At 33.8% G+C, this 258,194-nt stretch overlaps 4 protein-coding genes across 5 annotated transcripts; 3 read left to right on the forward strand and 1 right to left on the reverse strand.

Moving 5' to 3' along the window:
• The first annotated feature begins 18,276 nt into the window (after window positions 1-18,276).
• LOC118179589 (protein 60A-like) lies at window positions 18,277-66,099 on the forward strand. Its single transcript, XM_035348765.2, has 6 exons — window positions 18,277-18,855; window positions 25,251-25,446; window positions 36,769-36,920; window positions 40,314-40,496; window positions 55,692-55,774; window positions 61,642-66,099. The coding sequence occupies exons 1-6, from the start codon at window positions 18,480-18,482 to the stop codon at window positions 61,900-61,902; spliced, it is 1,251 nt and encodes a 416-aa protein (XP_035204656.1). The 5' UTR covers window positions 18,277-18,479; the 3' UTR covers window positions 61,903-66,099.
• Window positions 66,100-83,922: 17,823 nt separating this feature from the next.
• Window positions 83,923-96,883, reverse strand: LOC146999512 (gamma-glutamylcyclotransferase-like). The gene is made up of 3 exons (XM_085826496.1): window positions 96,589-96,883; window positions 89,535-89,668; window positions 83,923-84,228 (listed from the first exon to the last, which is right to left on the reverse strand). The coding sequence occupies exons 1-3, from the start codon at window positions 96,685-96,687 to the stop codon at window positions 83,973-83,975; spliced, it is 489 nt and encodes a 162-aa protein (XP_085682622.1). The 5' UTR covers window positions 96,688-96,883; the 3' UTR covers window positions 83,923-83,972.
• Window positions 96,884-97,277: 394 nt separating this feature from the next.
• Window positions 97,278-118,587, forward strand: Bug22 (cilia- and flagella-associated protein 20). The gene is made up of 5 exons (XM_035355278.2): window positions 97,278-97,435; window positions 105,935-106,014; window positions 112,730-112,841; window positions 117,263-117,451; window positions 118,368-118,587. Exons 1-5 carry the CDS (start codon window positions 97,352-97,354, stop codon window positions 118,488-118,490), a joined length of 588 nt encoding a protein of 195 aa, XP_035211169.1. The 5' UTR covers window positions 97,278-97,351; the 3' UTR covers window positions 118,491-118,587.
• A 22,996-nt stretch (window positions 118,588-141,583) lies between these two features.
• Window positions 141,584-242,922, forward strand: LOC118185419 (membrane metallo-endopeptidase-like 1). 2 transcript variants are annotated; one of them, XM_035355257.2, is made up of 22 exons: window positions 141,584-141,719; window positions 153,438-153,571; window positions 165,816-165,866; window positions 169,592-169,639; window positions 174,513-174,584; window positions 179,581-179,742; window positions 181,085-181,168; window positions 187,366-187,571; window positions 190,609-190,809; window positions 196,380-196,463; window positions 198,941-199,080; window positions 199,933-200,179; window positions 204,394-204,492; window positions 210,744-210,815; window positions 213,821-213,945; window positions 216,333-216,388; window positions 218,746-218,797; window positions 221,030-221,097; window positions 226,198-226,322; window positions 227,164-227,229; window positions 236,493-236,591; window positions 242,658-242,922. In XM_035355257.2, exons 2-22 carry the CDS (start codon window positions 153,472-153,474, stop codon window positions 242,817-242,819), a joined length of 2,319 nt encoding a protein of 772 aa, XP_035211148.1. In that variant the 5' UTR covers window positions 141,584-141,719; window positions 153,438-153,471; the 3' UTR covers window positions 242,820-242,922. The 2 variants fall into 2 exon arrangements, with proteins under 2 accessions (XP_035211148.1, XP_035211158.1); XM_035355267.2 differs by lacking the exon at window positions 169,592-169,639.
• The last annotated feature ends 15,272 nt before the right edge of the window (window positions 242,923-258,194 follow it).

Consider the following 258,194-nt stretch of genomic DNA (forward strand, 5'->3'; position numbering starts at 1 on the left):
ATATTTATATTTCTGAAATATTTCATATATAACATTTTTAGTTTTGCATATGTGGCAGTTTGAGAATTTTTTACGTATACCAATTTTTTTAAATGTCTAAAAATTTTTGTATTTTCAAGGAAAGCTTATTCCTTCACCTTTAGTATATAAGTATTGGTAATTTACCAGATAAAATTACTTAATGTGGAATACAGAAAATACAGAATCACAGCACCTAAATATCCAACCACTTACCTTTGTGACTTCATCTCCAGAGAGGACTAAAAAAGTAGTTCAGCTAAATCTGTTATAATAAATATTTATAATAATGCTAAATCCTGCAATAACTATTAATATGACAAATTTTTGTAAACCTATTTATTTGCATGAAAAATAAACACATTAAGAAATTTATGGCACTACATTATGATTAACAAAGGAAAAACACTTTTCAAAATTCAGAATAGTTTTTATTAATCCAATTTATCACATTTTCTTTAATATCCTGAAAAATAATCGTATATCCATGTAAAAGAGAAATACGTATTCTTATGTATATAAGAATTCTTGATAAACTGGATCTCTGCCATTGCCTTTCACAGCACCTAAAATAAAAAACACTCACAATTACTATATGTGAATATAATTCATAATTAAATTTAAACAAATGACTATTAGAATGCAAATTAAAGGAAGCATTCAAAATATTTTAACATTTAGTGCCTATAAACAGAGTAGCAATTATTTGATTATAGTAAAATAAACATGAGGGGATGCCTTTTAAATTTTTTTATGTCAGATACTTAACTCAAACCACCAGCTGAACATATGAGCAGTTTTATCAATCAGTCACTGGTAGGTAACCTGGATACCGAATCAATATATAAAGTTGCCAAGATAAAGAGAGAAACAAAATTATGATAATCATATCTTACCTAATCATAAAACTATTTTAAATTTAATATGTAGGCAAGTCCAAAAAGAGTGAGAATGAATTTATTTTGCAACGCAAAGTAAGGTTGTCTTGCAGGAGAAAAAAACTTGTCTCATGAGATTGGCAAGTAAAAAATAATTAACTGCATCTGGTAACATTTATCTGGCAACACATAAGTAATTGTTAGCTATGTGCAGAAAATAAAATCTGATCATGATAAGCAATATGCAGTTTTAAACTTTGGAATTTAACTGCAGAAATTTACCAAAGAAGTATATTTTATGTTGTAACAGTAGTAAATGAAGATGTGGCTAATGTATGGATGTTGGCAAAAGTAGCCTTTTTTTTTTTCCTTTGAGAACATACAGACTCCCCTTGCACCACATATGTACAACTCGGGGCTTACAGAAGTAAGTTAACTAGAACATTAAAGGTTACATGTATAAATAAACATTAAAAATTACATGCATAAATAAAACGAACAAAAGCAGAGAACAGCAGTCTGGACTTCACGAAAACAGATAAGTTCACTGGCCAAGTCACTCCGAACATTTTCAAATCGTTCTGTAAGCATAATCTAGGGCCATCAAATATAGGGCATGAGAAAATCAAATGTTCCACATCCTGAGGAACTCTTTTTGAACATTCACATAAATTGTTTGATCGTAGATTAAAAGAAACAGACAACTTGCAAATTTACCGTGACCAGATAAAAACTGAGACACTTTAAAATTTAACGAGAGAAAAGACTCGGAATTCAGTCTATGGTAAATAGAAGGAAGGAACTTTTTGATGACTTCAGCATTACAAGATGAAATGTATTCGTCATTCCACATAGCTAAAAGCTTTTTATAATGAAAGGACTTTCAATAACTCTTTGGAATGCTAATGTTGATATCAATGGGTAAATTTAAGGCATCTTTAGCTAAGAAATCAGCTCTTTCATTTCCGTAGAAACCATGATGAGCACGCACATAAGCAAAGCAGATATCAATACCTCTAATTCTAAGTGAACTAACAGTTACTAGGGTTTCGATAACTAATTTATCGCAGCTGGTAATACTGTTCAAAAGTTGAAGAGAAGAAAGAGAATCAGAACAAATAAGGTACTTTGAGGATGTTGTCCCATGATCCTGGATCCATTTGACGGCAAGATAAATGCACAGAAGTTCTGATTGAAAAACTGTACATTCATTCCGTATACGGTGTCTAAGAAAACTAATCTCGGAATGGCCTTGAAAAAGAACAAATGCAAGGCCAACCTTGTTGTTCATATTTACAGATTCCGTATATCTGTAAAGAAAACCATATGAAAACTTATTTCAGCAGTCTCTTTATAATCGCAGAAATTTATGGGTTCTAAAGAAGCGGGATGAGGAAGATCAGTGAAGGGGACAATTCCATTAATACAGTCTTCCGAACCATGAGTTGCCAATGACTCACAAATATTATTCTTATATGCAATTTCAAAATCAATAGGCGGAACTCCTGCAAGAAAAAAAGTAGCCTCATAGCTTAAGGTTCTATAACCACTAATAATACGAAGAAGAATTCTCCATTGAATCTTTCTTAAATTTCTTTTGTTAACCTTCTTGGCAAGAACATGTCCCCAAGCACCACAGCCGTACGAAATGAAAGGTTTAATACACTGCTTATACATGAGTTTCTTAACATCGTAGCTTACTCCAAAAGTATTTTTGGCAATTCGGTTAAAGCCATTAATAATTTTTTCACATTTAGCAGAAAGGAATTCAATGTGCTTTTTCCATGTTAATTTTTGGTCAAGAATGACACCAAGATATTTAACATTTTCTACAAATTCCAACGGAGAATTATCGAGCATCAAAGAAGCAATATGTTGTTCATCAAACGTACTGGGAACAAGCATAGCTTTACTTTTTGAAGGATTGAAAGTGAGTTTATGAGAAATCGCTCAACTGGAGACAAAATCTGGAACTTCTTGTGCTCTCAAAAGAATGTTATTCAAAATCCTTCCTTGGAAAATTAATAGTAAGTCGTCTGCAAACGCAATTTTTAAACAACCGTCGAGATGACTTAAAAGATCATTTATGATTATGTTCCAAAGAGTAGGTTCGGATACAGAGCCTTGAGGACAGCCTTTTTCTAGAGAATAAACTTTAACTTCGTTCCCAAGCTGAAGCTCAGCAGTCCTCTCGTTCAAGAAGCTTTTAAGAAGGTTATAGATATTATGTGGTATACCAGCATCTTTTAAAATTTTTAAGATAGATGGCCACCAAGCATTATAAAAAGCTCCTTTGAAATCCAGGAAAATAAGAAGTGTAGTATACTTCATTTTCTTTGCACACTGCAAGATATTATAAAGGCGAATAATGGCGTCTTCAGCGGACTTCCGAGGAGTAAATCCGAACTGAGAATCATAATAAAAGCATTTTTGTCTCAAATACCAATTTATTCTGTTAATGAAGAGAGTTTCAAGACATTTTCCCAAAGTAGGCAAAAGACTAATGCCTCTAATATTATCAAGATAAGGGGTTCTTGTATCTAAAGTTTTAGGAATCAAAACAACCCGAGCTGTCTTCCATTGTGCTGGAAAAACTGCTAATTGTAAACAAAGGTTGAAAAGTCTGTGTAGAAATGTGCTATCCACCGCATGAAAGTGCTGTACAATTTCATTAGAAAGAGAGTCAAGCCCAGTGATTTGTTCTTCTTGAGATTTTTAATAACACTGTTAACTTCTGAAGTAGAAAACGGACAGTCCATAAAAGAAATATAAGGTCCATCAGACTCAGTGCGCATAGTTCTATGAGAATTTCTATCATCACGCGCATTATCTCTTGGGAAATTCTTTGTCATTATAGCAACAATTGTATCACTCAAACTCGAAGTAACACTGCCATCCGAGAGTTTAATTTCCGAAATCTCAATCCTTTTCGCAAAATTGGTCTTAACCCCTTACTTATATATAGATTTCCAGACATTGTGAACAGTAATAGTTGAGAGAAAATTTCTCCACGACTCAAGCTTAGCATTAGCTAATTTAGCCTTGTACTTATGCCGCAATTGGAAATATTTAATTTTATAAATATTTTTAAGAGGACAGTTTCTTTCTCTCTGGAATCTACACCTAGCAGCATTTACATGCTTTCTATAACAATCAATTTCCTTAGACCACCAAGGGACCCCATTCTTCTTACTTTTCTTCATCGGAATTGAAAGTAAAGCACAATTAAAAACAACGGCAGAAAGTCTGTTTACAACATTTTCTAATGCAATACAATCAGAGCAACTGTTAAGAAGGATATTCAAGTTACACAATTCTCTCTTACACAGTAAATAAAAACCAGTTCGATCATTTTAAATTAAAAGTACACAAATTAGAAGATATAATCGGACGGCATAAAACAAGTTCAAAGATAATCATTTTATGGTCAGAAAGAGAATATTCCTCAGAGATATCCCAACCTTGAACGTATGGCAGTCCTAAGCAGTCCTAAGCTACAAAGCGTAAGGTCAATATAACTCGAGCCTTACGTGGAACAGAAAGTAGGTCCGCGATTTTCATTAAGTAGAAACAAATGATTCACACTAATAAAATCACTAAGTTTCGTTCCTCTAGCATCAGTAATAGGACTATGCCAAATCGCTGATTTGCTATTCGAATCCATACCACGTAAATAATTGCATGGTTTCTTCATCGTTAAAATTTGTGAAATTTTTAATAGTTCTATGTCAATATTAGTTTGGGGCTCGAAATAAGCGGAACAAATAGTCAAGTCAGATCCATTGATTTTTATATCTAAAACAACAGTATTATAAACTGTATGATTTAAGTTCAAAAAAGGAGAAAGATTCTGGTTGCAAACAATAACAGCCGACTTGACAACTTCTGCTTCGGAATCATAGTAAACTTTATATTTTATTGGAAAGCCAGGAAGAACACCTTTATAAAAGTGCGGCTCCTGAATCAGTGCGACATCAGTGTCATTTGCCTCCATATATAAAATAAGTTGCTGAGTAGCAAGTTTTGATTTGTGCAAATTTATTTGTACAAAAGAAACAGACAAATTGTCGGACTTACCCATAATAAATTTTTGAAGCTGCAAAATTCATCATAAAAGTATGGCTGGGGCAAGTTCCAGAAAATGGCTTATGATTTACATCAACTTTCTTAGTTGCGTTTTCCGTCTTTTTATTAAATCTTATGCAATTAATACACACTTGCACTTCTTTTTTATCACATTCTGAACTTTTATGCTCACCAGAGCAGCAATAACAAGCCAAGGGATTTCTGCAATCAAGACTTCTGTAGTAGCCTAAACATTTAAAACATCTATTTAAAACAACAAAATCTTCAGCTTTACACATATTCCACATCACTTTAATACGCCCAAAATTTAAAATACGCTTGAGCACAGCAGGATGCACCTCAATAACCACGCTTCTCTCACGTTGAAACTTTTTTAAAGTAGAGCGAACTTTAACGTCTTTCCAAGTCTCTTCACTCACGGTAATTTCAGGATTTTGTTCTTCAATAATTTTTAACAGTTCATCATTACTAATGCTGTTTGGCACATTTTTAAATAAATCTGTAGGATATTTTCGTCTTGGAATAGAGGGATTCAAAATAGATGAGTCTTCCTGCAAAGCAGTAAACAGTTTTTCTTTATCATATCCCGAAGCACATTTCACCATTACTTTATTGTTATGAACTGTTTGAATATTGCTAATTCCAATTTTATGTTTCCGAGGGTTGATTTCAGCCTTAAGGAGCTTTATAACTTCATCAGATGTACAGTTTTGGGCACTCACAAAAACAATTCAAGCAATCTGAATCAGTCTGATTTGTCCCAACAGATGGCGCCACAGCATTAGCATACGATTTCGTTTGCATGACTGAATTCAATAAGCTTTCTTTACAAGCTTCACGAAAATTTACAGATTTAACATGCTCAACATACCTAGTAATCAAACTTTTAATCTCACCCAAAGCCTTCTTCGCATCATCACGAATCTGCGGATTCATATTGCATTTCGATACTATGGCTAATTCCACCTTTTGAAGCTCATTGTCCAGAGCTGCATAGAACTCGTCACCCCCACAATCCGCCATTTGGCGTTTTTAGTAGCGACATGGCCTTTGGAAAAAAAAAAAAAAAAAAAAGTTTTTGTCAATAAAAAGGGGTTATTTCTGCAAATAATGCCGACGCGTTATGATAACTTTAGTTTTGGGCTATTTTTTGTAATAGTAACCCTTTTGTAGAGACTTCGGGTTTTTGGTTCTTACCATTCTTTTCAATTGCTGTGTTTGGTTGCACATAAGTGGTATGGTCTTGTATTTTGAACTTTCTTTTATTTTGGTGTGGGTACCATCGTTTCAGTATGTCTGAGGTGACTAAGAGACGAAAAAATTAATTGAATTGCTTACCTGGAGGATGGAGGAGATGATGGTGGGAAGCCTAAACGTATGCATGTGAAAAAAAAGACGTTTCATTTATTTATTCGTCTCTGTGTTAATTTTTGTTAAAAGATTTGTTGTTTGATGTTTTTATGTTAGGAAATATGTATTTTTGGTAACTTATTTCTCTCTGTTTGTATATTTTTGGTTGTCTCTGTGTGTTAAGACAGCGGCGAATTTTTTCTGGTTTTAACTTTTTGATTTTCTTAAAGTGAAAATAGATCAATGTGTACATGGACAAAGTTAAGGCAGTACACAATGCCTATTTTGTGCAGTTCTCTGTTTTTTGGCATTAAAATAGGTCGATGTGTACATGGACACCGAGTTTGTGTACGTCTTTGACTTCTTATTTTGGTTTTGTGTGGTGGCCATCTTGAAATTGGTGCCGGTACTCCCAGATGACGATCTTGATATAAAAAAAGAAACGATTCGCCAAGGGTTACAGTAGAGTAAATTTTTAACAAAGATGTTCTACTATAATCACCATTTCAGTGGTTTAAACACTAATGGAGCAGTATGCAGAGATGAAGATTTGAGTTTTGTTTACACAGCATGATGGTTTAGCCATTACGGGGAACAAGATTATAATAAACATAGCAACAACAATTCTCTATAAATATTGATGTGTAACACTGCATGATTTCTTATGCTAGTATATACAGAATCCTTAATTGAATTGAAAATGAGAAGAATGTGCATGCATGTCCTTTAATTGAAACATGGATTTGACCATACAAATCTCAGTCTTACGGGACATGCCACACTATGCAGATAGACAGTAAATAGTGCTCATGTTGTTTTTATTTCTTAGAGATATCAAATAAATATACTTCTACATTTTAATTTTTTCTTTTCTTCTTTCACATTTGGATTACCTATCAAAAAGTAATGAATTTTGATATTATTACAATATTTGAGTTAAAATAACATTCTAAATAACAATTATTGGATTTTTAGTTAGGTTAAAAAGTAACCTTTATGGCATATTTTTGAATTAAACCCTATCGACTTTAAAAACAACAAAACGTCCCTCTTTATTAGGGAATTTAATTAACTAATTTTAAATACAGAACTATGTATGAATTTTTTCCTTTGCATGTTATTGTTATAACAACTGAAACAAAATTACACTGATACAGTCAAAATTCCTAAATGCAAGTACATAAAATTTACTTTAGCAATTTTAAGAGATGACACACACTGAACACATGAATAAATTTCTATCAAAGAATAATTCATTAAATTTGGTCCATTCCATAGTAAACTTTAACAATTAGATTACATTATTACACCATGTTATCATTTTGAAAAGCAAGTCATATGCCAGATCTTAGTTATAAAAGAAATACTCAAAATAATATATAGATTATTGAAAAATGATGTATACCAGTGTTTATAGATATGATTAAATGTAATAGAAAATTTACTGTCACAACCACATTTTTAAGTGAAATGTATTATTTTAATATTTTACAATATTTAAGGTATGGCATTAAATGCAATGTTATGTGCATGGACATAAGTTAGTAAATTTAAAAAATAATAAAAAGAATGAATGGCATGAAAAAATTTCAAAAACAAGCATAATTTAATTTAGAAGATATTTAGACACTAATAAATTTGAGATTTCTTCACCTAAAATTAAATTATAATTAACTAAAACCTATTTGACTGAGCTTCCACAAAATCTTTCAACTGCAGGTTTTTCAAGCTTGAAAACCAAATTCTTTTCCGCATGGTAATAACATCTTAACCAGTCGAAATCCCTACAGAAAGTTTGATAACACAATAATAGAATAATAGAATAGAAAAATTAACAAAAGTATAGAACATCATTTAAAAAGCTAATTGTCTTCAGACATATACTGTTACTAAAAAAATGGGCCTATTTCCTGCCTTTAGACTGTCCATTAGCTCTTGGACAGCGAAAATGCCTTTTTCCTTTCTTAAATTCTTAATCATTGCGACACGACAATTAGCCAGAAATTAATTAATTTCCATTTACTAGTATTTTCAAAAAATCTTAACAGACGGTCTCTCTCAGAAAAGAACTCCACAAAATACATCCCTCAAGAATTCCAAGTCCCACCCACTACCATAAATTACTTCACCCAAGTCTTACCGACTGATATTATTCAAAGCCCCTACTGCCGCTAAGAATTTTCGGACACCCTACACTTCTGAGTCAGACACGAAGAGAACACTTTGCCAACTCCCCCACTAGAAAGAATGTAAGTTACTTAATACCTTTCTGGCCTTTATATCTTCATGTACATTCACTGATCTTATTTATATTACTATTATTTTTATATTATTTTTATATTTTCTTTGATTTGTTTTTACAAAGTTTGCATTATTTATCTTTTTTATAATCTTCTATGTTTATTTCAACTTTACTTTGAATTCGATTTCATAATGACAATTTCCAATGTTTAATTTCTACAAATAATATAGTACTCAAATGCGTAACGATGAAAGTGTCGGGGACGGTTACTCGAGTTTTACAGGATTTCTCTACAGTAATTGATTTTTACTCCAAATTGAATTGACTAAAATGCTTCATGAGAATAAGTTCTTTGAGTATCAGCATTAGTTCATAATTCCTACTATTCGCGGAAATATTTGGCCTGACTAGAATTGCCGGTTTGGCTTTAACTTATAACTCGAGTAAAGACGAAACACAAATGCGTAACGATGAAAGTGTCGGGGACGGTTACTCGAGTTTTACAGGATTTCTCTACAGTAATTGATTTTTACTCCAAATTGAATTGACTAAAATGCTTCATGAGAATAAGTTCTTTGAGTATCAGCATTAGTTCATAATTCCTACTATTCGCGGAAATATTTGGCCTGACTAGAATTGCCGGTTTGGCTTTAACTTATAACTCGAGTAAAGACGAAACACTTTCGTATTTACGTATTTTTATCAATTATTGTTCATTGAACGGGAGTTGGTTTGTTCCCCTTGAAAAGTCAACTAATTTCCGATCAATGACAATGATTACATGTTTTAATTTTTCCTTTTACAATTGAAATATTATTCTTCGTGATGATTTAACTCCAGTCCCCGTTAAAACATTATTAACATTTTGCTTTCAAATTACTTCAAAACATCTTTCAAAATATAACTTACCAGTATGGATGCACACTTTTAAAATAATTCTACTTTAATTAAACTTAGGAGATAATATAATCAATTAATCAATACTGTTTAGGAAATAAATTATATATATATATATATATATTGGGTCAATATTCACATATTTTTCATCCAACGGAATACTATTCAGAAATAAAGATTAAATATAAAGCATGTAAATACATGTGTGTGGTATGCATATTCATAGTTTGCTAAACATTTTAAACAATTTACATTTAAGTTACTTTATAACAATTGTCGAAATTGAACTTACTAACTATGGGTTCACTCTTTTAAGATAATTCTACTAAAATCAATCTTAGGAGATAATATAATTAATATTTCTTTAGTAAACAAATTATTATTAACTTACTTTGCAGCAATTACGCAAGTAGTAGAATAACTCGATTTCGCACTAAGTTAATTTAAGATCATATATATATATATATATATATATATATATAATATCTAGATTTGTGTTTGTGTGAAGTCACGAGGTTTCGTTTTTTCTCTCGCTTCATTTGAGAATCTTGGAATGAAATTTCGCTATAAATCTTGAATGGTGTCTGGAAGAAAATTTGACCGTTCTTTTTCTAAAGTAAGATGAAAACGACGCCAGCAATTAATCAGGTGACCAGTGTAACAGAAAGCCATGGCAGGCAATTACATTGAAAAGTTGATACTGTACTGCCAATCAGCTACTGAAATTACATAGCAAGGAACTGACAGTCGAGACTTAACAGAACTGCGTGGGCAGATTGCTAATGAAGAAGCCTACACCTCATATCCATATCCAGCAGGTAAAATTATAACAGCCTCAAACTTGACAAAACGTTTTGGCTGAATTGACAAAAACAATATAAATTTTGGACATAAATTCTACTAAGGAACTCGTTCTATCAGCGTCATATATACAAAAACGCGTTCTTTCAGCGTTTTTGCATATGTGAAATACAAAAATTACAAAAACATATAGGAATAGAAATGCAATTAAAATTTGATTCAAAGTTATCAAGAGGAGGTAGATCAGATTCAATTGAACCCCTATCCCCTAGAAAACCACTGTGCTTCTGTTCATCCAAAATTAGCTGATGAACCATTCTAAATTTTTTAATTATAGCAGTTCACTCTAAAATTTTGAATTCCGTCCCGACGCAGAGGAAGTACCATTATAAAATAAAAATATAAAACAAAAGCAAATCTATTTGTAAAAAATTCCAACGTCCAATAAAGTACAAAAAATTAATTAGAAGCTTTTTACTTAGTTTAAGTCAAATTAAATGTAGAAATACGAAATATACATTGGTGTGCAAAAATTAAGGACGAAGTCGAAAAATTAGCATATCAGCTGAACGAAGAGGCAGAGCGGACAGAAAGACCAATCAGGAGATTAAGTAAGGTGATGTACGGTAGCACATACGCAGATATGCAGGTAGACGTAATGGGGGAGTGTCTGAGTAGTATAAAGCATGTTGTCGGTGTAAGATCAGTAATTTTGGCAAAGAGATTGCACGCCGTATAGCAGTTAAAATCACACCGAGTTGCTGCCTCAGCGAGGAATGGCGAATAATCAATCTGTTAGACGACATCTGGATGTTTTTACCCGAGGTCGAATCATTGGGATGTTGGAGGAAGGCCGCAGTGTGACAAGTGTGGCTGAAGAGTTCGGAATTGCTCACAGCATCGTTTCACGACTTTGGAGACAATTTCAAACTACATGAACAGCTATCCGGGGGTTTAGTAGTGGTCGTCCACGAGGAACCACACCCGCAGATGACCGGTATATTGCTTTACAGGCTAGAAGAAACAGGCGGCAGACAGCGGGAGAAATCGCTAAACACACGACACGGGCGACTGGACGACCGATATCGCGTTTTACCGTGGCCAGAAGACTGCACGGTGGTGGTCTGTTTGCACGACGCCCTGTACGGTGTGTACCTCTAACGCCTGCCCATCGGAGAAGGCGTTCTCTGTGGTGCCGGGAACACCGGAATTGGAGAGACAATGAATGGGGACGAGTACTCTTTACAGATGAGAGCCGATTCAGTCTGAATAGCGATTCTCATCGCATACTCATGTGGAGAGAGCGGGGAAGCCGCAATCATCCCTCGAACATCATTGAAAGGGACAGGTATGGAGGTGGCGGTGTTCTCGTTTGGGGAGGCATCATGCTTGGTAGTCGTACAGACCTTCACATCTTCGACGCAGGTTCAGTCAACGGGACCCGTTATTGTAACGAGATTCTTCTTCCATATGTGCGTCTTTTTAGAGGCGCTATGGGTCCGCAGTTCCTTTTCATGGACGACAATGCACCATGTCATCGCACAATAGCTGCCGAACAGCTCTTAGAGAGTGAGGATATTGAACGTATGGATTGGCCGGCACGATCTCCGGATCTCAATCCCATCGAGCATGTATGGGATTTTCTAGGCAGACGCTTGGCAGCTGGTACTTTACCACCAGTAACGATTCCGGAGCTTCGATTGGCGCTGCAAGACGAATGGGCAGCAATGCCTCCACAACTCACTGACACCCTCATTATCAGCATGGGCAGACGCTGTGAAACCTGCCTAGCAGTCAGGGAAGATCATATCCCCTATTAAAGACCGGATGTTTCTTGCTGGACACCCATCACAGGGATGTTTCGGCCTTCAGTCGCATAGCGCTCCACGCTACTTTTTCAATAAAGCTTTTTTTTATCCCTCTGATTTCTCTTTTAGTAAGTGTTGCTTACATTACTCATGTCCTTACGTATTGGGGATCTTACGGTATTAAATGTGTTGATTTGGAAAGCTTTCGTACAAAGTTATATTGAAAAAAACCGTCTCGTCCTTAATTTTTGCACACCATTGTACACAAAAAATAACAGAAAACAAAAAATCATAACTTAACCAGAGCAAATAAAGTCGAAGAAACTGAAATTCAAATGTGAGCGCTTAGGGTTGCCAGTTTGGCTTCATTGGCGAAACTAATTGGCAATGGCGAGTTATAAATCTCCCAAAAGATGAACTAAAACATGTAGGAAATCTTCAAATTTTTAGATTTGGAAAGCAAGATATAAAAGAAAGAAAAAGAAGAAAAGAAACAAAGGTGAGAAAAGAATACTGTTTTCACTTCATGGACTTATCATGACGTCTAAGAATAGTTTAGGCCCTCTGTTAATAAAAGTATAGTCAGGAAAAATTGTACAGTAGTACAAATACAAGCAAGCCTTGTATAACACGGTAGATAAGTTTCCAGAAAATGCCGTGTTGTGTGAAACCCAGAGTTAGTATAAAAGTGGGGTTACGTTCCGAAAACTTATTAAACACAAATGTTTTTTTAATTCTACATAAACAGCTTAATTTTTATTAAATATATATATATGTATATACAGCACAAAACAAAAAATGTTACATATTTTAATTTTACGCAACTTTAGTTTGATAAATTTCTTCGTTGCCACTGCTCATATAATCATCCGAGAACGTTTTTTCGGTGGAATGAGATCGGTTTCACTTTCAGAATTTCTTTCTTCATTTAAAGTTTTGCTATTTTCTTCTCTGTTTGAAAAATACGTAATTTTATTTGCTTACTAGTTCTTACCAGGTCAATGCAAATTTCTCGATATGGAGCTAGACAGTTTGCAGCTCCCTTTTGAATTTTCGGCTTATATCAGCGAAAGGGTCTGTACTCAAGAAAAATTATTCCAGATTTTCAGCTAAGCTTAGCTTTCTTTTAATTTTGCTAATGTTAAATTATTAACTGTACTATCTTCATCAGTGCTAGTGTGCTCAGAATCGACTTGATTTACGGCTTCGGATGACATTTCCATCAAATCTGCTTCGTCAATTTCTTCTTCCGCTGATAAATCTTGATCGTCCTCAATAGCCATGTCGACAAAACCTTCGCCTCTAATTGATTTAGCAAGTTTTAAGGGGTATCAGCAACCCCTATACCGACAATGTTAAATTGGCCATTTTCGATGTACCTTTCCTCAAAATCTGCTGGAGATACACGCTTGAAATTTTTTGTGTAATTAAAGTATACCTATCTGATTATACTGAAATGAGCTTTTTAAACATTTTGAGTTTTAGAGTAATTTGCAGAATATTTTGTTAGGCATAGTAAAATTTAGCACTTTTGTTACACAAAAAAAATTTGAATATTTTTTCCCCTTAGTTTATCACAAAAAGCTCGTTTCAGTAAATAATATGAAACCTAATAAATAAGTCATAAAAATTTTAGGTACCTGTGAGCAGTAGCAGTAGTTCTTGAGAAAAGGTACATCGAGTATAAAAAAAGCACGTTTGGAGAAAAACGCGTTTTTATGTAAAAATCCTCATTGATCAAAGCAGTCGATGACAAATTAAAACTAGAATTTTCACAGTTCTAATTTTCATAGAGATTAAAGGATGGTATTTTTAGAAAGATAAAAGTGTAGAGAATTTGAAAATGCAAAAATCCGAAATCACAATACATACGATACAGTGCTTGAAAATGTCTTCCAAGCTTCCATTACCTTGATTGATTTTTAATCGGTTACGTCTAAAATCCATTCTAATGCTCTTCTTATGTAATATGTTTTAATAAATAATACCTTGATCCACTGGTTGAAGTAACTTTTAACAAAAGTAGTTTAGGTGGTAGGAACAGTATTTTGACGTTGGAATGATTCAAATCTTGTGGTTGACATGAAGCATTATCTAATAATAATAGAGAGCCTTGAAGATCAAATTTTTCTGCCTTGAATAACGTTCAGCATCTGGCAGAAAACAATTTAAAAGCCAAGCTTTAACTACATAATCAAAGTCCTAGCAGCTTCATAATCAGCCAATGCATATTATCCTTGAATTCTTATGCTATGAGTTGCAAGACGCTTTTTGATATTTTCGAACCAACCTTTACTTGGCAGAAAATCTGGATTGACAGAGGATGCTCCATGTTCTTTAAGTTGCTTGAACATTTTGAGTGCTTTTTGTCTAATGATATTAACATCCAATAACGGAATTCTTTTTTGACACTTATCATCAATCCAAATACTGAATGCATTTTTCATCTTCTCATTTATTGCCGCCCTGGAGGAGCGAACTACACGTTTTTCGAATGTCGAAGATCCTGCAGCAACTGCATTTCTTATTTCTTTTCATTTTTCTTAATAGTCCGGATTATTGCTTCATTCAAATTAAAACTTTTTCCAAAGTGAGATGCCTTTTCTCCTTTTAAACGACGGTCCAAAATTTATAGCGTTACTTCTAAACAAATGAATTTCTTCTTAAGCATTGCTTTTTATCTTTATCAAACAGATTTGGGACTGAAACGTAATGTCTTAAAGATGAAAAACTTATTCTTTAACTCACCGTGGCTAGGCGCAAAGTGCCGACCAGCAACGTGAGACACTTTTGTTTTCAGGCCACAGAGATAAGAATTCGAATTTTGGAAAACCGAACATGCAGGTTGTGCGTTTCAGAGCACTTATTGTGACCTCATATTGTTCACCTTCAGCGAAAGTGAGGTTTCTTCATTGTTATCTGGTGATTTTGCTCTCTTGAGACTGGGTATTTTTTCTGCTGTGCAATTGTGCTTTGAAGGTCATGGAAGGAAACGATTTTCTTCCGTTACCGATCGCTCTCCACACCGTGGCTCATCTTCCTGAGGACATTTGTTTTTACTGGTACCGGATCTTGGAAGAGAGCTGATACAATTTACGAAAAAGAGGAATCTTATGTGTTAAATGACTATATGTGTGCTTTGCTCAATATGGAAAATCTTCGTGCGAAATTCATTAAATTTCTTTGGATTGCTTGGGCAATTGACTTAATGCGTTAGAGAGAAAGCGTGTTACGGGATGCCGTGTTGTAGAAGGGCTACCTGTATATACAAATAGATACTCTAAAATCCCTTAAACCATGTAGCCGTACTTAAACCGTTTTAAAAGTTATGGTCGCAATGCTACACAAAAGAGGAGAATTTTATTCAAGCTCCTTTGTCGTTAAGGACGGAGTTTCATAAATCGGTGTCAAAGTTTTGCTCAAAATTCTGCAAACTAACCTGAATCTATTATCTTTGTCTTAAACTATCAAATATGTTTGAATGGACTTATATAATAACTTCTATCTCATAGTCATGAATTTCGAAAGGGATTAATATAAACATATTGTTAGATAATCGAGTACAATTCATAATCCAAAGGAAAATATTTTTAGTTCCCCTTTGTATTTCTCGAATATTTACGAAAAAAATTCGTTAAGTTCTAAATCTAATATATAGCAATAAAAACAATTTTTTTAAATCCATCATGTTTTCATAAATATCAGTGAATTTATTATATCTCTTTGTTTGTTCCTACCTTTTCATGCTCATCAAAATAACATACAATGGTTTCCTACATCTAATCGTGTTCGTCAGATCTTTCTTCGAAGTTTGGAAGAAGTCACTGAATCCATTAAACACCTATTTATCAACATTTATTACAGTTCAAAATTTTAAATAAAGCCGAAAAATTAAGAATAATTCAATTTAATAACAGGTGAAAAAACACTGTATCCTTTAGCTGAGAATGACAGTATGCAGTAAAAAAGCTTCCAAATTAAAAGTTTTTCAAAATTAAATTTCCTTTTTTTAAAAAAAATTAGTTAAAAATTGGTTCAGCGGTTTATTATTTTGATATTCTAGCATCTTCAGGAAGTAGTTTGATCTGAAATTAATACTTCTACTTACATCTGGCCCACCAAATATGTTTCTGTTTACTTAGTAAGAGATTTTTAATTGAATTATTTATGAAATTAAAGATGCCATCCCTACACACGTAGTTTGCCATTAAATAAAAATGTAACTGTAAAACTAGTATCAGTGTCATGGAAACTGCACAAAATAAAATGCCAAAATCTTAATTTTTCGAACATTACGAGCATGAACCTAAAATTTCAAAGTTCCTAAATATTTCTTGAATAAATGGTATTTTCTTGATTTAATTCCAAAACTGCTCTCTCACTTTGTACCTTCACTCTGAACATTTTCTTCCAATATGCATCCAACCCCAAATCGGATATATTAGAAGCTGGCAAACACTTTTATGCGTAATGAATAGGAAAGCCACTCTTCTATGCGAAATCCACAGCCCTTAGAGAAAAGATATACATGAAATAAAAGTGAAAATAATACTATATGGTACGCGATTGTTGTCTGTTTAAGAAAAGGTACCTTGATGGAGAACTTTTTAAGGGAAACTGCAATGCATTCCCTGTACAAATGGGAAAATAATCGTTCGCCAGGAAACAAAAACCAAGATGATTTTCAGGGATATATTAGCCATAATGGCCCTTTTTCTCCTGCCCTTCTCATCCAAGGTTCACTCACAACGTTTACTGCATTTAGGCACTTCTAACTCTTTAACAATCTGTAAATCTTTCCTTTATGTATCTGCTTATGTATGCGCATATTTGTGTATTTTACAGTAGTTTAAAAAATTTTGCTTTCGGAATAATGGTGCAAATACTGCGTTACTATAATTTCACACTCCAGAGTATTTATCGGAAGGGTGATATCTTAATTCGAATTAAAACTTTATGCTGACAGCCTGTCAGCAGTCAAGTAAGCCCCTCTAAATACTGATGGTTTGTTCCCAGTTCTATCACCGAAAAGTAAATACATGGGCTGCACAAAGCTGTCATGTTTCCATCACAAATGCAAACCATCTCACATTTGATGATTTGTCTGTCTCAAGAAAACTCAAGGAATTTGTAAAAGGGGGAAATTTTCCTTTCTCGAAGGTTGTATAAGAGATCAGCCTGGTGTCATACACGTCCATCGCTAATGACTTCCAACTGACCTCAGGGGTGTAGCTAGAGGGGGGCAAGGGGGGCATCTGTCCCCGGGCACAGAATCCAAGGGGCTCCAAACTGATGTTACGACATTTTAGAATTAAATGTTTTCCATCCTTGGCAAGCAGTAGGGGATGCGAAATCTTCAGTTGTCCCTGGGCGCTGAAAACCCTAGCTACGACTCTGACTGACCTAGACACTTTTTGGAACGATGTAATCAAATCCGGGTGGCGAAAATTGTCACTTGCACAAAGCCCTACTTTTTGTTCTCGACTAACTTCGGATTCGAGGAAAATTTTTTTCCCTTTTCACATGACACCAGAGTTACACCAGCAGGAGTTCGTAGTCAGAATGCTCTGGGCTCTTCTTTCTCTGTTTTCATACCTACAGATCCCTAGTTAAAATTTCCTCATACTCAGTTACTGTCTCTAGTAATCTATTCTTATTAGTGATGCACTAATCGCTTTGCCTTTTTCGCTGGAGTGCTTTTGCCAAGAGTAAACTGAATTTAAATAATGTGAGATAGTTATCTAGATTTGAGATGTAAATTAGAGATTTAAAATCAATGTTATCATTTTCTGAAGACATTAGGTTGCTATAAAAAGTGATTGCAATCATTACTTCATTTTTTGTAACCGAGAAACTTTCATATATGCACATATCCAAAATACGGAAAAGTTACTAGGAGCTAAGACAGTGGTTCTTAACCTCTTTTATCTCATGTATCCCTTTCACCATTGCTAGATTATTCATCACGTCTTTCCAAAATTCGAAACATACGTATACGTTTATTCAGACAGGTGGAGTCAGACTGACGGCATTTCCCTCTTGAAACTATAAAATTATCTCCTGCTATAGGGGAATTCCGTGGTTGAGAAATCTTCTCAAAGATATAATAGTCCCAATTCCATAAAGCTTATCTGATATTTTCCCAACTTATGCATATTTTTCTGAATTCGTCACTAGATGGCAGCACATTACAGAATCTTGTTCTTTCCTGTTCGAGACATTTTCTCGCTTTCCCAGGAAAACTGTTTTGTACCTGGAGGGCATGAATTTCAAAGCGAAGTTTAAAGGTATAAGTAAATACCTTACACGTGAATAAAGCGATCAGGAGGACCTGTTGTTTGCTGTTATGTTTCTTTAGATCGGTATATTTTCTATGACGTTATTTTTCGTTTCAGCAAAATGGCAGCCAATCGTTATGTTTTTGTTTTAATCGTCACATTATACAATTTTATTTTGTTTTGTAATGTAGTTTCGGCAATGTCGGGAGGTTTTTATGCAGACAATGGACGTGAACAAAGTATTTTATATGAACCTTTACGAGAGGAAGAAAAACATGAGCTTGAGGAAGAAATTCTTCACTTATTGGGACTAGATCATAGGCCCAAACCTAGAAATCATGATATATACAGTTCTGCGCCAAAATACCTACTCGATGTTTATAAAACTCTGGAGGAAGATAATGCTGTTTTGCACGAGAATTTAGCTAATGCTACAAAAAATCGAAGTCATGGTGCTTTGAAAGACACAGATTTCATCGTAAGTTTTGTTAACAAAGGTAGGTGCTATTCTTTATGATAAACAAAAGTCTATTAAATCAGCGTTTCCCAGACCTTTTGTAATCGCGATACAGAGGAACGCATTTCTTTTGGGTGGCGGGGGGGAAAATGAAGAAGGAGGAGACGATTTCTTTGAGAAAATAATGAATAAACAGATTACAAAAAGCTGATTGTCTCTCTCTTTTTAACAAAACGGACCCAATGCCTGAACTCACTAACTATATAATTATCAAAAATTAGCCCAGTCAAAGGTAGACTTTACCTGACTTTAGAAACCGCTTAATAATACCAAAAGCGTGAATTTTCAAAATCCCTTTTTCTATAAAATCGTATTTAAAAGTTTGTCATGCTCTTTGTTTTGTAAAAAAAATTGAGTAAGAACTTTTACTCACTGATTCTCATGGTTAGCTAATGGAATATGCATTTCTGACTTGTATCATAGTTTAAAACATCACTAAAATAACATGCAGGACACATCAAAGTGATAATAGCAAAAGTTCAGATTTGATATTAGTGTTGATGTTTGCTTAATATCGACAAATATATCTTTTATAAACATTAAAACACTGAAATTCTTTACGGAATATTAAATTAAAATGAAGTATAGTATTGTAAATAATTGAAATTCTTTAATTTTATTTGTTTAAATTTTTTTGGTCATAGATTTAACTAAAATTTAATAGTATTGTTTTATTTTTCTCTCATTCGTTATAAATCTGTTAATATATACAGGAAAAATTTTAAATGTGTCTCTGTCCAGCTTTCAAAAAATAAATAATTTATTAACTTTTGGTATTTTATTGATACAGTTATAAGTGAATGAAAAAAAAATCATTTTAAGCCATTTAAAGAATATGCCAGGTATAATAAGAACATTATTAATTAAAAAATAATACATGAGTAATGCTTACAACCAAAGTAAGGTTATAAATAATTTCTTTGGAATATCTGTACCATGAATTTAAGTGCATAAAATTGTCAAAAGTAATAAGCATTCAGAAACCGGAATTCATTTTCATACCTTGAAGACTAAATCTTTTATAAAAGAACTAAATAATATGTATTCTAAAAAAAAATGTATATCAAATGAATCTCCTGTGGGCTTTGTATGAATATGTTATGATAAAATGCAAAGTTAATGCACGGAAGTTTACTGGAGTTACTCTTGCAGCAAGCTGCTGGTAAATAAAACAGATCCAATCAAGTGATTAAAATGATTTGGGTTAATCTTTGGATTATGGTAATTTGGCAATTTTTTGGCGACCAACTCTGCTACAGCAACCCTCTATTTTTTTTTCGCTGCCATTTTGTTTTCACAAAGTAAAGACATGTTTCTTTTCTTTTTATTTACTCAACAATCTATTAGCCGAATTACACTTATGCTAGAAATTTTATGGAACAAAACTGCGTAATCATGACAAATATTAACTGCAAAATTGGGAAAAAGTGCAGAATCGCAAACTCCTTGCCGCGTTTTTCAAAATCGCACATACACAGTAACCATGTACACGTCAACTTATTTTTACTTAAAAAAACATCCCAGAATTGCACAAAAATGGCATTACACACACTGCTTTTTTTTCATAAATTAGAAAAATTTCACGAAAATGCATGAAAATTTTGTGAATCTTTAAATTCGGTAAAAAGCACATATATAAAATTACCTGATCGCGAAAAATTATATACCCTTTCCAAGGATGAACATTTGCAGGTATAAAATAAATAAAATATCCAAAAACTTTTCGCTCTAAATTATCTATTATAAACCTCCCCTGCCAATTTCTAACGCAAACATTAAAAATGGTTCCAAATACTTAGTGTCAAATACTTAAATTCTTTCCATGCACGTTTACTTCTACTCAAACGTATTCCAAAATATAACTCTCAAAATCACGATAATTAAATTAAAAAACACTACTTAAAATATAAATAAGCACATACATTAAATTAATAAAAATTAGCTTGCAATCCTAATTACTTTAAACTAAATCATTGCTAATAACAATTTTCCAATAATACCATATTAATTTATTTACTCCTTACATTTAGAACAATGCATAAAAATAATATCCTCAAATAATTAAAAATACTAACTTACCTAATCTTCTACAGAATCTTGAGTGCATGGCGGATCACAAAATGTCCATTTTCACCAGATTTCTTGCACCGCCATTCAAACTTATCTGTAATATCCTTCCTTTCACACAATCTCATTTCATACCCACATGTTGGACATTCATACTTATCCGCAATTAAGCAATTCTTTTCAATTACACATAAATGCAATAAAAATTTCGGATTTACTTTATATAGGGCCATGGGATCCAAATATTAAATAACACTGTTTCACAGAACATAGAATGAAACTAATGCTGTACAGCAGATATTTTTACAAATTTACCCCTTTTTTCTGATTAAAGAACGGTGATTCGTCCATCAATGTCACATGACATATCTCATGATCTCTCATTTCCCTCACACAAAATAATGAGTAATCGGAACTGAGTACTTCTCACATTATTCCCAAAGTCCTAGGTAGTAACCTTTATCACCTCCAAAATGTCACCAAACTACTCTTTACCATATTCCAAAGATTAGCCAAAATTTGTATAGTAATATTGTATTAACTTTCTTAGTTTAAGAAATATTTCCTTTTAACTACATATTAGATTTGAATTATTTTGATTGTAAAACACAAAAGCAACTTTATGTAAATAACTGTGACTGGTAAAGTATGTTCTGTTGTATTTTGCGGTGGTATAACAGAACTAAGAATGGGAAAATTAACTTTTATCAACAGGAAACTGAATAACTTTTTATACGTTTTTTTTTTTTTTTTTTTTTTCAAAAATATCAAAGCACCATGAAGGAAGTGGTTGCTTTTGATAAAATTGAATATGTGTATAGCTCATACACAGATAATAAAATGATTAAAACATCAAGGTCATAGTACCTGTTCATGGCTCACAATCAATCATTGAGTGTTCAAATTAGTAGGTGGTCGAATTGCCCCTGGCGGCAATGCATGCTTGAATTTGTTGAGGCAAGGAGTAGTAGAGGTTCCTAATGTCATCTTGTGACACAGGTATTCATCAGTTGTCGCTCCAGATCTGCAATATTTTGTGGTGCCCGAATCTGGCGGCCTACTATGTCCCAGACATGCTTGATTGGTGAAAGGTCAGGTGTCCTTTGTTGCCAAGGAAGAGTATCAACCGCGTAGAGACAGTCCAGAGATATGCAAGTAGTATGTGGCCTGGCATTATTTTGTTGGAAAAAGGCCCCGGGATGACGTGCCATGAAGGTTAATGCAACCACCTGCAGGATGGTATCAACATATCGTTAAGCTGTTAAAGATGTACGGAATATGACTAAAGATGATCTGCTGTCATAAGAAATAGCGCCCCACACCATCACACGAGATGTTATGGCTGTATCCCTTTGTAAAAGAAAGGCTGATTTGGATTGTTGGCCCCTGTCCTCTCCAAACACAAACACGGTGGTCATCTGCTTCAAGAGTGAAGCGGGATTCATTGCCGAACACTATACAATGCCACTCTGATGGCAGCCATGATGATCAACTGCGACACTATTCCAGACGACTCCGCCAATGTTGTGGGGTCAAAGGCAAACGTCTTAAAGGCCTCTGTGAGCGTAACCCTGCCTCACACAAGCGCCGTGAGATGGTGGATGGCACCATGAGACATATAGACAGGGTTGTAGTGCATTGAATAGTTGACCATGATGCCATTGGGGCAGTTTGGGTGTGACGAACAATCATCCTTACCTTGGGAGCGGTTCGGGCCTGACGAACAATCATCCTATCTTGCCTCGCATTTGTGATCCTTGGCCTTCCAGCAGCAATTTTTTTGTAGCAACCATTGCTACCAACATCTTTGCACAGCAGTGTTTATACACTGCAGGTGGTGGCCTGTTGCTCGATATGACCACCCGGCTTCACGCAACCCTACAATGCAACCACGTTCAAAGTCGTTTAGTTGTCTGTAAGGTTTTCGGTATCATCATAATGGCATCTTTAGTTGCTTCTTTACAGAATTACAATGGCAGCAACGAAAAAAGATAAATTTTCTGCCTCTGTTGCTGGTTTTATACTTTGTGAATTGCGCACTAGAAATTTGGGTTATGATTGCAGTTCCTGTTCATTTGCCTTGAAACTTTGCTCATTTGCATGTTCGATCAAGATGTTTTTGCATACCAAATTTCGCCACGATCGAGTCCTTCTTAGTGCTTCAATTTTTTTTTTTTTTTTTTTTTTTTTCCCAAAAGAGTGTATATAATGATATCCTAAAATCACTTCACTGTCTAACTTAATGAATTTTTGATTTCCAAGAGTTGTGGAACTTCCAGTTAGCTGCTATAATTATTCCAGAATATTAATTTTTGAGACACCTCAATGAGTTGATACACAGCCATAATTTCTGTCTTTCAGACAATTTTTGTTTGGTATTACATTATTTGATTATGGAAAGCATATTAAAGTAATTTACTGGGTAATTACTGTAGGTAATAGCATACTAAAGTAATTTGCTGGGTAATAGCATATTAAAGTAATTTGCTTATATATCTTTGTGAAGATTTCATGATGAAAACTCACCTCATGCATGTTAAATTACCAGTTAGCAATAGCGTTTATATCTACTGTAATTGATGGCACATCTTCATAATGATTGCATTGTCATGTATATGAATTCAGTATAATTATTCTTTTAATTAGTTTTCATCATATTTTAAATAATATCATATTTTTGACTTTATATGTGAAATAGTTACGAATAATTTTATTTGCTTATTATATTTCTTCCCCCTTTTTTAATAACTAAAAGATTAATTATTTTTATTATAATGTATTATACTAAATATATAGTATCTGACATAGAAAATCAGTACCATGAAAGATTTGGCTGTCTTGCAGCTGAACAATTTATGTAAATGATCTGAAATGAACGTTTGTCACATGATAATCGTACAAATTACAAGGACTATGCAGCTGAACAATATATGTAAATGATTGGCTAATTTAATTTGTCATGTAGTAATTTATTAAGCTAAAAGAAATGGAAATAATAAATGAATCAGCAACTATTAAAGTACTCTCTGCCATGATGGAAAATCCATTTTTGAACTGCTTTTTATCTCAAAAGAAATACATAGCTAAAAAGATATTTGACAGACCATGGCAAAGTCAGATTCTCCAATGAAATATTTTCATGAGAGGTTTTGTTTTAATCCTACTAAAGGCTCGCTGGCTCTTCCTTCATGTCTCAGTTGAAACACACCTACGTGTATCCACTGTGCTAAGAATTTAAAGAAGATGAGTTAAAGAAAAGAATGTGAATTGTGGCAGTTATATTGGTGTATCTAGATAGACATTAGCACACTTGGGTCAATGCATCTGAAGCTATGTGATGGAGGCCTCAGAAAACACAACTGTCATAGAGTTTTGCATGCTCCAGTGTAAGCAAGAACAGTTTGTAGATAAGCTGAAAGTGACATTTATCATGCTATCCTTAATGAAAATTGTCATTACGTTACCAACAGCAATATTTACAATGATGATAGGGCAGAGTGTTGTAGACAACTGAATAGTACCAGGTAGTCTACAGTGATGAGTTTTGCTACTAGTACTATTTTGCAAATGACAGTTCCGAAGTAAGAGTTTATAGGGTGAAGAGGGGTCTAATCCTGTTGAACCATGTTGAATGCTGTGCAGTCTTTTTGCTCAGGGTGCATTGCCATATCCAGCCCATGTTGAATGCTGTTCAACAGTGCAGTCTCATTGTTCTGTGTGCATTGTCATGGATAGCCAGTAATCTCTGCTTTGTTAGAGGTACGATGATAGCATGATAATGCATGATTGAAGGGCTGCAGGTGTTTACACTAATGTACTTGTAGTTGCAAAATGTTATATTTCAGCAAGATGTATAACTAAATGCAACAGTTATCTGTAGACAGCTTTGCAGTGAATCCCAATGCTTTTCTGACTGAGTTCTCCAGATCTCAAACTGATCTATCATTTGTGGGATATGTTTAGCCATTATTTGTTTGATTTGTGCATGCTTCAATCAGGGAATGATCTATGGAGGATGGCATATAGTTACCAGTCTCTCAGGACTGTATCCATATGCTGATTTTCATTTGTACTTCAAAGATTTGCTACTTGTATCACCATAAAGATGGTCCTACTTCCTACTGATCACCCTGACTATTTGATTGCTGTATTGCATTATTCTTTTAAAATTTAAAGTCGCTTATTTTTGTATGCATTCTCTATCTATCAGTTAATTTTCATCACTCCTATTTTTATAGTGTTACATTGTCTGTGTCAGGTAGCATGCAAAATATAATTTAATATTATCTTACTTTTTTTGCAATATAGTTCATCATCAATATCCTCACTTGCGACATGAACGAGACAGACGATTTTGGTTTGATATGACTGAAACATCTTTGCAAGATGAAGAAATAGTTGGAGCAGAGTTACGAATTTATAGAAACTTGACCAATAATCACTTGCATGATAAAAATACCAAATATGTTCTGAGCCTATATGCTGTATCTGAAATTAATACCAAGTAAGATCTTGTGCTTCTGTCTTTTTTTAATTTAATTATGAAATAGTTACTTTGCAATTGATAAACGTAAAGATAAATTTCAAGTTATATATAAATACTTCAAGCTATACATGTAGCTTGTGTAGCCGTAGGTTTTCATTCTAGATGCTTGCATATAAGTGCAACTACTTTACTAAAAGTTAAAAGAAATTTAGAATGTGCCAAAATCTGGCAACAATGTGTGTAGCAATTCCTTAGTTCTAACAAGCAATGTTATCATTTCATATGCATTCTTTTTGTTTATTCCAAGTTCTAATGATTTTTATAGGTAAATGGTAATATATTTTGTCTTAAACTCAATTTTAAAATATGGATCTATAGAAATGTGCCTGCAGTGGACGAAATTGCATCAAAATTTCTTCAGGAATGCATAATTTTACCACAAAATCACTAAAGAAAACAACTGCTTGAATTTATTTTCAAAATAATCTATTCAAGATTTCTTTCAGAACAAACAAAAAAAGGGGGCAAGAAATCCATTTGTAAATTGGTCTATTGATTGATTTTGAAATAAATACCTAGGTAAAATGTGTTTGTAATAAAATATACATATAATGAATAAATTTTGCAGTGATGCACCAAACTGCCAGTAAAAAATTGCCAAACAATGTGAAAATGAATGCACTAATGCTCTGTTACCTCATTCTAAGAACCTATTGCAGATCTGAAAAAACACTTTTAATATCTAACTGTATACAAAAAATTTAACATATACAAATATGGAAAAAACTGAAAAATTATGCATTTTGAAGACATTATCAGCATAGAGTAATAATGCATGGGAAATTTTTGTGTTGTTTAGTGCATGGTTCTGTACTGTACATTCACAGTACACTTTCTGTCACTTGAGTATGAGAGTAAAATGTTGATAGTCTAGTTGTATTTTGAAATGGTCACAGAGCAATGGAAAAGTGCTCATTAATATATTACATAACAGAGGTGGGAAACCTTTTTACTATTAGAGGCCACATTTAAATTTGGCAGGGAAAAGAGGCTGCATAAGTTAATATGCCAATAAATGCGACTTTTGTAAAATTATGATAGTTTTTGTATAGTTGACTTTATTTATTGCATTATATAGAAGTAATGCCAAAAACAACATTAAGTCATTTATTACAATATAAATTTACAAAATAAAATATTCTTATATTCACATAAACTTATTATAATATTAATCTTTAATAACTTTTAATAAGCGACTGTATATATTTAAATATTATTTCAAATAAAAATAATCAAGTATTTTTCAATAAATTTATTACATTATAAAGAAAAACAATAAAAAAGTAAGAATATTATTGCAAGCTCCATAATTTTATATTTTTCAATAATATTCAATGGTTGTTGTTTTCCTTTTATTTTTCGGCAACAGTAAGAAAGATTAGAATAATAATTTTTTTTTGATTTCCTTAAGTGCAAAAATGTATGAAATAAATCTTTGGCTTTCTTAAGCAAGAAAATGTAATAGTTTATTTTAAATATTTCTTTTCAGGAGTTGTGGAATAGAGTCAGATTTATTTTAGAGGTGAGAATGACTAAATGAAATAATATTCAGGTAGATTTAATGCAAGAAATATTAAGTTATAAAAAACCAACATAGCAACAGTATGTAAAATAATGTTAAAATCCAATGGAAAATTTAATTTAGTGGGATATTTGTGTTTGTTTCTTACCTGAAAGTAATTGTATATTTGAATTAAGCTTCAGAACATGCAGCCTTATTAAATCTTCTAAATGAGCAACTTAATTTGCATTCTTTAACTAGTTTTAATTTTTATCATGAGGAAAAAATGTTGACTCGCAGCAATAAGTACTTCCAAAGCAGGAATGTAAATGGTGTGCATGCTGTCATAGGCATGGATATTCAACAGCATTTTTCCAGATTTCTATGAGATCCTTTTTAGCGTCAGAAAGCGATTTGAAAATTCTATCTTTCCATATTTCAAATAATTCCATTAGTTGTTCCGTAGAAGCTTTTTAATATATCTATTAAATGTGGTTTAAATGCCAGTTTCATAGCAGAAATGTATCAAAATCTGTCATTATATTCTTCTATTAAAAAATCCAAGACACCTATATATTCTTCGATTATTTTATTCTTACGTTTTTGCTCATTCAACACTTTTCTAACTCCAGGATGTGTTCTGCAGATATATCGGAGCAAAAGAGCAATGTTTATAAAAATATTAATTCTCTTTGAAATGCTTGAATCTTTTGCCATATTTCATATGCATGCTTCATTTTACCTTTCAGGCAAATATTTAAATTGTTTTGTTATGTCATAATATCAGACAAACATGTAATATTTCTGCAAAATGCTTCATCTGATAGGTCACATAGTTTTTCCTGTCCATGATAAAAGTTTAAAATTTGTTGTCATAAAATTAAAACTTTTATCAAAACCTATCCTGTTGATAGCCAGCAAACCTTGCAGTAGTATGATAGATTAACACTGTATGTATCCCCATCTAAATTAAACATCTGCCGAAATTCACGATGATGTTATTGCATTTACGCAATTTGACAATCAAAATTGTTCATTGCAAGATGGTTATTTCTGTACAAAGATTTTGCTGATGCAAAATGCAATGAAATGATATAAATTTTTTCGAGTTTTTAAGAAAGCAATGAATGTGAGTGTGCCATCGGTGCAGATAATGACTAAATTGCTGACATTTAATTGTAATTAATGACATATTTCTCTGAAGTTCTGAAGTTTTCAAAAATGTCAACACCAGTTTTTCCAGTTAGCATTGAAAATCTTCAGTTACAGTGAATAAAATATAAAACTTGTGCCGAATCAGTTTTTATCAATGCCTTCATCTAAAGCAATTGAAAAATAAACAGCTTCATTTTGTATTGTATACGAAAGAGGCAATTGTTCCTGGTTTATCAATTTTTTGGGATCTAATATAAATACTGCTTCAGCAATACATTCTTTAATTATTTCTATATCACCAAATGGTCTGCTTCTTTTTCAAAATATATGTGCTATTTTGTAAGTAACAGCAACTGCAGTAGTATTTTCTTTACAAAAGCATTAAAAGACAGCTATTGATGATACTTTCCATTTTACAATTTTTGGTGAGATTCACCTTCTAAATTGAAATACTTATGATCTTTATGAGTCAAATAGTGTTTATTTATGTTGCCTTCACTTTTTTCAAAGTAGTCAAAACTGTATTGCACAATAAACACACCATTTTTACTTCCACAATGTAAAGAAATAATCCCACTTTACATTAAATGTTCTGTTTTCTTCGTTTAATGTTCTTTTACAATTTGAAATGGTGGAGAAAAATGAATATCAAATAGTATCTTTATGAAAACATATACTAATAAAAAAACAATAAAACTGTGTATTAGCGAAACCTCAGAATAAGTAAAACAATAAGTAGATTTTCACCATGGCTGATGGCAGTGCAAGATGAGACAGTTACAAGCACGCACAGATAACTACAAATCACCAACTCCGCAACATACAGGGGGATGCTGAAGAGTGCGGGGTCGAGGGAGAAAAGTAGGTACTGCTTGTTCATAAGAAGAGATACTGGTACTGTGTCTGGCAGTTGCTATAGCAACAGAGTTAGTGTATTTCAAGTAAGGGTAAACCATGGCCAGAAATAAGAACAAAACAGAATTTCTATTGTTCAAAAGTGTACCAGAATATCAATAATTTTAGACTATGAAAGACTGCTATAACTACAATACTGCAGCGTTCTGATTCATGTTAAGCTCATGATGGCAGTGCGTTACTTAATTCTATTAATTTTCAAATTGTAAAATCTATATGATAGAATATTAACCTTTTAACTGCCATGGAAAATGCACAAGATTCACCCCCCAGTGCCACCTTTTTTTTACACAGACATGCATAGTTAGGCCATGTATTCGGGGGGGGGGGATAAGTGCAAGTTTTGCTGTCTAAAAACTGTTCACTTTCACAAAATAAAGAATATAAGAAAAAATGGAAATACAAAATTTAATGTTTAGAGTAAAAGTGCAGTAATAAAAATGATGTTTGTGTAGTAAAATTGATAAAAAAAAAAAAAAAATGGAGTTTCATTCAATTTATTTTTAGACCAGTAAAGTGTGATATTAGGTTTCAGTTTTATGCCTTGTGAAATCAGTATACCTAAAAAAACATATATTTCTTCTGAACGGATTGGATGCCTGACTAGGTAGATAGATTTACGGGCTTGTAATATCCCTATGGTCCAGAGATCTTCGTCCAAGCAGGGGGAGCCCCCGCAGTCCCCTTCCAGCTTTATACAAAGCATTAAATTGAATGCTTGCAAAAAACACATAATACTATTAAAAAACACATGAGTCACCATTGCCTTTGAACACCACTCCATCGGCTCGATAATCATCTGCTGGGTGCTCTGTCCACTCTGTCAGTCCACCCACCCATGAGAACTGAATGAAGTCAAAGCCGCGAGGACGTGGTCAGTGATCTTCAATCTAGCTTCACAGCAGCCGAAGGAATAGACACGACAGTACCAGTACAGTCCTTGCCAAGCCCGAACCAATCTCCGAAATAATGAGGTATTTAGTCCTGTGAAGACTGATTATATACCCTGTGGTTGAGACTGCCTAAGTACAGATCCTAGCCAGTACTACCCAAGAATTCAACCCCCAGGGGAAGTTTCAGTAACAATATGAAGAACAAGCAGTTTATCAAAAAATAATAATAATTCAAAAAAATTAATTGGATTTGAAACACCCTGTAATGACCTTACGGATGAATAAGGCACCATAAGGAAAATGAAACAAACAATTATTAAAAATTAACGTTCAAAGAATAATGATAAACTCGGAGCACTACCTTGCTCCTACAACATAGTTAATCTACCACCTGCCTCCTCTGAGGCTAACATGCAACTGTCGTCTCTCTCACTTGCTGGGCTCTGGCAGGCAGCTGATTGGCTCTCTGCAGCCAGATACGTGACACCCTCCCGTAAGATTGTGCTACGCCAAAGCGAAGCAGAATCTGAACACTGAACCAGCAAATGCTAACGTAAATTGGATATTCCACATACCAATGCTTAATAATAATTTCAAAATATCTGAATATGTATACAAGACGTAATAACATACTTTAAAATAAGTGCAATAAACCTTCATCTCACAACAGATGAACAGACGCTTTGATACAATACCGGAGTTCTGTAATAAAACATATATGCAATACTATTTCAAAACACAATATTATAATGCAACATTAAATGGAAACCAGTAATTTGTTTTTCAAAACAGATGGAAAGTAGCTCTCGTACAATTCCCAAACAAAAGAAAAATAACTAATGCAAAGTTTTAAAACATATTAGTTCATACTTAGTTCACACCTATTTCATTCACCAACTAGTCTTGAAAGACCATCTGCATTTTTTAATTGTGCACCAGGGCAATGAGAAATATGAATATTATAATGCTGAAGTGCCATTGCCCATCTCTATAATTTGGCAGAATGCGGTGCCGACTTATGCAAATATAATAATGGATTATGGTCTGTGATCAGCTCGATATTTGATCCAAACACCCAACACTCGAACTTTTTTAAGGACCACACAACGACATAAGCCTCGCGTTCAATAGTTGACCAATTCTGCTCAGTCTTCGAAAGTTTTTGACTGGCAAAGCTGATAGGATGCAAACTGCCTTTGCTGTCTCGTTGTGACAAGTAAGCACCAACACCATATGAACTAGCATCACACTGTATGGTGCAAGGTTTTTCTGGTTCTGGAGTGTACAGTTTTGGTGCTTCACACAGTGGACATTTCAGTTCTTGAAATGCTCATTCCTCAACATCAGTCCGTGGAATTAGCTCAGGTATTTTCTTTTTCGTAAGCTCCGTCAATGGGAAGCTCTGTCAATCCTATTTTTGCATAACTCTTTATGTCATCACGATAATAGTTGAATAAGCCCAATGCACTCTTTAGAGCAGTCTTTGTTTTAGGACTTTTTATAATTTCAATGGCTTGTAATTTTTCAGGATCAGGTTGATGTCTTCCAGCTCCTATTATATGTCCTAAATACTTTATCTCTGAATGTGCAAAAACACATTTCTTTACATACACCGTAAATCTGAGATCATTTAATGTAGTTAGCATAGCATTTAAATGTTTGAGATGCGAATTCCAATCTGGTGAAAAGATAGCAATATCATTAATATATGCTTTGCAAAAATCACTATGTTTTTTTAAGGCATCATTTATCACTTGCTGAAAAGTAGAAGCTGCATTTTTTAATCCAAAAGGCATCACTTTCCAACGATATTGGCAACGATGTGTCTTGAATGATGTTAAATCACGGCTTTCTTCTTCTAAAGGTATTTCCCAGTAACCTTTCAAGACATCTAAACAGGTGATAATATTCACGTGTCCAATTTTATTGATTAGATCAGTCACATTCTCCATTAGAAAATCAACAGGCTTGGTTACTTGATTCAACAACCTGAAATCAATATATAAACGCATACTTCCGTCTTTCTTGGCAACACATACGACTGGATATGCTATTTCAGCTTCACTTGACTCAATAAGACCCAAGCTCTCTAATTCCTCGATCTGTTTATCTACTTCAGGTTTCAAAGATTCTGGGATCTTATAGATATATGGTTTTTTTCTTTCAGCTCCAGGTAACAACCAAATTCTATGTTTACCAGTGCTGGCTATTTGGATCTCACCAGAAAATAACGTGATGTGCTTGAGTAAGAGCTCATGTAATTCCTTTTGTTTGCTACCCTCTAAATGACTAATATCCACCTCGATGTCCCTTCTAGTTGCTGCGCAGTCTCCTTTATTTGGAGTTGCATGAATTTCCCCAAACTCAGAATCATCTTCAAATATGACTCCCACAGTTTGTGCTCGAACATAAAATTTTCTTATTTTGTTTATATGAACATGCTGCACACTAACATCTGGTAATTTAACTTTATAAAAATGAGGATTTACTCTTTCAACAACTTCACCTGGACCTGTCCACCTAGCATATAGCTTGTTGCTAGAGTCTGGTATAAGTAAATATACTTGATCACCATTTTTAAATCCTTTCATACTTTTGCGACGGTTAAAATAATATGCGTAAGCTTCTTGTTTTTCCCTCGACAGATAAAGAAGCGAGCTCAGATGTTTTTCTAAATTTATCTTTAATTCTTGTAGATAATCAACTGCTGAATTACTCAGATTAAGTGGTAATGGTATTTCACCAGTCCATGATTATTTTAACACAGCTAAGGGACCTCTAGCTTCACGACCGTACATAAGCATAAATGGAGATACACCTGTAGTGCAGTTTGGAACTTCACGATAGGCAAAAAGTAAATAAGGTATGTGCTTGTCCAATTAACAGGATCTGTGCGAATTACATGATGTAACATTTGTATAAATACTTGATTCCATTCTTCCACCGAGCCGTTTGATACTGGGTAACCAGGTGTCGAAAAACTAGGATGAGTTCCTAACCTTTTTTCGAACTCTTGAGTTAACTGTGAGGTAAAATTAGTGCCTTGATCGCTACAAATTATTTCTGGAATACCGGTTCTCATAAAAATATCTAAAAGAGCATCACAAGTAGCTTTAGCAGAAAGACTTTTTAAATGTATGACTTCTGGCTATTTTGAATGATTATCTATCAAACACAAACAATATTTATCTTTCCTTCCTGAAGGCGGCGAAATTTCACCAATATTATCTATATTTACTGTATGAAAGGAATATGGCACGCGAACAACAGGAGTAATCGGAATTTTATCCAATAGTCTTTCCGTACTTTTTAATTGACATCTTTCGTATGTTCTACAATAATTTTCTACATCTTTGGATATGTTCGGCGAATAAAATGAAAGCTTAATTCTTTCTTTAGTTTTCCTCATACCCGAATGATTTCCAAATATGGAATCATGAGCTAATTGAAGGACTTTATTTCGATAATTCTCAGGCAAAACTAACTGTTGTATGTTTTCCCCACAAATTTTCTCTTTATGAAATAATAATTCGTCCTGTAAAAAGAAATTATTCTTCCCTAATTCTGCGTCCTTAAAAGAATTTATTAATGTTCGGCAATTTCTTTGATCGTCCTTAAATTTATTCGATTCCGAACAACTGTTTAGTCTTTCATCATCCTGATTCGCAACTGAGCTATAAAAAAAGATTTACATTTGACAGTTCAACGGCGCCAACCTCAAGTTGTTTTTGTTCATGAGTTTCCGGTTTCATTTCAGGGAAGACTTTTGATTCATTCTCGTCTTCAAATATGAGATCCCATACATCTGGTGTAATTAAGCATTGAACATTGAGCTTATCTGTCAACGCGAAAAAAGCTTCTATGCGAGAATATAGACTACTACTTGTTTTTTTCGTAATAAATGAGAGTAGTTGCTAACGTTGCCTCTATGACGTCGCCAAATGCAGAACGTAAAATGATTTTACCCTTACTTTCTATTTTTAAATCAGGAATTAATGTAGTGTTCAAAATTGGTATTTCAATACCTGAATCTTTTATAGCTTCTACTTGTTTCCCTGCAATGTAAATAGTAATCTTTTCCAAGGTATAAAAATTAAGTTTTCCGTCGGAACACTCGCGTTTTTGTAAATGTTTAGAATTTACATTTGTAACAACCGCATTGTCCTTCAGTTTAGTTGAAGTGTTAACTTTCGGTTTGACCGGGAAATTATCATTCTGTTTATTGGACCTCTCAAATTTATTTCGCCTGTTCGGGCAATCCTTAGCCAAATGTAAACTGCTACTACACACATAATATTCTCGCGGTTTAAATGAATGTTTCTGTTCATTTACCACTGAATCTTTTCTTAGTGCTGGTGGAATATATTTAGAGGTTTTGTTGCATTAATCACGAAAATTAATGCGTTTTTCACCTCTTATGTCATCAAAAGATTTACCTTTTGCGATGAAATAAATGTCGGATTCCTTCGCTAGTTCCTCTGGACATAGCCAACTTTCACCTTGTCAAACTGCAACGTGGCACGCTAAATTACTATCCAATGTTTGAAAAAGATTGTCAAAAATTATTAATTAAAGACTCAAAATCATTGATGTTTCTACTTTTACAATAATGGATCTAACATGATCTTAAACGAGAGGCGAACTGCAAATGAGTTTCTCCCGTCAACCTTTGAGCTTGGAGAAAATTTTCTAAACATATAATTGGCGATGGTTCATATTTCTTAAGGATTAAAGATTTAAATTTTTCATAGTCTTTCAAATCATCATCTTTAATATATACTAGAATATTAGAAGATTTATCACCTATCAGTTTAAGTAAAATTTCAGACTTAAACTCATTTGGTACGTTCTTATGCTTAAAAGCCCTTTCTATAGAATGAAAAAATAAGTTCCATGCTTCACCCTTTTTAGGTACAGAAATCGATAATGCCTGTACAGCTTTCAAAAGCTTATCTAATGAAAGTGTATTTTCTACGTTGTTACTAGATTCGTTGCTACTTTCGATTTGCATTAAACGCAGTTTCACAATTTTTTCTGACGTTTTCCTTTCTTCAACCGTAGTATTAAGAAATTCAATAACAAAATCTTTATCTTTCAAATATTCTTTAGAACTTAAAAGCTTATCTTTTAATTCTACAACTTTTAAACTAGAATCGGCTTCTTCACCGAGTTCCTTCAACACCGAAATCAAATCACTTTTAACTTCTCCCTTAAACATATTTAGAAGAAATTTTCCTTAAAATTACAACAAAAATTTCTCACCTTTTCTCAAAATCCAGTCACCCTCGTTCGCTCTGGTTCTCGAAAGGAGAGCGTGTTGTAATGACCTTACGGATGAATAAGGCACCATAAGGAAAACGAAACAAACATTTTTTAAAAATTAACGTTCAAAGAATAATGGTAAAAAAAATTAACGTTCAAAGAATAATAGTAAACTCGGAGCACTACCTCGCTCCTACAACATAGTTAATCTACCACCTGCCTCCTCTGAGGCTAACATGCAACTGTCGTCTCTCTCACTTGCTGGGCTCTGGCAGGCAGCTGATTGGCTCACCGCAGCCAGATACATGACACACCCATTATATCTTTATATATTCTCAGCACCTATTACAAACAGTAAACAGAAATGCAGAATAAAAATATATATATATATATATATATATATATATATATATGTTGTACTCAAACAGAAACATGAGTAATAACAACACAGTCATTAGTTTCACCACCACCTACTGCAAACAGTAAATGGAAACTAAAGACACAGACTAAAAAAATATATTTCACTCAAACACGAGCAATAACCGAGCAGTTATTACTTTCACCATAATCCATGATGAAATAATACTGGGTGTGGTCTTGACCGCCTTGATCACCCTGTTCTTATTCTGATCTTTTTCAACATTTAGGTATTTTACCTTGGGTAATTATCAGGATGTTGTGTATGAAATTATAATGGAAATATTTTAGGCATTCTACTGTTAATTTCTGCTCTTCATTCTTAAGTTTTGTGTATAAATATGTGTATTGTTTGAACATGATATAAAATTAGAAAATTAAATTAATCTTTAATTTTCTTAAACTCAAATGTTTTGTCTTAATGTAGTAGTAATAACTCTTAACCTAATTAGACATTAAACTTATAAAGTTAAGAATTCATAATGATTTTGTATGCATATAATTGGACATCCTTATGAACTGAAATTATGGGTAAGAACAAATATTTCATATGTTTGCTATTATATCAATTTTAGGTTCTTATGTATTAACACTACCACCTCGATATAGTTTGGTGATTTTTTACAGATGAAAGATGAAAGGTATTTATTAGGTGCAAATTGGAGGTTTTGGAAGCAGTCATTATTAACAAAAGAAAAGAAAACATACTTCAGTATTTTAAAATACAAATTTTAATTATCAAATAAGAATTACTGTACATTAAAAAAATAAAACATGTTCTTCACCAAATCCTTCTGTAATGTTTTGGCACTAGTCCTCTCCTAAAGTACCCAGCAATCTGTTTTTGCATAAAAAAAAGTCAGAGAATTGCAGAGACTCGGGATTGTGAAAATGCTGCAGTACTGGCTATCTACTATACGCAACTCCTTGTTGTACCCTTTAGAGATTTTTGTCGCAAAATTCTCTGTTCTTTCAGTAAATTTACCACATTTTTTGCTGGAAAATTCTACAAGTGCAGACTTTAAAATTATGTTTAAGGCAAAAAATATCACAATTTTTTAATAAAAACCATTGAAACTTGGAATATATAGCATTTTTGTAGTGTTTTAAGTCAATTTAAAATATTTGTCATTTTAGTATAAATACTTTAGACTTTCTGGATGAAATCATGATTTCAAATGAAGACACTGGATGGTTGATTTTTAATGTTACTGAACGTGTCATGGAATGGATTGCATTTCCAAAGAAAAACTTAGGCCTGTACTTGAAGATCAAATCTTCCACTGTTTGTAAGTTTCTAATATGATTTGTTACAATTATATGCTATATTGCAGTCTTGAAACTTTGACGGCAGTGTTAAAAGATATAAATTCCGTATTTAACTTTTTAAATGCTGTGAACTCATATATGTATTTGCATATTATGATTCATTATGTATATGAACTCATGTATACATTCAAAACTAACAATTTTTTGCATCCTTATGCTCGGTAAAATTCCTGCCATATGTAAGTAAAAAGTGAAGTATATAATTCAAATAATATGATATTCACATTTTACTCAACTTTAAAAGGATTTTGATAGATAAAAATGAAATTAAGCAGATGTTAACTTGTTACAGTTTATGAACAAAAAATTTTAAACTGGAATTTGTTTTATATAGGAAAGAAAGTGTTTGTAGTATTTCTCTACAGAATCAAATGATGGATATTTCCAAAAATAATCTAAGTTAATATATGGGATATATTTCAGTGCGAAAGTAAGAATTAAATATACAGCATGTAATTTATTAATTTTAATATCAATGATGATGTGAATTTCAGTGTAATTGGTACTGTTAAAGATTTTGCTTTTTAGTTTTCAGTTTTCTGTCAAATACAGTCTGTGCATTAATAGTCCTTAATTACAGAGGATGGTTGTTCAGAGCAGGCATCATCTTTGAAGCTTTAATTTCCATGTTTTAACTCCTCAAACCGCCTTTGAACTGTGTCATTAGAAACAGTCCTTATACAAGGTGAATCTGAACAATTGAACAAAATTTTAGGAGGTAACAGAAGGCAGCTATAGGAGCAATATTTGTCATAGAATATATGGTCGGAATGCAAGTGGTGAGAAGTTAAAAGGTAGTTTTTCACTGTCACATTTAAAGAATTAACACAAGAGAGGAGATACTTCAGGAAACATTTTATTAACAGGAATGTAATTGATATACATGCTCAAAGAAATTGCTCAAAAGACCTTCCGCCAGCTGAAATACAGGCACGATAGAGACCGACTCACATTTGTGAGGAAACGAGGCATTTCCTGAGTATTGCCAGCAACAACGGCGAACCTGGCGACTATATCCGTATTTGGTTCAATTGGGCATTCGTAGATTTAGACTTTTCATAGGGCTCCACTGGAAAAATTCCAATCACGAGAGATCTGGTTATCTTGGTGGTCAAAATATGGGACCACCTCGAACAATCCATCAGCCTGGAAATTTCATGGTTCATATAACCAGCCATTATCTCAGCTATCTACAGCAGAAAACAAAAAGTAAGAATTCTTCCTTTTTGTTTTCTGCTGTAGTTGGGTGCAAGGACTGACCTTTTTTATGCCATTTACAATGCCACCTAGTGGCTTGCCGTTTGCGTTCCGACTATACATTCTATGTCAAATATTACTCGTTATAGCTGTCTTCTATCACCGCCTAAAGTTTTGCCCACTTGTTCAGATTCACCTTGTATAGCACACATTTTATGAGCACTTATATAGAAAATTACCATGGATAGTGCTAATTTTATTAGCAATCTGACTAGCATTTTTTTCCTTTTTTTAAAATAAATGAGCATAAATATGACGAAAATTAACTTTTCAGTTTTCCGTTCTTAGCACTGCATTGTGACACACAACTCTGCTATAATTATGTAGTGTGAGCAGAAAAGATTATATTTAAACATCATTTTATTCATCATCATTTCTAAAGTCACTTCTTATCAGCAGTAACAAAATAATTAGATAAACTGCAATCCAATTTGAAAAGCTGCAGAACTTTTGGAATGATCTAATATTTAGAAATTAAAAAATAATATGAGATTCTGAATAGTTATTAAATTCAGCAAGTTCTTATTATCTTTTAAATTTCTTTAGAGCCAATGCAAAGGAAGGTAATATTTTATTTTAATAATTTTAGTAATTTCATATCAGCCAGCTAAAAGACCTCATTCACAACTTAGCTTGATTTATTAAAATTTGTTTAAATGCAGTAGTCAGCATTTCTCATTAAAATATGAAAGTTTTTTATGCTTCACTGTCAACTCTGAATGCTCTAATATTACATGAAAGGTGTTGTTGTTTATTATGGTTAGACTGTTAATATTTTAACTTCAATATTTTCTAATTTCTATAATTCTAAATAACTAATAATAATGCAGTAATTTTGTTTAAATATCACGCTCAATCAAAAACAAAGTCCAACATTAAGAATCAACTTAAATTTTTAACAATTTTTTGTAGTACTACTTTCCATAGTTTTTGAACTACCCTCTTCAGCTGTTAAGTGCAAATAAACCAAATAAAGAGTGAAGATAAGATAAGGATAGAGAATAAGATAAGAAAAGTTGGACAGAAGTTAAGCTACCGGCGCCATATATTGATGAAACAAGAAAAACTAAAACAAAATTTCTTTAAAAGCTTAAGGTAAAAATGAATTGCAGTTGGGATCATTAACTAGAACAGAAATATTTTTTGGATGTGAAGCACTTCTAAAAAATCTAATTCACCAATGAAGGACATTTTCTGAATAATTTTGGCTGCAGAAAAATGGAAGTGTGATTTTCATTCCAACAATGCTGTCCTAACATATGCCTCTTCTTTAACATGAAATTTTAAGGCTCTTTTTGTTTGACCGATGTAAATTAAACCACATTGGCAAGAAATCCTGTAAATACCCAGGAATTCATATCCTGAATGGAGTCCTTAAGCATAGAACTAGGAATTTTATTGATAGGAGAGAAAACAACCCGAAAGTTAAATTTTTGCAAAATACGTGCAATTTTTATTTTTAGTATTACATGAGGCATATGTTAGGAAAAAGGAAACACAGAAATCCGATTCTGCTCAGCATTGTTGGAATGAAAATTGCACTTTCCATTTTTCTGCAGCCAAAATTATTCAGTCCTCCATTGGTTAATTAGATTTTTTAGAAGCATCACATCCAAAAAAATATTTCTGTTCTAGTTAATGACCCCAATTGCAATCCATCTTTACCGATTGCAATCCAGCTTTTAAAGAAATTTTGTTTTAGTTTTTGTTTCATCAATAGATGGTGCCGGTAGTTTAACTTCTGTCCAACATTTCTCATCTTATCTTTATTCTTATCTTTTCTTTCTTCACTCTTTATTTGGTTCATCTGCACTTAGCAGCTGAAGGAGGTAGTTCAAAAACTATGGAAACTAGTACTGCAAAACATTTAAAAAAATTTATGCTGATTCTTATTGTTGGACTTTGATTTTGAATAATGCAGTAGTTAAATACTGTACATTCATTTCCGTAATTGTCATACAAGTACTAGAAACATTCTAAAGTTTTAATATACGTATTCTTTGAAAAGTTTTTTTTTTTTTTTTTTTTTTTTTTTTTTTTTTTTTTTTTTTTAAAGAGCATTTCAGAAAGTTTAATTTGTGTGTATTCCTCGACAGCTCATAGTGTTGATCCACATGATTTGGGTATTGTGGGCTCGAAAGGATCTGAAGAATTTCAGCCATTCATGCTAGCTTACTTTAAAACACCAATTAAGCAAGTGCGTGTAAGAACTAAAAGGGCTATTAAAAAGAAGCAACAAGAAACTTATTATGACCATGATACTTACAACCCTTATACAGGTAAATAATATTTTTGTTATATATTTTTATAGTATAAAATAAGCAAAGCATTTTAATGCTTGCTAGTGAATTCTTTTGTCTGATTTTTAAATATTAAACAGGTATGTGATCATAGCTGAGTATAATAATAACTTATCACTTGCTAAATAGTTAAAAAGGTAATTCTGTTTAAAATAAGTTATTGAAATATATTCCTGAATTATTTTGCTTGATGGTTTTTATTTTCATAGCTACCTTTCGGAGCAATTTTTGCATTTACAATAAACCATTGCTGAGCACAGATTTGCGAAATGTGTTACCTTAATTGTTTCCATTTATTTTGTGTTTTTTTTTTTTTTTTTTTTCCTTTGCTAGAATTTCATTCATATATAATTTAGTCTTCATTCATCAGTATTGAATACTAACTGGCATAAGTTCTGGCCAGAACTTATCAATGGTTTTTAAGGATTTCCTTCAACTGAAAATGAAGCCAAAGAAATTGCATGAATTGCAAAAGTAGGTGGTGGCAGGGACAGGGAAAAGTAAAACAGAGCACTAGAACTACATCGGTGAGTTTACGGGTATTGCTGCACCACATTACTGTACCTACTGGACATACAGTTGGCCCACATTAGAAGCTGACCCAGTGAGATATTTCACAGATATTCTTTTCTGTTAAAAAAATTAATATATGTGTGCCAATCTCAATATTTACATTATGTTAGTAGGCAACAGTGTTGTTGTTGAAGCTCTTAGATTATTATTCCTCATAGTTGAAGATACATTTCTAGATGATATTGGAGATTGTGTTAGAGCCAGAGACGCCTGGAAATGTTTAAAGGAAATGCATACAAAATTCAATTTGCTTCACATACTGCAACTTATGAGAGAGTTCTTTAACATAAATATGAAGCCAAATGAGTCTGTCCAATCCTGTCTAGCAAGATTAATGGACTTACATAGAAAATTAGCTAATGGTGGATATTCCTTCACAGATAGAGAAGTGGCCCTAGTGATGCTATTGGGATTTCCTAGAAGTTATGAATCGCTCATCCTATGTTTGGAAAAAGACAAAGCAAATCTGACAACTGCGATTGTGAAACCAAGGCTACTTGTAGAAGAGAAATGTATGGTTAAAAATGTGAGTTCAGCCAAAATGTATCATGAAGAACAAGCTCTTCACAGTAAAAGATTTGCAACCAACCAGAAGAAACCTGTATTTGGAAAACCCATGAAGAAGTATGCAGCTAAAAGGCAAAATGAAGAAGAAACTAACAGAGGAGGAAATGCTTCAGCTGTGGCCAGTGAGGGCACATCTCTAAAAATGTGAAGAGGCCAAATATCAGAATCAAAACAGTGCCAAAACTGCAGTTGACTTCAAGACAAACGTTGCACTTCTGGCAAACAAAGAAAAATCAAGGAAAAGTAATCTATGGATTTTAGACAGTGGAGCTGCAGGACACATGACCTCTGATAAAAGAAAATTCTCAGACCTTAAGAAGTGCACATTTGAAGTTGCTAATTCAGAAAGAATAAAGGTCACTGGAATTGGAAATATTTCATTTCCTGTTGGAGAAGAAGATGGAGGAAAAAAACATCACTACTGAAAATGTCCTATATGTTCCAGAACTAGGAAGAAATCTATTATCCATTGGTAGAATGGAAGAAAGAGGCTTAAAAGCAGAATTTGCTGAAGTAAAAGCCAAAGTGATTGGTAACTATGGAGACATTCTTTTATCCGGCAAGAAAAAAGGAAGACTACATAATCGAAGAAAAGATGACACCTGCCTACGTTACGAAAACAGAAAGTGTCGACTTGCTGCATTGTAGACTGGTCATCCACATTTTTGTACAACAAAAAATATTATCCCTATCAGCAGAAACCTAAAATCAACAGTATTGGTAAATGCACCATGCCAAGTCTGTATCCAGGGAAAAATGAAAAGGAAGAAATTTCCAAAGGCCGCTAGTACAAAAGCTAAAGACATCCTAGAAGTTATCCATTCCAATGTTGTTGGTAAAATTTTTCCCCCTTCCTTTGGAGGCTCAAATTACTTTGTGACTTTCATAGATGAATTTTCTCACTATATAACAGCATTCTCTATGAAAGCCAAAAGTGAAGTACTAGAAAAATTTAAGGAGTACTGTTGCATGGTAGAAAATCTCCAAAACAGAAAAATTAAATTCCTGAAAAATGACAATGAGGGGGAATATATAAGTGAAAGGTTTGACAAGTACATTGCTGCACATGGGATCCAAAGACAACTAATTGTACCTGATACAACCCGACAAAATAGTTTGGCAGAAAGACTGAACCAAACATTGATAAACATGACAAGATGCTTACTTAATGAGTCTGGAGCAGATCACAGGTTTTGGGCTGAAGCAATGGCCACTGCAGCCTATGTCCATGACAAGCATCCATCTATGGCAATTGATGGTGATATTCCAGAGGAAAGATGGTCAGTGTCTCGAAGCAAAACAGACCACCTCAGAGTTTTCGGATGCGGAGCCTGGAGCCATGTTCGCTCACACTCAAGCGGAAACAAGCTTGATCCTTAAGTTGCAGAATGTGTTTTGGGGGATATCCTAAAGGAGTTAAGGGCTACAAATTGTGTGATCTGAAGAAGAAACACTTTTTTGTCAACAGAGATGTCATTTTTGAAGAAAACGTTTTCACCTTAAAACTAAGCAAGTGTGACAATTCTGCAGAAGAAGCTACTCTTAGATTTGAAGACTTTGAATCAGAATATCCCCTGGACCTACCTGAAACAGAAGCTCGTGACTCAGCTCTAGATCACATAATTCCTGATGGAAATGACTCGTATGAAACCCAACATCTAAACATAGATCCAATTGAACAAAATTCTGAAAGATGTCCAGACCTACAACTTGAAAATACCCCAGATTACGAAGATGAAAGCCAGTCAGTTACACAAATACAAGACGTTGCTAACAACCTAGACCCTGAAGTCGAAGCAGAAGCCAGAAATCCTACCCATGTGAGTGAGACAGGTGAAAAAAGAAACACCAGAATTCCTAAGCATTTCGAAGATTTTTATCTGTACGATGCCCAAGAGATACAATAATCTGAAGAAAAGGACCCAATAACTCTGAAAGATGTCCTGAAATCACCTGAAGCTGACATGTGGTTAAAAGCCATGGAGGAAGAAATTCAGAATCTCACTCATCAAACCTGGGAACTAACTACGAAATCACCAGGAGCTAAGATAGTACCATCCAGATGGTTGTTTTGTAAGAAAAAAGATGAGATTAGGAACCAAGCAAAGTTCAAAGCCAGATGGTGGCAAAAGGCTATCTGCAAATACCCGGAGTGGACTTTCAAGACACCTTTTCACCAGTCATCAAACTTAAATCTATAAGGTTACTGCTTGCCGTAACTGCAGAGAAAAACTTAGGGGTTCACCAAATGGATGTGACAGGTGCATACCTTAATGAAATTCTAAAAGAGAACATATATATGGCACAGCCAGAAGGCTGCATTGAGAAAGGGAAAGAACACCTTGTCTGCCACCTGAAGAAAAGCATTTATGGTCTCCGACAATCAGGATGTGCATGGAATACCTGCTTGAACGACTTCCTGATCCAGTATGGATTGAAAAGATCAAGTGCAGACCCTTGTATTTACTTTTGTCATGAGAACACCACTATAATTGGAGTTTATGTTGACCTCCTGATAGTTGGAAACATGCCAGAGATAAATGAATTCAAGGAAATCATAAAGAAAAGGATCAATGTCAATGACCTAGGTCTTGCAAGCCAGATCTTATCTATGCAAATATGCAAAAAAGAAAATGGATCATATACACTAGATCAAATCGTTTATGTATCAGAAATCCTAGAAATTTTTAAAATGACTGAAGCTAAATATGCATCCACACCATTGGACCCCAGCATAAAATATAAGAATGTAGACGAACAACAGTAAGAGGAAATCAAAGAAAACAGCAAGGAAATCCCTTGCAAACAAGCTATAGGAAGTCTTCTTTATCTGACTTGTGGTACTCACCCAGACATGGCTTATTCTTCCACCTACATGAACCAATTTAATGAAAAACACACTGAAGAACACTGGACAGGTGTGAAGCGCATTCTAAGATACCTAAAGGGAACACGACACAGAAAGTTGAGATTCCAGAAGACAGGTGAGCCACTTCAAGTCTTTTCAGATGCTGACTGGGCAGGTGACAGAACTAACCCTAAATCTTACAGTGGTTATATAATGCTACTCGCAGGTGCTCCAATATAATGGTCGAGCAAGAAGCAATCCACAACAGCTTTATCATCGGCAGAAGCAGAGTATGCGGCGATGTGTCACACTGCCAAGGAAATCCTATGGATTAAAAATTTGATCAAGGAAATCTGTAGTGAATTAGCTGCTTCACCTCAAAATGTGCTAGTCGAGGAGGAGCCAGGGAACAATCTTCTTAGCCAAGAACCATGTACTCTGAAAGAAGTAAGCACATCAATATTAAATTTAATTTTCTGAGAGACCCAGTGAAAGAAAATGTGATTATATTTGATCATGTGCCATCCAGCGACAGTCTCGCTGAATCTCCTAACTAACCAGACCTCGAAAAAACTTTTACGTGACATGAACTATGCCAGGACTCGCATGTAAAAATGATCTCCTTTGAAGTTTATGACTGAGCATAAGCCATTATAGTTGTAACTGTGTAGAGACTTGACTTAAAACCCCAGAAAGAAGCCTAGATACAAATTTTTCTTAATTATTTCTATGTAAAAATTGTGTTTCCTAGTATAACTTAATATGTGTTCATTTAATGATACAATTCGTAACTAGAGGTCAATAGGGTTTACGCATGTAATAGTAGCTAGCTACATTGTTTTTCTGTAAATGTGTACAACCACAGCATGATTAAGTTTTTATGGAATTATGTAAGTATCTTGCACATAGTGTGACTGGCAAGGGGGCCATGGTAAAATATAATATATATATATATATATATATATATATGTGCTAATCTCAATATTTACATTATGTTAGTTGGCAACAGTGGTGTTGTTGTCATTATGTGGTGTGCCTTGCTGTGGTTGCTTGTTTCTATGTAATCTAAATATTCTCAATGTATACTTGATTCAGACATCAAACAACAAAAATCAGTGTTTTCAAATTTTCACAGGACTGGTTTCGATGGTTTTACCGAACCACCATCCTCAGCTGCAAAAGCGCAAATGAACGAGATAGGATAAAATGATTAGATAAGATAAGAAAGCATGGGCAGGAGATAAGCAAGTTGCGCCATCTGTTGATGAAACCAGAACTAAAACATAATTTCTTTAAAGGCCGAAGGCAAAGATGGATTGGAATTAGAATCATTAACTAGAACAGAAAGATTTTTTTTTAATGTGAAATGCCTCCAGAAAATAAAGTTTTCCAATGGAAGATGTTTTTTGAATAGTTTGGCAGCAGAAAAATTGAAAGTGTGATTTTCGGACCAAAAATGTTAGGCAACAGAAGACTTTTGTGTTTCTTTTTTTCTAACATATGCCTCATGTTCCTTGATGCGAAATTTTAAGGCTCTCTTAGTTTGGCCAATGTAAATTAAACCACACTGGCAAGGAATCCTATAAATACACCAGGAATTCATATCAGGAATGGGGTCCTATGACTATGGAACTCGGAATTTTATTGATGGGAGAATAAACAACTCGAAAGTTAAATTTCTGCAAAATACGTGCAACTTTATAGCTAATTGGTGGAAAGAAGGGAATGACAACAGAATTTTTATAATCTCCTAAAACAAGAGTGTCCCTTTTAGTGTGTTGCGACGAGAATGTTTTAACTGCTTGATTAATAATGTTGGGTGAAAAGCCCCTGTCAATAGCTATTGCTTTTAAATAATTTAGTTCTTCATCAAGCGATAGTTTGGACGAGCAAGCTTGAAGAGCACAGAAAACATAGGAATAAAATGAATTTAACTTTTGTTTAGTCGGATGGCATGATTTAAAGTGTGGTGGAAGGCAAACCGATGAAGGTTTACAGTAAACCGTAGTACTGAAGTTGGATGTGTTACATGTGACCAGAATGTTGAGAAACGGAAGAGAATTGCAAGTCTCAAGTTCAAAAGTGAACTGAATAGCAGGATCAATAGAATTCATTGTTGATAGAACTTTATTTAAATCATCTTTATTACCTTCAAACAGGGTAAAAGTATCGTCTATGTAGCGGAACCATCCCAGGAAGTTTAAAGTTTCAAACAATTTTGATTCATAGTAATGCATGTAGATATCAGCCAGGATGGGACTGAGGGGGCTTCCCATGGCTAATCCCTCAGTTTGCTTGTAATATCTATTTTAGAAAACAAAATACGTTTGCTTCAAACAGAGTGAGAGAAATTAGCTCATCAATTTTGATGCAAGAGAAATGAAATTTGCAAAGTCTGATTTCTAGACATCTTAATGCACCCTCCACTGGAACATTGGTGAATGATGATCTTACATCTAAAGAAACCATGAGTAAGTTTCTAGGAGAAATATTTTTAACCTTTTTTACAAACTCTATTGAATTTTTTATGGTGTAAATATTATTGTCTAATAGAGTTGAAAATCTAGAAACTAAATATTTAGATAACGAAAATGAGGCAGTACCTAAATTTGATACAATAGGGCGGAAAGGAATACCACTTTTATAAACTTTGGGAAGAGCATATAATCTGGCACAATTCGCAACACAATTTTGCGCTGTTTCACTATAAATGTCCGCGTCTCCTTGCAAATTGTTGTTACCAAATATTATCGCCGTGTATTATATATTTAAAGAAATTAAATAATGAAGAATCTGCATGAATACATGTATGTTTCTCGCACTGTGACAAAATTGACGGTATCTAGAGCCATCAAATTTTGAATAATGTAATCCTCCACCCGAACATGGGCATCTGGATGGTCGAATTTTGAATTTTTTTTAAATCTATTTCATATTTTGTAAAACTTTAACGAATTTTTGATTAACAAACTCAACGAGTTCAAAGCGAGCAATGGTAACACTGTAAGGAAAATAACATTTTTATCTCCAGTGCAGAAATTCTAAAGATATACTGTTTTCAAATGTATGTGGTTTACGGGCGAAGAACATGATATTCAATAAATATAGGTAACACACAAAACATTAGAAAAAGGTTCCTTTTGGGTGTAATATAAAATTTGAGTGCTTCTAGATTTTATTTTATCTTTTTTTCCTTCATTACACTCAGAAAATTTTATGCTCCGAATTTTATAAATTACTAAAATAAATAATCCACTTTAATGTTAATAATTTAATGATGATATAATCAAATAAATGATCATTTTGTAATGTTATTATAGATTTGAAAATCATTGCCTGAAAATGTTCATTAAATTAAAAAAAAATATCATATCTTGTTTAATTTTACCTTATTTATTTCAAAGCATCATGTACTATCAATCTTATTTAATTTTTTTTTTTTATTATTTTTACGCAAAATTAAATTTATAAATTTTGTGCTTAGAGTTTTTACTGTTTTACCAAAGTAAAGATGTTTGTACAAGAATTACACGTGAAAAAATTGCGCAAAATGCAGTAAAAAGTGCTTTAATGAGATATATTAAATCCTATTTGAAAAAAAAAATGTTACTTTCATAATCTCATCATTATGCAACGTATCACATTTAATAATTAAAAAGTTATGTGATACAAACGCCATAGGTTTCGGTGTTAAAGTAAACCAGATCGTCCCTACTCTTTCTTGTGGACATGTCGGTGACACGCGCCCCGCCCACTGGGTTAGACTATCTCTTATAAGGTCCATGGTAGCTATCCTTTTTAGTATCATGCTTTTGCCAATGGTATGCCGGGTAACATTTGTTTATAAATTATACTGTCACTGTAGATGGTAATATTTGCTAAATACCTTTGATGAGACCAGAATAGCATGTTTTACCGCTAAAAGCTCAGCTTGAAAAAAGATGTTGTTGCTCCTCATGTGTCCATTTCTTTCTCTTGGTTCTGAAAGAAGCACTATGAACATGTGTACTACTGTCTTGTTTATATTTGATCCTGGAAATGTAGGTATACTGAAGGTTTCTTCTTTTATCTTTGCTATGATATTCTCATGAACTGCAGGGTATATTATGTTTTGATTCCGAGGTTGCTCGAAATATAGCAGATATAAGTCCTGATCTTCTATCTGCTTGTTTCTCTTGATGTGCAATAACATGGCTATGTCTGCATCTTCTGCTCTCTGATGAAGAGGTGTGATTCGTGTTAGTACACAGAGTGCTACTGTTGAGATAGTTCTGTATGCTTTTGCTATTTGTACGAAGAAGGGGCATTGAAGCTAGAAGTCTTTTCTTCATCACTGTCATGAGATAGGTCCATGCTGGTTCCCCATAGATGATTATTTTTTCAATTATGGTTTCATAAAGGATGTTTTCCATCTTCAACTGTAGACTGCATGTTATACTTTTTGTGAGAGCTCTAGAAATATTCTGGGTTTTCTTCTAAATGTCCATGAGGTATAGGATCCAAAAAAACTTTTGTTTGATTTTCAGCCGCAGAAATTTTACTTTGTTTATGATCTTAATTCTTTTGTTATTGATTTTAATACAAGGGAGACTTTGTATGGATTTGCCTGGTTTTGCAAATAAGACAATATGCAATTTTGGCTCTGAAATTATTAATTTTTGAGTTATGTAGATGGGATGGAATTATGGAGACTGTCTTGTTGCTGTTTTTTTCTAATATATTTCGTGAGTGTCCATTGTTTTGATTGTCACATTGTTGGGAAAGGAAGTGAGCTTTGTATGGTCTGGCTACTTGTACCAGGTGATATAATTGAAGGTGATGTTCCATAGGTCTGCACTTAGACAAGAGCCTTGTGGACATCCCCTTTGTAAATTTTTTCTCTACTTTGCAATTGTTGCTGATGATCAATGTTACCCTATTTGTTAGGAAACTAACTCATGATCTTAAATATGTTTTGAGGACATTCAATGTTGTTATGCAATGCTTCAAGGTTTTCAGGCCACCGCACAGAGTCAAACACATTTTTAAGATCCATACAGAGTACTGCTGTATGAAAGGTAGAGGACTTATTCTTGCGAATCTGCTTTTGAAGTTCTGCAATTGCATATGATGTAAATTTAAGAGGTCTGAAGTACTGATGTACTAGTCTGCTGTACTGATTGGGGTTTATGATTTCATTTTTCTCCAAGTGTGTATTCTGCCCATGATTGCACATTCCAGTAATTTGCCTATTGCAGTTAAAAAGTTATGTAATTTTGCCTCAGTTATTTTCTTTTTATAGTTTGCTAATTCATTTCTGTATTTTACCCATATTACCATTTTCAAATCATCCAGAGCACTTCATTTCCTTATGAAGAGCTTTTGTATGTTGTTTTTCACATCTTAATTTCTTTGTCCACCAGTTAGTCTTTGTGTTCTTGCTGTTGTTACAAAGTTTAAAGGTGTTGATCGTTGTCTCCTGTATTGCTTTACTGATTCTGTGACATAATGTACTGATTTGAATGGTGTACATTCGTCAATAAGTCTTTACATACTTAAGAACGATGGAGATTTTTCTTTCAAATTGCCTAGCTTTGAAATTGCAAATGTTCTTAATTTAAGGTCCGAGATTTCAAGTGATAATTCAAATGAGATCTAGTTGTGATCTGAGTGACTTGGGTCATCCAGAAATTTTCACTGTTGTATTTTATTGAAAATATTCAATGTTGACAGCGTCAAGTATGGTCACCTTTGACCACTTATTGTTTCAAATGTAGGGGTATCTGAAGAGAGATTATGTATATACAGATTATGTGTAGCAATAATATTCTGCAAGTGTTTGTCCTCTGTTATCTGTATTATTGTAATGGCAAATTTGATGGTGGCCATTGAGGTCATCAGTAATCATATGCTGTAACATTCTGAGAGATCTAAGAATACTTTTTAATCTCTGGAGATTTGGGCCCATGACCTCTAGTGGTGAGCAATAATGGATGTTACTATTAGTTCTTCATTTTTACTGTTAATGCTAATTGTCAACTATATTGCACGCCTGTGGGTTATCCAAAGCGTCTTTTTGGATTGATTGAAATTTTTGCCAGTGAAGGGGCATACAGTATACCAGTGAGAGAATCCTATGGAGATGCACTTAAGTGATGTTTACAAAATCTTTCACTGTGAAGAAACAATATTAGACAATCAAAAAATAACACCACAATATGAATCTACAAATTTCACACTTTCTGTTGATATGGGTCACTTGAAGTTATTTTGAAGCACTGCATGTATGTGTGATGAGAAAAATGATGAACATACGTGATTAATGCACAAGTAATCCATTGGTAATCCAATGGGAGATTGCTGTGGAGTTGCACTAGAATTATGTATACAATAACTTTCACTATTTAGGCATTCAAGAAATAATGCTACAACATGAGTCTACACTCCTCACACTTTCAGTTGCTATAAAACACTTGATGTTTTATGAAGTAATGCACAAATGTACTATGAAATAATTATTATCAATAATACTGTTAGATGCACTTAACCATTGTGGGTGAAAGATGAATCGCTCTTTTTACCTCAGGTTATCCAGCATTGAAAAATGCCTGTAATGGTTGCATTAATAGTGACACAAGCATAAATTTTGCATCTATCTCTTCGTCTTCTCTTATTGAATACAATGATATAAAAATTGTTACTGAAATCATAAAAAATTCAGTTAATACCACCGTTCACCATAGAGCTCAAATAACACATGTCCTGCTCATTCACTAGAATGATACTTCAGCAGTTGGTGGCAAAAGATTTTCAGTTATGGACAGAGAAGTCAAAGAAGGAACTGCGAAATGACAAGTGAAGAACAGGGTTGCCACGTTACCGGAAGAACCGGGAAAAGTCAGGGAATTCAGTCAGGGAAAATTGACCAAAAAATTCAGGGAAAAGTCAGGGAATTTAAGTATTTTTGTCAAAATCTGGAAAAGTCAGGGAAGTTCATACAATGATCCCGCCAAAAAAAGCGATTTTTGCGCCGACGTCGGAAGAGATAACTTTTTTGGCGAATTGCCTATCACGTGAGTGTCTGCTGGCATAGAGCCAATTTTCGCAGCTCCAATTTGATTGCCTTTTATAAAGGCAAAGCAAGTTTCCCGCAACTTTTGGTTTCCAGTATTCTCGAGAATCGCATGTGCAGTGCATGAACTAAAGAAAGTACCTGTTCTCGTATAAAACAAAATGGGTTTAATCTTAGTATACGGTACCATGGAGATTAGAATCAAAGAATATGTATTGTAAAGAAGGAAAACCTCTCTGCAACAGACGTGGCTCCGTTCCATCATAGAGGGAAACAGCTGTGCATGCGTGATATATCTGCCGCCAAAGCTGGAAACCGGTGTCGAAGTTCGAAGGTCACGTTATCAAGAGTTCATTAAATGAATATCCTTTAAAATTTCTTTAACCACTTGCGCTAAAAAGACGTGCCACGCACATCGAGATGTTTTTGTCTCAAACTGCGAGCGACGTGAACACCACGTCGATAAGCATTTATCACAAAAATGAAAATAACATGGTGCACATGTCGCCTAACAACGAGATTGTTTATTTCTCGAGTTACAGCTCTGGATTGCACTCGCAGATGCGGAGCGGTGTAAATGAGACACTTTACCACTTGCTATATTGTAGCGCACGGCACTGCAACCGTGAAGTTTAGTCTTAGCGCAAGTAGTTAAACTCTAAATTAAAAGAAAATATTTTTTGGCGCAAGTAAATTAATTCATGGGTTAGTAATTTTCAGGGGGGGGAAAACTACGAAAATCCGTTTTTAAAATTATTACAAAAAATCCAAGAAGAAACGTCCTTTGATAAAACGTTTCTTCTTGGATTTTTCGCAATAATTTAAAAATGGATTTTCGTAGCTTTCTTTTTGTCAAAGAACGTTTCTTCTTAACACGTTTCTCAATTTCCGGTACACATCGCGGAGAGGGAAATTCTGGCCACCAGGTTCCGTCGCCAAATCCCTTGGCAAATTTTCCCTCTGCATTCTAGCGGCGTAATAGCATTTTACTTGTATGGAAAATTTTCTTCTTTACATAGACCAAAGAATTAGAGATTCTTTGCATAGACGTTTTTTGGTTAAAATAATCTCCATGTATGGATTTGGCGACATGATGATGCGCAGTAAACGGGTCATTTTGGTCTTGGCGACAGTTTTCAAAATCGTGCCAAAGCCTTACCGTATACTAGAATTTTACCGCAAAATCTTTTTAAACTTTTCTTTTTAATAAATACCTTGCCATTTTGCAGTAAAATAAAAAATAGTAATCTGTCATCTAGGCTAACCATGTAATATAACTATATTCGCTAAAATATCGTTGATTATTCTAATTCAATTTTTAAGTAATTATCTTTATTTTTATGTTATTCGTATAATTTAATGATGCTTCTTCCCTCTAAATTTATTAATTATTAGTAAATAATATTTCTAAATTTCAGGAAATTTTCTCTGGCATAATCTTGAAATTAATTCTAGCAGTATGATGACATACCATCACGAAATTTAATGCACATATTTTTTTCTTATGTATGCTGCGAAATAAATATAAAATACCTCAATTTATTAAAATAGATTTCTTTCTTTCGTTTAGCTGCAGAATGTCTGCAAAAAAAACCTTATTTTATTCCAGATTGGGAAGATTCTAATCTCAATCTTCAGTGGAGAAAACAACAACTATTATAATTATATTTGTGTTTTCAAGTGTTAGGTGCTTTTTAAGAACATACCTCACACAAATTAAATTTACCTAAAATCTAACCTAACTATTTAGCATTGCGTTGTGATTTATAAGGACCGGATTAGCCTCGTGTTGAACTGATGATGATCATGAGTAATAATTAAATAAAACATACATTTGTTATCCAATGTATATATCTTAAATTTTATTAAGTTTCTTAAGTGGAAAAGTAAACAAAATTATCAAACAAAGTATACCAAGTATAATTAAGAATAAATGTCCTCTGGGATTTATTGAATAATTAAGTGAATTTGCTACACAATACAAGTAATAACATAATTTACCTCTTAACGTAGCCAATGTGCATTACGCGGATAGACTGGAATTTTCTTGAAACGCACCTGGAAAACCTGGAAAAGTCAGGGAATTTCATTCTCCTGTTTGAGTGGCAACCCTGGAAGAATTGGATGATCTTATAACTCCAGCCAACAGTGAAAGCAATGATAATGATAAAGTTCCTTTAACTTGCAAGAAGTTAAAACAAATTATTAAAAATGGGCACAGGAATTGCCTGTCTTTGCATAGAAACTGAGCAAGTGAAGAAAGAAGATACTTTATGATATGCATTGAAAAACTCTGCATTCCTTGTTTTTAAACTTTTTAAAGAGTTGCATCAGTTATTGTCTGAAGCAAAAATCATCATCTTAAAAAAAAAAAAAAAAAAAACTGTCACTTATTTGTTAAGCAGTAATAAAAATCCCTTTGATAACATTTCTTCTATTTTTTCCCCTTTTAATCACAAGAATATTTAGATTTATTTAAGTTATACATGTTTTCTTAATCTGAATCATACCTAGCACGTTATCCATAGGAAGTTAACTTTGCAGAATGCAATATTTCTGTAGTTGCAGTGTATTGACGATCTAACCCCTGCATTCTGGGAGTGTTTACTGTACTGTAAGAGACATTTTAAATGAGTTTTATTGAACTACAGATTTTAGCAAAAAAGGAGCTACAGTGTCATGAACAAGAAAAGATTTCTTCCGAGTTTATTCATTGATTTAATGATGCTATCTCCAGAGATGCTACATTAAAATTGTTGTATATGCAGCACTCAGGCAGTGTTCTAAATGTGATTCAATAAAAAGTAGATAAATAGTATATGTGTAAAAGGAAACCTGATTGCATTTAATTATGTAGGTCAGTCAGGAAGTTAGTTGCACCCCTTCATAAAAATTTTCTATCAAAGGCTATTTTGATGAACCTGTCTGGAAACACTTCAGATATTTAGCTGCATCGTGTGATGTAGCGGCTTTCATGAGACAATTTTAGTTCGTCTGATAATCAGCCATAAACATGTCTCAACAGCTACAGGTGGCGTATTGGAAATGCGTGCAGTGATTCGTTTTTTTGTGGGCGAAAACATGTAACTGCTGTGAAATTTATTGGCAGTTGTAGGAAGTTTATGGTGAAAATGCAATGTCTCATCAAGCTATCTCGAAGTGGTGAGACATGTTTGAGAACGGACGTACAGTATTGACGATGCTGAATGCGAGGGACCATCAATTGCCACAAATTCTGAAATTGCTGCTCACGGGAATGAATGCATTCTTGCGAACAGATGCATAACAATACATGAACTCTCTAATGAAGTGGATACTCCTCATGGAAGTGTGCCTAAAATTATTGCTGATCAGCTTCAATTTCATAAATGTGCTCGATGGGTTCTTAGTCTACTGACAGAAGAACATAAAGGGAAGCATTTTGAAAGTGCGTTGAAATTTCTGCAGTGTTATTGAAGGAAATGAGTTTCTGGACAAAATTGTGATCGGAGATGAGTCTTGGAATTACCACTTTTCATCTCGAAAGGAACGCAACTCCCTCGAGTGGAAACATGCCACTTCCTCAACTCAAAAATGTGTCAAACTGTTGCATCTGTGCAGGAAAGGTGATGCTGATGCTGTTTTTTTGACAGAGAAGGTTTGGTGCATACAGAACTCATGCCAAAGGGTGCCACAATTAATGCACCTTTGTATTGTGAAACAATAAAACGATTGCGACAATCACTTAAAAATCTACGACCAGGTAAACTGTTGAAAGGCATTGTGCTTCTGCATAACAATGCAAGACCACATGCAGCAAAACAAGCATGCGACCTTCTGAAAAAGTTTAGGTGGGAAGTGTGGAATCACCCTCCTCATAGCCCAAACCATGCACCATGTAACTTCCATGTTTTTGGTCCCATGAAAGGAGAACTTTCAATGTGACGATACCACTTGGATGACGAGGTGAAAGCTTCAACCCAAAAATGGTTATCGAGCATTGAACGGGATTTCTTTGCATAATGATACTTTTTTGAAATAAAACTTTCTTCTAGGATGCTGAATGAAATGATTTTAAAATCTTTTTGTTAAAGAATATTAAATTTTGTTTACAGCAAACACTTTTATCTTGATCTTAATTTCATTTTGTTTTTAGGTGCTGGTCAAGAAAGATATAATTCACGAAGAAATTGTCAGAGATGGACTTTGTACGTCAGTTTTCGAGATTTAGGTTGGCAGGTTAGTCAATTATAGATAACTCATTACGTTAAATTTGTTAAATATTTTTGCTTAAATACTAATTATTAAATAACTGTCACATGTTTCAGGAAAAGCAGAATATATTAAAAAGCATCTCAATTTTAAGGTGACTTACTATGATATAGTATTTCTTTGATTTTAGCATGCCTTTTTATAGCCATATATTAGATATTTTTAAAAGTATCTGCAACATTTTTAGTCTTAATATTCTTATATTTAACTAACAATAAAGCTTCTGTGGAAAATATTCAGTAAGCCTTAGGAAAGACTTCAGAAAATTTATCACTATTTAAATATATTAAGGCTCAGCTTTTTAATTTGTTTAAGAAAGCAGCTATGGAAATGACAAATTTGTTACATTTTGAAGAGTAGCTTTTTTTCTCTCTTCATCATTGTTTACATTTGAATTGTTTAAACAATCTTATCATAATAGGCCATTTTGCCTTTAAGACAGAATTCCTTTGTGTAGACTACATCTATAGCCAAGTTAAAATTACATATAAATAAAATTATGATGCCTACTTACAAATTTGTAACTAATATCTGCATGTTTCATTTTAATATTTATTGAAAAATGATAAAATATCATCAGTAACAGTTTTCTTAGGATGTATTTTTTTGGGGGGAGGGTACATGTGTGCATGCACACATTAAATAGGTTGCATTTTAATTTTAAAAAAAAACTATAAAAAAAATCATTCTACCATTTTCTCAAAACATTTTCATCAATAATTGTACATGCTAAGGTGTAAGTAGTTTTATTCAAAATAGTTTCTGTTTTATTTATTAAAATTCTGTGCTTCTAACTAAACTCTTACAGGTTTATAACAATTCTAAAAACTGTGTAATTATAATTTTTGGCTGTAGCATCAACAAGGAAAGTAACCAAAAGCCTAATCAAATAATTTCTGATAATGTAGTTTATTAAAATGATTAATATTTTGTAATGATCAGGACTGAGGTTTCAAATTAAAATAGTGAGAAATTATTAAAAATAAATAACCATATTACATTGAATTTAAGCTGCACTGTAATGGCTTCACGGGTGAATAAGGCACCATTAAAGAAAAAAAATGAAACAAGCATTTATTAAAATTAACGTTCAAAGAATAATAGTAAACTCGGAGCAGTATCTCGCTCCTACAACATAGCGAAATCTACTACCTTCCTCCTCTGAGGCTAACATGCAACTATTGTTTCTTTCAATTGCTGGTCTCTGGCAGGCAGCTGATTGGTTCACCGCAGCCAGATACATGACACCCCCCCCCCGATAAGATTGTGCTACGCCAAAGCGAAGCAGAATTTGAAAAACTGAACCAGCAAATGATTTCACAAACTAATGCTTAATAATTAATACACTTATTAATATTTAAATCCTCTCATATTGAAATAAATAATAAAGCACTTAAATGACATATATAAACATTTTTACAAACGTAATATCTAATACTTGCTAGTATCTCAATATATATATATTTTCTTAACTAAATTAATTCAAAATATATGAACATGTATATATGATGTAATAACATACTTTAAAATAAGTGCAATAAACATTCATCTCACAACAGATGAAGAGACACCTTGATACAATACTGGAGTTCTGTAATAAAATATATATGCAATACTATTTCAAAACACAATATTATAATGCAACATTAAATAGAAACCAGTAATTTGTTTTTCAAAACAGATGGAAAGTAGCTCTCGTACAATTCCCGAACAAATGAAAAATAACAAATGCAAAGTTTTAAACATATTAGTTCATACTATTTCATTCACCAACTAGTCTTGAAAGACTATCTGCATTTTTTAATTGTGCACCAGGGCAATGAGAAATATGAATATTATGTTCAACAGCGCTGGTTATTTGGATCTCACCAGGAAATAACGCGATGTGCTTGAGTAAAAGCTCGTGTAATTCCTTTTGTTTGCTACCCTCTGAATGACTAATATCCACCTCGATGTCCCTTCTAGTTGCAGCGCAATCCACTTTATTTGAACTTGGATAAATTTCCCCAAACTCGAATCATCTTCAAATATCACTCTCACAGTTTGTGCTCGAACATAAAATTTTCTTATTTTGTTTACCTGAACATGCCACACACTCCCATTAGGTAATTTAACTTTATAAGAATGAGGATTTACTCTTTTGACAATTTCACCTGGTCCTGTCCACCTAGCATATAGCTTGTTGCTAGAGTCTGGTATAAGTAAATATACTAGATCACCATTTTTAAATTCTTTCATATTTTTGCGACGGTTAAAATAATATGCGTAAGCTTCTTGTTTTTCCCTCGGCAGATAAAGAAGCGAGCTCAGATGTTTTTCTAAATTTATCTTTAATTCTTGTCGATAATCAACTGCTGAATTACTCAGATTAAGTGGTAATGGTATTTCACCAGTCCATGATGATTTTAACACAGCTAAGGGAACTCTAGCTTCACGACCGTACATAAGCATAAATGGAGGTACACCTGTAGTGCAATTTGGAACTTCACGATACGCAAAAAGTAAATAAGGTATGTGCTTGTCCCAATTAACAGGATCTGTGCGAATAACATGATGTAACATTTGTTTAAATACTTGATTCCATTCTTCCACTGAGCCGTTTGATACTGGGTAACCAGGTGTCGAAAAACTAGGATGAGTTCCTGACCTTTTTTCGAACTCTTGAGTTAACTGTGAGGTAAAATTAGTGCCTTGAACGCTACAAATTATTTCTGGAATACCGGTTCTTATAAAAATATCTAAAAGAGCATCACAAGTAGCTTTAGCAGAAAGACTTTTTAAAGTATGACTTCTGGCCATTTTGAATGATTATCTATCAAACACAAACAATATTTATCTTTCCTTCCTGAAGGCAGTGAAATTTCACCAATAATATCTATATTTACTGTATGAAAGGGATATGGCGCGCGAACAATAGGAGTAATCGGAATTTTATCCGATTGTCTTTTCGGACTTTTTAATTGACATCTTTCGCATGTTCTACAGTAATTTTCTACATCTTTGGATATGTTTGGCCAATAAAATGAAAGCTTAATTCTTTCTTTAGTTTCCTCATACCTAAATGATTTCCGAATATGGAATCATGAGCTAATTGAAGGACTTTATTTCGATAATTCTCGGGCAAAACTAACTGTTGTATGTTTTCCCCACAATTTTTTTCTTTATGAAAGAATAATTCGTCCTGTAAAAAGAAATTATTCTTCCCTAATTCTGTGTCCTTAAAAGAGTTTATTAATGTTTGACAGTTTCTCTGATCGACCTTAAATTTCTTTTATTCCGAATAACTGTTTAGTCTTTCATCATCTTGATTTGCAACTGAGCTAAAAAAAAAAAAGATTTATGTTTGACAGTTCAACGGCGCCAACCTCAAGTTGTTTTTGTTTATGAGTTTCCGGTTTTGTCTCGGGAAGACTGTTGATTCATTCTTGTCTTCAAATATGCGATCCCATACATATGGTGTAATTAAACATTGAGCTTATCTGTCAACGCGAAAAGAGGTTTTACGCGCGAATATAGACAACTATTTATTTTTTTGTAATAAATGGGAGTAGTTGCTAACTTTGCCTTTATGACGTCGCCAAATGCAGAACTTAAAATGATTTTACCCTTACTTTCTATTTTTAAATCAGGAATTAATGTAGTGTTCAAAATTGGTATTTCCGTACCTGAATCTTTTATAACTTCTACTTGCTTCCCTGCAATGTAAATAGCAATCTTTTCCAAGGAATAAAAATTAAGTTTTCCGTCGGAACACTCACGTTTTTGTAAATGTTTAGGATTTACATTTGTAACAACCGCAAAGTTCCATGCTTCACTTTTTTTTAGGTACAGAAATCGATAATGCCTGTACAGCTTTCAAAAGCTTGTCTTATGAAAGTGTATTTTCTATGTTGTTACTAGATTTGTTGCTACTTTTGATTTGTATCAAATGCAGTTTCGCAATTTCTTCTGACTTTTCTTTCTTCAGCCGTAGTATTAAGGAATTCAATAACAAAATCTTTATCTTTCAAATATTCTTTAGAACTTAAAAGCTTATCTTTAAATTCTACAACTTTTAAACTAGAATTGGCTTCTTCACCGAGTTCCTTCAACACCGAAATCAAATCACTTTTAACTACTCCTTTAAACATATTTATAAGAAATTTTCCTTAAAATTACAACAAAAATTTCTCACCTTTTCTCAAAATCCAGCCACCTTCGTTCACTCTGGTTCTCGAAAGAGAGCGTAATGGCTTCACGGATGAATAAGGCACCATTAAAAAAAAACGAAACAAACATTTATTAAAAATTAACATTCAAAGAATAATAGTAAACTGGTAGCAGTACCTCGCTCCTACAACATAGCGAAATCTACCACGTTCCTCCTCTGAGGCTAACATGCAACTACTGTTTCTCTCACTTGCTGGACTCTGGCAGGCGGCTGATTGGCTCACCGCAGCCAGATACATGACATTTCTATTCAAAATTTTGAAACATAAAATTAGGGCACAGCCTGAATTCAAAGCAAATATTTTGTCTACTAATCATCCACTACCTAATGATTGGATCATTTTTTAAATGTTTCATTATTAGTGATTTATATATCACTCAAAAAATATGCTTTGGCTGAATAATGAAGATGTCCAAGCAATAGGATATGTGAAGGAAATTCTCAACAAATTATTTTATATTAATGTGTGCTTAAGTAAATAAAAATATTTCTTATAAGTCAATATCTGTTAAATTAATTTTATTCACTTTTTGAATATTCTACTGAGCTTAAATTCAAATGCAAATATTTTTCATTATTTTTTCCAATTTTAAATAAAATCATTCTGCGGCTTAAATTTGAAATGTTACAGTATTTATGTAAATAAAATTATAATAACAGTACATCTTTTACCAGAACTGCAAATGTGATTAAGTTTCTTATAAAACAGTTCAAAATCCTCAAACTAAATTCATTATTGCTCCATCTAATTAAGATTTTGATTGCATTTGACTTTATACAGTTATTTCTCTTTTAGTCACAGTAAGTAATAAGGTATTGTGTCTATGAGTATGTCTTCCAATAGTAAAATAAATCTTTGTATTAAGAGCATTTTTTTCTTCTAAGCTGAAATTTTCTCGTTTGAATTTATTTTTTACTTTCCAGAACAATTTTAGCACTGAATAATGCAGTTAAATAATATGCACTTTTTTTTTAACTGGATATTTTTTTAACTTTATATTGGTAAAAGCTTTGTTCAGCAATAAATGGAATTTTGAAAAACCAGCAGACTGTCTTAGTTGAATTAATAAAATATTGGATTATAAATAGTAAATAATGAAAGATGTTATATTACTGATTAATTTTTCAATACAATAAGCTCTTTGTTGACTCATTATTTACAAAAAGCTCATTTCTGTGCATAATTGTTATGAAATTATCTGCTTAAAATCTAGAAATTTATGGTTACAGAAAAATGAAAATTTTTAGTTAAAACAAAGGGAAACTGATCATGAAATATGTCTGTTGTTTTTGATAAATAGAATGCACATATTTAAACTGTTTTTGAGCTGTGAAAAGTAATTCTTAATGTATTAAGAGTAGTTGAACAAAATTAATTTTGAGACCACAATTTTGAATCTTGCATAGAGTATTATGCTATTGTTCATTGACTGCATCGTTTATTCAATTTTTTTTTTGTCAGTAACTTGGAATTAATTATGTACCTATGAATAAAAAATATATTTTATCTAAATATTTCAAAAAATATTAAATTTTTGCATCAGTTTTGCATCTTATTTAAGATGGCACAAAGGAGGGTTAAAAGAATGCATTGATTATTTTTATAAATTTTATAATATTCTAGGATTGGATTATAGCACCTGATGGATATGGTGCTTTCTATTGTCATGGTCACTGCCAATTTCCATTGAATGCCCATATGAATGCCACAAATCATGCCATAGTACAGACTTTAGTCCATCTCATGGATCCATCAAAGGTTCCAAAACCATGCTGTGCACCAACCCAACTTTCTGCAATTACAGTGTTATATTTTGATGACAGTTCTAATGTTATTTTGAAGAAGTATAAAAATATGGTTGTCAAATCATGTGGATGCCATTAATATGTAAAATGTCAAATTATGTGAATGCCATAAATATAGGAAACTGAAATGCTATATAAGAAAAGAAATAAATATTATATATGAAACTGAAATGCTGTATAAGAAAAGAAATGAATATTAACCACATTCAATATAAACCCAAATTCTGTGATATATTATTTGAATGATATGATGAAGCCATATTTTTAGCTTGTTTCTTGTTTATAATAAATGTAAAATTATATAGGATAATCAAAAGATGTGCTTATGGGCTTTTTTCCTGCAAGTATTAGTTCTAAACACATAGATCCAATTATATAGTTTCTTAAATTATAATGCAAAATTTTTAAAACATGTCTAAATCTGCAATCTCTCTTTCTCTCTATATACAAGTATTTTGAGTTAATAAATTATTGCATTGTGACAAAACGATTTTTAGAGATCTACAGGTTGATTTTTCAAATTCAAGTGTAACATAAAACTAATGTAAATGCGCTCGAGGGAAAAAAGAGACAGCATTTCAGTGACAATAAACCTTTTAATGCAGATTAAGAATCTCAAATTGACACAAAGCTTCTCTTTGGATTACTAGAAAACAAAATAGTTCTGTATTATGTATGTAATATATGGCATTAAGAATAGCTTTCATCGATTAAAGTAGTTCTGAAAATGGTGCAAAATGATGAACTAGATAGATTTTAATTTAACTTTAGTTAGATTATGAATAGTTCGAGATGTATTTTTAAAATCATATGACACTCAATTTTTTACAAATTTACAAATTTTGTACACTGTCCATTTACCCAGCACATGAATGAAAGTTGAAAGTTTTTCTGTTTCATGCAGGTAGCAATAATTACTAGGTTACATGAATAATAAATAGCCTGATAGCACAACATATTATATGACTTGATGTAATGGAAGAACTGAAGAATTTAGATTCCACTAAAAATATTAAAAACAAGTTTCTTTTGAATTTTATAATTTGATTTAGACAAAGTGTATGGAGGTTATCCCAATTTTGACCAGGGATCCTTGGGAAATCTTGACAGAAACTGTGGATCTCGTATCAACCTATTATATCATGTCTGAAGTGTGGTAGGAAGTGAAGATTTTTGTAAAGAGTAGCAAATAACATATTAAATGCTGTTAATGCTAATGAGAATTATTATACACTCTGTATACAGGGGAAAAATAAATTACATTATATCACAGACTGGTATTTGAATGAGCTTTAAACAGTTGAAATGAAATGACGCACTTTATTTTATTGCAGCTGCTGAAAAGATACTCTTTCTTAGTAAAAAAAAAATAATAATAATAATTGTCATTGTAAGCTGATTGTTCTGTTTTGTTTAGACTTGATTAAAATCAGTATTATGCTTTAAAATTCATCATGTAATTTCCTCTTTACAATAAACAATGTATATGTCAATCAAAACAATTTTTCATGCAATGAGTTTTATTCTTTTTTACTAATAAGTGCTTATTAGTTGTAACATGCTTTGATATTCAATTTCAAGGCTTGGATTTAACTATTAAAGCAGCTAGCAGCCAGAAGGCATCATAGCTGTTGGAAGGTAAATGAAATATATTACTTGAAATGCAATAGCTTTTATTTTAAAGTCAGATCATACAGATATAGTCTTGCTGTGCTAACTGCACAGTTCTGCCTCAGTTTTGAGGGAGAACATCTTGGGGGTTGGTCAAAAAGCCCCCCACTTTTACCCTACCATTCAACTTCACAAAAGTACTTTTTGAATGCAATGTATTTTGAGTGCCCGCTTGCCGCGCATACACTATACACTTACAAGCATTCATGCCTTCTCCAGAATTCGAAACTAGGCCCATCGATACAGGTGTCAATGTCACTAAACACTATATTGGCACATTAGAATTTATCTGCTATAGTTCTGATTTAAAATTTAAAAAAAAAAAAAAAAGAGAGAGAGATTAAGTTAATATAAAGAAGGGAAGAAAACTGGTGGAAGAAAGATTACTTTCTGAATTTTTATTGGTGCATTAAGGGATTAATGATTTCATTTGGCTGTAAAAGCATGAATCATTATATTTGTAGCTTTGGCACTTTTTTTATGAAAATTACAAATAAAGTTTATGAGATTTTTTAATAAACACATACTAAATATTATATGAAACTTTATACTTGCAAGTATATGTCTGGTGTCAGGATTTGAGGAAATAAAGCCCATAGTCACCTTTTTTGAACAGCCTGTATGATTTACAATTTTTTTAATGATGTTGAAATATTTTTCCATAATTTGTGCCTGAAAAAACTGAACCAATTTCATCATAAGATTAAAGAGTAAATTTCATTGAGAAACTAGTTTTTTTGGTATAAATATTATTTAATGAAATATTTTACATACTAATAAATACATACATTTTATCTAAAAACATTTTGCAAGTTTCATTATGAGACCGGTGAGTGAAATATTTTAAAAGTCTTGTATTTGGTGAAATTGAATTATCAGTATATTAATCTAGAGTAGTTTATCTAATGAAGCAAGAAAAGTCTTTCTTTAAGTGCAAATGCTATTTTATATTTTCATGCAAGGAAAAAAAAAAAGATTCTGTCAGATATATATTTGTGATAAAAATATGAATATTTTAATTATGAGTTATGTCATAGTAATATACATAATTTTTCATACAGATTTGTGATAAAAATATGACTATTTTAATTATTACGTATATCATGGTAATGTACTTAATTTTTCATGATGTAAATATGCATGAAATGAATTGCAATTATGTTCATAAAGGTTTTTTATTTTTATTTATAGCTTTTTATTTTAATGTACCTCAGGTATATTTTATATGTGATGTGCCTTACCAATAAAGTGCCTTTTTTATGTTTTTCTGATATGAGTTTTCTGAGCCATAGAGCCTCTTAAGCGTTTTTTATATCATTGTTTATATTATTGATTTTAAGATATTTCATTATTCATTTAGCATAGAAAAGGAAACCTAAACATATATATAAATATATAAATTATTAAATTGTATAACGTAAAATATTGGATTTTGAAAGGTAAAATAAAGAGGCTAGAAGGACAGAAATTCTTTAAAAAAATTATTATATGCCTCTATATGTTTTCGTCAATAAGTAGAAAATTCCAAGATTCCTTTATGAAAGAAAGCTCTGGGTCTAAATGAGAAAAACATCAAAAGTGCTTCAACTTCTGTAAAGTTTTGATTGTTGAAAAATTTACCAGCCAAATGAATTATCCCAATCTAGAAAGAGTGACAGTTTGTTGGGCTAACGTCTGAGCTGTAAGATGAGGGAAGAGCCATATTGTAGTTGATTTTTGTTAGTCACTTTTTGGTATAACTGTAAAACAAGATGTGGCAGTTTTTGTTCATTTATGATGGCTACTATCTGCTAAGTGCGTGGTATCAGTTTCTTGATTGTGAAACTATGCTGTTATGGTTGACCCAGATAGCAATAAATTGTCATAGATGACTTCCTATGTAAGTCTGCACACACTGGTGTGTAAATGGTCTTCTTTAAACCTAAGAAGAATCCGAATCTTCATCAAATAACTACGACCCTGTTTGACAACATTACAACATTTATCAAACAGGATCAAATTCTTTAACATTCCTGGTGCCCTTAGTATGGTACTGTCTTGGGAAAACACCCAATGTAGAAGTTATCCTTGCATTATCTTAAGGGGATTTTAATCGAAAATTGTTTTTATATGATGCATTTTTTTACATATTGGTAATCTTATTTGGTCTTTTACGATTAAGGCTGAAAATATTTGTGCAGAACGTTTTTAACCGTGTGTTCATTAACAGCATTTTTACTAAAGCTGCGTTAACATTATATGCTGCATTTAATACGCTGTGGTTTATTTTCCTTTTATAAAGGTAAAGAGTACACAAACTGTTTCCCTGTATCATCTTACTCTGATGTTTGCAAATGCAGTTTGCTGAAATCTGACTTTCACATTACAATATTAATTGTTCATGCAAATTAAAGGAATGCTTTTCAAGAGTTTATTATTCCTTGTTAAACTGTATTTCTATAAATAGGAATTCATTTAATAGTCTTTCATATGAAAATGTAAGAAATTGTTTATGTAAATATATTTTTGTATGTGCTTATTTTTTATTAATGAATCTCATGAGCAAAATGCTTGTCTTACTTTCCTTACGCTTCAGAATTATAATAAATTTTTTGTTTTAAAAATCTCTGATGAGTTATTATTTTCATATAAGAAAATACATATATAAATGTTAATGTAAATAGAGATTAAAAATGCAAATGTTAATGCAATAGTGTACAAATGCAATGAAACCTCCTTAAGGCAACTACCCATGATTCTGAATGGTTTTGATTTTGCTGTAGAGGTAATTATTGGTTTAGAGAAATGATGATTGGTACGTAGAGTTTGTTTATTTTGTGAGAAATACTGGTGACTTCCAAAGACAGCAATTACCATGAGAGGTTTCATTGTATATTTACTGATGAATGATAGATTATTCATTTGCATTTTTATTTGAAAATGGTGAATAAAACTTTTACAGCAGGGAACCTGCTCTTTGTATTGGCATCCTGCAGATGGGTCACGAGTTTACTCATGTTTCACATGCCATTTGTTACAGATGGATCACAAGATAACTCATGTTTTCTAATGATATATTCAAAAACTTTGTTTGTTCAAGAGTATATATTAATAATCAATGTACCTGGGGCTTGAGTGGCTATCGGGTGTGTTGGCAGGTGGGTAATAGCTGGATGTCCTATATTATTTGACAGGATAGCTTTGAATAATAAATAAGAAGCCGTGAACCCCCTTCTGTAACCCTGGTGTTATACAACCTGTGCGTAGGGTGAATGACAGTGTGGTTGTAGTGTCTTAACTGAGCCTGTAGGAATGCCTGGAAACTTCTAGAATATTTTGCCTTACCCACCAACTGGCAATACTGGGTGGACCTTTTATCCTGTACTTTCTTTTCTAGTTTATATATAGCTGAAAATGACAATACAACTAGAAATTCTGTTTTTGCAGGCGAAACCTCTAAGGTAGACCCTTTTTTCCCAAACAAGGAAACTCGGAGAAAAATGAATCGAAGAAGAGGAAATGAATCCTTCGTTGAAAGAGGTAGAAATGAGCTCTACTCAAGTTACTTAATCAACATCTGGAGAAGAGCAGGAAGCTATCAAAACCACGACTGCCTGTCCAAATAAAATCAAGAAGAAAAATATCCGAAGCACACACACATACAAAAAAAAGTACAAGAGACAGACTTGAAGATTATACCTTCAAGAAGGCTCTTGGTGGTCAAGCTGGCTGTACTCATGCTTTTAGAGATAGCCTGTTTCGAAACAGTGAAGGAAACAAACAAATTGAAATACTTTTAGAATTTTTAAATAGTAATTTATCAGATGTTCCTAAAGAAAATGAAGATGTGAATAAGTGTGTAAGTGGATATTTTGATGGCTGTGAGGATGATTCTAGTGACAGCAACATTATGAGAATTAAAAAGAAGCACAGATAGCAGTGCTTTCAAGTGATTCTGACACTAACAATGAAGGTGATTCTGTTTTATGAATAATGACAATGAATAATAATAACAATGAAGGTGTCTGAATTAGTGGTCTGAAATTGATATTTCATTGTGCTTACTAATGACTGAAGGTCATCCTAGGGTCATTACATTTCCATCTCAGTGGGCCTCTGTGACTAGCTTGATATTTGGTGATGACTTCTTTGAGTAGTGAGTAGTGTACTTACCATGATCAACCTCAGTGAAACATAAAACATCATGTAAAGCACTCAAGTGGTCTCTTGTTATACAAAAAAGACATAAAGAAATTCCTTGGCATAAAAGATAGCTGGAAACATAAACAGATTCTCTAATAGCTACCACTATACTTTCAGACTCTGCACTGCAACAGATTTGAGCAAATATGGACATTCTGACACTTTTATTATAATATAACAGTGGAAAATAGTTATGAGAGAGACTTCAAAATTCAGCAACTGCTGTATTTTTTCTTCTAAAAATTGAGAACATCATAAAATTAAAGCAGGATGCCTAAGGTTTCAAATTGGGATCATCTGTGAGATTGACATAAACTATAAGATAGAGATCTACACTGCTAAAGGGATGAAATTGAAAGAAACTTCTTTCAGTTAATGGTCCTTATCCTGATATATGGCACCATAATCACTAGGAAAGTTATAACAGCACCTGCATTGCTGATTTACTACTGAAAAACAAAAAGTCTTAGGAAACTGTTTGAGAGAACTGAGGTTTACTGCCATGCCTGAAAGTCAAAGTGTGAAGAAGGATGTAGAAATGATACTAACAATTCACGGCATTTCTGCCTCAAATACAGAAAGGGGGAAAATCAGAAAAACAAGAATGGATATAGTGTGTTTAAATCTATACAGTGGCCACATGAAAAGAGTTGATCGCGTGGATCAGTACTTTTTATATTAATCTGTTCTAAGAAAACAATGAAAAGGACAAAAACTAGTCTTTTATTTCATACATGTGAACTTCTTAATTATTTTACAATCCATAATGCTCTGAACACCAAGAAAAGAACCAAGGTTTTTCTTTTGTTGGCAAAATACTCAATTACTGACAATGATAATGAAATCTTTCCTGAACTAAAGATATCTAACTCTTCCTCTAGTGGTGCATGAAGAGCAACATGTAGAGATCCACCTAGAAGATAGCTGGGTTACATGAACCTGTATATTTTTGTATATTTTTCAAGCTGTAGGGGGAAAAAGTTTTTAACAATTGACAGAGTTTGTGCTGTCCAAGAAAAAAGAAGAAAAATGAGGCACATATCTAAATTTTGTATAGTTCGTTATCATGCATAAAAATGTTTTATGCAATACCATACTTTAAAAAAGTATTAGCAAATTTTTATGTGTAGGCTATGTGCTAAATACAATATATGGAATAAGTGGAACTATAAAGGATAAGGCCTCCTCAATAAATCAAACCAAAGAGCTCAAGGACAATTTTTGCATACTGTCTATGTATCTCAATGTAATGCTAAGTACATACTAATAGTGGTCAAATGTACAACAAAGGAACAGATCAAACAAATATACAGGAATAAAAGTGAATAAATAAATGTACACTACAAGAATAACCCTTTATTATGTATGTGCGTTTGATGTACTGTATTACTTTTGTATATTAATACAGACTATGATGAATACTTGACTGTAGTTTATAATGTCATCAAATTGTACTTCATAGAAATTGGTAATTTTATGCATATACTGCAAATTATTTCATAGTGTGAAATCCTGTGTTAAACTCAAACACTGAAAGGTTAAAATAAATATTAAAAAAGTTGATATGTACACTTATTTATAGCTGATTGAGGAAAAATAAATAAAGAACCTACCGGAAAAATGCACAGCCCTTGGGGGGGGGAATATCCTGTCTTTAATGCATTAAACACAGTTTGTGAAAATGCCTGTATTTGTGTCTGTTAGTTATGTAAGCTTTTATAGAATTTTCATGGAATGGTTCAAATAAAACTCATGTTCTGCGATTCATTTCTGCACAGAATTGAAATTATATAAATAACTATAAACCTTATTTTTGTACAATAATTAAAAATTCCATACATTTTTTAATTACCTGATCAGCATTTTTACAAGAAATTTCATTTTTATGAAGATTTTTACAGTCTAATAGAATAATTATTTTCATATGCTCTTTTTAACCTGCATTAATGTTTCAAAATTTTATATTTTATGTTGAGAAATGCATAGTAACTAACAACTATAATAAACATAACTCTAATAAACAGTTATTTATCCTAATATGAGCATTAAAAATACTTTTTAACTTGCATCTTTTGTGGACAGATTTCCATAAACCTTGGTAAACACTGTCAAATATTTTCTAAAATTAAAAATTGATATCCACTTGCATTTTAAGGCAAAAATTAAAATAAAATATTGACCAGGGATCCTTCGAAAATCACAAAATCTGTGAATCTCGTATCTGTCCTCCCCTTTGATTAAACTCTTGAGAGTGCTTATGGTTGGGCAGGTTTTAAATGCTTCCATGCCACAAACATTCATATCTTACCAAAGTTTTGGATGTTGTGACGTTACAGCTACTAGCACCCCCACCCCCGCGGCCACCATGGAGGTAGGAAAGGGAGGAGGGGCCATTCCGCGCTAGAAGTGAAGCACTGCTTTGAAGCTTGGGTCACCAGGCGGGGTGTTCTTTGTTTACATTCAGAAGCTCGCTTGACAAGATTCTGATAGTATTTCGACACACGACAGTTCCATAGAAATTGAAAAAGGGACACTCTCGCATGAAAGAAACATTCATAGTGTGATGGATAATAGCAATTTGTATAGTTTACTGACATTTACGCAAAAATCACATCTTGGTTATTTTTCGATAACTAACAACAGCGATTTTGATTATGAATTTGTTTTATAAAATTCTAAGCTGTTGCACTACAAAAATATAGATTTTAAGAAAATTGCTAAAAGAGATCTGCCAAAATTTATTTTCTAGAAGATTTGAAAAGTTTGAAACTTGATGGCTAAATGTAAATATAAAATTATGTATGTTAAAATATTTGTAATTAGGCACATAGGTCAGATTAAGTTTTTATTAAATAGAGTAACGCATGCAAGGGCTATCTGCCTAAAGAGAGAGATGCCATCGTGGAGGAATTTTGAAGAAAAACTGACCTTTGAGTGGGTATTAAAAATAGTACTTATAATTTTCATTCAAATTATATTCATTTATATTTTTTATGTAAAACTTTCGGGTGTATGCTAAATTAGTGTAAATTACTTTACACGAAAAATATAGTGAATGCACAGAAATTAAAGATTTGCACATGCCGGAAATGATAAATAGGAAATATGTACGGGTATTTATGCATGTGCTTGCAAAAAGCATGTATCTGCCTTTGACAAAATACTTAAATGTTCATTAAATTATTTATAAATGTATTTGAAATGAAGAATTTATTCACTTATAAACAACTGTGAAGAAATCTAATGATTAAATGTACCTAATTTATAATGATTATAAATGTTATCTAAATATATAATAACCTTAATATTGAATTGTAAACATAAATTGAAATCCTGTTGACAAATACGTTATAAAACTATTTAAGTAAAAATTGTTCGTATTGTAAAGCAATTTGTTAAAAGGTATTGTAAAGCAAATGCTATAAAATGCGCACTTAAGAACGTAATAAAGAGTTTTGGAATATGTATTGTTGAAATGAAGGGTAAAAAAAAAAAAAAAATCTGATAAGTATAATTAAAAGAATTATTCCCTTTACATTTTATAATAACTCAGTTACAAGTTTTAAATAATACTTTAAAAAAAAAAAAAAAAAACTTATTTTATTCCCTTTCAGAAATGTTCATAGAAAGTCAAGTACTATTTAAAGTATTTCGCTAATTCCTAATAATTCTCTAATTTAAAATGAACCGAATAGAGCATTAATTATAAATTGACTTACATTTTTCGATTTAAAAGAAGCCAAAAAATCATGTCATATTTAAGAAAGTATTTTAGGAAGAAGCTCTATAAATAGAAAAGAAATAATGCATAATTTTAATATTAATAATACAATAAACTTTGATCTTCATTTTTGTACCTTAACCGAATAAAATCGAATTACCTTAATTTTTTTTTCTAATGTAATTAACGAAAACTTGTGAAAATATTTCATTCAAATTAAACCATTCTGAGAAAACTGTCCTGTGAAAAGTATAGCATTTAATTCCGTTCAGAATGAAATGTTGTTTAAAAATATGTTGTTTTCACATACTTAGGACTCTGAAGTGTTGTAGAAAAAGAAAATATATACATTTATATGTATATTTGCGACGTAATTACAAAATATTTACACCCGAACGCGTCAAATCCCATAGAACTCAATGGTAAATGACCCAATTGTTGTAAAGAAAGAAGTAGAGGGCGCTGCTTGGCAGTAGCGCAACGCATGTAAGTAGAAACGAAATGTCGTTTGATTAGGCAACTTGATTTCTGTGAAGGTAGTCCACCTAACAATAGGACAGTTGTAAATATGTAAATATAACGAATAATAAATAGCATTAGAAAACTGAACCATCGGATGTTTTGTGCTTGCTCTACGGGCCGCCATGGATAAATGCAGGTTCGTCACAATGGTGCATCTTACGGAAATGTTTGGATTTGTTAAAGTGAACTTCACGAGGAAGTATGTGTCCAGACCATGCCCTAGGTAAGAGCATGATTATTATTAAATTTTGAACGTGTTAGATTTGAATTTTGATAATTTGCAGTCTTGGGTACATTTGTGTATTAATGCGAAATAATGGCAGAACTAGATAGATTAAAACGAAAGAGAACCGCATTGAGAACGGTAGTATCTAAACTATTAAAGAAAGTCGAGGATAGCTTAGCAAAGAAAGATACAAATGAATTATGCGAAGTGCATGAATTATTAATAGAAAAGAAAAGTAATTTGAAAGAATTAGACGAGGCAATTCATTCCGTAATTGAGATAGATTCTCTAGAAGCGGATGTAGTTAGTTCTGAGGAATATCAGGAAAAATGTTCTCGAGCTATTAAACGAATTAATCGAATGTTGGAAGAGGATAAAATAAGTATTAAATATCCTGAACAAAACTTGGTTAGACTGCAAAATGTACAAAGTACGGTAAAACTTCCAAAACTAATTTTAGAGAAATATTCAGGTGATCCTGAAAACTTTACGGAGTTTTGGAACAGTTACGAAAGCACTATAGACAAAAACGAAAGTCTTAGTAAGATAGAAAAATTCGCATACTTGAAAACATTACTTACAGGTGCCGCGAGTAATGTAGTATCTTCATTAGAATTAAATGCAAAAAATTACGATGAGAGTATAAAATCTTTAAAGGATAGATTCGGGAAAAAAGAAATAATAATTAGTCAATTCATGAACAAACTGTTAAATTTAGAACCAGTAAGGAATTCAAATAATATTAAAGCTTTACGTAGGTTATATGATGAAATCGAAATTGCAGTTCGGAATTTGGAAGCGCAAGGAGTTACGAAAGGTTCATTTGGTCAGTTATTAATACCTGTGTTGTTAAAAGCTATTCCAGAAGAGTTCGTTCTGGAATTTAATCGAAGGAAAAACCCAAATGAAGAAATTAATGTTTCAGACTTGTTGGACTTCATAAAGCGGGAAATTTAATGTCGTGAAGCGTCGAGTTTATTGACGCGAGATAAAAGAAATACCTTGCCTCCACGTTTCGAACATGCTAAGTCTGATTATAAAAAAATTCACAGAAATGTACCTACGGCTGCCAGTTTCAATGCTGTTGATAATCGTGCATGCATCTTCTGCGAAAAGTCCCATAATTCATTTTCTTGTGATAAAAGCATTAAAGAAAAATTGTGTAAGTTACGTACTGAAAATAGATGCTTTATTTGTTTTCGAAAATATCACATTTGGAAATCGTGTAGGAATAAAACTAACTGCTTAAAATGCGGGTTTAAGTCGCATCATGAGTCACTATGTACGAGTAGTTCAAATCGTAACAAAGCGCGAACTTCAAATCAAAACATAAAAGAATTGTGCGAAAGCTCGCGAGACAATTCAGTAGATGAAACACAAAACTCCCCAAAAGAACACACGCTTTCTGTTGTTCCTTGTGATAAATCATTGAATAAAAACGCTTTATTGCAAACCTGTTCAGTGTTAGCTCATTATGACGGAAAGTCAGAGTTAACTAATTTAATTTTCGATTGTGGTGCTACACGAAGTTTTGTTCATATTAGTGTAGTTAAGAAATTAAACTTAAAATTGGTTGGAGAAGAAACATTGTCTATTTATTCTTTCGGAATGAAATACGCAGTACCTAAAACATATAAGGTTGTCGAATTCTGTGTTTCGGATGCGAAGCAAAAGAACAAAATAAAAATCAGCTGTCTCGTCACTGACGCCATAACGGCTGCGCATATGACCACGCCGTCAAAACAAACACTAAAAATGATGTATGAGTGCGGATTGCGAATCGCTTGTTTATGTAAAGGAAGCGTTGGAATTCTAATAGGTGTGGATTATTACTGGAAGATGGTAAGGGGGGAAAAGATTCAATTAGGAAAGGAAATTTATGCGATTTCTACTATGTTTGGATGGGTCCCAGTTGGCCTTCAAGATAAAGAGAGCGAAATAGTATCTCAAAACACGGCACTAGTAAACCTTTCTTCTTGCGTAACTGATTCATTGCGATCGTTATGGACTTTAGATTTGATGGGCCTTACCGATGACTCAGCGATTTCTAACGAGGTGAGAGAAATGATTCAGAGCTTTGAAAAGGAAATACGGGTAGAAAGTAATGGATACTATGTCAGTTTATTATGGAAATCGGAAGCAGGGCAATTAGAAAATAATTTTGGAGTAGCATTAAGACGATTTGAAAGTCTTAAAAATAGACTTATTAGAAATCCTGAGATTTATCAGCAGTATAAATCCGTAATTGAAGAGCAAATGAAGGAGGGTATAGTTGAGAAGTGTTCACAGGAAATAACGGAGGCATCGTATTTTATGCCGCACAGGGAAATAATAAAACCTAAGGAAACCACAAGTTGTAGGATTGTTTACGACGCGAGCTCTTCTAGAACTAAAGGTGTAAAGTCCTTAAATGATTTTTTAGACATTGGACCTAGTTTGATCCCCGTGGTTTTGGACATAATTTTAAAATTTCGGAAATATGAAATTGCTTTCAGCGGAGATTTAGCTAAGGCCTTTTTAATGATAGGAATCTTAGAAAAGGATAGGGAATATTTAAAATTTCTTTGGTTCGGGAATAGTGAGGAAAAATATAAAGTTTTAAGGTTTAAACGTCTTACATTCGGACTTTGCTGTAGTCCAGCAATTTTAGCGATGACTATAAAATTCCACATTAAAAAATATAAAAGCACAAATCCAGAAAGTTATGAAATGTTAGATTCCTCGTTATATGCAAACGATTTATACTACGGTGCAGACACTATTGAAGATGCATGTCGATTATCCTCAAACGCGGTTAAGATTTTTAAAGACGCTGAGATGAATTTGAGAAAATTAAGGTCAAATTCCGAGGAACTTAATTCCTGGTGGATTGGAAAAGGTTATAACATAGAACCAGCTAAAGAGTCAAAATTTTTGGGCATGATCTGGAACTCTGAAGCAGATAAGATCAAGTTGAATTGCGAATTTTTAGGAAATTTATCCCATGACAGTGCTGAGGTCACAAAAAGGACTATTCTCCAAAGGGTGGCCAAAGTTTACGATCCAATTGGTGTGTTTCAACCCTTTGTGATGAAAATGAAAATTCTGTTACAAAAAATTTGGACATTAGGTGTGGGCTGGGATGATACCCTTCCATTAGAAATAATTAAGGACTGGAGTCGCTGGCAAGCTGAATTAAAGGTGTTGGAGGATTTTTCTCTTCCGAGAAAATATTTTGGTAGTAGTGAAAAATCTAATGTTAGTCTTCATGTATTTGCTGACGCTAGCCCTAAAGCGTACGGCGCAGTAGCATAATTTAGATACCTTGATTCAGAAAACATTATTTGCACCAGTTTCATTACTGCAAAGGGTCGCGTAGCTCCACTCAAGACTATGACTTTACCTCGTTTGGAGTTGATGGCTGCTTTAGTAGCCGCCAAATTGTCTATGTATTTGACAAAGCTGTTTCCTGAACTGTGTCATCAAAAGTTTCTTTGGAGTGATAACCAAATAACTATCTACTGGATAAAGGGATGTGCAAGAAACTGGAAACCCTTTGTATCAAACCGAGTTTCTGATATTCAGTCACTCACGGATTCTGAATGCTGGTTTCACTGCAGTGGGAGTGAAAACCCTGCTGACCTTTTATCTCGAGGAGAAAATGCCTTTAATCTTGTGAGAAGTTCCCTTTGGTTACAGGGACCTAGCTGGCTTTCTCAACCTCAAAGTGTTTGGCCAGTAAATCAACAGACCAACATCGACGAGGAGAGCGTTCAGAACGAAGCAAGGGTGCAAACATCTCTTCATGTTTCTGTTCAAGACGTAGAATCTTTGGCATTACTACAGTTAACGCGATTCAGCAGGCTGCTGAAGGTGTATCGAATTACGGCTTATGTTATGCGGTTTACCAACAATATAAAACGAAATTCAGTGAAATTCAAAGGTCCATTAAGCTCTGTTGAGATTTCACGAGCTGAGTTCTATTGGGTAAAAGTTACACAGCGAAAATACTTTGCGAAAGAGATTCTAGATCTATCAAGTGGAAAATGCTTAGAAAAGACATCGTCGATTTATTCACTTAACCCAGAATTGGATACCCATGGTCTTCTGCGTTTAAAGGGCAGACTTCAATTTTCCGACTTTGCTTTCGAAGAAAAACACCCATGGCTGTTACCTTATAAAGATAGATACAGTGAACTAGTAATTTTTGAGTCTCATAACAAATTTTTTCATGCTGGAGTCGAAGCTACCTTAGCTGATATTAGAGAAAAGTTTTGGATCATAAAAGGACGCCAATTCGTCAAGTCCACGTTAAGTAAGTGCTTTTTGTGTAAACGATACAAGGTGCGTGCCGGTACACAGGAAACCGCTCCTTTACCACCTGATCGTGTTCTTCAATCATCTCCATTTTCTGTAACAGGCCTGGATTATGCTGGTCCCTTTTTTACAAAGGACAGCAAGAATAAACATTATCTGCTTTTGTTTACATGCGCTACAACTCGAGCTTTACATCTAGAACTTGTCCCTTCTATGAGCGTGGAGAATTTCATGCTTGCGTTTCGCAGGTTTATTTCTCGTCGTGGATTGTGCTCAACGATATATTCGGACAATGCCAAGACATCCAAATGTGCTGATCTAGAGTTGCGAAAAATTTGGAAGTGTATTCAACATCCATCTGTACAAAATTTGTTTTCTTCCCACGGTATAACATGGAAGTTTATTGTGGAAAAAGGAGCATGGTGGGGAGGGTTCTGGGAAAGGCATTTTAGAACGATCAAAACTTGTTTAAGGAAAATAGTTGGACGTTCTAGTCTCTCTTTGAATGAGCTAGAAACAGTCTTCGTAGAAATCGAAGCCATAATTAATTCAAGACCCATAACGTATGTCTACAATGACCCTTCAGAACCCTCACCGCTAACTCCTGCTCATTTCTTAATTGGTAAACGTTTACTTTCTCTTCCAGTTACAAGAGTGTGCAGAGAAGACTTGATTGGGTCTAGACATTCCTTGATCAAAAGGTATAAACATCAACAAACCTTGTTAAACCACTTTTGGAATAGGTGGAGGAAGGATTACTTGCTTTCTTTAAGATCTGTGAATTTATGTCCACCTACTAAAGTGTCTGGTCACTTTAATGTTAATGATGTAGTCCTTGTACATGACGACCGTTTACCTAGGAATTTGTGGACACTAGGTAAGATAATAGAAACTTATCCTGGCAGAGATGGTCAGGTTCGCTCGTGTCTCATTAAAACTCAAACAGGTAATCTAAAGAGACCAGTACAATTGCTGTACAACCTTGAAGTGCATAATTAGTAGTAAAGAGTTACAGTGTAATAATCTAATTTGTTGTTTGCACATATGTCATCTTCTGAATATCTTTATTGATTGTTGCTAAATGTAGTTTAGTTTATATAATTCTTGCGAATTTTGATTTAGTATAATGTTTCTTATTTAGTAATTACTTTATAAGTTGATTTAACGTGTTTAAACATTACTTAATTGTTATTTGTAATTTGATGTAGTTTATAGAGTATTCAAATGTTGTGTTTGATTTAGAAATACTGGTTTATTTTGTATTCGGTTTGTGTGAACTTAAAGAGTTCACAGGTGGGGAGTGTTGTAAAGAAAGTAGTAGAGGGCGCTGCTTGGCAGTAGCGCAACGCATGTAAGTAGAAACGAAATGTCGTTTGATTAGGCAACTTGATTTCTGTGAAGGTAGTCCACCTAACAATAGGACAGTTGTAAATATGTAAATATAACGAATAATAAATAGCATTAGAAAACTGAACCATCGGATGTTTTGTGCTTGCTCTACGGGCCGCCATGGATAAATGCAGGTTCGTCACACCAATGTTTTGGTCACCACATAGGGATCCCCGGTGCTTCAGAGCAGGGTACGGAGAAATTTGTTTAGGGCGACTCCTTCTTACTTCCTACCTCCATGGCGGGCACAGGTGCTGAATTATAACTTCCTGTTTGTTCGCGGACGAAACTGACCATACCTGCAAAAAGCAGGACTGCAGATAAAACCCCCTGGGAGTTTCCGGACACAAGGAACTAATTATGTTTCTCTTCGCAGATAACAAAACGAGTGAAATCTTTGTGTAAGACTTCTTCATGTGATTTTGAGGTGACAGGACGCATCTTTTACGTTCTAAACCACGCCAGTGGTTTCTGTAGAACAATAGTTTTTTTTTATGCTGTAACTACAGTAAAAAGGACGCTTTTTTTGCGTCCAATCTGCGTTAGCGGATATTGTATGATTTAGGGCTGTAAAGATCAAACTATTTTTATGTTTTAATCAAGAAATCTATTTTAGTTTATCAAATAAATAATTTAAAAGACAACCTGTCTTTCTTTCACCCGACACGGGTGTCCTGACGTTACAGCTATAATAAATGGTGGCAGCCATAAGATGAGAAAAATCCATGCAGAAATTACAGACCGTCAGGCTCTAAAATTTCATCTCAAGATTGTGTGACAGTCATTGTACGGATATCAACAGTGTTTTGGAGATATTACAGACCGTCAGGTACTGAAGTGCAGAACGAAAAGTTACGAACATTAGTTCGAAAAAGTGATTACAGCTCTCCGAAGCGACGAGATGAGAAAATCCATGCAGAAATTACAGAGCGTCAGGCTCTAAACTTTCATCTCAAGATTGTGGGACAGTCATTGTCCGGATATCAAAAGTGTTTTGCAGATATTACAGACCGTTAGGTTCTGAAGTGCAGCACGAAAGGTTACGAACATCAGTTCGAAAAAGTGATTACAGCTCTCCGAAGCGACGAGATAAGAAAATCCATGCAGAGATTGCAGACCGTCCGAGTCTGAAATTCATCTCGAGTTTGTAGGACAGCCATTGTCCGAACATCATCAGTGTTTTCAGATAGTGCAGACCGCCAGGCTCTGAAGTGCAGCACGAATTTACGAACATCCGTTCGAAAAGTGATTTACAGCTCTTCGAAGGGGGGAATAGAATCCACGAAGAAGTTATGGACATCAGTCCAGAAAAAGAGGAACGACAGTCTCCTGAAATAAGCTCATATTTAAGCGCGGTGATAAAGGTGCTACTTGTGCGATCATCTTTTGTGTTCGAGAAAATTTACCGCAGTGAGCGTGTGGGACAATCATTGTCCGAAGATCATCAGATCATTGTGATGTGTAGAGTATTGAAAAAGTGATATGTGGGTGATCACCCTTGTGATCGAGAAAATTTAGATCATCAGATCTTGTGTGTGTGCGATATAGGTGCCTGGATCATCAGTGTCCATAAAATCTTAAATTGTGAGAAGCGAGTTGTGACGGCATCCGGTTTTGCATCGCAACCATTTCAACTCTCCAATCCAGACGGGTAAGTACCTTGGATTTTTATATTGAGGCAGTAAAGTAATTTAGTTTATTTCTGTAAATCAGTATGTAAGTTCACATAACTGTTTTAAGTCAACGTGTTCCTGTAAAGCTTAAAGAAATGTGCTTTTTGGGTTTTATGTTACAATAAAAAAGTATAAAATTTAGAAATTAAACCTGTGTTAATAGATTTTTTTTAATATCTGAAACGTTAATGTGTTGTGCTTAAATTAAACTTATATATCGGATTGTGTAAAGGAGTAGAATTACTGTAACTTGAAGGTTTTAATGTTAGGTGGCATTCTGACATATCATTTCTAAGACGTTTTGAATGTTATAAATATTAGAATTTCAGTTAAGGTGTGTCAAACTTTTATTTGTGTAAGAACTGAGAAAAATTTTTTTCTATTGAAGGAGAAAAAAAGGGAATGATAAAACCCCCAGTATCTTTCCTTTTTACTGTTGTCATATTAATGTTAATTACTAGCATATGGATAGGTATTGTGTAATTTATTGTATTTCTGAATGCATATTTTAACATATCCCAAATTTTGAGGAAAGTATATTGTATTATCATAAGCAAGTGTGTTTTACGCAACTGAATTTAAAGCTTTTCAGAGGATAATATTATTTGTAGTTTTATTTTGTCTAACATCTGTAAAATAGGTTGTGAAAAAAATTATAAAAGTTTAATTTTTACTCTCTCTTGTGAAAATGATATCTGTTTAAATCAATTGTATGTATCTGTAGTGTGAGGGAGCTAAAATTGTTAGGATCATAATTTTGGTTATATCATGGCATTCTTAGCAAAAGTTAGGAAAGAGGATCTTAAATCCTTGGCTGAAAAGTTAAGGGAAAAAGTTAGCCCTGAACTTAGGATATTGGATTTAAGACAGCTGATTATGGGAAATGAATCCGATGAGGAGGAACTAGTGAAAGGCCTGTTAGAAAATATCACTTCAACGAGGCTTGAGAGAGAAAAAAAGGAGCAGGAGAGAATTAGGACGGAAGAAGAAGAGAGGCAGGAAAGAATTAGGAGAGAAGAAGAAGAAAGGCAGGATAGAATTAGAAGAGAAGAAAGGGAATTTAAATTATCCAAGTTGCGTTTACTAGCCGCTAACGGAAATGGTGGGAATGAAGAAAATGGACTAAAAAAAAAGCCGATACGATATAAAAAAAATGATGCCAAAATTTGATCCTGAAGAGAACGATATCAGTTTGTATCTAGTCATGTTTGAGCGCCAAGCAAAGCGTGCGAATCTTCACCAATCAGAATGGGTTTCGGTTTTATTGACAATTTTGCCAACTGACATAGTTCAGCTGATTATGCGAGAACCAGAACAGCAGGTTTATGATTACGCTTATATAAAAGGGGTACTGCTTAAAAGGTTTAAACTTAGTCCAGAAAAATTTCGCATCAAATTCGTGCAATCTCAGAAACACCTCCAAACCACTTGGAGAGATTTTGCCTTTGAATTAAGGAATTATTTTGAAGAATGGATTGCAGGTTTGGAAGTTACGGATTTTGAACTTTTAAAGGATCTCATGATAACGGACCAAATGAAGCGTCGTGTAAATGCCGATGTGCGGCAACACTTTATTAACGAATGGTCGAAGATAACGAGAAATTAGCGGAAATGCTAGAAGAATATGAAAATGTGCGTGAACCCCGGAAGAAGATCTCTCCTGTTCATAGTTCGGAGTCACAAAGGGGAAATACAAATAATTTAAATTCGAGGGATCCGCAAAAGTATCACCAGTCTGGAGGGGAAGATAGATATGCCTCTGACAGAAAGGAACATCTCCGGAATCAGGATGAGCGTCAATTCGATATGAGAAGACCTCTTAAGTGTTATTCTTGTGGTTCAACCCAACACTCAAGGCCTCAATGTCCGGAAATTAAAAAGGATCTCAAAACTCCGTTTATTGTAAATAGAGTCCAGGAGATTGAAGAAGATTGTTTAGCCCCGTATCTAACGATGGCTAAAGTGAACGGTTTTGATCTTCCAGTTTTGAGAGATACCGGGTCATGCATTGACGTAATTTGCAAGAAATATCTCACTCCTTCGATGCTGACAGGCGAGACTGTTTGGGTAAAACACCCGTTTGACGAGGCCCCAATTTGTGTACCCTTAGCAAACGTTACAATAGAAGGAACTTTTGGCCAAGTAACAACAAAAGCAGCGGTCATTCGAAATGAATTGGAACATTATCTGTTAGGAAACAGAACCGCCGAAAAATTAGCAGTAGATCAACACGATAAACTTTTCTTTCAGGTGAAAACAGGTATTCGAGCTACGAGTCAATCAAAGAATGAAATGGGGAAAAGTTGTCCACTGGAGTCTGAACGCGGCGAACTCGAACCCTCAAGCGACCCCATTATAGAAAGGGGTAAAGTCTTGTCTCAAACACAAAGGATAGAGAAAACCAATTTCTTTCTGCCTGAAACGAAAGTAAATGAACTATCACTGCCTACAATAAAATATTCTTTTATAGCGAACCTACGAAGGAAAAGTGACGTTGTAAAGCCATCTTGTGATTTAGTCGCGTTAAACGATCACAGTAACTGTTTGGGAAAGGTGTACAAGTTAAGAATTACCTTTTCGGTTCGGCACGAACAAGAAACTGTAGATAAGCTAAATGACGTTTCGTACCAACCAGACTCGGGAGGTTTGCGAATGCCTATGAGGATTCCGTAGGAGAATTGCCCAAGACACCTAGTAGTGTAAATTTACCAAGGAAAGTAGAAGAATCCCCAGTTTATCATTTATCTATACTAGTGCCTGATACTGAACGGTCAAAGGGGATTAAATATAGCTACTTCATGAATGATGTAAATCCAACTTGTAACGAAGTGGTTTTTTCTGATGTTAAAGCCAAATTAAATGTACATGTTTATTTTGAGGTCAAATGTAGTAGTTCTCATCCAGGTGTTGGGCTACGATTGAGAGTTTATCACAAACGGAAAATTAAAAATCTGCAAGGTTTCCCTTTTCAGCCTGGCTAGATATATAATTAATATTAAACTTAGGAATATATGTTCCATTTTTCAGAAAATTATACGTTCTTTATTTGTAAGTCTATAATTAAGTTTATTTCTCAGTATTATGTTGATTATATGTTTGTTTTTTTACTGGCCTCAATATAGTTCTTGTTATATTATCCTGGTACTTAGCCCAGTGTTGTTGTAAAATGTATTAATGCTAATTAGGTTACTTTGAAAACTTGCTGTGGTAGCTACCGGTAATTGGAGTTCTGAAAACCCCCGCCCCCCGGGGAGAAAAGGGGTTGTGACGTTACAGCTACTAGCGCCCCCCCCGCGGGCACAGGTGCTGAATTATAACTTCTTGTTTGTTCGCGGACGAAACGGACCGTACCTGCAAAACGCAGGACTGCAGATAAAACCCCCTGGGAGTTTCCGGACACAAGGAACTAATTATGTTTCTCTTCGCAGATAACAAAACGAGTGAAATCTTTGTGTAAGACTTCTTCATGTGATTTTGAGGTGACAGGGCGCATCTTTTACGTTCTAAACCACGCCAGTGGTTTCTGTAGAACAATAGTTTTTTTTATGCTGTAACTACAGTAAAAAGGACGCTTTTTTTGCGTCCAATCTGCGTTAGCGGATATTGTATGATTTAGGGCTGTAATGATCAGTTTATTTTTATGTTTTAATCAAGAAATCTATTTTAGTTTATCAAATAAATAATTTAAAAGACAACCTATCTTTCTTTCACCCGACACGGGTGTCCTGACGTTACAATGTAGACCCAGTGGCATGGGAATACATCACCCCATCATATTGTCTGAAGTGGGGAAGGAAGTGAAGAATTTTTTAAGTTAAAAGATAGATAAAATTATTTTATATCTTAAATTTAAAGCAATGATAAATAATAAAATTATTAAAATTTTAAATGTGAGAATACATAGAATGTGCGATTTTTTTTAACATATCCCTGTATCTGGACATGCAACCCAGACCACCAAGAACAATTAAGAATAACCATGAGTACAGGAGAAAATGCTCATTGCTGATCTGAAGCACTGGACATCAGGACAGATTGATTCTATTTAGAACCTTTGCAGTTTTTATAAAAAAAAAAAAAAAAAAAAAAAAAAAAAAAAAAACCTGGAATCCACAAGTAATGCATCATTCTCTTCCATCCATTTATTTCCTCACAAAGATTTGTCAGCTTGATAGATTTTAAGTACCTTCTATTCTGCAATAACAGTATACAAATAACCAGGTCATATCTTGGATTTGAAATTGAACCAAGTTTTACTAACTTACCATCTTAAGACAGACATATAAATTTTATTTAGTGCACTATTTCCAATTGAACTTCTGTATAATAAACATTAACTGAAATTCTAAAAGAAATAAAAATCCCAAAAGAAGGATGTACCTTGAAAGCATGAAAATAAAAGGAAAAAAAAGCACAAAATAATTTATATAAAATTATTATTATTTTCACTTATATACATATAATCTTCTTTATAATTCAATATCAACAGGAATATCAATTTTTCCTTTATAACCATTATCTTCAAAGGATTCTATATGCTGAATATAAAAATCAGGAAGTCCATGTTCTTTAGCACCCTCGAGTATTACAGCCTTGTAAATAGCTGAGGGCTTATTGTAGTCTTTATTAGCTTTAGGATCTGGTTTCTGATATAACTTGCATACAACAGGATAGCCTTCCTTTGTTTCCACAGTCACTATCACACCTTTATAACCACTTTCTTGCCTATAAAGAAATAAGGTTTTTAGATCCTGCAAAAAAGAGCTCAAATTTTAATTCAAGGAAAGGAAACTAGAATGCAAAGACGTTATAAAAAAGCAAAAAATCTTACGGACAGCAACTTAGAAATATTACTTTGTGTTTCACAGGTGGCCTCAATTTTAAATTATATGATTTTAAGAATGAATTAGCAGACTGAGTTTTAATTTTGCTCTAACCTTTCTGCCTTTATTTTTGACACTTTACAAGCAAATTTAAAACTATGAAACAAGTTAGGACATTATCAATTCGCTGATAGCTTTGTTAAGAAGACATCTTGCCACATGACAGCAAGTAGTACTTTTTGCCAGCAATAATTAGGGTAATAGCATGAATAATTAGAAGGGATATTTTTATCTTGATAAATGAAGTTTTACTTTAGAACAATTAGCAGCACAATGGAAATAAGAATACAGAATATGTCACTTTCAATTGTTAAATATAAGACTCAATAATATGTTATCAATCAAAATAGTTTACCTTAGTGTTCACACATTTTTCGCACTACTAATGACTGGATTTCTTGGCAAAAAAGTCACTACCTGCATGCTGGATTTCTTTGTGATCAGCAAATATTTCTGTGACAAAGATTGGCCAATATTTATAAGAGGTGATAATTAGCAAGAGGTCAAGGTGTACATAATGGATGAAAAATTGCATACTGCAAATTCACTGAGAATCTGCAGGCTCACAATGTATTTCATGCAGCTGTATAATAACCCAGCACAATAAGGAGCACTAACAGAGGAAAATACAGTGAATCACTCCAACAGCACTTTTTGTAGGTGTGAAAAGTCGTTTGTAACGACATCCTTGTAGTTATCTAAAGTCCATTGAATATGTTGATTGCTTACAATTGTGATACCATATCTATTTTTCATCATACATGTCAGTCCCATATAGAATTCGTTTTTGCACACTTACAAATAATGTGATCTGATGATCAATGTCAAATCATTTATTAACCCATGTCATTTTCAACTTACATATGATGTGAACATACAGATTGATTATGGTAAGTGTACATATCAAGTTTGCCTGCAATAGTATGTAAACTTTGCTGTGAATCAATTCTGATGTAATTTTTAGAAACTTATTTGAATCTGCTAGTGGTTGGTGGCTGTAAGACTTATTTTCTAACAATATATCACTTGCACACAATTTCCTATACACTGGAATATGTTCTTTTCATTAGCCCCACTTATGACAAATGCAATGTTAATGTTTACTTTCAAATCATGTAGAATACCACACTTGAAATTAATAATGGAAAAGCAATTGTAGTTTTGTTCTCTAAGGCTCATTTTGACATGGCCGTGTTCAACAACATACATTATCAACTGATGATTCTGATAGCATAGATTGTCCTACAAAACTGTAGTGATAATCACGTAACACACATGACTTCAGTTTGTGCCACAGAGACTGTGGTTTTCTCTATATCTATAACTGGATATTTCAATTGCATCAACCAATATATCTCAGGAAAGCCATCAAGGACAATTGTAAAATAAAAGAGTTGTATTTTCAGCCTCCATATTTTGATATATTGTACTATCTGGGACTAATTTTAAAAAAATCCACATTTATTACAATATGCAGACCTCTTTTGTATCCATCCATACGCTAAGCAATGCATAAGACGGCAACTGTTTAAGTGATTCCCCATGGATAATGTAATAGTTCTTATCATTGCTATCAAAATGAGTGATTAAGTCACATAACAGTCTGATATTAAATAGTATTACTGGTGCACAGACAAATATAAAGAGTGCAGTCTATTTTATTTATCCAAAATTTCAAATAAATCTTTGATTGACATTTTTGAATGATATCCTAACAAATGAGATTGCCCACAGTTCCATTTATATCATCAATAAAATCTAAAAAACCGATTCATTGAATATCTCTGCTATCACTGATTTCATTGAACTACAAATCACATTAATTTGGGAAGTAAACAACAGTTAACATAAATTACAAATCACATTTTTTTTTTCACTTTAAATCAAGATCTGCTGTTATGCAGGATTTCTAACATATTTTGTTAGCTAGTAAAGGAACACTGAAGAATTTTAGAACTTTATTCAGGAGAGTAATCTAAATAGAAAATAATGATTTCTTTTTTTAAATTTTACTGTGGAAAGTCAACTTTTTAGTAAAATACTTTTTTGGCTTGGCTTTAGTAACCTTATGTATGCATTTTAAATGATGTTTTAATTTGTTAAGCAGCATATAAACAGATAGTATAAAGACTGTTTCTTAATTCTAAACTAATATAATAAATAAGAGAATAAAGAAAAAAGCTTAATTGTATACAAAAAATAACACATGTCTGAATTCTATTTTAGTACTTATGGAACATTATTTCACCACTGACAATAAAAGTTGGCAGAATTTGTGCCAATTATTTTGGGACAAGTTTGAAGGAGAAGATTGCTCTATTTAGTTTTATAATCGATAAATACAAGTTATATGATATTGCATATGAAAAATAAATACGAACTCAAACTTGTATTATCTGACAAAAAATCCACTAAAATGTACACAATCATTCCAGTGGCCAAAAGTCTTTAATGGCATTTTTCAATAGCAACAAAATATCTGTTTTTCCCTTCTTTTTGTAAGTGTGGCACCATATAAATTTGCTTAAATACACATCTAAAAAGAAAATATGGTTTAACCCTTTTTCCTATAACCATGAGTCTGACTTGTGGTAAGGAATTTGTGCCATAAAACAAAAGCCACGAGTCTGACTCGTAGTAAAGAATTTGTCATAAACAAAAGCCACAAGTCTGACTCGTGGTGAGGAATTTGTGCATAAAATGCCGTGTATTATTATTAGAACAAGGGATTGGAGTTATACCACATCGAATATTTTTCCTTCGATTGTAACGTCAGTACTTTGTTTTTTTCAGTTGTTTCTGACAAAACTGGATGATCTGTTACTTTAGTTCCCTGTAAAGCTTCGTTACGTTCACACATTTCAAATATAATTTCGTATACAGAATTAAAACTCTTATACCCATCATGCAATTATTTTTGTCAACTGATCAACTGATTATGATTACGCACTAGACATCTTAAAATGACTATTTGTACCTAAACATTGTTTACTATTTCACAATTCTTTTCGTTACACTGAAATATATATGTCTTGAAAAGTATACATTTTGCACCAGTTCAGGTACATGGCTGAACAGTTGAATGGCATGGCACGTGACTGACTTTCTTGTTCATTACAGCTTGCATAATTGGCAGATATTGTGTAGGCCAAGAAGTTAATGGCAGTTTCTGTTGCACCATGTTGCCAAACCCCAGAATCTTTCAAGGTTTTTAAATATGTATGCCAATATAATGTCTCATTAATCAGTTTCAAAATACTCTACTGCTTGCTACTCTGTAGGTTTATTTTATTACAGCAAGCATGCTCATGCTATCTGCCTAAAGGGAGAGATGCCTTTGTGAAAGACTTTCTAAGGGAAACTGGCTCGTATTGCTGTTTTGTAGGAATTAGTCATAAATTTTAAAAATCAATTTTTAATGTAAGAAAAAAATGCAGAAATAGCAGCTAATTTATATCTTCCTTTACAAAAATTAAATTACTTTATCTAATGATTGGGGTTACATATATACATACTGAAGATCTTATGACTGTATTGCAATAACACACTTATCCACCACTGGTTCTAAATTACACTGTTTGGCAACAGTTTTTGTTTGGTATTTTTCTTTATAGTTACCTTCCTGATTATAACATTAACTGAGCCAATCTGTCACACAGTTTAAAAGAAAGTATCAGTTTGCTACTCCAACATTTATCATATGGATAGCTTTTTAAATTCTTTAAACTTCTCCTAGGATTTATGCATAGCATTATCACTGGCACATACTGTTTTATACATGTTAAACAACCTGCTAAGGATCTTAGTTGCATTTTTGCCTTTTAGTTGGAGGATCTAACAGCAAAATGAATACTATAAAAGAACACTACATTAGACAGCCTATGGAATGAAGAATTGTCAGGATTAATTACATCACAGAGTATGCACTTTAATATTTATCTATATAATCTATTTGGAATTGAATTAAGAACTAGCTCTTATATTTTCAAATGTTGAATAACGCTTTTTGTAACAGTGCATGTGAAACCAAAATCTAAATAAGTTTCAATTTATTTTCTATACCTAATATTCTTTTCCTCATGAATGCCTTCTTAGCATTCTCAACAATTTCTTGCTTTTATTAATATCTGCCAAATTCAAATTTACCATGTTGTCGCATTTCAGGTTTCATCCTGATTCAATTAAAAATACATTTCTGCAGTTTTTTCAATAAAAAATACAACAGCATTCTCAAAAATCACCTGCAATTTTCTCCAACAATGAATAAAATTTCAAAGCCTTAGATCTCACTTCCATCACACTGACACAGGCAAAGTGTTCCTTCTCATAATATAATACAAGGGTCATGGAAGAAAGCAAGTTACTGCAGCTGAAATCACATTACCTAGAAAGGATCAAAAAGTTCAAAGCACAACAATTCTAGCAGAAATGTTTCTTTACAAATCTGGTAACTTTTATAAATCTAACAAAAATTTTCCTTCAGTACATTTTCAGTCCTTTTGAATCTCTAGGCAGTTGCAGACTATTTGAGAATGCAGCGAAACAATAATATACATTGTTTCCTAACAACTTTTTTTTTTGTTTTGTTTTTTTTTTTTGTTAATTGCAATGATATCATGAAATGTTGGTATTAAATTTTATTCACCATACGTATTTCTCTTGAAACACATTTTCCCATTTATTATTTATCAAAACTAGTGAATATTTAATTGTTCATAAAGTGAAACTACAGCAAAATGTTCAATAATCAAATATATTCAGCACTAGCTTAACGTGGATAAGAGATCAGAAAGTATACTGAAAAATGGACTCGCTAGTATTAGCATACAGAGATGTAATAACTACTTAACAAAAAATAATAATCCCATCCACCTGTGGTGTCTTTCCTCTCAAGGTATTCTGTTGTGATACAGAGCACTGGTTAAAAACTGACAAAAGATAAAACATTGAGAAATACAATAATAAGTACATCATAATGGGAGGGGAAATGAAGATCTGCAACTCTTGTGTGGAACTAATGATACATACAAAATGTGATATCTTAATTTAAAAGATAAAATTTTAACAAATTTAAAACTTAGATGTATGTATTAATATAATAAATATGGCTGATTTTTTAAACAAAATATACATAAGAAAAGCAATTACTGATCTAATAGAGGTTCCTGCTGTTTTGAAATTTCCCAAACAACACCCCACACAGAATCTGATGAACTAGGGATTACTGTAGCCGTAGCCCCTTTCCAAGCATCAGCATAACCTACAAATGCAAATTTAAAATCCTGAAAAAGGGGGAAAAAATAAGCTATGCACATGATTCTCAATTTAGGCAAAGAATGCAAATAATGGGAAAAAAAAATTCCATTTAAAATCCCACACCAAAATTTTCAGAAATATACAAACTTAATTAAGTATTGCATCATATATATATTTTCTGGTATAGTATGAATTACTGAAGTATATTTACTTTTGATTAAAAAACTTTGGTACTTTTCCTTTATCTCTCTGCAATATCGTAAGAACAAATATGATATGTATAACATGTATAACATGTGAACAAATATGATAACAATATGACACATGATAAATAATAATAATACAATGAGAAAAATAAATTTAATTATAAAAAGGGTAGAAGGGGAATTGCTTATGTCAATTAGTGTTTAGTTGGTGAAACATATATTCATATCATGAATATTTGAACATTTTTGATCACTTGGGAGAAAGTCAGACCTCGGGGAGAAAGTTTACTAAAGTTCACTTGAGAGAAAGTTTACCAAGTTAGACCTCAGCTTTTTCAAAGCACTAATTTAGTTCCACTTATTTTTCAGCAGAGAAATTCTAAGCACTAAGATTCGTTCTTCATATTTTAATAAGGTACAGATCTATTATATCCGTTCTCCAATAAATTCTCATGCTTCCAGCTACTCCTCCAGCTGTCTAATATACTTCTGTTATGATGAAATGAAACTATCTCCATCTGAAAAAATATTCCTTCTTACAGCACTGCTGAATAATGTATGGTAGTGAAAAACTTTTGCTGCAATATCATTTACTAGGAGTAGCCTATATTTTGGGGTACCCATTGGATTATCACCAAGTTGTTTCATTCATGGTAACCAGAGTATTTTATGGTGTATGTTTTGGAAACTCTATCATGATATGATTGATTGTAATATGTGAATGCACTGATTTTGATTGTTAAGAGAATATTTATTGCTCAGGGCTTATTTCTGCATTGGATGCAGGTTAGGAAGTACGTTGCTTATTTTGTGCTTTACACCGTAAAATGGCTGCCGGTGGTAAGATTAACCTGAAGTTTCTGTACAATTTGCAACGAATGGGAAAGAAAGCATTAAAGGAGCAGATGGTGTTTTTTTGAAGTGGTTTTTTGAGGACAGGAGAAAAAAAAAACTTTGTTGGATGTAATTCAATGGAATATCTTACCTGGAACAACGATCATATATGTTTACTATTATCTTTCTGATAATGGCTTCATTCACCTCTCAGTAAATCATGCAGTAACATTTAAGGATACATGGATGCTGTTAAGGAATTCTGTGTGCCACACCCCGAAGGCACAAAAATTTCTAAATAAGGTCAGCCGCTATTTCCTTTTTGTACTGTGCACATAAAATAACATGCATTTCCATTTTTATGATTTCCTTGTTTTATTTTGATTTAAAATGCAGTTTATTGAGATTATAATTTTTTGTTTTAATTATGTTTTATTGGATTACGTTTTGGACTCCATTTTACTTGTGAGGGCATTGCATGTAAACAGGAATGGTGCCAAGAGAAATTGCAAATTATTGCTAAGGGGGACCCTGAACTATATTTTCCTGTTCACTAGTTGTTCCATTTTCTAGTACACATAGTGTGTAATCAATTTAAAACAACATACTCATACTTTTTTTATTATTGAGGAATGAGTGATCCTTCCTATTGTCTGCATTATTGCATGTTGAATGCTTGATATTTTATGATCGCAATTTAAAATAGGGATGGGTGAAAAACTCATTTATCATGAACTCTCCATAAAGAAATTAAGAATACTCTCACAAAGGATCCTAGCACCTCCATACCTATCTGATTTCAGCAAATACTAATAATGGGATACAGCATTGGTTTCATCATAAAAAATCTCATATTTAAATTTTGAAAATAAACCAAATAGATGTGAGAAGTAGTATTTACAAAGTGCTGACTCAACTAAACTTTGGGTATTCATTACCACTGAAAACACGCACCAATTTCCGTATAGAAATAAAAGCTATTACCAAGGCGGATACATATTCAGTGAGGTCACTGACAAATTACTTATGTGGCTGTTTATCGTGATAGTTTTACATTATGCACAGGTACAGGTTGAAGCAAGGTCAACCTCTGTGCATCCATCTAGGTATATTGGTATCATCAAGCCTTGCTAAATACTAAGCTTCCACCCAATTTGGAATTTCGAGGAAGAATATCCCATGGTCGGTCCAAGGCTCTTCTGCCCTTCTTTCCCTATCATCAATCTCTTGAGAGGATTTCACCTCACCATGTATTTTGAGTGCCCCCTTGCTACACAGACACTATACACTCGAGAACATCCATGCCTTTCCGAGATTCAAATTCAGGTCTCTCACTATGACAGTCAGGAATACTAACCACTATACTATATGGCAGCTTACGATATTGTACATTGAAGTTTTATGCTGCATAAAAAGATGCTTTTAATTTGAAGAATGATGACGGAATGGAATTCAAAGGAAGTTCTTACTCTACATTTGAATCAGTTCCGAAATGATCTAAGCAATGTCCTCAAGACATGGGAAAAACATGCTACATTAATAATAAGCATTCAAATCCTTCAAATACACTGATTATCATAAATTAAGGAAAAATCACAAAAAATAACGATAACTCGCTCAAAAATAAGCCAAACTGTGTAAAATTTGAATATGATGCCTGGTAAGAGTACCTGAGCAAAACTGTGATATGCAAATTAGTGGCGCTGCTTTCAGAATACGTCATCTGCGAGGAGCATAAAAGTCCATGTTTGAGAGCAAGCCCACATATTTCACTGTGACAGTGACATCAGAAATCTGAGATAGCCAATTTGTAACAATGACCTCCAGGCATCATTTGCCTGCAGAACTGCGATGGAGACCCATTTGGAGACTAGAGGCAGGACAAAGTCAAACAGAAGTGGCCAGATGGCTAAATTTGAGTCCTTCTGTGGTTCATAGACTTTGGAGGCAATTTCAAACCACAGATTCGGCATCTAGGAGGTTCAGCCAAGGACAGCCAACTCCTATGACGAGCGCCGATGACCGATATTTGACATTATGTGCACGCAGGAATAGAACCGCTACTCTGACTCTTCTTGGATCCTCCTTTGCTGCAGCCACCGGAAGGTTCGTGTCAACGGTGCGTAGAAGGCTTCACGAAGGTGGTCTGCATGCGAGGCGACCAGCCATTTGTGTGCCACTCACGTCACGCCATAGGAGAGACCATTTTCAGTGGGCATGACAACATGTCCACTGGATGCCTGATTAATGGAGGGCGGTTCTCTTTACGGATGAGTCCATGTTTAGTCTAGAAAGCAATAGTAGGCGTTATTTGATATGGAGAGGACCTAGAACCCATTATCATCCGTCAAACATCAGTGAAAGAAATGCATACGGAAGGGGCAGTGTCTGTGTTTGGGGTGGCATCTCTTTGGGTGAACGCACAGACCTCCATGTCTTTGTAAGGGGAACCGTGAATGCTCAGATTTATAGAGATGACATCCTTGATGTTTATGTGCACCCATATGCCGGGATAATAGGCGATGCTTTCCTGTTACAGGACGACAACGCAAGACCACATAGGGCTCATATCGTAAATGATTATCTTCAACGGAAACAATTATGCGCATGGAGTGGCCAGCTTGATCCCCGGACTGGAATCCTATCGAGCACGTTTGGGATGCTTTAGAGAGACGTCTAGCTGCTCTCAATCCGCCCTCTCAGACCATTGCCGTGCTTGCAACTGCTTTGCATGAGCAATGGCTCTCACTTCCAATGGAACTGAAAGATTGCATAATTGAAAGCATCACTCATCGCTGTATGTGCTGTATTGCTTCTAAAAGTGACCATATTCCATATTGAAGATACTTTTCCTATAGCAAACTAACACCTTCGATTTATTCATTTTATACATGTGCTAATTTCTATACTACCATAATTGTCTGGTAGTTTCTTTTTATGTTATTTGATACATTACTATATGCTGTATATTGTGGGTAAGTTTCATAAAATTCTATATGTAACTTTTTCAGTAATCATAATTTTTGTGATTTTTCCTTAATTTATGATAACCAGTGTAAAATTCACAGCTCACGCTATGCACATCATCATCATAAGGGCACAACCCTATCCTCCTAGCAGGCACAAGCCGGCCATTTGATCAAAATGTGCGACTTGCCAGAAAAAAACAAATTCCCCAAAAGATGGTGCTAGATTTCCGTAAATAGAAAATGTCTATATTTATTGCAAAACTATGATCCGGGGGCAGAAGTCTTTTGATTCTATATCAAGAATACCGAAATTAAGTTATTTCGTAATATGAAAGGCGAACTTTGCTATCTGTCATGCACAACAATTTTAGATAATAAAAAAGAGAAAGGGTAAGTAATCCCATTTGTATCATTTATTTATTGTTTGTTTATTTTCTGAACTGTAGAAAATTTTGACATTATGCGCATAAGTGATCCTTTTCACATATGAAGTACTTGTTTCTAACCTAATGACATAGCTCTAAGTCGAGTAGCCGGGAGTTACTTATGTCCAACATTCCTTTCGCCTTTCTTTACGGTTACCTTAGTAGCAATACTCTTAAGCACATAATAGGTTTCACAAAATGCACCCAAGGGACCTGCAAATAAGAGTGCAAGCCAAGGCCTTAAAAACGTTTCTTGTTCAAAAAATAAAATCACAGATCTTGAGAGCAAAAGTACGATTTTTAAAGTCATGACTTTCAGGGTTTACGGGTGATTTTGGAGCTTCAACATAATTTGCATGAAATAAAAACAATAACACTGAAAGCTTCATTCAAATGTTAAAATTCACTTAAATTGTAAGGTTACCACTTTTTAATAATTTCAGGTGTTAAATCTTATTACAATTTTTAAATGATATGGCTATACAGCAAATGTACCAATACCCATAAATGCTTTAAATTTGACAAATAAGTCTGACAAAATGGCAATTTTTATTTTACTATGTACTTGCTCCTTTTTGTCTTCCTTTTTTCCGTATGATTTCTGAATGATCAAAATGCATACATTAAAAAAATACAGAATATATAACAATTGAGCAGATTTCGAGAGAATGTTCATAGCTATGCAAATTGCCAAATTGTTTAATTTGAATGCATCGTTACAACCTTTAGATGTAACAGCTATTCTTGCAGTTTAGATATCAGAATTTTTCAATTTTAATTTTTTATGTATTTTATAATAAATTATAAGTTTCATTACAGAAAGAAAAGAAATCACTGAAGCACAAATAATGTAATTTTTAATGCATATTTGCAATAAGATGGCATTTTCTGACTATCCCCATCCTGAGTAGTCAACAACTTGTCTGACTAATTTTGACTTTTGACTAATTTTTCACTAAACTAATTAGAGAAATGTAAAAGCCATTTTCAAAATGGCAGTGCACTAAGAATTCCATACAATAACAATTAATCAATAAAATTAAAAAAGCATAATAAAATAGAAACTCCACAGACCCAACACAATTCATCACACAAAATAAATGTACTCACAAACAAATACTAATCAGAAAAATGGCTGAAGAATTTAAAGGGCTTACGTTCTGCACCCCTGCTAGGAATGCCCCCAATCGTGCATAAACTTGGCATTGTGCACATTGTCATTTTTCCCATCAACACAGTGATCTGTTTTTGCTTAAAAATACATCACAGAACTGCCCAATTTAAGCATCCCAAATACCAACACTTTGCTTGCCTTTTTGGCTAATCTTTGGAATATGGTAACAGGTAGTTTGGTGACATTTTGGTAAGGCAATAAAGGTTACTAGCTAGGACCTTAGCAGTGTACATGGATAAAGTCAAGAGTGTGCACAATGCCATTTTTGTGCATTTCTGGGATGTTTTTTTAAGTGAAAATAGGTTGACGTGTACATGGATACAGTGTTGTATGTGCAATTCTTAAAATCGTGCCAAGCAGTGGGCGATTCTGCACTTTCTCCCAATTTCGCACCTAATCTTCGTCATGATTAAGCACTTTTGTTCCATAAAAGTTCTAGCGTAAGCGTAATTCGGCTAGCAGATTGTTGCAAAAAAATGTTGAGTAAAAAAAAAAAAAAAAAAACATGGCTTTACTTCGTGAAAACAAAATGGCGTCCAAAAAAAAAAAAAAAAAAAAAAAAAAAAAAAAACTAGCAGGTTGCTGTAGCAGGGTTGGTTGCCAAATTTTCACCAAAAAAATCACTATGTTACCATAATCCAAAGATTAACTGCATTTTTTTACATTTCATTTCCATAAAATTTGATTGTTTAAGATGTACAACTTTATAGAATGGAATGGAAATTTTTGCAGTCCCTACTATTAGGCAAAATGCTATATTTTGTAAGTGTAAACTTTCTCTTTCATCAGCCAGCAAACTCCACAGAGCCAATACGATTCATCACATGAAAGAAATGTACTCAAACCAAAAGCAAACACTAATCAGAAAAATGGCTGAAGAATTTACAGGGCTATGCATGCACAGCTGGGTTGCCATATAAGAACATTTTGGAGATGTAATGGTTTACCACATAGCTATTTTATGTTTTAACTTGTGAACACTTACCGAGAGGGTGTGGATAAACATAAAGATTGGGGAAAAAAAAAAAAAAAAAAAAAAAAAAAAACATAACTGATTCATTCGATCAATCAACAAATGATACGAAAAAAGCTAAACTCTTTTGCATACACTAATTTGATATATTGGCCTAAATCAAACATACCTTTGTACATAAATACTTGACTAAATATTAAGATTCAGTTAGAAATCTTAAACCATTTATAAAACCTATACTACTACGATAGTAAAATCTGCCGATGAAACATTGATCACCTATTTAAAATTACAATGTAATTTCAAATAATTTTCTAACATACCCCCAAAAATTATTCTAGATTCTACTTTACTTCTCATCTTACCTTTAATTTAGCAATGCATTTATACTGTGCTGAAGGACAATTGATATGCATACGTTTCATAAGCATATTACTCCCAAAGGCAAAATATGAAAAAGTCATTATGAACTTAAATTACAGAATTAAAAGAATTCAGTGTTTAAAATTTCTGCGAAAAATCAAATATACTACAGAAAAGGTATTTTAAATTAAACTATTAGATACAACACAGTTAAATTTTTTCACACTCGAATTGCAAATTACATAAAATTTAGCGCCGCTTTTCGAGTTAAATATACCGAGAATAACGTAAATATTAGTGAAAGTAAAAGTTCAGAATATCGCCTAATTTTATGACATTTTGAATCGAGTTCTAGGAGAGGAGAACTTCGGAACCTCGGTTTTACGTAATGTAGTTTTACTTAAATTATAATTTTTTGGTATTCTTTTTAAATTGCTTTATTTGAAGTGAGAAAAATTCATCATACGTTTATTTACAAAATATGATTTTTTTTAAAGCACAAAAATATAACTTTCAAAAAAATTTATTACAGCACTTTATCTACGAGTATAATTTTTAATTTTTAATATAGCTATTTTAATTATTTAAGAGTAATATAAACCATAAAATCCATAAAGTCTTGTTATCATATTTGTCATTTATTCACTTCAGCACTGTAGTCAAAGAATACATATTTTTTGCTGTAGTGGCAATATTGATGATTATTTAGTGTTGTTTGAAAGATGTTTGTAAACATATATCCTGAACTGCTATAATACTTTTAAAATGTTTAAAAATACATTTCAGAGTGGTTTCTTATCCATTTTGTACAGTGTAGGTAGTAAACCGCTGCAAATTTGGGATAAAAAGGTACATATTTTGATTGCTGTTGCCGCATTTCTTCATTCATTGTGGCAGTAGCTTTGTATTGGCTGCGAATTTAATTCACGTGCAGTAATATTCATTTGTAATTGAATATCTGCTGACTTGTACGACTTAAATTTTGAATTTGAATAAATATATAAATTAATCGCGATGCTTATGAAGGTTGTATTGGACTCTCTTTTTGATTAAAATTGGAATGTACCCTTCCTCAAATAATGACAGCAAGCGTATAATCCATCATCTTATTATTTTATTAGCAACATATGCGTTAAAAATCTTTTAGGAGGATAAATATTATAATTAATTTTCTTACACAAGGTTCTATCCATATATGCATAATTTTCCTATAATTTATACAAAACTATGATTAACTCTACTAAATGTGTTAAACGTAACAGTGGTTAACAAGAACCACGAAACTGAAAATTGTGAAATTATATATCATTTTCTCAGTATAATTTTAGGACTAAGTTTAGGTATGATATGCTGAAGGAGTGTATATTGTACATGAAGTTTATTAGAAATATCTATTCAATTCAATATAGCTAATTTCAGCAGTTAAATTATGCAATTAGTATAATTTTCAAAGTAGTTTGTAATGAAATTTAATTTCCCATTAATCTTGCCGCTAAAAAATTTCGTGAGCATTACTCCTTATTTACATTAAGTTTTAATTGCCCTCGTTAGTGGTTGGTTATATTCTATTGTTGGGCTGTTCCAGTGATAGAAAAATACATTATTTTTATAACAAAGCTAATAAAGTATTGATTCTCATCATAATTAGTTAATAAAATGTTTCAAATTAAATAATGAATTTCATTTTGTATTTGAAACATTTTTTTTGTAACAAAAGTGTCTGTGTACATCAAAATAGTGGTCAGATATTAAATTTCAGAGTGTAGTACCAACAAAACCCTTCATTAATTGTGTGGAGGTGAGAGCAGTATAATGTCTTCTTCTCCATCCAGTATGATTCATATACTTTGTTTCTCTTCAAATGCAACTTTGGCATTCTGCCAAAACACTAAGGATCATCCATAAGTGGTGTTAATTATGTGCCACAGGGTTAGGATGTCACTTGAAAGTTCGCTCTTCTGCAGAAAAAGGGAAAGTCCTGTGTTATCAGGTGATCCTGTTGTCAGTTGTTTTTCGTATTTTGTATTGGTAGAAATAAACACAAAGGTGTACAATGCTGGAAACACAAAAAGTTGAAAATTTTTTTTTCATAACGTATGTATTTTATGTGAACAGTGCATATTTTGTTGCTTACCTTTAAAAACAAGATCCCTAAATATAATGGAACTATATTAGTAGCGGAAATATTCTTTCTGTTGGTCAACCCATTTAAATGGGGTCTTTCCACACTGCAGTTGATTTAATGTGAGATTTGCCAATATATTATAAAAGAATTAGGTACTTTTCCGCTTCGCCGGCGCAAATCTCGCCAAGCAGAATTTATTGGCGACAACATACAGTATACACATAAAAAATATTAAAAAAATGTTAGTTCTAAGAACTCTTTTTTTTGAAGGCATAAACATTTTAATATCGCTTAAAATTTTATAAAAAGCCAATAAATAAAGACAATAAATTTGTAAAAAGACATCAATTTAAGAATGTAGTATGCTTTCATGGTTCAACATTCTGATTCGCCTGTTCATATCACGTGACCCCAAGCGATCTCATCTCACGTAAACTACTCTACAAAAATCTAATGCTCTCAGCAATTATCTACATTAATTTCAAGTTAAATGTAAATTTGGAACACAAGTTTAAATGCAAGAAATATTTCAATTCTTACGAATAGCTTACTCAGAAATTATGTAAAACTGCAGTGCTTTACTTCGCTAATGCATTCTCATTAGAATTGATGAATTTAACCCTTGACTTTACTTTTCTATATTTTCGGCTTCGGGTAAGCGCTGTGATTTCATCCTAATTAACTTAATTACCGAAAATGGCCTTAGACATAAAACTGAACTATCTGATAAAAATTCTATGTAATTATATGCCAGTATTGAAAGAAACAATCAATCTGATAAGAAAAAGCTGCGACTTGTTTCAAAATGAGGCGTAAAAGGTTACCAGCGAGAATATTCCGTTTGGCATCGGTTGTACCATTATTGGCGACTTTATTGCTTGCGCCGGCAAAACGGAAAAGTACCAAGAATTATTTTTGCTCTTTTTTCCTAAAATATTTTTTTTGCCCCCTTTTTGCTTTCTACATTAATTAGTGCTAATATCCTGTATACATATATAGACATACCCCAATGGATTATTATTTGATTTTTCCATTCATTTTGCATTGTAAAAGATTTTATGCTGATTATACTAATGTAAAAATTCATGTTTGTTTTATTGGACATTTCAGATTTATAATTACCAGAGAGGTCCATAAAGTAAAGCATTTCTAAATTGTAATTACATACCTAAGAAAAGCTCCACATTTTCCGTTATGTATTTAAACAGCATTATCAAGATATGTGCTATTTAGCTATAGAATTAAAACGATGTACCGTAATTTCCGGAAAAAAGGCCGCATCAGCGTAAACGCCGCACTCGAGAAAAATGGCGGGAAAAAAATTTAAATTACACAGAAACGCCGCATCAGCGTAAACGCCGCAATAGATTAAATTGCGCGTGACATCGTCGTGGGCCGTATAGATGAAAAAACTCAACCTAAGTCCTGATATATGACATACAAGTTAAGAAAAATGCATGAAATGAAACCATAACTCAAAAATAAATTAAAGGTAAGAAATGTATAGCTTCTGTGCCATTTAGAGACATTTTCAAAAATTTTCCGCTCCCTTTTTACTTAAAAACTATCCAACAAGTACTTGTACCCAAACTGATGGGATCTGTATATAGCAGAATGCCAAGAAAAATCCATTCATGCTGAAGGGGAAATACATCAGAGTTCGTTATTGCGAGGCAGGTGGAGTCATGTCCGCCTTTGAAAAAAATTGCAGAAAAGGCAGGGGTGGGGAGAGGATGGGTCCCGGAAGATTCATCAAATGGCAGAGGAGAGAGACTATTCAAACTGATGAGAATGTTGATTTGAAAGGGGGAAGAATGTTATTGTTCTGAGATCTCGTTTAGGGTGAATAAGGCATGTAAGTCCATTCAAGGGAAAGAATGTAAACAAAATAACGTTCGCAAAAAGCAACTGAGTGGTCTTTTGTGTGGGAACAGCACCAGTCTATGCACAATGACAAGGCCATCCAAACTATGTACAATGACCATCATAGGAAATATTTTATTTTTAATACACCTAAACGCCGCATGGGTAGAAACGCTGCACCCGCTGAAAATTTAAGTTTTAAACACGTAAACGCTGCGGCGTTTCTTCCGGAAATTACGGTAAATCTAAAAAAGTTTCCACGTGCATTAAAATTAAAACCTATAAATAAAGCATGGCAAATCAAGAAAATATAAGGAAATTTCGTACATGATTAAAATGTAAATCTTAAATAAATCTTAAAATGTAAAGAAAATTATGTATTTATAAATATTTCTCCAGCTTGATAAACAATTTAGGCACATATAATAGTAAATGTAGAACCATAGTAAGTGCAGATCTTTTCAAATAAAAATGTCTTAATACCTGATATCTTTGTGCCAGTTTTGCATGCAAATGTAATTTTCTTTAATTAAATAATGATATACGAGTGGGAAACAATTTATTAAATAAATTCCTTTGTTAGAATCTGTTTGGAACAACACTCTGATTGGTAATATTTAATTTCTCTTTCATTTTTTTAAAAAACTCTTTTCCTAATACTAAAAAGTATAATTGTGGCTTTTGGAAGATCTAGTTTAGTCTTTTCAGGGTTCCTGAATTTAATAATGCAGCTTTTGGGTCTCTCACTGTAGCTTTTCAAAATCAGTGAGTGCATTTAGAGAACAACCATTAGCAATTCAAACGAAAGGAAAATTATCTTCATCTGCCACAAAATAATTTTAAAAGATGTTTTGTGACCTTGATTGCTTGTGGTGGCTTTGACAGAAGAAAGAATATGTTTTGTAGTAAAATGTAGAAGTGATTATTTCTTTGGGCTACACATATACTAAACATTTAAAAAGTATACTTGGACATGCTGGTGAACTGTAGAGAGCTCTTGGATGTTCCTGTGAGCCGTTTGCAAAATTATTTTTGGCTAATCTTTGGAATATGGTAACAGGTAATTTGGCGACATTTTGGTAAGGCGATAAAGGTTACTAGCTAGGACTTAAACAATAATCTGAGAAGTACACAGTTCGAATCACAGATTATTTTGTCTCAAAGAAATGAGAGATCATGAGACATGTAATGTGACATTTTCCCGAAAATTCCAATCGGGATTTTAGCTAATAAGCACTTAGAAACAATTTCGCTGCTAAAGTGCAGAATCGTCCACTTATTTGTTTGGCGCTTCTAGCAAGAGTAAGAATTGGATTTTTGTCAATTTTCTTTGACTTTTTAAGTGAAAATAGGTCGATGTGTACATGGATGAAACCAAGAGTGCGCGCAATGTCATTTTTGTGCAATTCTGGGATATTTTTTAAGTGGATATAGGTTGACGTGTACATGGATACCGTTCACGTGCAATTCTTAAAAACGCGGCAAGCAGTGGGCGATTCTGCACTTTCTCCCAATTTCGCACCTAATCTTCGTCATAATTAAGCACTTTTGTTCCATAAAAGGACTGATCTTTGTAATATGGTAACAGGTAGTTTGGCGACATTTTGGAGGCGATAAAGGTTATTACCTAGGACTTTGGGAATAATGTGAGAAGTACTCAGTTCCGATTACTCATTATTTTGTGTGAGGGAAATGAGAGATCATGAGATATGTCATGTGACATTAATGGACGAATCACTGTTCTTTAATCGGAAAAGGGGGTATATTTGTAAAAATATCTGCTGTACTTTCTAGCAGTAATTTCATTCTATATTCTGTGAAACAGTGTTGTTTAATATTTGTATCCCATGGCCGTATATAAAGTAAATCTGAAATTTTTATTACGTTTATGTGTAATTGAAAAGAATTGCTTAATTGCTTAATAAGTATGAATGTCCAATATGTGGGAATGAAATGAGATTGTGTGAAAGGAAGGATATTACAGATAGTTTGAATGTATGGTGCAAGAAACCTAGTGAAAATGGACATTTTGTGATCCGCCATGCTCTCAAGATTCTGTAGAGAATTAGGTAAGTTAGTATTTTTAATTATTTGAGGATATTATTTTTATGCATTGTTCTAAATGTAAGGAGTAAATAAATTAATATGGTATTATTGGAAAATTGTTATTAGCAATGATTTAGTTTAAAGTAATTAGGATTGTAAGCTAATTTTTATTAATTTAATGTATGTGCTTATTTATATTTTAAGTAGTATTTTTAATTTAATTATATTTTAATTTAATGATCGTGATTTTGAAAGTTCGATGTTTGAAGTATTTTGGAATACGTTTGAGTAGAAGTAAATGTGCATGGAAAGAATTTAAGTATTTGACACTAAGTATTTGTAATCATTTTTAATGTTTTGTTATAAATTCGTTGGTGTCGTTTATAATAGATAATTTAGAGGTAAAAGTTTTTGGATATTTTATTTACTTTATATGTGCAAATGTCCATCCTTGGAAGGGGTATATACTTTTTCGCGATCAGGTAATTTCATATATGTCCTTTTTACCGAATTTAAAGATTCACAAAATTTTCATGCATTTTCGTGAAATTTTTCTAATTTATGAGAAAAAAGCAGTGTACATGGATATAATGAAGAGTGTGCGTAATGCCATTTTTGTGCAATTCTGGGATGTTTTTTTAAGTAAAAATAAGTCGACGTGTACATGGTTACTGTGTATGTGCGATTTTGAAAAACGCGGCAAGGAGTTTGCGATTCTGCACTTTTTCCCAATTTTGCAGTTAATATTTGTCATGATTAAGCAGTTTTGTTCCATAAAATTTCGAGCATAAGTGTAATTTGTCTAGTAGATTGTTGGAAAAAGTGTTGAGTAAATAAAAAGAAAAGAAACATGTCTTTACTTTGTGAAGACAATGGCGGCGAAAAAAAAATAGGGGGTTGCTGTAGCAGAGTTGGTTGCCAAATTTTCGCCAAAAAATCGCCAAGTTACCATAATCCAAAGATCAACCTTATTTTTTAGTTTGAGAGCCCTTGATTTTTGTACTTGTTTGGTTGCTTGTTCTAAGAAGATAAACACATACTTTGCCTGTCATAATGAAACTTGTATCTAGAATAATTTTTTGGGGGGTAAAAATATATTTACGGGTGCCCCTTGGCGAAAGTTAGCGATTTTTGGCAGTACTTGGATACCGAGTTTGTGCAATTCTTTGATTTGTTATTTTGGCTTTATGGGCCGATACACAAAGACAAAATGACAAGGTCAAAGAATGGCACAAACTCTATCCATGTGCACATCGACCTATTTTCACTTAAAAAAACATCAGAGAATTGCACAAACTTGGCATTGTGCACTCCCTTTGTCTATGTACACATCTATCTATTTTCACTTAAAAAGTCAAAGGAGCATCCAATTCCACAGTAGACAAACAAAAAGAGCATAATCTCAATAAACTATATTTTAAATCAAACAATAAAATAACATAAAAAAGGAAATTCATATTATGCATCTAAGCACTACACAAAGCAAATATCCACTTAACTTATTTAGAAATTTCTACATCCTCAGTCTGTGCACCCAAAATTCCTTAACAGCATCCAAAAACTTCTTAAAATTATCTGAACTAGAATCCGTATAGCGGCGTCGCCACATAAATTCACAAAAATAAGAATAAAAAATATCCTCTGTAGTGTCGGTATCCTCCGACATTCAACCATATGCATTTCCTTCCAACAAACAGGACACTTATAATGGCTACTAAGTAAACCTTCATTTACACACCAGTCAATTAATGCTGTTTTGCCTTTTCATTCTAAATTGTACAGAAACTTCAAATTAATCTTACCACGTTCATCCATTCTATCATCTAAACCACAAAACAAGCAATGTATTTCCTAACCAACACACACCACAAGCCCTTACAAATCTTTCCCATGATTCAAAATTTACCGCAACCACGCAACTGATTACGTTATAATAGGATTTCCATAACATTCAACTACTCGGGTTACCATAAATGAAACAACAACTTGGCGATAAATGAAGCAACAACTTGATGATAAACAAAAAAACTTCGTGATAATGCAAGGGGCACCCTTCAATCTACTCTAACCCTTTTTTTTTTTTTTTTTTTGTTTTTTTGTTCATGTCTATAAAGTCAACAAAACAATTCAGCAGAAGGGCATACGATTTGGAATTATATTAAAGTTTATGAATGCAGCGCTATGCATTATTGAAGGATTCCGTGAAAATGTATTTGGCAAAGCTAATGTTAAGGAATTTATCACATCTTTAGGGGATATTGATCAATCTAATGATACCAGATATAGAACTGTAAAACGTACCTTTCCAATAAATAAGAATTGCCAATAACAATCAAATATGCACTTTTATGCCATTAATAGAAAGATTTGAACAGTTAAATCATTGTTTTTATGTGTTTAGTGTTATCTGCGACATTAAAAACTTGCCAAAAGGTAAGGAATATCTGAATAGCAGTTCTAAAGATGCTCTAAGTAAACTAAAATAAAATTCAAAAGATATAAATGCCTTAGATGTAGGAGAACTATCTCTCATATTATCCTAAACTGCCGACAGTTTGATCGAGTTCATCATCCTTTATTGTTTTTCCAAGTTAACAATGAGAAAAAATATTTTATTTTGACAAACTGTAACTGCACTTAAACACAAATAAATCTAGAGGAGTTTTCACAAATGGCCCATCTGCATCGTCAGCCAAACCATGTTGCTAGACCTTCCCTTCTGGCTTCCATACATCTGTTTGTCAGTTCTGAGCACAACAGCCCAATGGATACCAAAAAACTAAAATATGACAAATTAGATAAAACCATCCATTCCATCATCTCTAGCTGATAAAGTAGATGGATTGTCCGTGAAAGCTCCTTTACTTATATTTAAACGTGGTTCCAGTAAGTTAACCAAAAATATTTTGTCTCATTTTTATAAAAATAAGGTACCCCACCATCACTTAGTCCCCCCCCCAAAAAAAGAAAATTACATGTTTTCAGAAGTATCCTTTGGCTGTCACAGTAGTTAAAAGTGGTGTTTGCATGGTATAGTAGTAAGAGTTTGATGTTACTGAAGTTGAATGGTGTTTTAGAGCCATTTTACTAATTTTTTATTGTTGTAAGCTTGCTCCTTTAGACATTTTGGAAAATAAAAATTTAATGTTATGTAAATAGTAAACCATATTTTATTGAAAGTTTTATCAAATGTTCAATGCATTATGCAGTGGTATCTTTGCTTTGCTGTGTAGTTTAGAGAAATTAAAAGTGAAATTTTTCTCTTTCTTCATATTTATACTTACATTTTCTTATTTTTTGTGTTTTATTTTTAGGTTCGAAATGGCCATATTAAAAGAATTACTGACAATGATATACAGTCTTTAGTTTTGGAAATAGTTGGAAACAATGTCAGGTATTTGATAATTCAATATAAACTATAAATGTATATTGTATGTGGTATGCCTTCATATATTATGTGCTGTTTATAGCCATCTTCCTGGTAAATTAGTAATTCAAGCAGCTGTAAATTGAAAATCTTAATTATTTAAAAAATTTTTTCTATTAGTTCCATTCCTCCTCCCCCGCAAATCCAGGCATATTTTCTACCATTTAACAGTCCAGAAGTGATTGTGGTCCAGATACAGCTGGAATTGTAGATTTACTGTACTGTATTTTATTATTTTTATTTATTTATGTATTTTGATTTTTCAAATTTGAAATTTCTTGGTAAAAGAAATTTATATCACCATATTCATTATTGTATGCACCATGTGATCCTATGGACACATATCTTCATGAAGAGTCATTTTGAAGATTAGCGTTTGTGATTAATTTTAATTTGCAGATGCTGCAAAAATTATTTTTGGAATTCTAGAAAGGTTAGTCCATTAGGAAAAATATTCAAAATATATTCTGAAAGAGGAATGAATAAAATATGCTGATTATGAAAAGAAAAAAAAAAAAAAAAAGAGTACTTTCTTCATCAGATTAATTGGATTGCATAATGGAATTAAGAGCTAATTTATTAAATATTACTTCAGAAGATGAAAATATTTCTGCAAGACTAAGGAATCATCAAACAGATAGTCACTTGTCTTCTACAAAAACAGGAAAAAAAAAAAAAAAACTGATATTATAAACTTGGGCTGAAGTATTCAGGCTAAAAGAAGATGGAGAAGAGACATACCTGGTACTGACAAAATTTATTAAATCTGTTTTATAGTCTTTGCATGTAGCCACTGGTGAAAATGAATTTAATCATATGGATCACATTATGACAGAATATAGAACATTCTTGAATATTGATTGTCTAGATGCCATGAAGACTATGAAATATTATGTACAGTCAAAAGTCGTTAATCCGGACTCGTCGGGACTTCGGCGATTCCGGATTATAGATTTTTCCGGATTATAGATCATCAGTTTAAATCTCGTAAGATGGCATGCAGAAATTCTAAAATTAAAAATATGAAACCGTAATTTATGAAATAAAGAACAATTATGATCTAAAGGGTATCAAAATTTGCAAAAAGAAAAAGCTTAATATTTATTTGTTTACTTTATTAAACATTTCTTTCAATGTAAGTTGTTTAAGTTTTGCTTCGTTTCATGTGATAATATTTTCTCTTTAATTCTATTAAACAGACATAATTTCTTGTTCAGTTACAAAGTTCCGCTGTTCAAGTCCTATAATTGCTGTGTCGAGAACACCGACTTCGAAATTTTTTCGTTTTCAATAACGTTACTTTCTTCGCTATCGAAAGCAAATTATAATGACGAGGAACTTGTTTTAAATTATATCAAAGACGGAGCATATCGAGATGAAATACTACATTTGGTAAGGAATTATAAGACAAATAAAATAAAAACATCTGCGCTGAAGATAAGGATAGTGCTGACAGATCAACTTCCAATTCATTCCCGCCACGGCGATCCCCCCGCCGAGCAGCGTGAAATTGATAAACAGATTTCGGATTTCAAAACATACTACTTTCGCTTTAGATCCTTTACATATTAACAAATATATATCGGAAATTCTATTTGATATAATCGAAAGTTTAAGCTTACTTTTATAAAATTGCTCTTACAGTCTGCAAAAAATAATAAGCCGGATCCAATTCGAAAATTAAGGAACAACGCAATCATCAACATTAACTGAAATAGATAATTAGATAATTTTAGCTTATACGTCCATTATACATAAAACGCGCACGCGAAAACGTATTCTGCACTTGCGCACACTCATATGCGCACGCGTAAACGCCTATGCGCAGAAAGTTTTTAGTTTTGAGGTCCGGATTATAGATCATTCCGAATTAACGACTTTTGACTGTATTCTCATTAAACAAAATTTCACATTTTGTTTAATGAGAAATTTCTGGATCAGAAATCCCTGTCACAAGTAGTGTTTGGGTAAAGATTTTCATATAATTTAAACAAAATTTCACATTTTGTTTAATGAGAAATTTCTGGATCAGAAATCCCTGTCACAAGTAGTGTTTGGGTAAAGATTTTCATATAATTTATTGAATATTTGGACAGCGTATCGAAATTCTGTACATTTCATGAAGTATTTTCTTCCTGCTATGAGTTCCTTATCTCCAGCTCCCGTTAATACACATACTTGTTGTACCTGAAGGGCTAAGTGGAAAGTTATTGTCTTTATCCAAATATCATAATAATTATGCAGAAATTTTATTTGTTAGCTTAGAAATATATAAATTCAGTATTTTTCAATATGTAACCATCCTGTGTATATGCATGTATGTCTATGTATTAAATTGATATTCTAAAATTTTTGAAATTCTGTTTTTTTTTTTTTTTTTTTTTTATTCCATTGATCGGAAAGTCATGTCGTATTTTTACTATATTTTTCAAAGGTATTCCTATAAAAATATGAATTCATTCAATAATGTATTTACTATTTTGTTCGATGACCTTTTCCATTGTTCAACAAGGTTCATAATTCCACGCTGGTAGAATGACCTGTCTTTAGAAGCGAAAAACTGTGCCAAGTGCCGATTTATAGCATCATTGGAATTGAATATTTTATGATTCAAGTAATTCTGCAAAGAACAAAACAAATGGTAATCTGAAGGTGCAAGGTCAGGTGAGTACGGTGGGTGGGGCAACACACCCCAAACAAGCTCCAACAGCTTTTTTGGCGGGTAACCAAAGTCGTGTGTGGTCTTGTGTCATCTTGGAGAAACACAACGCCCTTACGATTCACGATTTCTGGGCGATTTTGATAGATTGCATTGTTCAAGTTGTTCAATTTCTGACAGTACACGGCTGAATTAATTGTTTAATTTTTTAGTCAGACCTCGAAATGCACAACACCTTTGAAATCCCACCACACTGACAGCATGACCTTTTTCTGGTGAGTGTTCGCTTTGGTCATGTATGGAGGTGGTTCATCCTACCGTTTCCAAGACCGTTTGCATGCGATGTTATTGTACACAATCTATTTCTCGTCACCAGTGACCCTATGCTTCAGAAAAGGGTCATTTTCTTCACATTTAAGAGTGGAATGGTAAATGTTCAAATGTTTCACAAAATGGATCTCCTTCAGCTTATGGGGAACCCAAACTTCAAGCTTGCTTACGAATCGGAGCTTCTTTAACCCTCCAAACATTATGGGTTTAGCTCTGAAATTTCAAAGTTTCTCAAAATGTCATGAATATGTGATATTTTCTTGATTTTAATTTAAAAATGACTCTGTCATTTTGTGCCTTAATTCCTTTTCTTCCAATATACATCCAAACTGATATCAGATACATTAAAAACTACCAGAAAATTTCATGTATAATGAATATAGAAGGCAGCCTTCTATGCGGAATTTTTCCGGTCGTAACGCTGAGAGGGTTAAATGGTCATGAATATTTGATTGAGCAATGTGTAGTGCCTCTGCAATCTCTCATGTTGTGTACCGTGGGGTTGACTTAAAACCATTGCCTTTATTTCATCTCCAATGGTCTTCTTGATTGAGGCATATCATTCACATCAAAATAGGCAGAATGGAATTTCGCAAACTAGCACTGGCACTGACATGTCATTAGAGCATCGTCCCCATAAACTTTACAGAACTTTTCACAAGCTTGCTTCACATTCTTGCCTTTGCGGAAATAAAAAAGCAAAATATAGTGAAAACCAACGGTTTTTTAACCTCCATTTTCAATTCTCTATAAAATCTATCCAACTCATTAGAATCAAACAATTTTCTATTTATTGAATGGATTAGAAGTGTGATCTTATAAAGTATTTCAGTGAGGTTTGTGTGCATGGTGCTTCTACTCTAAAAAATGCATTAATGACATCTGTTAGCAAAATACGACATGACTTTCCAAAACCCACAGGATTTTTAATGTGGGATCGCAGTCACCCCTGACAGTATCACTTGCATGTACATTATTGTGTTATTGTCACTACCTCTTTGCAGCATGCGCTACCCGACATTAAAAATGCAACTCCAAAAAGGAGTGGCCTGAAAATTATGCAAATTTCAGAGTATATGCATGTCACCAAGTTATGCGAATGGTGTGAAATGTGCAGCTCTCCAACGCACGTTGAAGAAGATGTAAGGCAAGGAACCTGCAGAATGTTACACTTTCCTGCCATTATTTCTGTTAGGGAAATGATCGTAGTCTCTGGGGACGCATGTGATAGCGAAGAATGCTAGACCGTCATCAGCAGAGGCAGTCCTAGCAGACAAACATTTTACGAGGAACATGGTGATCGTACTGAGAAGGGTAGGTTGGTCGATACAGCAAATCTCAGCTGACACATACCTGGATGTGTCCACAGTGCACTGGCTGGGGCAATGATGGTTGGAACGTGGAAATGTAGCAAGTTTGAGGTGTGCCAGTGCAACCAGAGTGATATCAACATGTGTGGATCAACGCATCTGCCGACGAGCAGTGGCACACCCTCAAGCCACTTCCATTCTGCAGCATTTTCAAGGCACACTGGATGTTCCTATATCAACCAGAACCATTTTTCATCAAATGGTGGCTAGCGCCTGCACTCGTGGCATCCGTTAAGAAGACTGCCATCTACCCCATAGGTGACAACATCTGCATTGGTACTGGGCCCGAGCAATGTGGATGATGGAATGGCACAGGGTTGTGGTCTCAGATGAATCGTGCTTCTGTTTCTCCAATGATAGTTACCACGTAAGAGTGTGGCATTTATGTGGAGACAGGTCTAATCTGGCAGTAACTGTAAACTGCCCCACCACACGACAACGTGGTATCATGGCTTGGGTATCATTGCTTCCCTAGCCACCATTCTCTCCTGACCTCTCACCACTCGAATACATTTGGAATGTTACTGTATGCCATTTGCAGACCCTTACATTATCGCGTTCAGAAGCCAAACTGTGGAAAATGGTTGGCAGGGAATGGAGAGCCATTTCTCAGGATACCACTTGTAGTCTCACTGGCTCTGCATTTAGACGTGTTGCTTCATGTTTCGCCATTCAAGATGATCCTAACAGACTGAACTTTGTGAATCATCTAGATTATGTCAAAAACAAAATATCTAAAATTGGATAAGGCATAAACATTAAAATACAAAAGCTGATTTATTTCTCTGTAATCGAAAAAATAGTTCTATACGATGCAGCAGTTTCATCAAACCCAATGTCTTCCCATAAACTGAGAAAATTGTAAACAGTTCAAAGACCTTTTCTTCTCAATTACACTAAAGGATATAAAACTACATTGAATGCTGCATCGTGCCAGATTGCTAAAATTTCCCCTCTTCATAGCAGCAGAAAGAGAGTACATAAAAACAGCTGTACTGCACTTAAGAAAGAATTGCACTCATAATGGAAAAGCATTCAAAGCAGAATGCTACTCATCTCCCTCATGCGCTTATGAGCAACATCCTGCAGTGAAGAACAATATAACTGTCTGCACCAACAAAGAGCCATTAATGAACAAATTTACACATACGGCTGCGGCCTAGAATGTGGAAAGGGATATACACTAAAAGTCCAGTTGAAAAAAGAGAAAAAGTTTCAGCTATCTATAGAAAATAGTGTTTTCTAAACAGAAGCAATTGCAATACTAGAAGCCATCAAATACAGTATTCACCACTCCATTAAAACTCCACTTCTGGTGGTTAATGTTGGTGACCAGCGCCCAGAGAACACATCCCTACAAATCAGTCTCTATGGTACTTATGGAAAGAGTTTTTCTTTTCAAGCAGAGTGCAACTTTGCATGTGCTACATACCCACACTGTTTGTACAGGCTTTGTCTTGGTGCTGCAGAATGCACATTATCGCGATGTTATCTTTGATGGCTGACGCTTTTTTCGTAAAGATGGATTACTATATCAATTACTGGCGTATGTTTCTTGATTGCCATCTAGTGAGCTACAAGGGAACTTCAAAAACGGTCAGTCTTGAAAACAACTCACACAAGTGAGTAAGACGTTCAATAGAAACAGTGGTTACTGTAGGTAACCACTGCCCTTCAAAGAGTTAAAGCAAAACACATGAGGGCTACCTGTTTAACTGGAGGGATGTCTTTATTGAGATGTTTCTAAGAAAATTTACCATATAGCTAGCTCATTTCATGATTCTGGGTTCAGTTTTGGTAGATGCAGTTTTGATCCAGCTAATCACTGATAGGCCTTTCATAATAAATCTTTATCATTATATTCAGTAATAAATTTGAATAGAATCTCTGTTGTAAGTTTTTTTAAATATTTTTAATCAACAACTTTTTTGTAAGGTAATCTTGTTAAGTAAAACAATCTGTATTGTGTTCTAATATCCCCCTCTTCCTTTTTTTCACAGTTCAATACTTTATAAATTTATATGAATTTTATCCCTTTGATGGCATTCTATTTTATTCTTTAAAATTATTTCTTTTGACTTTTTCTTGAATAAGATGGTCGAAAGATCCTGCAGATAAAAAATTACTTAGTTGAGTCCAGTTATTTTAATTCAGCAATGGCCCATCTAGACTTCAGTTTAAGTAATTTGTTTTGTCTTTGGTCCATTTTATTTTCATAGTTGTTAATAATATTATTGAATGGTTTTTATTACGTTTTCATTAAATTTTAAACATAACTAAGTAATTTTGAGAATACTAATTATTCTTTTCTTATTACTTTCAGTACTGCTTACATTACTTGTCCAGCAGATCCTAGAAAAACTCTAGGAATTAAATTGCCATTTCTAGTACTTATTGTGAAGAACCTGAAAAAGTACTTCACATTTGAAGTGCAGGTAATATAAAATTTTCATTTTACGAAATTGTAGTGTAGATTAATTTAAAATTTTTGAATTTACCATTTGTTTTTTATTTCAGAGAAAGAATAACAGAGGGAATTTTTTTTTAAATGTAAATCAAAGAAATTCTTATTTAGGAAAAATATCATATTCCGTATATTTTATACATGCAAATTTTGATCGTGATATTGAAGAAATAATTACACATCTTTGATTATATAATGCAGATAATAATCCATGAAATTCTTTATGAATTAGCAAGTACTGTTGCACTGGTACTTTAACGAATTTACTACCATGTTAAAGTGTTATTCACGAGTAGACTGCAAACTTTCTCAAAGGTCTTGATTAGACTTTGAAAACATTCTCAAAGCTATAAAGTGGTGAAACTCAAGGCCACGGGACCCAAAAATTCTCTGATTAGAGAAGCAGTAAAATTCTACATTTAGTAGACTTACCCTCTGTAATTTAAAATAAGGCTTTTCGAGGAAATTTTGAGCATTCAGACTACTAATTCAAACTACTAAGAATGTTAAGCACAACACAATTTAAAACCACTATCATATCTGCTATTCCTTTCTGAAACACTACGTCAAAGGAACAATTTCTCAGAAGCTTCATTTCCACTAAACCTGTGTAGCTGGGTTACCATCTTCACTTAGTAAACAGACTTGAAAGCCAAACAGGAATCAATTATCACTCAGATTTTCAAAAAGACTTGTTTTCATATTGCATGTTGTATTGCTCACATTCTTATTATTGTAAACTTTATTATTTATGGAAGATAACAGAAAAGTTATGAAAAGCATAAAAATACAAGAACTTTTACGACAAAAATATGTATGGCTGAAGTTTACATCCTCACAGACAACAGATACTATTCAGCAAAATGAAGATTAAATAAAGCATATAAACACATGGACACTCAAACATGTATAAGTTAGTTACTGTCCCTATATAACACTCAATAGTATACCCAAAACACATTAATTTTACCTACTCTTGAAATCAGGAGGTGCACATAATGAGAAAGTACCATATGATCTCTTAAGTAAACACACATCAAAGTGATAATTAGTTGGGCCATGTATGTTTTAAATGATCAAATATTCATAAATGCATAGCTGTTAAATTCCCTGTTATTCATAAGTCATGTTTATACTATGTAAGTCATTCAAACGATATAATTGTGTATTATCCCCAAAACAAAAAGTGTGCACTCTTTCATGTTTATGCTCATTAGTTATTTTTCAGCTGTATATTCCATGGCCAGGATAATGTGCAAAGAACTGATAAGTACAAGTCATATATTTACTTACACATAGAGAGAGAGAGGTGCGATGGTTTAGAAGTTATTGATGGATGTATATACAAATGTTTTTTCATCCTGCATAATAATAAATCCATTATTTTTAATTCTTACAATATGTAGCATTTACAATAAAAGTATAGTTTCTAATGTATTTATAATTTAAAAAAAAGTATTTAATCAATAACACAAAAATAATAGTGTATAAATTTAATGAGTATTCTCATTATTACATAAGCTATGCTTTCTTTTTTATGATGCACCTTTTATGTAGTTTACAGTATGTCACTGATTATGCAATAAATAATTTAAGTGATTAGTAAAAAAGTAAAGTCATACATATATAAATAGATTTTAAAAAATTATTCACATTAAATTTAGTGAAAAGAATTCGATTAATGTATAACGATGATGTTTCTGTACGGTACGCTATGGGTCAACATGAAATATGACAAATTTGGCAAAATTTTGGTGACGAAAAATTTGTAAACAAATCACCAGAAGTACAGGAATGTCCTAAAATACTGTCTACTCTGAAATTTCTGCAATTATATATTTAATCAGTATATTGTTATAAATTTTGTACATGAATAGATGATTTTAGTGGGTTATATGTGAAATTGTTGTATTTTCCTGTGCAATATGACATGAAAAATCTAAAGAGGAAAGATGGGATGGAAAAGTAAAAATACAGGGGTAAGTCCATTTAGCATTGAATTACATATAGTATTGAAAACTTTAAAAAAATAAATATCGTTAAAAATAATGGATTAATTTTTTGTTGAAAATGTCATTTTTTAAGCTGGCAGGCAAATGTAAATAAATACATTTACTATGATTATAAGATACTAAAGTAAGGTTAAATTATTGCTTTCATATAGCAAAGAAATAGAATAAAAACACCGCTATAAATACATTGCGCCAATATTTAATTGGATTAAAATATTACTTAAATTGAATATCGAATTAAAAACATCATACAAACTTTTAAAAGAATTACAATATTACTTAAATTGAATATCAAATTAAAACCATCATACCAATGTTTAAAAGAATTAAAATATTATTTAAATTCAAATCCTTTAAAGTAAGTTTTGTAGGATATAATTATTTAACATTAAAACATATGTGGTGATAAATATCTTGGCAATTTTTGAAAACCGTGTATTAATTTTTTTAATAAAAATTGAAGTATACAATTATAAAGTAAAAGAAAAATATGTACTTACATTTTTTTGAGTATTTAACCTGTCGTATATTGGTAAGTACCACAAAAAAATCGGAATTATAATTTAGATATCAATGAAAAAAATTTGAAAAATGTAATGTAATTTTTAAAATGTAATCTAAGGGAAAAAATTTGTAAAAAAGTTTGAAAAATGTAATCTAAGGAATTCAAAGAGATGAATAATAAAATTTTAAAAATGCTGTGATGCACAAATATTCAGTAACCAATCAGGGAGCTGATTACAGCTTGTTGATGCGCAAATATTCTGTAACCAATCAAGGAGCTGATTACATCACGAATAGAATTAAAATTATTTAAATAATCATACATAATAAGATCATTTTAAAAAAATGCAAAATTAATTGTATTTTAATATTTAGCAGACATAAATAATGTTTAAAACATTAGATTAAATTTATAGATATTAAAACCAATTACTTTTAAAGTAATGTGACGTCATACATTACATCATCCACAACATAAAATTTAATAAAATATCATAAACAATAAAATTTTTATTTCAAATAAAAATGCAAAATTACATTCATTTTTAATATTTAGAAGCCATAAATAATATTTAAAACACAGAATTTATGCATAATAAAACACATTATTTTTTAAATAAAATGACAACAGAGTATCGGTTACCATAAATAACTTGTCTAGCAATGGGTTTACCATAAGTCGTATCACTCGCCAAAATCCATGCAACCATCTACCAAAGTAGCACCAGTATGGTCCCTGTAATTGAATAAATGCAATTGATCACTCTATTAATTGTAACCATAATTCATCCCTCATACTGCCTTTGAGTAATTTCAAAAAGCAGAAAGTACTAGAAATATCTCGGCAACCAGGGGAAAACTATATAAGGCCAGTGAGAGCATCTGCTTTCTGTTATTAACTGTTAGCTCAGCTTGAGTTCTGAGTATAGCTTTGTTCTTGATCTACATTTTGCATTCCGTTGTCTTTAATGTTCATAGTAGTTTAAAGGGTTACTACTGATTGTACTCTGTGATATTGTGAAAAGTTGTACGACTATTCTTGTGGGAAGTTCCAGATTTCTGAAGTGTTTATTTTGATAAAATAAATTTTATCAACCTATCGTCAGAAATGTGTGCATTCAGTCTACTGCAAACCCGTACGCATGCAACCATATAAACATTTTAAAAATGATTTAGATGGGTATATTATAAAAACATACTATACAAATGCAATTTTTTTCGTTCAAATTGCAGCTAACGCCATATTGGAAATTACCCATGATCCTTCAGAAGCAGAACTTTCATCTGATTGGTTGATTTCTATGGGAGACACAGCTGCAAACAAAAAAATTTTAGCAAAGTTTCAAAATGTTCCATGTAGGCAGGACATTGTTTCCTCAGCTAGATTGAATATCATCTCCAGCAACGGTGTAGCTAGAGGGATGGCAAGGAGGGAACATTTGTCCCTGGGCGCAGTTTCCAATGGGTGCCAAATTGATGTTAAGTAATTTTAGAATGAAATTTTTTCTGCTCTTGTTTACCGAGAGCATAAAAAAAATTCATTCTAAAATTATATATACTACTGATATATTCAGTTGTCCGAGATATTCAGTTATCCCCGGGTGCTAAAAACAACTGCAGTTCTGGCCTCCAGTTGTGATGCTTTTTCTCAGAACTCTCCAATTCAAACCAATACTACCAGAATCTCTTTTTTCAGGTAGGTGTTTCATATTACATTATACGTCAGATACTACAATTTTACATATAATTTCATTAATAGTCTTTACATATGTACAAAGTTTGTTACACGATTAACAATTGATATAATTATTGTATGACTAGTGTGCATGGTCTTATCTTCATAAATTTGTTTTACCATTTTTGATTTTTTCCTCAGGTTGTTGATGACAAAAATGTTAGAAGAAGATTTCGTGCAAGTAATTATCAAAGTACAACTCGAGTCAAGCCTTTCATTTGTACTATGCCTCTTCGACTAGATGATGGCTGGAATCAAATTCAGTTTAATTTAGCAGATTTTACAAGGAGAGCATATGGAACTAATTATGTAGAAACACTGAGAGTTCAGGTGAGTTATATTCATTTCAGAAAATATTTAAATTAACTAACAAGACATTTGCTAAATTTATCATAATTAAGGTATCAGGTGTGGTAATTAAATAGTAAGATTTTATTCCTATAACATTGACAGATTCAAACTGGTTGAGAACAAATTTTATTTCGCAGAACTAACCAGATGATTTCTTTTTCATGTCAATCAAAAATCATATATATAAATGTGTTATACTGTCCAACAACACACTTTCACACTAGTCTGTGCATATACAGCTACATCCAGGCCCCAAAAGTATATGTGTGTTCAATTATTTCTCTTCTTCCCAGATTATTCCTTAATGACTGCTTTAAAATTAAAATATTCTTTCAAAGGAAAGAGTTTTTCTGACATTGAAGAAATCCAAACAGTAGCAACTTTTAGATGCCTATCAAAATAAGCCAAGTCTTAGCTTTCCTTAAATGATTGTACTTCTTGCATTAGCCAGGACTGTATTCTACATAATATACATTAGTTTAATTTGTACAACGTAAATATGGCACCTTAATATGTAATCGCTTTTTAGTGTGCATTTTTATTGAAAATTTGATATTTAAAACTAGTAATGTGATAAATCTATGTTATAATAACCACTAATATAGTCAGTCATCTAAAATAGTTAACACAAAAATGAAAAAATATATATATAATGCTTTAAGAATCCAGATAGTGCAATTTGACAGACCCAGCTAGTGATGAATAATAAAGTATATTATTTCGAATAAGTTTAAACTGTTATAATTATTTTATTCCAATTTATATAATGTTTCTTTTTAAGTTCTTAATGAATTAATTCTATGTATGGTATTTATTATTTAAACTTTAAATTTATATCCCTTTTTTTTTTTAACAATTTGATGAACATAAAAGTTATTTGCTTCATTATTTATAGATACATGCAAACTGCAGAGTAAGACGAGTCTATTTTTCTGATAGACTTTATTCTGAAGATGAACTCCCTGCTGAATTCAAATTGTACATACCTGCACATACTAAAGTCAAAGCCTCTGCATGATTTACTCTAAAATCTGCTTTTGTGTACAAACTATTTTTGGAAATGTCATAAGTGATATTTTAATTTGTGTATCAATAAAATTTATACTGTCTGCTTACATCTAGCATATGTGAATTTTATTAAAATAATGCAAAGTATTTTTGTAAATGTTTAGTTTTAATGTGAAAAACAATTGTCACATAGATCTGTTTCAAAAGCACCTAGCATTAAAAAAAAGATTCTATGCCAGGTGTATTTATATATGTATGATGTTAAAATTAGCTTCCGCTAATTGCAGTAGTATTATTTTAAAGTACAGAGGATGTTTACCCATTTTTCAAATGATTTTGTGGTCATTTAATTAATGTTTAAAGTGTAAAGAGTATTTTCTTAAATGTATGATCTGACAGCCTTTTTTGGGGGGGGGACTATAGGGGGATATTCTGCATTGTGATTAGCATGGTAGAGAGGGTTTCATGAAATTTTCAGGGGACTGATCTTCATTCCTCTTCCACTACTTTCAGGAATCCATCAATCCTGGTGGGTTTGTACATAAATTTCCTTTTAATTATGTTGCTTATTTTGCATTTAGAAATTTTAATACTGCACATTTTACAGCATTTTTGAACTGTATATATCTTCAGAAAGTGCAAAAACATATTTTTCAATCCACAACTTGTTTACATGTGACATTTTGAAAAAGATAAATTTAAAAGTAGCAAATAATATTTCTTATTTCAAATTATAGGCTGTTGCCAGAATTTTTCCCACAAACATTTGCTCCTTAAAAAAAAAAAAAAAAAAAAAATCTTTATATAAATTGTTCTAAAAATGTGTAAACAACTTATTTTATTTTACTCTTTTAACCTGTATTTTAATTTATATCAATTAGATATGAAAACTTAAATCATTAATGTTTTTAAATCATTTGGTTTGTTAAACAGTTACTGATGTTTAATTATTAAATTCTGTTGAAAGTTCTACGTTTTGTTGAATGGTAACACTCTGAGAATTTGTTATGCGTTAAAGACACATGAAGGATAAATTATAAATGTCATATTTCATTCAATGGTAATTATCATCGTGGTCATTGGATCAACCGGATGTGTCTAGTACGGAGTGGGGGCACTAAATTCACATAAATATTTCAATTAGAATAAAATCTGAGCACATTAGTACTGATTAGGGCACTCAATCACCATCGAGCAACTGTTCATTATTAATCTCTGGTAATTAATTTAGTTACATCCTTAAAACAAATTAATTCAAAGCACACTGATGCCACCCTGAGCTGTTGGTCACTGGTTACGTACAGTATAGCTCGTTTATCCCTAGTCTTAACTCTAGGCATTACAGTAAATTAAGATAAATTTTAAAAATAAACTGAGACATTACTTGTGCTTATATGATCATCATTATCTTCAGCTTAACAGTCATTGTCACCAGTGACTTATGGGTTGATAGACACTGGCATTCAAATCATGGGTAAAGAATGTTGGTGCTGCAATAAAGTTAAATGCATTTTGAAATTAAAATAAAAAGGGTACTAATGCCTATGAAGGCTGTTTATCATCAGTGATGTATATGTGATGGTCACTGCTTCAGACCTGCAACCAGTAGTGCAGTGCCATTAATTTAGGCTTTTAAATTAAAATGAAGCATGTTATTGGCATTAAGGCTGTTGGTCATTAATGATCTGCAGTTTGAGGATTGCTGGAAGTCAACCCATAGATCAGTGCAAGACACATGCAAACTTCTATAGACGAATTTCTAAAACAAGCAAGAGAACATTAGTACCCACCAAAGGAATTAGTCACTGGTTGTCAATACTGATGTAGGGCAACACAGTAAGTTTGGCTACATAATTAAAATTAAATGAAAGAAAAGAACATCAGTGACCATCAACATCATTGGTCACTTGTGATCAGTGGGTTTTCAGTCACCGTTGCGAGATTATGCAATGTTGTTAATGTGTCAATATTTGCTAAAGCAGTGAATGATAAATACTGGGTAGCATAGCTTTGGAAATATTTTTGGAAGCTTTGGATTATTTTTGGAAAGATTCTACTAAAGGTATTTCTAATGTACAGATATACCTAATAACATATAGGTATAACTAAAGGTATTTCTGACATATATGTGTCTTTTCTATTTACAAATTTTTAACAGCACTTAACTTTTAACATTTTTTTTTTTTAATTACAAATTTTTAACAGCACTTAACTTTTAACATTTTTTTTTTAATTACAAATTTTTAACAGCATGATAATGATAGTTTTAGGTACTCTCAGTCATTCATTCCTCTTTTCTTTGTTTATAGATATAGGAAGTTTTGATAATGCAATTATATATATTTGAAATTCCTTTTTAATGTAGCATAAATGCCTGGACATTGCTGTTTTTGTTTCTGCGTATACTGAGAAAGACTATAGTTAAGTAAAAGTGAATATCTTTAAATAGATAACACATCAATAAAAAAAATTATGTGTCTGTTTTGTTTTATAAAATGCAGTTTGCTGGCATTTCTGCAATCTGTTTTTTAAAAAAGTGTCTTGTATATAATTTCATAATAAGTGGGTATTTGATTTGCATAAGGCATCTGAATGCTGCAATTTTTCTGAAAATGTGTAGCTTGTAACTTTGCTACATTTGAAATTTTGAAAACTGATAAAATTAACAATTCAGTCCTGCTGGCTCAAATTATTTTAATTTAAACTTCAGCATTGTTTATACATCTTTTATGGATTCTTCAAAAAAGACATATAAATGAGAATTTCAGTTTAAATCTTGTTTTGAAAATAATAGTCCTGCCTTAAAAATCATATAAATTATTTTTTAAATAAAAGGTGATTTCATCAGACATGATTTATTAGAAGTAGAAATTCCTTAGTTTTAAAATAATATCCATACACATAAGTTCTTACCTGGCCTTTATTTATGCAGCTGTTGATCGTAGACATATTTTCAATTGCAGAATGAGATGTTGTAAAGATTCATGTTTCTGCGTGTTTAAGTTTGCAAAAATCAGTTTCATAAAAAATTACAAAATTAATTTTTTATGCAGTGCTTCATTCCCTATACTTACATTTAGAAACATTTTATACTCATTATAAAAATGGAAAAAAAAAAAAAAATGAGTCCCATATGACAAAAATTGACAAGATATTTAATTTCAAAATTTGTGATTTTTGACAACATGTTCAATTAGCCTTGAAGAGTCAGTTAATAAATGAATTGGAATAATTCGAAGTTGGTATTGTCTAAAAAATAATATTGTTTTGTGATTAACTAATACCTTTAATTTATAATTTTTTTAAATATGTTATGCCAAAAGAACTTTCACACCAGTAATTTATAGATTTTCGCAGTTTAAAAATACATTATACTCCCATGAAGTTTTATTACTTTAGAATCATTATCCAACATTCACATAAAAAATTTATGTATAAGCGTTTCAAATTTTAAAGTATATTTGTTACGAGTTGGCTATGTGTCGATATTGAAGTTTGCTGATATATTTAACATGAATTCTATGATTTTGTAAATGATATAATTTTTTCTGAAAGTTTGTATTGGTCAATAGGTTTTATGACAATCTTCACAGAAATACTCGCCCCTTAATCTATTAATACCAGAACTAATTTTTAACTAGTATTTTATTTTTAGTTATGTATCTATAAATGCAAACATTTCATTCTTCATACAGCCCCTGAATATGATTAGTAATTTTAAAATGCAATATGTTTGTCACATGATAGCAAATCCTTTATATTTTATTTTTTATAATAAGAGTAAATAATTTATTTTTCTAATAACAGTAACATTTCCGTAGATATCGATAAGGACCGGAAGAACATTTGTAAGTTAGTTTTCACATTTTTTCAACATTATCTTCTTAAATTTAAAAATGCCCAAACATGAATATTTGTGTCATTTGAAACATTGTAGTTGGAAGTATATATCCACGGCCAGTAATTGCGAAAACGAAGGTTGATTGTGGACATTACATATATAAACTGAAAAGAAATATGTAAGTAATAAGTTAGGGAAAATGTATAAATAAATGCACTGAATTCCTAATCTGTTGGGGTTGAGCAAACAATAAGCAATTGAATCTAAGTTTTTAATTATTGAAATTATTTGGCCTTACTATATTCTTAGCTCAAAAACAGGCCTCCCCACTATTTTTCGGGACGTCACCCTCTCAATAAAGATATTACGAAAAATTTAAACCTTTTTTATTTCTTATAATCCTTTTTATTTTTATTATCTTTTGATTTTTTTTTATAAAAAAATTTACGTTTGTATTTCACTTTTTCAGTTTTATGATGTGGTTATATTCAGTACAGTATTTGTTTTTTATTCTTCTGTTGCTTTTTTAGTGGAATAGAGATTTAAATTTGAATTATTTATTATTATTATATGTTCTGTGATCATTAGTTTATATATATATATATATATATATATAATTGAAAATTTAAAAACAATTGTCCCATTTTTTTGTGACTCATGTTAATCATAAAAAAATACGATTTTTAAGATGTAGAAGTAAAGCACGCTTTTTGTGAAAGATAAATGCCTGTAATTTACAATGATATAAAATTTGAAATTGGGCGAAGACAAAGTTGATTGTCAGAAAATATTAAAAAATTCTTGAAAGTCCCACAAAAATAAATAAAAGAAAAAAATCAATTCAAGTCGGATTTAAAGGTACACGACTACATGTGATTAAAATCTGGTCGCTCTAGCTGCCACCGTCTTTCCACAATGCGGCAAACTTATATACATTTGAAACCGGTTATAATGAACTTCGAGGGGGCCAAAAATTTGTTTAGCTATATCTGATCTGATAAAAAAAATAGATTATCTCACAAAATTATGTCAAATTGAGTGATGAATTACACAGAAAGAGTGATTAGCATTATCACCTCTCCAAAAAGATGTTACTTATAACTTGAATTTTTTCTGAAAACATATCAGAAGTTAATTACTATTATTATTGTGTGCAACCACCAAATTTCTTTTAGTTGTTTTCTGTTTCCCTATGCGCTGATAGTTTCACACAAAAAATTACTTAGCATTAAAGTCATGGTTTAAACCCCTCATTGTTATTCTAACATAGTGTTTGTCAACTTTTTCTGTACCAGCGACCCCTTTAAAAAAAAAAAACCTCTTTCATAATAAGTAATTATGTCATTGTTGCATATTATTAAGTATTGTTACATATTATCTGTACATATTTTATCTATTTTAAGAATCACAATGTAAAAATTAATTAAAACGATGATTAAATATAGTAAAAACTATTTATTAAAATTCTAAAATAAACACGAAATCAAGAAGAAATTTTTAAAAAAAGTGTGAGATTATTGATGCTCTCGGAGTTTTAATAGTTTACTAAAATCGGGCTCCAGTTTCGTTAACATCAATTGCAAATTGCTAAGTTCCGTGATATGTGGTCTGTTCCTTTGCTTTTATAGTAAATTAGCTGCTGGACTGAACCCACACCCATTCAAATACGATGAAAAATAAGCAGTTCATAATTTCTGTACTCTTGCCTCCAATCCAGGGTAGAGAGCTGGTACTGGTTTTTGAATTCAGAACTCTTGGTATACATTTCTGAATTTTACTTTTAGTTCTTCGTTAACTGTTAGTTCTACGAGTTCTTCTAAAATTGATGATTCTGTTGTATCTGCATTTGCAAAAGGATCTAAAACTCAACTTGGTATATTCATATTTAAAATATCTTGAAATAGCTTTATAAAATCAGCATAAAGAACATGAAATTTTGGTAGTTAAGTAAGTAAAAGTCTTCTTGTTTTGCAGAGACTGCTGATAATGTACGGAAGTGACTATATTCATCTCTACCCAGATTTTGTTGGAACAGAAGAAATTTTCCCACAAAGCTATTATTTTTTTAAATTAAATTGAACGCATCACTTTGCAACTGTAAATTAATTTTATTAAATATTTTAAATAGGTCTGTAAAATAAGAGACGCCATTTTTGTATATATTCAGGTTTTCTCGCAATATTTCGTCTTTGTTTCCATGATAGACCAGTACTTAGTCAAACGATTCAGACAAATATTTTTGATAACCAGGGAACTTTTGAGTGCTGCAACAAGCGATTGTAATCTTCATAATTTTCTTCACAAAATGGCCAGGTAATCAATTGTGACGCCTCGTCATTGCTGAGGCAACATCAGTAGCAGCTGACAAAACGTTGCGAATAGGAATTTCTTTCTTGGGGGGGGGGGAATTTTTTTTTTCATGATATTAAATATTGGTTCTCCCTTTGTATCGGTGCCCAAAATGATAACCTTTGACAAAATATTCAGCTTAGTATGATAATAGTAGTGCGTCGTATTTGTTAGAGTTAATTCATCGAGCTTAATGGAAAATTTCCAGCTAATAGCATAATGTTATTTCAACATCTTTTTAGCCATTTCATCTGTTCTTCTTTGTACTGAGTTATTATTCAGAGGAATTTTTCTGGTGATATCTGATGGTGTCTTATGATGAAGAGTAGTTTTTATTATCTCTTTAACGGCCAGCAAGACTAATAATGTTATACGAGGCTTGTAATTCAGCATCTTCTTTCTCACTTAGTAAACGACTCGTAAAGGTTTGAGCCCACCAACAACCGAGCGGTAAAGTCGCTGAATGCTGGTAGTTCGGTCCGAGGTTTGAATCCCGCAAACAGGCTGGCTGCACGGGTGTTTTTGTGGTTTTCCCCATTTGTAACGTGTATACGAGCCAGTTTCCCTTAGAAAGTCCTCCATGAAGGCATCCCTCCCCTTACGCAGATAGCCCTAGTGTGCTTTGCCATAATTAAATACACACCGTAAAGGTTTGATATTGATGCTAAAGCAAAGTTTAAAGTTTAAAGAAATTAAACATTTAGCAGTAGTAGCAATAAAAGCTCCCTGAGATATGTTGTGCAGACATTGAAGACAATAAAAGATTTTGAACTTAACCAATTTATTAACAATATAATAAAGAATAAAAACACAGAAAATAAGTGTCAACAATATTAGAGTCTTGGGAAAAATATAATATAACCATCATTCATCAAATATTTTTACCTGTTCTCCAAAACACTGGCATTCTATACAAACAAAAATGTCCTAAACAGTAATTATGCGGCCTAAAAATAAAGCTGGCTACCCATTCAATAAGTCTATAATCAATGGTCAAGAAAAACATCTGAAAATTTAAATGAAGTTCTTGAAAGCACTTAAAACAGGCCTAACCCCGTTTGCACAAGGAGTCGCCGCTCACGTATTTTTAATTGCCGCCTTTATTGAAGAACAGGGATGCCGCCCACGGCACTCACATGGTAGCCTCTGGAACCAAAGAACTTTATTCTGGAACCATCATCTCGCAAACCGGAACCAGTGCACTTTAATCACCGGACTGCATGCATCCTTCTGAAGGGGCTGGAAACCGCTCACTCAAGTGCCGGGAAAGCAGGAACTAGAAGGGTTGAGCTTGGATCTTGGATCATATCTTTACTACTGGCTTTAGCTACTAGGAGCTCTTACCAGTATATTATCATTTTACCATAGGCCATAAAGTTAAAAATTTAAGAGGTGTATTTAAAATACACCGCGCCCGAAGGCGAGATCAATAAATGAGAGAACTCATAAAATAAGTTTTGCTAAATTGCATATCATGGCATAGCATAGGTGATTATATACGTAAATGGTGGCGAGAAGCGAAATGAAAGTCTAAGCTTCTGCGTGAGTCAAGAAGAGCAGGAACACGTGATCAGCGTCCGTCATTTAGATTGGTCGAGGAGTCAGAGTTCGAAAAATGAAGTTTTTGTAATTTTTGGCAATAAATAAAGTTCGAACATAGTAAAAGCAACATCTATTTGTGAATTTAAGAGTCTTATGTCTTTTGAAACACTTGAAAATCTTCTAAACTTGCGATATAATCATTAAATGAATAGGAAACTGTAAAAGGCGAAAATGAGGTTATGTAGCTCACTAGGGCTAATGAGTGAGAGTAAGCACTTGGTGTTACCACGAACTTTGATTTTAAAAGACACAATACGAAATAGTAAAAATAAAAAGTAAAAGTAAAAATCTTGGTTAAATAAGTAGTAAAACTAAGAATTCATCGATGAAAAATAAAGTCCTAATTTTGCAAAGTTCATCTTTCTTGAATAGTAACTGCAAAGGAATAGTAATTTTTTTTTTTTATACATTATATACACTACCACCACTTAGAATTGTGGTGGATCGTTCGAGGTCTTTTCACTACGTTCTCAATAGTAGGGTCATAGTCTGTAAGCGATTTAATAGCTTCATAGGGAGAATTTCTCATATCTTCAAAGAAGTTGTGTGCAGAAATTAGGATTTGGTCGTGAATTGGATTGATATCCAGGTCTTTGTGAATTTGAGAATTTCGCACGAACCAGGGTGCGTTCACTATGCTACGTAAGATTTTGTTTTGAAGTACATTTAATTTTTGTCTGTCTATTTTTCGGGCAGTAGCCCAGGCTGGAACTGCATAGAGGATTATTGGTCGAATAAGTGAGATGTAGATATTTTTCTTGGTACGGAGGTTTAACTTAGAGTTTCTTCCAATTAATGAGTAGAGAGCAATGAAAGCAGCGTTAGCCTTATTTGTAACATATTGAATATGATCTTTGAAATTTAGGGTTTTGTCAATATAGACACCTAAGTATTTATAGGAGTTGGCAACAGGAATATCTTGGTTATTGAGTCGGATATTTATATTCACTGGGATATTTTTTCTGTATCTGCGAAAGAGAACTACGCAGCATTTATCAGTATTTAGTTTGATTTTCCAGTCTTGACAAAATTTGTTGATAATGTTGACTTGGAGCTGAAGTTTCTCTAAAGCATTATTTGGACTTCGTGAACTGGTGAGGATGACTGTGTCGTCGGCATATTTGAGTATATTAGAATGAAAAGGTAGAGGCATATCATTTATGAATATTGTAAAAAGCTTCGGTCCTAAAACACTGCCTTGAGCTACTCCACTGTAAATCACTTTTTTTGAAGAGATTGCTTCACCACAGCGCACTTGAAAAGTACGATGTTTAAAATAAGAATGCATAAGCTTAATAAAGCTGTTTGGTAAAAGGAAGTTAGATAGCTTATGAAGTAAGCCAGCATGCCACACTCGATCGAAAGCATTTTCGAAATCGAGGAAGCATGCCGATACTCCGTTCTTTTTTATAAATTCTTAGGCAATAAATTCAACTAAATTTAATATTTGATGTGTGGTATTGTGGCCTTTGCGGAATCCAAATTGATGCTTGTCTATTAGATTAAGGCGTTCTAGATGATTGGTGAGCCGAGCACTTAGTACTCGTTCGAAAACTTTTCCAAGCGCTGGAAGAAGACTGATGGGTCTGTAATTTTTTGCTAGCTTTGGATCTTTTCCTGGTTTCGGGATCGTAACAATGATCGAATGTTTCAACTGCGATGGAAAGTAGCTGAGTCTAATACAAGCATTAAAAGTATTTGTAATTAAGACTATGCATCTTCTAGGTAAAGCTTGCAACGCTTCATTAGAAATCATGTCATATCCTTTAGCTTTGCGCTTCTTTAATTTTTTAATAATTTGCTGAACTTCGTTTGGAGATGCAGGCGTAAAAAAATTAATGCTGGGACTGTTGAGGATGCTATTGACAGAGTAATTAATATCTTTTTCGTGATCAGAATTTTTATTTTCATGTTGTTTAAAAATGTTTTCTAATTCTTTTGCATGAATTTCAGCTATGGAGTCTTCGGAGTGGTGAATTTTGCCCATGTGATACAGGGGGTGAATTTGATTGGGTGAAAGATTTCTGAGTGATTTAGCTACTTTCCAAACAGAGTTTGGGTAAAGATCCATGTTTTCTAGGAAATTATCCCACGAATTTGATCGATGAGTGGCGATGTCTCCTTTTATTTTTCTGTTTAAATAATTAATATGACGTTTTTCAGTAGGATTGTGAGTAATATGCTATCTTTTTCTAAGTCTATTTCTTTCTTGTATAAGGGATTTAATTTCTTCTGGGATGTCATAGGGATTTTTATTCTTGACTGTATAGGTAGCATTATTGATAGCGTTTTGAATTTTGGAGTTTAATCTGGTGATTTCCAGCTCAATATCGCAGTCATAACGAAGTGTGGCTCTGCTGAAGGGTTGAGCCAGAGCGACGCGAGATACTTATAGCAGAAGTAGGAACGACGTCATCTCACGGCAACCAATCAGCTATCGGCACGAATCGGCTTTTCAGATGACGTAACATCATGTTTCGTTTTTGCATCTCAATTAGGTTGAAACAGTCCGTTCTCAATGCAAAACAGTGGCAGCAAGAAAAAGAAGTAGAAGTAACTACTATATTACATTAAAAATAAGGACTAAACTAAATAAACATTTCAAGGAGGAGAGATGATGCAGTAAAAGGTTTAAAAATAAGCTATATTTTCCAACAGATATATTTGGCTGTTTTAAATATTTCTATTCCGATCCTTCAAAACAGAATAATCTGTCTTTTTCATCAGCATAAATTTTATTCAAACGCTCTTGTAGGCTAGAAGGCTTCATAGCGTCATTCGAAAAAAACGTTTTGGCAAATAAAACACATAAGTAATGACTGGTTTGTAGGAGATTATGTAAATCCATATTTTAAATACTCAATACAGTTCTGCCGACATTTCTTCTTAGGTTAAGATATTTTGAAATACAAAACTTACCACGGTTTGAATTAACTTTTCAGATTTATAGGTGATTAAAAAAATAATGATGAATGACATGAAATGAATTATTCTTGCATGGAGTCTCTCCAGGAATGGATGCGCTCGTGGAAGGAGGAAGGCAATAAACGTTTTTTTGTGCGGAAGTACCACTAAACTGTTGTTAAGGTAATGTGCTCTGGATGTAAACAAAAGTACCACACTGCTTTAAACTATCAAACATATGCAGTACTACGTCAGCCATAATTGAAGGAAGGAGTGCCCTTCTATTCCTTTCCTCCGTAGATGCGGTGGAGGGGAAGGGGGAAACGAGGATGACTGTTTGGCACTTGCATCAAAGTCCATCAGCAAAATAGTTTGAGTCATCTTTCATTGAATTGTAGGCCTTCTTAAAGGGAGAGATGCTATTCGTTAAGCACGGATATCTGAGGTGAAGTGGTCAGGTATTTTCCTAAGCCAGTCGACTCAGGCGAACACAGTTCGCGAAGCGGGCTCCGCGCGTCAGCGTAATTCCGGACTATGTCGTTAGCGATTTTCTATCTGGAATGCAACTGAGCATGAGTGAGTCCTAAGAAGCTCAAGTGGGTAAAGATGGCAGTTAGGTGAGTTGTGGGTTGATAGCATAAACAGTAGAGAGTCTCCGAGGAAACACTGTCTCATCTGCATCATCACAAGTAGGTCGTGTTGATTGGCTGTAAGAGAGCAGGTAAGTAAAGTGCTCAAAACTATCTAGCCATTCAGAGAGGAGAGTGGGAAGTCAGAAAATGCAGCACTAAAGAATAATTTTAAGCTAAAATGTCTGTAAAATTTGGAAATATATTTCTTAAATTTTTTAGTTTTTTTAATATAATTATATATTTAAATATTACTATTAAAACTAGGTGTTAGCTATATGGCGCAAAATTGCTCTTGGTCTTCTATTTCTGATCCTTCTGTAGTCGTAAGCTAATATTGGGATTGTTGGATTTTGGACTTTAGGAATTTTCCTAAAGAAATTTTTGGCCAACTTTGCCATATAGGCGTTAATGGGCATTACGTTGAATTTTCTGTGGATAGCTTCATTACGGATGAACCATCTACAATTAGTGGCTTGTCTTAGGACCGAATTTTGGGCAATTTGCAGACTTTTAATAAATGAATCGCTAGCGTACCCCCATACGGGGCAGGCATAGGTAATAATTATATTGTAACATGGCTTTATAGATGAGTATTTTATTTTCTATAGAAAGAACGCTGTTCCGAGCGATTAGAGAGGAAAGTGTAGCTTTACGAGCTCGGAATTTGTTAATTACGTGTTTAATGTGAAGCGATCATGTGAGTTGCTTGTCAAGAATTACACCTAAGTAGGGGACTTGCTTGGCCCAAGGGATTGCAGTATTAAACATAATGATCTGAATGTTTTCATGAGTTTTGATTTTCCTGGTGAACAAAATAGCGTCGGATTTCTCGACATTAATGCCAATTTTCCAGGCGAGGAGCCAAGATGCCAGTGCATGGATGTGATTTTGGAGTGATTGTTTCACTGAGCTAATAGATGCATTTTGTGTGAGTATTGCCGTATCATCTGCATATATGGCTGTGATTGTGTCCTGTTGTGGGATATCGTTCGAGTAGATATTATAGAGGACTGTAAAAACTAAAGAGCCCTGAGGTACGCCAGCCATGATTGGTCTGGGGGTTGAGTATGTGCTATTGACTTGAACGACAAAGTGTCTATTCTTAAGATAGGAGTTAATGAGTGTAATGATGTAAGCTGGGAAACCCAGGTTAATTAATTCGTAAGTGAGGTCCTCCAGCCACACACGGTCAAATGCCTTGGCAACGTCTAGAAAGATACCTCCGGTAGTGAGATTATTTTGCAGTCTTGAAGAAATCAATTCAGAGACCCGGTATAATTGATGCGTGGTGGAGTGCCGTTTAAGGAAGCCGTATTGCTCATTGATGAATGAATTATTTGCTTCCTCATGTTGCATGATCCTTTTTAAAATGACATATTCAGTGATTTTACTTAAAGCTCAAAAAAGGGCTTATTGGTCTGTAGGATACCGGATCGCAAGGAGCTTTTCCTGGCTTAAGAATTGGGCATATGATTGCAGTTTTCCATTTCTTTAGGGTAAATTTCACTTTTGATAATAAAGTTGAGATGATGGTAATCAGGTTCAAGATCATAAAAATACCCATGTTGGCAAGCATTTTATTGAAAATCTTATCCAGACCAGGACTTTTCTTGGTTTTCAGTTTGCATACATATTCAAGGACATCTGACAGCATAACTGAAGGGATGTTGTCAGTGTGGGGATTTGTCAGGAAATTTGTTAGCGTATGATTAAAGTGTTCTCTTGGTGGGTGAGAAATGTTGTTGGTGCGGAACTGAGTAGCTGCTTAGTGATCGGCGAGCGACTCAGCTTTCTCAATTTCGGTGTAGGCAATATTTCGGGGGCCATTAAGGGGCGGAATATTTGTGTAGCATCTTTTAAATTTTGTAGTCGCTTTCCAGATAGAGTTATCTTCTGGATTAAGAGACTCTAGGTAATGAGCCCAGTTGCGTTGTGCTTGTTTACGTGTCAGGAGTCTGAACTCGTGATTGAGCCTGTTGAGAGCGGATTTATCCGCGGGATGCTGGCATTTTTGCCATGTTTTCCGGGTAGCATTTCTCTGTTTAATGGGTTGTCGGATCTTGGAGTTTTTAATTCTGTCCCTGTGTTCTACAGCTTTGCTGTTGACATTCAGGGCGTTAAAAAGTTCATTGGAAAAGGAAGTAATAGCCGCGACTAACTCATCCTCATTTTGTATCGTGTGTATTGAGTCGTGAGTGTTGTTTATTGCTTTCGCATATCCTGCCCAGTTAGTAATGAAGGCCCTTTTGTGTGGTGAGTTATGGCGATTAACATCTAGCTCTAAAATGACGGGATTATGGCTTGACGATAGTTCACACAGACTTTCCACATGCAGACTTTTTACACCTCTAAGAAAGTAAAAATCAATGGTAGAAGCAGTATTATCGCCATAACGTGCTGGGGTTTGTGGAGCTGCAATAGTAAATTTTTTTCGTTATGACGACTGCCGAGTCGTCAGAACGAAGGATTATATTTCCTAAGGTGTTGTTTGACTTGCAGTTCCACTCGCGGTGCTGTGCATTTAGATCTCCACCTATAATGATTCTATTGTTAATTCTAGGGAGAACTTGCAGGTCAGCTGCAACGTTCCCGTGTGCTTTCCTGTTGGGTGGGATATAAGTGGAGGTAAAAGTGATTGGTTGAGCACTGTGTGGAATGATGTTAATGGCTAAGGCCTCGACACTTGAAAGACGTGGGATTTTTACAAGATAGTGAGGAATGTAGTTTTTAATTAAAATAATTAAACCTCCTTCTGGGTATCTGGTGGGCAAATACTGAATTTTGTATTGGGTCCAAGCTTGTGTTCCTGTATGAGGAATACATCGGGGACATACTCACGTATAAATTCACGAAGCTCATAAATTCTATGAAACAAACCATTAGCATTCCATGTTACAACGCGCAGGTTTCCACAGTTCACAATTTAATTACTATTATTTATCCCGTTAATTTCCTCCATGGTGAGGTAGAATAAGTTCCTAAGCCAGTTCGCATGTCTACAGAAGAAGCTAGTTCATTGGTGGAATTCGATCCGCTGTGAGCTGGGATACTTCGTGGCTGCCTTAGCGACGTAGGTAAGATATTCCTAGATAGATAGAATTCGTTATATGGCCGGAACTATCGCGCTAAAGCGTAATTATATCGGCTTGATTTGTATACCTTGACACTAGAGAATATAGTACGATCTTCGTCAAGTACATGACGTTGTAAAATTCGGGATCTGGTTGTCTCACTGGGGAGAAATGAGTAAGTAGCGAAAGAAAAGTCCACAAAACCAAAAATACTGGGTTTAGGAAGAAATCCAATCATGGAAACTGAAGATAAGATTCTGCTGACCTGTGGTGCCATCTCTCGAGCCAAAAAGACCTAAATCATCATACAATGGGAGAGATAAAATGCAAAATGAATTTTCCATTCCGTCGTGAAGTTCAACCTCGCAATTTTGGAATTTGTTTGCGGATGACTTCTTTTCTTTGACTTCTTCTACCAAATTTCAATAATCTGCTGATAATACTTTTTTAATTCTTCTACAAATTTCAATAATTTGCTGATAATACTTTTTGCTAATTCCAGCTTCCAAAATTTGTTCACATGAAACAATCGGCGCATATATGTTCGTGACATGAGAAATTTTCTTCTGTTTAGTAATAGTTTAAAATGATTTTTAAGCGGTTTAGAAGCTTCCTTTTCTTCTGTGTTTTCGCACGCGAATTTTAGGATAAAATTCAGATCCCTTGAATAAAGCCACGTGATTTTTTTTTTCATATCGAAAACAAGTGGATTTTTCATCTTTAGGAAAGGTACAAGTGTACATCATGTGGTCTTTACTACAGATCAGACATCTTAGTGAATTAATACCCATGTCCGAAATGTTGGCATCTAAAACACATCATGAAATTTCTATTGCTACTATACTTTCTGATTGAGATCCTAAAATTCAGGCTCGTTCGCTTCTTGTAAATACGTCATCATCATCAATATCATCTCTCTCAACGAAAGCACTCGTTTCCAGTTGATTTTCTAAGGAGCTGGGTAAACCTTAATAACATGATATCGTGCTTCACATATTTCAATTTTAATTTCAGCAGCGCTAGTATCTTCAATTAAATTTTTGATGATTACATTAATCAGAGTCTGTTCTTTCGATCTGGAGGCACTGAACTGAATTTCATTCTTCATGAAAGTATCCGGTGTGCGATCACGATTTAATGACGAATCGGGAAGCATAATTCACAAGTGCACATCAGCGCAGCCACTGAGGGAGGGATTTCGAAAATGAACCAATGAGCTATTGCTCCTCTCAAGTAGCACAGCAACATCGTAACGACGTTGCAAACTCGTCGCGGATATCGTTGCACCACTGTTTTGCAAACGTTTCAAAGACGTCTTATTACGTCTTTGCAGATGAGGTTTTTGTCGCATAGACGTCGTTATTGCGTCTTTCGCAGGTGATATTTTGTTATTTTTGGTTTTATATGAATTAATTCTGAGAATCAACCTTTCAATATGAACACAATAATCGATTGATATGAATGATATACGATATAACACTTAGGACGTTATAACCGAAGCACAAAGCTAATAAGGGTATCCAAATATTACACCGCTGGAACCACAGAGATTGGAGACAGACACTATTTCACGAACCACCGAGACACTGTTTCACGAGCACTAGATTAACGATTAGTATTGTAGCATTTCTTGTAGAGCAGATACTCACAAACAAAATAAGCACAAATTCAGCATTCTCACAATGATTTCTCCTGAGTTCAGAGGCTTCCACCACTCGCTGAAGGCAGTTGAAGTAAGTAGATACAGAACAATGAGAAAATTCACAATGCGTTCTTTGATTGACAGTGCATTACATTTGCTTTTATATCAGCAATATTATTTATATCAGTCATTGCTTGATTCAATTTCAAACATGAAGTCAGGCTTTTCAAACGCCTTACAGATGGGATCTTTGCCAAATTACTTGAAAGAACTGCTAAAAATCTCAATTGATTGCGCAGTTGCTTGTTCGAATTTGGCAGCTAGCCAAAGCGCGCAAATCTCGAGATGTTCGTTTATATAAGCATCCAGTAAATAATGTGCCGTTGACTGTCGATGAGCTTTCCGTCATATATATTGGACAGCCTTTAAATAAGCATCGTCTTTTATCATTGGACGTTTTCTCGGAATTCTTAAAATCGCCCCATTTTTATCTGTGAATAAACGCACAATCATACCTTCGCGAAAATTTTACTTTTTGCGCAGTATGCGGTAAAATGTTTCATATAATGTCACCATATTAATTCAAATATATTCGTTCTTACTTCAAAAATAATAAATAGGTCATATTTCAGTAGAGAAATAGTTGCTAACATGTGATTTTGATTTCGGAAATATGATTTTTTAATGGCTATAAAATGCATAACTTAATAAGTTACTTTATGGATTAGTTTCATTTCTAAATATTTTGCTATAATATTTATAAAAAATATTTTAAGTATTAATTATTTTAACAAAATTTTAAACAATTATTTAGCACGTATTTTAGTACTAATTAAATTTAATAAATCAAAAGTATTTATATTAAATTTACATTTCATTAGATGAATCTACCTTAGATTAATATATTTAGATGAAATAATGTAATGAAACATTGCAAAGTAAATCTTATGCGGATTCTTGAAAGGGCAGATTTAGTCTCTCTTCATTCTAAAAGTAATGCTGATGAACTGAAAAAAATGCTAAAATGACCACGTCTAAAAGCGGTCATATCATGACGTTTTAGCGACGTCGACAAATTGCCAAGATGCAAAGGCAAATATTTTGCGTCTTCGCAACGTTGTAAAGACGTCGTAAATGTTACCACGACCACTTTGCAACCTCTCGGACCAGTTTTCAACGTCGTGTGCTACTTGGGCTGTGACGGTGAATCTTTGAAAATGAGCATCTGTTGTTTACGTTTTAATTTGCATTTGTTTCGCAGTTATAAATGTATGGCGTAATAGTAGAAATTCTCGTAGTGCTTTCGCTTTATGAGTTTATTTAATCGTTGACATTTCACTTTCGCGAATTTTATCACGGGTTAATGTTCGCGGCATATTATAGCTCTTTACATAGAGAAAATGACTCAGGCTACAATTAGCCTCGAGTATTATGCATTTGCTAACACTTGTGGATTAAGAGAATTCAAGTGTATAATTTTATTAATTGAACTGATAAGGACTGGAAGTGTTACAATGAATCTAGTATTTTCTTATTTCATTGCTTGCATTCTTTTGATTTCCAAAGTGTAAGATTCAAAATATATATTCTGTATGATCTGATTATATCTACTGTAACATTAAAAGTTATATATAAATCCATTAAATATACTCTTTGTGAATAAAATAAATTAATTCTGTTTGAAGAGTATTTCTTGTGCAGACAATGCATTTAAAAGTGAACCGTTATTAAATGTGAAATTTAATATACTAGGAATACAAATGAATATTCATGACAAATTTAATATCGCAGTAGTATCACAATTTTTATCTTAGTAATCTGAAAGTCAGTTAAACTGTAGTTTTCAGTCTAGGCAGCATAATGTTTAAGATGCATATATAGTATGTATATATAAAATATGTACCATTTTAAGAGGTAGTTTAAGTTAAATTAAAATCATTTAATAGAAATTAATACAGAAGAATTTTACTTACAGAAGTGAAGTTTTAAATAACAATATGAAACTGTAGCAGCACGAATGAAATTCCTAAACAGCACTGAGAAATCATATTTTGATCTGTGGATATGTATTTCAAGTTATTGACATAGCGTTCACAACATCTAACTAATTCTGATGAACCACGAGTAACTCTAATTAAAACAAAATTCTGTTTACAAAATGTTTGTATCTTTCAGTATAGCTATAATTCTGCTTAAACATTAGTAACATTTTAAATTTGCATTTATTTTTCTTTTATTTGTTGCATAGTTTTTCTCTCTGCTAAATAACAGCATTCGTAATACTTTAAGTAGTATGTTTAAGCCTGAATAATTAAATGAATCTGGATTAAATGCTATTTCTTCACGCAGATGTGAAGTATAGATATAATAGTAATAACATGCAATTGCATAATTTTATTGAGAGTTTTTAAATCACTCTAAATAAATTTATGCAATCGTATTTAAAAATTGTAAGACAATTTTTATTCCAAATGTACAGAAATATATGTTTTTTCATCTTAACTGAATGTAGTAACTTGAAAAAAATTTAAATAATGATGACAGTTACCATTTTGCAATCAATCACCCTTGAATACAGAATGTTAATTAACTGTTATAGAACTTGTTGCTTAAAGAGCGCCAAAGTTCATTTGACATGATAGAAATGTTACTGGAAGCTCATTGGTCTATCCTAGAAGCCACTCATTCGGTGGCTACACAGATTGTGCACTTGTGAAATATGCAGTCGAGAACTTCCTGTTATTCGCCTAAGGTGAAGAATCATCCAGACAGTCCATATTTTTCTCCGAAAGAGGAAACGTAATCCAGAGCTTCGAAACTTATTCGACGGTGATGCAACTGGAGTTTTCCTTGCAGGGTAGGCTATCGTCTTAGCTGGTTCTCTTTTGACTTCGAAGCTTGTAGTCGGAGCAGGAATCAGTTTTGCGGGTTTCGAAGGAGTGATCCAACTTTTTTCAACATTTGTCTGCAAAGGAGTTTTGAGTTTTTGTCTCTTTAATACAGGTAGCAGGTAATACACAGAAATCAGAAATTTCTTCTTTTTTTCTTTACTTGTCTGAAAGGCGAATAATCGGAAGCCTTATTTTCTAATTTCTTAGAGTCATCTGGCTCAATTAGCTGATGAATGTAAATCTTTCATGGCGTAACATCTGAGTAAGTTTAGCTACAGCGGGCTGGAGCTTAACTTCGACAGGATTACCAGCCTTCAATTCATTTTGAGTGTCTCTTACAATATCGACTGCGAAAAGCAGTTGCGTGGCACCTTTGCCATTGTCCAAAGACCTTTGAATACGCTTCTTTGAGGCGAGTTCCATATTAAGTTGAAAACCAGTAGTAGTCACGAGGAATTGCGAAACTGGATAACACGACAAGGACGTCCAGAGAAAAGCACGCGGTAAAACTAAGAACCAAATAGGAGCTTCGATAAAGCACAGGAGGACAAAAAAAAAAAAAAAAAAAAAAAAAAAAAAAAAAACTGAGAACACATAATTATTTTTAGATGTTTTGTTTTAACATGAGATGGAATGTATTTAATGTTGCAAATTGAACATTTTTAAAAGTAAATCTATTAGCAGCATTATTTTGCATTATTTGAAAAATCTCAATATTGGATTGTTTTTAAATACAGACTTCTGCTATTGTAATATATTTTCTACCAAAATTAATTTTTGTTTAAAACATATAAATAGGGCATTCGATTCCTCTATGCTAGGGATACAGGATCCTAATAATGGAATGAGTATCCCTATGAACAAAGTGAAAAGAGGTGATGAAATGAAATTTTTATTTATTCTCTTACCATATAATGGATAAACCACACAATGCTTCTAATCTGATGGAACTGATCTATAAAAATGCTGTGATGTTTTTTGCATAAAATGTGGAAAATTTTCGTAATGTTAAAATTACATAAAATGCGGAAAATTTTTGCATAAAATGTGGAAAATACTGCAACATTTTCTCCAAGAGTAGATGTAAAATTACTGAAGAAATTGATCACTATGTATAGAAAATTGGTTTAGGTTGGCAAGTGCAAAGGATATATCGGATGTTAACGAAAGTTTCCCGCCACCGCCAAATAACGTCTGCGCAAACAGTTTGCACTGGCGTGTTTAATCATATTTTGTCAAACAATTTTTGGCATTTGAAAGGTTTTAAAACACTCTTTTACGAAATGTACAGGCACGGTAAGATGCCTTCCTCGCAAAGCAGGTTTAGCGTTTCCATAAATGGCAAGGAAAGGCAGGGTTTCCACATTTAGCGAGAAATCGCTTATTTGGTGACAAAATTGGCGATATGCCATGGACGGATGGAGAACCTTCAGGAACGAATTCCTACCGTTTCATCCCAAAATGTTCTCGAACACAAGCCGAAAGCTATATAAAGCCTGCTGGTCCGCAGTCAGGGAGTGCCTCGCATAGAGTGCGAGATAGTTAGTCTGTCTCGAGATAGTCAGTCCGTGCGGAGTCGATCGAGTTGATAGCCGGGCAGCGAGTGCCGAGTGGGTCGGCGAGTGCACCGAAGAAGTCTCTTAGTGTATCGCGGTTAGTGCATCGTCGAGAGAACGTGTTGAGCTCCTGGAACGACTGAAGCGAAGAGTCGGGAGCTGTGCTCTGTGTGTCGTCGAGTGCATCGCGAGTTGTAGCGTGGAGAGTCTCGAGAGTACGTGAAGTTCCGAGACGACCGAGCAGAGTCGCGAGCTGTACTCCGGTGCTTTAAAGTGAAGCTGTCCCCACCGTTATTGCCTGACAGTGTGAAGGCTGTGTCGCTGATTGTTCCAGCGTGTTTTAATAGATCTTCGACGACTGTAAAACGTGACTTTGGAGCTGTCCTGGTTAATTACTGGCCAATAAAGTGTATTTCGATACTTCATCAAGTGTCATCGTTATTCACTCCAAATCTACGAACCCCGTACGAATGTGAAGGGAGAAAATAACGTAACAACTGTGTTGTGAAATTTGTAAACAAAATATCCTTATCATTAAGTACAAGGTATCTGAAATGGAACTATCTCGCTATCATATTAGAACCATCATTTACGTCCAGTTTTGTTTCAAAAAGTCAGATGCAGAATGTCACCAAATCAAGTGCATAGCTTTAGGTTTTAATGTTGTATCATATGACACTATGAAGGTTTAATATCGAAAGTACGAAAACAAGGACTATGACATTCAAGAAGCAGAGCGCTTTGGCCGGGCTACTGATGTTGATGAAGTTCGCTGCGAGAACTTGTGGCAGACGATCAGTATGCAACCAACCGAGAGCTTGCTAAGGAGTTAGATGTTAGTGCCATGTCCATTAGTCGCTCTATGCATCGCATAAACGTGGCGTACAAGTTCAATCACTGGGTGCCGCAGGAGCTGACGCAAGCAGATAAGGAGAGACATGCTCGGGCCTGCACTAATCTGCTCGAATATCAGTACAAGGACAAAATTCTGGACCGGATCATCACTTATGATGAAAAGTAGATTTACTTATTTACTTCAACAACACAGGTAGAAAAGGGCCTTGAAAAACTACCAAAACGTTGGCAGAAAATCATAGATTTGAGCAGTGATTACTATCCGCATTAAAGGTACTGCTTTCATGTTTTCTTCTTTCTAACTTTATTACGAATGTTTTTCTTTTTGGGGGAAAGCGTTTGTTACTACCAGATATTTGATAAAACTTAAAAGGCAAAAACAGGAAACAATACCTTAAATTAGTTCATTTGATGATTCTCGGAATTCGATTGATTCAGCGGAAGATGAATTTTAATCTGATCTATTTAATGAGCCCTAAATAGAATAAGATGTTCCATGTTTAAATGCCAATAATTTTGTTAATATTTGGTCTCAACGAACAGGAAAAACTGTTCACTATCATTGTCAACTAAAATGTAACTGGGTTTTCCTAAATATGATAAGATTTTTTTTAAGAATAAAGTATTCTCTTTAATCTTTCCCTGAAAAATATGATAAAAGTGTAATGAGCGAGAAAGATTATACAATAATAAGATTAAGAGAAATTTTAAGAATTGCTACAATTATAATTTTTCAGCGGAATTTTGAAGGTTTGAAAACATTTAATTTCTAATGTCTTAGTTTCCTCAAGTTTCACGCAATGCTATTTCTATTTCTAAAAAAATATAGGCCGAATTCTAATCATGAATATGAACCAAAATATTAATGCTATATTATTTAAAGCGTTAAATTATTTAAAATATTATTTATAGATATGCAATTAAATTTGTAAACTTTTTTATTTAGGATGAAAACTTCCCTATAAATCTAACGTGTCCCTTAATATGGAGATACATAATTTTTATATACATGTACTGGAACTTTCAGTTTATTGAAACATTTTTTTACTGCCGATTAAAAAGAATACGATATAAAGAGACTCATTAATAATTCTGCTAAAAAATTTCCGAAATGTCAGATCGCAGCAGAGGGAAAAGAAAAGGAATCAAAAGTCATAAAAATGAAATTCAAAAAACTCAGTCTTCCCTAACTCACTAACTGATTTGATTCGTTTCTGAAGATGAAACCGTAGATCTATGGCCAACCATTCCAGAGATATTTAGATGTGCATAATTTTTTAAACGCTTTAAAAAAGTGCATAGGGTTTCCAGGGGGGGATCAGAATTAACAAATACGTATTAAATTATAATTGAAAAGTGTTGGATACTTTTTTAAATTATCTCATTTAGTGTGAGTATGAATGCCATCGAAATTACCACTATGGTCAATTTCAGAATTCTGAGACATAGATGAACCGTTGACATCTAACGAATGTTTTCCACTTAAGTCAGTTATCTTTCCAATCGAATCCAGCTGGAAAGGAATATATCTCCCACGGTACTTCTGAGGGCGGTGCCTTGTGATATGCAAATTCTCCACTTCCTCCATTGGCTCCAAATCACTTTTAGATTGAAGTCAAACCTTGCTCCAGTTCCGTATGAGGTGAAAAGATTATTCAATTTATTCGATTCGAATTCCGGGTCCGTCGTTCGTAAGTGGAATGCTGGAATGACGTCGAGTGAACGGAAGCGTCTCAAGGTCAGGGTCTTTTTACTCAATTCAATCGCAAGATGGAAATGACTCGTGGAGAGTATGTTTGTGACTTCGTCATTGTCTTGCTAACAACATTCTCATCAACAGCCATCCTCGGAAATTGCTCCGAAGGCTTTAGCTGGTCTGTAAACGTTCCTGGTCAGGTAGGTGCTACGTTTTGCATGTTTTCACAGTATACTATTATTCCCTGCAAACCTTAAATGTTATTATTTGGTAATGTTGAAACATTTATAATTGATATTTACAAACGATAAATGAAAAATTTTTTTGGAATGCAGTATCATCATGGTATACCATAATTTAATTACATTTATATTAATCTCTTGTATACTTTGATTCTTAATGTTGGTATTAATTATGTTGATTATTTACTAAACATATCATTAATTATGCTGATTGTTTACTAATTATATCATTGGGTCATTCATTAGTTTTTAAAAGCAATAAGAGCTCTAACATACACAAATAGCATATTACAAGTAATAAATTTATTATTAAAGTTATTATAAGTATTTTAATATGATAAAATATATTTAATAATCATTAAATTAAACGAAAACAACTTTATTAAAATTAGCATGTCAACTTACTGCACGTAAATGCATTGAAAATAAATTTACAGAAATATACACTTAGAATTAAAAATAATAATGATATTATTTTTTAAAAAATTATTATGATGATGGATGATTAATAATTATTTTTGGATGAATAAATATTATGTTTTGATAAATTATGGAAGCTCTGGAACAATAATTGCTGTTAAATATTTCTCTCATGTTAAAGGTTTTGCATCTTCCATGTAAAATGTGGGAACTTTGTGTAAAAGGGATCCGATCAATAAATTTGGGGCCTTTGATACAGCATTATTTTTAGAGCCCATAACGCTAATTTCTCTAAATTTCGTGAGAGAAGGAGAACAGTTATGAGAAATTATAACATAATTTGAGAAAAAAATGAGGTCAACACAGAATACGATGTCTTAAGCTCATGCCTTGTTTAGCGTAAGCAATAATATGTTCTTGTCTCAATTGCAAATTGGAAACTGAACCACAATCGGACACAATCGAAAATAGGGATAGCCAAAAATACGGCTGTCAGCTTTGAACGTTTTACACGTTGAATGGTCTTTAGATAGAAGAGGAGCAAGATAGGTTACTTTTCTGGAATTTGCTGCCATTCTTTAACGAAAAGCAGACAAAGTAGACCCTTTTTTTCAAAGATCAAACTGGTAGCACTAACATAATTACACAGGTAAGATATATATATAATCTGTATTTAAGTACAGAACATTTTAATATTTTATATCTTTATATGTATTTTTTGAGTCTAATATTTGAATAGTTGAATCGGCTTATTTATTTGAATATATCACCACCATATTTTGAAGAAAAGTTTTATTTTCTCCTGTTTGCCTAATAAAACGAGAAAGAACTTCTTTTGAGATGGTTTTTCTTGTGGATTTATTTTTCCAGAGCAATAAATATTCCATATAAATTTCTGGTAACTTATAATAAAAGTTGTGAAGAATTTTATGAAGAATATATGAAAATAAAATACTTATTTTTGAAAAACGCAATCTAATAGTTATTCCGGTAACTGGAAGATCTGGTGGAAAAAAGAAATCTCAGGCACCTCAATATCGATTTGAAGTTATATGCAAAAAGGAACAAAAATATTAAATTTCTGGGTAAATCTGAAATTTTAGCCTTTTTATGCGTAAAATTGCGTAAAAAAGGGCTGTAGTTCCAATAACATAGCATTTGCTATTGTTTACACTAGTTTAGCAACAAGACACTGCTAGTAATAGATAACCAAGTAAGTTAGGTACCATATGAAACTATATACATATATCAGTATTCCTGATTGCTTAGAAAATGGCAGAATGAATTGGCATAACACAAACGAATAAGTAAGCTGAGAATAATGCTTTGCAAAATAAGGTACAGATTTAAAAAAGCAAATCGGCAATCTGGAAACTTAAAAATACAAAATTATATTTCAAAGAAGTTACAATTGATGAATGCTTCAAAAAGCTAAAAAAAAAAAAAAAAAAAAAAAAAAAAAAAAAAAAAAAAAAAAAAAAAAATGAACAAAATGAATAATAAAATATTCAAGAAATTCAAGAATCTTGGTTTGCAAATTTTTGTTTAATAACCTGAAGCAAAACAGAAAAACAGAAAAAAAATATAAAATAAAATAAGTTGGGAACTTTAAAAACTGAAATCGGAAAAAAATAGAAATTGAAATTTCCTAGAATAAGCGTAGACATATGTTAATAACCTGGTAGGGTTGAAATAGGCGAAATGCCATACATGCCGTTTCAAATGGAATCTGGTTTGCATCAAATGGTTTACATCTGTTGTCATGTTACATGCTGCAGCCACAGAAGTGTTTCATTTCTTTGACTGAATAACAATTCGATGTCATGATACTTGGTTGATAGGTAAGAAAGAATCTTCAAGACGAAAATATTGACCAATCGCTACTTAATTCAGCTGAACATGCGAAGTACATACTTTGTAAACACTCATCAGCGACACTTTTATTGTATCTTCGAAATACCATGTCTTTTTGCATTATTCAGCAATATTATATGAAACTGTGTTTCATGCAGTATATTGAAAGCATGCCTAAAGCCTTGCTTCATAACTCATCTGTTTCATATTCCATGTAATGTTCCATGTAATATAGCTGTTCTGCCGCATAGATAATGTAACAGTTTTATCAGTTTGAAGGAATCATGCTGTCTACCATATTTAAATTAAATTATAATCTTCAAGAGACCATTTTATCTTTTGCTTAGATATACAGCAGCTCGCATTAGTTTTCGAGCACCTGAGGTTTTTAGTTTTATTTGGAAATAATTGTTACTAAATATTAGCAAAATGACTATTTTTTTTCTCATATACTACTGATCATCTAGTTTAAAACCTACTTCTCTTAAAAGGAGTTTATATATATTTAAAAAGTTCTAAAAATGAACTTACATAATTATTCTCACACTTGCAATAAACAGTTTATGTTTAATAAAACCATAAAAATAACGGGACATTCAATATTTCGTTGATTTCCTTTAGCTAAAATGATATTTTTTATGTGCTTTGGGATGCATTCAACTAATATTTTCGTGATAGAATGTTCAGTTTGTTCTATTTCTACGTAAGAACTGCTTTTAATAGAATTTTCGAAGCAATATCATGTTTTCTTATTCTTTTCTTCAATTCACTCTTTGCATATTCGATAGGAATTAAGTTTGGAGAATATTTAGGAGGTCTGATTATTTCAAGACATTTGTATAAACAAGCGAATATTTAGGTCTGTATGTTTAAGTTAATTATTTTGATAGAACTTGAATGTATTTTGCATTCCAAGTTTTCTTGCATATATTTTCAGATTTTCATTAATATTTATATAGTTATACAGATCCGTATTATTTTTAAAGAATGCTAAAATTCTTCGTAAGGCAGCGAAACATCCTCAAACCATTGTGCCTCTACCGTCGTGCATAGCAGTAGCAATAGGTTCATCTCAAATTCAATTCGAAATCGGCTTTTGCCATATATTAACTCATCTACCTGACCCAAATATATTGCATTTTCACTTTTCTCTAAGTATGACATTTGTCCAGTATGATAAGATTTTGCTTATGATAAATATTGCAAATCCCACATGTATTTTCCTTGTTTTCTTGTTGACGAAGAATTTTCTTGTTGTTAGCTTGTCTTTAAGTATATGCCATAAATCACTCTTCTAAAAACTTCAGAGTTAACTTTTATTGTGAAACGTTTTTCTAAATCTGCTGAAAGCTTTACAATACTAATTTTCGGTTCTTGTTCGATTTTTTGTGGTATAAAGTTGCGATTCCTTGGTTTTAGCTTGAAATATTCTCCAGATTTTAGTGAATTTTTGACAGTTTCACACAATTTCCATCCTTTTATTGCATCAAAGATAGTTAAACGCTTTATACCAAGGACGCTTTAGATATTTCGAACATTTTTACCGTATTTGAAAAGAAGAATAATTAAATATCTAACAGAACTTTTCGTTAATTTTTAGCATCATCCCATGTTTAGATAGCTATGGAAACGCTAATGTATTTTGCTAAACAAGTAAGAATGTCAAATACAAACGATACTTCTTATAATATATATTCATTTAAAAGAAAAAATTACAACAAAAACAATGTCTCTCAGATCATTTCATCAAACTTTTGGGGAGTGTCCGAATTATAATGTGAGTTACTGATTAGCATTTTTTGAACAAATTAATTTGTTGCAAGAAATATTTTGATGAATTTTGTTTTACAAAAAGCAAGGATTTGAAGAGAGAAAAAAAAACAATTTATTAGACAAAATTTGAAATCTACGTCTGAGTATTTATTAAAAGATCTGTGTAAGTAAATGTTAAAAATGCAAATGTCTGAAAACCAATGTGATCCACTATATTAAAAAATTTCTGAAAATGAACTCACACAAATATTCGAAAACTTGAGATAAACAGTTTATATTTAATAAAAACATGAAAATTTTTAATGGGACGTTCAGTATTTTTTGGGGTATCCTTTAGCTACAAATACAGTTTTCATGCGCTTTGGAGAGAGTTCAATTGATTTTTTCACTTAAGAATGTTCCACTTTTCCCCCAATTCTTTCATAAAATTTACTTTTAGAACAGCTTTCGAAGAAATATATTTTCTAATGCTTTTCTCCAACCCATTTCATACATATTCAGTAATATTTGCGGATTTAAGTTGAATTGGATCGCCTTGTCTTTTATTTAGGATTCTATTTCTTAAGGCACATTTTGAACAAAAATCCCGTGGATGAGATAACGCTTTTCGAATATTCTTAGAATCCTACATTCATATCACACACGCATTTGTTTCACACGAAAAACTGTTTCGGACGATTTTTCTGCCTGTTTTTTTTTTTTTTTTTTTTTTTTTTTTCCCCCTTATTACATATTTCGTCCTTAGACACTACACGGAAAGGGAAGGATGCCCCGTGGAGGTCTTTTTAAGGGAAACTGGCTTGTATCCACGTTACTCATGGGGAAAACCACGAAAACGCCCATGCAGCCAGCCCGTTAGCCGGGACTTGAACCCCCGGACCGAACTACCAGTGTTCAGCGGTTTTTACCGCTCGGCCGCTGGTCGGCATTTCTGCCTGGTTTATGAAAGAAAGACGCGCAATTTTTTTCCTTCCCTTCGAAAAAAATTGCAAGTTGTTTGTTTTCAGCCAATCAGCTATCAGCTTCTTTATAATGGAGAACCAGTTTTCCCAGCATTAACCGAAAGCGATCTGTGGTGATTGGCTGTTGTGGCAAAGCAGAAAAATTGTTCCAAACAGTTGTTCTTCCGACAGACGTATGTGTGATATTATACCTTCTAAATTATTGTTAAACAAAACTAAACTAACTAAACAGTTGTAACCTAATATTATAAACTTTTTAAAATGAAAATTTTAAATGTTATTCCTAAATTTTATACGCAACTTAAGTATTCATTCTAAAGTCTTCATAATAATATCATTAGTTCGTTTCATACGAGACAGGAAATTACCGTTGGCTGAAAATATATAGAAATTTAGCTATGTAATGCTAGAAAGTGATGACTAGGAATCGTTCTATTCGACAGCTTTCAGTTCAAAAGGCAATCTTTGGGTATAAATGTCTTCCCTATTTCTCCGTAGCTGTTAAGCTTAGCTCATGTTATTGAAATTATATGTAGTTAGACGCGAGAAGAATTCGTACGATGCTTAAAGAAATACAGTTTTACACCTCGATGCTTTGAAATAAGAGGCAGAAGGCAAAATTTTTTCTTAGCTTGGCATTTTGTTTAAGAACCTCAACAGTATGAGAGGGGAGGAGAGCATCATACTATTTTACTATGAAGAAGAGTGCAGAACTGGCGTACCGATTTCTCCCAAATTTTGCATAGATATTGATGACTTTAAAGCGAATGTTTAAGGGAACTGAAAGGAGAGAGAGCATCTCTAAAAAATAAGCAAGAAAATGTAACTTGAAGTTCGAAATACCTTTTACTTCATTGAATGCAATCATTCGTTACGGGTGTTGATAATTTAGTTAGTAACATAAGATACTGCTGACGAGAAGTCCTCAGTTCGAACTCAAACGTTCATTTAATGTCCACCAACGAATTATTCGAGTCTAAGAAAAGGTATTGAAAAAAAAAAAAAAAAAAAAAAAAAAAAAAATAAGAATCCTATTTCTCGGTACAAACCTCTTCTATTCTTATTTGTAAGTGCATTACAAAGAAGTATATTATAAAATGTAACACTATAACGCTGATGTAACGAAATAACATTACATAAGGCTATTAGTTTTAACATTTAGTAAATGCTAATAGTTTTATACTTTGTAACTGAAAGCTAATAGTTTTACATAACAAAGAATACATTACCAAGCAACTATTAGTGTTATATTTTGTAGTGTATTGCCATTAATTTTAACATTATGTAAATGCTAACAGTTTTACACTTTATAGCAAATTGCTAACGCTCGGATTATAGAACTGCATTATAAAAGCCGAACTAACACTCTAGTTGTCATTTTCGTAGATGTGCGCTGACATGTTGTAAGTTATTTTCTCCCTCCTTTCAGCATGCCTTCATGTGCCTTCGTGGTGTAATGGTTAGCACGCTCGGCGAGTATTCGAGAGGTTCACGTTCGAGTCACGGCGAGGGCACTGCTCTAATTTCTCTACAGTGGCGCCCGAACTAAAACGGTGGTAGGTGATGATTTTTCACCACCAGAATTTTGCGATTGGATCCCCTAATCCCCAGTGGCCCTTTAAAAGGGGGAGTATATAAGATACCAGAAGTAGGCCTAGCCCGACCCTCCTAACCAAACAAGTTGATCTTATGGTCATAATAGGTCACGCCTTCTTTTTTCAGCAGGCCTTCGGGGTGTAACGGTTAGCACACTGAGCGTGTATTCGGAAGGTTCAGGGTCGAGTCCCGGCGAGGGCATTGCTCATTTTTCACTTCTGAGCATCAAAAATAACCCAATGTCTCTACAATGTAGCTTTTTGAAATCATCGAAAAATAAATTTTGTGCATCTGTGTATGGAATTTTCTATACACCAGAATACATAGTGTATAGAAAAATAAACTCACTGGGGGGGGGTAAAACAGTTTCGTTTAACGATGTAGAATAAATGAAAGAGCAAAATAAGAAATTAAAAAAAATAATTAGGATTTATTTTTATTTTTTTATTTTTGAACCGCCTGAAGGGACTAAGCAAAGTCTCGAACAAAGTGATTAGAATATTTATGACTTTGAAGAACCAATCTTCTTGTATTATTTAGAACTAAATGAAGCAGCGGTCTCATTAAAATGACCCTCATTCTTACTTCTAAATGAAAAAGCAAGGCCAGCGAAGATCTCATCTTACTTAACCTTTTAGTTATTTGCTTCCGTAGTAGTCCTTTGTTTTGTTCCATTTTTAGATGTCTGAATGTTGTCATTAAATGTAATCGCTGTATCCTCAACTGATTTTAAGCTGCAAATAAATTACTTAAAAGAACTGTTAACGGTAAGAGCTTGGGACTGTCTTGCAGGAATATACACGTTTCAGCCGAATAACGTTTTTTTGAATCCCGACATCCCATTATTTAAAAAAAAAAATGAATGTTTGCGCTTTTGAATCTTAACTTACACCCATTAAACGTCTTTTCCTAAATGAACGTGAATCGTGTAATCTCATTTGCCCTGAATCACTGGTATTGCCTCATAGCGGCCGTGAGTGCCATACTTATAATGTTCTGGAAAAAATTCAGCGTTCCATGTTTTGGTTTATCTTTATAATGTTCTGGAAAAAATTCAGCGTTCCATGTTTTGGTTTATCTATATTATATTCTTTAATCAGGAAAATCCCTTTCTACTAATATTGAAATTGTAGCTTATTCTCTGTTTTAGCTATCCTTTAAGGTTAAAATGGAATATTCAAATCCTCGAATTTTGCAAAATATTCGAAACTTCGAATATTCTTACTTTTTTAGTCGTAATAAGCTTTGGAATCCTAACCAATAAACTAAGGGTAGGATATTTAAATTATGATATTTAAATTCTCAAATCTTGTAAAAAATTCAAACATTCGAATTATCGCTTTTAAGTTTTGTCATTCGGATGTTTTGAATCCTAAAACAAATTGAAAAGTTTGAAGATTTGAGGGGTAAAAACTTCAAACTTTTCAATCTAAAATGTTGGAAAAATTAATTTTATTTAAGTTCATTTTTAGTGTTCTTTAAAAAAAAAAAAAAAAGGTGAGACTGTTGCGATTTCGGTTCGTATTGATGACCAATATCATCCTATAGCGGATCTGAATACCACAATGTTAATTTTCTCGCGAGAATTGAGCATTTCGCATTTGCATTCAATCCATGTTAACTCTTGAAATAATTTTTCCCATTTTTCATTTCTTTTGATTTAAAAAAATAATAGGGAAAAAAAGAACAAATGTTACTCATACGTACATATTTTATTAGGGTCTGCGTCATAATCCCGACAAGCCAGAATCCCGAGTTAATATCTAAATACAAACACTCAATTTAGCTTAATAAAATACAATTTTTAACTAACTATTACATATTACTAATTAAAAGTTTAAATCAAAAAATCATAAAAATTATGTCATTACTTAAAATAATTTTTAATAAATTGAAATGACCGTTAAAATTTGAAATGAAGATTTATAAAATTCTTTTTATTAAGAAAAAGAAAACATCACTTACACGTGCGAACGACATATTTACAGTGACACATCGTGAGCGATAGCACGAAGATATTCCATCACAGGTCGATTATCACGATCGTCCACAACAGTCATAATTCTCCTTTCTCTGTCATCATCTACCTTCCTACGTTTTGGTTGTTGTTCTCCGCGAAGAATGCATTCAACTTAGTATTCCACATGCTCCTGTTCTTTTTGAAATCCTTCTATGATGTTATAAACGCCAACATATCCCGTCCAATTAAGGTCTCCCATCTTCTGTGCCAATCCTCGACAGCATTTTGAGTGCGCGGAGCATTTATAGCTGCCTTTTCTAGATCACTAATGATTCTAGATGGCCTCAGTTCAATATTAATTTCTTCAGCGAAATCAATTAAATCTTGGAATAATCTTTTTTAATTTTCTTCAGATTTGCTAGTCATCAAAGCATATACTAGTTGCAGCTGTGGAAGTATGTTAAGGGGTCATTAGGCCTTATTGGGATTTCGCCCGTGTCGGTATTTTGACCCTGTCGGGATATTGGACAATCGGGATTTCGACCCTGTCGGGATTTTGGCTTGTCGGGATTTCGACCCTGTCGGGATTTTGGCTTGTCGGGATTTCGACCCTGTCGGGATTTTGGTTTGTCGGGATTTCGACCCTGTCGGGATTTTGGCTTGTCGGGATTTTGGCTTGTCGGGATTCCGTCTGTCTGGATTCTGGCTTGTCGGGATTTCGACTGTCGGGATTATGTCCGGATACCATTTTATTAGTTTACATTGAAAAACGAATCTCAAGATTCGGGTGTTTTGATTATGTACTTTTTATTAAATAGCATTTGTGTTTTCTTAAATCAGTACTGTAGTTTTCAAAAATATATATTTTCAGATTTGTTTTTCACTAGACGCAGATTTCAAACTTATTTAACTTAAAAATATTTAGTGAAATTTTTTCTAATTACTATACAATAATATAAAAAATTCGGGGACTCGAGTGTTTTGTTTTATTACGAATTCAAAAAAAAAAAAAAAAAAATGATTGCGTATCGTCTATAGTTCTTGATGTAGAGTATTTTCTATACATTAATAAAGTTATGGAAATTTTTTTAAACAAGGTGATTAAAAGATAACTAGCAAAAATGCAAACAGGTAGAGGAACAGAATTAAGCAAATTTAACAGTAAAATGGCTCGTTGTAGTGATACAGGGAGCTGTTGAGCGGTAAGTAGAATCATTTTGCTGGCATGAAACGTCATTTCTGTTTAAATTTCTTGTGGTAAGCATCGCTATACGAACGGGGAGCTTGTCGACATGCATTTTGTCAATGGGATTGAGGATGGAAACGAAACAGCTATTCAAAGAAGGTATTCGAGAATCGTTCGCTACATCTCTTCTGAGGAGCTGTTGTTTTAGCAGAACCGCATAAATAAAATGCATGTGGGTGAGTTTCGCACGATCAGTGAAGAATTAGGCCAGAAAAATGCTTTTATCTACCTTTCATCAGCACCCTTTACTGTCCCATTTCCGGACACACGTTTCATCATAAAATCTATTTATTTCGGTCCCTTTTATCAATCTCTACATTTTTGTCAAATATTTTTGAATCCTTTTACACTATATTAAAAAAAAAGAAGAAATGAAAGTTTATCAAACTAAACAGTGAACCATATAAATACTTTGGTTTCATAAAAACTAGTGCTATAAGTTTGTTAAAAAAATGTGTTAAACTGTTCAAATGTTAACGAGAGCTTTTTTGTTCCTGATTCCACACTTTCATACTACAAAAAGAAATGTTCATTCGAAGTTTATATGCTTGACAGAAGAGTAACAAGGTGTAGAGACATTAGGTATTTTTTGGAAGCAGGCAGGATGAAAAATTAGCAACCACCTTTGCTGGGAATCGAACCACGGACCTCTGGAATACCGGCTCAGCATGCAGAACCACTACACCACGAAAGCAAGCTAAGAAGGGGAGAGAAATACCTTATATAATATTCCCTTTTAAGGGGTATATATAATACTCCCTTTTAAAGGGCGACTGGGGTTTTCAGGGGACCCAATCGCCAAATCCTGGGTGTGGAGAAACCTCATCCAACACCCGTTTAGTTCCGGCGCCACTGTAGAGACATTAGGTCTTTTTTTTTTTTTTTTTTTTTGGAAGCAAACAGGATGAAAAATTAGCAACCGCCTTCCGCGGGAATCGAACCACAGACCTCTGAAATACCGGCCCAGCGTACAGAACCACTACACCGTGAAGGCACGCTAAGAAGGTGGGAGAAATACCTTATAAACGTTTTCAGAAGATTCATAACTCAGATGGGATGTGGATAACTGGAGAGATTAGTCTGGTGCTAGTCGCGTATTGCGAAGTATGCAATCTTCTCAGTGGACGCTCGTTCTGATGAAAACTGGCTTGCATTCATGAGACACATGAGAAAAACCACGAAAGCGCTTATACAGCCAGGCCTCATTAGTGCTCAGGTGTCTCATCCCTGTTCGACCATGCTAGAGAGATAGCAAGGTGCATCAGAGAATTGATTGTGTGTCTAAATATTCCACTGGAAGATAACAAGATGATTTTGTGGAATGAAACCAGTTCTTCAGAAACCAGAATCACTTATAACTGAAAACTGTGCTTGAAAACCGACTTGCATTGCGCATACGGTTGTTTGGTTGCTAGGTACTGGTATTAGAAGTTCGTTTTAGGTTTTCAAAAGAAACATGAATAACTGGATCTATATCGGGATTCAAATCACGGATCTTCTACATGCTAACTGACCGTGGTAAATACTTACTCCTCAAGAGCATGTTTGGAGAATGCGATCTTTCTTCGTTCTCTAAAGGACAACAAGAGGGAGGCACTAGGCCAAAATTGATCAAATTTAAGTAATGAGAACTTAATGAGTCACATTTTAAGAATGCTATTATACTTTTGGGAGCGAGAAAAATTGAAACTTAACCGTCTCTCCAAAGAGATTCGAAAAGCGGTTCTTCTGCTTGCTAGCTGTACGAGAGCACACATAAGGATTACACATAAGGATTTACAATTTATTATCCAAGATTGTATAATATATATATATGTGTGTGTGTGTATCACTTCTTTAAAAACCTGTGAATATTTCTTTTTCAGAAAGCGTTCCAAAATACTATTCCCCAAGTTCCAAATGAAAGTGAGATGCAGCAAAAAGAAGGGGCTGATATTTCTAGTAGTCGCAGTAATCCTGTCAGCAACTATTGCTGCGTGCGTTCTGTTCTTACCTTCACGTGAGTATATGCCCTACTTATAGTCAATTTTATCCCTTTAAATTTAATTCTTTTTGTAAATCTTCGCAATTATAGATATGAAGTAATTAAAGCTTACCAAAAATATATCCAGTATCATTCCTTCATCTGTCATTACATGGGGTTCATTTTTGCCCCTGAGTTTACAAGTCACAAACATACTGAGCATATTGTTTTGAAAAGTGGAAAACAGCTAATATTTTTAAATAGATCGTAGGCAGGGACTGAGGAACTGATACTACCCTAAGACCACGTATTCGGCGTTCATCCGGGTTATTCTTCAGTTTGAATTTCAAATTTACTGCTGTGCTTCTGTTACCAACCTGAAGCAATTAGAAAAAGTCCAATTAAGCGTTGCGCGTATCATTAGTGGTCTGAGGCATAGCTGTCCTTCAGAAATTGTCCTATTTGAGGCTGACCTGCAACCTCTACAATTTAGAAAACTGGATGGCCTTGTGAAGTACTATAAGAAACTTTCGGGTTGTGTCCAACATTACAAAGCACCCGCATCCCTTAATAAGTGGAGATGATAATCAAAGATTAAAGAAAAATAGTCCTTGCAGTGAAATCGCGTCTCAGCACTTAGCTTTCATATTTGTTAGTGGACGTCTAATGTAGTGACCCTTTGCCAGACTGCAACTGAATATATAATGATTAGGGTCTCTCCTTTCCGTACAACTATTCATCTATGTGTTGGACATTTCATAAAAATAGGTAGCGAAAAGGCCGTGCCCTGTTAGAGAGTATTTGATACGCGCAATACTGATATTTACTAGCTTGTTTACTTAACACGTATAATATGTAGCCCTTGATCATTATTAATCGTTCAGTGTCAGTTTTAAACAGCAATGAAGCACGCGTAATAATAAAACCATATGGCTGATTACTCAAATTCCCTATTTTAATGTTTTCAATCAACGATTATTAAGAAAAACGTATATATGCGTCTGTTTTAAAATGATCACGTAATTATATCCATATATATCCTGTTGTAGAGACATTAGGTATATTTGGAAACATGCAAGAGAGATTGAAAAATTAGCAACGCCTTCGCCGGGAATCGAACCTCGGACCTCTGGAATACGCGCCCGGCGTGCAGACCACCACACCATGAAGGCATGCCAAGAAGAAGGTGGGAGAAATACCTTATACTGTTAACAAAATACGTTTCAAGTTTCATATGCAAGTTGTGCAGTCATCAGGGGCCCACCAGCGGCCGAGCGGTAAAGTCACTGAACACTGGTAGTTCGGTCCGAGGTTCGAATCCCGCGAACGGGCTGGATGCATGGGCGTTTTCGTGGTTTTCCCCATGTGTAACGTGTATACGAGCCAGTTCCCTTAGAAAGTCCTCCACGAAGGCATCCATCCCCTTAGGCAGATAGCCCTAGTGTGCTTTGCCGTAATTAAATAAGCCAAGTCAAGCAGTCACCAGGGTGCCTGTACACGAGGGCACTATCTCTGTCGAATAATTTTTTTGAACACCGTCAGTTCAAAGAATGTCCATTACAGTAAGTTCTGAATTTCAAAACATTAGAAGTTTCACAGGGTTTACATCTTGATAGTAGACATAAGTAATAGAACAAAGCAAAACAACTAATAATTGCTATCTTTAGTTCATATATGCATTAAGAACCTCTGTAAGATGTTTTATATTATGAGCATCATGTGTAGTGTGGTCATAAAAAACTTCTACGATATATGAACCCCTAATGGCCTATCCGCTCAACCATTTGAAATGAAATTTCAGAGATTATTATTTGAATATATGCACTCGAGATTTTGATGATTTAAAACAATAGAGCTTTCAAGGTTACGATGACAGTGAAAACATTTTGAAGTTTTCGAATAGCAAAATCCACTTTTTTCCTGCGCAAATTGCGCACTGAAAAACGATAAACGGCTTGGGAACAACGCACATGAGACGAAAACTGTGGGCTTAAAACATTTGCAAAGAAGAGCATTGTAAAGGACGAATGAAAACACAAGAGAGAGGAGAGGGGAATTTTTTTTAATTCGAATCATAAATTCGTATATAAATTCTCTATATCGTAATCATCATTGTTAATAACTTAATTAAGGACGATTTTTCAATTATTTTCTTAACTAGCTTAGGGTGTATTTCTAAACTGCACAATATTCATCACTTCATTTATTTAATATTGTTACGAATATACCAAAGTTTACTGTGTATTTGTCAGAGAAAAATATTTTGTGAAGTCTACAATTATTTTCAATTAATGTGACTTGAGTACGTCCATCCAAAGCGGCATAACATATCATGGGACGCAAGATGTTTTTGTAAATGAATAGTTTGTTGTCTACAGAAAGAATGAGCAATTAGGATGAAAACTCTATCTTTAAAAATACATTTGCCAAACTTGCCTCGCAACTATGATGCATTTAATGACTTTTATAAAGCATTGTATTTTTTCGGATTTTCTTTTCACGAGTATCGTGAAGAAGTTGCAATTATTGCAAAGAAATGAAATAACTAATGATGGTTTTAATCATGCACCAAAGATTCATTAATAATCAGTTAAATTTCGTTCTTTAAAACTATAATTATTCAAATAATGTATTTCTGGAAGAGAATTAAGGTGAATTTGTTTTATAGTTGCAAAAGAAAACATAAAATAAACTGTGAAAAATATTTAAGCACTAAGAAAGCTCTTCAAAGTTTGAAAAAGTCTAAGACACGTGTTTAAGACTTTTCTGAAGAGTTGCGAAGACACCTTGTAATTGCTGGATTTATTACAAGCCTAATAAAAAGCTAAGATTTAATCTAACTCACCAAGGATAATTTGCTCCTAAAAATCTTAGCTCATGTGCATTGTTTAATTGTTTTATATATAACCTTCAGTTACAGAACGAATAACAAGCAATCTCTTGGTGTCTTTCTTGCTTACTTTCGCATCAACAATTTTCAAATAATATGCATTCAACTTCGTTAAAATGTTTTGCTTAGGTTTTAATATGCTCTTGATTCAATCGCCTTTGCATAATCTTCTTTTATGCTATAAGGTATATCTCCCACCTTCTTGGCGTGCCTTCGTGGTGTAGTGGTTCTGCACGCTGGCCCGGTATTCCAGAGGTACGTGGTTCGATTCCTCGCGAAGGCGTTTGCTAATTTTTTATCTTCCAAAAATACCTAATGTCTCTACAGTGGCGCCCGAACTAAAAGGGTGTTGGATGAGGATTCTCCACACCGAGGATTTTGCAATTGGGTCCCCTAAAAACACCAGTCGCCCTTTAAAAGGGGAGGAATATAAGGTATTTCTCCAGCCTTCCTAGCGTGCCTTCGGGGTGAGCACACTGAGCCGGTATTTCAGAGGTCCGTGATTCGATTTCCGGCGCAGGCGGTTGTTAGAAATGTAATGTAAAAAATAATTACTATGTTAATTCGAAATAAAAAAGAAATATTGGAAATTCGAAGTTCGCAGCGAAACAAACTAACTAAACAAGTGTTTTCGAGGATACTTCTGTGTGTAGCATGAATTATAACCTTTCGAAAGGCTGTCTAGTAAGACACTGTGTTTTTCCGTGCTTAAATTCAGTCGGAGCTCATCTGATCAGTGCTCATCATCAGTTTTTGAACGTCAAGGCGGAACTCGAACATTCCTGTACTTTGTTGAGTAACTGGATCGCAATACAAACAAAACATTCTATTAAAATGTTGCATTTCTTTTAGAAGTTAGTAAAAGTATTATTGAATGCTATCTACTGAATATATGCCTCACTTTCTCTTGGAACAATAAAATACGTGGAAAAGCTTAGTGCCCGGAAGAAAAAACTGCGCATTTCGAAATGTTATTTCTTTAAGAAGTGTGATATTTATAGGCCCTACTATATGGTTAAGAAGGTTTTAAACGAATTAAATGCCAAGATAAAGAAGCAATTTCATATGACAGGGAAAAGTCCTATTCAAAATCTTCCTTTCATCCTCAACATATTACGTCTTGTTATTATTTATTTTGTTAGCTTTCCGGTGTTTTTCATTTCATTTAATTTTAGGATGTATTAGTTAAATTTATTACTCCTCTAATTGCCTTTACTTTGATGTTTTTTATTTGCTATTTTGAGTTGTATTTAATTTAATTATTTATGTTTTATTGCTTATTATTATATTTGTTTATTTGTTTTCGCATTTCTGATGCTCTTGAAGAAATTTAATTTATACTCATAGTTTAAAAAGCACGCAAACTGACAAATTTATATCAATCAAATTTGGGGACGAATATTTAAATTTCAGAAAATTTTCTAGAATGTTATCTTTCTTGAATATATTATAAATTAACAGTTTTAAACTTTTCATATGTATATACTATATCAAAACCAGAATTCATAGATTCCAGTACTATTGTCTTAGTTTTGAGATAATTTATATGTTTTAGTTTGGTTTGAATATATCGGGTTGGCAAAAAAGTAATTTCAGTTTTTTAGTATGAAATAAAACTCAAATGTTTCCATACAAAAAATTAAATTTAATCAGCATGCAAAGGTTATTTTAAGTTTCTAATTTAAGTTTGAACATGCTTTACTGTCTATTCTCGTTTCCTATCTAATATTTACTACTAGAAGGTGTTTTTAGTATCGCGTTTTATGCAAATGATCATATTTTGTAAAACTTTAACGAATTTTCTATTAGAAAATTTAACGATTTCAAAGCGAGCTGTGGCAACCCTATAGGGAATAAAATATTTTAATCTTCAGTTAATACTGCTTATCGGGAATGCTAAAGATATGCTGTTTTTAAATATTTTTTCTCCGAAGTGGCTTTAGCGCAAATGCTCTCGAAAAGTGTATGCGTCTATAAATGAAAGAAACGCCGAGTGTATTTCTTTTATATTTGTATTTATCTATCTTCAATATTTGCATAATGCACTTCGTGCCATGACAGACACAGTGCTGTTTTGATAGATCGTTGACGAAATTCTGTGTGTACCTGAGTTGGATTCAGATATCATTCCCATGAATTAGTTAATCTGAATTTAAAGAACAAGCATCTAAATTCTTTACTTATAATTATTTTGCAATTAATGCATTTTAAATGAAACCAATATAAGTTTGATTTGTATTTTTATTTAGGTAATGTGTTGGAAAATTTCATTTATGAGGCAAATTAAATCCATTTTTCAGTTATTCTGTATTGGTTTCCTTATAATACACTCACGTTTGTGAAAATTGCAACACCAAGAAGGAATCGTCATAATTGAATGCAATTTAATACACAGTTGAGTGGTAGTGGTACAAATAAATGATTAAATGTTCAAAGCAAACAAACAAGAACAAGAGATCAGAATCAGTATTTTGTGTGGCCACCACGCGCCGCAATAAGTGCTGCTACACGACGTGGCATGGAGTCAAACAAAGTTTGAATGTCTGACTGAGGAAGAGCATTCCATATCGTTTGTACGCGTACCCAAAGTTCGTCTGCAGACGCAACAGGACGAGGATCACGAGCAAGACGCCGACCAATGACATCCCACACATGTTCAATTGGCGACATATCCGGGGAACACGCAGGCCAAGGAAGAAGCTGTACCTGCTGCGCTGCAAAGAAGGATTTAACAATCCGAGCAGTATGAGGGCGGGCATTGTCCTGTTGAAATACAGCGCCTGGCAAGCTTTGAAGGAAGGGAACAGCTTCGGGCTGTAGAACTTCACGGATATACCGGTTGCTGTTCAGATTGCCCACAATTCGTAGCAATTGAGATCGTCTATGATATACTATGGCGCCCCAGACCATAACTCCGGGTGTTCGTCCACTGTGGCGTTCGATAATGCACTCCGGAAGGTGGCGTTCACCGGCATAGCGTCTGACACGAATGCGGCCATCATGGTACCACAAATTAAAGCGGGATTCGTCAGAAAACACGACATGCTGCCAATCAGCACGCCAGTCTCTATGCTGATTGGCCCATTGTAGCCGCAGGAGGCGATGGTCGTGCGTTAGGGGGATCCTGTATAAAGGAGTCCGTGCGCGCAGTCCACACTGCAGCAGACGTCTACGAATTGATGAAGCACACAATGAAACACCTGTAGCTATTGACCACAGTGCTGCCAATTGTCTAGAGGAAGCTGTACGGTCCATCCGCGCCATGCGGACCAGGTGTCTATCATCACGAGCTGACGTCACATTTCGGGGTCCACTCCCGGATTTCCGAGTTGTCCGACACTTGTCCGTCCACTGCTTCCAAACGCGCATCACTGTGCTGCTGTTACGCTGCACACGAGAGGCTACTGCACGATACGACAATCCAGCTTCACGAAGGCCGATGATTCTCCCTCGTTCAAACTCTGTAAGTTGTTCAAATCTCGCTCTCTTTCGTCGACGAGGCATAAGTACAGATTGAGTTAACGTTTACCACTAGCAGATAACCACCGATAACCATACACGCCTCGCTACAGCCGTCTATTTATTCGGATCCATCAGCCGTTCAGAGGGCGCTGCTCAGCATACGCATGCGCTACGGATTTGCAATTCTAATCATTTGCATATCATGCGCTACTTTGCATTTCCTGAAAATTTCAGCTCACTCGCGTAAGTCTTTCATGGTGTTGCAATTTTCACAAACGTGAGTGTATATTAGGATTATGCAAGCAATAATATATTAGGATTATGTAAAAGCAAGATATACTATGAATTCGTTGAAAACTGACAGTGGAAATCTTTTGACCCTTTTAACATGGAATGTATTTTTTCCATGATTTCTTATATATAAGAAGATGATTCATATCTACATTTCTTTACATTTTAAGATTCATGGTTAATCATGAAGATTACTTTACATAAGATTCATGAGAAGTCTTACTTTACATAATATTCATGATTAATTTTTATTTAAGATTCATGATTCATATCTACATTTCTTTATAAGCCAGAAATATGAAATTTTGTACATACTTCATTTGCTCTATCTTAAGCAAACTGTCTCAAGAAGTTTTGTCTTCAAGTAAAAAATTTGAAAATATTTGCTTTAAATCTAAAATTTATGGATTTTTTTTAAATACAGGTATTGACAATTTTGTACTTAATATTTTTATAAATCATGAAATCAAATTCACCGAAATACATCATTTTTTGTGTAAAGGTAAAAAATATGCAAATTGATCCATTGTCAATCAGATTGATTGTTTCTTCCATTGGTTCAGCAGTTACGTATAAAAAAATTCTGTTCAAACTTTTAAATTTTAAAAAAGTAAGATTTAAAACTATTGAAAAAATCTCGTATATAAAGTAATTTTTATTATCAAACATGCACCCAGAAGAATTCATTAAATAAATAAAAGAAGCGTAGATAACTTACTGATTTAGTGTGTGGAAATTTCGTTGATTGAAATTACCTTCTTTGCAATTTCGTTGATTGAAAATAGTTTCTTTGTGAAAATGCTATACCATATAATATGCAGCCAAGATATCATAGAAATTCATATAAAAAACTAGGTATGAATAAGTTTATGGATGTATGAAGAAATGGATATAAAGTATATACTCAAATCATTTAATATACGTGAAAATTTAACCTCCCTTTCTCTTTCAACCATAAATGACAATAATTCATGTTCCATAAAGTTACCCCAGGTACACACATCGTGGATGATAGTTACTCTTTTGCTTAGCCTCTTAAAGCCTTCTTTAACAAATCATGTATTTGTCAAAATAGTGGAAGCTTAAATATCCGACTGGATTATGGCTCATCCAGATATTGGATTATTTTCGTTTATTTTCCCCGTATATGTGATATACGTATTCATTGTAATACAAGTCTATTTTTTATGTATATTGCGTTTCATTTTAATAAAGATTATAGAGATACAAGCATAAAAACAATATATTTAAGGAGTTTAAATAAAACATGTATGTTAACACGAAGCTTAATTTTTCTCTACCTGCTAATAAAAAAGTTACTCGGATAATTGAATTCCCGATATTTGGAGTCTAGAGGGCTAGAGTTCTGCCGCACTTTAGCGTGTGTCTCAAATTTCCTTCGCTTTTTACAGTTATAACCGTAATACGAAATACATTCTAAAATTTTGTAAATTATCATCATAGCTAAATCTTAGAATTATCATACAATAATATGAGGAATCTGGATTATGGGGGTTTCGTATATATGAAATTTGAATAATTGGAATTCTGCGGCATTTTTACCGTTATTGGCAGTTTCGGATGGCAGCTGTTTTGAAAAATCGTAGTTTCATTATGCAATATGTTCATATCTTCGAATTATAAACACAATAACTTCTTGTTGTCAACAGGCGATGTATTGTTAGTTATGAATGAGCTTTTGTTAAATCTTTTCATTCTTAAAAGGAATTACGTAAATTATTTGATCATATCTATCGTATCATTTAACTGCTCATATCTGTTCAATAAAAGAAAACATTTGGCCTTGAAAAAGAACTTCAATATGGAAGTTTAAAGCGTATAAGCAAACGCAGACATTACCTGTTCCTTCGGAAGTAAGCTTCAGTGCTTTTAAATTTCTTGACCTTGAGATTTTTGTATTGTCATGGCCACATGCTATTGCGTGGAATTACAGTATGCTTAGGATTTTTCAAATACGCACACAAAGAGTGTGCGTATTTGAAATATAGTGCCTTACAGAGATTTCCCGCAAATTTCCTCTAATGTTGGGAATAAATTTTCAAATGCAAATAATAATAATAAATCTGAAAGCTTTCAGATTTTATATTACGTCCAAAGGGGCGTTTTTAACATTTTGTGTGTTACCTTTGTTTATTAAATATCATGTTCTTCGCCCTTAAACTATAAAATTCCAGGTACTTTTCCATTTTGCCGGCGCAGGCGATAAAGTCGCCGAAAATAGTACAACCAATGCCAAACTTAATATACTCGCTGGTAACCTTTTACGCCTCAATTTTCAAAACAATCCGCAGCCATTTCTAATCAGATTGATTGTTTCTTTCAATACTTGCATACAGTTACATAGAATTTTTAATAGATAGTTCAATTTTATGCCCTAAGGCCATTCGCGGTAATGAAGTCAATTAGAATGCAATCACGCAGCTCACCCGAAGGAGAAAATATAGAAAAGGCAAAGTCTAGGGTTAAATTCATCAATTATAATGCGAATGCACTAGCGAGGTAAAGCACTGTGATTTTACATAATTTCTGAGTAAGCTATTCGTACGAATTGAAATAATTCTTGCATTTAAACTTGTATTCCATATTAAGATTTAACTTGAAATTAATGTAGATAATTACTGAGAGAATTATATTTTTGTAGCGTAGTTTACGTGAGATTGGGGTCTCAGGATATGAACCGGCGAATTAAGATGTTGTACCATGAAAGCATAGTAAATTCTTAAATTAATGTCTTTTTACAAAATTTTACACGATATTAAAATGTTTATGCCTTCAAAAGAAAAAATTCTTAGAATTAACATTTGTTGACATTTTTATGTGTATACTGTGTGTTGTCGCCAACAAAGTCTGCTTGGCGAGATTTGCGCCGGCGAAACGGAAAAGTACCAAATTCCATTCAACAGCAATATCGCCAAATAATTAAAAGAGCATATCTTTAGAATTTCCGATAAACAGTCTCGCTTGCTGGAGATCATTTTTTTCCCCGTACAGTGTTGCATTGCTCACTTTGAAATCGTTTGTTAATAAAAAATTCTTTAATGTCTGACAAAATATGAAATTGATAATAAAACGAATTCCAAATGCCCATATTCGAATGGAGGACTTCGTTATTCAAAATTTGATGCCTCTAGGTACCGCTGTTTTTCCACATTGCGAGAAACATACATACATTCATGCAGATTCTTCATTATTTACTTTATTTAAATATAATGCAGGGCTCTAATATTTGGTGGCAACAAATTGAAAAGTGATCCGGCGCAAAATGCCAAAACAGAATTAATAGACTTTCTGGGCAAATTGCCCCTTTGGCCTAATAATAATAATAATAATTGTGATAGTATATGTTTGCATAATTAGAAATAAGAAAATTTATTTTAAAAACTATTTAAAGTACTTCCATCGTAACTTCATGTTCCATAATAATTCTGTACAAATTTTTAATTTACTATTATTTCTGGAATAGCTACAGTTGCCACTACGCAATCGATATATTAGTTTCATTTTCTGTTACGACTGGAATGCAATGTAATACGAGAAAGTTTAGACTTACCTTTTAGAGTTATTTTGCTATTGATAATAATAATAATAATAATAATAATAATAATAAAAAAAATTAATTGTTTAGTCTCGAAGAAATAAAATTAAAGTTTTCAATCCGAATAATTCTGAGGGTAATTGGTATTACTATTTCAGAAATGATGATATTTGTTAGTACCAGCGATGTCGAAAACTGAATTCCTAATACCGGTAATAATGATAGTGAATAGATAGTAGCATAAAAATTATTAAAGTAATCATAATGTGAAAAGTACTTAACTAGTATTTTTTTATTAAAATAGAAATTAAGTTACAAAACTGCAGTAATAACTACGGCTCACAGGAAATATGTACAATCAACTATTTATTTTTCAGTTAGTAGCCGAGTGGATTAGTCCACTGAATACTAGTAGTTCGATTTCGGCTCAAACCCTGCCAAAACGGCAAACTATGTGATTCTTTTGAATTTTTGGCCATGTTACAAACATTAATGAGAGTCAATTGTTCTTAGAAAATCCTCCTCGAATGCTCTTTCTTTAAGCAGAATGCAATTGCCAGCTTTTCATTAAACAGTTAACCAAGACAAGTTGACAGCTTTTGTAATCATTAACCAATTAAAACGATTTAATATTAAATGCGACACAAAAAATCAGCATTTTCGGTTTTATATAAATTTTCAACTCGTTATTATTTCTTAATATTCATGTTAATGAAAAACATTGATATGAGCATCAAAAATCATTGCAGTGGGTTGCAAATAATAGCATTTCAAAGCAAATAAATTTGGAAATTTAAACTGCGTTATCTGCAACAAATTTAACATTGCAAGAAGTAGGAGAAATAACTAAAGCCTTGAAATCAAAATTTCCTACTTTACATTAATCTGCAGTCTTTAAAGAATGACTACACTGTCTTCAAATCCCACTGAGTTGAGTTGAGGAATAGGTTGGCCTCATAGGTGCTTCTTCGTTTTCCTCATGTGTAACGTAAATATCAGTTTGTCTCCTTAGCAAGTCCTCCACGGAGGCATTCTACGATTTTTTTAACCAGAAAACGTTCTATGCTTTGCGGTATTGAATTTATAAGGAATTTCTTCCGCCTTCTTAGCGATTCTTCGTGGTGTAGTGGTCTGCACGCTCAGCGCGTAATTGAGAAATCTGCCGTTTGATTCCCGGCGAAGGGGTTGCTAATTTTTCATCTCTCTAGTTTTCAAAAATACCTAATGTCACTATAGTGGCACCCAAACTAAAAGGGCCCAAACTAAAAGATGATTCTCCTCACCCAGGATTTGGCAATTGGGTCCTCTAAAAACCCCAGTTGCCCTTTAAAAGGGGGAGTATATAAGGTATTTCTCCCGCCTTCTTAGCGAGCCTTCGTGGTGTAGTGGTCTGCACGCTCAACACGTAATTGAGAGGTCCGCGGTTCGTTTCCTAGCAAAGGCGTTGGTAATTTTTCATCTCTCTTAATTTCAAAAAATACCTAATGTCTCTACAAATTAAACAAACAAGTACAACTGAGAGTTTTTTTTTTTTTTTTTCGAAGAGAGAAAGTATTCTTGAGAAATCGCAAAATTTAGTTCAAAATATAGCAAAATAATTTGAAGAGAACCAAAAAAGATCGATAAATCAAATTGTCAAGCATTAATTGATAAAAGAACTAATGTTCTGGAAGAATACTTTTTCACTGGAGAAAGGAAATAAGTAATGCATAAATAAAAAGATTTGAATAAAGCATTAGGAAAAAAAAATGCTTTGGAATAAACGTTTCTGGCGACAGCTTATTATTTGAAATGAGAAATATCATCTCCTACGTTTAAACTCATTCTTCTTTCAAAATGTCATATGTAAACAAGCTGGGGATTGAACGTTATGTTTTTGCACTTTAAGAAGAGAAATATTCTCTTTCCATAATTCAAAAGCGTTTTGAAATGCATGGTATTAAAACTTGTAAGTCTATAATAAAAACATTATTAATCAAAAACGAAAATACTTTCAGAATAATGTAGAATATTAATTCTACATTTCATGACATTGTTCCTTTTTTATACAAATAATCTAAATACTTAAAATTTCTTTTCAGTGCGGAAAAAGACAGGAAAGAAGATAGATGGGACAGATCTTTCTCTAACACGTGAGTATTCATTCCCATGAAATGTTTTCCGATTATGCCAATGTCGCCTATAACATGACTGGAACGTCTGTAATCTGCATGTGAATTGAAGGGGAAAATTTTACGTTTAAATATTTATAGTTCACAAATCATTAAAGTCATACTATTTTCTATCATCGTGAGTCCAGAAACAAAATTTACTTCAAACCCTGGTGATATTTTATTAATAACTTTAGAATAAAACTGTCATGAAGATGACAGTTTTTGGAAGTTTGATATTAAACAAACTAAATAATGCAGTTCTAAAATTAGCAGACATAAGATGCAAATTAAATACTGACACAAGTTTTGTAGGAATGCATTCCAGCTTTATAAAAACATTCTTTCTGCTGCTGTGTACTTGCAGAATAACATCTCTTACCTGAAATTATTTTCCCTCCAGTTTCCGCAGTTCTTTCTTTTGTCTAACCACGTTTCTAGACAAGAGTAGTGCATAAACAACGCTTTTACGACCGAAAAAATCCAGAAGTTACTTTCATTACGCACACGTACTGTCTCTTTCAGGATGTTAAAAATATTTCTAGCTAACAAGACTTGCGTTTTCGAGGTTGTCGATAGTTTTCAGACCAATTTCAGTCTGATCAATGTCGATTTTTGCTGTTTCTGACTTGGAGGCTAATTTCGCTATTTTCATAAAGGATTTCAAAGATATTAAATTTCAGCTTGTTGGAGTTTTATATTCTTTCTGTGGTAACTTCACCGTGTTATTCCTTTATGTAATAAACTGCTATTAGGTTATTGGAATTTTTTTTATAGATTTCTTCTTGTAAACTAATTGTATCCCTACCGCTGGTGTTTATAATAATGGACGAAGGCAGCTCAAGATTTGTATGCCTCTGCTTTAATTCACACCATGTGTATATATTCTAGCTGTTTTAAACAGTTTTGTCTTTTGTAGATCTGAATAGCAAGTATATAATTAATTTAAATATCTTTCATTTTGATAAACAGCTTTATTTCCCCACTCGAAATTTTTCTAATTGAAGTTTTCTTTTGATGGGCATCATCTGGAATTTCTTTTTGGTGTCCCTTAACATCTTTTGTGACTTCCTTGCTAGCCTTGTACTGCTTTCCCAACAGAAATTGTTGAACCATAAATCAGACAAATACATTTGTTCTTAATATTAATGAAAAAATATTTCTCTTCCCATTCATTGTCGAAATTATTGTAGGTACGTTTTTTTCTTTTTTTTCCCAGCTCGTATGATGACATGGTTCGGGTATTAATATTTATTAAAACTAATGATTAACATATATAGAAAAAGCGAATATTTTTTATACGTAACTTCGAAATTTCGCTCTGTGTTTGCTGGTTCGTTTTATGCAGACTACGGAAGGGGCTGACATTGTTGCTGAAAAATAACTAGACTTTCCGCGACAAAGGTATTTATAACGATCAACAAAGCAAAGGATCATCGAGAGCTTTGCCATAGCCAAACAAAACCAAATCTTCGTATTTTCTATTAAAAAACTTCAATAGCGTAGAAAGGAAGCCATAGAAAGTAAAGCTATTGAAATCTCTTTCTAATTTCTTTAAATACTCTGTCCAGTGTAAAAACAGTTATCTCCCCAATTCAGTTTTGTATTAAAATCGGCATCTTGTGATTCTTCCCCTGACCAATGACGGGGTGGATAGGATAGCTGATTACTGGTAGTTCGTTTCAAAGTCAAATCCCATACAATAGGCTGACTGCCTATATGATTAGCGCAGGGTATGTATCATTCCATTCACGTATACAGTGTCTTGAATACGAGTCAATGCCCCTATCGTAATGTGAATATGAGCCAATTCCCATTTTTAGATTCTTCACGGAGAACTTTAGTCCTCCACAAAGACGTCTTGCTCCATATAGAGGTAACTTGTTTGTTATTTGTTGTAACTTGTCTTACTTGTTGTTATCAGGCTTAATAAAATATTCCATTGAAATTAAACGGACTGATTGTTCCTATATTCAGCAGATTTATAATTTACCTAAGTTTGGCTGCTCTTGTAACCTATCCTAAATATTTCATATGAGGAATCATCATATGAATTGATATTTTTTCTCCTTTTCGTATAGATTTTTGTAAAATATTTTAAACTTCTAAATGTAAGGCGAGAAAAACATCCTATTATAATTTTCTTCTGAACTGCAAGGAAATTTGCTATAATCCACTAAATGTTTCGCCTGAAGCGGACCACTCCTTCTGCTACCCTCTAGCTGCTACCCACTAAATTATTTCATTTAAAAGTGATAATATCTTACCGTTCATAACTTCTCAGTGAAATTTTATAGTACTTAGGTACGACATACTAATGCTCCATTATATATAGTTTTTACTATATTATGCGTTGTTTCACAACTGTGCTATAAGATTTAAAATTAAATTACATCTAAAAGCTTTCATATTTTATATTAAGCCCAAAGAGGCGTTGTTTTCACTTACACACGCATACATGTTTTGAGAGCATTTGGGCTAACGCCCCTTTGCGCTAAAAATATTTTAAAATAGCATATCTATAGAATTTCGGATAGACAGGCTCGCGCGCTGGAGATAAAAATATTTTATTCCGTACAATGTTACCAGTGCTCGACTTGAAATCGTTGAGGTTTTTAATCAGAAATTCGTTAAAATTTTACAGAAAATGAAATAGACAATAAAACAAATTCGAAATTCAAAATTGTGGCTTTCAAGTCCCATATTCGGTTGGAGGACTACGTTTGAATTAACGCTTTTAGTGATTCGACGCACTTCTGGGCTCTGTTTCGACGCACTGTTTCTAGACTTATAGCATTTCTGGACTGCCCCTTTGGGATAATAACATTGAAAATAGTTAATACAAAACATTTAAAAACAGAGAACATTAAAATATTTAAAATAAAAAATAAAGTTATTTTCCCAAATGTTTTTAAAATATAAATTTTTCTCTAATTGTAGGAGAATTTTAAAACATTTCAGGTCTTCCCGCTAAAAGATGCACATATTTTTCAATTTTTCTTCTGCATATACTAAAAGTTCTCGTTTTTTTCTTCAATATGAAGGATATTAGTTCAGTGATCATTTAACTTTTCCTTCAGATGTCGGTAGAACAAACAATATTACATAAAATAAATTTTATAATAATCTTCAAAGAAGTAGCGTATATGGCTTAATATGTATCTGATACTTACAGCAACTCGTATTAAAAGGAAATTGTTGCTGTATGAAAAGGTGCATTGTATTCTAAGATGACATAGATGTAGTTTGCCTGAATCAAATATAGATAACTTTCAAAATGTGAAGGTTAAAATAATACCTTATGAAGCCTTTAAACAGATGTATAATTTTAACCAAAAATACTCGTATCTGAATATTTAAAAAATATGTAGCTACATAGTTATATAAATAAATATACTAAGGATAGATATTATTTATCATTCTTATAAAAACAATGTATAAATTTAGCTGTATTTAAAACCACTTAAACTTGTAGAACAAGCGAAATTGATTAGGTAAATCAATGCTTCAGTTTTAAATTACTCAATAAATTACTCGAGTGCATTTTTTGTTATTAAATTCAGTTTCACATTTAACCATTAAAATATTTTGCTGAATGAAAAGAGGTAATTTATTATAATTTTTATTAGCTTCTTTTAAAAATTTCGGAAATATAAAAAAAATATATATATTAAAAAAGTGTTTAGATTCATATTTTACCCCTTCAGGTAGCTCAGAATGGTCTGGATGCACAGGAAGAGATTGCCGATTTAAAAGTAAGAATATATCATTTTCTTCAAGACGTGTGAATATAATTATGATTTTCCAATAACTAAAATTTAAGCAACTAGATCTTAAAATTGTTTCTCTTGACTTTTTTGAAGCCAAACTTAATAGTTTAAGTTAGAAAGTTCCAGTAGTTTCGCTTATGTGTATATAATCTTTGTTTACGAATTCTCACAAAAAAGCATTTATAACTACTAAGAACTTTTACTTTTAACAACTAAGAAAATATTATTATAATTTTCTTCTGAATTCATTCTTTAACATTTAGACTTAATACCTTTTCTCACTATTTATAGGGTAAACAGTTGTTTGAAATTCAAACAGCCATTATTTTGGTTTGCATTATGTGCTTCGATTAAAAATGGTGTTGGTTTTTTCCCTCTTTTTCTGGCTGTTTTAAAGCATTTGAAGTGAAGTTGCGTCTTACTTGTTGTTATCAGGCTTAATAAAATATTCCATTGAAATTAAACGGACTGATTGTTCCTATATTCAGCAGATTTATAATTTACCTAAGTTTGGTTGCTCTTGTAACCTATCCTAAATATTTCATATGAGGAATCATCATATGAATTGATATTTTTTCTCCTTTTCGTATCGATTTTTGTAAAATATTTTAAACTTCTAAATGTAAGGCGAGAAAAACATCCTATGTTAACATTTATCCATCATATCTCATTGTATCAATTATTTCAAATTTTCTTTTCTTGTCATAGTGATGGCATCAACCTAAAATAGAAGGGATGAAATAGAATTAATAATAATATTAAGTGCATTATATATTTCATCAGTAGTCAAACAGTTATGAAGAAAAAATGATTTTATCAAAGATATGACAAGCACTTCCCATAAAACACATTATTCGTAAAAAAAAGTGATTGCAGTTTTTATGGCGTCAAAGTATCATTTTAAAGAGGCGTAAAGTAAAGTAAAACACGCCTACAAGGCTAAAGGCGTGCTTGAGCTGATGTAAGAAACGTTAGGGTTGAAATCTGACGCAATAAGCCAGTCTTATAGTCAATGAACAATCAAATTTCAGTTAAGTGCCTAATTTTATATATCAGTAACAATAATGAATGGAACACAAAACATTTGCACCAACGTTAAGGACTACATCACCTAGGAGGGTGCAGATACAATGGTAAGGAGAAGAATAACAATGAGTGGTCTTATTCATCAATAAAGATCTCGTCTGCTAACAGGTATGGAAATGAAATGGTTCAATCTTGCGTAAGGCATCTGAGAAGAGTTCATGTGAATCTGTATTTTTTCTATGTATTATAACTCGCTTTTACTTCGAAAAAATGTAATAGATTATCTCTGTGTGGTCAGTCAATTTTTTAAAAATTTCACTCCTGTAGAGAATTGATGGGGCACCACTAGAAGAGCTGGTGCACTATGAAATTCTACAGCTAGAGATATCAGTGCTTTTAAGACCGTATTGGTGTAATGAATGAGCTTTCTCCTCCGAACAAAAATCTTCTGCCTCTAAACTCTAAATTCACTACATAATTGAGAGTATAGAATCGCATTCTGATATGCGATCACATTTCCTATTAATTACAAGGGTATTCATCTTTTTCGAGGTACTGTAATCTGTCACAAGTAATTATACTGCAGTTTGGGGTTAAGACTGTACGCATTATCCCAAATAGATTCCTCCAGTTTTTATCAATATATTTCTAAAAATTAGTAGTTTTGTGCTTTTTTTTGGGAAACGATGTTGACAACTGCAGTTGTGAACAACAGCCTCCCTTCTTTAACAAAACTATTGCTGATTGACATGATAAAATCTATAAAAATCTTTAAAATGTATATATAAAAGGAATCTTTTATCTCCTTAATAAGCTGGATTCAGGAAATATCATTCCACTGTCCAAAAAGTATCTTATGTTACTCAAGTCATTAAGGATTTTTTAAACGATCGTTTTTCTATCGTGGAAACATTTATAGAATTTGAATCAGCTTATGATAAAGAATGGAGACTACGTACTATTCAGAAATTACAGAAATTGGGAATAAATGGCCAGCGTTTTTCTGCTGTTAGATATGGCTGTGAAATTTCTAGATTTAAACAGACTGAAACTGGCTTCCCACAAGAAACAGTCATCAGCCAATTCTTTTTAGTATTTTTATTAACGATTTACCAAACACTCCGGCACCGTGGGTGGATTCTTCCATTTTTGCTGACAATTTGGTTTTCTGGAGTAGTGCTTCTAAAAAGAAGCAGGATGGTTTAAAAGTGACTCTTAATAGCGCTTTGGAAGAGCTGGAATATTGGTGCCTAAATAATAGTATGAGAATAAATCAGGATAACAGCACGTGCTAGTTCTTCACTCTGAACAGACAGCCTTTTACCGCGAAGTCCCAATCACATATGCTTCCGCTACGAGGAACTAGACGTCGAAAGGGACAATTCTCAGAATTCGCACATTTCCAAGAAACTCACGTAGCTAGGTTACCATTTTCACTTACTACAAAGAACAATAATCGATAATCGCTCCGATTGGGATCGCGTTATCCTTCAGAAGCAGAACTTTTGTCTGATTGGTTGATATATACCCGGAACAGAGCTGCAGCCGAAATATTTTCGGAGAGTTTTAGTCCGCGTAGCCCGTACATCATTTCCGTACCTAAGTCGGGACTTCACTTCCAGCGGAGCTGTTTTTTTTTTTTTTAGGAATCCTCCCGTTTAAAGCAGTGCTACCAGAATCTCGTTTCTCAGAAAATCCCGTCTAGCAGGGACCGTCGCTAGACGGTCAGTTGGCTCAAGCTCAAGGTGGCTGGCTCAAGGTGGGTTGTGACAGAGAGACATTGATAACTATTTACAAATTATACCTTCACCAATTATTGGTTAGTGTAGCTAGATCCTCATCACGGCTCCGGAGAATGTAGTCCAGAACCTCAATGTCTTCCAGAACCAAGCGTTACGCATAATTATTGGGGCAGTGAGATCTACTCCTATTCTTGCAATGCAGCTTTTAACTGATTTGGAATCTGTTCATGATTTTATGAAGAGAAAAGAGATGGAATTGAGCCGAGATTACCTAATTTTACCTCCTCCACACTTTTTTGAATTTGAATATAAATCTTTATCGCACTGAAAGAGTTGTTAAAAATGAAATGAGGGATTCACAATTAAGATCTATTGCAATGGAAACTATTAGGGTTCGCTATTCTCAAACTGATGCTGGTTGCAAGTCGACACTGACGACTCTATGTTAGAGGGAGCACGCGGTGCTGCAGCAGGTATCCATAGCGAGCTTTCTAGTTTCTACCCACCAATGGGCATTCTTACTACTGTCTTTGATGGCAAAATCGAAGTCAATTTTGTGGCTATTCAAAAACTGTCGATTCGTAGCCACTCTTTTGTAAAGGCTGTCATATTGTCAGATTCAAGCTCTTCTAAATAATCAAATTAGTTCCCAAAGAAATCTTAGACTATAGGCATTTGCTTAAGGCAATGGCACGCAAAATTTCTTTCTAATGAATTCCAGCCAACTGTGGAATTATAAGCAATGAAAAAGCTGATGCATGGCTAAGAAAGGAACTTTGATAATGCAACGCATTAATCGACCCTTTCTTTTCATACGACTAAATTATTTGCTAACATGATTCTTAAGAAAATTTGTAAGCAGGATATGACTCAACGTGCTATGAATAAGAGATGGAAGATTCTGGAAAAAGAGACAACTTTCATTCCAGTTTTCCAAGAAAGACAACAGTAGCTTTATTTAGACGTATGACCGGACATGGCTGTTTGCGAGACCGAAATTGGAGTGGTGGATTCCCCAAACTGTGTTTTGTGTGATAGAACAAAAATAGCGAGCATGTGTGGCTAATTCAAAGGTAATGAAATTGACTTAACCAAGTAAATGTAAGTTAGCCCAACGGTTACCACGGATAAAGAAACGCGCAAGTTGGCTCTGATCTAAAGTTGGTATGACAAGCCTTAATGGCGAGAATAACGCAACGTCGCAGAAAACATCTCTCGAGAGAATCAAGGTAGCAATGTCGTCTTCAGCAGCTGGAACACGCTCTGATTCTACCCTCTAAAACTTTCCTTTAAATACTGTCTCCTTTCTAGCTCATTTGAATAGACTCGAGGTATAAATTTACCTTTCGGCAGGAAAATGGGAAATGAGAAGGAGAGAAAAGTGAATTCACATAAAATAACTGGTTAATAAACTAAGCGAAACTTTATAACCATTTTAACAGCAATTTACTACTTGAATATATAATACAAGGAATCGACATATTATAATATAAGAGATAAAGAACATTTGAAAAAGCTCCTGAATGATTACTGTGGTCACGACTACAAAGTCTTGATAACTGGTGGCCATTATCTGGTAATAATTAGACTTTTCCCTCTGGAGTTAATAAGGTCCCTTCTAATTGGGAAGGTTTAATGATCTCTAAAGCTATCCCGTTGCTGTCCTTCTTCATTTCTTCCCACTTCTTAAGATAAAATTAATCCTCTCTTCCAATTTAGTTGTGTCAAATGTCAAACAAGCAATCTTAGTGCGGGAACTGAATCATCATTATGCCAGCAGAGAAGGAAGCCTGCACTCTGCAAGTAAATTCATCTGTCTAAAATAGTTCGTACTGTTGCATCAATAAAATAACAATAAATGTCAAATGCGTTGACGATAAATGTAGAATAAAAATTTTGGATTTAACAAATTATTCAGTTAGTGTACTAGTCAATATTGTCATTTTAAAATATTTTCTGTGGGTACTAAAATTATATTTAATTTTTTGTGATAAACACTATACGATTTTTAGCAGACGAATATTGGCAATTTTAAGCTTTTATTGATACCATTACTGATATTTAATCCAATACTTTGTTCCTCTATTCAGGGCCATCTTATTCTGGAGATTCTTCTGCATTACGAAGAAAAATTTGTTCTCTGGAAGACTGTGTTCTTGCAGGTAATGAAAAAATATTGTATCTAAAGTTTTTAATTTTATTTTTGTTCAAAAGACGAATTTCTCCAATTTTAAATGTAAATGTGATATAGTTTTAGAAACCTAACTAGAAATATTTCTGTAGTTTCCAATGAATGAGTTATTTAAAGTTTTACATCAAGTTTTCTACGAAAGCGTTCTAAAAGAATGATGAAATTACAAGCAGTTTTCAACTCTGTAAGTGCAACAGAGAGATTTTATCCATCGTTTCGTCACAAACTGCTCTACTGTGACATCAACTGTTTTCATAATGTCATTTTCTTTTAGTGTACGAAGGTAAAACTTTTGATACTTATAACAATTTACGTACAAACGATATAAAAAAGATAATTCTTTAAAATCTTCATTCTCGTTCAGTTTGGTCACCGGCGTTGCCAACGATATGAAAGTCGGAGTATATCCCTACCAGCAACCTGCTTTATTGAAAATTCGAATGGAGCGCTCTGTTCTATATAAAAAAGATCTCTAGAGTAGTTCCAAAATGATAAATTTCAGACGATTTTTAAAAGTGAATTTTTTCATTTTAGAAATTAAATCATAGTTATATGGGTGTTAAGTTATGTAATATGGTGGTAGTTTAGTAGAACACTTCCCAGCCATAACATGCTACAGATTGGGTTACTTGCGTCTGAACATTCTACGATAATATTATGAGAAGATTTTGTAAAGTGTCATAGCTTCTTTCATGAGCTGCACTCAGTTTACATAGGAAAAATAAATACTAATAATGACCGTTGATGGTCTATCTTTGACTTTAGTGGAAATTCGTAATGATGCCCCCTTTTTCAATTGGTATTGTAGTTTTAGCTTGCACGATCTGAATGTTTTATTTAATCTACTGTTATGCCGAAAGGAAACTGTGCACTCCTGTGCGGTCCAGTGTTTCAACAGCATGGCCACTTTTGCATTTTTAATAACTTCACTGGTTCTGCTTCGATAACATTGTGGCTACACATCTATGGGCCAGTAACTCACGAGAGATTATATTCTTTTCATAACGGCGCATTTTCGTAAAGTTAGTAAACTCCATGTACGGTAAGGCAGGTTAGGCATCCAACTATAACATGTGGCATACGCAAGAAGCAGACGTTCGTAACGCAGACATGCAATCTTGCGACTATTAGCGTTCCACAACCCATGCATTCATGAGAAGGAAAGTTTTATAAACATTCGTAAACAAGTTCCCCCTGATACATTTTAAGGCTTACGTAAAAATTATAGGAATTATCTGAGTTACAGATGCTCCGATTCATAGCGTTTTGTTTTTACAAATTAATTCCCATTTGTTAGTTCATAATTTAATAATTAAACTGATAATGTGCGATCTTCGGAGCTTGTAACAAGTCCGCATTGTACAAACAGTTTGTTTTGCAGCATCTTTATACTAGTGCTTCATAGAGCCATTAGAGTATTTTGAAGCAGGAGACACGAAAAGTATGCAATAATCTCACCGGAACTCGAACCTGGAACTCTCGAATATGCAGCGAGTGTGCTACCGTTACACCACGAAGACATGCTGGGAGGGGAGAGAAAATATTTTATAACCTCTTACTTTAAAACAGGCAATTCAAAATCTTTCCAACTGTCTTTCATTTACGATTTAATGCATATCATCATCATTGCACGGAAATTATTTCCTCCAGCTTATTTGAGAGTATAGTATATTTATTGAGTCTTCGATTTGCAGAATAGTAAAAAACTTCAAATAAACATTTCTCTAAAGTTTGTAGGTACCAGAACACAAGTTACAGTGACAAGCAGAAATTCAACATGTTTAGAGCTTCAGAAGTTGAGACGTTGATCAGAAGAACAGCTGATTAAATTTTGATTCGGTGCTAGTACTATTTAAGAATTTACCTTTTCAAGGATCGCGTCAGTTGCACTACTTGGCTTTTTATGTATCTCACAGGCAAAGGCCCACAAGCTAAAATATCTTCACAATGTGAAATACTATCTACTATAAACTTATATCTGGAAGCCTGGTTACGTTGTCTAAAATGCCTTGGATAAGTTTGAATTAGAAAAGAAGAATAATCTCGCAAAATTTAAAACAAACATACTTAAGTTAATTGATTGGTTAAACTGTAAAATCTCTGAAAATTAACTAATTTCATACTCATTATTTTAATACTCTAATTTAAACACTTTCATGCCTTTTGCTTCACTTCACATACATTCGCTCAGACCAGAAGCTTATATATGTTTAAGCACGCGCAAATAGAATCTAAAAGCTAACAGCGGGGTGAACTTGTTGAAATAAATGTCGATTTCTAGAACCTATATGTTTGAGAAGATTTTGGTACCATATTTCCTCGGATCTTTTATTTAGAAATATTCTCGCAATTTTCTCCTTCCTCCTCCTGCGTTTAGAGAAAAAACTCTTCTAAATTTTAAAATGAATTAATTCACGTAGTGATTGTTTTCGTTTTACTATCAAAGATACCCCCCGCAAACTACTTAATAAAGTCATGCCGAACTTTTCCTTTATAATTGTTGAAATTTAATGCCAGTATAATACAAGAACCCGCCCATCACAGCGAAGCAAATACGAACTGACGTTTAGACTACGATTTCGCCTAGTCATTAATTATGAATGATTTAGCAGAGATTATGAAGAGTCATTAATTATGAAGAGTAGCAGAGACAACAATAAGATCAAGCGAGATTCAAGATACAGGGAAGTATAAATGAATATATATTACTAAATATTGTAATGCTAATATTACAATGTGTTCTTGTTGGAATGTAGGTTTCTTTTAAAGAAATAATTACCTATAGTTTATTCCGCGAGTACTTTTTATTTGTTATGTTTTATCGCAACCGCGTTCTTCGGAAATTAAACTATTTACATGATTTTTCCCTCTCCAAGACGATAAAATTAGTGAAAAACAGCTTATGTGTATACCGCATGACTTCCTTGTACGGAATTTTAAATTATACGCATTTTTTTCTGCATTTCATTTAAACTTATTGAATTGAATCAAATCTACTTCGTCGATAGCGCATAAACCACAACAGAATAAATGCATACTTTAAAATTCACAATATTTATTTACCATAGCGACAGTCTGGCGCTAGGTTCACTTAACAGAGTTGCATCTAATTTATTTTTTAACTCAGAATGCACAAAATTAATTATATCATCTGAAGAATTATCTAATCGTTGCCGCATGTTTTATTCAAATACTATAATACATCTAAAACGATGTATAAAAGAAATTAAACAAATAAAAAAGAAACCGTTTTTCACAGACGATTCAGCGCCACTTACCGCAACGCGCAAGCGCTACTTGTAAACATTCTCCTCTGCCCGAGACGGACAGGAAAAATGTTTGCTGCTAATACGAAACACTTATTTCCTCGAATTCCATTAGAGATACATTTCTCATTCAATAAATAAAGTTCTCACTTCGCGGCAAGGCAAAAACGCATAAAAACTCAAACTATCTTCATTAAAAATTGAAAGGTATAGAAAAACATAAAACACCAAATACAGTTAAAATAATTTAAAAAAATTTTTACTGTTAAAATTAGAGTTCCTGCACAAAAACAAGGAATTCGGCCAGCAGGCAAAAAGGCAGATTTTTCGGTGCACAAAGCTAAAAGACTCCTTTTGGCCCCACTCGGCAAAAAGACACTGAAGGTGCAGAAAAACTAATTCGCTGTTCTGCTAAATTTCAAATGTAAACAAATATGGCTGCTATGGTAAGCAAAATTAGGCTAAGCCGCCATTAAACATTTTTTAAATTGTTGATAATACTACAACTATAGCATGCAGATTAACTAAAAAACCTTAATCGGAAGATAAGAAGAACATAACTGAATCCTTTTTAAAGCGAAAAATGCGCAATTTACCAACATATAAGAATAAAAAAAACTGAGCTCGCGCAGCCAAGTAACAGGATGGGTATATATATATATATATATATATATATATATATACACTTTTGGTGCTGCCTATTGCAACCAAAACGGGAGGTGCATAACTACATGCTGTAGCAGTCCTATATACAAAATTTCAAAGTTCTGAGGCTACTCGTTTTTGAGTTATGTACGTACGCCACGAAAAATAAATTCTTTTGAATCCATTTTAAATCAGTTTTCTAATTCGCTTGGGGGAAAAGAGTTATTTATTCTGTCCTTACGTACAGATGTCACCCAAAAAACATCGTGAAATTGCATTCAATAGCTGTCAACATCGTTGAAGTGGATTCGAGAGCGGTCAAAATTGGATGTTTTCGTTGAAATATGTTACCCAGAATCTTTCGTGATTTCAATACTCCTTTTGCTTCGTACAAGGAAGTAAAAAAGGGAAAAATACGTGAGGAAATGCTGTAATTTTCAGACACCTCCGGTTGAATGGGAAGATATATTCCCGTTACTGCTCGAGATTGGTACGCGTCTTTCTCTAAAACGATTATTCAGGAATTTCTGTTAAACAATTACCTAGTCGCTTGTTTTAGATGATTCAGTTTTTCAAATTGCAGATTTCCAGAATGTTACAAGTTATAACTGATACGAAATCGACTTTTATAGTTTTCAAATTTTTGATTTAAGCGCAAATCACAAAGAGCGGATAATATAAAATTGTCAAATTTTAAATCTTTGATTATCTTAAGTTTGATTGAACTGAGGGCGATAACTCGCTGAGTAACTCATAACTAAATGCCGTTAGGTAAATTTTTTAGTAATAAAGTTAGAATGAAAAGAGGTGACAGTAACAGAGCTGCAAGTATTAAAAGAAATCAGCTTTCATTTTTAAAGATCTTTTAAGCTCCTGAATGGAAGAAATTTGAAAAATGTCTAAACTTAATTTCTTATATTTCCGTTTGAATGTTAGTATTCGTCTCCAATTTCAAAATCTGGAATAAACGAGTTCATCGAGTTCTTCCTGTTTTAGTTAGTATCAACATTTACACAAAATGTTTTTTTTTTCCTTGCAATTCTTTTTTCCCTCCAGCATCCAAAATTTTAAAGTGGTTAGATAGAAATGTGGATCCCTGTGATGACTTTTACAGCTATGCTTGTGGAAATTTTATCCAGTCGTATACAGTTCCAGAAGGTTGGGTATCTTACAAAAGTTTTGATGTTGTCAGTGAGGATGTGGATCTTACAATAAAAGGTAAGTGCGTATGCATATTAATGATATAAATCTGTAAAAATAATGGAAATTCATGCATAACTTTTGACAAAAATGCAGAAATTGGGTTAATTACGAAACCCGGACTTTTTTCCCAGGGGGTGGGGGAGGGAGCATTATTTACAGTAAAATAAATAATACACTTCAGTGGGAAATCTTGTCGTCTAATTTTCTCTCAGAGAGCTATTAGTGTTTGCCATTGAAATTTTGGACTATGATTTCCCATGAACTTTTTGGGGGGGGGGTGAGGGTACTTTTGTATCGAATTTTTATGCTATTGTGTCCTACCAGCGGCCGAGCTGTAAAGTCGCTGAACACTAGTAGTTCGGTCCGAGGTTCGAATCCCACGAATAATTGTACATATACAATGGGCTGGATGCATGCGCGTTTTCGTGGTTTCCCAGTTTCCATTAGAAAGTCTTCCATGAAGGCATCCCTTCCTTTAAGCAGATAGTTCTCGAGGCTTTGCCGTAATCACACAAACCAACCAACCTTATGCTAGTGTAAAAGTTGGACTTTAATTAATTTTAATTAAATTTCAAACTATTTATAAAGTATATTTATAAGCTATTAATTTTTCAATGGAGGTATTACGATTGTTATTGTGATAACAATTTAACAAATATGAATTTTTTTGATACAATAATAATTATTAACATAAAATATGAGATATTCATAAAATGTATATTTTCTTTACTTGCAGCAATTAATCTGGTTTTGTTGTTTTCTTCTAGAACTTATCTTACTTAAAAACTTTCTTAATACCCCAGGAATCAGGACTTTGTCAACTTCTTTGAACCTAATTTTGTATTTTTGCATATACGTGTATGTATAAATATATGTATGCACATTAAACACATTAACGGACTCTCCGCCTTAGCTGAAGCTCACTGTTAACCAGGGTTAAGGATAGGGGCTAGGTCGTTTCTTTGAACCCTTGTCGGCGCGATCCTCGTAGAGGAAGTTAACAGGAAGTAGTCTGACGTCGCTATGTTGCATAGCTTTGTCGGTTTGAAACTGTAGTTTCATTCTGTTGCGAAGCGATATTCTAGCAATGTGGACATCCCAAATTAATTTTAATCACGTATATTTGTTTTCTAACCTCTTACAACGTGTCACAGTAACAGGATAAAACTGTTCAGGGCCTATGTGGACACCCTTTATTATTGTTCATAAGTATTGCATTATTATTAATTGTACATATACAGTGCATTATTACTAACCGTACCTGTGCACTACATTATTATATATTTATAATAATCAAATAATATACATTGTTTTTACAATATTCTTTAAGTTACATATATAAAGTTTCTTTTCCCAGGTATCTTGGAGAAGCCAACATATGTCAATGAAAGCAATTCACTAACAAGAGCTAAAGCTGTATACGAGACATGTATGGATCTCGGTAAGTGCAAATTAAAATTAAGATATGGCGACAGTTTGCAAATGAATACCTTGTAAATAATATTAAAGCATTTCTAAAAGTATTTGTTTTATTAACTAACTGCTGTGGATAAGGAACGTTTTGAAATACGCTGTATCAACCCCTGATCGGATTGCCTTTAATTAAGTTCTTAATTAATGTTCTCCCCCGCAATATGCGTTGATTTTTAATAATGCAGATGGAAAAATGAGTTAAGGCTTTTGATAATGTACTTTACACACATACAGGGTGTTCGGGATAAATTTGACAGTTTCGTAAGGAAAAAGAAAATCCGCTTGCATGAATAGTAGCGAAGGTCTTCATTGAGTGCAAACTTCATAGTAGAGGCTGAATATTCATTTCACGTGACAAAGCCCGAATTCCAATGCCAGGTTTCTTCAACACCTGTTCCTGCAGATTTACGAGGAGTTCTGCTGTACGAACGCAATCAGATCGTCTGCTAGGGATCTTTCTTCTTGCTACATCCTTGTATTCACCATTGCAAGTCTCTAGTTCATGCCTGATTGTTTTTACTGTGTTCAGGGAGCATTGGGCAGCAGTCATAATATCCTTATTTTGATGGCCGGTGCGAATCATCATGATGCAAGCTATTCTCTTCCATTATTCAGGTGGGTTCCAGTCATCCATCGTTTCTGACATCTTGTATATGAATGAAGAAGGGTCCAAACTTTTAAATGACGAGTAGTGTGTGTCAATACCTACAACCTACGGAAAAATATAATCAATTATAAATATGTCGAATTTATACCAAACACCCTGTATTAGGCTAATTAAAATACATTTTATAAACATAAAAAACGATGTTCCAAAAAGCTATCGAATGTGACTAAATTGCATATGCCTTACGATAGACTATGTAAATAATCGACTTAAATAGCGGCCTTTAACTGACTAGCTGGAGCTTCAGTACATTGCAACAGATCGTAAGAGTGGTATATAAAATAGAGGGATACCTCACAGATGGGTTTGCAAACAATATGAAGAACTATTACTATTTGAGAGAAGATGTGCAATTGGAGTAAAGAATGCATGGTGATCAAATCGCAAGATCGTTAGACATTTGGGTTGGGGCAATGCTACCATTCGACGATATTGGCAGGAATGGGTGATAATGGCCATATAAATACGAGTAGATAGCATCAAGAAGACAGCGGCCTATCGAGAGTGACGGCAGAAGGCGAGGGCAGACAAATCGTCCAATCGGCGCTCACAGCCCTAGATGCGTGTGCAGTAACTGTTGTCCGGCGACTCAGCGAACGGGGGTTGAATCACGGAGGTTGTTTGCGCCGACTGCTTCTCACAGTTGCACGCCGCTAGGTACGTTTGCAGTGGTGGCGGATGCATTTGACTTGGTTCCTCAAGGAGTAGGATAGAATTGTTTTCAGTGATGAGTCCCGCTTCGAATTGAGACTGTATGACTAGAAAAGATATATTTGGAGACTACCAGTAAAGCGGTGGGATACTCAGCTGAATGTTGTCCGCCACACAGCCCCATAACCAAACGTTTTGATATAACGTGCCATTTCATTCAATAGCTGTCACCCTGTGATTGTCATTTGTGACACACTTACAACATAGTGGTAAGTCGACGAGATTCTGAGACGCCCCGTAGTGCTGCTCTTTCTTTCTTTCACAGACAGCTGGGATTATTTTTCAACAGAATAATATGATGAGTAGACGTCTGTGACTACTCGAGTACCTATCCAACTCGTCACTGGAATTGCAAGGTAAACCATCTGCCAGGAAGGCATCCGGCAACTGAACGAGTCAATACCCAGTCGGATAACGGTTTGCTTCAGCTGTATTTCATGAATAAAACAACGTTCAATTCCTATAATACTGTTCGTGTTTCATTCTCAATACGCATCTACCAAGTTTCATCCCATTTGGATAAATCCTTGTCGGTGCGTTGCTTTCTATGCTATAGTGTGCATATGTAGTTCATATATCATCATGAAATTTCACTCAGTTTGACTGGAAATTTTCGTGTTTTCCACTGAAGATAAATGCTATGATTTAGAGATCATTGAACAATTTGTAAAAAAATAGATCGCCTATCCAAATTTAGCTGCAATTTTTGTTTTATATCTACGAGTTTGGACTACGGTATTCGTAAAATTTCCTTTCTGGAACTTTACATTTCTCAAATTAGAGAACTGAAAGAGAGGTATTTCTATCAATAATTTAGTATTTCTAATACAGACAGTAAAAGGGCTTTTATTTATGAACTTATCTTTAAACAAGATTTGAGTAATGAAGAATTAGCATTTGTTAAAACCCATTTACGTTTAATTAAGAAAGATGCAAAGTAAATATGTTGTTTAAAGATGGGTTTAATTGAATGTGAGAGACAAGTACCTAATTTAGAGAAAAGTTCATATAAATGTTCATTTCTCAGAAACCCCCAACTTATTTTTATCAAAAGAAATTTATATGAATTCCAGAATTTCCATCAAAAGAGGAGAAAACAAATTAATGCAGTTTCCATTTTCTAATTTTCTCCTTTTCGGAAAAAAAAAATTGATTGGATTGAAACTGCGTATACGTTCCAATTCCCGAACACCTAGTGTACCCGCAATTATGAAATATTAACCCAATGACTAAATAATGGTCCGCTATAGCACATGAAAACCGCACATAGAAGAGCAAAGCTTTAATGCAAAGGATGCTATGACAGGAAATTGCAGTTGCAAGGACATCAAGAATCATAATTATACTTTGCAGTCTGCTCCATCAATGTGTGAGAAAAGCCATGTTATTGATTGAAAGAGATTTGTTTGACTGCCGTGCCCGTGAATGGCGTGCCCATTCAGTGATCTTTGCTGCAGACGCTAGGCATTTTACAGTGAATAATATACACTGAAGTAACAAAAGTCATGGGATAGCAATATGCAAATATACAGATGGCAGTAGTATCGCGTAAAAAATGTATAAATGCGAAGTGCTTTGGCAGGGCTTTCATTTGTGTTCAAGTTATTCATGTGAAGAGGCTTTGACGTGATTATGGCCGCACGACGAGAATTAACAGACTTTGAACGCGGAATGGTAGTTGGAGCTAGACGCATGGGTCATTCCATTTCGGATATCGTTAGGGAATTCAACATTCCGAGATCCACAGTGTCAAGAGTGTGCCGAGAGTATCTAATTTCAGGCATAACATCCCACCATGGACAGCGCAGTGGCCAACCACCTGCACTTAATGACCGAGACCAGCGACGGCTGCGTAGAGTTGTCAATGTTCACAGACAAGCAACACTGCGTCAAATAACCGCAGAAATCTATGAGGGACGTGTCCAATAGGACAGTGCGGCAAAATTTGTCTTCCTTGGGCTATGCCAGCAGAAGATCGACTCGAGTGCCTTTACTGACAGCACGACATCGCCTGCAGCGACTCTCGTGGGCTCGTGAGCATATCGGTTGGTCCCTAAACGAATGGAAAACCGTGGCTTGGTCAGATGAGTCACGATTTCAGTTGGTAAGAGCTGATGGTAGGGTTCGAGTGTGGCGCAGACCCCACGAAGCCATGGACCCAAGTTGTCAACAAGGCACTGTTCAAGATGGTGGTGGTTCCATAATGGTCTGGGCTGTTTTTACATGGCATGGACTCGGTCCTTTGGGGCATTTGAACCGATCATTGACTGAAATGGATACCTTCAGCTACTTGGAGATCACTTACAGCCATCCATGGACTTCACGTACTCAAACAACGATGGGATTTTTATGGATGACAATGCGCCATGTCACCGGGCCACAATTGTTCGCGATTGGTTAGAAGAACATTCTGGACAATTCCAGCGAGTGATCTGGCCACCTAGATCGCCCGACATGAATCCCATCGAACATTTATGGGACATCATCGAGAGGTCAGTTCGTTCCCAAAACTCTGCACCGTCAAAACTTTCACAATTATGGACGTCTATAGAGGCAGCATGGCTCAATATTCCTGCAGGGGACTTCCAACGACTTGTTGAGTCCATACCACGTCGAGTTGCTGCACTTCGTCGGACAAAAGGAGAACAGACAAAATATTAGGAGGTATCCCATGACTTTTCTCATTTCAGTGTATAACAAAATTCCAAAAATTCGTAGCACAGCACATGTGAACGTTTTATGAGCGGTTTCGACCATGCTGATTTCCAATATCCATAATCTAATGTCGAAATTACTACAAACATAAGTGTATTCATCCCAATATTTCCAAAGTATGGATAACAGGAAATCGGAAAAAGAATTCATTGAAGGCCGACTAAATTTCAGGTAAACCATTTTGCCTCTTTTGACCTCATTATTGCGAGACATTGCCGCTTACTTTCAATAAGATTTCATAATTCACACTAAGCGCGGACGTTCAGTGCTTCTGTGTCTGGAGACGGGCTGGCTAGGGCAAAGATTCCGGCTTTAATGTGAAGTAAACATCACAGTGAAAGTCAACGGAGACTTTTCCTGTACGATACTTGCCTAGCCGTAGTAATCTTGTTTACTTTTCTTCAAAGGCGTAGCTAGAGTTTTCAGCGCCCGGGGACAACTGAAGATTTTGCGCCCCTTTCTCTGTGCCACGAACGGAAAACATTTCATTCTAAAATTTCGTAACATCAGTTTGGCGCCCCCTGAATGCTGCGCCCGGGGACAAATGTCCCCCCTTGCCCCACCCTAGCTACGCCACTGCTTTTCTTACAGTAGTGAAGTACGACATTGCAGTACGACTTATAAATGCGACATTTCTAAGGGTAGAATGTTCCGAAATCTAAATGCTGTGTGATTCTTAGCGTAAAATGCCCAGGCTGCAAGGCCCGCTTTTGCTAAAAGACACTATTTGACCACATATGACGTGTCATATATGGTCAAATAGTGTGCTACGAATTCTTCCAGGACTGTTTACTTCATATTGACAACTTTTATTGCCAAAATAATGACGTGATCGCTTCTGATCGAACCGAATTGGCTCATGGAGGGACGTATTCCAGATCATCTCGCTATGTCGAGGAACTATCCAACCAACGAAGTGTTGAATGGGTATATCTCAAGATATTATACTGGAACTATATGTATCTATGTCATGCCAAGTGAAGTTTTGAACTCGATCGAGAGGTGGGATGGCAGTGAATACAATTTTTTCACTTTAGTAGTGGTTTTATTCGAGTAGTTAGCTCTACTACTTTAGAATCAAGATGGTGTCTTTTTACATCCATGCCTTATTACGTATATTAGTTTTAACAACACTGATTGACTGATTCCTTCCAAGTGCGTTATCTTTTTAAAGGGCGAGAAAATAGTACATTTTAATCATAGCCCAAGCTAAACAGAAATATTTTATCACTCGAAGAAATTTAGAACTAAAAATTATTAGAATACGTCCAATAATTATTACAATGCGTCCAAGGAAATTATTAGAATACGTCCTTTTTCTTCGTTAGAAAGTTTTTATTTAAGGTGGACTAAAAGCAAAATAATAATAATAATAATAATAATAATGAAAAATCACACAATGAATTAAGGGATATAATTGAACAAAATCATCGAACTAAGTTGTAGAGTGCTTCTAAAAATTAAAGGTATACTAGGCATTTTAGGGATATGATTGAACAAAATCATCGAAATTAATTGTAAAGTACTCATAAAGATTAAAGGTGGGTAGGTATGTTAAATTTAAAAAAACCAGACTTTTAGAAGATAAGTAAAAAAGGAAATTTTACGGCAGGAACGAGCATATATTTTACTGCAGATGTAACTATCATGACCATTGCGTCATAATAAAATCTATAAATTCATTCATTTTAAATCTTGAACACTTAACCAGAATGCAATTTTCTTCTATTTTTGCTTTTTATAGTGAATATGTTTTAATCATGTTTAATCAAATGCTGTCTCGAAAATGCATAATATAAATAATAATTTCTGTAAGTTTCCATTCGTACTCATTCGAATGTGAGATCTTGAATTCCACTTAGCTTTTTAGAAATCGCTCCATTTCACATTTGTCTGTTTACTATTTTTAAAATCTTACTATTTTCAAAAAAAAAAAAAAAAAAAAAAAACATTTCTGTCATCGTATGCTGCATAATTACCCTGAATTTCTACAGACATTTTAGTAATCAACTTTACTTCTATATTTGTCATTTAAATTATGGAAACCAGTGTATTATAGTTTGCATCTGCAGCCCACGTCGAGGAATTTTCCCTGTCAGAATTGATGCAAATTCTGTCGAACAAAGGCATCGGTGAATGGCCCTTCTTGAATCCTGAATGGAAGGATTGTCGTCTGGATGTTGAATGGAGAATGGCTAAGCTTAATTCCATGGGCGTGGATTCGTTCTTTCGCCTGGAAGCTCGTTTCGGCGGAGAGGACCATCGTCTACACGCTTTTGTAAGTACGTCCCTCTTGCCACAACATTTTCATTATCAACGCATTTGTTAAAAAAAAAAAAAAATACTAAGCGAATTTAAAATTAAACAGTTTCGTAAATTAAATTTATCATTGACGTTACTTTCACATTCAGAAGAAAAATTCTACAAAATCCAGTCATTGATCCCATAGCTAAATACAGATTTAAAATGAAGTGATTACTTTTATTTGATTAATTTGGATATGCTTCATCTAAATCTGAAGATGCTGCTCACATTATTCTATTTTAAGTCACAGGTATAACTGAACGGAATGATGTCTTATCAATGGAAAAAACAACAAGCAGCCACAAGCAGTGGCTGGAAGACCAAACGCCATTAATTGCTCTTAATCAGGAATGTCACAGAAAAGTACTTTACAAAAATGATTACAAGACATCTTGCATAAGTTTCTCCATATGACAATAAGCAAAACATCAATGTATCACATCATAATACAATAATATAGTGCATTTAGTAATAAGATACATGAATACGTAATTTAATGGTATTTCATATTATAATGCCTTAATATTATGAAATAAAGTACGAATGATACTATAAGTTAGATATAACTAAATGTGAAATATTTTTAAAAATGTTTTCTTAATGCAGTACTACAAGTGATGCATTACATTTATGTTATTTTACATAATAACTGTAGTAATGCAAAGTATTTTATAACGCATAAATAGTTATTTAAGAATGATGTATATAAGTGATATATGAGTGAACCTAAATACGATAATACATTGCGTTAGGTGATTACATTAGTTGTTTTAAACAGCGCCCCACTTACTCTCTGTATATGAAAGAAACATTACAGCAAATAAAGCGTTACATTAAATGATTCAGTGAAACGGTTATACTGTATGTAAAATGACACATATGATAATAATTGAAAACTATACTTGACGCAGGAATTCAATAATAATATGCAAAGTATTATAACAATTAAATCAATACTTGGCGTGATTCTGATATAAATAAAAAATAATAATAAAAAGGAGGGTTACTCAAAGTAAATTTTTAGTGACTCAGTGCACTTTATAAAACCTTACATGATAAATTGAGTAATGCGTACATTTTATGATACATTGAGTAATGCGTACATTTTATGATACATTATGTAAAATGTAGAACATAGTATTAAGTAACAAATACATAAATAAACAATACAAATACATAGGTACCATGTATAAAACTTCATTTCTCAGTGGTGCACTGGTCTAAATACGCTAATAGGTAATTTAAATTCATTCAAGAATACATTAGTACTCTATTACAAATATTGCAAAGTAGTAAAAAAAGGGGAAAAGAAGGATGCACATTTAAATTTTAAAAAAGCATACATGAAAGTATAAATAAGTAAACTGCAAACATAAAAGAAAAAAAGAAAAAGAAAAAGAAAAACCTGAGTAAGAAGAAGAGTTAACATTGCTTCTAATGAAAGAAGTGCACGTTTTGAAATCATTTAAGGGCTAAACTATGAATTTTTCATACAAACTTATATTAATGAGCTACAAAGAATCATCAGTGCATTTTAAATATATTCATTCATTCATTCATTATTGCTATCGCCGGAATATTGCGACTGAAATGCAACGTATCTGGCTCTTGATACTTATGCCCAAAGGGCGCATGACGGTGAATAGTCCAGACGGGAAAAAGTACGTAAATATAATACAAGATAGTTTATAAAAAGTATACTGGTGAAAGATAATATTATATTATTAACAACAGAAAGAGAAATTCAACAAAACTTACTAATTGAAATCTGATTCAGAGGAAGAAAATAAATTTAAGCTGTAACAAATCTTTATACACTTAGTAAATTTATTTAATGCTCTTTTTGATTTCAGTAACTGGCTAAGCCAATTTGCCCAGTATTGTTCTGAAGGCTGTCATCGGTAGTCTGGTATTTGAAGATGAATTTTGCGTTCAATATTTAGGTATTATTTGCCTTTTTACTATCTGAGATGTTAATGAGATGTTTCATAAACTGCACACACTGCGTTTTCTTGTCTCAAGTAAGACTTCGCAATAAATTCATTAAGAGAGTTCCTATTTATATTCTAAATCAAATAAAGAAAGAAACTACAAATAAAATATATAATTTAAAAAACACTGATTCATTTTCAGCGACTTTCATTCACTCAGTCATTCAAGAAGGATATTTAGTAACGCCGTGTAAGTCATGGAATCTCGAAAGTTTTAAAAAGCCGCATTTTCGTGGCCACCGCGAACAACCAATAGATGCACTATATATTTCAAAGCATCCAATATTCCGTGCGATGCTCACTTTATGAAACTTTGGGTAACTTCATTGTCGGGAAAGCCATGACTTATTTTAAACTTACGATACATTATTAAGATATCATGACGATATCTCTTCTGATATCGTCATCAGCCGAAATCAATTTGAGGAATTTTTAAAGTATAGCAAAGAAAAAAGAGAGAGGCGTGAATAATTCAATCTGAAAAATATATTTGACAAATAAATACACAAAACGCTTTCTCACCTAGCCAGAGTTCTCAAATGTTTGTTGTGAGCTTGTAAGCAATAACTTTGTCTTCGAACCATAAATGCAGTTAATTATGCTTACTTTATAAAAACCCTTTGGTTTACATCTTAACCGCTTTCATGCAAAAATATCTAATGATTAATTTACACTGTTAATATTACTCGTAATGTTATTAATGGTTCTTAAGCTTTTCTTAAATTATGAATACATATATTAAAAGTTCAGCGTTGCAGTTTTTCAGTCTAATCAGTCGTCAGAAATATAATTCAGCCAAGAAAATTGACAGAGTAGTAGTTAAATCCATCATGGTGCCAGATATTTAAAGTACCTTCGTTTCAGCTGATTTAGCTCATTCTGAATAAACTACGACTTCAAGCAACGAATTTTAATTATCATATTTAAAATCTATAAACGGAGATATTTTTTTCCTACTGTAATTAGTTAAAGTCCAGTTAAAGATCGATAAGACATTTAGTTTTGTTTTTTCTGTTACAGCTGAGTGTAGCTGAACCTCTAGTGAATGGTATCTGCGATGATGGCGATGATAATGTAAACAAAACGCTGGAGAAAGCATCCGAACATCGCAAGATTCTGTTGTCAGTTTTAGAATTGCTAAATGTGGAAATCACCAATGTCACAGAAGCGGATGTAGATGATATTTTCCTGTTTGATTTCAAATTTTGCAATGCTAGTAAAGTAAGTACTGGGAAAGATAAAGTGGCAGTTTTGAAAATAATTAGTTTTCGCAACTTCATTAGCTTTCTAGTTTTAATTTATTGTATCAGATGTGAAACTTCTACCCCATGTTCTTTTCAAAATTTATTATCTGAATATAAGTACTGATCTGCACTGATGGCCATTAAAATTGCAACACCAGGAAGGAATGACCTGACGAACGTCAAAATCACGTGAAAGGAAGAAGTTGGGATATGCAAATGATTATTTCAGCTCATTTAGACGACGCAGGAGGAAGAAACTTTTGCACTGCATAAAAGAAAAGTTGTCAAGTGGATTTCTCATTTGGAAAGTGCTTTGTAAGGTTGGAGTCTGTTCAGAATATCGTGTTATGCCTTGAATAAGAAGAGGAAATGCTTACCAGCAAGTTTCGGAATTCGATAGAGGCCGGATCGTTACCTATCGAGAGTGTAGAATATCATTCCGTGATATCGCCCGTCGCACTGGTCCAAACACTGTCAAACGAATATGGAATCAAGAGATTGCTGAGGGGCATTTCGAGATGACAGACATATTGTGAGGTCAGCTCTGCAAAACCGTACAACCACATCACGAACCATTAGTCAGGAAATGGGCATGTTTGCAGCACGCCCAGTATCAGCTCGTAAGGTGCGCTGACGTTTGTAGTAGCGTGGACTATCAGCAGAGTGATCATTACTTCGGTTTAGAGAGAGACGGCGACTCTTTTGCGCCAAACAACAAACCTGGGTACAGAAGTAGCACAATGTCGCCTTTTCAAATCAGTCCGGGTTCTACGTGCAGTATTCGGATGGCCGTGTACGTGTCTGGAGTGTCCGAGGAGACCGCACGTCGCCTGCTTGCACTCGATATTGGCATAGAAGCCCTACATCTGGCGTGATGGTTTGGGCAGCCATTGGGTACGCGACACGCTCATCTGTAGTTCGGTTCGACGGTAATTTGAACTCAGATGGGTTCATTTCTGACATCTTACGTCCAGTGGTTGTGCCCTATCTTCGAGGCTCCCAAAAGCCATGTTCCAACAAGATAATGCAATACCACATGTTGCACGTCGTGTTATGACCTTCCTCGATACGCAGGGTATAATTACGGGGCGCAGCCCCCAGCCCACCTAACCAAGACAAGCTTGGTCATATGACTCTACATGGGAGCAAGCCCGTCCAACAACAAACGACGAGCCAGCGATCCAGCCGTGCTCAAAACACTCAACAAGAGAACAAGAAAAAACAAAAAGAAAAACTACAAGCCCCGGGAAACCAAACATCAGGAACCGAGTAACAAAAAATTAGTAAAAGGAAAACATAAAGAAATAATAAATACGACCAGGGAAATTCACTTTATCCCTGGACCTAAGACATTCATACAAACGAACAGAACCAAATAATAATAATACTGTTAGAAACAAAAAATAAGACGACGTAGAACAAATAAACACATATACATACATCGTTCACACAAAAATGCCTATGGCTTTTTTTGACGAATTTATAATCCTCATAATCTCTCTAGAATATTCTTGAAGATTCTTATAATTTTTCTTAAAGTCACTGTGAAGTTGTTTTCTATATTTAACCCTTGCACTCCCGGTAAAACTACAGTCTTAAAAAAAAATGCTTCGAGTCTCCAAGATCATTGCAAACTTTACATTTATCACTATCCTGTAGTCCAAATCTTTTTAAATAAGCTGGAAAACGACCATGTCCTGTTAAAATCTGATTGACATTAATATCTATATACATTTCCATCTTTTTTCCCAAATATATATTTTTTAACAAGCCATAGTTTCTACTAGAGTGTTCCCAGCTGGTTTTCCACTCATACAAGACATGATTAAATAAAACGGAGGTGGCTCTTCTTTTAGAGTATGGTATATACTTCGCAATAACATTCTCATCCAATATCGCAGCTTTTGCCAATTCATCAGCCCTCTCATTCCCATCATAACCAGCATGTGCTTTCACCCAGTGAATTTTAATATTATGTATATTTTTCAATTGTAAAAATAAATTTTTTATATCAAATACTAAACAGTTTTTATTTTCCGGGCCCGAGAGAGATTGCAGTACCGACAAGGCGTCGGAATAAATATTTATGCAATAACCAACTTTTAAAGTCCTTTTAATCCAATTCAAAGCCTCAAATATTGCATACATCTCAGCTTGATACACAGAGTTCATAGCATGGAGTTTAAATTTACAATTATGAATCTCAATGCCATAGAAGAAAACAACAAATGCACCTCCAATACCACCCTCGAGCCCCGAACCATCTGTATAGATATCCAATTCTTGATATTTCAAATAGTTACAATCATAAACAATCGAAATTCTATTAGCAGGATGTATATAACTATCATCAAAACTTCGGAAAGCATCGCTGTTAATGCTACAATTATCAATCTTTATTTCCTTCACCAAATCATTTAAAAGTAAAAATTTTTGATAGTAAAATCTATATTGGGAAGAGAGGGGAGGAATTCCTGCGAGAATACAGACCACCTCCGTAGAAACAGTCCTGAAGACTCTAGTAATAGCCAGCATCCAGCTCCTCTGCAAAGAATTTAATTTATCTCTTAGTCTGATCAGCTCCCCTGCCCTAGCACCCCAAGCACCTATACCATAAAATATTTTCGGTAAAATAACACAATTAAAAATCTTCTTCAATATTGGTGCTTTCTTTTGTAATATCTCCACATTAAAAGTACTCCTATAAAAATGTAAAATCTTATCAGTATCTCTGTGTAAAAGTTTAAAATGTTCAATAAAATTCAATTTTTCGTCAATAACTACACCAAGATATTTAATATTCTTCTGAAATCTAACATTTTTCCCATCAAATTTCAATTTCGGGACTCTAGTCTTGGCACCTCCCCTAGGAAAAAAGAGTCCAAAAGTTTTATCCACATTAAATTGAATGTTTTCACCTTGACTCCAATTAAGCATCTGTTTTTCGACTTTAGTAAATGTATCCTGAATTTTCTCCAAAGAGGTGCCACTAATAAGAAGTAAAATATCATCAGCGTAGCATATAATTTTTGCATTAGGAACATTAAAACTAGTCAGGAGTGGGGTAACTATAAGGGCCCAGAACAGGGGAGCACTACATGATTCCTGCGGACATCCTTTATACATTTGCAAATTTATATCAATATTTTCTGATACACCCTTAAAAACTATACTTCTATTATTAAAATAATCCTTAATGAGCATATACAACTTTTTTGTTACCCCTAACTCAATCAACTTGTTCAACACGGAGGACCATCGTACAGAATCGAAGGCAGCTTTTACATCAAAAGAAACAATAGCAACATGTTCAGTGCTCTTCAATTTTCGTATTTCATCCACAACCGCAGGGTTGTGGTTCGATACGCAGGGTATCCGATTGCTGCCCTGCCCTTCACGGTCTCCAGATCTGTCACCCATTGAAAACATCTGGTCATGGGTTGCTGAGAGACTAGCCCGCCACCCCTCTCCAGTTAATACGGTTGATGAAGCAGCATGGAATGAGTTGCCCAATTTGACTGTATGCCTAATGGGGTAAGGGCCGTTTTACCTGCCATGGATGGCATCTGTTTCTACTACTTTGTCACCCAAGGAAACCTCCAAAATGCTTACAAATTTAATCATTATGTCTTCATTCATACTGTTTACGTGCAATAAATATCTTTTTGTATTTGCTTTTCTTTATGATGTTGTAATTTTAATGGCTAGCAGTGTATTTAAGTGAGAGAGTGCAGAAAGCATGTTTATATTCAGAGAGGTATATATCTGCATTTACAGGCCAGTATGAGTTTAAATACTTTAATCTTAAAGAAAACATCACGTTCCAATTTGTAATTTTTATAGTTTAAATTATCAGTAAACCTTCGAATGAGACATTTTATAATTATCAGAGTTTTATTTATGTTTCATATTTTATAACTAAATAAGGCTCGAAATTTATGTAAACATAAGGAAAAAAACATACTTTTATTATAATTCTTTAGTATAAAGAACAAGGGAATAATGCTAGGATAGTTACTGAGCCGCAAAACGTAGTAACTCGAACACAAATCAATATATTAATACCTTTATTATTTGATAGTCATAATAGTAACTTTCAGAAGAGAATAAAACATTCTTATTGTTATAACTTTATTATTTTAGACGCTACAAAATATTTAGCAAGAATGCAATTCTATGAAAAATAACCTCAAATTTGACATGATACATAAATCAAACCTGCATAAATCAGAGACTGTTTAATGTTTTATCATAGTAGTAGTCTAGTCCCTTCATATAAATATTGAAATATATCTACAAAATTTGTAGATCTTCAACTTTTCCGAGGCTAACTTTAGGACATGAAGATAAATTAATGGGCTTTTCTACGATAAAATCATTTACCTCACATTTGCTATTATATGCATCAATGCTATTATGTTCTGGTGAAATTAAATGTTTCAAGCTCTGAAGACCTGAATTAGCGCTTTATAGTGCTACAAAAACCAAAAGACAGAAGGGGGGAATATACGGGGTGATCCAAAAGTAGAAAAAAAATTACTCTTTCGAAAAGTAGAGAAAGTAGTATGATGAGATATTCACAGAAGTGCGCAGAAAGATATGGGATTTGTTTAATAATGAAGGATTTTATAGCCTGGATCTTTGAATTATTAATCGATGGGTGATGCTTCAGTTGGGTTAGAACTTCGTACAGTAGTACGCTACTGTACAATTCGTAACACAGCTAAGATTACAAATATTCAGTGTGACGGCTCCAGACGTGGCACGACACTCTGCATAGTATCAAAAAGGGTTCAAGTGTCACCTTGACAAAAAATAACTTATTTCGATGTGGTCAATAATGTTGTCTAACCTCTGTACACCTCTACACTTGTGACTTTAAGTAGCTGCATAACCAAAGATTAGAAGTAACTATTCTGAAATAACGTTTTACCTTATTAAAAAAAATAAATCTCGCTTATTTTTGTGATATCTCCATCGTACTATTGTCCATACTTTTCGAATTATTGAATTTTTACTGTCATTTTTGTGTTACTTTCCCATCACCTGGTACGATTGCCAGTCAGTTTAATTCAATGAATTTGCAGGGAGTCAGGGCTTCTGATGTTGTTTAAATGTTCCATAAAGCTAAATGTTTATTTGTAGATATTTATTTGATTATAAAAGCTAATATGAAAATAAAAACTGAAGACGTAATCGTGTCAGTAAATATATACTTATAAATGACAGCTACTTGTTTTTAAAACTAAGCTGTCAAGTAATATATATTGAACTATTATAGATCGGGTTCCAAATTAGATAAATTGAAAAGTATAAAGCTTCAGCATTATAACCAAAACTTAATTTCGGGTTTTGAACGAAGATGACGTTTCAAATGCATATCTTAAATTTCATCTTCCTGACCTTCAGTTTTAAATGAAATAAATGGGACTTTTACTAACTTAATGTTATGAAATTAACTATTTTATTGTGTTTTTTTTATATTTCTAAATACAGCTAGAAATTCGCTAATTAATCTGATTGAAATGTTTGCAATTTCCCCCCCAGTTAGCAAGAGAAAAAATAAAAGTAATGGACAATCACTCATCTGTTAATGTCACTCTTATGAATTTAACAAGCTTAGCAACGCAGGTAAGAAACCTGAATTATTTTATCCTCGCTTTTCATTGTCACCACTATTTTTATAACTTTGTTTTTATTACTATTATTTTGTAGCTATTTTGCAATAATCATTAACTTGAATAATGATATGAAGTGAGTGTTTTAAAAATGCCATACATCAAAATTGATATTTTAGCGATCTAAATATCTGTTAAAATATTATAATTTAAAAAAAAAATCCGTGTTTACTAGCTTGTTTTAGTACTTGTTGTTATTAGTTGCTAATGGTAATAACTTAGATTAAAAAATGCAGAACATATTCATAATCGCGAAGAATTGCAATTGTAAAAAGGCCTCGCTCTCTGTAATACACATGGATATCTCAATGTTTCAGCTTGAAGCATGCTTTTTAACTTGATTGTCCAGATATCATCTCACAGCCCTGAAAAATCGGGCCTCTAGCAGTACAACAGTAAACATCAGTCTTCTCTGAGGGTGCTCCTACAGGCAGCCATGACCACATTCAACTTTACAACAGCATTCAGCAACAGTTCGTTCTCTTTAACAAATAAAGATGACGTTAACTATACTACTAGGCCGTTAGGCTATAAAACCTACCCTTTAAAAATAGTTTGCTTTTATGTATTCTTTTCTAGTAAAGTCAGCGTTTTTTAAGTTGTCAATGCTGTTTTGTCATGCAGTCAATATTTTTTGTATTCTAGAAAGTCAGTGTTTCTTTCTGAATTATACATGTTCTTTTATAATAATTAATAATTTCCAGTTGCTTCTAAGTAGAATTTTGAAACTTACTGTCTTCCGATTAAAAAAGAGAAGTTTTCTTTTTAAAATCAACTATGGCATTTTAGTTTTCACAGAATATTAGAGGCAAATTTATAACGCAAAAAACTAATACAATCAAAAGTCTTTAATCCGGACGTCCATAATCAGGAATGATCTATAATCCAGGCATCAAAGCTATAAACTTTCTGCGCATGCGTAAACGCATTATGCGCTATGCGCATAATACGTTTACGCATGCGCGTTTAAGGTATAACGGACGGTATAAGCTAAGCTAAAATTATCTAATTATCTGTTTCAGTTAATGTTGCAGATTGCGTTGTTCGTTAATCTTCGAATTGAATCCGGCTTATTATTTTTTGCAGACTGTTAGAGCAATTTTATAAAAGTAAGCTTGAACTTTCGATTATGTCAAAAAGAGTTTCCAATTCTGGAGCTGCCAAAGGATCTACAAAGCGAAAGCATGTTTCGATGTCCATTACAAAAAGTGGAATTGCTGCAAAAAATGGATAAAGGCATGAAGAAAGTGACAGAGAGGTGATTTGTTTCCCTAACCATTCCGAAATCTGTTTATTAATTTCACGCTGCTCTGGGAAGGGGGAGAAACGTCGCGGCGCGCAATGAACTGGAAGTTGATCTATCAGCACTATCCTTATCTTCAGGGCAGATGTTTTTTATTTTATTCGGCTTATAATTCCTTACTAAATATAGTACTTTATCTCTATGTACTCCGTCTTTGATATGATTTAAATCAAATTCCTCGTCATTATAAATATCACGAATACACATCAAATAGTTTTCTGGTTGCAATTTTCTAATTTCGACTATGCGTAACATATGCTTTACGCATGCGCGCGTTGAAAGAAATGTTTAATAAGGTAAACAAATAAATATTAAGCTTTTTTTTTGTAAATTTTGATACCATTTAGATCATAATTGCTCTTTATTTCATAAATTACAGTTTCATATTTTTAATTGTATAATTTCTGCATGCCATCTTACCAGATTTAAATTGATGATCTATAATCCGGAAAAACCGATAATCCGGAATCGCCGAACTCCTGACGAGTTCGGATTAAAGACTTTTGACTATGTATATATATATATATCATTTATATTCTGGCATGTTATATAACCGCTATTATAAATACAGAGTTCGCGCCATTTTTCGTCAGATTGCTTTCTCCTCCTGCTGCTGGTCTTACCTTTGTTAGAACAGTTCGCAAGTAGAAACAGAACTTAGAAAGTCTAAATTTAATCTTATTTACTTTAAATCACTATTGAATACGTAATTTGGAGAATTTCATTTCAAGGAAAAATGATCTGCGGTGAGAATTGAATAAAGATGTGAAATTTAAAAAGCTAAAGTATTCTTTGTCATCATCTTGCCGCCTTCTACTCAGCCACAACAATGCCTGGACTCTGATATAGTTATATCGTCAAGATTTATCATTCCTGTGCCTGCCTGCCAGAATATTACACACACACACACGCATATATATATATTTGCTTTCGCAATGAATCCGAATGAAAATCTTTGAGACTGACACAACAATATAACATTTATATCTTCCCAAGATATCTAACAGATGACCGTAAGAATTCCATTTACAAACTTGAGTAATATAATAATTAAAAATGCTTACATTTTAGTCTCGATTCGTAATAGAGAAAAAATTTTATTTGAAGCATCTTTATTTTTCTTTCAGATCAACTGGATTAGGTGGCGAAACATAATTTTTTCTGAATTGCATTTGGATTTTCCTCATGATAAACAGCACATATATGTTGATGGAGTCGAAGCAAGCATCAAGGAAATCTCAGAGTTGATTCACAGTACGTCTTCTAAGTAAGCCATTTTTATTTTATTCGTATTGCCATAGGTATAAAGAATCGCTGGAGACGTCGTTTTTGAGAATGCGTTTTCAAATTGATGAGATCCTTAAATTTTGTAAATATGTTCGCTGTATGTGTTAATATGTCTGCTATTAGTAGTCCACAAATACATTTTGCGTTCATTAATTTGTACATACTCAGGTAAGACGGGAAGTACCTTTCCAGTTTCGTACTTTATTTAACTCTACTTAATTGTATTTTAATTGTGCTTGGTGCATCATTTGATAAAACGGGACTGCCTGGATTTTATCTGGCCAAGTAGGTTAATTGGACTTTGCCATTATTCATGTATATTTTTAGTGTAATATTCGATGTGACGAACATTGTAAGTTGTATATTGCCTAATGATATCTCCATGAACATTGTAAGTTGAATATTGACTAATGATACCTCCATTCTTACCATTATGGATCTTACCATTATTTAACCTCATCTGCCAATCTTAGCTTTAGCCTCATTTGCCAATATTAACCTTACTTTACATTTTATGTATGAAGTACATGTAAATTGCTTACATGTAATTCCACATCTAGAATTTTTCTCTATATGAAAGTAAAATATAATATTCTCATCAACATGCACTGGGTGGCTGCTTCGTAAATTCGCTTAAAAGATGCAACTTTAAAGGTTTAGAAACAAACCGCTATCTAATATTTTTTTTACTCTTGCATCAAAATAATGTAGAAGTAGCATGGTTTGTTGACGATTTGGTGGCATAATAGTGTTTTCAAGTTTACTGCATTTCTCTGAAACTTGAATGTGAGAAGAAAAAAAAAATTAATTTACTTTTTATCGTCTCTTATAGAGTATTAGCCAACTACCTAACCTGGAAGTTCGTAGTTTATCATCTAGGCTTTCTTGGAAAGGCTTTTAGACAAATCCTGGAGAATCATTCAAATCTAAGGTCGCGACAAGCACGTCAACTAGGAATGGATTCTGATCGCTGGTTACCCCGATGGCGGCAGTGTGTAATTTATATCAAAGACTTAATGCCTATTGCTATTTTACCAGAATACCGTGAACTTATGAAGTTAGAGGGAAGAGAAAAAGAGGTAAGCTTTAGTATTATTTTATTATTACAAAAATGTGCCTAATGATACCTCCATTTTTTTAAAAAATTACAATCGTGTGCAAAATTAAGAGAATTACATCTATTTTTACGAAACATAGTGAACATAGTAATTACAGAGTCGAATATGTAAGTGTACACATGCGTGCGTCGGAGCGGCGATTTGTGTGCTCGTACTCCTTCATAACATTCACCGTGTTTCTCGCAAGAGTCCGCTAAATTTTATGATGTGTCGGATAAAATGAGTAGCCACGAACATATGGATGACGGAATAAGATGGAGATTCGTCGATAGACTGGAGGCAGGTCAGTCACAAGCGCAGGATGGCTATAGAGCTTAATGTAACGTTCCATGTCTTCTGCAATCTATGGAAACTGTTCCAAGACAATGGATCCATACCGAGAACACCTGCACAAGATCGACCAAAATCCATAACGACGAATGAGGATCTTTATTTATTATTTATTTTTTTTTTCAATTTACCAATACTGGACTGCTACATCATCACAGCTCTCACGTGAGCTGTATTCTGCCACTAGAATCCGAGTTTCACGGTTTACAGTTGCCTGAAAGCTTCGTGAAATAAGACTGTATACCTATTTGCATCATGTTCATTGCAGCTCACAAGTGAGTGCGTTTAACATGATGCGGATGACATGCGCCTTGGACCAGACTTCATTCCAACAGTGTGAGTTTTACAGATGAGTAGATATTCATCCTGAACACTAATTCTTGACATATCTGTATCTGGAGAGAGCATAGAACTGGGTACCATCCCTCGCTCATCATGGAAAATGATCATTACGGTGGTGAATGTCTAATGGTTTGGGCAAGCATTATGTTAGGCGATCGTACATCCCTGCATAATGTTTGAGAAAGATTCCTGGATTAATGGAGGACAACGCTCGTCCAGGTAGAGCTCAGCTTCCCGGCGATTACCTGGAAAGTGGAGATATTCGCCCCAAGAATTGCCCAGCCAGATTTCCTGACTTTAACCCTCTAAGAGCACGTCTGGGACATTCTTGGGAGGGCAATTTCATGTTCCTATCCCCCTCTGCGAACCATCCTGTAGCCGAAAACAACTTTTTTGCAGGAGTGGGGTGGACTGCCGCAGGGACTTCTGAACTGCTTTCTGACCAGTGTGCCGCCACACTGCGCGACCTGTCCGGCTGTGAGAATGCACCATATGCCATACATTAGACTTAGTTTGATATCGCAATGATTTTGCACATCTGTGCACTACGAATTTACTGATAAGCATGCCTACATAAAAACACTCTTGAAATGTACACCTCTTTCTCTGTTATAAATGTACATTCATACCAATGAATGAAACTAGTAGATGGAGTTTCATTCAAATTATATATAATTTCCATGAAATCTATCTACTAGTTTCTCAGAATTTCGACATAATGTGTAAATTTTCTTAAATTTGCGTACGAGTGTAGTTACTGTGTATTTACAAACTATTAATACTCTGAAAAGCTGTACAGGTGATTTTATTATTATGGTAGTTATAGTGTAAAGAATGTTATATCTTGAAACCAAACTTGAAAATTGAAAACTTTATATTATATTTTAATGCGTTAGAGAAACATTTACCATTAAAAATCTTAAACCTTTAAAAAAGTGTAGAGACATTAGCTATTTTTTGGAAGCCGGAGAGATGAAAAATTAGCAGCCGCCTTCGCCGGGAATCGAATCACGAACCTCTGGAATACCGGCCCAACGTGCAGATACACTACACCACGAATACTCGCTAGGAAAGCGGGAGAGATACCTTATAAAAGTTTAAAAATAAATAGATAAGAAATACAAAAAGAACATACAAATATTTTGCTTTTTTTTTCCCTTAAGTAAAAATAGATAACTTATAATATTAAATCCTTAGGTAAACTATTACTTTAGGCCAATTTGTTAAGGATTTAATCTTCAGAAATTTAAGACGGACAACATAAAATCATATATTTAAATTGAGAAACACTAAAGTGTTAGAAAAGTGTGTTACAATTTGAAAAAAAAATGCAAAACAATTTGCAGTGTGATATGTTAGAGTCTGGGTAACACCTGAAACAACGTATACACATCACGGGAGACCTTGAAGAATAACCTTCAATTGCCTATTTTAAAATAGCATATTATGGCTGTAGTCGTATGCCGATGTCAATTTTGTGTCCTGTCGACTTTACGCTTTGTGGAGCCTGTGAAATACAGTCTTCTATAATATGCCGTTGCGATCTCCGTTATGCCAATGTCGATCGTATGTCGGCGCCCTTTCTATAATTAATTTCTTTTCATACAGATTTTGTTTCACATTGAAATTTTTTTTTCATAATTTGAATTCTAAATAATATGAGACGAAAAAAAATTTTTTTTTTGGTTGGAAATAATTTATTAAATTACATTATATACAGTATCTTCAATTTAAAAGCACTTTCTTCTTAACTTGGAAACATTTCTAGAAATAAATGCAAGAGATCTTTAAATAAATATCTTACATCGCGTACTAGTTTTAGATAACTAACAGTAGAATGATTAACTGTCTCAATCCAGTCCTGTTTCTTGGGGAAGGTAGAGTTGTGGAATAAGATGCTAGAAATTGTTTTAATTACAGTGTAACAAGAAAGTGTAATAACATACATAAAAAAATATGATGTGTACACCATATGACTTCCTTGTACGGTATATTAAATTATACGTTTTTTGTTGCATTTCATTGAAACTTATTTGGATTGAATTAAATCTTCGTCGATAGCGCATAAACCACAATAGAATAAATGCAGTCTTTAAAATTGACAATATTTGTTTACCATAGCGACACTCTGGCGCTAGGTTCATTTAGCAGCGTTATGTTTCGTTTATATTATAACTATGTCTGTGTCTATGTCGTAACGCAATTAAGAGGCAATTAGCCTAGTGTTATAACTCAGAATGCACAAAATTTATATCATTTGAAGAATTATCTAATAGTTGCCACATCTTCTGTTCAAATACTATAATAAATCTAGAACGATGTATAAAAGAAATTAAGCAAACAAAACAAAAAAGAAACAGTTTCTCACAGACGATTCTGTATTTCTCATTCAATTAATCCTGTTCTCACTTCGGGACAAGGCAAAAATACATAAAAACTAAAATATCTATAAACACTTAATCTTAAACACTTATTTCATCGAAAATCTTAAACACTTATTTCATCGAAAAATTCCAGAATGGATTAAGCATGATTTAATTGGCAATAACAAATGAAGGCGTTATCTTTGTTGTTGCGAAGCTTAGTCTCTCTAGATTGGTAACAAATCTACTATTCTACTGCTTCAAATGTAAACAAATATGTCCTCCATATTATTTAAAAATTAGGCTTAACCGCACTTAAACAGCTTTTAAATTGTTGATAATTCTACAAATATTGCTTACAGATTTCCTAAAGACATAAAAAACCGGAAGATATGAACAACATAATTCAATCATTTTTAAAGCAAAAAATGCACAATTTACAAACATATAAGATTAAAGAAACTGAAATCACTGAGCCGGGCAAAAGAGTGGATATATATATTAATATATTTATATACGTTTGGTGCGGCCGATTGCAACCAAAGTACGAGGTGCACATCTACATGTTATAGCAGTCCTATATACAAAATTTCAACGTTCTGATTCTACTCGTTTTTGAGTTATGCGAGATACATACGTATGTACGTACAGACACCACTAAAAATTCTCTTCAGAATTCATTTTAAAGCAGTTTTATAATTTTTTGGAGGAAAAGAATGTTTTATTCTGTCCTTACGTACAGATGTCAAGCAAAGACATCGTTAAATTGCATTCGATAGCGCACAAAATGGTCACTTTCGTTGAAATATGCTGCCTGAAACTTTTCGCAGTTACAATACTTCCTTTTTACTTCGTACAAGGAGGTAAAAAGGAAAGAAAAAATAAGTATAATATAACATATATGCGTATAAATCCGGAGAAATGTGATGGCTTTTTTATGACTGCAATCCTACTCACCTTCGCTAATTTTGCTAATCAGATTTTAGGAGGTCAGTTGAAGTTTAGATTAGGTTATGTGTTCTATGGCATTTAATCGTATTATGCAAAGATAAAGAGTGACAAGTATTGTCTTAAATTTTTGGAAGTATTTTATCTAATTGGTAATCGTATTTCACTCGCTTAACGTTTCCTATATTTCAGATGAATTACGTTGCTTCATTGATCAAAAATGAGTTTAGAGTGATCTTGAGGGATACGAGAGATCTTTTTCAAATTGATCAGTTGAAGAGTAATCATAAGGTAAGTGATTTTTAATATTATTAAAACTTATGAATAGCAAAATACAAACTTTAACTTGAAATTACCTTTTGGCTCAAATTCGTTAAATCATTTCAATTTATTCACTTTTTGAGGGCAATGGAATAATTGTTCGGAAATTATTTTTTACCTACGAATGTCTAGTAAACTTTGAGATATTTCAGTTGTAACTGACCACATTTTAATTCTGAAAAACACTTTCCAGTAATTATCAGCAGCATAAATTGCTTGTGTTTTAGCTTTGGATACTCTGAAACCAGTACTCGCAAAATTGCCGATGCCCTCATTTATTGTACTGCAATAAACATATTGTGATAAGGATTGACGGACTATACGGATTTCAGATAGATCTATAGGAAGAGGCTTTTGGTCTGCAAAGGCTTTATAGGCTCTTTGGAAGAGTCTTTTGGGCTTCATAGGGCCTATTTATAGGCTCTCTGTTTCTCACGATGAGGTCACAAGTTATCACGGATAGCGTTCTGGTGCAAGAACAAAATTATAAATAAGTTGGTTTTATTGCATCTCCACAGTACATTGACAGTTAAGGTAGGTAGCGGGTAGTGATTTCAGGCAGTTTCATTATTTTCGAATCTGTCACAAGCTTTATGAAGAATTTTCTGCTTCCGCATTACTTGCCTTTAAGGTGTAACTGGTAGCACGTCCAGCTAGTAGTCAGAAGATCCAGATTTTGAATCCTAGCATAACTGATTTTCATCGCATTTCACGATACAAAAACTCTGAGCACTTCTGAAACCTGACCACACTAAACTTCACAAAGCGGAAAAGATTTAATGCTTCTTTTTTAAAAAAATCAGGTAAAAAAATTAACTCTGAGATCAAACAGCCCTTGAAATTTATAAGCACAGGAAATTGCTGAAACTTACTGGGACAGTTGTTAGATTATTTTGATGCTGGAGACGTGAAACATGAGCAATGCCGTCGCCGAGACTCGAGCCTGTACTTCTCGAATACGCGCCGAGTGTGCTAACCGTTATACCACGAAGGCATGCGAGAAAGAAGGGAGAAAATACCTTATATACTCCCCCTTCTTAAAGGGCATTTCGTGGTGAAGAATCATCATCTACACCTTTTTAGTTCGGGCGCCACTGTAGAGTCATTAGGTTATTTTGAAGCAGGAGACATGAAATTGAGCAATGGCCTCACCAAGACTCGAACCTGGAAATCTCAAAATAGTTATTTTATGTTTCACTTATTTTCCTTTGTTGAATTGGGCGTGACCCATTATGACCATGGGACCAATTTGTTTGGTTAGGTGGATCGGGCTGCACCCGCTTCTGGTACCTTATAACCTAAGTGGGGAAATTCAGAAAAAAATTGTTTAATCTCAATTGTTCAGTGAATTAGGCTCTGGAGTACAAATCTAGAAAATACCAGATCTTTTCTTCCACTTTCTATATGAATAATTGATCGAATTTCGCTGACTTCCAGTGTATGACATGTTACCAAATCCCTGAATTGTAGCTTACTTTAATTTTAATGTAAGCTTAACACTCTTTTACAGATTGGATTGCGTTTAATCATTTTTGAATATTTTTATTTGAGTTGGCTGCTCTGTTTATTGTTTATTTTGACCAAATTCGAAATCAATTTTACATCGAATTCTGCTAAGCTAGGTTTCTTAAAATTTTCCGATTTAAATACTATTTGCGAGCAAGATACAATATCTCATAGCAATTTTTTTATACAAAATTTGATATAGATGTTATTTATTAAATGATGAAGCGATTCCTTATGGATTTTTCGACGATATTCAAGTACGATAAAAATAATCATTCCAGAATTTTGGTTTTTGCGCCATCCGAAGAAGATCCGAAAAATAGTTTTGGAAATGAAGTTTGCTGAGAATTATCACCATTCTAGCAATCACCAGCCAGTCTTCCAAGCAGTTATATTAATCGATTTTTCAAAATCGATGTCGATGAGCTGCTAACAATGATGCGATTATAAAACTAAAATTTCAAAAATAAATTAAAATAAACTAAATTTAATTTAACATCATCTGATAGAACTGGAAGGTCTTTCCAAAAGAAGCTTGTCAAGTACATCATTGCTAAACTGATTAAATGAAATAATTTTCTTGCTTCAAAGACACTGATATTTTATTTTCCTCACTCTTCTTGTCGATTAATAACTATGTAAAATCGTTTTAAAATTTACAAATTTATTAAAATGCCCTAAAATTGTAAAATAAATGGGTCTTGTAGCTCGAGAAAGGATATATGCTAAACTGCAGGTCATTCAAATCTCCGTTACCGACAACGTAAATGTATATAATATTTCTTCACAAACCACTGAATCTATCCGCCAGTACCTCAGAAATTAAGACGCTGGATATTGATAATTCGATCCAGATTCAAATTCCGATGAAGAGGCTGACTGCATGAGTATTTTCGTGGTTTTTCTCATAGGTAATAAATAGTTCCGGTAAAAAATCTTTTAAGATTACAGCTTTACAGTTAGACAAAAAGCCATCGTGTGTTTATGTTTTCAATAAAACATACGAAACATCGACTGAAGGTTGAAGAAGGTGTGCATTGTAGGCGCACTGCCTACTAATACGTCTGGGTTTTACTTCGGAATATCGTCGGCTATGATTGGAAAGGCGCTGTGCCTAAGAGTTCCTGGAAAGACACGGAATGAATACATTTTCTCACAAGCGGGCAGCTGATTCAAGTTTAGCATTCAGTATTCAAGCTCCCAGCACTGCAATATCCACTGCATTGTGGAGACAATCATGACCTTAAAACAGTTGCGTTTCGTGTAAGTTATTTTCATACAAGATAAGGAGGTCTAGCCACAGCAGTTCGGATTTCTTTAAAGTGCTTTCCTCATGGCGGACAGCAAATTCGCTTTCCAGCGCAGCAATCTAGACGAATTTGGGGCACTTCCGCAAGCAAGATTTCCGTACAAACTTGAAAGCGGGAACATTTTCTTACCTAACAAATACTCACTAATGTACGTTGTAGGGTTTATATTTATTTTAACTAACATTTATTTTAAGTTTAAACTATCTTTCCTGTCAAGCCTTACTTTCCCCTGGAATTGCCAATGCCAGAATATGTAAATTTGAGTAGAACGCGCAAGGATTCAAATTATCAGCGGAAGTATTCTGATTTAAATAGAAGGAAACGAGTTCGGTGTGAGATTCTTACTTAGCGAGCGCGGAGGTAGTTAGCGAGAATTGAAGAACCCCGCGTTGCGGCCTATGTGCTTGGCGGGAAGTAGTGGTAATCGTTCCAGTGAGCTTCAAGTCTGCTGAATTAGCAGCGGTATTGTAAAACGCGGTGAGTTAGTTATTTTAGAGAGCCTCGTAGTTAGAATCTTGTCTTTACTTTCTTTTCAGGTTATTATTTTTATTTGACTGCCAAGTTGGCACAGTCTGTAAGCGTCAAGAGGACGCAATTGTAATTTATTACGTTGAATAAAAAGGGACTTAAACCCTTCACAAGGCTCTATCTTTTATACAAGTTTTCACAGTCACCTCTTGGTTGCGTGCAAGTTGGAGGCACGCAACGTTATAACGTAATCGATACGTAATCTTAATTTGTTTCTAATAGTGACACTTACGAAGCTGCCTAAAAATTCTTGTGCTTATAGTTCAAATCAAAATATAAATGATAAGCTAGTTACCTGCTTTAAGAATCTCTTGAGTTTTTGTTAAAAATACCTAAAAACGTTTTCAAGTACATTAATGCTTTATAAGGCATGATGATGATAGAGACATTACGTTCATTGCGTAGCGATCCACATCACCGTTTTAGAGCTCAAAACACTAATTACAGAAAGGATAGGCTGTTGTGTCACAGCACCATCGATTGGCAAAGAATTCGATACGCGTCACCACTCTACTATTATATTTCAATAAATTCGGATAGCGACTTTTATCTTTAATTAGAAAAATTCCTGCTTATTTTGATTAAAACTTCACGGTAGTGATGATGATAGACTTTATAATACATTTGGAAATGCTGAAGAAAACTTGAACGTTTTGAGTGAAATGATGGTACAATAGACTAATTTTGCATTCTAAGTTATTGATCGTTAGTGAGGCACCATGTCAGTGGACATTTGTCACAGACCACAGTTTCAATCGGTATAAAATATAAATCTAGATGTCACTGTAGTTTCCAACATTTCCGGAAATTATCTTCATATGCAAGAGAAAGAATAGAGTTTCAGATTGCTATTACTTTCAAAAATAGTCAGTTTGAGCATTGAAACCTATAAAAAAGATGTAAAAGATAGAATCTACTGGAAAGAATTAATGTATAAAAATAATACTTGTATAAGGATCAGGATTTTTTCTCGTGTTTCCTCCGCATGGATCAAGCTGGTCATCTTGAGGCTTGATGTACCGTCTTTTAAGTTGCCCTGTTTTATGGATCTTTTGTTGATGAAGCTGGAAGTTTCCGGCTTGCACATCAGAAGGCCCTGGATCTCTTTTTTGGAGAATGGGTGTTTGTTCCTCTACTGAAAAAAAAAAGATGAAAAGAAACATAATTTTCATGATGACAATTCGATATAGGAAGGTATAATTCATAAATTGCGGTTGTAACAGACCTATTTAAGTGTAATTGAACTATTTTATTCACGCCATGAACTCATGAACTGTAACCGAACTATTTTATTTAAACGCTATCTCGTGGCGATATGAAAAAACGTCAGTCGACCTCCAGCCGCCACGATGATAGCTTACTATGTTATGTTATTCTCAATGTTTGATGTTCCATTTCGTTTATGTTTCATTTTTATATATATTTCTTTTGTTTGTAACCGTTCCTGTGTGCTCTGTTAATAAATCCTTTTAAAGCTAGCCGGCATTAGTGTCTTTTGAGGAACGGCTACATCACATTGGCGCCCAACTAAATTTGAATCCAAAATGGCATGCTGTATTAGTAAGTATTAGCGACAACTGCCTTCTGTCCTCTCAGGTGCTTCAGTCGTAAGTGATGATACAGCTTGGTTGTCGATGTTGTTGTTATTCATGAGAATGAAGTCGGTGTCTGAGCACCTCCCTTCGCACTCCAAACAGATTTTGGAGCAGAACAGATCAAGTCTTTTGCATCCACAACTTCCTTTACAGCCCTTCTTGCTTCTGCATGCAGTGAACCTAAGAAGATCTCTGGGTTACAAGAAGATGGTTACAAAAACCAAGTTGCTTACGGCTGTTTTGCAACTCCAGTTTTCTGTTTCTTCAAGTAATCTGATGGAACTTCCTCACTGCTCACAAAGCAGTGGGATTTGAATTTGTAGTCAAGTATTTGTGAACGTAATGTTTACAAATGTTGGTGCATTAGTGCTCTCTTTCTTCTTCTTAACAAGCGCAGCAATCAATGTTTCGTTAGTATATTGCTTTCTACATTTTTCGTGGACCTCAACTTGCGTACAACTTTTAAATAAAACTACCCTTTCAGAATCTTGCTTTTTTACTTGTCCCAGTGAAAGATTTAGAACCTTTTGGCTTCAGTACAGCGTCTGTGCTACATATTTCAACAATGCGTCACATATACTAAACTTCAGATTCATTATGCTCGCACAGTAATTGAAATAGGCTCGTAATGCTTAACCGCGTACTATCACAGCCGAACACTAACTGAATGGTCAGTTACAAGACTAGAGAAAGTTTGGAAGGTGAAAGGAGTTGAGGTGAAAACGCTTACCGAGACCATTATTCACGACAAGCAGGTGGCTCCGCGACGTCGTGCAGAATCGGCGCTAAAAAGGTATTGAGCTAAATCAACTGACACGTTTACAATAACGAGTTTTTTACATTTCTTGCGGAAAGCCAAAAAGTTGCCAGAGCGTTCTAGCAGCATTGCATGTTATCCAAACCTTAATTTTAATATATGCATTTTGTAAGAAATTTTGTGTACTTTAATTTTGTATAGAAGGTCATCTTCGAAAAAATGCTTACGTCTCTTATAAACAAAAATCTGAAAAACTTGCCAAACTTTTGAGATTCTTTTTGATTTTCTTTGTGATGCCGGCCTAAAAATTCAGATTCAGCTCCGTAGAAAGCATATAAAACCCGTGAGGAAAACAAAATTCTGGAACATTTTTCTGAAAGCACTCTTTTTGAACCTTCAATGACTGGACTAATCTGTATTTAATGTCTTCCCCTCTTCCAGGTTGATAAATATGAAATCTCCCTGGCATATTCTGCACTATTCTGTATTTACTTTTTTATTGTTATTTATTTATTTATTTTTCAGATAGATAAACTCGAAATCCTCCTGGCATATCCTCAAAAAGATGAAAAATTCTTCAAGAAATATTACTCAAATGTAAGAAAAACTGTTCATATTTGTTTTCTGAATTTGAGAAAGTATCAAATTTTTTAACGTGTTATGTTTACTTCAGAAATAACTTCTGAATTCAAAATCAAAAACAGGCAAAGTTTCATTCGATTAAAAGTAATTACCACCACTTTTTGTTCCTCAAGTTAGCATAAAATATAATTTAACTTAGGATAAGCTAGGGATAATTTAACTTAGGGAATAGAAATAAAAATAAGAAGAGACGCAAATAAATCAAGTAATTTCGTGAAATAATATAATTGTCAATGATTTTTATTTCTTATAAGTGCGATGCTTTATGTACACGTTCTGAAAATCCTCCTACAAAAAATAGCTTCATTAAGTGCAAAACATATTGAGACTTAATAAGTTAATGAATTTCAAGTTGAAACAGTTTCAAATAAAAGTATTTACTGGGTTTTAGGGAAAATACGGTCGTAACAGTTTCACTCAAAATGCTTATATACATTATTTTACAACAACTTACTTTTAGTTTCCTGCAGAGATGCGCAGAGTAGACGCACGTCACCGTGTTATGTGAATGATGTGAAATGCGCAGCTCACCAGCACACGTTGAAAAAGGTATAAGGGAAGGAACCTGCAGAATGTTCAATTTTCGTGCCAATATTTATGCTAGGGAAGTCATTGTAGAAAATTTGTTCTTGTCTCAGAAGACGTGCGTAATAGCAGAAAATGCCAGCCAGTCGTCAACGGAGGCAGTTCCAGCAGACAGACGATTTTACGAGGGGCATTGGTGATCGGACTGAGAAGGGCAGGTTGATCGATACGGCACATTTTAGCTGATACACACCTAGATGTGTCCACAGTGCACTGGCTGTGACGACGATGGTTGTAACATGGAAATGTAACAAGTTCGAGGTGTGTTGGTGCAGCCAGAGTGATATCAGCATGCTTGGATCGACGCTTCTGCCGACAAGCGGTGGCGCACCCACAGGCCGCTTTTACTTCCATTCTGCAGCATGTTCAAGACACACTGCTTGTTCCTATATCGACTAGAAGCATTTGGTATTAGTTGGTGGCTAGTGGCCTGCACTCGTGGGTGTCCCTTAAAAAGACTGCCATCGACCCCATATCATAGACGGCAACGTCTGCATTGGTGCCGAGCTCGAATGAGTGGATGACGGAATGACATAGGGTCGTGGTCTCAGATGAATCACGCTTCTGGTTCTTTAATGATATTCTCCACGTACGAGTGTCGCTTTGATGTGGAAACAAGTCCTATCCGGGAACAACTGTGGAATGCCTTACCGCACGACAACGCAGCATCATGGTTTGGGGCGCAACTGCGTACGATTCTAGGTCATCTCTAGTTCATATTCAGGGCATATGACGGCCCAATTGTACGTGGATGATGTGCTGCGGCGGGTGACACTCCCCTACCTTCAGGGAGTGACCAATGCCCTTTATCAATAGAATAACGAACGAAAACACACTGCTCGCATCCGCCAACGTGTTTTGCAAAGTTTACAGATATTACCCTGACCAGCGTTCGCTGTTGTCCTCTCACCACAATTGTGATGTGATTGGACCCCTTTTGCAGACCCTGATGTTGCCGCCTTTAGAAGTCGAACTGTGGCAAATGGTTGGCGGGGAATGGAGAGCCATTCCTCAAGACGCAATCCTTGGTCTCTGTACCAACATGTGTTGCTTCGTCTGTCGCCGTCCAGGTTGGTCCTACAACCTATTGAGCCTACGCTCTTCTCGTTCCGCATTATGCAAATCATTTCGTAATAAAGATCACTTATTGTTCTTTGCTGTCTCTCTCTGTTTGCCGAGTTCCATCATTTTCTGGCCTCTCCTTTTTGGTATTGCATTTTCAACGTCGAGTAGTGTATTTTCGGTTTTATATAGTAGATGAATATAGTTGATCTTTGCGCCTTTCGTGACATAAATTCTTCATGATAGAAACAAGTACAGGTGCGTGTGAAGAGAAAACCTGTATGAAGAGTTTTGTAAATTATGAACACAGTGAAGCTTATCTAAACATGTTAATGAATATGAATTTAACAAGCGATGTCATTTTAATCTTGTAATCATTACAAAATTGTTAAATATTGCAATATTTAATGAGAAACTTTCATTATTAGCACTGATTGGTAATTGATTTTCCAACTGATTTTTGAGAAACATATTCACTTAACCTCGGAACTTCTGTTTGACTCTATAATAACATTTTTTAAGTAAATTGCTTTGTAATATCAGACTGAATAAATGTTTATTCTCAGCGGCGATTCGGTAAATAACTTTATGTTTGAAACATATTTTTAATGATTTTACCTCTTCAGAAGTGAAGAAGATTTTCCCTCGCTTATTGAATGAAATTAAACTTTTAGAATTGTAAGCACACATGTGTCGTGGTGCTAATAAAAGCCATTTCTAGCGTTTAAATCGAATGCCTGTTAATCAAACCGAATGAAATATTTTCGGGAAGACTATTGAACAAAGTTATGAAGAATCAGTCAACGGAGGCCTTTTCACGAGCAAAAATCTGATTTCGAACTATGAACATGAACGCTAATAATTTAAGTGTCTTTGAGTAAAATTAAAAATTTGTGGATAAGAAGGTTTCTTATTAGTTGTAAATAATGAAGGATAAGAGATCTTCTGAGTCCAACCCACTTGATCGAGTTTGAGATGGAACTATACGAAATAGCTCCGTACACACTGGTGTTCAAGATGCCTGTAATGACAGTACAGCTTTGATGATCAAGAACAGGCGCGTATACATTCAGTTATGATTATTCGTGAACCCTGTGTGTAGGGCTAGTGACAAACAGCATTTATCTTATCAAATGAATCTCTTTTGTTGCAGTGCAACACATCGAGGAGGATAGAAAACTGCTCGCAGGTGAAAAATGTTAGAAACTACGGAAATTTTTTGTTTTATAATGTCTTCCAATGTTGCATTTATAAAACTTAAAATCATGCTGAACAATTTTCCAAAAATTCATATATTATTTGATCTCTCACAGATGGCGCAGACCAGTGATTCTTTTCTCTTAAATGGAATGAAGTTAAGAACGATACGCATGAAAAAAGTCATGGAAGGTGTATCGTTATCGAAGACTGTACGAGACCTAGAATATGCAATCCAAGTGTGAGTATGTTTGAAAGTATTTAATTTTTTGATGTTCCTTTTGAAAATTTTTACTTATCTTCCAATTGAATAAAAATTGCTGTCTCTAAAAAATCTATCTCTTCTCTGCTTTTGCCTATGCATGATACAGAATTTGGTGATCCAGACAAAATTAGCTGATTTTAATTATACTCTTAATTAAAAATTAAGCTCATTAATTCTTCCTGTGCGAGTCGCATTTTCTGATATGAATGGACTTTTTTTTTTCTGAAATGGAACAAAAAAAAAAAAAAAAAAAAAAAAAAAAAAAAACGAAATTGGTAAGAGAGAGTAATTAATTTTTAAATTTTCGTTAAAATTAAGTAATACCAGGCAGTTATATTTCAAAAAATATTTGAGTGCCTTAAAACTGTACTTTGAATATATTAAAATTTACTATAAAATTAAGATTCATTTGATTTGATTATGGCAAAGCACTCAAGCGCTTTCTGATTAAGGGAGCGGATGCCTTCGGGAAGGACATTCTAGGGATAATTTGCTGATATACACTTTATACATCAGAAAAATCACAGAAACGTCTAAGCAGCCAGCCATTCGGCCGAGATTCGAACCCTGTGACGAACTCTCAGTATTCATCAATTTTACCGCTAGGCTGCTGGTAGAAGTAGAAAATTAAGAACAGTATTTCTTCCAAAATTCACCTGATTTCTTAAGTTGCTGCCTGCTTAAAGAGCTAAGTAATTTATTATCATAAAGTTTTAAAACATTCTAAAATTTTCCAGCAAAAGATGTTCTAGTTTGAAAGCAAAAAGATATGCCAGTTTAAGAAATTTAATGTTTCTTTACAGATCGCTTATGTGCAAATGAAGCGAAAGTTTTTATAAGGGAAATTTATCTTAACATGTATTCTTTATTTAAAAGAAAAAAAAAATCATCTTTTAAGACAAAGCTCAGCCTTGTACCGCACACTATAAATTAAATAAGTATTCCGCAATATATCACCAAACGGGAGTATGGTAAAAATATTTAAATAAAGAAAAGTAGCCCTATAACGATCAGGAATACTATTAATCAAAAGAAATGCGGTGATGTGAAAAACTATTTATTCTTGCAATGATTTTTAATACTCTGTGGAAATAATGAATGATTTTATGAATGAATTCAAGCATGCTTGATCATTCATTCAAACGCAGCGTAGAGATTGTTTTTTAAAGCAATTTAATCAATTAATATGGAATTTAATGATGAATAGTTAATCAGTAATGAGAAATGAAAGAGGAAATACGCATTATAATTTATCTAGCTCTTTGAGTTGAGCAAAATCAAATAACTGTTGATTGTATGGTTAATATTACGGCAAATATTCCATGGAATTACAGCAATCACAGTCTTGAAATAATTAAGAATACTGGCAGTTATGTAAGACCTTAGGAAAGCGATCTTCTTATTCATCAAAATGCACTTGAAGGCTACACCTGCCGAAATGTTTATTGTGCCTAAACTTTATAAGAGGATGTAACATTCTGGCAAAATAAAAAGTATATTCATTTGAAGGAAATATTTTTTGAAAGTCATGGCACAAGCATCCAGTGCTACGTCTCGAATACTTAAATGTGTAGCCGGCCAAACCGGGTAGTAGTTAGTGCTGTACCGTAGGGTCTGAGTTAGAATCCCGGAGAAGGCATGGATGTTCTAAATGTATATATAGGATTCATGCAGCATGGGGGCACTTTAAACTAGCAGCGAGCGTCAAGTCCTCTTGAGATGTTGATGGTAGAGGAAGAGGGATGGGATACCCTGGGACCTGTCCCATCTCTGAAGTGCTTTCAATCAAAATTGGGGGTAAGGCCGGAACTGTTTCCTGTATGGTGCTCAAGGCTTTTGCCAACGGCAGGCGTAGTCTTGCACTCGTTGTCACTAGGAATTTCCTGGGCTTGTGCTGATGTCACTGTCAGACAAGTAAGATAAGTCTCAACAACACACATACTTAAGTATTTTCTTTATTAAATAAACGCTCAAGTTTGCATGCGGCAAAGCGAAATAATTTCATAGCGAATTTTTTCCGCTTCCATTTGTGCACTGCTGTTTTTAAAGCTTTTTTTCCTACTTCTTACCCTTGATTTTCAGTTAATACACATAAACTCAAACAAACATTTTGCGTTGAATTGTAGCTTGAAGAAAATATTACGAGCGTAATAGCCAGCCGTATAGAAGAGCTGAGGGATCTTCTGTTGTAGTCAAGGTATCAAGTATCTAAAAGCATACAAAAATTTTCCATTGGGTCTATATACTGCAGCACGAGAGCACTGCAGAAGAAACTTGCATTATATTAGACATATTATTTTGCTGCTTTATTTTATTATTCGCCTAGTCGGTTGTTGAAATTAAATATTCTTTCCTTTATTTAGGCTTTACGACCCATTCAGCCGGGATACTTACAGTTTCTTCAGAGGAAATCGAATTGGTAAAACAAAGATTTTTTTGATATTTCACTTAATGCTTGTTATCATCATATCTGGTTAACACTGATGAAATCGATTGAAAATGTTTGATAATATATTTTTTCCTATTAAAGTGTTATTCTTCTGCTGCGTTTTGCCAATGTTTATCACGAGCTTTGGTAAAGAAATATGTTAATATATCTGTTTTTCTCTTTGATTACCGCGTATGCTTCTATTGAGTATATCCCGAAAATAAAATGTGCAATATTTAGTATAATTTTAACTCAGAAACTATATACAATATTTAAAGCATTTCATTGTGTAAAATAAAGCATTTTTAGATCCTCGACAGCGGCAGTTCGCAGGGCTTTCTGTATCTCAGGATTTCGAATGCTATCGATAAAATACTGCGGAGACAGGACTTCCATTGTTTCTGTTGGGCAGACCAAAACGACGAGATGAGACACCTTATCAAAATCCATGTGGCAAGCTCCTGGAGTGTTTCTGTAATACGTTGTCGGCGAAATTTTAACTGAAGCCTGCTATAGTCTTTTAAGACTCTCTCCAAAGCGCCGGACGGAGCTTAAAAATCTAGCCCCTGTTTTACTGGCAGAGTATGAAAAATATAAGCTGCGTCTGCTCTCAGAGAAGTATCGAGATGGTAGGCCTTAATTTCTTATTCGCATCCAACTGCGTCTGCCACTAAAGAGAACTGCGTTTTCTACACTAGCCAGAACATATTTTCATGAAACGTGGAGAGCCTTAGAGAGGTAAAGAAGACCTAAAGCCATCAGATTATTAATACCTAAAGCCATTAGAATTTCAGCTTTCATTATGCGTTTCTTAAAATTGTCAACCTCCTTGGTGGCAGCAGAAACTCATCGCTTTGTTGTTCAACAGTAGGAATTCCTTTTTCGACTTTTCTCCGACAAACGAAACACTTTGATTTTTTTTTCAACTTTATTTTCGATTGTGTCCGTTCTGCTTCCCACTGCCTCGAATTCGTTTTCTTTTATGGTAATAATTTCTCTTTTCATTTCCTCTTAACATGCATCATTCTTCTTTTGGCCCGCTTTTGTCTCTTCTCTTCTAGCTTCCATCTTTACTTGGCCTCCGTGCACCTCTTCTTTAACGTATCTGATGGCCCCTTCCATCTTTTCTTCGAAAGCGTCAAAAACTGTCACCAGATGTTTTAATTGCTCAACTGTCATTCTTGCCATTGGCATTTAATCCCTCTTCTAACTCCAAAAATTGTAACGTGCGTACGGGTTCGTAATGTATTTAATGCACACAGAACCGATGAAAGCTTGAGGACGTTTATTTTCTGAAAACACTTAACCTTTCTGACACTTTCCATACAAACGTACATGTAGAGCTCTTCTAAGAACGACAGAGGGTAATCAGTAGTTATCATTTCAAGCTATAAAGATCGTGGAACACACGGGAATGCAAACGCCTCGGAAGCTCGCATTGTGATCTCTCTAACTTCCGAATTTCCAAGCTAAAGTGGAAAACTAATGCTCTCTCCGGTCCTATATATAGTTTTCCTTCTTCTGCTTGATAAATTACCAGTAGCTTAGATTTCTCGAAATTCCTGCAGGACATACAGAGTTAGAACTATATAGACCGGATACACAGGGATCGGTCCAAAATATCGCCATATAGTTGTCCAGCCAGGAGACTTTAGGTGATTTTTCGCCATCTTTGCGAACAAAAACTAGCTACTAAAACCGTCGCCAATATGGTGTTATTTCGCCAAGGTGAGATAGCCATTTATATCAATGTTAAATGGACTGAACCCTTTCGACCTATTTCGAGGCGATGCCTCGTATTGTGAGATCTTTCAAGCTATCTTACGCAAGAGATACTACAATTTGCATATCATTCCATTAAAATTATTTGCCTGTATACAAAATTTATAACAGAAACTAATATATTCATTGAAATATATACTTATGAAAATCTGTTGCCGTGTTTTTAGGAGATATGCACGATAACCTATATCCTGTCTCTTAAAGAAACACTGTATCAAAATTTCAGAAGTCATTGACGGCAGACGAATCAGAAAATAATAGATTTATTGAAGAGAAAGATGAAAGCATATTGTCTGAAAAGTTCAGTAATCTTAGATAATCTGTTACAATAAATGTTGTATCTAGAATTTCTGTCTAATATTTCATAACTACCTTGAAAATAATGCATAGATTCTCAGCTGAAAATTTTTCCCAATCGAGAGAAGGTACTTGGATGGAAATCGATCGCATGCTATGCTTTCGCACATTTTTGGTTTTAAAAAAAATGTCGTTTTATTGTTTTAGTGTGTATAATTATGTTATTTTCAATGTCGACATCAAAACGTTTCACTGATTTTTCTTTACAGTTGTTTCTCCTGCTTTTCTACAGGCCGGTCCTATTACACCTAGACTTCCAAGGTGCGATATATTTTAATTTTTTCTCTTGTTAATAAACTTCATTGTTCAGGGCACTTTATGGTTAGTTATTTATTAAAAGAAGCTAGTTTTTCCATTCTGAGAAATTCCTTGTCAGGTTGAAATAAATAATTAAATGTTCAATATAAGGTACTTAGTTAAATCCATATAATGTATACAGTGCTCAATACTGTGTTAAAAACTATATCTCTGCTGTGAAATTGCCCTATGGTATTTGGCCCTTTCTTAGACTTGCACAACCGTACTTCCTTACTTACCGCCAGCTGAGTTGCTATACCGCCTGTCATAGTATGACTATCAGCATTTGTACTCAATTGATGGAGTATTCTATTGTCGCTAGGCCTAGCCAATAATCTCTATAGAATATAAAAATTTATAGAGGAATTTATGACGTTACTTCGAAAAGCTCCTATGGATGCTCTGTTGGTAGTAATTCCTTTAGCTTTAGTTGAGTTTAACTGTTGATAGAAATGATCACGCTGATATGCGACATCAGTGGATCAGTTATGGTCATCATCAATTAAAATATAGATCAGTTATGGTCATCATAAATCCAAATGTGGATTAGTTGCCTTGGTGACACAGATATATGAAGTATCATCAGTATGCGTCAAAATGATTATTTACCTTATGATTTTAAATTTCATTTATAAATTTTTCTCTTCTTTCAGAGTGGTGCCATGAATAGTTATTTTTTGACACCAAAATTGTCTTTAATGCAAATTATTGGTCCTCCTGAGGCCGAACGGTAAAGTCGCTGAACACTGGTAGCTTGTTCGGGGGGTCCAATACCAGCGAACGGTCTGTAGTTACACGGACCTTTCGCGGTTTTCCGCATGTATAATGTGGAGACGAGCTAGTTTGCCTAAAAGATCTTCCACGGAGCATTCCTCCCTCTTTGTGTGTGCCGTAATGAAACATAAAAGTGCAAATAATTATTTAATTTCTAATATACTCTAAGCATATTTTTTTATTCAAATTTTTCTTCCCTACTTCGAGATAAGATAGACGAAAGCTTTAGACTTGTATGACTGCCGTTAATAGAATGAACATAAAAAAGAAAAAATAGCAAGTTAATGAAAACTTACGTAAGTAATATAATAACTTATTTGAATTTTCGTTAATTTAATTTCAATAATGTAATATAAAATTAACAATTTTTAGGTATTTTTTCTAACAACCACGAAAATTATATGTACCTCGTGATCTCAAAAAACAGTGCCCATGATTTCATATTTTTTCTACATCTTTAATTTCCAATTTTTTTTAGACAAGAGATACCGTTAGAGGAGAAATGTATGATTGCCATTAATAGATTATAATAGATTATAGATTATAATAGATAGAATTAACATTGAAAATAATAATAATAATGATGATAAAATATAAAAATCTGAAAGCTTTCAGATTTTACATTAAGCCCAAAGGGGCGTTTTATGTTCTTCGCACTTAAATTACCTCGGAGAGCTCCTATGGATGCTTTCGGTTGTTAAAGCATAAAATTCAATTCAACAGCAATATCACAAAATAATTTTTAAATGAGCGTTTCTTTAGAATTTCCGATACACAGTCTTGCGCGCTATAAAAAAATTGTTTTGTTTTGTTTTCGTACAGTATGCCATTGCTCGCTTTGAAATCGTTGAGTTTGTTAATTAAAAATTTGTTAAAGTTTTACAAAATATCAAATCGATAATAAAACAAATTCCAAATTTTAAATTTGATCTTCCACATGCCCATATTCGTAGGAGGATTACGTCATTCAAAATTCGATGGCTCTATGTACCGTTGTTTTATCACAATGCGAGAAATATACATACATTTATGCAGATTTTTCATTATTTAATTTCTTCAAATATAATACAGGGCTCTAATATTTGGTGGCAACAATTTGAAAAGTGAGTCAATGCTTATAGTGAAGGAACGCAAATTGCAAAAACGATATTAACAGTCCTTCTGGGCAAATTGGCCCTTTGAAATAAAAAAAGGTAGAGGGAAAAAGAAAAGAAAAAAGATCCAGCAATTTAATGAAAACATGCGCACGTAATATAATAAACTAAAGTTTTATAAATTCAACTTCCAAAAATAAAATGTAAAATTAGCATTATTTGGGGTATTTTTCTGAAAACTATGAAAATGGTATGAGCCTCGTGATCTCATTAGCAATATTAATGAATCCTATTTTCTTCCACATCTCTAATTTTTAATCTGTTTTAGGTTTTTAACGTTATCGACATATGGATCTGCTATTGGACACCAGTTAACGCATGGATTCGACTTATTCGGTAAGGAATCTTCTCTACTATTCTGTGCTTTCATCACTGCACTGTCATCGTTTCATTGTTACAAGTTTTTCACTGCTGGGTACTAATTTTTACTTCTGTTTTTATGACAATGATAAATAGCTCTTTTATATTTAAATAATCATCATTAAAAAAGATAACTATTATTACGATCATCATCAAATTACGGTAACTGCGTAGAGTTTTCAAATTTATAAATACGTTAGTAATGTAATGAGCAGACCAACTATAGGTCGATCTGTTAAAATGATGAAATTGTTTTTATTCTCACATTACTGGATTAATATGCAGATTACTTTCTAGGTACTTGATAAAGTAAAAATAAGATGCTTTTTCATGCAAAAATAAAATTTTGTGCCACTAAATTAATACTTAGACAAGCAACTCATTGATATTAGGTAGTCGTATTTGAAAAAGAAGTTATATTTTTATTCTATCCGGTTATAAATGATTTCATATAATACAATGAGTAGATTATAAATAAAATACTGTGAAAGTTGTTGAAGTATTATTTATTGCTTAATTTGGTATACTAATTAGCAGACTGTGAGTAAAAAATACTGATCGTTGTTGAAAGAAAATGTTATTTATTTATTTTTCTATATCTGAAGAATCATGTTAATAGAATCAATCAATCAACACGATTCCACAATTTAAATGAACAAATTATGTAATCTGCAATTTAACTAGGTAATGGGCGCATTGACTGCTTTCGAACTTTAACGTTAAAAATTATTGCTATTACTTTTACACTAATTATTACTTAAAGCCGTTTAAAATAATCAGGATAACAATAGTCTATCAAATATTAGTCATTAACAACGAAGGTTATTAACAATGAATAGATCTGATATATATACCAATAAACTGACAGAAGCTTTCAATACTCTTTTTTCTTCTGTTACTAATCAGAAGATATGCGGCACATCGTCTCTGCTGAAATATGATTGACAAATCAGCTCAAAAAACCGGTTTAGATTTTATTTAACGCAGTATGAGCAACGTGCCTGCGTCGATGTTACACTATGTGAATGATATATCGGTATAATTCTTGCATCATAAATTATTTTTAAACTCATTTCTGCGTTTTTTCACCTATATTTAGCACTTTAAGAATTTTTTCTAGATGAAGAACTGCTGTGAAAATCTGCTGTTACCTTTGCAGTCAATTTAATGAGGCATTCTTCATCAGCACGTTCTCTCTTTACGGGACTTCCCTCAGGCATTTTTATCACCAGGCTCTTTGTGGAGTAAATTCAGGAGAGCAGAAAAGTACCGCTTTTCCAGTAAAAAGCCTGCATAAGAATTTCCATATCAACGTATCGGTGTAGATCTTATTCTGTGGCAACTATATGCCTGTGACGACTATAACTACATTGTTATTAAAATTTTTTTATCATGTCGATCATATACCGGTTATTAGCAATGTGTCCGGGTTTATACCGATGTCGCCTCTATGTACCTAATATCCTAACAACGTACAACTATTAATCTTATTCTTGTCATTTCGGTCGCTAAAATGATGTAGTCCATGGGAGAAACAAATCACGGAAAGATTTTGCTTGAGTTTGAGAAGGTACTGCAAATGGAATGCGTAATATTTAGGTTTCACCAATGAGGCTCAGCAAAAACTTCTTACTTGCGAAAATGAGTCACAATACATATACCTATAAACGACCTTGATAAATATGCTTGAATTATTTACTGTGTTCAGATTTATATTTATTTTGAATAACCAATTTTATTTAATTTTAAGCTTGCCTATAAGCCTTCATTTTCCTAATTGTCAATGCCAGAATATTAAAATTTGGTAGCTCGCGTGAACTATGCAAATTCTGCTTCTGAAGAAAGAGTTTAAATACCGAGGTCCAGAAGGAGAGTTAGGCTATGACCGTCACCTCATTAGCATGAGCTTCTACTCCCGGAGTTATCGCTGGTTTACATGGCCTAACAGCATTTACTTTGCTGCCACTAATTTCGACGCTGGTTTAAGAAACAAGAATATGAGCCATGTAGCTTAAGCTTCTACTACTTGTGAACATCTTCGAATTTTTAGTTTAGTTTTGTGATTTCAGTTACCTCCCAATGGAGACGCAGTGTATTAGCGTAGCGAGCTGACGCGTTGTAAATTTTAATTGTTTTAAACCGGTTATAAATGGCACTTTTAACCCTTCTCCTGTGTAGTCCCTACAAGAACTTGTCACTTAGAAAATAAGCAAGTAGACCCTACAAATGCAAATCAAATTTTGTACAGGTTTTGTCTGTAATTAAGTGATGTATTAAAACCTAGAAAGAGAGTTAGACGAATTTTCGCCCAGTCTGTGAAATCAACAACTGAGACAGAAGATTTAAACAAACCTTTTTTTTTTTTTAAACTTTAAAATGAAAACAATGCGCGACGTTTGCTTAAAATTCACGACTTGTGCCTTAGCTTGCTTTATATCAGTAACAGGTGCAAACGAAAACTTGTGTATCTGTCTAGGCATATTAGGATATAAGATATTTTCTCCCTTTTCCTCATCTCCCTCTCTCTCTCCCTCATCTCCGTGGTGTAACGATAGCACAATCGGCGTGTATTCGAGAGGTCCAGGTTCGCGTCCCGGCGAGGGCATTTCACATTTTTCACATCTCCTGCTTCAAATCAAAGCCTAATTACTCTACAAGGTATCGCTAACCTTCCTACTGCTAAGTTTCCGCTCTGGACGGAATGTCAAGGAAGAACCTCCCAGAGGGCGGTCCGAGGCTCTCCCACCTCTATTCCCCTACCATGAACCTTTCGAAATGATTCTAGCTCGTCATATATTTTGAATGCCTCCTTGCTATGCAGATATTATGGATATCAGAAACAGCTACATTTAGAAGCTAGCTCAGCACTGTAGTAGATCACACCCCAATTTTGCGGGAGAACACCACGGTCCGAGAGTCTCTCATGCCTCTTCCTCTACCGCCAACCTGTCGAGAGAACTTTCAGCTCCCCTATGTTTTCAACCCCCCTTGCCGCATAGACACTGTACGATTACAAACATCCATGTCTTCTTCGGGATTCCAACCCAAGTACCTTGATACGGCAGTGAGTCAGCGTTATTAACCACTACACAGGCATGGCGGCACAGACATCAGTAAAAGAAAGGTGAACGTAAAATTTAAATTAAAGCCATGCTGGAGGCTTAATGGAAGCAGCTTAACAAGCCTTCGCTCAAATTACTAAGAGCGCGATTGACTTCTGTTAGTAAAGTGGATTATGCTGGATGACTAAGAGCAGAGTTGGGCTAGAGAATCTTATTAAGGTCAGCATCGTTGCCAAGAGATCTCTCTCTAAATTTTCAAGAACTCTATCTTAAATGTTCGTCCTAAGTCTTTCATGAACACTATCTTAAATGTTACCTTAAATATTCGCACCCTGGTGAGAACTGATGAAAAGAAAAAGGTGACAGTATAGTTACAAATCATCACAAAAATGGGTTAGTTAACAAAGAATATATTTTGCAACTTGCTGGTCAACTGTTTACGGTAAAGGTAAATTGTGAAAAATTTTCGACTGAAAAGTGGTTAGATTTTATGTTAACATGAGGATAATTAGGAACCTTCCTTGCAGCCACCATGTGGAGTTCCATTAAAAGTCAAGCTCACGATGAGGAAACTATCAGTATTCTATGATCTTAACCACTTATAGTCTGTTAATTTAGAATAGGCATTTCAGGATTATTTTCTCCCGCTTGGCTTGCTTCAAAACCATGATAACAACAGCAGGTTTTGACAGCAAACTATTAGGACAGCAAACAACAGTAAACAATTAGGACAAATGATTGAGTCCTAATTGTGTTTTTCCAACTTCTTTCTATTTAGAATTTCTATTTAGAATGAAGGGTGAAAAGGGATAAAGGAAGGGGAAGTGATGACGAGACGCGTTATGATTGCAAATTAGGACCTGTTTTAAAATAACAGACAGTAGTCACTGATAGACTGTTGCCAAAGTATCGTAATAAAGATGTTGCAAGAAAGGATTTAAATTAAATATTAAATTTTATTTATAAAACTAATCTTAGAATCGAGTCTTATTTTTAATCTCACTTTTTGTCCGTATCATTTGTCAAATGTTATTACCAAATATTATCACAATGTATGATTTTTAAAGAAATAACATAGAGGATACGTATATATATATATATATATATATATATATATATAAATTCTATATGGCAACAGAAATAAAAGAATGTAGCCACCAAATGCTTCCGCCATGGGTTTTTTTTTTTTTTTTAATAACAGAGCGAATATCATAAAAATGTATAACAACATTTAAAACTTTATCAGGAATTCTAAAGATACATGAGCGCTATTTTATTGCCATTTGGAGAAGCGTAAGCTATTTAATTTTTCTTTTAAATTTAATTTACCTGTTACTGATTAACAAATTAGGTGATTTAAAAGCAATAAACACGCTTTCTTATCTTTTATTAATGGCCAGCTGGATCCTTGAAATGACTACAGCTGGATTTACTAAAAGCATTGCATATTTCTTTTCTATTTCATAGTAACTATTTTAGGCGGCTTGCTGCTCCAGCTACTAATTATTTCAAAAGTCAAACGGGCAACAAATGAACAAATGTGATTCCATGCAAAACTGATGTTCGAGAATAATAGCCCATCTGGGCTAAAGTTTGTATGGCGATACTCAACACTGTATCGAGAATTCTAAAATTATGCTTTTCTTAAAAATATTTTGATTTTGTCGTTGAATTTTATGTGTCACGGGTGCGAAGAAAATGATGTTTAGTAATAATGTTAAAAAGATAAAAAAGTTGTATCAGCAGGAATGGATCCAAAAGCAGACGGAAAATTGCGAGGTCAACGAGAATATAAGAAACCTTAACAAAACCTTCCGATGCGACGTTAAAATCGGTATCTTTCAGATTTTCATTTTTATTTATTTATTTTATTAAATTGTATTGACCTTTTTTATATGTATATGTGACTGCAGCCACATATACATATAAAAAAGGTCTTTTCTTTGTAATTTAAAAGTATTTTCTTTGGAATTGCATTTGAATCTGTTTTTAAATTTTGCTCCATTTTATGCAGCTCTTGATGGTCGAACTAAAACAAATTGGACCACATGGCAGCCGTATGTTTTGGACAATGCTAGGAGAAAAGCCCAGTGCTTTTTGGAGAATTTTCAATACGAAGGTCCTGCTCCTCTTGAGGAAGTGAGCATAATTCTTTTTCCAAGTTTTATTTTTCCTTTTTCCAAGTTCCAAGCATAATTCTTTTTCCAATTCTTTTTCCAAGTTTTATTCTTTTTCCAAGTTTTATTAGAGAAATAAAATATGCAGAATTTATTAGTGCATGTATGATAACAACTGTAACTAAAATAAAAGTTTAAATTCTGTCCGTACGATTGTCTTCTTACGATTGTAAAAGCCCTGAGTGACAGATTTCGGTAAATAATTCAAAAAGTATTGTCCTTGATCTTAATTTAGAGATACAATTTAAGTTAATTAAAAACTCGTGTCTATGTTACTGGCAATGTACGAAAAGCAGGCATTCTATAGAATATCTAGGCGATTTATAGAATGCCTCTCGTTTTGGGGGCAAGGTATAAAAAATCCGAATTATTTTAATATTATACGTACTTTTCCTAGACACTGTATGAAATACCTAGGCATTTATAAAGAATAACAAATGCCATTTAGGTAAAATAATAAAAGAGAGTCGTGAAAAAGATTTTAATGAAAAGATGTGCATTCGTAGTTTCGAAACACATACAAAAGAAAAAAAGTCTTTACTTTGTAAATGAGAAGTATTTTATTTGTAAATGAGCTCTCTTAAATACACAAAAGACGAGTTATCTCTTAAATACACAAAAGACGAGTAAAATATCAACCCTTGGAAAACATAAGAATTGTTATAGGAAATAAAGACAATAAACAAAAGTGTATTAGACACGATACATTTTAGAAAGCAATGTAATTCTTCAACACTTGCTTTATTATCCTTTGCTTAATATTGTGCATTTTTACGATAATGAAAATTTGTGTTATGTTTCAGGCAATCAGAACTACAACTCTTAACGAAGATTTATGTGACAGCCAAGGCATCTCATTAGCTTTCAAGGTAATAAATAGCCCGTTCCTTCTTTAATGTTGAATAAATGAGTAGAATAAAATGTTATATGTATAGTAGATACATATATAAATATATATATAGTAGAAAACATATATAGTATATATTTGATTACTACCATATAGTAGAATAAAATAAGAAGCTGCGTATAGTAGAACTCTGGTTAATCTAATTTATTGGGGCGGAAACACCTTTTTTAGGATAACAAATAGTAAGACTAATTTTTATAGAGAAAAAATCTGATGTGTACACCCCATGACTTCCTTGTACGGAATATTAAATCTACGCACTTTTTCTTGCATTTCATATAAACTTATTGGATTGAATTAAATCTACTTCGCCGACAGCGCATAAACCACAATAGAATAAATGCATTCTTTAAAATTCACTCTATTTTGTTTACCATAGCGACACTCTGACGCTAGGTTTACTTAACAGTATTATATTTCGTTCATATTATAACTGAGAATGCCCAAAATTTGTATCATTTAAAGAATTATCTAATCGTTGCCACATGTTCTATTCAAATACTATAATAAAGCTAGAACGATGCATAAAAGAAATTAAGCAAACAAAACAAAAAAGAAACAGTTTTTCACAGACCATTGATTATTTCTCATTCAATTAATTCAGTTCTCACTTGGCGACAAGGCAAAAATACATAAAAACTCAAAATATCTGTATTCAAAATTACTAATTATTAAAAAATACATTACTAATTATTAAAAATTAAATTATTAAAAATTAAGTAAATCTTAAACACCTATTTCCTCGAAAAAATTCCGGAAAGGATTAAGCATGATTTAAATCGCAGTAATAAATGAAGGCGTTTATCTTTGTTGTTGCGAAGCTACGTTTCTCTAGATTGGCAACAAATTCACTACTCTGCTGTTTCAAATGTAAACAAGCAATGGCCGCCATCAAAAAAATTAGTAGGCTTAGCGGCACTTAAACAACTTTTAAATTATTGATAATTCTAAAAATATTGCATACAGATTTACTAAAGGCATAAAAACCTTAACCGGAAGATAAAAATAACATAATTCAATCATTTTTAAAGCAAAAAATGTACAATTTACAAACATATAAGAGTAAAGAAACTGAGATCACTGAGCCGGGTAACAGAGTGGATATACTAATAAATATATTTATATACGTTTGGCGCGGCCGATTGAAACCAAAATACGAGGCGCACATCTACATGTTATAGTAGTCCTATATACAAAATTTCAGCGTTCTGAGGCTACTCGTTTTTGAGTTATGCGAGATACGTACGTACGTACATACGTTCGTACAGACGCCACGAAAAATTCTCTTGAGAATTCATTTTAAAAGCAGTTTTTTAGTTTTTTTGGAGGAAAAGAGTTTTATTCTGTCCTTACGTACAGATATCACGCAAAAACATCGTTAAATTGCATTCGAAAGCGGTCAAAGTGGATATTTTCGTTGAAATATGCTGCCTGAAGCTTTTCGCGATTACAATACTTCCTTTTTACTTCGTACAAGGAAGTAAAAACGAAATGATTAATTTTTTAATGCATAGTTTTTGAAATTGAAGTAATTTCGAATGTATTTTTGGTGAACTTTAAAATTTTTTTATGCGTTTAATTTTCGGAACATTCATTTAAAGGAGATAAAATTCAATTCTAAGCGCAAAGTTGTTATTAAATTTTAATTATTTTATGATAATAATTTTTAAATTCTTAATTGATACTTCATAAATGAAATTGGAAAACTGCATGCTGAAATTTGAAAGTTCTATGTTTTAAGTGTATAAATATTCGGGATAAGGGGAAAGTGCAAGTTTATAAATAACATGAATTAAAAAAACGCAATCTCTCTTTGTCTTACATATTGAAGTAGCTTATGTATTGTATATATCTTCATTACGTATATACGTACATATATACATAATGAAACTTAATAAGAGGCAAAAATTAAAAACAAATTTTTTATACGCGTCCTGCGCTATAGTTGCAGGCTTACACAAGTCTTTACCCAGCCTTTATTTTTACAGCCGTTGTTCATAGACATACACGTGCAATTACAAATATATTATAAACGACGAAAATATTCATGCTTCGGTATTTTTAAATTTAAAGAAATCAGTTTTGTAAACTTTACAAAATCTAACTTTTTTTACGTTCTTTCGATTTTTATACTTACGTATAGGAAAATTTTATACTAATTATAAAAATTAAAACAGAGAATGTTTGACTCCCGTATGTTATATGTCAAGCGGATTATTTAACCTTTATATAATAATTAGATCTTTCAACAAAGCATCTCTGAACAACTGGTGGCTGGCAAATTTGCTAAAATAATATATAATATATCATTAAGAAACTCCTCAACACTCTCAAGTGATCACAAGTCTTTAAATCATTCCAAAAATAATAAGTTGTTAGTACATAGTTTTGCGGTGTGTTTGATGAGTAAGTAGCAAATAGATCTTCAAATTTCTAAAAATCTTACAGTTCGAACAAGGGGTGTGACTCGAAGTAGACCACAAAATATTAACAAAGATAATACATAAAAGATTTATAAATAAACACATTAATTAGTTTTCTAGGTTATATAACAATAAACAAGCGTTTGTGATAACTGGCCAGTCCGTAACACTTTTCTCTTTAAATGCATAAACAGCATACATTTCAATTTGCTAATTAAAATACTTTCACATTCTGAATAATAAACAATTTTCCTTTTGAATGTACTCGTCTAAACTTATTTAGTTATCACTAAAGACTCGAGATAATTTAGTGACAGAAATTTGCCTATTTTAGTATTTTTCTAAAATCCCACCAAATTTATAATAGTTAAAACCCTTGTAGAGATTGTGCCTGCAACTAAGGGGAACTTGTGGCAAATCCTTGAATAGACGTGTAAGCGGACTTATCACTATGTCTAAGATGAATCAGAACTTAAAAAGGATATAAAAGACCCTTTATTCAGAACTAAAAACAATTTAACTTGTGTTTACAAACCAACTAGCATTTATGGCACATTTCAAAGCTTAATGAATTCAAAATAAATAAAACTAAATTCAGTCGCAGGTTAGCCAAAGGCTACACAGAAATGAATAACGCGCAAGTTGGCTCAAACCTATATCGGCGAGACAAGCATTATTCCCAAGAATAACGCATCACCGAAGACAGTCTGCTATCGAAGAATTGCAACTAATAACGTGGCCTTCTGGTTAGGCGGAACATTTTGATTAAATACACTCTCCGATTAAACGAACTAAAATCTTCCTTTAAACACTATCTGTTTCTACCTCATATGAGTAGGAGCGAATTAAAAATTAGCATTCTGGAAGGAAAACAGAAAAGGAAAATTGCAATAAAAATATTTAACATAAAATAACCGGTTAGATAAAAATGTGAAAAATACATGAATCATTGGAGTCTGGGAGTTGGTTGATAATTTCTTTTCGACAAATCGCAGATGCGGCCAAATATTTCATCGCCATAACAACTAAGTCCGATGATTGCCGCACTAAGTTAGCTTCATTTATTCTTCATCATTCGCTTTCAGTAATTTGTTGAATCGCAATCATCCCAGAATCTGCCTCACCTACTTCATCATTCTAGAATTTTTAGTTTATGACGAATGTCCGGAACTTTATAACTTCAGTTTCTAAACTGTTGATGTAGGAAGAACCTTTAACTTGGAAACGGGACGTCGAATTCGAGATCGTCCCGCAAGCGGACCACTGTTTAGATGCTCCAGTAGAGCCGCGGAGGACACTGCAGGCAACATCTTAAATATATCTCAGACAACGGGAGATGAAACATAAGCACTTATTTATTTTCTGAAGACCTGCCAATTTTCCGAGTGAAAAAGTCAGGGAAAAGTCTGGATTTCGTGGTAATTTAATTTTTCAGTTAAGATATGTAAGCCCAAAATGATTATTTTTCAATTATATAAAAATAAAATGATAAGTTCAAAAGGAGCAACTATTAAGCCTCTGCCATAAAAATTTTTAAAAAGTACATGCGACAATATTATGTGGGTGACAAAAATTTACTTTATTTGAAAACTTTTGATGTTTGGAGCATAAAATAAAAGTAGAGAATATTCTATCAAGGACATCGAAAGAAGTATACGAATTTTCACGCTTATACCACTTAGTTATAAGGAAATTGAGGTTTAAAGTGTGTCATATTTTTGCTATATTTTGAAATTTTAAAGGTACCTTAAGGTAATTTTCATTCTTTAAGCATAACATTTTTGTAAAATCTGTATTTTTGTGCTCCAGTAGCTTAATTGTATAAAACATTCATAATCAAAATCGCTGCTGCAAGTTTTCGATTGGTGTAGGATACTAAACAAAAAACAATCCTCTGGAGACTGAAACCTGGAAGCACTGGAGCCTGGAGCAAAAATATTTCCCAATAACGCCTCAAACTTCACCAGTGAATTGATTGCAATCAAGGAAGCCCTTAATTTCTACGTCTTAAACAATTTGATGCTTCAACGGACGGACTGGTAGTATTATTCTCAGACTCAAAATCAGCACTCGAAGCTATGTGCCATGGAAAAACAAGTCTATCTCAAGAAATAAATTTTCTTCTTAATCAAATTAAAAAAAAAAAAAAAAAAAAAAACATTCTTGAGAGGATCCGTGCGCACGTGAACATCGGGGGAAATGGGTGTGCCGATACCCTGGTAAAAGAAGGCCGAGTCTTGGAGCAAAAATAATTCCCAATAACGCCTCAAACTTCACCAGTGAATTGATTGCAATCAAGGAAGTCCTTAATTTTTATGTCATAAACAATTTGATGCTTGAACGGATGGACTGGTGGTATTCTCAGACTCAAAATCAGCACTCGAAGCTATGTGCCATGGAAAAACAAGTCTAACTCAAGAAATAAATTGTCTTCTTAATCAAATTAAAAAAAAAAAAAAAAAAAAAAAACATTCTTGAGTGGATCCGTGCGCACGTGAACATCGGGGGGAAATGAGTGTGCCGATACCCCTGGTAAAAGAAGGCCGAGTCTTGGACTACCCGCCCCCCTCCATTGTTGCCTTTGAAGATGCAAAGGCAGTTGCAAAACGCAAACGTTTTGCTAGACATTTTAAAAATACACTAATTCCGGACCTTGACTGCCCCAGATGCCTCTCGTCTGCAGTCGCAAGACTTGGTTCAGGCCATTTTAAAGCTGTGAAGATATATCCAGAGGATAACACAAGATCTTACCCCATATGCATAAATTGACCATAAACCCAATTAACGCCAGAGCATATCTTCAATTGCCAGGCTATCATTGCTACTCTTTACTAACTTGGCTCACCACCACATAATATGCTTTATAGTCCTCAGGCTCCAGACCTGGTAAAGTTTGTCATGCAGACTTTTGGCTCCATTTTATTCCATCAAATTTAATTTTCATGTTATATTTGCATTCAGGCGTCGTTTAGAAAATAAATTTGAATAATCTGAGGTTAATTTCGCCCCTCTCCTTAAATACCATTCAGTAATACATTTTAATGATTTTTTTAGTGTCTTCAAGTTATAATTTTGTTACATTTGGTATACCGAAAGACTTTTAGCAAAGTAATTTAAAAGTTTTCAAAGTCTAAAAGTGCATTATAATATTCTCATGAAGTTTATTACTTTAGAATCATAGTTTGGATCATAGTTGAATCATAGTTCAATCATCATTCGTACAACAAATTTCTTAAAAAACAAATATTTTTCATTTTTAATTAATGCAAATAGTATTATTAGTTGGCTGCGTACCAAAACTGAAGCTTGCCAATATTTTCTGGTTGTAGGAAAAAAAAAGTCACCCTGAAAAAAAAAAAAAAAAAAAAAAAAAGGGGGGGGGGAACGGAAAGAAGTGCCACGGAAAAAAAAAGGAAACGAAAAATAAGTCACAATTATTTTGCATTGTAAAAACTTAGCCATGTTTAGAAATATCTCCAAGCTGGGAGAGAAAAGTTTTATTACGACAACGTGACTTTTAAGACTTGCGGATACTTCCTGACGATGACTGCAAGAAAAGTCATCTAGCTGTTCAGATTATCAATAATGGCTCCCCTTGCACCTCATGCTGTATTAGTATAACATTAAGCTGTGGCTAACTGAAATGCTGATTGTCGCGTAATTGAATAAGAGTTCATCTAAGCGTTAATATGAAAGTAGGATTAAAATAAGCCGTTGTTGATGCCCTTTAAAGTCCGGTTTGTGATTAGAATATTACCTATTTTTCCATTAAAGTATAGCATAATTCTTTTTTCATTTGATTTTAAACGTATTTGCACAGAAAATAGTTGTTTGAATAATAAATAAATAAAAGCAGCTAATAAAAATTTATGAGGTTTATTTGAAAATTATGTAAAATTTTTAAAATCTAATTAAAATGGATCCTATAACCACGTAATTTGGATTTAAACATTTTGTAAGGATTATGTTAATTTTATTAACAGTTAAATTTTAAGTTAAGGTTCCTTTCCTGTCAAATTCAACTTACTTACAAATTCAACAACTTACTTTGTCAAATTCAACTTACTCCTTCAACTTACTACTTCTGGTCAGAACGTAGTTTTAAAATCACGTCTGAATACATAATGAGGAAGAGCGGTATTTAACCGCGAAGTTCTCTGGTCTTAGCAAGAGAGAATCAGAGTTTCTGATTTACGCGCGTCTGCCTTTTGGCAACTCTCTCTCTCAAAGCTGTTATTACGCTCGGCCGTATTCAGGTCCTTGATAAGCTTCGTAGTCAAATAAAGTTAAGAGGACAACTCGATTTGAACTTGATAGCTTCGGCTATATTTCTTTAGTTAATCTTAGTTTTAGTTTAATTCTTAGTCTCTTAAGTTCAAGCCCGAGTGTCGGCTTTGATTGTACATTCCAAGACGGAGTTTTATTAAATCTTATTGGGATAATAAAGGGTTAGTTACACTTCCATCTTGTTGTTTCTTATCACACGAACTTAAGCGATTATTCGCTAATTAGTTCTTAAGATTCGTCACTTTCTACAGTAACTGAGAATTACACTAGTGGGAATCTTACAGTTTAATATGCAATAAACCCACTTCCAAAAGTGACCAGTATTTCAAATAGTAGAAACTTGTACTGAGTATTACCTCAAAGATTACCAGCTTCACAGAAGACCAAAATAAATTAGAAACGTGCATGATCGTCTCAGAATGTATTTAATATATCTTATCTTACAAGACTTTGTAATGCATTTTACGAGCATTAATTTTAAAAATACAATATATAACGAACCATCTTATCGTAACCATCTCCCTAAGATGATCATTTCCAAAAGTGATCAGCATTTCCAAAAGGATAAACAAACGTTTGTACTGAACATCATCTCTCTAAGACGATTACATCCACAGAAGACCAACATCAACTAAGATTTGGTGTTTTTTTTTTTTTTTTCATAGCAGTTACATTCATTAGAATAAGATATAAAGCTGAAGGAAACTTATAAGCGACTTATGTAGCTAAACAATGGTAGTTCGACCTGAGTTCAATTCCTAGCGAAGGGGCCGGCTGAAAGGGCGTTTTCCTGGTTTTCCCTATGTATAGCATGGGCACCAACCAATTTGCCTTATAATGTCCTCCTCGAAGGTATGCCTCCTCTTAGGCAGCTAGCCCTCATGTGCTTTGTCATAATCAAGTAAACCAAACTAAGGAAACTTATAAATTTGCTCCCTGGACTATTAGTTTTCAATCAGAGATGGATAAAATAATTCAGTTCCACGGCAAGACAGCATGTGTTGGAAAACGGAAAACATCTAACCGATTAATGTATGACCATGCAATTCTATGTTATAAAGCTTTTGTTTTGATGAGTTTAGCCTTCCTTAGAGTTTATTCCATTAACTTTGAACACCTTGAAAGTTAGGAATTTTATTTAAGATTTAAAATTAAAGCATGATGCGTTGTGTAACATATTCATAAATATTTTTTAATAAAAACTTTTTAAAAGAACTCGAAACCGCTGAAAAGAAAATATGTATTTCATTCATTATGTACAATTAGTTTAGCGTAAAAAAAAGTGTTTAGCAGCGTCTTTATTCTTTCCGAAATATTTTTAAAGCTTAACGAACAACAGGGAAATATCATAAATAATTCAACAGGGAAAATAAATCAATGTATAAAAAAACAACAAAATAAAAAAAACTAAAAGCATTCAGATTTTATATTACATCCAAAGGGTATTTTTTTAACGTTTTGTGTGTTACCGTTATTTTCTAAATACCATGTTCTTTGCACTTAAACCATAAATTTAAATTCAACAGTATTTGCTGGCAACAATTTGAAATTTGAAATGCCATTTTATAGTGGATGACGCAAAATGTCAAAACGAAATTAATATCCCTTCTAGGCAAATTTTCCTTTGAGCTAAAAAAAAAAAAACCACTGATAAAAATTAAGTAAGCTATTAGATCCATGTTAAAATCATGAATCTATAGTTTTGCGTTTTACACTATGATAAGAGGGTTCATGTGTAAGGATCTCAAGTTTTACTAACGTTTATTTTATTTTAAAATTTTACTATCACTTCTTATTTTCCACTTCCGGCCAGAATTAAACGTGTTAACTTGTTTATGCAAATTATACTTGCTAACGCCCAAGTATTTAAGTTGTGGCTTTTTGTCAAGAGTTAGAGAGAAGGGGCCTTGCTACTGTGTTCCGCACGAGTTTTCAATCAGCTGCTGTCTGTCTTTAAGGCCAGAGGTTTAGTCCTCTTGATATTTTAAAACGTATTGTAGTTTCGGCAGTTTGCGTACTACATACATAATGACTTAAAAGGCCAGTATTAGTGTTAGGCATTTGTAAACTAATTCAAAGCTAGCTCTTAAAATTTTAGTAGTTTTATATTTTTACGTTCAGACCACAAGTGGTTGGTCTCTGTATCCCGAAGTGCGGGAACTCCTGTAATCTTATAGAGAATAAAGGGTAAAGTCAACTCTTCCTACTGGTGTTGTCCATTCCACACATATTTGAACGTAGCTTGAGTAAGCTCCCTGTTCCTATTCAGGACACATCATATTTCCAAAGCAAATCAAAAGACATACAAGTCCTGATACATGTTTTAATGAAGAGAATGTTTGAGAATTCTGAAGTTTTAAGTCGATTTTTCTTAAAACTTGGTACATGCAAACTTTAGAAACCTTTTTCCACAAATGATGCTTTTGTAGATTATAAAGTTTATCATAATTATAGCGATAATGTATACTCTTCTTTATTACGAATTGTATTTTCTTAATTTTTTTTCACTTCATAGGCATATCTCAAATATTTGTCTGACCATGGAGATGACGATCGCTTACCGGGACTTCCGCTGCTAACTAACGAAGAACTGTTTTTCGTCAGTTACGCTCAGGTATGTTAGTCATTATAGCAAAAGTGTGATTATTCGGTACATCCGGGACTTTAGCGATATCGGATTTATCGAACCAAAATTGTACAATGACCCAAATGAATCATTTTTCTGCGTTTGGTTTGGTCATTGAAGAATGAAAAAATAAATGTATACAAAAATATTTCAAACATATTTAATTGAACCAAACTCATTATTAAAAAGTCTATTCATAGTTTAATCATATTTATTAGTTTTTGCTTTGAAATCAACATTATCGCCAGTGCATGACGGCTTTCCGTATAAAGTTCGGATGTACATCTCTTCATAGATTCAAAAAGGAAACTTTTCTGTGATATATTAATTTGCGTTATTTCTCCAGTTTATACACTAATGATTGTGAAACTTGCAACACCATGAAAGAATAATGTATTATAGACTTATAATAATGTATTACGGAACCAAACTTACAGCAAATGTAAACTGAGGTTTGATATGCAAATGATTAGAATTACAAAGCGATTGTGCGTGCGTGGAATGAGATGTTCCATGAATGAGATGTTCCCTTGTTCCATGTATATAAAAGACTGTAAAGTTGCATTGAAATCCATTCATCGTCCTCTTTCTGCGGTGAACGTTTAATTAGTGATCAATATGCCTCGTCAACAGCGGAGAGTGCCATGCCTGCAAATAACAGAGTTCGAAAGAGGCCGCATCTTCGGTATGCTAAAGTTTGGATTTCCGTATCGAGCAATCGCAGCCCGCACGCAGCATAATGCGGGAACAGTGATGCGTGTTTGGAAGAAAGGGACAGAAGAGAACCAAACAAGGCGAAATCCTGGAAGTTGGGCACGCAATAGCGCAATGACATGGGACGACAGACACCTCATCCGCATAGCTTTGACAGATCGTACAACGTCCTGTCGTGTGTTAGCACAACGTTGGAGTACGGCTACAGGTGTTGTGTTGTCTAGCTGCACGGTTCATCGCCGTCTGATGCAGCATGAACTGGGTGCAAGGATTCCTCTACGCAGGATTCCCTTGTCGCTGAATCACAGAAGCTTCTGACTTCAATGAGCACGGCAACATAGTGCGTGGCGTGCCCTGTGGAAATAAGTTGTTCCCTCCGATTATCTCGCTTCAATCTGGAGTACAATGATGGAAGATTACTCGTCAGACGAGAGGAATATTTTCTCCCAAAGTATGAGGTGTGCTGATGCTACACGTTTGCGTGGTATCCAGCGTCGTACCGCACAAACGTGTGGCATCATCCTGTAGGGAGCTATTGGGTATAACTGTCGATTCATCTAGTGCATACTGCGGGCAACCTCAACAGTGATCACTACACACTAAGACTGAACATTCGCGTCAAGTGGAAGCCATATAGAATGCCACTTCCTAGGATTACATTCGGAACCTATAGGATTCAATGTCACGACGTTTACAGGCTCTCATCGCTCAGTGTGGCGGCCACACAAAGTACTGATTTCCGACGTTCGGATTTTTTTCTTGTAAATCTGATTGTTTATTTGTACCACTATCCGTAACATATGAAATAAATTTCATTCATTTGCGATAATTACTTCATGGTGCTGCATTTTCACAAACGTTAGTGTATTTCTAATTTTTTCGGCGAATTTTACAAATGTATTTATTGTTCTTAAAACCAAGTGATCTTCGTTGAATCGTCTTTTTCGACATTCTGCATTTCGTTAGGTACCCGCAGATACAACACTCTGTGAATTATGACGTCATGACGTAATTCTTCCGCAGCTAGTTAATTTTTCAGTTGGCGAGAATTTACGATCCAAGGAAATAGAGTAGCGTCTCTTATAACAGAAATATCAGTGATACAGAAGGTACAGGAACTATTATATAGGAATATCAGTGATACAGAAGTACAGGAATATATGTTATTGCCCCCAAACGCGGGAAACATCAATACGGTAATTCAGCTCCAAACACACGTTGTGAAGTGTATCCCGTATTATGAAGTTGACAGCAGGACTGACACGTTCTTGAAGATCATTCAGAGTTACGTCACACTACAGGAAGTATATACACATGGTACTTCACAAAACCCCTCAGAAAAACGTCATCCACAGAAAAATGTTGCAAACAATTACGTCAGGCGATCTTTGGGACACTTGATCATCGAGTCTCCCCATCGGTTTTCTGATGGATCGGAACCTCCCATCAGTTTGTGAGGTTCCAATCCATCAGTTTGTGAGGTTTTCCGTCTAGAAACCGGCGTAGAGTATGATGCCTGTGTGGTGGTGCTCCATATTGTAGCAGAATGCATTCATCTTTCTCTGCAATCACATAGCAATGTTAAAAAACTTCCACCTATAACTGTTTGTTCCTGAAAGAAGAACGGACCGTACCTCCGTCCGGCGCTCTGATACAGCGCAAACCACGTTCATTGTGGGAGAGTCATGTTCCATATCTAGAGGGACATGCGGACGCTCGGTTCCCCAGATCCTGACCTTGTGTCTATTTAAATTTCCGTTTAAATAGGTCACATAATCGTTGAAATTTATCTTCGTCAGAAGGATTTCAGCGTCTTTCATTAAAGTTTTGATAGTATCGCAAAGCTCATATCACTTACCTTGTCTTACGGGTAAAACATCTGAACCAACTGCAGACGATACGGGTAAACCGAAAACGCTTGCCTAAGATCTTGCTTACTGTTGTTTGTGGCACCTGCAACTCTCTGCTAGCTTTACCTGTTGACTTCTTCGGGCTGCATACATACATTCTCTCATGTACTCCACAGCTTTCTCCTTGATGGAAGGTTGCCAGAACGTCCTTTTCTTTTATCACAAATACACGCTCTCTGATTAAATGTTTTATGCCACTTCAAAGCGGGTTTGTGTATAGGCAAATAAATATCAGATTCGTTTGAACTCAGGCTGAACTCTCTAAACATTGCTAGTTTTTTCGAACTGTAACATTCGCAAGCTTCGTTGCTGTGGAGAAAACGCTATATTCGATATCTCTGACCTCTAGCAGTCGGACTCAAGCCGAGCGATTGTTTAAATAAAAGAAATGAAAAACGCTTGAGTCAAGTGAGTCGTAGATATCACATTTAACAACATATTCAAATAACTGTGAATTTTATAATATCTTGAAATCAGGGACTGATTTTGTCCTCACCTTACAGGTTGATTCAAAATTGTTTTTACATATTAAGAGTGCTGATAGTACTTGTCCAGATGAGCAATAATTACCATAGAACATAGGGTCGCATTCCACTCTGAGAGGCAAAAAAGAGGAATATTAGCATTCCAAACCTGAACTTAAACAAGTGTTGGATAGCGAATGAACGAGACCAAAAGTTGTACAATCAGTTTAGTGAAAAACTCGCAGAGAGTGCACAAAACAGATAAAACCGAAAACTTGACGTTCGAGTGTTAATTCGAGCTCAGACGTTGATTGTAAACATTCAAATGTACATATTTGGTTGACAAGGTCTCAACCTCGCAAACGGCTGCAACAAGTTAATTATCTAAATCAAGGGTTGAATACTATCAACTAACTCCAACTGCCGCTGTATGCCGAGATTATCATGAAAAGTTCATGCTGTGTTTCCAGCTGTCAGAACCACAGAAGGGCGCTTCAAGCACAGCAAGTCCAGGAGGACAGGATAGAAGATGGCGAAGGGGGCAAACTGCTACCTTGGTACTTGATAGCTAGGTAGCAGCTTTTCCCCCTAATAGATAATTTACCCCTAATAATTTAGATAAAAAACTTGTTACAGTCGTATGCGAGGTTGAGACCTTGCCAACCAAAGATGTGCATTTGAGTATTTGCCATAAAAGTCTGAGCTCGAATTAACACTCGAAAGCCAAGTTCTCGGTTTTATCCGTTTTCCGCACTCTCTGTGAGTTTTCCACTAAACTGATTCTGCAACTTTTGGTCTCGTTCATTTGCTCTCCCAACACTGTTGTAAGTTCAGGTTGAGATTCTAATATTCCTCTTTTCTGCCTCTCAGAGTGGAATGCGACCCTATGCTGTATGGTAATTATTGCTCATCTGGATGAGTACTGTCACCCCTCTTAACTTGTAAAAACAACTTAGAATCACCCTATATATATTTACATTATGTGTGTATATGAGGGAACGTTTTGTTTGATCTATTAGATAATAGATTTTAATAATAAAGTGATTTTTTTTATTTTGCGAAGAATATATAAAAGTATAAATTCTTTATTTTCAAAACCATTCTACCTCCACGGCTGCAAAATCCAAAGTTTCCAAAATATTATTTTTCTTATTTTGCGAAAATTTATGATTGGAAATATACGTTTACATTCAATATTGAAAGAAGCTGTAGTCGTCTTTTTCTGTTTTTTTTTTTTTTTTTTTTTTTTTTTTTTTTTTTTTTTTTTGTCTATACATATGGATATGTATTCAAGCAAATCTTTGCTTGAATTTAATAATATAATAAACATAAAAATCATTTAATACGTAATTTAATAATATAATAAACATTTAATACTAATACGTAATTTAATAATATAATAAACATAAAAATCAACTACACTGAAAAGTAGAGAAAGAGAGAGAAAATTAGTTAAATTTAAATTTAATAAATTTAATGTCAGGATTTTCAGCTTCTCTCTTGAATGCGAATAAGTAGATATAATTTATACTTATTCACTTAGACCATCCTCCACTATTGAAACAAAGCAAAGAACTAAAGCAAAGGATATAATAGAAAATCATGCTCAAAGAAACAGAATGCTAACAGTTAATACACTGAACAGAAGTGGCACAGGAATAGACAAGCTTCGTACAAATATTAAGATGCTGCTGCCTCACTTATCCATATGTGAAGACTCTTTTATAGGATATTTATGCTACCATGAAAGACCGAAGTTAGAGAATGTCAGTATTCTCCGTTGAATATCGACACATACTAAATACCTCATTGAAGGACCGAATATTTAATTATATTCTTTTACATTTGGACCATCGCTTATCTGTATCGACAAAAGCACAGATAAGTTCTGTTGGAAGTCGAAATGACAAGGTCAAAGAGAAGTGACAGAAATACCAAATCCTTTGTTCTGCCGTGATTGAGGTCACGTGAAATAAAGACTCAGCCACAGAAAAGTGACAAAATGCCAAATCATTTATTCTATTTTTAGCAATTTTGTAGCTTAAGTTTTTGTAGCAATTAGAAACCACTAAATGTTTCCTTTTTCTTAAAGATCAGGACATAGTCACAGGAGATTATTTGAAGAATATGAGGATGGCAGAGCATATCAATTCAATCGGGCGAATAATTTAGTCACATACTGAGCTATCTGTGCTAGAGTATTGTACTGAGAAATGATGGGAGGACTCTGACTCTTAAGATATGGCCCATGCATCATCCAGCCTAATAATATGTCACTAAGAAAGCCTTAACTTTGCGCTCTTAACTCTCTAGATGGATTTTTTGATAGACATTATAACCACTTTTGCACATCAGTAAACTGCCATTCCTTCGAGAATATCGTGACTATAAAACGTTTAGTCCATTTAATTATTAAATATAAGATAGTTAAGATACTAAACTAATATGTGGAATAATGTGCGAAAAACACTTCTTTCCTTACATAGCATATACACAATGGTGTTGCAGTTAATTTAATTTTCAGTATATGCCTATTGTTAAAATGGAAGCCTGGGAGAAGGGATGACAAATAAGAAACTTCCAGAGGAACACCAAAAATGACAATAACCAACTTGCGTAACGGAATATTAATATGGTTAATACAGAATACATTTAAATAAACAAATAATTAAATAATCAAAAGGGGAAAAGAAGAACTTTAGCCAAGCGAGCTATCGTTGTACTTGAAACTGACATATATGATAGCAGTTGGTACTAAAAACCCTAATAATGTATTTAAGAAATTTTCACTAACTCTGACGTATCTTCTTAAAAAGATTCATGCCACGAAGCCATCTTAGTTAATGGTTTGTCTTCCATTATTTAATTACTTATCATGGATTTTACAAATAATTAAAGATAATGAAATAATTATTTAAATCTTTTGTCTTACTGCATAATCATTTGTTTGAAATTTCTTCTTTCAGCAATTCTGTGAGATCATTGGCGGTCAAGAGCCATCGCATCACAGCGCAGGACGCAGAAGAGTGAATTTAGTGTTAAAAAACTTTCCCTATTTCTCCGAAGCATTTGGATGCTCTTACGACAAACCTATGAACTTTTCTAAATGCGAAAATCTATGGATTTAAAAGTGATATTTTGTACTTCGTTCTGTAAATATACATTGAGTGTTTCATGATTTGTATTGGAATAAATTCAGCTTATTATTCGAAAAATAAAATTCTGAGCACAGTTACGTGTATTACAAAGTTTGAATTCGAAATATTTGAATGCTCTCTAACAGCATAAATAATTAGACCAGATGTGAGATACAGTAGGAAATTTGCATTTGAGAAGCCTTAGATATAAACAAGCTCTTTTTCAAGGTGTTAATTTGAGAAGCTGTAAAATATCACTGTGATAATATTGATAAAAATAATAATTGTTATTAAATTAATGAATGTCTCCATATCTTATGGAAAATACATATTATACATCATAAATTAGTGTCACAGAACAATTAACAATATTAATGTGATATATGTTTGATGAGCTCTTTCCTTTTGTATAACAAATGCATTCTATAATGCATTATCGAATGCATTTGCATCACTTTTACATGCATGTATAAATCTGCTTTCTTGAAAGAAATATTTGAATACATTTTTTGTTAAACGCTTACATGATTGCGGTCTGTAACTTTCACAAGCATTGCAAATGATTTAAATTCTACAAATTCTACAGGTATTCAAACTAGTAAGTATATTGTGCTTGTAGAATGTAGAATATACTGTACAGATGTATACGCTTACATTATCCTTATAAATGATAAATAATTTTGATTTCATTTGAAATATTCAATTTTAAGTGATTTCATATCCCCAGTATTGCACAGCATATTTATGCAGAAACATTTTACCATTTTGTTAGCTATTTAAAATTCCATAGTGTACTGGAAAATCGCAGTTTTCGTTCATTTGATTTCTCCGACAATTCTGCTTCCCTTTTATTGTTTTGTTGTTTTAAATCAATGCAAAACCTTTGATCGAGTTTTTAGATTTGGCATTTTTGACAACTAAAATGTTTCGTTTAAATTGACTTGCAGGCTGTTAATTAAAATATACTAATAGATGCGCATATTCACTTACGCTATTAGAAAGTAGTCTAGATTTAGATTATTTGGTATTTTAGAAGCCACGTTCAAAAAAAAAAAATATGCACCCTTTTTGCGATAAATAAATTTTAAATGCACTTAAGAGTTTCATAAAAAATAACTTTAGCAATAAAAAAAACCGTTTAAAACAGGGGTTCCCAACGGAATCGGTATTGAGGCCCTGGGGGTTGAGAAAATTTCATAGGCGATTAGTGATGGTCAAGAGATCAGTTGCCAAACTATGCACCAGCAACTCATCGACCTAATCAAGATCCCACTAGTTGCAAGAAAAACAAATTAATAAAATTGATAATCAATTGTGTACTGATATAAAGCTGTAGCGTACAAATAAACAAAGTTTCATTCAAAACGCATTTGTACAATAAGCTTGGAAATTTAGAAGTCATGCGAGAGAAATGTCCTCAAATAAAAGGTATTACTAATCCAACATTATTGACTTCCCTCTTTTCAACTAACGGAAGCAGGCTTTAGTTAAGTCAATAATTTACTACGGACAACAAAAGGCATTTTGAATATTTTTAAACAAGGTGATTTATGAATTAAGTTATCGTCCCAGCACTAGCTTCAACTTCAGGTTCTATATTTCAATCTTCGAAACTATTACTGCAAAGTTATGAACGTTACTCGGATTATTGTTGCTTTAACTACTCCAATAACCTTGTACCTGTATTTTACGTAATTTAGATAAAGCACATGAGAATTATGAGACTAAGCTTCGTTTCCATTTTCATTGCTCTTAGGAGACGGAATTAGAGGATGCTGTGACTCTGTTTCTTGCACTTTTTGTGAGAAAAATTATGTAATAAGCGAACATAAGAATTAAAAAATTTTGCAGTTTAAAATACGTCAATCAAAAGTACTCGATGAGTAATTGAATTGCTGATATAAGTAGTGACAGCACCATGGCTAGTTAATGAAACATGAATGCTGATTATTTATTGACTCTTGAAAAAATAATTTTGAACGAATTTCTCGATCTCCCTATGCAACTGATCATAAATTCCATGTATATTCACAGAACAAACAAACCAAGTTTTATAAAGCTCATAATTTGCCACGCATATTGTAAGACAAGTAGCCACTATCATTTGTACATAATCCGCAAGAAGATTAGTCAAAATGCAACTGAAACACGTTGCAAGCTATCTTACACCAAGAAACCATTTTTTTTCGAAGTTAAATTATGATAGACTAAAATAATGTTTCTGTGCTTTTTCAATTAAAAAACAATAATTGCTCAAACTGTTTATTCAGTACTACTAATAATAATATCATTAAGGCACATAGAGCAGAAGCTGAAGTAACGAAATATGTGTATATGTATGAACATACTGGTGAACTTTTATTCTCAAATTAGCGAAGTATAAAAGTAGACTCTGATGCATAGATCCTTTCTGATTATCCGCATCTCTGATTCCTCAGAAGAATTGCTATGTTTTTTGATTATCTTTCTGAACACACATGACAATAGGCAACCCACACACACATGACATTAGTATACATATTACATTAGCTATGTGGACTGAATTTTGGATGATGCTGGTGAAAGTAGTCATTAGTTGCATCTATAGCTATAAAGTATAAATATTGGGCCACACAAAGAGTTTTCTTGTTTCCCATAAAATGTTTCATTATTATTTGAAATCTCTAAGCTGTAAATAGCTAAATAACCAATTCACAATGTCGCCAATGAGTTGTGGATTTTTTGCAGTAGTTTGTCGATAATCAGAGTATACCCATGCATGTATCTTCAGTTACTTAAACATGTGAAATAATTGTGATTGTTAACAATGATTGGAATGCTGTTATAAGAGCATCATTACTACCAATAGACAGCAATTCTTATTTAAGGGTGAAAATTGTCTGGCAATTGTAATCTTGTGGTTATCCAATATAAAACAAATAATTTCACTGTACACTCTTGCCTAATACTATTCTCATATTTAAATGAAACTGAAGAGTCATTTGAGATCTCATATCATATTAGTTTCAATGTAGCCACCTCCAATGCAAAAATTCACAAATGATAGTATAAAAAATATTTATAATATAAAGTACTAACATAAGCAACATTTTGAACATAACTCAAATGAAATTTCATTAATATTTAAATATGATAAATCAAAACTAAGTAAATGTTTTCTAGATTTCTTAAGTAATACGATTTAAGCTCGTTAAGCCATTTACTTAACGAGTCATTTTTGTGCTGAACTAGAAGTAAATTAATACTTGTAAATAAAGGGAAACTTATAAAAATATTACGCAGTCCATGCATATGAGTAAATTTACCCTACTAACTCTTCATAATGAAGCCACATAAACAGTTGATTTGGAAGAAGTAATTCCTGTCTTTACACGTCTGAAGCTAGGAAATTTAATAATTTAAAATTATTTTACTTAAAAACATACGTTGTTATAAGTTTTAATACATAGGTAACACTAATATGTTGTATAATGAAAAGAGCTGCACTAACTAGTATTTAAACAGTGCAACATCTGTTTATGTTTGCATATCACTGGAAGCTGGAATCGATATTAAATGTTCGATTAAAAATCTAGTTACTCATTCATGAAAGGCAAGATTCAGTTTGCCATCGAGGATTTAAAGTTGAATAGTGAAAAACTGCAATATTTTTTAATGTAGGTTCTCAGCTGTCACTAAAGTTGCCACGAGACATTGAATGATATAGTAAGATTATTATGAGATGTACTGTATTGCTTCTAAACGTTCGATTTATAAAGCAATGTAAAATTTTAATTTGAAGAAATGTAAAGAAATTATGTCCCACACTTTTCTGAGAGCTGCAGTACTGTAGCCACTGTAATGATACTGACATATAAAAATGAACTGCTTTTTGTTGGTTGAATTGAATTATGCTGCGACGAGTGCTGAGTACTCCCATTTCTTTCCATTTTTAATTTTCAAACTTCAGTTGTTAAGAAATAAGATACTTCCATGCAATATAACTTATACCTGTCAGAAACATAAAAGAATGAATAAATAAATGTATGGAATAAAAAGAAAAAAAACTTTCTAATGGTACCATTTTTATACCGCTGCGTAAGATAAATGCAAAGGTTGATTATTGTAGATTGTAGAAACAATATGCACGATGACTGAGTGTTTTCAAAGGTAGAAGTTACAATGAAATCTGCTGCTGATTTGACAGGGTGTGATAATGAAAATTAAAAACGAAAAAACATGTTTTGGAAGCGTGAAATATTAAATAACAGAATAGTTACATCATTATTTGCATCCTGTATTCTTTCTTCAATTGCTGGAAATGTCTTATCAGTTTTAAGATAAGTACTAAAATATACGATAATTTAGGTTATTTTTAAAGCAAGCTGTGCAATTAAAAATTTGGGGAGGGGAGGCAATAACTTTTTTTTTCTTACATTTCCTATCTTAGTTGGTCATCCTATCGAATGAAAAACTCGGCATCTGAAAACCGGGACAGTAAATAATTTTCAGCCCATTTCTTGTCGGTATTAATTTCCAGCGTCATTGTTTCTCTGTTTATTTATTAGAAATTTAATACTGCGTAAGTAATACAAAGAAATAACCCGTAGAATTATTGTTATTAATAAATCTGGTAAGGAGCAAAATTTTTATAACATTGTGATCAATTAGAATTATTAGTAGTCAATAAATTGTCGTCGGATGACAACTTGAGGTTAACAAAAAAGAAACGTGATTTTTTTTAATATGGAAGCATACAAAAAATAAAAAATTAAAAATATATATATAAATTAGCAGTTTTGCAATTTTCTCGATCTTCTTTTATTTACGGGCTCAAACTTCCAAACTGGAAATTAAAAGTTTTTAACAAAAATGAAATATTCGAAAAAATGATGAGACCAAATTATTAAATTGTTGTTAAAAAATTCTATATTGAAAATATTATACAATCGACGAGGGCACTTTGAGAGAGATTCAAATTTTCTAATAAGAAAAGCTTAAAAAATGAAATGTTAAACCTGTCTGTGAAGGCTTTTAAAAAATGGGACTACTGATAAAATGAATTTTTTAACGAAATAAAGATGAGAATAATTATTTTAAAAATTTCAAATGATAAAAATTAGACTACTATCAAATTATAAAAAGTTAAAAAAATAGAGGAAGTTAAGAATATGTATAAAATTTTTAATAAAAAATATACGTCAAAATATTTGTAAAGGAAAAAATAAATATTTCATAAGAAAATTCAGAACTTTGAAGAGGAGTTCAGAAGAATTTTCCATCAAGCCATGAATTAAAACTTTCTGGATATCCCAAACATTTAATAAAAGCTTTTTTCTGTATTACTTTCTCAATTTTATAAATTCCTCCATTTTTATCATATTTAATTACTTTCTTTTCATAAATTAGTCCTTTACATGTTACATGAATTTCGCTCAAGAATAGAACGGATTCGCTCAAGAATTCAGATGATTGTTTTCTGTTTTCAGATAATTTTCTTTATCAAAAACTTAAAATTATAAAACCAGAAGGTCCTGTCATATGAGATGACCATGTAACATTAGGTAATGGATTGTGTTTGATCAACAACAAATGTTTAAAAATAGGAGGCGCTACCATTGAGAAAAAACGTCAAAAGGCGGCTCTTATCTAACAAACCTTGAGCAAAGACTTTACTACTGATTTTTAGAATTCTGAACCCACCACTTCCTTTATCTATAAAGATACATCTGATCATGCAAGCACTCATTTTTTAAGTTATTCTGAAATTGAAGAAAATGTGAAAAATATATCGGATGTCTTTAAAAAAGTAACACTGAATTAAAAAAATACAACAAAGGTTTGGCAAAAAGATTCGTTCCTTATGAAAGACAGTAAAGGTCTAAATGTTCATGCACCATTAAAATATATATTTATTCCTCAATGAATACAAAAGGTTTCATTACGAAAAAAAGTTGAGATGGAATTTGAAAGCAATAAAGATGTGAATAAATTGTACATCTGATAATAACAAGTTGCTGCAGAAGAAGCGAGTTTGATGTTTCCCTTGTTACTTTCACAAAGCGTGCTGAAATAAAAATCTTAGTATTAAAAATTTTAAATAAATATTTTAAAATAAAGAAGAATTAATTTGCAGTTGAAAAATCAAACCTACTAAAAACAGAAACAGTAGGTGTCAAATCATCATCAGACTAAGTGTCTATATGATGCCACAGTACGTTAAAAGGGAAAATAACATAAAAATGAACAATATATTTAACAACTTAGTATGATTTCTTGTTGGTTAACAGTGTAATGTAAATATTCTAAATGAAACACTTAAGTTGATATTACTAATCTCTACATATAATAAAAGAAAGAGTCTGTGTGTCTTTCGTTAGTCCTGCACGTAAGCTAATACACTGACTACCAATAAGTATTTGGACACCTATGCAAATGACGATATCTACGGTCCTAAGGTACGTCACGGACTCCGCCGGTATATATCGTGCAGGAAACAGCATTGGCTTTAATCGCATGCAAGATGCCTCGCAGTTCGGAGCTCTCTGATTTCGAGAAAGGTATAATTATCGGGTATCACAAATGTGGCCTATCCTTAAGGGACATATCTAGCGATCTGAAGTACCCAAAGTCGACAGTGGCCTATGTGATTAAGAAGTGGAAGATGAGCGGTGATTGTCGGAATGTGCCCCGACCAACGAACTGGCCAACGAACGGCAGACCAACGAAACTGGTAGATAGAGACCTACGAGTGCGGTCCAGAGAATTCGGAAGAACCGCACCCAACCGATGGCTCTCATCCGCGAGGAGTTTCAACAGGCATCCGGGAGTATTGTTTCAATGAATACCATCCGTAAGGAAGCACATCTGCTTGGTTTTCATGGTCGTGCTGCTGCCCATAAGCCTTTGATCACAAAGTCCAACCGCGCTGCTCGGTTAATGTGGTGCAAAGCACATCGAAATTGGACCGTAGATCAGTGGAAACGGGTTCTTTGGAGTGACGAATCAAGGTTCACCCTTTACCGTTCGGATGGCAGGGTCTGGGTCTGGCGTCTACCTGGAGAGCGTCTCCTGCCAGAATGCATTGTGCCAACAGTCAAGTTCGGCGGAGGTGGAATTATGGTCTGGGGGTGTTTCTCCTGGTATGGGCTGGGACCCTTGGTCCCCATTCATGGTAAGCTCAACTCCGATGCCTACTGCACTATTTTGGATGACAATGTGCTTCCTACGTTGTGTCAGTTTTACGGGTTGGTCCCCTGTTACTTTCAGGACGACAATGCCAGTTGTCATGTTTCGACGTTAACCAAGGCTTGGTATGGTGCCAATGGAGTTCATCGAATGGACTGGCCTGCCCAGAGTCCAGACCTGAACCCTATCGAGAACCTCTGGAACGAGTTGCATCGCCGAATTCAGGGGTGCACTACCTGTGCAAAATTGGTGAAGGAACTTCTATGTCTTCTCCAAGCCGAGTGGAAGAAAATACCACTAGCTGTCATACAAAGACTTGTGGAAAGTATGCCCTGGAGGGTCCACGCTGTAAGTACCTCTCGTGGAGGCTCTACCAACTATTGATTTTGAATAAAGTTAGTTTTTCTTTTCTACCACAGGTGTCCAAATACTTATTGGTAGTCAGTGTAGGCCCAGGGCAATGGAATTTGGTATATAGGTGCATCTAGACAAAAGCCAGTGCTCCTCGAAGCGATTTTTTCAAAATTCGAATCAGTTTTTTCTTCTTAAATTTTATCTTTTCGATATTATCGCATCATTTTGAATAGTTTCATTCTTTTACAAATGTGATTTTGGCAACAGTTTTTCATTACAATGTATACTGGACTGCTTACTGTTGAAAATCAGCACTGTTGCCCCTTGGAAAAATGATTGCGATAATTCTGTGCAGTTTTTAAATTTAATGTTGCTCTTGGATACTAGACATTTGTTGAAAGAAGGCAACGGGAAGTTAATTAATTTAATTATTAGGATAATTTGTAGGGTTTATATTTATTTTAACTAACATTTATTTTAAGTTTAAACTATCTTTCCTGTCAAGCCTTACTTTCCCCTGGAACTGCCAATGCCAGAATATGTAAATTTGAGTAGAACGCGCAAGGATTCAAATTATCAGCGGAAGTATTCTGATTTAAATAGAAGGAAACAAGTTCGGTGTGAGAGTTTCTTACTTAGCGAGCGCGGAGGTAGTTAGCGAGAATTGAAGAACCCCGCGTTGCGGCCTATGTGCTTGGCGGGAAGTAGTGGAAATTGTTCCAGTGAGCTTCAAGTCTGCTGAATTAGCAGCGGTATTGTAAAACGCGGTGAGTTAGTTATTTTAGAGAGCCTCGTAGTTAGAATCTTGTCTTTATTTTCTTTTCAGGTTATTATTTTTATTTTGACTGCCAAGTTGGCACAGTTTGTAAGCGTCAAGAGGACGCAATTGTAATTTATTACGTTGAATAAAAAGGGACTTAAACCCTTTACAAGACTCTGTGGTTTATACAAGCTTTCACAGTCACCCTTGGTTGCGTGCAAGTTAGAGGCGCGCAACGTTATATTGGCGCCCGAACACTTATCGAACTGAAATGGCCGAAAACTGGATGGAAGCCGCTGGACAACACCAAGAAATGACAACGCAGTTAGAAGGATTTGGATACCTGGTCCAGACTTTGAGAGCATCAATCAAGCCAAACGTCTATTTCGACGGAAAAAATTCGGTGTCCGTATTTTTAGAAGGTATAGAAAACCACTTTCAGCTCTACCCTGTGCCTGAAAGACAAAAAGTTGCCATCGCCACATCAGCACTAAGAGGACAGGCCGCGCTATGGTGGAAAAATATAGGCAAATTTCTTCTAGGTGAATTTGGAAGCCCGTATACATTTGAAAATTTCAAAAAATCGTTAGTAAAGGCCTTCCCCATAGTGAAAGATCGCGCACGGCTGGAAGCTGAGCTATATAGTTTCTATCAACGGGATACAGCAGATTTGACGGACTTTATTTTACGAAAAATCAAGCTAACGGATATGCTGTATGGGAAAAAACCCGATGCGGAGATAATTGAAATAATATTACCAAGATTGTTACCCGCTGTCCAAGACTACTTTGAAATTAGAAACCCAAGCACATTGCAGGAACTTTTCGAATTGGCGGTGAAGTTTCAAAATCGCAGAATAGCGGAAAAAGCGAGAGGGGAAACATATTCTCAAAGTACCCGAAGGAAGGAGGAAACCAGAAGTGGAAATCGCTCATATGGGGGAAAGAACTATCAAGCTAACGCATCGAAACTCGAAGGTCAAGGCCCAAAAAGAAAATTTGAAAATAAGCATCCGCGTACCCAGAAGACACAGATTGAAAGGAAAGCTTTAAACGACTAGAGGGGCCTGTGAAAGGGAGGGTCCAGACCCCGGAAGATTAAAAAAAACCCTCAAATAGACATTTAAATACAGTCATCGTAAAAAACTCACAGCTACCAATTATACAAGTCCTGGTTGGCGATGTACCAGTAGAAGCCCTCATCGATACAGGAGCAGAAGGAAATTTCATGAGTGAAAAGTTCTTCAAAAAGAATTTTTATAGGATACGACTATTTAAAACCAGAAATACGGAAATTATAGCGGCGCAAGGAAAAACATGTCACTGCATCGGGAAAGTATCATTAAACGTACAGGTAAAAGAGGAAAATCTCAAAGTATTAATTTTTGTGGTGAAACACCTGCAACACTCTCTTATTTTAGGTATGGACTTTTTAAGGGCTGCGAGGGCCAAATTAAATTTTCAAGATAGTTCCGTGGTTTTGGAGATGGACCAGAGGGTGGTGGAACCTGTGGAGACACCTGAATTGGACCTTACCCATTTGAATGACCAGGAAAGTAAAGCAATACAGCAAGTGGTGAGTAATTTTTCTCATTTGTTTTCAGAAAAACCAGGAAACTGTCAAATCGTGACTCACAAGATTCAATTAAATGCCGAAAAACCTTGTAGGACTAAACCGTATCGCTATGATAAACAAAAAGACTTAATCATCGAAGAACATATTCAGGAGATGTTAAAGAATAAAATAATAACGCCCATAAATAGTGAGACGCTAGTCCAGTCGTACTATGTAGGAAAAAGAACGAGTTTCCTCCTTCGGATAAAAGGGCTTGGAGGTTTGCTATCGATTACAGAAAACTAAATAGCATTACTAAATTTCCAGTTTACCCTTTGCCGGTTATAGACGAGATCATTAGACAGATTAAATCGACAAGATATATGTCTACTTTGGACTTAACGTCTGGCTACTATCAAATAGCTATGAGACCCGAAGATATACACAAAACCGCGTTTATAACAAAATCGGGCACTTATGCATTTTTACGCATGCCCTTTGGGTTGTGTGGGGCCCCATCAACATTCCAGAGAGCTATGGACATTGTTCTAAAGCCTGTCCTAGGAAAATCAACTTTAATTTATCTAGATGATATAATTATAACGAGTAGTACGTTGGAACAACACATTAATGACCTCGAACAAGTTTTTAAATTATTAAAAGAGGACGGTCTTACAATTAACGCCTCAAAATGCAAGTTCGAAACTAAAGAACTTAAATATCTCGGTTATAAAATTTCGCAAAAGGGTATAGAAACGCAAGATTCAAAAATAAAAGCTACTAAGAATTTCCCACCGCCCAACACCGCCAAGAAACTTTCGTCTTTCCTTGGATTATGTTCTTACTATCGATCTTTCATAAAAGATTTCGCTAATATTGTTGAACCACTCTTAGTAATCAAAAGAAAAAAGAGTAAATTTACGTGGACAGCGGAAGCTAATACAGCTTTTGAAAGATTAAAAGAAGCGCTTATTAATGCCCCTGTTTTAAAATTCCCTGAGGGGGACGAAAACCTGGAAATTGCGGCAGATGCGTCAGACTATGCGTCAGACTATGCGGTGGGTGCGGTTCTTATGCAAAATAACCATCCGCTGGCATTTTTTAGTAAAACATTGAATCAGACACAAAGGAATTATACAGCTACAGAAAGAGAAACATTAAGCCGTATTAATGGCTGTACACAAATTTCGAGTTTATTTCGGCAAATCGCCAGTAATAGTCTTTTCGGATCATGCGGCTGTTGGTAGACTTTACTCGGGAAAAAACCTAACGCCCAGGTTAATAAGATGGGCTTTAAAACTCCAAGAATATAATATCACAATAAAATATGAACCGGGTAAGGAAAACAATGTAGCTGACGCACTTTCTCGTATAAAACTGGACGACGAAGGAAATGAACTTAAATGCGCTGTGTTGACTTCAAAAATTTTAGATTCTAGAGATACGGTTATTACTGAACTGAAAGCTGATCCTGAATTTGGAAATATCTATGCTTATTTGAAAGACCCCGAAAGCTTTGAGCACACAGATATCGATGCGATAAGAAATAGAGCAAAAAACTATGAAATAATAGATAATTTATTATTCTATACGAAAACAACAAACGAAAATCTTGAGTATAAGCCAGTCATCCCAGCCTCGCTTCGATTAAGCATTTTGAGGGAGTTGCACGAAAAAAAAACAGCGGGCCACCTCGGGGTCAGAAAGACTATAAAAAGGGTACGCGAGGCGGTATATTTCCCGCAATTATACAAAATAGTAACGGCGTATGTCAGGTCCTGCAATCAATGTCAGTTAATAAATGATATTAATTACAGCCCGGCCGGGTACTTAAATAGCATTCGCGCTACATTTCCGAATGAAATTTTAGGCATAGATCTCCTTGGTCCCTTCCCCCAGAGCGAGTTAAATAAAAATCGTTTTCTTTTAGTAATAGTAGATCATTTTTCAAAATGGATAGAAATTGTTCCACTTAAACGCGCGTCAGCCAAAACAGTCGCAGATGCATTCTTACACAGATACATTTTAAAATACGGTGCACCGATAAAAGTCATTAGCGATAACGGAAAACAATTCATTAGTCAAATATTCGAAAACATATGCAATGGACTTGGCATACGCCATATCAAAATGGTTCCGTATAGACCACAGGCTAACATAGCAGAAAGAGTTAATAAAAACATTGTAAAAATAATTCGCAGTTACGTGAGCACACATCACAAGCGCTGGGATGGCTACATAAATGAATTAGCTTATGCTTTAAGAACGGCACATCATGATACTACGGGAAAAACTCCAGCAGAATTATTTTTAGGCAGAAAGTTAATTACGCCTTTAGATAAATTATTCTTTGTGCAACAAAGAGAGCAGGAGTTTAAACAACAAGATGTGCAAAAGTTGATTGATCAGGCGCTTAAAACCTCGGATACGGCAAGAAATAGGCAGAAACTTTATTATGATAGAAAACGCCGTGAAGCAGATTTTAAAGTTGGGGATAAAGTATTGAAGCGGAAATTTTCTTTATCAAGTGCCCCAGACAATTTTATGGCAAAGCTAGCTCCAAAGATTGAAGGCCCCTATGTAATTCAGGAAATCAAAGGGGTAGTATTATATCTTAAGAACGACAGAGGGGAAATCTGTAAAGCAAGTCCAGGTGAAAAAATACTATAATCCAAATGATTTTGAAATCCTTAAAAGTTTCTTGCAGGACTCAAGTCTAAACGAAATAGAAGGGTCAGAGACTACAACAACTATTCCACCACCCAAGAAACGGAGAACTGAAGAGAGACCTAGCACTTCTACAACCCGGACGTCGGTATCAAAAAGAAAAAATGATTTTCAAACTCCGGCGTTTAAGAAAAACAAAAATACAGATGAACCGGGTAAAGAAACCGTGGTAAAGACGAAAACACCACCTACAAAGGATGGCAGGAGAAATTACACATCAAGGAGAACGCGCACACGGCCACAGAGTCAGGTGCCAGCAAGGCCGCCGTTCCGGAAACTGAAACGCCAGCAGGAGGCACAAAAATACGAGGAACAGAAGAAATTTAAGAAGGACTCCAGACCGGAGGACGTCAAGACCAGCCGTCCCAGGCAGAAACGCAAAGGCCAACAACCAGACGATTACTCCGTCAAGAGGCCAGCATGTAGAGGACGCAAAAGAAAGAGCAACGTGGACGACACTCGGAGATCAATAAGGAGAAGATTGACATCCATGAAACCTCTAACTTGGGATCAATTTTGCAAAAAACGGATGACGGAGTTTCAAGCATCGAAAACTCAAAGATAAGTTAAAACCTTCTATAAATTTTTTTCTCTTTTGTTCCGAAATGTTATGCATAAGTACGAAGTTCTATGTTTTGACGAAAGTCAATATGTCTCGGTTGAGACTTAGTTTTGTTTTACTTTATTTAGCTAAGGCAAAAGTATTATTTTCTTTAAGTGTAAAAGCTAAAAACAAGCATTTTCTGTTGGTCGAAAGACTAATTCTGTTATGTTAAAGCCAAAATTTGGCCGAAGATAAAAATAACTTCGTATTCTTGTATTAATAAGAATTTTAGTTTCAGTGCCGCCAGCTTGGCGAAGAATGAGTAAAGTAAAAATTTATTTTCTCTTATTAATTTTATGGTAAATTGTAAAAAGCATATGTATAAAATTTTGTAAATGTATGTAAATACTTGAAGGTTATGTAAAAGTAGAATTTAGTCTAGAAGCATAAAATTGTAGATGCTAAAAGTGAATGCTTAAAAGCAATGAAGTCAAAATTTAAGTAGTAAATTGTAGATAAAGTCATGCTTTAGAGCGAAAGCCTGCATGTTTAAAGATGAATGAGGGGGAAGTTAGAATGAATGTGTTTTGTAGGGTTCTCCACCTACATTTGAATTTTTAAGAATATTAAAGTAACTCATTGAGTTGTAGAATGTCGAGTAAGGTGTGTCTATTTGGTTGTTGAATTCTAACAAATCATTGTGGTTAGGGGAAGTGTTGTAAGACTAAAACACAAATATTCCCGTTTGACACCACACACGGTGGAGAGCCAGGGTAAAGTTAAATTAATGCTTGAAAAATTGAATGAATGTGAAGTAAGCAATAACTAAGAAAAACGAATCGTTAAAAACAAAAATTTATTGTGTCAAGAAAGTGTAAATTATAATGTATGTAGAAAGATACTGATACTTATTCCTTCCAGATGCTGGAAGGAAAGACCAAGATTGATTGATGAAGTCCAGGAAAAGTTGCTGTAAGAAGAAAGCTTTGTAACGAGTAACAGAATTTTAATATATAATTGTTACATAAGATTTTTTTTTGTGTAAACGAGGTTCTCGCCAGTTAGTTCAGAATTAGATAAACTTACAACAGGTCGTTTGTAGGACCTGCTTCCAAGTTTTCCAAATTCTGGCAGCGGCAAATGTAGGGTTTATATTTATTTTAACTAACATTTATTTTAAATTTAAACTATCTTTCCTGTCAAGCCTTACTTTCCCCTGGAACTGCCAATGCCAGAATATGTAAATTTGAGTAGAACGCGCAAGGATTCAAATTATCAGCGGAAGTATTCTGATTTAAATAGAAGGAAACAAGTTCGGTGTGAGAGTTTCTTACTTAGCGAGCGCGGAGGTAGTTAGCGAGAATTGAAGAACCCCGCGTTGCGGCCTATGTGCTTGGCGGGAAGTAGTGGAAATTGTTCCAGTGAGCTTCAAGTCTGCTGAATTAGCAGCGGTATTGTAAAACGCGGTGAGTTAGTTATTTTAGAGAGCCTCGTAGTTAGAATCTTTATTTTCTTTTCAGGTTATTATTTTTATTTTGACTGCCAAGTTGGCACAGTTTGTAAGCGTCAAGAGGACGCAATTGTAATTTATTACGTTGAATAAAAAGGGACTTAAACCCTTTACAAGACTCTGTGGTTTATACAAGCTTTCACAGTCACCCTTGGTTGCGTGCAAGTTAGAGGCGCGCAACGTTATAAATTAATATTTGTATTAAAGGATATTGCTTATTTCATTGTAATTTTGTTATATGTAACACAATTTTCTTTAAATTTATGGCTTTTTTTATGAAGGTTCTGCAGAGTAAAATTCTGCGCAGTTTTTAAATTCAACGTTTGGTGTTCCCTTCAGGCATTTTCCCGGTACATTTAAAAGCCAGAGGAAGGCTGACTGCGTAGCTGCTAGTAAGAAATATAATAAGTTGTATTTGGCTCTTTAAAAGTAAGATTGAATAATATCAGCGCAGAAACAGGCTGTCTGATAAGTTTGGAAACCTCTATTCTATGATTTGTTTCAATCTCTCACGTCACGAAGACTATTTCGATTTAAATAGATCAGCCATTAATTTTTTACATTGAACTGAGAAATGCTCCAAGAAATTTCGGTTTTCAGATTTCAAAGGAAATATCCATTTTGACCGTTCTCGAAACCATTTTGACTATTTCCATCATGACATCTGTACGTACGTATGGATGAAAAACTCAGATAGTAATAACCATTGCATAACTCAAACGTAAATAGTATAATTCAAAAACGGTTCAT

Source organism: Stegodyphus dumicola, chromosome 1, assembly GCF_044657685.1.
Source record: "Stegodyphus dumicola isolate Sdum_Otavi_A_Nest chromosome 1, ASM4465768v1".
Lineage (NCBI taxonomy): Eukaryota > Metazoa > Arthropoda > Arachnida > Araneae > Eresidae > Stegodyphus > Stegodyphus dumicola.

Excerpts from the sequence above, each read along its gene's own strand:
- Bug22 (XM_035355278.2), top strand. The coding sequence starts at position 97,352 with ATGTTTAAAAATACATTTCAGAGTGGTTTCTTATCCATTTTGTACAGT. Across the intron at positions 97,436-105,934 it reads TGCAAATTTGGGATAAAAAG|GTTCGAAATGGCCATATTAA; the intron begins GTACATATTTTG and ends TTTTATTTTTAG. Across the intron at positions 106,015-112,729 it reads ATAGTTGGAAACAATGTCAG|TACTGCTTACATTACTTGTC; the intron begins GTATTTGATAAT and ends TATTACTTTCAG.
- LOC118179589 (XM_035348765.2), top strand. The coding sequence starts at position 18,480 with ATGGCAGCCAATCGTTATGTTTTTGTTTTAATCGTCACATTATACAAT. Across the intron at positions 36,921-40,313 it reads GATCAAATCTTCCACTGTTT|CTCATAGTGTTGATCCACAT; the intron begins GTAAGTTTCTAA and ends ATTCCTCGACAG. Across the intron at positions 40,497-55,691 it reads TACTTACAACCCTTATACAG|GTGCTGGTCAAGAAAGATAT; the intron begins GTAAATAATATT and ends TTTTGTTTTTAG.
- LOC118185419 (XM_035355257.2), top strand. The coding sequence starts at position 153,472 with ATGAAAGTGAGATGCAGCAAAAAGAAGGGGCTGATATTTCTAGTAGTC. Across the intron at positions 169,640-174,512 it reads AAGAGATTGCCGATTTAAAA|GGCCATCTTATTCTGGAGAT; the intron begins GTAAGAATATAT and ends TCCTCTATTCAG. Across the intron at positions 187,572-190,608 it reads ACCATCGTCTACACGCTTTT|CTGAGTGTAGCTGAACCTCT; the intron begins GTAAGTACGTCC and ends TTTCTGTTACAG.
- LOC146999512 (XM_085826496.1), bottom strand. The coding sequence starts at position 96,687 with ATGACTTTTTCATATTTTGCCTTTGGGAGTAATATGCTTATGAAACGT. Across the intron at positions 89,669-96,588 it reads AATGCATTGCTAAATTAAAG|GATTTTAAATTTGCATTTGT; the intron begins GTAAGATGAGAA and ends CCCCTTTTTCAG. Across the intron at positions 84,229-89,534 it reads CAGGAACCTCTATTAGATCA|GCAAGAAAGTGGTTATAAAG; the intron begins GTAATTGCTTTT and ends ATTTCTTTATAG.